Source organism: Chiloscyllium plagiosum, unplaced genomic scaffold (assembly GCF_037043375.1).
Source record: "Chiloscyllium plagiosum isolate Xiang-an unplaced genomic scaffold, Cpla_swu_hap1 HiC_scaffold_33, whole genome shotgun sequence".
In the NCBI taxonomy this organism is placed as follows: domain Eukaryota; kingdom Metazoa; phylum Chordata; class Chondrichthyes; order Orectolobiformes; family Hemiscylliidae; genus Chiloscyllium; species Chiloscyllium plagiosum.
In genome coordinates, this window is record NW_028270171.1 from 6,466,163 (window position 1) to 6,747,640 (window position 281,478).

A 281,478-nucleotide genomic window follows, 5' to 3' on the forward strand; every position below is an offset into this window, starting at 1 on the left:
TAAGAATTTTCTGGTCTGTACTTAAGTCGAATGAAGGGTGAAATAAAAGCAAGGGTTCATATTCTATTTAGCTCAGATTGGGGAGCTCAGGTTGTGATTTACATCTTCCGCACTGGATCACGATGTGCAAGAGATGTCCCCAAATAGAGCAACTCAAGCTCAGGGCTTTATGACTTGCATCCCAGCTGGGTACACTGTAGCCCATTCATAAGGTTGAGAGATTCGTGGATTAGATGTGTCAGGCCGTGGTCACCATGCAGTTTAGGGAATTGTAGGGACCTGAGGGAACGGCTGTGTTTCCAACAGAAGGGATCAGTGAGGTAGGGTGGGAATCCGGAGTGCATCTCAATTGCAAACACCAATTTCTGACGTTGGAAAAATTGTGTCATTGACGGTTCCTCTAAGGAGAGTGACAGCCATGGGCTTTGCAAAAGATACAACATAGAGACAGGGACAGAAAAAACACAGCATCCACCTGTGGTAGTGATTGGGTCAGTATTTTAATACAGCAAATTACAGTTGCACATCTTAGAATCACACAAGAAGTTTCAAGACAGAAGTGAACCTTGCAGCACAGTACCAGCCAGTATAAAACACTTGTCTACAGCAGACCTTGCTTCATAGAACCGAATACTGATCAGATACTGCGCATGTTGGACTGTAACCCCCACTGGCCCCTAGCCACTGTGTGCACTGTGTCAGGGAGGGGTGGAGAACAAAATGATACCAGTTAGTCAATCATTGACAACCTGCAGGTATACACCAGCTCTACCAGGGTAGCCTAACTTACAGGAGTCTCTCAATATTGCCTGGACATGTCCTCCCAGTGGAGGAGGCATCAGACATGTTGGGAGGAGCTGAAGTTAATGTATTTTCTTTTCCCTCAGTTTATATTGTTGCTGTAGAAAGGGATGAATTCTAATGGGAAGATTCTGCACTGGGTGAATGAAAGAGTGCTGTGTTTATTGCCAACATCACCACTAGTGGTGGGCAGCGATCGGTCCTGTGCGGGAATTCATCTTTTCAGCTGGCTTGAACTCAGAAGTGGAATTGGTGTGTTGGTATGCAGTTTATTCAATTTGCACCGCAGTGGTGCTAAAGCACCCATGCAAGAGGTGCCCCTGAAATGAATTACAGATGCATTGACCCAGAGGCACACTCGGAAAAGAGCCCTGTCTGCATCCGCCAACGCCTCACTCACCCATTGCTCTAGATGTGGAGTGAGCTGTACAGTGAGGGATGTGGCTAACAGTGAGGCAAGGGAGGGTGGGCTAGAAGGCTTTAGCACAGAGGTCTCGTGCAACTGCTGCCATCTAGGCATGTGCAGGCAGCTGGCAGCCAAACTGGCATTGGCAACACGTACTGCGATTGAACGCTGGCACCCTCACCCTCATTCCATCACAGCTCAGCCCACAAAAAGATGTCGTTCAGGAAAGATAAAACTGTATTGGGATGGCGCTTACATTGCACTGTCCGTTGTTTCAATCAGTGCCGCCACACACTTCATTAATGTCAAAGGACATTCCTCGCCTCTTACTACTCTGCTGCCCACATGGACAATGCAGGAACTTCCCGATTGGTGAATCCTGCTTAATGTGACAAACAGAGCCGCGTCCTTGCAAGGAGCAAGAATCCCACTCTGAACAAAACAAGCTCCATGTGGGAGCACTGCGTGAGCAAGCTCCTCGTGTGGCGGCTGCGGTCTGCTCCATAATGAAGATTTGTATGCTCATGAATATTGAGCAGCTTATTAACAAACATAATGCAAAGCAAAATGTCTTTGATCAAGCCAGGGAGTGTTTAGGTGACAGCACTCGGAGCTGCTGGGAGGTACTTTGTATTGTTTGCTTCATATCCTGGAATTAATATCATTAATATCACACAGCCACTGCAAACACTCTTAACTCCTTTTCTGTCATTTCTCCTGCTGGAAATAGCTATGATGGGGAGCCATTGGAAAGCTTTTTCAAATAGGCAGTCCAGGTATGAACTGAATACCATCTTCTGCGGGGTATGAGCCTGTGCTTTCCAGCACACGATTCAAACTGCCGCATTCTAATGAGAGAGACCTTCAAACTTGTGATCTTCGCTACAACAATCAGGAAACACATCTCCATTTAAAAACTTGTGGAAATCTTATCTTTCTCCCCGCAAAATGATTGGGTGGGGAGGAGGAGGGTTCAATCGAACATTTCATAAGGGAAACGGGTCAACATATTTTGGTTGAGCGTAAGTTGAGGGTTATGGAATAGAGACACGTATTGATTGGAAGCTGAAACAGTTGAGGGGCTGAATGGCCTCCTCCTGCTCCTACTTTCTAACAGTTTGTGATGCCCACTCGCTGAACAAAGACCATATCTGCTTAAAGGCAAAAACGGCTTCAGACGTACCTTGTCTTTGGAGCAGCCATGATATAATTGAAAAATCACGAGGCTGTAGGGAATGATAGTTCAGTATTTAAAAGACAGCATGTGGTTTACTGTCAATCATACCAGGGGAGTGGCTATTAACAGTATGGTGGAGCGAGCAAAGATATATTTATATTGTATAATTGGCTTTACTTGCCACAGAGCATCTCAAAAATCTCGCTTTGATCATTTGCACAACTGCTCAGCTTTCCGTCCAACATCATGCTGCTTGGGTACACAAGTGAAAGAGAGCCTGGAATTAACCCTTTGCTAACCTGAGCCTGGTTAAACAACATTGTGTGCAGCAGGTTACAGAATTCAGCTTGCTGAAGGCCTCAACAGTGTGTGACAGCTTCAGATTCCCCCCCATCCCCGAGAGATAGCAACAGCCTGGTGATCTTTGGATGATGTTTGTGGGTGTGGCATGGATGTCAGCACACAGGACTACCCCCACCAATGATAAGCAGAGTTTACAGGGCTGGAGTCAAAGTCAGGCTGTCAGATGCAACAAAAATATAACTGATTACCATCGATATTTGTTTAAACTGTTGGTTTGTTGGTCACAGCAACATCTCTGAACCTTCTCCTTGAGGCACCCTATCCCAGTATTGGATACTCCTCAGGTCGGTACAACATGGGCTAAATACAGAGTAAACCTCCCTTCTCTACTGTCCAAGCGGCGGTAGCAGAGACCTGGCAGTGAGGTTACAGCATCTTTCAAAGCTCCGACTGCCAATGACGTGGAGGTGCCGGTGTGGGACAGTGGTGGACAAAGTCAGAAGTCATATGACACCAGGTTATAGTCCTACAGGTTTTCAGTTGAAATCACAAGCTTTCAGAGCATCAGGTATGAAGGAATAGCACTCTGAAAGCTTTTGATTTCAAATAAACCTATTGAACTGTAACCTGGTGTTGTGTGACCTCTGACTTTGCACACCCCAATGCAACACACCACCTCCAAAGAATACACTTTGGGTCCTATTGAAGAACTGTGCAAGATGGAGGTAATCTATTGAATATCTTTACAAAAATGTGGGAGCTGTCTGTGCTGGGGGCAGGCACAGCAGCAAGACAAGTGAATGGCCTGGAATGTGTGTGTGTTTTTTTTAAGAAAGCGAGCTGGGTCAAAGAACATCAACCTGCCGAAGGATGGGGGAGGGCAGACATAACACTTCATATCCCTGCCCAACCCAAGCATAATTTGTAAGCTAACATTTCACCATTACAACTGAATGGCAAGACGGAAAATCAATTTGTAACACACAGATTTTCTGATTAAATTGATTTATAAATACTTCTTAAACATAAAACTAATGTCTACTAAAGAAGATCCTCTGACCAATTTTCAGACAGATTAAAGTCACATACTATTAAAAGTACAGGCACAAAATGAACCTTGGGTATAACTAACTTGGTTCGTCCCCTTTGCAAAAGCAATTTGGAGGGTGTTAAGGATTCAACTTCAAACCTACCAGCTTCACTGAAAATATTTTCCTAGAAAAAGGAACCTAATATATATATTTTACTGAAAATATCTCAAAGCACTTGATTACTTTGAAGTGGAGCCTAACACAAATTAATATGCAGACATTTTGTACATTAGCAAGAGTCATCAGGTGGATAACTGGTTAATCTGCATTGCCTGCCGTTAGCTTGAGGCACAAATGCTGGTTATGACGTTTGAGAAACTCCCTTACTGTTAAACGAGTGTCACTGGGGAACATGCGCAATGCATCAGAATGGACCAGTGGTGCCTCGGCCTAATCCCACAGTCAGAAAGAAAGTGGGCACCTCTGGCAGAATGGTGTTCTCTCTCAGTACAACCCTGGAATGTCAGCCTTGGTGGGGGAGGAGGGAAGGAGGTTGCCGGGGGGGGGGGGGGTCAGAATCAAGAATGAAAAGCTTTGGCAATTGAGCCATGCCGACAAACTGTGTGTGACCACTTTGGCACACGGATGGCAAGAATCCTTTATATCTCCAAGTGGAACGTGGGAGATTGAAACAGACTTGCCGGCCCGTGAGCAGGGAGAGCGCAGGGTTGGGGTAGCTGTGACTCAAGATAAGGCTCTTATTTCACGAGTTGCTTAGACCACTGAATGGATGACAAAGTCTGGGATTAACCAGCTCTTCACCAGCAGCGCTGACTCTTCACACACTGCAGGCACAAAACTGTGTGTCCTTCCCCTCTCTCCCCTTAGCTATCATTCCCCCCTCCTCTACAAACATCTATTTCTACCCCCACACCCACTCCCCCCAACCAATGGAAAACGTGCTGGTGTGGTTAATGCTGACCAGCTGAAAGTCTGCACGTTTCTATTTCCTCCGCAGCTCTGAAGGACGCAGTTGTGGTTACACAGAATAAATTCAAACGTCCCACACAGTGCAAGGGAGCTACCATTTGTCGCACAGTCTTACAGATCTGCAACCCATTCCTCACGTGCTTATGCCTCTCCAGAGAATAAAGAAATACAATTGTGCGAGGGTTGGCAAGTGCTTCCATTCAATAGAATAAAAGGAAAATCATGAATTTCCTTAGCAGTGATAGTCTTAGTCCATTTGCTTTATACTTGGCATGGCCATTGGACTCAAATCCATCAAGTCAAGCACACAGTCTTTTAAAGGAAATGAGATTATGGGGATTTGTACAGGAGTGATCCTACTGCACTACTGCCCTCATGGCAGACTGATGAAAATTAATGTCAGCTGTTGTGACTGCAGAAGGTCTGCTGCTCAGGAAAACGCCACTTGACGTCACACAACGGCTTTCCGATCACCAGCTCAAGGGGATCCCTCACCAGCCGAGAATCACTGACGGATGGATTACCGCATCCAGACGGACAGTTGAGTCACTCACCTAGGTTTGGACGCATTCGGTTCGATTGATGGTGACTTAGTACCCACCGAATAAAGACAAGCACCAAACTGAAGGAGTTTGGCTGCACAGGAAGTACGGGAGAGAGTGCTGACTGACTAAAGGCTTTGGTGAATCAGGCAAACATAAATACTAACACTACGGCTGAAGCCCCAAGGCATTGGGAGCCCAGTCAACTGAAATTCAGGATTGCACTGTTAGATCTTCAGTGGGTACGGGCTGAACATTGCTGCTTGGCCCACCATCGAGCTGCAATTGAATCCTTTCCTTAACATTAATGGTAATCACACCTTTGACGAAAAAGAGAAGGATTTGACTTTGTCCAGATGACAAACAAGGCCAGAGGGGATGATAGCAGGAGTTGCTCCACATCTCATTTACTGTCTCCCTTGCCAGAAATAACCAACCTCCCTCCCAATTTGAAAGGGCTCCATATTTAAGTTCTTAGAGCAAAAAAAGTTTTCTTCGTCCAAAAACAAAAATCAGAACTCTACAATGTAATAATACTCATTCTAAACCGAAAGCAGCAACCAATCCCGAAGGATTTTTCAGCTTTTTCGTCCCCCCCCAAGAATTTGAACAGGAATTGGGAACTGAAGCAACCACTGTGCTCAGTTACAACTATCCAGATTAAAGTTTGGTCAGTGAAGAAAGGAAATTACAGGATTACATGGATGAATTTTGTCTCAGTTCCAAAGCTGCTGCCGCATTGTTGCTCAAGGCTTTGGTGAAAGTGTTTTAAATGTCCTTGTTTGAGATCTTGGTCAGCACACACCCCCCCACACTTTCCTATTAAGCAGCCCTGCCACCATCACTTATGGGCTTTGGCTCGACTCAATGGTACCATCCTCTGTGTGTAAAATCTCAATGCTGCTATCGGGCAGGCTGTGAGAGGCGCTGTCTGTAAGCTCCGACTCATGCGTCTGGCTGGGGGACAGGGCTTGCGGGGAGCTGCCGGTGCCAGAGCTAGTGCTGCCGCTGGGGGTAGTGTCCTCCACCAGGCCCAGGATTTGTTGCACACTCTGTTGTAGCTGCTGTTCGAACAGAGGAAACACAATGATCAGCTCTCCACGTCTGTGGACGACTATCACGTGTGAGCATTTCACAACTGTGCCCCATTATACCTTTCCATACCTGCACCCTATTCTCTATTTCAACTTCTGCCCAAACCCATTTCTTCTCATCAGAGCGCAGACCCAAGATAGAGTCATGGAGGTCTACGTCATGGAAACTGGCCCTTTGGCCCAACTTGCCTATGCTCAGTTTTCAAAATTTAATCTAGTCCCACTTGTCTGCAGTTGGTCCACATCCTGCAATTCCCACGCCTTCCATGTATTGGTTCAAACGTTTCTTAAATAATGAAATCGTACCCATTTTCACCACTCTCCCTGGTAGCCTGTTCCAGACACTAATCACCTTGTGTGAAAAAACTGCCTCTCTGGACCCTTTTATATTGCTCCCCTCTCACCTTAAACATACTGTGACTTTGAGGTTAATGGGGTTGCTGTTAATTTACAGGAGATTTTTAATTTCAATTTCAATATTTAAAATCCTTTATTTTCCAAATCTTCTCATATTAATTTAACTTTTATTGAAAAAGGTTTCTGTCCCAGTTTCCAGTGCTTAGCTCAGCTATTTAGTTTGGTGGCATTATTGGAATGTCACTGGATTAATAATTCAGGATAGAGAGTGTGTTGCTGAAAAGCATAGCAGGTCAGGCAGCATCTGAGGAGCAGGAAAATCGACGCTCAAACCTAGACTTAATGTACGGAGGATCATAGGTTCAAATCCCATCATAATTCATTTAAATTCCACCAGATGTTAACAAAACTTTAATTTATTCCTCAAAAGAATGTGGAAATTACAGTAAACCTTAGCACTATTGACCATATCCATTGTTGTAAAAATCCATCTGGTTCACTAACGGTTTTGGGGTGGGAAATCTACTGTCCTTACCCAGCATAGTCTCCAGATCCTAGTGTGATTGGCTCTTACTGGCCACCTGAAATAGCCCAGTAACCCTCTCAGCTCAAGGGCAAACAGCCACAGGCAACAGATGTCTGCCTTGAAACCTCACAGAAGTTTAGAATAATCATGAGGGGCAAGGACTGGGTGAATAGTCAATGTCTTTTCCATAGGGTAGGGAAGTGACAGGAACAGACATCACTACAGGAAATGACATCACCGACCCAAGGAAACTTGAACACATAAATAGAAAGTGGGTCATTAACACCAGTGCTTCATCAGAAGCTCACTGATGATGTTACCTAGTATGGTGACGAAACATCTGAAAATGAACCTTCCAGCTCAGGTGAGCAAAATTACATCCAGGGTAGGGCAGTCCAAAAATAGAGGGCGTAGGTTTAAGGTGAGAGGGGAAATATATAAAAGGGACCTAAGCGGCAATGTTTTTCACACAGACGGTGGTACATGTATGGAATGAGCTGCTAGCAGAAGTGGTGGAGGCTGGTACAATTACAACATTTAAAAGGCATCTGGATGGGTATATGAATGGGAAGGGCTTAAGAGGGATATGGGCCAAGTGCTGGCAACGGGATTAGGTCAGTTTAGGATATTTGGTTGGCAAGGTTGAGTTGGACCAAAGGGTCCGTTTCCATGCTGTACATCTCTATGACTCTATGACAGTGATCCCGAAAATTTAAAAATAAAAAAATCTTAATGATTTAGAACTGCACCAAGAAACTGGGGCAATAAAATGACCCTCATGGTTAGCATCCTCTCCCCTCTATATTTTGTTCAGCACAATAAACAGCCTTTCTGTCAGTCCTGGCCCCTGCTGGAGACTGGGAAACATTGAGCTTCACTCTGCCACTTGGATGCTCAGGATTGATCTGTAGGTGACTGTCCCATAGCAAAGGCAGGTCACTCAGCAGTGCAGCTCTGGGGTTGCTGCAGGGAAGTTCAGACTCACCAAACAGGGGGTGGGGGGTCGCAGACTCATGGGATATGGGGCTGGGTGGGGGGCGGCGGGAAGGGGTTGGGTTCAGACTCACCGGACAGGCTGCAAGCTGGAGGTAGATGGCTTCGGCTTTGCACAGCACGTCCTCCACATTCAACCTCATGGTCAGCTCGTTGATGTGCTGCAAGAGAGCAAGACAGGAGCTCAGATCTCCGAATCAGAGTGCGTACGTTGGCCAATGGACAGGGCACGAGGTGAAAGGAGACGCATGCCTACTGCGCAGAACACAAGCGGCAGTAGCAGAGACCTGGCAATGAGGCAACAGCATCTTCCAACGCTCCGACTGCCGATGACATGGAGGTGCCAGTGTTGGACTGGGGTGGACAAAGTCAGAAGTCACACGACACCAGCAGTGCTCTGAAAGCTTGTGATTTCAAATAAACAAACTTATTGGGACTATAACCTGGTGTTATGCGACTTCGAATTGTCCGACTGCCAATGGACAGACTGAAGCACACTGGTAAAAGTCAACCAATAATATTACCTGTACTATTGGATGGCGTTAGCAACTGAACATACAAATTAGAAGCTGGAGTAGACCACAATCCTTTGAGCCTGCTCTGCCATTCAGTAAGAATTCAGCTGAATGGACTGTAACCTCATGTTTACTCCAATTACATTTCAGCCCATTGCTTAACAAGAATCGACCTACCTCTACCTTCAACATATTCAATGTCTGTTTCCTCCACTTTTACAGGACCAATTCCAAAGACTCATGACTTTCAGAGAAACTTTCACCTCATCTCTGTTTGAGTGATGATCTCAGTAACACCCAATTCTATATTCTCCACTAAAAGGAAATATCCTAACCACTTCCAACTTCTCAAGACCCCCAAACTTTTCTCGTAAGACAACCTGCCCAGTCCCATTATTAATCTGATAAAACCTCTCTGAATTCCCTCCAATGCACTTGCATCCTCTCTGAAATGAGATAGCCAGTTATTGCGCAAGTACTTCAGATGCTGCCTTGCCAGTACATGGATAACCGAACAACAAATTCCATTCTTTTGCATTCAGTTGCACTCAGGACATATTAACAGTTTGTTAACTTTCCTAGTTACTTTCTGTACTTGCAGATTAACCTTTTTTGATTTGTGTAGAAGAGGACACATGGATCCCTGTATCCCAAACTCTACAATCAGACACTTATGTAAATAATATGCTCTCTGCTCTTCCTACGTGCCAAAACAGAGAGACAATTTCACATTTTCCTCCATCAAAACATCATTTGTCCGGATTTTTGCCGACTCACTGACTCTATCTGTAGTATCCTTATGTCCTCTTCACACTTCGGATCCCACCTATCTTTGTGAAGTCAACAAATTTGGCATCCATTGCTCTGTCCTTTCATCCGAGTCAGTTACATAAAATGCAGACATTTGATGTCCCAGCGCTGGTCTCCATGGCACATTAATTGTTACATCTTGCCAACATACAAAAAGATCCATTTATGTCTACTGCCTGTTATACACACACCGACAAACAAACAAACCACCACACACACATATACCTCTCCCACAGCAAAGAGCCATCAAGGACCAATGAACTGAAGTCACTGCAACTTTTAACTATTTACACTGAAACTGAACATGGTCTTCGACCTCCCATTGTGGGACAGTCTTGGACCTGATATTGCTGGGCTTGAGATAGTAACAACAATCATCTTAGGACATACAGGAAAGCGACTCTGATGACAGAAGCCTGAAGGGGTGATAACAGAGCGCTCTACTCACTGGCTCAACAGATGGAGACCAAATTGAGATGTAGTTTTAGATGAAGGTAATTTCACAGCTTACTGGTTGATTTATTTTTACCTTGAGTATCTCATTGAAGCCGTAGTTGGGGTTCATCAGGGCATCGCGCTCGGAGTCCAGGATGGCACAACAGACTAGCAGGTGGAAATTTGGGCACGGCTGGCCCGTCCACAGAACCTGGTGGCGAGAACAAGGGAACAGAACTCATCAGATGAGACAAATATAGAAACGGGTTCACAGAGGGAACAGTATTGCTGCTCCCTGCCTCCCTCTCCCTGCCACACTTTGTTTTGGTCAGCACAGACCATTCCCGCACTGCAGTGCACACCACCTAACTTCCTGCAACTGGTAGACCACACCTTGGCCTGTGGCACTGATGTAGCTCACTGTAAACCCCTCACCTCTTCACTGTTGCACCCAACAGTGATCTGTTCCAAAATTATGATGACTATTCTCCCTAATTAAATGCCACTGATGGTAATAGTTTACATGAAGCCTTGCTCCAGGGGGGCATGTGTAACCGGCAGTGGGAAACAGCAGAAGAACTTTGACAGTCTTTGAAAATGATCTTCATATACATGCAACCTTGTTAATATTTTAGAATATTTCTCTCGTTTAAAGACAGCCTCAAAGGAATATAATCATGACAGAAACATATAAAAATCGGAGCAAAAGGTGGCCATTCAGCCCCTTGAGCCGACTCTGCTGTTCAATAAGATGAAGGCTGATCACAGTAGAACTGTACAACGTGATGATTTTCCACACAGCTAGTCACACTTCATAAACGTAAGAGATGCAGGCAGACAGCACTCACCTCCCAGAGCCGCAGTATATCTGGGAATGAGAACTCTCGCTTAAACCAGATGAGGAGCCAGCGGAAGCAGAAACACAAGCTTCCTGACTCTCTGGAATCTTGAGAGAGAGAGAGAGAAAACACTCATTAGGAACATTGCTACATAATAAAGGCAGAAACAGTCCCCACTTGTCAGGGCGTTTCTAACAACCTCATTCCTGATGAAAAGCTTATGCTCAAAACGTCAACTCCCCTGTTCCTCGGACTGACTGGCTGCGCTTTTCCAGCACCACACTTTCTGACTCTGATCTCCAGCATCTTCAATCCTCACTGTCTCTTAAACTCTGCAGGAACACAAAAGGGTGTCGAAGACAGCCCACTAACTATAAAAAGTGCACTAGGAATAAAGTGCACGGAGGGCATCAGGTGCAATGCAGCCCTCTGAACCAAAGCATAACAGTGGCACAGTGGTCAGCACTGCTGCCTCACAGCGCCAGAGACCCAGGTTCAATTCCCACCTCAGGCAACTGTGTGTGGAGTTTGCATATTTTCCCCAGATCTGTGTGGGTTTCCTCCCACAATCCAAAAAATGTGCAGGTTATGGTGGATTGGCCATACTAAATTGCACGTAGTGTTAGGTGAAGGGGTAAATGGATGGGTAGCTCTTCGGAGGGTCGGTGTGGACTTGTTGGGCCGAAGGGCCTATTTCCACACTGTAAGTAATCTAATCTACTGCAAATACTGGGTACCTTCGTCATAATTGCCTCAGAAATAACTACAGTAATTGTGTGAGATACCAGGGAGACTCTTTTGATGACAGACTTTAAGGATGGATGTTCTTACTTACAGGCCAATGGATTTTAAGAAGGCTTTTGAGTTTCTGCTGCTACTCTGGTGGTACTAGTTCCAGGAGTTCTGGCAGCTCTCCTAGTATTTCAATCAAATCATCATATATTATCCATGAATGGGTGTCAGCAGGCCACTTAACCATGGAGCCTGAATCTGTCTCAGTCCATACCCTGATGCACAGAAGCAGGTCTCTGGAACATAGCTGGAAGCCTGGGAGCTGATGCGAAGTGAAACATTTATCTTACGATCTGCGGGAGATAGGCCCCAGGAACAGTGCCAGTTGCTAATGCTCCGGCATTTCTGCTCTCATTAAGTTGGATGGAGGTTGTCCAAACTGGGTTCAATTAATAGCTGCCAGACAGAAGAATTATCTACTCTGTTTAAGTTAAATTCAGGAAATGGTAATGAAACGGATGGTGTTCCTGTGTTCACATGCGCACTTCTGAGAGAGTGTCTGTGTACACATAGGCTACTCTGTCTGTCCATGTTTGTGTGAGAGAGACACAGAGAGAGAGGGAGAGAGAGACAAAGAGAGTGTGCATGAGAGTGAGAGTGAGAGAGAGAGATATATCCACGCAAGTATTTGCTCATGAAAGTGAGAGAGATGGACAGCGAGCAAAAATAGAGAGGCCAGAGTCCTAGGCCAAAACATCTTCAGTTAAGACCACAAGACATAGGAGTGGAAGTAAGGCCATTCGGCCCATCGAGTCCACTCCGCCATTCAATCATGGCTGATGGGCATTTCAACTCCACTTACCCGCATTCTGCCAGTAGCCCTTAATTCCTTGTGACATCAAGAATTTATCAATCTCTGCCTTGAAGACATTTAGCATCCCGGCCTCCACTGCACTCTGCGGCAATGAATTCCACAGGCCCACCACTCTCTGGTTGAAGATATGTCTCCGCATTTCTGTTCTGAATTTACCCCCTCTAATTCTAAGGCTGAGTCCACGGGTCCTAGTCTCCTCGCCTAATGGAAACAAATTCCTAGCGTCCACCCTTTCCAAGCCATGTATTATCTTGTAAGTTTCTATTAGATCTCCCCTTAATCTTCTAAACTCCAATGAATACAATCCCAGGATCCTCAGCCGTTCCTCGTATGTTAGACCTACCATTCCAGGGATCATCCGTGTGAATCTCCGCTGGACACGCTCCAGTGCCAGTATGTCCTTCCTGAGGTGTGGGGACCAAAACTGGACACAGTACGCCAAATGGGGCCTAACCAGAGCTTTATAAAGTCTCAGTAGCACAACGGTGCTTTTATATTCCAGCCCTCTTGAGATAAATGACAACATTGCATTCGCTTTCCTAATCACGGACTCAACCTGCATGTTTACCTTTAGAGAATCCTCGAAGAGCATCCCAGATCCCTTTGTACTTTGGCTTTACGAATTTTCTCACCGTTTAGAAAGTTGTCCATGCTTGTATTCTTTTTTCCAAAGTGCAAGACCTCACATTTGCTCACATTGAATTCCATCAGCCACTTCCTGGACCACTCTCCCAAACCGTCTAGATCCTTCTGCAGCCTCCCCACTTCCTCAGTACTACCTGCCTGTCCACCTAACTTTGTATCATCGGCAAACTTCGCTAGAATGCCCCCAGTCCCTTCATCCAGATCATTAATATATAAGGTGAACAGCTGCGGCCCCAACACTGAACCCTGCGGGACACCGCTTGTCACCGGCTGCCATTCCGAAAAAGAACCTTTTATCCCAACTTTCTGCCTTATGTCAGACAGCCAGTCCTCAATCCATACCAGTAGCTCACCTCGAACACCATGGTCCCTCACCTTGCTCAGCAGCCTCCTGTGTGGCACCTTATCAAAGGCCTTTTGGAAGTCTAGATAGACCACATCCACTGGGTTTCCCTGGTCTAACCTACTTGTCACCTCTTCAAAGAATTTCAACAGGTTTGTCAGGCACGACCTCCTCTTACTAAATCCATGTTGACTTGTTCTAATCCGACCCTGCTCTTCCAAGAATTTAGAAACCTCATCCTTAATGATGGATTCTAGAATTTTACCAACAACCAAGGTTAGGCTAATTGGCCTATAATTTTCCATCTTTTGTCTTGATCCTTTCTTGAACAAGGGGGTTACAACAGCGATCTTCCAATCATCCGGGACTGTCTCTGACTCCAGTGACTTTTGAAAGATCTCAACCAACGCCTCCGCTATTTCCTCAGCCACCTCCCTCAGAACTCTAGGATGTAGCCCATCAGGGCCAGGAGATTTATCAATTTTAAGACCGTTTAGCTTTTCTAGCACTTTCTCTTTTGTAATGGCAACCATACTCAACTCAGCTCCCTGACTCCCTTTAATTGTTGGGATATTACTCATGTCTTCCACTGTGAAGACTGACGCAAAGTACTTATTAAGTTCTCCAGCTATTTCCTTATCTCCCATCACTAGGCTCCCAGCATCAGTTTGAAGTGGCCCAATGTCTACTTTTGCCTGTCGTTTGTTTCTTATGTATTGAAATAAACTTTTACTATCATTTCTAATATTACTGGCTAGCCTACCTTCATATTTGATCCTCTCCTTCCTTATTTCTCTCTTTGTTATCCTGTTTATTTTTGTAGCCTTCCCAAACTTCTGATTTCCCAGTGCTCTTGGCCACTTTATAGGATCTCTCTTTTTCTTTAATACATTTCCTGACTTCCTTTGTCAGCCATGGCTGTCTAATCCCTCCCCGGATAATCTTTCTTTTCTTGGGGATGAACCTCTGTACTGTGTCCTCAATTATACCCACAAACTCCTGCCATTTTTGCTCTGTCTTCTCCGCTAGGCTCTGCTTCCAGTCTATTTTCGTCAGTTCCTCTCTCATGCTCTCATAATTACCTTTATTTAACTGTAACACCATTACATCCGATTTTGCCTTCTCTCTTTCAAACTGCAGACTGAACTCTACCATATTATGATCGCTGCTTCCTAAGTGTTCCCTTACTGCAAGATTTTTTTTATAAAGTCTGGTTCATTACATAGCACTAGGTCCAGAATAGCCTGCTCCCTTGTGGGCTCCATGACAAGCTGTTCCAAAAAGCCATCCTGTAAGCATTCCATGAATTCCCTTTCTTTGGATCCACTGGCAACATTATTTACCCAGTCCACCTGCATATTGAAGTCTCCCATGATCACTGTGACCTTGCCTTTCTGACATGCCTTCTCTATTTCCCGGTACATGTTGCGCCCCTGGTCCTGACCACTGTTAGGAGATCTGTACATAACTCCCATTTTGGTTTTTTTGCCTTTGTGGTTCCTCAATTCCACCCACACAAACTCCGCATCATCCGACGCTATGTCATTCAGTGCCATAGATTTAATTTCATTGTTAACTAACAAGGCAAGTCTGCCCCCTCTGCCCACCTCCCTGTCTTTTCGATAAGTTGTAAATCCTTGGATGTTTAACTGCCAGTCCTGAACCCCCTGCAACCATGTCTCTGTGATGCCTACCACATCATAATCATTCACGATGCCTACCACATCATAATCATTCACAATTCCAACAGGTTTGTCAGGCACGACCTCCTCTTACTAAATCCATGTTGACTTGTTCTAATCCGACCCTGCTCTTCCAAGAATTTTTAGGTCATCTGCTTTGTTACGAATGCTACGAGCAGTCAGGTAAAGTGCCTTAATGCTAACTTTCTTATCATTAGAGATATTGGAAGTCATAAGATGTCCTAAGTTATCCTTCCTTTTTGCTGCATTACCAGTTTGGCTCAAGCTTAAATCCGGCTGCACATATGCTATCCTGCTGCTTATCTTTCCATTTAAACGCCATACTCCTTGTCACTTTCACTTTCTCTTCCCCCCAATTCAGAAGTTTAAAGTCCTACTGACCACCCTAGTTATCCTCTTCGCTAGAACATTGGTACCTGATTGGTTCAGGTGGAGACCGTCCCAACGGTACAGATCCCCCTGATTCCAAAACTGATGCCAATGCCCAATGAAGTGGAATCCCTCCTTCCCACACCAATCCCTTAGCCACGTGTTTACTTCCTTAATTTTCTTATTCCTATGCCAATTGGCTAAGAAAATTAGGGAATTAGGGAAGTTGCTTTACCAATGACCTTCCCTCCGTCATAAAAGGTCAGGGTGGGAATGTTCACTGATGATCACAAAACACACAGTGCCATGCGCAACTCCTCAGATACTGACCTAGAAAGTCACAAAGTGCAGAATCCAGAACTCTCAGCAGCAGGGCCAACTTTTCTAACTGTTCTTTCATGCTCTCTTGGCTCTCCTCAAAGTTGCGGTGCTGTGAACAGAGATAAGAGACAAGACTGCTAACACTGATAGAATTAACACTGCCAGAAACGAAACAGCCATAATCACAACCACAATTCAAACCATTTGCTCAGAATTAGAATCTTCCCTTATCAGAGATACATCTAAAATGCAAAATGGTGGAAACACACAGGCGGTCCGGCAGCATCTCTGGACAGGAGAATAGAGTAAATGGTTCAGACCAATCACTTTCTGTCAGAACTGGAGATAAAGTCATCGATTGGAAACATTAATTCTCTGTTTGCAGAGATACTACCAGAGTTGCGGAGTACCTCCAGCATGTTCTATTTTATTTCAGATTTCCAACATCCACAATATTTTGCTAAAAATAAAATTGGACGAGTACTTAATCCCCAACTACTGTAGAGAGAATCACATATTGCTGGATAACTACAGGGTGTTTCAAAATGCGTATGGCTTATTGAGCATTGTTTATTATGTTAGAGTTAAATAAGAGAGATACAGTTGTTAATTCTGCACCTAAGAATAGTGGAATAGAACATCCTAAAAATATTACTGACTACTATCATCCAGATTCTGGATCAGTGGCTCGTTGGATGCTGCCTGAACTGCTGTGCTCCTCCAGCATTTACTGCCCATCCCTAATGACTCAGAGGGCAGTTAAGATTCAACCAGACCAGGTGAAAATGGCACTTTCCCTCCCTAAAAGGACATTAGTGATCGAAATGGGATTTTATAACAATGGATTCATGATCATCATGAGGAGGCTGAGTGGTGACCTTATAGAGATTTATAAAATTGGGAGGGGCATGGATAGGGTAAATAGACAAAGTCTTTTCCCTGGGGTGGGGGAGTCCAGAACTAGAGGACAGAGGTTTAGGGTGAGAGGGGAAAGGTATAAAAGAGACCTAAGAGGCAACTTTTTCATGCAGAGGGTGGTACGTGTATGGAATGAGCTGCCAGAGGAAGTGGTGGAGGCTGGTACAATTGCAACATTTAAGAGGCATTTGGATGGGTATATGAATAGGAAGGGTTTGGAGGGATATGGGCCGGGTGCTGGCAAGTGGGACGAGATTGGGTTGGGATATCTGGTCGGCATGGACGAGTTGGACCGAAGGGTCTGTTTCCGCGGTGTGCATCTCTATGACTCTATGAGACTCAAATTTTTTTTAAACTGAATTCAAATTCCACCATCTGCTGTGGTGTGATTGAAACCTGGGACCCCAGATTGTTACCCAGCTCTCTGGATTAACTGTCCAGAGATTAGATCACCAGGCTATTGTTTCCGCAGTGCTGCATCTCATTGCTTTACCAGCAACGTGGGAAGACCTGAGGATGTGAAAGGTGCTGTTTTCTTCTGTACTCGGTGAAGCAGACTATCCACGGCACTGGGAGCACTCACCACTCGCTCCATGAAACCAGTGAAACACCAGAAGGAATCGACTTCATTCTGTGTAACGTACAGTATCGGAGAGAGGAGGTCACTCATTCCCTGAACATAGCCTGCAAAAACATAACGACAACTATTGTAAATGCTCAGCTTGCAGAGAGGATTGAAGGAAGTTTCAGAATGGTATCAGAGCTGAGGAACCTGAACACTGAGGAAGATGGAGCTGTACTTTCAACTGGGAAGGTTAAGAGGACATTTAAATTATTCAAGGGCTTTGATAGAATAGATAGAGAAACTGTTTCCACTGATAACAGTCAATAATCAAATGGACAAGGATTTAAGTTAAGAGGAGACAAGTGTATCTTTTTAAGCAGCAGGTTGCAGCAATATGAAAGGATGCCGAAAGCGGATTTAATGGGCTCAAATTCCTAGGGAGCAGCAATATCACACAGATGCCACTCCAATCTTTCTATTTACAGAAGAGGAGGGCGCTCTGTACTTCTTAGATGAGAGGCTGCTTGTATCTCCAGCCAGAGTGTGGACGTATTTGCCTTTTGACAGTTCTTTTGTGGCGAAGGTTAACCTCGCCTTGTTACAGCAGTCAGCCACTGTACCCTCTACTCTGAAATGTAAAAGGTGCGGATAGCGACATTTGACAGCGCCTAACAAAGGCTCATTATCCAAGTATGATGTTATGGTGCTAGGAAGTTAGGTTGCCAGTTGGATAGGGGATACAATATCAGGTAGGCAGGGTACCAGCTGGAGAGGAGTAAGGTGCTAAATGATAGGATGCCAGACAGGTGGGATACCAGCTAAGTAGAGTGCCAGAATACAAGGTGGTCAGGTCAGGAGGGGCGAGAGAAAACTGGGTTCAGTTGGCTGTGGGAGGTTGAATGTCAGGTTTGGTGGGGGAGTGCTTTGGGTGCAAAGATGACCTGTGTTGGCAGGATGTTATGGCAGGGTCTTTTTTAGATTAGATTCCCTACAGTGTGGAAACAGGCCCTTCAGCCCAACCAGTCCACACCGACGCTCCAAAGAATAACTCACCCAGTCCCATTTCCCGCTGACTAATGCACCTAGCACTATGAACAATTTAGCATGGCCAATTCACCTACCCTGCACATCTTTGGATTGTGGGAGGAAACCGGAGCACCCGGAGGAAACCCATGCAGACACGGGGAGAATGTGCAAACTCCACACAGACAGTCACCCGAAGCTGGAATCGAACCTGGTGCTGTGAAGCAGCAGTGCTAACCACTGAGCCACCGTACTGCCCTCTTGTGGGGGTATACTAGAAGAGGGGAGGTGGGTTGAATGACTTAACTGCAAGATCAGTTTTATAGTTACTCTGGAATATACTATGTATTAATACAGTCTAACTTTGTCCTAACTATTGTACTTAATTTTGTCAGAACCACCCACAGTCTCTAATTTTTAATAGACTTTTGAAGACTTCCAGGCATAGAGGCATTCAGAGGAAAATTCAAAATTTCCCAGATATTGCTTTCAGAGTGTGCTACAATGGGATTCTGCTGAGTCCCCATGTGCAACTCCTACCTATCCTGGAGTAACGACTGTCTGGCCATTGGAGTATCTGCCCCAATACCTTTCAAAGGGTGAATACTTGAAATGAAGAAATTTGCCAGAATATGGGTAAAGTGCAGGAAGAGATGGCAGTAAAGAGAGCTAGCAGAAGTGCAATGGGTTGAAAGGGCTCGAGATGCAGTGAATTATTCTAATCATAACCCATATGGACAATATGTTATACTTTAGCCCACAGCTCTTGACTGGATTTATTCACACTATTCCTCAGTCAGCAACACGAAAAAAAACTTGTTCATCACAATACTGCCTGGGTAATCGTGTGCCCATCATGATAATCATGTCCGCTTATACAACAACTTGCATTAATATGGCGCTTTCTACCCGTTAAATGTTTTACAACAAAGGAAGGCAATAATCAATGTCACTGAACTCAAAATGTTAACTGCTCTCTGCACAGATGCTTCCAGACCTGCAGAGCTTCTCCAGCGATTTCTGCTGTTGCTACCCACTTCCAGCATCTGCAATTCTTTGCTTTATTTTAATGATTAGCAGAAATCAGATTGACTAGCCTGATACCTGGACCCTAGCACAAGGCAGTCTGAGTCGGAAGGTATTTCAAGGTTAATGAGGGAGGCAGAGTTGAACCCGAGTTCAGGGTCAAACAGCTCATCATGGGATTAGATCATTGGATTCAGTCCGAGCAAGAAACAAGCAGGGAGGATGTTGCAGTGTTTTATAGAAGCTGAACAGGGTGACTTTGAACTTGCAGAATGTTGGAAGAAATTCAAGATTATTCACGTGATGAGTTCAATTGAATTAGCTTTACAGTCGCCATCTTAGTTTCAAAATACCTAGGTACACATTCGTCAGTACAGGTTCTTAGCATAAAAAAAGAAAATAAAGAAATAAAAGGTCCAGCATTACAGTTCATAGAAATAAATGAGATAAATAGAGAAATTACAATTTCAGAATAACAGTCCTTTCGATCCAGGCCACACTGGCACCTAGTCTCTAATTCCTGTTGGGCCTTGAATCACTTTGAATCCACATGGAAGACACACAGGGCCCAATGATCAGCACGCTGCGGTGAGGGGACCCCATGCTGGGCCAAGAGGCAGGGACGGAGTACATGGACAGTTGTAGGACTAGAGACTGAACCGCAGCATCACCCAGATAAAAGCATATAGCTTTTATGAAGTAATTGATGCTGGACAGTAGGTGAGGGATGTGAATAAGCAAGGATAGGGTAACAGTGTGGGAAGGGTGAAGGGAAGCCATTATTAGGTATGCTGGGACATGGAGGAGGACAATTAAGGGAAGAATGGTGTTAACACAGCTCACTTATCAATGAAGAAGTCTGGAAAGACAGACTGCAACACGCAGACTCTTCTTACTGTTTTCAAAATAATTCCAAGATGAAAGTGGATAATACATGCCAATACTGGTTGGTCAACCAACATTGACTTTCTGTAAATTCAAACTTATCAGAAACATTGTTGCCAGTATTTTAGATTAAACCAAGTCTCTTTTATAAACTATATTTGTTCCTGAGCCTCGAATGCCCCAAATTTAAAATTCTTTGTATTTGCCCAATTCTTAAGAGTTACCACTTAGTCTAAGCTTTTGTTCAACTCAGGGTAAGAGTGTACAATGCTCAGTGGCCATCTGTGAAATAGCTTAGTGCTCTTTATAATGTTAAAGACACGATATAAATGCAAGTTATAGTTATTTGGAGTCACTGGATGTGCCCAGTCAGCAACATGCGTGTGTTTGAGAAGAGTGTGGAAGTGGGAACTTACCCAGATCGAAGTTATACATGCAGTAAGTCATCAATACGTCATTCAGCAACACCAGGCCTGGGTTGTCATTCCCCTCATAGAACTTGTTGTTGCGATCAGTCCTGCTGACATCTCGTTCTGTGGATGACAAGTCAGTTCAGCAATCGATGTGAAAAATTATTTTATCATGCAGACCTGAATAGACAGGCAGGAGGCTGGAGGAACACAGCTAGCCAGGCAACATCAGGAGGTGGAGAAGTCAAGATTTTGGGTATAACCCTTCATCTGACTGGGGGTGGGTGTAAGGGGAGCTGCACATAAAGAGGAGGAGGTGAGGGTTTTTGTGGGGAGAGAGGCAGAGTGGTGAGGTAGTGATAGATGCAGCTACCCTTAATCCCACCTCTAGTCCTGAAGAAGGGTTATACCCAAAAAGTTGACTTCTCCACCTCCTGATGCTGCCTGGCTGGCTGTGTTCTTCCAGCCTCCTGCTTGTCTACTTTGGATTCCAGCATCTGAAACGTTTTTTTGTCTCTAACAAAGTGCAGACCAGAACGCCCACACCCTGGACTTCCAGACCGAGTGGAGTTCTGGACCTCAACCAGGATGGGATTCTATAACTGGCCTGGTGCATATACACAGGCAATTGAGGAATTCTGACTCACGTCATCATAAGCAGACCTCTGACCTCCACCTCCACGTGCTCCAGTTAGACTGAGTGGACCTGGTACATGAGGAAGCTTGCTTTATGTTTGAGGCTTACAGGCCACAGGGCTTGAGAACCACGAACTCCATTTAAAGCATCCAACAAGCACAGTGTACAGATGCTCAATCCAATGGCTGACGACTATGGGCTGCTTTAAGGGTTTTGTACTGTTCACAGTCAGGTTGCACACCGAATACTTATAGCACTGAATAGGAGTCAAACACGATGTGTACATTCACCATTGTGGATTATGTTGGGTGTCAGACTCATAGTTGTGTCATATCTCTCATCGGAATAGCAGTAAGATGAGAATTTCAGCTAGTCATTACCACCTTGTCAATAATTGTAACCATTACAGCCTTGTCAGTGATATCCCCTACTCACTAATATCAGGGGAGAATAAATGAATTGCCGCAGAGTTCAGCAGCTGTATTTCCAATCGTTGGTTTTCTTGCACATTCAATTAAGTCATTTCAAACTATATTTTGCAGAATCACAGGAAGTTTAAGGAAGCCATTCAACCCATTGAGCTAATACCAACACTCTGCATGAGCAATCTAGTCCCTTCCTTGGCCCTTTTCCATTCTGGTTGTATTTCTTTTGAAAGATTGAATTTGCCTCCACCATCAACTTAAATAGTGTGTACCACATATTACACATTCACCTCATGAAAAACATTGTCCTCATATTGTGTTTGAGTCATTTGTTGTTGAGTAAATTGCCTAACATCAGTCTTCTCTGGTTCTCTAGCACTCAGAACAGCTTCCACCTACTCTGCTTGAATTCCTCATGGTTTTGAACCAGTCTATAAAATATGCATTTAAGCCTCTGTCCTACAAGAACATCTCCAAGAACAGCGAGGCTGAAGCTTAATTTACTCAATCCCATCTACAAGGCACAGCTTAGGAGTGCGATGGAGTACTCCCCATGTTCCTACATGAGCATAATTCCAACTCTCATGAAGCTCAGCACCATCCAAGACAAAGCAGTCAACTGGACTGGAATCACATACACCTCCTTAAATATTCAGTGTTCCCATTATCAGCACACACTGTAGACCTTCACAAGATGTGGTGCAGCAAGTCAAGAATACCTTTCAAACCTGTGACCTCTGCCATAGGAAGGACAAGGGCAGCACATACATGGAAAGATCATCATTTGCAAGTTCCCCTCCAAGCCCCGTACATCCTGACTTAGAATAATATCGCTATTCCTTCACTGCAGCTGGGTTAACATCCTGGAACACTCTCTCTCTCTCTCTAACAGCACAGTCGGTGTTCCGACACATATGGCCTGCAACAGCTTACCACTACCTTCTGAAGGGCAGTTGGGACTGGCAATAAATGCTGGCCCAGCTAATGCCACCCACACTATATGAAACAAATAATTTTACTTTTAAATTCCTGTTGTGACGTTGTCAAGTGTCATGGGCTTTTTGCTGAGGCTTTGTGCCTTGGTGCCTGTAGCTGTGCAGTACTTCCCCTGGCTGCCACTACTCCGAGGTAAGCCTTGACGGGAATTTCTGTGTGGTGACTCACCAATTGAGATATTCTGAAGTAGATCTCTGACAGCTGCAGACTGATCTAAAAGTTAATTCACCTCCCCATTAAACTCACCAATTAGACTCTTGTACGCTCGCAGTTGGGAATTTCGCCGTTCCTGATCTTCAGTCACCGACTTCCACTGCAGTTTCATCCGGAAATACTCATCCCTGATGAAAAGACCCATACGGGTTAGCAGAGAAATACAGAAGAACGTGGGGAAGGGAACAGAAAAGCCACCTGGAGTTTGATCCTTGCAGGTGCAGCCCAGTTAACCAGGCCAGAATGGGACAAGCAAGGAAAAAAACTACAAACAAATGACCAGATTATTCGTAAGTGAAAGCAATCAGTAATCAATACAGCTAGTGCCTGCATTCCTAGGTCAGAATAATGCAGATTAGATCTGTTAGAGTACAGTTGGTTCTGCTATAACGAGTGTCTCCAATGCTAATTGGCTTTAACGTGATTGAGGAATTTAGACTGTTATTTGCAGAAAGGGAACTTTCCTGACCTGTATTGGCTATAATGCGATTCGGGTCCCATTAGTTTAAATGGCACAGCTATTGTGTAATTTTCTTACAATGCGAGATCGTATGAGCACACGACTGTGCCATTTTTTTCAGAACTGACTGTATTCCATAACAAGGATTCGCAGATCAGTTAGCTCACTTAGAGGTAAATAACTCAATAGTGAGAACAGTAGGCAATCAGTACCCCATCAGCCAGCACTGACTGTAAACATTATATCCCCACTTTCCAAATCTCTCCATGACCTTTCTTTGTAACGTCCCCATGTTCTTCAACCCACTGATATTTCCAGGCTCCCCCAGCCTTTTGTACATCCCCAATTTTCACATACCTGATAGTTTCAGACCCGAAACCTCCCACCCTAAGCCTTTCAGGTTCTCTCTTCTCCTTCAAGATGCGCTTTGTTTACATTTTTAGTCACTGTTTAGCTCAGTGCCAGATTTTAATGGATAATACTCCTGTGAAGGACCTTGGAGAGCTTCACTGTGTTAAGTGCAAATTGTTGTTGTTGCAAAACCAGAAAATTGGTGTCAACTTGTTCCAAATTAGGGGCTTAATGCTGTGGATTCAGGCCAGGTCAGAATCTGACTGGTTTGTCCTATTTTACACTTGGGATCTTCACAGTCAGAACTGCAGTAAACTTTCATCTTATAAGATTAGGTAAGATTAGATTCCCTACAGTGTGGAAACAGGCCATTCAGCCTGACAAGTCCACACCGACCCTCCGAAAAGTAACCCACCCAGACCCATTTCCTTCTGACTAGTGCACCTAACACTATGGGCAATTTATAATGGCCAATTCACCTGGCCTGCATATCTTTGGACTGTGGGAGGAAACCAGAGCACCTGGAGGAATCCCACGCAAACATGGGGAGAATGTGCAAACTCCACACAGGCAGTCGCCCAAGGCTGGAATTGAACCTGGGTCCCTGGCGCTGTGAGACAGCAGTGCTAACCACTGAGCCACCGTGCTGCCCTAAATATGGAATCAAATCAAACTTTATTCTGAATGGGAGGTGCGTAATAGCAGACTGTGATAACAAAGCCTGGTGTGTGGGGGTCATGGAAGAGCTCAAACCCTAAAGTTGTTGAAATTCATATTGAATCCAGAAGGCTGTAGAGTTCTCCAAGTGGAAAATGAGATGCTTATCCTTCTAGATGCTCCAATTAACGAAGGTAACACAGGAAACATTTTCAAGAGTAAGCATTTCGGTCCCTCACACCTGCTCTTCTATCCAGTTGATCATGGCTAACCTTCTATCTCAACACCATATCCCTTGGTATCTTTTCAATATATATTGTCTGGGGTAGCAAATTCCAAAGATTCACTTCAATCATCCCACCATTTAACTGCCCGAGGAGGATAGACTGAGGTGAATGGGCCGATATTCTGAGAGATGATTTCATTGAAACACACACAATTCTCACAGGGCTCATCAGGGTAGATGCAGGAAGGACATCTCCCTTGGTTTCAGGGTGGAGGGAGATGGGAAGGGAGTGCATCTAGAATCAGTGGGCAGTTTCAGAAAAAGGAATACAGCATTTAGCAGTGATAAAGGAGGAATTTCTTCACTCAGAAGACAGTGAATCTTTGGAATTTGCTACCCCAGACAATATATATTGAAAAGATACCAAGGGATATGGTGTTGAGATAGAAGGTTAGCCATGATCGACTGGATAGAAGAGCAGGTGTGAGGGACCGAAATGCTTACTCTTGAAAATGTTTCCTGTGTTACCTTCGTTAATTGGAGCATCTAGAAGGATAAGCATCTCATTTTCCACTTGGAGAACTCTACAGCCTTCTGGATTCAATATGAATTTCAACAACTTTCGGGTTTGAGCTCTTCCATGACCCCCACACACCAGGCTTTGTTATCACAGTCTGCTATTACGCACCTCCCATTGTTAGCCACTAACAGTCCCCACTTACAGCTATTCACCCTCCTTGCCTGATCGTTGTTTGTCTGTTCAACTGTTCTTCTCTCTGTTTGGGCTCTATCCTCACCTATCGTTTACTCCTTACACCCCCCTACCTTCTGAATATAAACTGACAGTTTCCTAGCTACCATCAGTTCTGAGGAAGGGTCACTCCACCTGAAAAGTTAATTCTGATTTGTCTCCACCAATGCTGCCAAACCTGCTGAGCTTTTCCAGCAATTTCTGTTTTTGCATCTAGAAGGATAGATCTCTGTACCTGGTTAACAGTTGAATGCTTGTTCACTCATATGGGTCATTCTGCTATAACGCATGTTTTGTTAATGTGAATTCGCTGTAACGTGATTGACAAACGGGACATCGCTTCTAAAGTGTGAACTTTTAAAATGAGTATTAGCTGTAACATGATTACATCGCCAACACTTTAAGCGTGATTTTTCTATAATGCTGAGTTGCACAAGAACATAACCACCACACCACTACCCGTGATAACAGGCACACTGCCTTCTCTCTTCAGTCCTAAGCAGTCCACTTTCAACACAGATCACAGTGGAATAGCTCCTTACGTTTTTTGCTTTACCACAGTTTTGCGTTCCTCAGCCGTACTGCCCCAGGAGTAGTATCCCAAAAGGAATTTCCAGACTTCCCGACGGATGCTGTGGCACAGTCCCTGAGATTAAAGGAACAATTAATAAAGTGGCCACATTTTAGGAGGGATTCTGATACATCAAATGGGGACAAATCAATTCTATTGATAGAAAGGTCAGTTAAGTAGAGACACATTTAAAGTAATTGTCAAAAATTATTCCAGGTTATAACAACAACTCTGCAATTAAAAGAATGTTTCTCTTCAGAGGGGATGGAGAGGCATGTTTTTAATTGCAGAGTTATGATGATCTGGAATGTGTAATGATCTTTGTTTTTTAAATTTTTTGGTACTTCAGATTGTAAACTGAAAGGAGAAAATGATTTTAAAACCTAAGGATTGCAGAAGGGATTACTCCACCTTTTAAAAGCAGTACTTACAGTCAGTACTGTTTACACGGATGGTTGTTCAACTAGTGGGGGAGCTTTAGTTGCAGACAAACTGGCACCAGTGAGGGTGTATAAAATGCAGATCAGCATGACAACAAGTAGCTGATTGACAATTGCTCATTACTCCATCCATCAATGACAAAGACCCTCTGCCTGCAAACAGCTGTATGATTCGCTCCCAGGTATCTGAACAGTTTGTGGGAGTGAATGAGTTAGCTAGAAGCCTGCCAACCTTCAGAAGAGGTGCTGTCCTTGTCTGTACATTAAAACACCGACAGCCCACAAAAAAAAGCCAGTTTATTTGTCCTCACCACTTGCTGTAGGCTGTTGTTTTTAACCAGTCAGAAATTTTATAATGGTTCTGCCCCTCCTGGAAAAAGGAAGATCGAGGAACTGCAAGTAGGGCAAGCCAGAAGGATCATTTCAGTGAATGACAGGGACAGAGACCATTGCTTCCCAGTTTATCCATCCACCCCATCTGTCTGTATGCGTATGTAGGAGAAAGTGAGGACTGCAGATCCTGGAGATCAGAGTCAAAAAGTGTGGGGCTGGAAAAGCACAGCAGGTCAGGCAGCATCCGAGGAGCAGGAGAATCGATGTTTCAGGCATAAGCTCTTCATCAGGAATGTAGATTTTGTAAGGGGATCAGAGTTTTAACTGAGAGTTAAGTACAGTAGTTTACCTGTAACTAGAATCTTTTTTCTTATTAATTCACATGGCAAAGGCATCATTGGACAGGCAACATTTATTGCCCATCTCCAATTAGGAGAAAGTGAGGACTGCAGATGCTGGACATCAGAGCTTAAAAATGTGTTGCTGGAAAAGCGCAGCAGGTCAGGCAGCATCAAAGGAACAGGAGAATCAACATTTCGGGCATAAGCCCTTCTTCAGGAATGTGGAGGGTGTGCCAAACAGGCCAAGATAAAAGGTAGGGAGGAAGGACTTGGGGGAGGGGGATTGGGAATACGATAGGTGGAAGGAGGTTAAGGTGAGGGTGATAGGCCGGAGAGGGGGTGGGGGCGGAGAGGTCGGGAAGAAGATTGCAGGTCAAGAAGGCGGTGCTGAGTCTGAGGGTTGAGACTGAGAAAAGGTGGGGGGGAGGGGAAATGAGAAAGCTGGAGAAATCTGCATTCATCCCTTGTGGTTGGAGGGTTCCTAGGCAGAAGATGAGGCGCTCTTCCTCCAGGCGTCGTGTTGCCATGGTTTGGCGATGGAGGAGGCCAAGGATCTGCATACCCTTGGCGGAGTGGGAGGGGGAGTTAAAGTGTTCAGCCACAGGGCGGTTGGGTTGGTTGGTGCGGGTGTCCCAGAGGTGTTCTCTGAAACATTCCGCAAGTAGGCGACCTGTCTCCCCAATGTATAGGAGGCCACATCGGGTGCAGCGGATGCGGTAAATGGTGTGTGTGGAGGTGCAGGTGAATTTTTGACGGATTTGGAAGGATCCCTTGGGGCCTTGGAGGGAAGTGAGGGGGAAGGTGTTGGCCAGGTCCCGATGCTTGGCTAAACTGTGTTATCCGAACAAAATACTCCCCGCCCGTGTTGTTCGGATAATCGAGGTTCCTCTATACATACCTTCAAATGGGAATAAATACTTAAAGGGGCGAAAAACACAAGACAATGGAGGAGGAGCAAGGATTGGGTTCAATCATATAGTTCGCCCAGGGTGGGGGGCACAAAGGGCCTCCTGCTGTGCTGAATTAAACATGGACTTATTTTGTGATTAACATTTTTAAATGACAGCGGCAGAAAGTGAAAGGTTATACTTAAAGACATTGGATACTTCAAAAACTAACCTGTATAGGATTAAGCAGCACTGTGTGACGTCGTCTTAGATTGGGAGGGGGGGGGGGCAAAAAATAAAGCACCAGCAGAAGATTTCAAAATAAGGTAAGGAAAGTAAGAAACTGCAATTACAGTAAAATCCCCATGCCTGCGGATTTGGTTTCTGCAGTTTCAGTTAGGCCTGAAAATATTACATGGAACATTCCAGGAGGCTACCGGGGAGGTAAGTTTCCCATTCAAATGATAGGATTCGCTACTATCCGCGGTTTCGGGCATCCCGCAGTAGGTTTTGGAACGTACCACCCGTGGTTATGGGGGGAGGGGGGACACACAATATGATTATAGTACACTATGTAGATTGTGTTATATCTACTATATCTGTACTATTTATACAAATATAGTACATTTCACAACATCAATATGTCCCAGAATACCTCAGCCAACAAAGCACTTTTCAGTGGTGTGACTGTTGAAACATGACAATCAACATATCAACAGCACTGAGATAGATAACTAGACAATTTGTTCTGGCAGTGATGGTTGAGATTTAAGCCATTTGACAGAAGAATGTGGGGTGGATGGTGTTTGTGGCGAAGATAGGTGAAGACATTCTTTATGTATGAGGAGTTATGCTGAATAGTCTCAGTGTAAGGGAGTTTAAGAAAATATTTGCTTAAGTCCAGAAATGCATCTTAAACCAGTGACTGGCTGGTTCAGAGGAATGCATGCTGCTAGGAAGCCAATACAACTCCCCTGGCCACAAAGCTGATTTTAGTTTGAGCATATTTCTGATTTGCAGTCCATCTACTACCCTGACTTTTTAAGCTCAATGAACAGGAGTGTTGACAGGGTAAAGCAGAAAACTTTCTGGCATATTATTAGCATCAAACAATCCCAGGGTACGTACAATACAGGATTAGATCCCAAGCAAAACTTCCTCTGCTCAAATTGAAAGTAAAGTTCCCTCAGCACCGTCCCCATTAACTAGGAGAGGTACAGTAATGGATGAGATACAGGTTCCTCTACTCTCAAAACAGAGAGTAAAGGTGAATAAATGAATGATGATTTATGTTCACTTGTACTGTACAATGAACAACAGTTAAATACAGTGAAAAGGTTTGACTGTCACCACAATCTGGCACCATTTAACTTTTTATTCTTAAAATATTCAAAGCTGAAAGAGTCCCTCTTCATTCCAGCATGCATCCACAGCTGCTCCGCCAGACCCGCCAACGTCAATGTCACCACTCTTCAGGGGCCATCTCTTCATCGCTGGGCCCACCTCCCCAACGGGCCATTGATGCCAAGACCCCGTGCTGGACCTACATTCACCCAGCAACCAGAAGCCCCAGTTCTGGGCCACCTCTGATCTTTTTAAAAAAAAAACTCTCTAGATCTATCAACCAGGATAGATAAAGCACGGGGTTAGATATAGAGTGAAGTTCCCTCTGCACTGTCCCCATAAAGAGTCAGAACAGGTGGCTACCATTCTCAGAGTTTTATGAAGCCATTTGAAGGTGATTGTGGTTCAAACACAACACTCAGCTTTTTTGAGTTGCTCTCTTACCATCTCCCACCTCTTCAGGGAATAAGTCTTCTACTTAGGTTAGCACCTAGTCACCAAATGAGAAAACTAGTCCCTCTTCCCCTCATTATCCAGTCTGCTCCTCTTAACTGAAAGTTGCTAACTTCAAAATGATTTTAGAAACTCCACTAAATTCCTGTTTTGCCGTGATTTATGTTGGCAAGCTATTGGATCATCTGAATTTCTACCTTGACTTCATTCCCCAGGAGGATATGAAAACATAAACTAATGAATGAATTCACCTACTCCTTTGAAAATCATCTTCTTCAATTCTTCCACCTCCTGAACTCTTCCTTCTGGGTCCAGATGTTTCTCCCACTCCTCAGCTGTTAGAGTCTCCTGCCTCTGTACAGTTGGTCGTAGCCCTAGATCAGCTTGCTGCAAAAGGTCAGAAAGATATTAAAATGGGATGAGTGAGGGAAAGCTCTCTTTACAACAAAATAAAGGGTGCAGTTGGGACATTTCTGCTTCTTCCCTTCCTGTACCATATCAGGATTTACTACACAGAAAGGGGTCATGCAGACCAACTAGGTAATCCCAGTGTTTATGTTCTGCATGAGCTTCCTCCCAGTTTGCTTCTCATTCCACTGACATAATCTTTTAATACCTTCTCTCTTATCTGTCATCTAAAATTAGTCAATGTTTAACTTCTCTTAGTAGTTGCATATACCATATTCTCACCACTCGGCAGCAAAAAGTCAAACTTTCCTTTTGATTTATGTCTGACTTTGGCATTCCCCATAAATGGAAACATCTTTCTCCATATCTGCTCTATCAAACCTCATCACAATTTAAAGCTGTCTATTGGACAACCTCTCACACTCCTCTGCCATTAAAAAAAAGGGCACACTGCACCTGGTCGGTTTTTCTGGAAGCCCGTGGAACAGAGTGGAGGCACGGAGTGGATTGGCTGAGGGCCCGAGCGGAGCGGTTGTTGGATTGGGGATTAGTGTGGGCAGTCAGTGGCTTGCTAGCCCAGTCAGACCACGTGGGGAAGCTCACTGTGTTAATCCATTGCATTGTAATGTTTATCTGTAATCTATTGTTTATCTGACTGGAATGTTTATCCTTTTAACTTTATTTTCTAATGTATACCTGAATCACTGTAAGGTAAATGTAACTCTCTTTTCTTTATTTCTCTATTTTGTATCTAAGATTTGTACCTAAGATGGCATTGTGAGGAGCCACAGTGTAAACGTTTCACTGTACTCCTGTACACCTGACAATAAACCGAACTCTCAAAACCTCTGGTACCATGCTTATAAATCCCATTGTACCTTCTCTATATTCTTTTATATAAATCTTTATAAAATGGGAGACCAGAACAGTCTTCCAGTGGTGTCACATTCACATGATCGTCAAAACATTGAGAGGCTGCTCCTCCTTGAAATACACTAAGTCCAAATATGATTTGAATTGCTGCAAAAATACACACAAGGTAATGAAAATGGGTTAACATTTAGGCATGTATTCCGAACAAAGCTGAAGTTCGTGGAACCAAACCAATCACCACTAGATACTAAACAAGAGCAGAAACGTAGGCCTAGTCTTCACACTCCAGTCAACTGTCACAGCCTCATAATTAACTAACAACTCATGACAACAGCTTTAGCATGGGACTTTCCCTAGTTTGATGACCTATAATTACTCACTGTCTCCAATGACTGAGCAGTCAGAGGGGAGAATGGTTACACAGAGAGCAGGTACAGTCTCTGCTGCTTTCCCTGGTGAATGTCAACTGCTGAAGCAATTGGGTGGAAGTCATTGTGAAAGTGTTGTGAGGGCCCTGCAGTAACATCAGTGGATATCCATTCAGTAATCCATGGTAGGAATTACTGAGTCTGGTTATACTTCTTAAAAAAATTGTTCATGGGACGTGGGCAACACTGGCCAGGCCAACATTTGTTGCCCAAGGCAGTTAGGGATAGAAAAAGTTTTGGTAATTTACCTTCTTGAACTGCAGCAATCCTTTTGGTACAGGGACACCCACAATGTTTGTACAGTGGGAGTTCCAGAATTTTGACCCAGCGACACTGAAAGAACAGTAATGTAGCTTCAAATCACGATGCTGAGTCACTTGGAGGGGAGCCTGCAGGAGGTAGTGCTCCCAGTCACCTGCTGCTCTTGTTCCTTTTTAGGTTACAGAAGTCAGGGGTTGGGAAAGTACTATCAAGAGAAGCTTCGTGACTTGTAGGTGGTACACACTGCTGTCACGTGCATTTGAGGTGAAGTGAGTGAATGTTGAAGGTGGTGGATAAAGGTACCAATTAAATCGGGCTGCTTTGTCTTGGATGCTGTTGAGCTTAAGACTGTTGTTGGAGCAGCTAACTGGGGAGTATTCCATCACATTCTTTACCAGTGTCTTGTAGATGGTGAACAGAAATTGGAGAGACAGGATGTGAGTTTCATGCTGTCGGGTTTCTAGCCTCTGACCTGCTCTTACAGCCACAGCACTCACACGGTTCGTCCATTTCAGTTTCTGGTCGATGGCAGGCCCTGATTCTCTCTTGGAGATTGGCCATTGCTTGACACTTAAGTGGCAGATAATATATGCATCACATGGGAGCTCTTGCCTGGATGCCATACTTCCTTCATAGGGACACACTACTGCAGTATCGGAAGAGTTGCAAATGGTCCTAAACACTGTGCATTCAGTGAATGTCCCACGTTGGGCCTTTTAATGGATGGAAGTGTTGGGGAATCTGTGCAACACTATAAAGACTGCACTTACTTCAGCTAACACAGCTTTCAAACATTAACAAATTCAGTGGGCCATCACAGATTATATCAGCAAATACTACGTTTATGAAGGATACAAACAAAAAAGAAGTTGCGTGTTCACTCTTTAGCATGAAGAGTGAGCCGATAGAGGTATTTTGTCCATCCATCGTACATCCAGCAACACGTAACGCACCATCAGTGCAGAGGTTGGACACTTACACAAGTGATGACCTCAAAGCCTGGCTCGTCTTGCTGGTCCAAATCGAGGCCGCTCGCCATCTCGCGCAGTGGACGGTGACGGGACACATCCTGGGGTCGCAGGGCTCCACGCAGGAAGTTGGTCACCTTGGAGAAACTGCCAAAAGTGGCAGCATAAGGGTCCTGTATAAAGCGCTGGGGAAGGAGCAAGAAAAAACAGAGCTACACTCAGTAACACACATTTCACATGGACCGATAAGGCAGTGGAGAAGGCTATTCAGCCCATTATGCCTGGGGCAGTTCTTTGCAACTGGACTCTCTGGTGTAGAGTGGCAAGACTATGAATTGGTGAGAGAGAGAGATAAGAGCTTTAAAACTTAAGTGCTGATCTTCTATAAGATATAGGTTCGCTTGCCTGCAATTTAGCACTGCACTTCAAGTTACTGTTTTATGTCTTTGGTTAAACAAGCAAATCAAGGCCTCTGCTCCAGAGAAGGTACGATCAGCCAGTTAAGAAATTGTTTTAACTTTCTTTTTTATGTAACTGCCAGCTAGAAGAGTGATGAAGGCCACACTAGTATGAAGCGAGAGAGTTTGAGGGTTAGTGAAGAATGGTAAGAGGGGAAGGGAGATATTCTTTCCATTTTTCTCTCTCTATATTTAGCAGATCAGGAGTTGGAAAGCTTCATGGCATGGCTGACGTTTGAAAATATTCAAGACTGACAGCACAGGGAAAAGGTAAGCTCATCAATTAGGACCAGCAGCTAGCAAAGGGACAAGTGGGTGTCTTGGGTTAAGTAAGCCCATGTGAGCATCCAGTCTATTCTCAATGTTTAGATTAGAACTGATTAAAGCAAATGGAATAAAATAAAGTTTCCGGGCTACATTCGAAAAACTTTAAACTAGAGGAAGTTAAAAGGAGACAGAATAATTTCAGTGAGTCATGGTGAGGCAGTTTAGTCAAGTGACAGACACAGAACAGTACAGCACAGTACATGCCCTTCGGCCTTTGATGTTGTACCGACCTGTTATCCCACTCTAAGACCAACTAATCTACATACCCTTAATTTTACTATCATCCATGTGCCTATCCAAGAGTCACTTTATTGTCCCTAATGTCTGACTCTACCACCACTGCTGGCAGTGCATTCCATGCAGCCACTCTCTGTGTAAAGAACCTCCCTCTGACATCTCCCCTAAACCTTCCTCCAATCACCTTAAAATTATGCTCCCTCATGATAGACATTTCGGTCCTGGGAAAAAGCCTCTGGCTATTCACTCTATCTAAGCCTCACATCATCCTGTACACCTCTATCAAGTCACCTCCCACTCTTCTTTGCTCCAATGAGAAAAACCCTAGCTCCCTCAACTTTTCTTCATAAGCCATGCCCTCCAGTCCAGGCAGCATCCTGGTAAATCTCCTTTGCACCCTCTCTAAAGCTTCCACATCCTTCCGATAATGAGGAGACCAGAACTGAACACAATATTCCAAGTGTGGTCGAACCAGGGCTCTATAGAGCTGCAGCATAACCTTGCAGATCTTAAACTCAATCCCCCTGCTCATGAAAGCCAACACACTATACGCTTTCTTAACAACCCGATCAACTTGGGTGGCAACTTTGAGGGATCTATGGACATGGACCCAAAGATCCCTCTGTCTGAAAAAGAGGGACCCTTTAAGCATCCAGGGTGACCATGTGTGCAGGAAGTATCTACAGCTACAAGAAATGTACACTTCAGATGTGGAGTTGTGGCTGAAGTCACTTGAGTATTCACAAGGCTGAGAACATTGTGGACAGTATTGCGGGTAAACCATGCACAGGCAGAAGGGGAATAGGTAACTAACAAACAGAGTAAAAGCACCAGGCAGGTAAAACAGAAGCCCCATGGAGATATCTGCCTCTTTAACAGATTTTCCATTTTGGATACTACTTGTAGATGGTTTCATAGAATCCCTACAGCATAGAAGCAGACCATTCCACCCACTGAGTCCACACTGATCCTCTGAAGAGTACCCCAATCAGTGCTCCAGTTTCCTCCCACAGTCCAAAGATGTCCAGGCTGGGTGGAGTGACTGTGTTAAATTGCGTGTAATGTCCAGGGCTGTGCAGGCTAAGTGGGTCAGCCATAGGAAATGTAGCGTTACGGGGGTGGGGAGGATTTGTTAGTTGTGGTGGTGCGGTGGAAGAGTCTGGTTGGGATACTCTGGAGGATCGGTGTGGTCTTGTTGGGCCAAATGGCCTGTTTCCACACTGTAGGGATTCTATAAAAAGGATTCTACAAGTAACAGCTACGATATCTGAATGCACAGAGCATTCTTAATAAAGGACAGCAAATTAAACAGCACAAATCATTGTAAATGGGTATGATTTGACTGTGGTTAGAGATATGGCTGTGGGGTGAACAAGGCTAGGAAGTGAATATCCACAGGTCTTGTGCTTTTGCGGAGTTACACGCTCCCTGAGAACGTGGGGAACATCTTGCTTCTGTTGCAATGCCTCAGCCAGAGTTAGCTTGCCAACAATCAGCACCTTTTGGTACATATTGTTGCGACCGCTTGAAATTTGGTATTTTGTTGACTGCAAGGTGAAGTTATCCGGCAGCACGTTTCCCTTTCCAGCAACGTAAAAACATGCTGATGAGTAATAAATTTAACAAAATGGTTTATTTTTAATGAAGAAACGATGTCTATGTAATAATGGTATTTTATGGACGATCCAATCCACAAGTGCTGAGAATTCTCTCCGCTATTCTGAAAGGTCTCATTGAACACATATTGATTAATCCACCGCAAGGGAGATAAAAAAAAACAACCAAGCAGATATATTGCTACTCACTGACACTAGGTCTGATGAATGTTCATCGAATAGCTGCAACTCGTCAAAGGACTGGGATAAGGCATGAGAGTCATGAGAATAGACCAGATAAAGACGAGGGTCCTTCTTGGAACTGCCAAAAAACAGAACCAATAAATATTATTGAAAAACAACGAGAGCAAGCCTGCATTGTGTACAATCAAAACCAAGATTCACAGCCAATTCTGGCAGTAATTATGAAGAATCATTGGGCACAGTGCTGGAACTATTGGTAACCATCAGATAACATGAAAAGCAACAGCTGATTGTTACCAGAGTGGGCATCTCTGAAGCGCCAACCTGATCAATTTTCTTTTCTCCCTATTCCAAAGTGTTGCTCTATTCAGTGAATATCAAAATAGATGTCAATGCTACCGAATGAATGTAGCAGCACTGAGGATAGAAAGAAATGGCAGAATAAATAAGAAGTGACTTATACATGTTATGGAACTATTTCATTGCTAGGCTGACTTCTGCACTTTACTGCCAGGACAAGCACTCCAATCACTCTCAGTGCAAGGGAGGAGTTATATACTCACGTGGCCAGCACAACATATTTACAGAGGCACTTCAATAAAGCTCTGGTACCGCCACCGTGGAAATGAAGGGCTGGGAAGGAGACTCCTTCTTTGGTGATGAAGATGAGGTACGACCAACCCAGGCCAGGCTTGTTTTTCCGGATGGACTTGAGCTCACACAGACTGAGAGAGAATGCCCACTTGCTGTTAGCTGTGGAACACTGGGTGGCAGCTGAAGGGCAAACAAAAAGAAAACACCACACTCAACCAAGAGTGACCCACTGAACAAAAACAAAGCAGCAGTCAAGGAACCACTCAGCTCATGGAGTCAATTCTAGCACAACACATGTGTAACTTATCTTTGGTCAGTACTGTTGCCTCATTCTCTGAAGACAGAGCTCTATGGGTTGCTGCTGTCTAATCACACAAGTGGTCTTCTTTTATGTAAGGTCACAAGTGAGAACTGTTTGAAGGCTATTTGCCCCATGGAGGCTCACAGCTCCGACCATTCAGACTTTAACACTGCCCTCTAATGCAGATGGGTTACTGGACCAAACTTAGTACGTGGAATTGTGCTAATTACAACTCTAGAGAAAGAAAAAGAACATCACTTTCAATAGAGGGTGTATCTTCAAGCAGAATGCCATGTAGGCATTAAGGGAGGCAATGGCCTAGCGGTATTATTGTCAGACTATTAATCCTGAGACCCAGGTAATGGCCAGGGGATCCGGGTTCAAATCCTGCCAAGGCAAATGACTTTGTTATTGAATTCAAGAACAAAAAGTCTAGAATTAAGAGTCTAATGATGTCCACAAAACTGCTGCCGATTTTCAGTAAAACCCATTTGGTTCCTTAATGTCGTCCTTACCCAGTCTGGCTAATGAGAGATTCCAGACCCACAGCAATTTGTGTGACTCTTAACTGCCCTCTGGGCAATTAGGGATGGGGAATAAAATGCTGGCCGAGATTGTGGGCCCCCCCCCCCGCCACCATTCAGTGAATGAATTAAAAAGAGGAGTTAGTGAATATGTCAGCTACTTCACAGAACACATCCAATATATGTTCATAATTTAAAATACAGTTTACTGGGTCTCAACAAGCATATCACAAGTATTCTCCACACATGCAAGAACCAAAATAGGAATACAGCCTCACAGAATATCCTAATCCTGTTTTCTAGTGCGCGTGGAGCCATTTGAACTGTGGTTAATTCTACTGGCAGAGAGATTTACAGGTTTGTGTAATTCAATTACATTCTCCCTACCACCTACATACAACACGGTCTATTTACAATTACCGGAGTTAATTATAGGGAGCGCTTTGAAACTTCCACCTGACATGTGGAGATAATTAAATAAGAACATATTGTTATCAATCTCTTTCATCTAATGGGGGCTGGTGCATTTTTAAACAGAATATCCAACAGATCTGCACTTTAAGGATTTATCAGATATCCATATCTGTATAAGTAACCTTCAAAAAAACACACAAACTTTAAAATGAATAGATTGCACTGGCAATCACACCTTAACTTGCTGCTGCCTGTAAAATTGACAAAAACCTATGCCCTCACTAAAAATGATATATATAATTTCCTCAGAACAGGATTTTCACATGTGGTTTCCATTCTAACACAGCTCTCAGAAGGTTACACTTCCTGTTTCTGGTAAGAACTTCCCCATGGTACATTTTGCCCTAATCTCATAAAAAAAAATCCTGTGGGTTTATCTGTAAGTTTAAGGGAGATTTAATATAGTTGCTTCAAATTGTGAAGGGCTTTGGTTAGTCAAGGAGAAATTAATGCCAGTTCTCCCAATGGAAGTGAGAGGAGGAAGATTGAAGAAAATTGGCAAAACAAACAAAGGGGAGATGGGGCACTTTTAAACACAGCAAGGTGCAATGATCTGGCACAAACTTTCTGAAAGGGTGGTGGAAGCAGTTTTGATGGTAATTTTCAAAAGGAAATTGGATACATTTGTGAAGGAGGAAAAAAGCAGGAAAGACAAACTGGTTATACATGCAGAAGGAAGGTACATGTGTAGTTGACAGAATAGCCTTGGGTACTTGAAATGGAGCTCAGATATATCATTGGAACACCATACCCAAAGATTGCTGTACTTGATGGTGGTACTTAATGCTTGGTGTCAACACTTTATGTTGACCAGAATAAGATATATACAAAAAAGCAAAATGAATACATTACAATAATAAGCAGACATCATCTCTCACCACGCATATCCTCCAGTGGACGTGTCCTAGACCCTACTGTGCTGATAACAGCCCAATCAGGTTCGTAACCTGGGTCAAACATGTCCTCCTCAGTATGACTGGCCCCATTCATACTGGAATCCTGGAAAAGAACAGGGAAAAGAGCGAGAACAAGAACAAGTAAATGAAACCATCTAACATGGCTCCTAGCCAGGATCATAAGAACTAAGCTGCACTCTCTTCAAGAGGATCTTGTGATGGAGTGGGCAGTGCCCTGCTGCTGGGTAATAAATTCTGGATTGAAGTCGCACCTCAGGACGTGATGGCAAAGGAAGGTGTGTCCTAAAGCAGGCAAACATGTTCATAAGAAATCTGACTACCCTCCTGATATGACCGGCAGACCAAAAGAGCAGGAGGATTTCCTAATCAGCCAGAACTCTACAGTAACAGCAGAACAGGCTCCCTCTATTGAAAGAGTGCACATGCAGGTCGCTGCCATCAATGGGGAATGTTGACAGTGGAGGTTCAGAGATGGCAATGCTATTGAATGTCAAGGGTCAACAGATTCTCTCTCGCTGGAAATAGTCATTGCCTGGCATGCGTATGATTGAAATTTATTTGCCACTTTTCAGCGCAAGTCTGGATATTGTTCAGGTTTTGCTGCATTTGGACATAGACTGTTTCCATATCTGGAGTTGTAAGTTGTGCAATCGTTGGCGAACATCCCCACTTCTGACCTTGAGATGGAGGGGAAGTCATTGATGAAGCAGCTGAAAATGGTTGGGCCTAAGACACTACCCTGAGGGAGTGCTGCAGAGATATGGTGGAGCTGAGATGACTGACCTCCAACAACCACAAACATGTTCCTATGTTCTAGGTACAACCCCAACCAGCGGAGAGTTTTCATCTGATTCGGGGAGTTAATGGAGGCAGATTCACCAAGGCATTCAAACAGAAATTGGATCATTATCGGAAAAGGAACATTTCAAAGGGTTGCGAAGGAAAGGCAGGGGAGAGGGACGAGCTGAGACTCGCTTACAGAGATCCAGCATGGGTATGATGGGCTGAATGGAAACCATTCCATTGAGTCATGTTGCCTCCAAACTTCTTTCTCTCTTTACCTTCCTTTAATGCTTTTATTTTGAAAAAAGGGGAGTCAATGTTTATTGAGGATGTTGGAAAGCGAGGATACAATCAGATCAGCTTGAATGGCAAAGCAGGCTGGATGGCATAGCTCCTATTTTTAATGTGTTTCTATTCAACTCAACAGGCTTGGACTGCCCACATGGTTCCAGGAGAATTACCTTTTTTGAATACAGGAATTGAGGGTGCTCTCCGCTCTCACTGAGTGGAGTCCACTCCATCACAGTATCAGGACCCTGTGGGAAAAAAAAATAACTATTAGAACAAGTTTAAAATGCCTTCACGCCAGTTTCAATGATAAGGTCCTCCGTTATTCCCGTACACAGAATTGTAACAACCTGAAAGGAGACCTTTCACCCCAAAGAGTCCAGCCTAGCCCTTTGAAAAAGCTGTCCAAATTGGACGCACACTCCACCAGTTTTCCTCAGAACAGTGCAAACTGCTGAGGAGACCAGTGCTGTATTCTCTAGAGTCAAGAAGGAGAGAGAACCTCAATGAGACTTACAGAATTGTCATAGGGTTCAACAGGACATGGAAAGGAGGCTCCCTGTAGTAGGGGTAGTGGTGTTAGATCCAGATGCCACAGTATCAGAATAAGAGGCAAACTACTCAGGAATGAGAGGAGGAAGAATCTCTTACTCAGAGGGTCATGAATCATTGAACCAGGAGGAATGAGGACGCTCAGGTCATTGAATGTGTTCAAGACGGAGTTCGATAGATTTCTACACACTAGTGATGTTATGTGGTATGGTGTTGGTGCAGGAAAGTGGAATTGTGGCAGATGATCAGCCAATATGTAGAAAGACAGAGCAGATTTGAAGGGCTGAATGGCCTACTCCAGCTCCTATTTGCTTAAAGTTGTCCGTGTTGCAATGTTTTGCCAAGTCTGTCAACGACTGGAATTTTCAGCACTTTGTTCAGAATGCATACAACACAGATCCTCACCTTCTCGAGGATCCGGATCACCCCGGGGATCAGTGTATCGTGGTCATTATTCCGTTTTGTGCTTGTGTGCAGAAACACACTCTCTTTCTCAAAGACGACCTGCAAGATAAAAGTCATAACCATGGCCACAGCCCGTCCAAGGCATCTGGTATGCAACATGTATGCATAACATCTCACGTGGAGTGCTATAAGTCAAGAATGCACAGCACTCTGTTCTATCTCCTTGGATTAAGTAATTGATCCCTGGTAATCAAGCCAATTTACATAAATATAGCAAGGTAAGAAAAGCTACCAATCACCATGCAACAAAAACTAACTTCTCAGTAATCAACATTGATCCTGCAACACAACCCAGAGAAGGAGTTCAAATCCCAGCTTTCAACTCTTTGAGAATGTGAATTTGTCAATGCCTTCCACTCTCAGGACCAGGCCCGGAGACAGGTCCCAAATCCCCCTCAGCCTCATTGGAATTGCGTTGCTGGAACTGTCCATGAGTTGTATACATGATTCGGAGATGCCGGTGTTGGACTGGGGTGTACAAAGTTAAAAATCACACAACACCAGGTTATAGTCCAACAAGTTTAATTGGAAGCACACTAGCTTTCGGAGCGACGCTCCTTCATCAAGTGATTGTCAATCACCTGATGAAGGAGCGTCGCTCCGAAAGCTAGTGTGCTTCCAATTAAACTTGTTGGACTATAACCTGGTGTTGTGTGATTTTTAACTATGAGTTGTATAGTTATCTAAGCCAATAAGCCCCCGTGCCAAGAAATAACATCAAGAAAGCAAAAACACAACTACTGTAAATACAAACAACAACCTGAAATATTGGTTCCTGGTTCCCAACAAGACCCTTTGTATATGGCTAAAACCAAACATTTTCCAAACTAAATAATCAAACCAAACAATCTCACTGTATCAGATCAGCCATTTTGTACTATGGTTCTCATATTACTGGTAATAACGGAATGTTTCCCAAAAAGGTTCAACACAGCACTGACAAGGTAATAGGCCAATTTGCTCGATATGGAGGTGTTGCTTGGTTCTCAATCCAGAGCTTTACACTATACAAAGACATACAACAAACTATGAAGTAAATCTCTCTCCTGTTACCCCTTCTCTACATCCCAATCCATCGCTGGATAAAGTGACCTTCATGAGAGTGACTACAGTCCACTGACATGTAAAATATGCTGTCAATAAACCCTCTAATTATAACTGATCTTGCTCTATACAAAAGTGGTTGTACTGACACCATATGGACTGCAACAATTCAAAACAGTAGCTCATCACCACCTTCCTAAGGGCAATTAAGACGGAAAAACAAATGCCAACCCAGTGGTCGACATCACACCCCATGAATTTCACTTTTTAAATATTTGGGCTTATCTAAGGCCAAATATGTTTTCCCTTCCTTCTTATAGGGTGATCAGCAATGCTGAGGAACAGGCCTATCATCAAATACCAGAAGCCATCTTTCATGTATGTATTCAGCTATTACAGAGGCACAGATAGATTGAATAGTCAGAGACTTTTTCCCAGGGTGGAAATGTCTATCACGAGGGGGCATAATTTTAAGATAATTGGAGGAAGCTTTAGGGGAGATGTCAAAGGTAGGTTCTTTACACAGAGAGTGGTGGGTGTGTGGAATGCATTGCCAGCTGTGGCAGTAGAGTACGATAAAAGGCTGGCACAACATAGAGGGCCAAAGGGCCTGTACTGTACTGTGCTATGTTCTATTATCCATGGGGACAGTTACCACTTTGCCTATTCAACACTCACTAGCCAACTCACTGAATCAGCAACTCCCTGCACTTCCTCCCTTGCCAGACCCCAGTGTAATCCAGACAAGGCCAACTTTGACTTCCCTGTTGCTGCACCAGCTGAGGTCCAACCAATTGCGTATGGCCAGGTAATGTAAGGCAAGGACCTTTACACACTTCTGTCACTCACTTTCCCAGGGAATGGTGCATTTACCCTCTGTGCCTTCGAGAAATGCCCAGGATTGTATTGCGGGCAGAATACAGTCGACGTGCTGAAATGGACAGGGAGTAGAAACAAATACCTGTCCTCTCAGCAGAGTTGTAGGTATCGAAGTTCATAGGTTTGAATATAAGGTCAAATGTGAATTCAATTTAATGTACAGAACGGGATGTCTATCTTGAACATGACCTTTGGTTCAGAGTGCCTACATGACTTACAGAGGAAGTTTTCAAAAAAGGAGGAAGAATTACAGGTCCCTTTTAGTAGCAATTTCACACAAAGAACAACATTGCAGTTGTTTGCTTACAAAAAAAAACAGATAATCGAGTTCAGCTTATATGATCCCATTATCACACGGTTCACCAATGGAGTTGTGACTAGTTACAATGATCATTGTGTATTTGTCCACAGTAGAACAGATTAGGAGATGGGGTACTTTGCAAATCATGGAATTCCAATCCACTTATCCCCGTGACATTCCACTCATCACAATGTCTCAAACCTGACCACCATCCTGAAGGCACAAGTCAGGAGTGCAATGGAATATTCTCCACTTGCCCGGATGAGTACAGCTCCAATAACACTCAAGAAACTTGACAGCATCCAGGTCAAAGCTGCCCACTTGACTGACACCACATCCACAAACACCCACTTCCCTCACCATCAATGCTCCTCAGTAGCAGCAGCATAAGGGCATAAGACATAAGGCACAAGCTGAATTAGGCCATTCATCCCATCAGGTCTGCTCTGCCATTCAATCAGGGCTGACAGGTTTCTCAACCCCCTTCTCTAGCCTTCTCTCCATAATCCTAGATCCTCTTACTAATCAAGGATCTGTCTGTCTTAAATATACCTAATGACTTGGCCTCCACAGCTTTCTCTGGCAATGTGTTCCACAGATTCACCACATTCTGGCTGACGAAATTCCTCCTCAATTCAGTTCTAAAGTGTTGGCCCTTTACTCTGAGGCTGTGTCCTTGGATCCTCATCTCTCCTATTAGAAAGATCTTTTCCATGTCAACTCTATCCAAGTTACTCAGTATTCTGTAAGTTTCAATGTGATCCCTCCCTCATCCTTCTAAATTCCACGGAGTACAGACCCAGAGTCCTCAACTGCTCCTCGTGTGAAAGCCCTTCATCCCTGGTATCATTCTTGTAAACTTCCTCCAGATCCCCCTCCAACACCAGCACATCCTTCCTTAGATTCAGGGCCCAAAACAACTCCCAATATTCCAAATGTAGTCTGACAACAGCATTATGCAGCTTCAGGGATACAACCCTGTTCTTGTACTCGAGCCCTCAAAATTATTGCAAACATAACATTCCCCTTCTTAACTGGGAATTGAACCTGCATGTTAGCTTTGACATAATCCTGATCTAGGACTCCAAAGTCCCTTTGTGCTTCAGATTTCCGAAGCCTTTCCCCATTTAGAAAATAGTCTATGCCGCTATACTTCCTACCAAAGTGCATAGCTTTACACTTTCCCACACTGTATTCCAACTGCCACTTATTTACCCACTTTCCTAACCTGCCCAAGTCTTTCTACAACCTTCCTCAAGACCACCTGCCCCTTCACCTTTCTTTCAGTCATCTGAAAACTAGCAACAATGCCCTCAGTTCCTTCATCCAGATTGTGAATCTATAAACATGAATAGTTGTGGTCCCAGTAAACCTGCAGAACTCCACTTGTCACCAGCTGCCATCCTGAAAAAGATCCCTTTATCCCCACTGTCTGCCTTCTGCCAGTCAGCCAAGCCTCTGTCCATGCCAGAACCTTGCCCCTAACACTATGGGCTCTTATTTAGCAGCCTCCTGAGTGGCACCTTGTCAAAGGCCTCTGGAAATCCAAATAGATCCAAATAGTCCACTGGCTTTTCTTTGTTTGACTTGCTCATTATTTCCTCTATTATTTGTCAAGCATGATTTCCCCTTGATATGATGCTCTGTAGCACACTACTAAGTTTCTTTGGATAGCGTTTTCCAAACCCACAACTATTACTATCGAGAAGGACAAGGGCAGCAGAATAATGGGAACATTACCACCCACAAGATCGCCCATCATTCCCCCAAATCACTCACCATCCTGACTTGGAAACAAATCACCGCTGCTTTAGTGTCACTGAGTCAAACATCCTGGGGAATTCCATCCTCATGGCACTGTGGGTGTACTTACAACAAATGGACTGCTGAGGTACAGGAAGGCAACTCACTGCCATCTTCTCAAGGATGGACAATAAATACTGGCCCAATCAGCAATACCCCCATCCATGAATTCACTTTAAAAAACCTCACATATACACTGAAAGGGATGTTTCTAGTTTGTGCATCCTATTTCTAAGAGAATGAACCAATACTAAATGCTTTGACTGTCTCCTAGGGAGCCTGTGCCATAGGTTGACCATTTACTCACTAAAATATTGTTTTCACTGACCAATATGCAAATTTACACCCTTTAAGTGCAGGCCAAGATTTCCAGCTCTCAGTGAAACAGATTGTCACGGTCTCCATTTAAATTCTGGACTATTTGTTAAATGCATACTTCTGTCAAAAACAAAAGGATTTCCTGAAAATATACAAGATAATAAAGCTACAATCAAACTGGGATTCATGACCACACACACAAAATTATAATCTGGAATCAACATAAACAAGAAAGAAGTGTACAAATCATCCTTTTGCTGGTTTTCCCTTTAATGTAATACAAAGTCTACTAATAGGATGCAGCCGTTTGAGTGTATCCATTACTGTCTCATCACAACAACATTTCACAATTCCAAAGATCACAAGAGAAATTATACACTCAGAGACCCACAAGGGTAAACTCCACATATAACTCACCGCTACATACAAGGACGGTTCCTAACATTAAGATTGCAACTGCACGTACACTAGGGTTAACTATTCAGCTCAGTAACCAATTCTCACTTTAACTACAGGTATACTTACCAATATATTCTCTACACAGAAAAATACATTCTGAAAGTGACAAACTTAATAACACATGCAAACTTGACATTATTTCACATAAATTTACAGTTGGTGCAAATATTCATGAAAATAGAATCAATCCTTTATTATATAAATATGTATTGCTGCAAAACAATATAGACAATTAAATTAATACCTGCAATGCTTTGAAAGTGATAACCTTCCTCAGTGTTTTGGTAAACTACAGTATATGATGAACAAGTGAATATTTTGTAACTCTCTACAGGTCTCCCCATGCTTCACTGTAGCACATGAATTATAATGAACATATTTCCCTGTAGTTCTCAACAGGTGATCCTTCCCAACACTGTAGCACTCCTGTTTTTCACAGTATGAAGAATGAGTTATTATCTTGTGACTCTCTTTTGATGATTACATTCCACACTGTACAGTGTCCCTAAACTAAAAGCATAAAAACAAATTATGACCTTATAATTCTCCACTGAAGACAACATCTCACACTATATGAAAGTATTACGCTACTGCAGGATTTAAGGAACAAAATATCACATTTCAATACTCTGTAAGTAACCACATCTCATACTGCATACATTGTACTATAAGGTGCAAGGGATGACTTATTACCTTGTGGCTCTCTGCTGCCGGCCTCATCTCAAACCACATTCCAATGACTATGTACTAGAGGGTGTAAGGACTCTCTACGTATGAACACATCATCCCACGCCACTGTACAATACAACAGGATACAAGAAATGAGTTATTACCTTGTGACTCTCTGGAGATGATCCCATCATTTTACTTCAACTCGTCTCAAAACAAATCCCTTTACATCATTTCCGGATCGTGCTTATTTCTTACTGGCTGTTAGTTGGCTCTACTACTATTAGGGGGGAGGAGGTATTGAGTCAGGATACGACGGCATCCTCCCAAGTTTTCATTGTCCAACTCTTCTTTAAAAAAAAGTTTTTTAAACACTTTCCTATTTTTAGGAGTCGGGTTTGTGGATAAACTTCCAAGTTCAAGGTTATATTTTAGCTCGTTGGCTGACGTCAGTATCTTATGACTTGGCTGTTGCTGGTGGCCAATAAATTATTGTGACAAGTCTGGATTTAATCTGAAAAATGTTACAGAAGCCAGATCATCTTGTGCAATGTTATCCTCCTGACTCTGTAAAGCACGGAGTCCCCGACATTATCCATTGAACGGTTTTGGCTGAACTCCCTGCCTCTTTCTTTCAGACGTTACATGGAACAACAACATAAAACAAATTAATTGGAGGAGCTCCCTCCCCGGCGCCATCTTTGTGAGGGGAACTGTTATGTTTTGTAGGGAAGGAGAAAGTCGTGCTAAAGTTCAACGTTTCATCCCCTTCCCCTTTGCTATTTTCTTTTTGGTGGTGCAACACTCGAATCCCCTTCCGTTTTTGTTTCTCTCCCAGTCGCTGCAGGCCCCGAAGTTGCAGTTTAAACCGAGCTCGGCGTGTTGCTATGGCCCGCCGCCATCTTAATGCGGGGCACGTTCCCTCCCGCGAGCACCGTGTCCCAGCCGCTCCACATTGCCTCCCGGTCGAGGTGAGGGACGGGGTTGAACACGACGCGATGGAATGGAACTGAGCACGCAGTCATTGATACGGATCCCCCCCCGAAAACGTTTGAAGCCCCTCAATGTTCGGAGTAAACAAATGCCGGCCATCTTTGTTCGGGGATGGTCGCCATGTTTGTGCGTGTTAGGTGCGCGGTGACGTCAACTAATTTTTATCGTTCTACTTTTTCAAATTAAAAGATGACGATCGTTTCCACTTGCTGTTTGAAGCTATATTCTACGCGGGGAATGAGCTAAAATGCAAGAGTATGGTTTTCTAAACGCGTTAGCGTCTGACGGAGAGGAGGGTGACGTGATGACATAAGAAGGCGACAAAGTGCGCATGCGGCTCTGGCTCTGGGAAGGTTGGAGGGAGACACAGGTAAGGAGTGTGTGTGACTGTGCGGGGGTTCTCTCAGCTGGCCTCCTGTCAGTTAATGCCCCTTCTCCTGCCCCATATTTGCCCTCTTTAATTGCATCTTCTCATCCCCGCCTCTTGTTTTTGCTTGCACCTTCTGTGTTAGCTCCCTCAGGACCCTCTCCCTCCTCTTCATTGAGGGGCTGTCTCTCCAAGCTTCTCCCATTGCTTTGTTTCTGCACCTGAGGTTGTTGTTATTAACCTGCCTGACCCAACCCTGCTCTGGTCATGGAGATGGGTTTGTACTGATCTGCCTGACCCTGCTCTTCTCATGGAGATGGGTTTGTAGTGATCTACCTGACCCTGCTCTTCTCATGGAGATGGGTTTGTACTGATCTGCCTGACCCTGCTCTTCTCATGGAGATGGGTTTGTACTGATCTGCCTGACCCTGCTCTGGTCATGGAGATGGGTTTGTACTGATCTGCCTGACCCTGTTCTGGTCTTGGAGAAGGTGGTTGCTGTGTGTTACAAGGGGCACTATCCTTAACCAGCCCTCTGTGTTCCGAGTTGGCATTACACTGGTCTTGTCTTTGTGCCTGTTCATTTTGCTTTATCTGACTTGAGTGGAAGATTTATTCTGCTGCATGAGCTGTTGTTTTTTTTTTAAAGGGAGTTTTTTACAAGCCTTTCCTCAGCAAGGTTGCACTCTGGGGTGCTGCAGGTTGAGGTGTGGTCTTTTGGGTGGAATATTAAACTAAAGCCCTGTCTGTCCTTTCAAGTAGTAGTGATGGCTCCCATGGCAATATGCTGAAGATGCTCAAGATCACTGGTGTCCGACCCAGTGTTCATCCCTCAATCAAACCCACTCAATAGATTGGTTATCCGATCATTTACATGTATCGGAACTTACTGCTTTTAAGTTAACTGTGGTTTCCCCTGTGTTACAGCGCAGGTTACACTTCAACAGCATCTACTTATAAAGTGCTTTTGGAGACTATGAAAGCTGGTGTATTAATCCAAGTATTTCTCCTCTTCCACATGTGAATTAGAAGCTATTAGAGCACACTGAATTGAACGCAAGATCTCTGCTGACATGTCAGTGTAGCCTTAAGCTTATTAACAGAGGTACAATCTTGTCTTTTGTGTAAATTGTTAATCTGAAGCCATGTCTGTTTGCTTGTGAGAATGTAAAAGGTGCTATTGCCCTATTGTGTGGTGGGAGGTTCATCTGGTATCTCGTATAAATTTCTGGAAGTCAAACAAAAATGTACACTTCTGTAGTGCCTTTCAGAGCATCATCCTAACTGAGCCACCCATGAAGTTTCACTGTCCTAATGTGCAAACTAGGACAGCCAATTTGTGCACAGCAAGCTCCCAGAATCAGCAATGTATGAATAGCCAGATAAGCTGTCTTAAGGATGGTAATTGAGCGATGATTAATGACCAGGAGACTAGAGAGACCTCTTGCCCCTTTTATTTTGACTGATGAAGGTTCTCTATCAGAGGATAGCTAGGGGTCTTTGTTTAATATCTTCCTGGATAGCAATGATCATCATCATCAGTGCAGCCAGTCTCTCAATTGCACAGGGAGTATTAACTAAAGCTGTGAGCTCCAGTCTGGAATTTTGGGATTTGAACCCACAACCACGGCCACCCACAGAGCCAAGATTGGCATGATCTTTAGCAGCTTTGTTCCATATAATATTTGGAAGCATGTTATGTCTCGGCTTGGTTATGTAGATGAAGTTTCACATTAAAGCTCTCACCTAATAATTATTTCTGAATTGTGGATTTGTACTAAATATATTGACGTCTTTGAGTCTGCAAACGATGTCATTGCTTTCAGAATAGTCGTTTCGACTTCCTCGCTTCTTCCAACCCTTGCCAAACAAAGGATGCTGCTGTTTTATTTTGCAAATGGTCTTGTGAAGAGGGATTTATAATAGTTAGATCGAAAGGACAATGTGGTGCAAAAATGCCATTTTGAAGAGATGATCTTGCTCTGTACCATTATAAAGGTTATCTGGTTTCCAGCATCTGCAGTCATTGTTTTTACACCATTATAAAGGTAACATGTGGATAGTGTAATACCTGGGACCTGCTAAAGGCAGAGTTATCTTAGCTTCTACAAATTGTTGGTTTGACCCCAGTTGGAATATTGTGGTCAGTTTTAGACACCTGGACTTTGGAAAGAGAAAGCAGAGGAGGGAATGAAGATATTAAACTGGCACTAGAGCTGAAAGATTTATTTATTTATTTAAAAATTCCCCATAATTAAATTGGAGTTGTTCACTTTCAAGAACAGATTAAGGGAATATTTTTGCAGATTGTCAAAGCAATTCAAGATTCTGAACAAAAAGTGCTTGTAGTGACAGAAGGTTGAGTAAGCACTCTGTGTTTTTTTTTTTAAAAAAAAATCTCTCAAAATGATCCAGAGACTGAGACAAATCTGTTTTGCCTGTTGGTTTTGGAATGCACTTGAGCATCTATTTTGGTTGCTGTCTGTGCACTGGTGATGCTGATGGAATACTGAACGTAGGGCTGGAAGAGGCTTCTGCGACATGAGCATTGGTATAGACTGTTTGAGCTGAATGACTTGTTCCTGTGTGAAAAGATTGAGTGCATGTGAAAATGCTGTCATTCTTAATTCAACCTTCAGTGAAGGGGGTGCGGGGTACTCAACGACAGAACTGTCAATCAAAGGATTCTATAGCTGCTCAGTCATTCGCACATGATTTGGAATATTTTGCAAATTTTAAAGGATATAGAAGTAGGGCAGGAGAATGGAGTTGATGTTAAAATCAAGCGTACTAAATGATGGTGCATACTGGAGGAGGCAATGTAACCTTTAATTTGTTCAGAGACTGAGCATATTGGCTAGGTCAGCATTTATTGTCATCTCTAATTGCCCCCTTAGTTGGTGGTGAGCTGCTGCTTTGCTCTATTGCAGGTCTTGGGGGTTTAGGAATATTATCAGTGCTGTTAGAAAATTCCAGGATTTTAACTCTGCAGCAGTGAAGGGACAGTGTTTTAGTTCCAAGTCTGGATGGACTGTGGCTTGAAGGGGAACTTGGAGGTAAGCAGTGTTTTCCTGTAGCTGCTGCCCTTGTTTTTCTAGGTGGCAGAAGTCGTGGGTTTGGAAGGTACTGCCTAAAGAGTTTAGGTGAGTTATTGCAGTGAACTTTGTACATGGTATACACTGCTGCCACTGTGCATCAGTGATGGGGTGAGTGGATGTTGAAGGTGGTAGATGGGGTGCCAATCAAGTGGAGCTACTTTGTACTAGTGGCATTAAGCTGCTTGAGTGTCGGAGCTGCACTCATCCAGGCAAGTGGGGAGTGTTCCATCACACTTCTCTTCCACTAATAGCCTCACGTTTACAGGATAGAGGATGAAGCAAACAAGATGCTGAGCCACAGTCAGAATACCTGGACAGAGTGGACATTGGGAAGATGTTTCCATTGGCAGGAGAGACTACGACCCACCATGGGTGGCATGGTGGCTCAGTGGTTAGCACTGTTGCCTCACAATAACAGGGAACCAGGTTCAGTTCCAGTGTCTGGCGACTGTCTGTGTGGGGTTTGCACACTCTCCCTGTGTCTGCCTAGGTTTCCTCAGAGTGTTCCGGTTTCCTCCCATAGTCCAAAGATGTGCAGGTTGGGTGAATTGCCCATGGGAAATTGCCCAGTGTTCAGGGATGTGTAGGTTAGGTGCATTGGTCAGGGGTAAATATAGAGTAAGGAATGAGTCTGTATGGATTACTCTTCAGAGAGTTGGTATGGACTTGTTGGGCCTAAGGGCCTGTTTCCACGCTGTAGAGATTCTATGTAGCAATCTAAGCACAAACTTAAAGGGAAAGCCCTTTAGAACGGAGAGGAGGAGAAACTTCTTCAACCAGAGAGTTGTGAATCTGTGGAACTCATTGCCCTGGAAGGCTGTGGAGGCCAGGTCATTGAGTGTATTTAAAACATGGTTCCTTTGGTCATCGAAGGTATCAAAAGTTATAGAGTGAAACTGGGAGAATGTGATTGGGAAAAAAACTGATCAGCCATGATTATATGGCAGAGTAGGCTTGATGGGCTGAATGGCCAAATTTCTGCTCCTTTGTCTTATGCTGTTAATTTGGGACTGAGCAGAGATGGCTTGATAATTTTGGGAAAAAAAATCTTTGTGGGGTGCTGTGGGCAGAAAGATTGTGGCTAATGTAGACTTGACAAAAAATTGGTGATCCCACCAGGAGTGGATCAGGGTACAGGTATTGGTTAAAGAAACGTGCATTAATGTGGCGCCTGTAATGACTGCGGATTCCCCAATAAATATGGCTGGGGGTAGGGGGTGGAAGTAGTAATTCCTCTTTGGAAAAAATGGGGATAGGCTCTTTCAGGAGTGGAGTTGGGATTTGGTTTCAGGTTTCGAGGAGAAAGTGAGGTCTGCAGATGCTGGAGATCAAAGTTGAAACTTTATTGCTGGAACAGCACAGCAGGTCAGGCAGCATCCAGGGAACAGGAGATTCGACGTTTCGGGCACAGGCCCTTCTTCAGGAATGGTTTCAGGTTTCACCTAATTAAAGATACAACTGTACATTTGATGTGAACGTGCAAGGTATAATTAGTGAATTTGCAGTTGACATGCAATGGATGATGTTCATATTGAGGAAGATGGTCTCTGGCTACAGTCTGATATTGATCAGCTGGTGAATTGGGAAGAGCAGATGGAATTTAACCCCAATAAGTGTGAGGTGCTGCATCTTGAAAGGTCTAATAAAGGAAAATGTACACAATGAATGGTAGGTCCCCAGGGAGTACTGGGGAACAAAAGGACCTTAGTATACAAATCTATAAATCCCCGAAGGTGTCAGCACAGGTAGACTGTGGTGAAGAAGGCATTTCTGATGCTTCCCTTCATTAAACAGGGTGTAGAGTATAGGAACAACAAAGTCTTGTTAAACTTTACAAAACATTGGTTAGGCCACACATGGAATACTGTGAGCAGGCCTGGGTGCCACATTATCAGAGGACATGATTGCACTGGAGAGGGTGTGAAGCAGATTCACCAGGATGTTGCTTGGGCTGGAAAATCTCCAATATTGGATAAGGCTGGATAGGCTGAGTTTGTTTCCTCTAGAGTAGAGGAGGCTGGAGGGGTATACCAAGTTGAGAGATATAGACAGATGGATCATAAATCTTTTCCCGAAGGCAGGTGTGTGTAAGCCTGGAGGGCATAAGTTGAAGGGGAGGAGTGAATGGTTTAGAGGAGATCAGAAAAAAAAAATCGTCCATGGCAGGGAAAAAATATGGACTGTGCTGCTTGAGAGGGTGGTGGAGATAAATACTCACAACATTGAAGTATCTGGATGAGCACTTAAAATGCAAGGGCATCATAAGCTGTGGACTAATTGCTGGTAAATAGGATTAGTGTAGATTGGTATTTGTTGGTTGGCATAGACATGGTGGGTCGCTTTTTAATGCTGTACGACTCTGGCCATCTCTGATAAATGTTTCTGAGAGTGCAGCACTCATTGTGGAACATCAACCCTGGATTTCTGCGCTCTACTCCTGGGGTAGGGACCTGAACGCACTGCCTTCTGCCTCCTGGCAAGTTTGCAATTATCAGAGCAATATTTGATGCATGTGGAGAATGTGGTGAACTTATTTCTGAGTTTACCACACAGTTAACCACTTCCCTTGCCTCACCGTTGTGGCAAAATTAACCGCCATATCCCAATATCTCAGGAAATCTTCTCTTGATTCAGGGGTATGCAACAAACACTTTTTTTTTGTTCAGATGTGTGTTTGTTAGAATGTAGCTTGTAATTGAACTGTGCCTGCAGTTTGTGCTTATCTTAATTCCTTTGTCCTCACCACTCCCTACCTCTGCAACGGCCAGCCCATCTTGTGCAACCCCCACTTCCTTTGACTCGCCAATGATGGCCATGCCTTCAGTTGCTTGCGCACATGTATCTGTGGTAAAAATTTGGGTGAGTCTTTGGTCAGCTGTCCTAATGTTCCCTTTGTGACTTTCTGTCCACGTTATGCCTGATCTTTCTCTAAAGACCCTTGGCATGTTCCACTTTGTTAATAATGCTGTATAAATGCAAATTAGCTTAAATCTAATTTGGAGGAGAGATGCTGTAAACAGCAGGGTTGATACTTTGAGCATTTTAAATTGTTGATTTGTATTAACCCTGAAAGGCAGCCTAACCACTTTTTTTCTTTTAAACATCATCTGCAGTATGAATGCTTGTTTGTTTTTCTGGGGTGTCACTGTGTGTTGGCAGTTGTCTGAAATCTTGAGGTGGTTTTGTTCATGTCTGTGCGTGCTGAGTGAGTGAATGTTAGAAAGCTTTTTAACCTTGGAAACCTTAAGTCCAGTTGTAAGAGCAAACTGGCTACATTTTCTTCAGTGCGGTATGTGGCACCCTGAACTGCTTGCTCTTACAACTACAACTTATTCAAAATATTCATTCCATGTCAAGCATGCAATCTAAAATGTTTTCCACGGGATTGCAGCCTATCCTTTACTATGGCGAAGGGTCCCGGAAAGTGGCTTTCCTTCCCTCTGCCCTTTTGTGGCTGCTGCTCCAAACTTCAGGCTGTTCCAAAGCACGTGGTCCTGGCTCTGGGAATGTGCCAGTCTATGACATCAGTCACTGACAGATCTTTACACTGGAGGCGAAGAGCAACCTGTATTTAAGATGATATACAAAAATAAGTTGTGGTGGTGGTGGTGACGGTAGCCTAATCATTCCAAGCCTTGAAGTGACTTGTGCCCATTACCTAGTTTTTGTTCTCCTCAAAAGATGGGTGTTGTCGGGATGATGGGGCTCAGCGTGAGAGCGTGTGTCAGTCATGATCCTATGGAGATCACTCTGCCCGTGGGTCAGACTGCTTCAGATTCCAATCTAGAGACTTGAGAGCACAAAATGTACCAAAGATCCTGCTTATAATTTGGGGAAGAGCAGGAGTATTCTCCTCCATGTTCAATATACAACTATTCCCTAATCTACATCAACTTTTTTTAATTTAAATTAATTATTACATTGTCATAGGATCATTCCTGCCTTTTAACAGTGACTGACTGCAGTTAATGTTTCTTTTAAGCTGCCGTAGACATGAGTAATCCTGTTTCTTTCACTTTTCCAGTTTGCTAAATTGGAGGTTGTTTATCTGTAGTAAAAATCAGGAAAAGACAAAAGGAGCTCCCAAATCTCCCATAGTCTTTAAATTGCAACATCTGGGTTTTTCTCCTCCTGGCTTGCTGAAACCTGACCCACTGTCTGACTGGATCCTGTAGGATTCCTGAACAAAAGGTCACTTATACAAGTTCCACTTGCCAAAAGTGACTTTTTTTAAACAGAATTGTTGACACAGGAACGATTTAACTCCATACCACTCTGTTAATAAAACTGCTGCAAGTAACTGGTGCAACGTTAACCCAAAATTAACCTAGTTTGGATGAATTCTGAATTTGTATCTGTTGTATAGAACAAAGAAAACTTACAGCCCAGGAACAGGCCCTTCAGCCCTCCAAGCCTGAGCCAATCCAAATGTACTGTCTACACCTGTTGGTCAATTCCTAAGCATTTGTATCCTTCTGCTCCCCACCTACTCATGCATCTGTCCAGATGCATCTTAAATGAATCTCCCATGCCTGCCTCTACCACCTCTGCTGGCAACGCATTCCAAACGCCCACCACCCTCTGTGTGAAGTGCTTGCTGCGTGTGTCCCCCTTAAACATTCCACCTGTCGCTTTGAAAGCGTGACCTCTCATATTGAATCCTTCACCCTGGGAAAAAGCTTGTCTCGATCCACCCTGTCTATACCCTTCATGGTTTTGTAAATCTCCATAATAATCCACCCTCCGTCTTTTATTCTAAAAATAAACCTAACCTACTCAACCTCTCTTCATAGCTAATTGAATGTTAACCCAAAACTAACCTAGTTTGGACAAACTCTAAATTTGTACATATTGTATAGAGCAAAAGACTCCAATGAAAGTGTTCTGTTAAATAAAAAACCGGAGTCTGGCTCAGTGTTTGGGGTGGTGCTGGGGGCTAGGGAGTTAAATTGGTGTCCCCTTAGTTACTGACTCTCCACTGGAAGCCACTTTTCTTATTTACTGAAGGTTTCTCTTATCAAATTTCACTCTCGCATGGTTAGATTGATTCTTAGTTGAAGGTCTTCATTGCAAAGCTTTTTGCGTCCTATCTAAAGCCTTGACTCCTGGTGCCTTGAATCTGGAGTGTACACCTCAATGTTGGGGTCTAACCAGACACGTTGGCCTGACATCTACTTAGTGTAGAATCATAATCATGGCGTTGTAAAGCATGGAAACAGAGCCTTAAGCCCAACTTATCCTTGCCAACCAGATATCCTAAATTAATCTAGTTCCATTTGCCAGCATGTGGCTGATATCCCTCACAACTCTTCCTATTCATATACCCATCCAGATGCCTTTGAAATGTTGTCATAGTACTAATCATTGTTGTGGTTCTGTTCGCTGAGCTGGGAATTTGTGTTGCAGAAGTTTCGTCCCCTGTCTAGGTGACATCCTCAGTGCTTGGGAGCCTCCTGTGAAGCGCTTCTGTGATGTTTCCTCCTGCATTTATAGTGATTTGTATCTGCCGCTTCCGGTTGTCAGTTCCAGCTGTCCGCTGCAGTGGCCGGTATATTGGATCCAGGTCGATGTGCTTATTGATTGAATCTGGATGAGCGCCATCCCTGTAGGAATTCCCTGGCTGTTCTCTGTTGGCTTGTCCTATAATAGTAGTGTTGTCCCAGTCAAACTCATGTTGCTTGTCATGAGTGTGTGGCTACTAAGGATAGCTGGTCGTGTCGTTTCGTGGCTAGTTGGTGATCATGGATGCGGATCGTTAGCTGTCTTCCTGTTTGTCCTATGTAGTGTTTTGTGCAGTCCTTGCATGGGATTTTGTACACTACATTGGTTTTGCTCATGCTGGGTATCGGGTCTTTTGTCCTGGTGAGTTGTTGTCTGAGAGTGGCTGTTGGTTTGTGTGCTGTTATGAGTCCTAGTGGTCGCAGTAGTCTGGCTGTCACTTCAGAAATGTTTTTAATGTATGGTAGTGTGGCTAGTCCTTTGGGTTGTGGCATGTCCTCATTCTGTTGTCTTTCCCTTAGGCATCTGTTGATGAAATTGCGGGGGTATCCGTTTTTGGCGAATGCATTGTATAGGTGTTGTTCTTCCTCTTTTTGCAGTTCTGGTGTACTGCAGTGTGTTGTGGCCCTTTTGAACAGTGTCTTGATGCAACTACTTTTGTGTGTGTTGAGGTGGTTGCTTTCATAGTTTAGGACTTGGTCTGTGTGTGTGTGGCTTTCCTGGTGAATTCTCCGTTCAGTGTTCTCTGTACCATCACATCTAGGAATGGGAGTTGGTTGTCCTTTTCTTCCTCTCTAGTGAATCGGATTCCTGTGAGTGTGGCGTTGATGATCCGGTGTGTGTTCTCTATTTCTGTGTTTTTAATGATTACAAAGGTATCATCTACATATCTGACCCAGAGTTTGGGTTGAATTTGCGGTAAGACTGTTTGTTCTAACCTTTGCATTACCGCTTCTGCAATGAGTCCAGAGATGGGTGAGCCCATGGGTGTGCCATTGATTTGTTCATATATTTGGTTGTTGAATGTGAAGTGTGTTGTGAGGCACAGGTCCAGTAGTTTGAGTATGCCGTCTTTGTTAATGGGATCAACGTCCTGTTGTCTGTTCTGTATGTCGAGCAGGTTGGCTATTGTTTCTCTGGCTAAGGTTTTGACATGACCAGCTATCCTTAGTAGCCACACACTCCGATGACAAGCAACATGAGTTTGACTGGGACAACACTACTATTATAGGACAAGCCAAACAGAGAACAGCCAGGTAATTCCTAGAGGCATGGCATTCATCCACAGATTCAATCAATAAGCACATCAACCTGGACCCAATATACCGACCACTGCAACGGACAGCTGGAACTGACAACCGGAAGCGGCAGATACAAACCACTACAAATGCCGGAGGAAAGATCGCAGAAGCGCTTCACGGGAGGCTCCCAAGCACTGAGGATGTCACCTAGACAGGGGACGAAACGTCTGCAACACAAATTCCCAGCTCAGCAAACAGAACCACAACAATGAGCACCCGAGCTACAAATCTTCTCCCAAACTTTGAATTGTACTAATCACTCTAACTTCCTCTGGCAGCTTCTTCCTTACAGATGTCTTGAAGTGATTTTTTATTTCTTGAAAGGTGGTGTTGTTTAAGAACAGTTGTTTTATAGCCCTGTCTTGGTGTCACTAGTATCTAGAAATGTCTCAATTTCTGTCTTGAGTATGCTCCATTAGAGCTTCTATAGCCCTCTAGAATACAGGTATTTAGCGAGTTTTGAGAAGACTCTTAGCTCTGGATGTAGGTTTGTTAGCTGAGCTGGAAGGTTCAATTTCAGATGTTTCGTCTCCATACTAGTAACATTGGTGAGCCTCCTGTGAAGTTTCATTCGGAAGCTCACTGATCTTGCCCAGTATAGTGACAAAATATCTGAAAATGTACCTTCCAGCTCAGCGAGCAAACCTACAACCATACAGATACTTGTTTGAGAACTGCCCCAAAAAGCTGAATGGTCTCCTCCTATTCTGTAACTAGTCCATGGTTCTAGTGATTTTTGTGCCCATTTTTGATTCTTGTTTTTGTTTTCCAATCTTTCTCCCACCATCCCAGCCCTCCACAGGCAGCTACACGTCTGGAACGATGATGACTGATATGGTTGACAACCACCGGGAGAGCTGGGATTCTCTCATCTGTGCCGTGGAGAAGTACCGCAAACAGACGGGCAACGATGTGGTCCTTCTCACGGCATACCGGCCGAAGCTGCAGTCCAACCTTGCCTATGCAGTCCACGGGACAGGGGCCCTCTCAGAAGCCACAAAGCAGTACTTGGACGACATTGCAGTTTTCCACAAGACCTCCGCTTACACCAACAGTGTGATCCCAGTGCCCAACAGCAAGAAAGCCTCCGGGCAGGACGAGCATGCTTCTGAGGCCTTCTCCAAGAGCTACCCGTCCATTTATGGTGAGGGTGACTTGACAACTGATGATCAGGGTCTGGCCAATCCAGGACCAATGACCGAGCGTGGCCCTGAGACGGCAGAAACAGAGGAGAGGACGGCCTCTGTATCAGAGAGAGAAGCGGACAGATGTAGCTTAAATGATACTTCAGGTAAAAGAAAAGGAGAAAGAGTTGATTTATTATTGTCACACATACTGAGATACAGCGGAAAGTAGTGTTTTCTCTGCTAACCAGATAAATCATGACTTCAGTATAGCAGCACAATAGAATAGAATGCAGAATATAATGCTCTTAAAATCATCGTCTTCAGTTTCTACATCAGATGGGTCTAGGTGGTTTTTCTTAGGTAATTATGGATAACCAATTAATGCTGGTCCAGCAAGTGATCACCTTTCTTTATTTAAAAAAAATGGACAGATCCAACAATTGGGATGTACCAAAATCTCCCGATTTAGGAGATGAAGGTTATGTGGCTGGAGGAGGTTTCATGGGGGAAAAGAGATCAAAGACCTTAAACCTCGCACCTTCCAAGAACCTTTTACACATCTCACTTTTTTAAAGTTGATTTGACAAAGCTTTGGTTATCTTTTCTCCTAAAGTAATTGTGCCTCTGTCAAACTGAGTTTCTGGGTCCTCCTCAGTCCAAAGGACTGTTGAACTCCCAATCTGGGTTCCGAGATGGCAAATAGACCAGTATGACCTGACCTATATAAGACCATAACATGTAGCAGCAGAAGTAGGCCATTCAGCCCATCAAGTCTGTTTTGCCATTCAATGAGACCATGACTGATTTGATAATCCTTGACTTCACTCTCCTGCCTTTTCCCTATAACACTCGAAACATTACTGATTTTAAACTGCCCCTCTCAGCCTTGAATATAGTTAACGGCCCAGTCTCAACAGCTCTCTCAATAAAGAATTCTGCAGATTCGTTAACATCTGAAGAAATTCCTCAAACTGTCTTAAATGGGCAACCCCTTATTCGGAGATTTTATTCTGATTCTACACACCCCTACAAGGTGAAACAACTTTTCTGCTGAAGTGCAGAAGAATCTTGTATGTTTCAGATGAGATTACCCTCCTGCTTCTATATTCCAACAAGTATAGACCCATTCCACTCCACCCCTCCTCCTAAGACAGTCTTTGCATACATGGTAACAGCTGAGTGAACCTTCTCTGGACTGCTCCAATGCTTAAAATATCTTTTCATAGGTATTAGACCCAAAACTGTTCCCAGTAATCCATCTGCAGTCTGACCAGTGCCTTGTATAGTTTTAGCAAAATCTCCTTACTTTTATACTCATTTTCCCCTTTGAAATAAAGACCGACATTCCGTTTGCCTTCCCTACTACCTGCTAAACTCGGATGCTAGCTCTTTGTGACTTCGTAGACAAAATCTCTTCTGTTGATTTTCTGCAGTTGTTCCTCATTTAATTAATACCCATCTCCTCTATTTTTGCCCGTTTGCTTAACCTGTCTATATCCCTTTGCAGACAGTGTCTTCCTTAGCACTTGCCTTCCTATTTTTGTCCTCCTCCCCCCTGGCTGTTGTATATTCGCTTTCCTCTTGAGTCATTCATATATAGTAAATTAATTGCAAATGGTTCCCGGACAGACAGAATTGAAGGATTGAAGAAGTGAGCCTTGATCTTAAGATAAAATCACGACAATAGGATCAAACCCCATGGAATTTAAAACAAAATTGTTCATGTAATGCAGACTGGGCCAGCATTTGTTATCCATTCCTGATTGCCCTTCAGGGAGGTGGTGAGCTGTCTCCTTGAGCCACTGGAGTGTTAAGGTACATAAACAGTGCTTTTTAATGGCTTGATGCAGCTGTGCAGCTTTCTGCACCATCTCTGGGGCTGGGTGAGAGACCAACACGTTGCTGTGGTTCTGGAGTCATGTACAGGCCAAACTGGGATAGGATGGCAGATTTCCACTAGTGGGTTCTCCAGGTCCAGCTTTTAATTCCAGATTATTTTCATTGAATTCAAGTTCCACCTGCTTCCCGACCTGGATTTGAACACCATAGCATTCGTCTTGGTCTCTAGATTGCTAAACTAGTGTCAATGGTTTGTTTTTTTTTAAAAAGAAAGGACTAAGTTTGGGCAGAAATATTTTGCACAAAAGTTGCATGAAATTAACTCTATGGGAGAGGTGCAAACCTTATTATCTATTCAAAGAAAAATTGGAAATTGTGATGAGGTCTGTGTCGGGTCTTTCCTGATAACTGTCCATCTTGAATGGTATTGACTTTGTTTTAACCTGAGGATCTGGTGTTGCATTTTGTTTCTTTGCTGTTTTCCACATTTGAGCGCGTGCTGGGGAAACTATTCACTGACTTTGAAGGCACAGAATGATTTAAAAAAATTGTAGGAGAGAGTGAGAGGTCATTTGGCCCATGTCTGCATCAGCACCTTCAAAGTACATTCCTGTTGCTCCCACTTCCCTGTTCTTTCCTCGAATCCTCTTCTATTTTGATCTTGAGGTTAAACATCTTGTGGGCGGCACGGTGGTACAGTGGTTAGCACTGCTGCCTCGCAGCGCCAGAGACCCGGGTTCAATTCCCGCCTCAGGCGACTGACTGTGTGGAGTTTGCACGTTCTCCCCGTGTCTGTGTGGGTTTCCTCCGGGTGCTCCGGTTTCCTCCCACAGTGCAGGTCAGGTGAATTGGCCATGCTAAATTGCCCGTAGTGTTAGGTAAGGGGTAAATGTAGGGGTATGGGTGGGTTACGCTTCGGCGGGTCGGTGTGGACTTGTTGGGCTGAAGGGCCTGTTTCCACACTGTAAGTAATCTAAAATCTATCTTGATTTTTTTGTTTGTTTTTATTGTTTTACTTTTTTTAATTGTAGCTCCAGTTACTATGGGTAGGCCCAGGATCTCCCTGCATTAAATCTGCTTGAACTGAGACTGAAAGCAGTTTAGAAAATAATCCCCCAAACAGGGAAATGGTGTTGCACTGCATAAATGTGCCCCCACGCACTTCAGACCTCCACTGACAGCACTGTAACTGGGTGCACTGAGCCAGGATGTCCACTTTGTAATTAATCTTGAAGAATAAACTGCCTGAATCCCTTCAAAGTGAATTGGGTATCCCTGGTACCTGATATGATGGAAGTCACATTATCCTGGATCATCTTTCACAAGTCCGTGCAGAGCTGCTAATCTGGGAAAGGCTGCCTCAGCTTGCATTCCACTAAACTGGCACGACAGGGTCAGATTTACACTTGGTCTGGATAAACATGACCCCCCCCCCCCCCCCCCCCTCCACTGCCAACTCCCTCTTGCATTAAGTCCGAGAAGCTAGCTCCCACACGAACAATATCTTTTCGGTCGCCTCCCGCTTAATCTTGCGCCTTTCCCCAGTTAATGTTTGCTACTCATGGCATACAATGCATGTTTTCCAAATGTTAATTTTCCCCTCCTTTCTCCCCGAGTGAGTGGTGGGTGAGGCTGTGGGAGTGTTGGTTAGACCAGGAGAGCAGCTGTACTCATTCCCTCCGTGTCCATGGGAGCTCATGACCACACTTTGGGGGGAGGGGAAGGGGGAGGGAACCCCCTCCCCCAATAGATGTTTGCACACAGCTAAAGGCCTTTGAGATCTGAAGTGATCATCACTGCAAACCAAATGCAGTTGCTGTTGCCTGGAGTGAGACTGAATATTTAGCCCTGTCATGTTACTGTACCCTTTCCAGTTTTGATTCAAGAAATAATGTGCATTAAACCGTCTCTTCTAAAAACTTCCCTGATGTTTCCAAGTGTTAGCAGCCGACTGATTGTCTGTCTGTTTAAGTGCAGTCATTGTAATCGAGGAAACTCTGCAATCGGTTTGTACGCAGTAACCTCGAACAGTCAGCTAATCTATTTCTGAGACATCGGTTGAGGGATAAATACTGGTCAGAATGTCAGGGTAAGACCAACATTGCAGCACTCCCATGGTACTACCCTGCATTGTCAGGCAAGGTGTTAAACTCCGAGAGGGTTGCTCCAAGCCGTAGTGAAGTGTAGTGATTGGGACCAGGCGGATCTTAGAACATAGAAGAATACAGCGCAGTACAGGCCCTTTGGCCCTCGATGTTGCGCCGATCCAAGCCCACCTAACCTATACTAACCCACTATCCTCCATATACCTATCCAATGCCCGCTTAAATGCCCATAAAGAGGGAGAGTCCACCACTGCTACTGGCAGGGCATTCCATGAACTTACGACTCGCTGAGTGAAGAACCTACCCCTACTTCAGTCCTATATCTACCCCCCCTTAATTTAAAGCTATGCCCCCTTGTAATACCCGACTCCATACGCGGGAAAAGGTTCACACTGTCAACCCTATCTAACCCCCTAATCATCTTGTACACCTCAATCAAGTCACCCCTAAACCTTCTTTTCTCTAATGAAAACAGCCCCAAGTGTCTCAATCTTTCCTCATACGATCTTCCTTCCATACCAGGCAACATCCTGGTAAACCTCCTCTGCACCCGTTCCAGTGCCTCCACATCCTTCCTATAGTATGGCGACCAAAACTGCACACAATATTCCAGATGCGGCCGCACCAGAGTCTTATACAACTGCATCATGACCTCAGGACTCCGGAACTCAATTCCTCTACCAATAAAAGCCAGTACGCCATATGCCTTCCTCACTGCACTATTTACCTGGGTGGCAACTTTCAGAGATCTGTGTACATGGACACCAAGATCCCTCTGCTCATCCACACTACCAAGTATCCGACCATTAGCCCAGTACCCCATCTTTTTGTTATTCTTCCCAAAGTGAATCACCTCACACTTAGCTACATTGAATTCCATTTGCCACCTTTCTGCCCAGCTCTGCAGCTTCTCTATGTCCTGCTGTAACCTGCCACATCCTTCCTCACTGTCAACAACTCCTCCGACTTTCGTATCATCCGCAAACTTGCTCACCCAACCTTCTAACCCCTCTTCCAGGTCATTTATAAAAATGACAAACAGCAATGGTCCCAAAACAGATCCTTGCGGAACACCGCTAGTGACGGCACTCCATGAAGAAACTTTGCCATCAACTACTACCCTCTGTCTTCTTCCATCCAGCCAATTCCTAATCCAAACCTCCAACTCACCCTCCATGCCATATCTCCGTATTTTCTGCAGTAGCCTACCATGGGGAACCTTATCAAACGCCTTACTAAAATCCATATATACCACATCTACCGCTTTCCCCTCATCAACCTCCTTCGTCACCTTTTCAAAGAATTCAATAAGGTTTGTGAGGCACGACCTGCCCTTCACAAAACCATGCTGACTATCCTTGATCACATTATTCCTATCCAGATGTGCATAAATCCTATCCCTTACAATTCTCTCTAAGACTTTGCCCACAACAGAAGTGAGACTCACCGGCTTTTGTTACTAGGGTTATCCCTACTCCCCTTTTTGAACAAGAGAACCACATTTGCTATCCTCCAGTCTTCTGGCACTACTCCAGTAGACAAAGAGGACATAAAAATCAAGGCCAATGGCTCTGCAATCTCCTCCCTTGCTTCCCAGAGAATCCTAGGATAAATGCCATCAGGCCCAGGGGACTTATCTATTTTCACCTTTTCCAGGATTTCCAACACCTCTTCTCTACATACCTCAAAGCCATCCATTCTACTTATTTGTGACTCAGTATTCACATCGACGACAATACCCTGTTCCTGAGTAAATACTGAAGAAAAGTATTCATTCAGTGTCTCCCCAATCTCTTCCGCCTCCACACGCAACTTCCCACTACTATCCTTGACTGGACCTATTCCTACCCTAGTCATTCTTTTATTCCTAACATACCTATAGAAAGCCTTAGGGTTTTCCCTAATCCTACCGACTAAGGACCTTTCATGTCCCCTCCTTGTTGAGTTCGGGATCCTTGATTGGGCCGATTGGGAAGGCCTGGCTGACCAATATTGATGGGATTTAGAATCTCCTCCTCCATTCAGATAATTGAGCTGGCCAGCCAGCTCAATGTACTATGCACAAGTAAATAAACACATCAGCTACTACAGTTTGGGAATTCTAATATAATTTTGAAGGGGTTTGTGAATACGTGACTCTGGGCTACCCAAAAGAATAAGTCTCTAAGTGAGCTATTATGTATTTATCAGGGATGTGAGGGCTGTTGGATAGGGCAGAAAATCCAGCTACATCTGCACAGCGAGACAGAAGTTAATAGCCTGTAGTTAGTTCAACATGAATGAGCTTCCAGCCTGAACTTACTTAATAGGGACTCTTTAGTTCTCTGGCTTATCTGCTGGTCTGTTATCTGTGTTTATACTTTTTTTAAAAAAACCAACCAAGCTGATTTCAATAGCAGATGAGTGGAGATTTGTTTATACTATAAAAGCAGTTGGCTCACTCACTGCATAACCTGTGATTGTGAAATGTGCCCCATTCCTTTTTTAAAAAAAAACTCTGCCTGCTACTTTTGATTCTTGATTAACCATTTCCCATGTACTTTTCTTTTCACTCTCTCCTGCCAGTCAGTGTTCACAGCTCTGCTGCCTGTATCCTCATTTTCACATGTTTCACTGTCCCAATATCAAAGTTTTGTTCTGGCAATCCCTCCATCGCCTGGCTATGTCACCTCCTCTACCCCTACACTCCCAATTCTGACCACTTGTGCTTCACTGAACTTTCACTGTACCTTTTTATAGGTCCCAAAATTCACTTTCAAAAGCCAGAAGAGCAGATTAGATTAGATTACAGTGTGGAAACAGGCCCTTCGGCCCAACAAGTCCACACCGACCCGCCGAAGCGAAACCCACCCATACCCCTACATTTACCCCTTATCTAACACTACGGGCAATTTAGTATGGCCAATTCACCTGACCCTGCACATCTTTGGACTGTGGGAGGAAACCGGAGCACCCGGAGGAAACCCACGCAGACACGGGGAGAACGTGCAAACTCCACACAGTCAGTCGCCTGAGTCGGGAATTGAACCCGGGTCTCTGGCGCTGCGAGGCAGCAGTGCTAACCACTGTGCCACCGTGCCGCCCACCAGATTAATAGAATTCCAAAATCCCTACAGTTTGGAAGCAGGCCATTCAGCCCATTGTGCACTGACCCTCCGAAGAGCATCCCATCCAGACTCGCCCACCTATCCTATCCCTGTGTCCCTGCATTTCCCATGGCCAATCCACCCTCATCTGCGCATCTTTGGATTGTGGGAGGAAACCAGAGCACTCTGAGGAAATCCACGCAGGTGTAGGGAGAAGGTGCAACCTCCACAGAGACAATCTCAAAGTCAAGGCAGAGGTAGACTCTTGGTCAGCGAAAGGGTCAAAGGTTACTGGGATAGGTGAGAATGTGGAGAAGTTCAATCAGCCATTATTTTTATTGAATGATGAAGCAGGCCTGTGGGCTGAGTGGCCTACTCCTTTGTATGGGACTAAAATGCATTCCCTAAACTGCTCCACCTCTCTCCTTAAGACCTCAACCAAGCTTTTTGTCATTGTCCCTAATATCTCTTTCAGTGGCCCGGTGTCAAATTTTATTTGATGCTTCTGATAAAGGTCTATAGAATGTTTTACTGAGGATGGTACAAAGAACAAGCCATGGCTTGAACTCCTAGCATTTGACCAGATGCCCCAAATGTTGGCAAATGTCCCACTTAGGAGCAGAATCAGGCCATTTGGGCCAGCTCTACCATTTGATTGTGGCTGACCTGTTTCTCAACCCCATTCTCCTGCCTTCTCCCTTACTAATCGGGGACCTATCTATCTCTGCCTTAAACACACTCAATGGCTTGGCCTCCCCAGCCCGCTGATGATGAGTTCCACAGATTCCTCACCCTCTGGCTGAAGAAATTCCTCCTCCCCTCAGCTTGAAAGGGTCATCCCTTCACTCTGAGGCTGTGTCTAGTCTCTCCTACTAGAGAAAACATCTGGTCCATGTCCATTTTATCAAGGCCACACAGTATTTTGGGATTTTCAATTCGACCCCTCCTCCTCCTAAACCCCATCGAGTACAGATCCAGAGTCCTCGCGTGACAAGCCATTGACTCCCAGGATCATTCTTGTGAACCACCTCTTGGTCTCTCTCCAACACCAGCGTTAGTTGTGGGGCCCAAGGCTGCTCACAATATTCCAAATCAAAGTCTGACCAGACCCTTGTACAGCCTCAGCAGTACATCTCTGCTCTTGCATTCAAGTCCTCTTGGAATGAATGCAAACATTGCATTTGCCCTCCTAATTGCCAATTGGCCCTGCATGTTAACCTGAAGAGAATCCTGAACTGGGACTTCTAAATCCCTTTTGTGCTTCAGGTTTCCAAAGCCTTTCCCTGTTTAGAAAGTGGTCTGTGCTTCTATCTTTCCTAACAAATTGTACAACCTCACACTGTGCCACATTGTATTCCATCTGCCACTTCTTTGCTCACTCTCCTAGCCTGTCCAAATCCTTCTGCAGCCTCCCCATTTCCTCAGCATTACTTTACCCTCCAACTATCTTTGTCATCCACAAACCTAGCAACAATACCCTCAATTCCTTTATTCAGCTTGTTAAAGTATAACGTGAATAGTTGTGGTCTTGACACCTGATCCCATGCAGAACTCTACTGGTCATTGGCTGCCATCTTGAAAAAGACTTGGTTATCCCCACTCTCTCTGCCTTCTGCCATTCAGCCAATTCTCTGTCTATGCTAGAACTTTGCCACTAACACATTGGGCTTTTATTTAGCAGCCTGCTGTGTGGCACCTTGTAAAATGCCTTCTGGAAATCCAAATAGATCATGTCCACTGACTCTCCTTTGTCTAACTTGCTTGTTACCTCAGAATTCTAACAGATTTAGATTAGATTATATTAGATTAGATTAGATTAGATTACAGTGTGGAAACAGGCCCTTCGGCCCAACAAGTCCACACCGACCCGCCGAAGCGCAACCCACCCATACCCCTACATTTACCCCTTACCTAACGCTACGGACAATTTAGCATGGCCAATTCACCTGACCTGCTCATCTTTGGACTGTGGGAGGAAACCGGAGCACCCGGAGGAAACCCACGCAGACACGGGGAGAACGTGCAAACTCCACACAGACAGTCGCCCGAGGTGGGAATTGAACCCGGGTCTCTGGCGCTGTGAGGCAGCAGTGCTAACCACTGCCACCGTGCCGAGTAGATACTACTATACTGTGGAAACAGGCTCTTCAGCCCAACAAGTCCACACCGACCCTCCGAAGAGTAACCCACCCAGACCGGCACGGTGGCACAGTGGTTAGCACTGCTGCCTCACAGCGCCAGAGACCTGGGTTCAATCCCCGCCTCCGGTGAATGACTGTGTGGAGTTTGCACGTTCTCCCCGTGTCTGCGTGGGTTTCCTCCGGGTGCTCCGGTTTTCTCCCACAGTCCAGAAATGTGCTGGTTAGGTAAACTGGCCATGCTAAATTGCCTGTAGTGTTAGGTGAAGGGGTAAATGTATGGGTGGGTTGCACTTCGGCGGGTCAGTGTGGACTTGTTGGGCCAAAGGGCCTGTTTCCACACTGTAAGTAATCTAATCTAATTAAATGACCCACTTCCCTCTGACTAATGCACCGAACACGATGGGCAATTTAGCATGGCCAATTCACCGGACCTGCACATCTTCGGATTGGGGGAGGAATCCAGAGCACTCGGAGGAAACCCACGCAGACACTGGGAGAATGTGCAAACTCCACACACAGTTGCCCGAGGCTGGAATTGAACCTGGGTGTTTGGCACTGAGGCAGCAGTGCTAGCCACTATGCCGCCCCAATTTAAACATTTGATGTGGGGTTTGAACCTCAGTCCCCAGAACATGACCTGGATTTCTAGATTAACAATACCACTCAGCCATTCCACGAGGACATCCACCATATGTCAGGCTTGACGATCCCTTGACAAAGGTGTGCTGACTCAGCCCTATTTTTACCATGCACTTCCAAGCATTCCGCAATCTCCTCTTTAATAATGGAATCCAAAATTTTACCAATGAGTGAGGTCAGGCTAACTGACCTATAGTTTCCTGTCTTCTGCCTCCCTCCCTCTATTTTAATCTGTGTATTAGCCATTTTCCAATTCGTTGGGACCCTCCCTGACTCCAGTGATTCCTGAAAGATCACCACCAATGCCTCCACAATCTCTTCAACTATCTCCATAGATTCCAAATATGCAGCATCTGCTATCCTGGACTCCTGGAAGACACTTGCCCTCATCTTTGAGGAGTAGCCAATAAGTTAGAGTTAACACTTTAATGCTTTGCATTTCAGTTCTGTCCTTTAGAAATAAACATTGTTCGTTTTGTTTTATGGCTTAACTGATCTGAGTCACAACTCTTATTAGTGATGTGGTTGGTTCTTAAGTGACATTTGTTTATGTAACTTCAGATCCCTCTGGTCCTCTGTATTTAAATTCTCACTTTCTAAGAACTGTATATAGTCTGTCTTATTCTTGCTGTCCAAAGCTGAAGTAGCTTATATTTTAGCTCTGTCAATGTGTATTCATCAATTGCGATCACATTCCCAAGGTTTATTAATGTCTTTGTTGTATACCTGCTCTACAATCTAGGGTCAGCCTATCATGTCAACAGGCATCTATCTAAATCTGATTGCCACTAGTTAGTTGCTTGCCTTAACCCCACTCGACTCCCAGTTTGGTGTTGGGTACAAATGTTGATGAACAGCAAAATGATCTTTACGCTGGAGTTTACTTTTTTTTGTTTTTTTCCTCCTTTCACTTCCAGCCATGTTCACAATGGATGAGGAATCAACCAGTCAGGACTGTGAGCCCTTCTTTGAATCTGACCTTGATGGAGAAAGCACAGATGGTAAGTAGACAGAGGTTTGATTGCTGTCCTGTAGAACCTGGTAGATGCTGCACAGTTGGAAGGAAGTTGGAGTTTATTCTAAGTAACAATTCATGAGAAGGTGTTTCTTGCATTGGCTGTATATGAGCTTCTTGTGTTTCTCATTCACTTGGAGAGGAGGAGTGGTTGAACATAAAGGAGCAAGGCTTGTTTATGTAATGCCTTTCACAATTATGGAATTGCTGTAATTCGTTGACATACTTTTCAAATCTAGTCACTTATTTTTACAATTGTAGGAATTGAGTTGAAGAATATGAATTTCTCCACCAGGAAATAGCAACCACTTTACCAGGCTTTAATCTGAGTTGTATTTTGGAGAGTTGTGACTTTATTTTTAATCCAACTTTGAAAAACATAGTGTGGGGGGGGGGGCAGCAGGGAGGGAGGAGAGTCCCAGAATGAGGGATGGCAGTGCATTGTGCCAAAGGCTTCAACATCTAACACTTGGGTGGAATATGTCCATGTTGGTTGATTGTCAGGACAGCACAGTGGCTCAGTGGCTAGCACTGCTGCTTCACAGTGCCAGGGACCCAGGTTCGATTCCAGCCTCTGGCGACTGCCTGTGTGGAGTTTGCGTATTCTCCCCGTGTCTGCATCTGTTTTCTGTGGATGCTCTGGCTTCCTCCCACAGTCGAAAGATCTGCATGCTGGGTGGATTAGCCATGGGAAATGCAGGGTTAGGAGGGTGGGTTTGGGTGGGATGCTTGTTGGCGGGTCGTTATGGACATGATGGGCCGAATGGCCTGTTCCCACAAAGTATGGAATCTATAATTTTATGACTAGCTGCTGGTGATGTTATGCAAGCAGTGTTGTGCATTGTTTGGACTATCGCTTGGAGCCACCCAGAGGCTGGATTAGTGACTGCATGCAAAAGATGGGTTAATGCATTAACAAAATGGTGCTTTGAATCGCAGGTCTGGAGCGATTCAGTGTGAATTAAATTTGGCTGCTCAGTTTTGCTTGTTTTGTGCCTGTGCCCAACAGATGGCAGTTTGAGCGAGGAACTCCCTGCCCGTTCTCAAACGTTGCCCCAAGCAAGGCATCACCAATATGCCAAGTCCCTGCCTGTGTCTGTCCCCATCTGGGGATTCAAAGATCTGAAGCCAAAGAAGTTCGCTGATGGGGACAATGAAGAAAGGGTAAGATGCCTTCTCTCCAGAATTGACGCTGTTCCTCAGGGGTGTAGTTGCGTATTGGTTACATTATTGCACTGGTAACCCAGAGATTTTTATAATTCAAATACTACAATGGGATTTCTGTTTCACAAATGAAATTTATGGGGTTTGTTATAAACTTCTTGGTTTTAAAACAAAATGTTGGTGTCAATGCAAGTGACCATAAGTGTCAAGGGCTTATGCCCGAAACGTCGATTTTCCTGCTCCTCAGATGCTGCCTGACCTGCTGTGCTTTTCCAGCACCACACCCTCGACCATAAATGTCAGACTTGGGAACATTACCCTTCCAGGAAAGCAACTGTCCTTGCCCATTCTACATCTGTGACTCCAGTCCCACACCAATGTGGTTGACTCTTGAGTTGCATACTGAAGTGGTCCAGTGAAACCCTTGTATCTAGTTTGAGTTGTACAATGAATATCGGCTTAGCCAGTGACACTCACATGAGTGGAGGAGGGGGAGCTCCTCTGCACCCCCATCTCCCTTTTGAGTGATGACTTTAAATGGAGGTGGTTGGGCGTTGGTTCAAGTTCAGCTGTAGTTTTCCCAACCAGTTGGGATAAAGTCTGCAATTCCTGGAAAAACACTCCAGTGCAATTGAACTCTGCCTGTGGGTAAGATCGAAGCTGTAGTGATAACCTTGCAGATTTTAACGTGGTTCTTTATGATCCACATCTGTACCTAACTGCACCCAGACATTATTTATAACCATCTATCAATAAGTGGTTTGGCATTATGGAATTAACATAGTGTTTGTACCAGGGCCCATTACTTTTGGTGCAAATATCCCTGACTGCTGCTCTGTAACATCACCTAACTGTACAGGCCTCAGGGCAGCCACTGAATATGGAGATAGAGTTACAGAAACACACTCTACCAGACAGTGGTCTCACTCTCCTCCAACAACAAGATCTCAATTTCTGCAGTGATCTTCTATGTCTATATTTTGAAAATTATTTCACTGAGTTCTAGTTGGGAGACGGTACTTCTGTCTGAGGGAAAGCTTCTGATTTTCATTGCAACTCTGCTGTTGCTCAGCTTCTACCTCACACCTAACATTGGCCTGTGTAGTTCTGACTTTTTTCCAAAAGGGTAGGTTACAGCAGGAATAATTGGATGGGCCTGAAATTCCAGAGCGACTTTCTGCAGGCCACAGGATTCCGCACACAATCCTCCACCTGATTTTTGTCTTCCCTCAACTGGTGTAACAGTAGAGACACCAATAAACTATGATTGGATGGTTGTGACTGGGATGGGTGGGAGGTGGAATTAAACAATACCCATATTCTTGATTATCCAGTGGCCCTGCTGAGAAGTGTAGACAAGATTTGACTTGGTTCCATTGCTAACGTGTAGTGAGCTATCACCTTGACTCTGGCATTTGGCCATTCTGTGCAGGGTACCAGAGCAATTCTGATGTCTGTAGAATTGCATCTAGATAGGAACTAATCCTTCAAGAAAGGAGAAACTTGGTATATTCCTCCTCCACCTGCAAAACCAATTCTGGACTCTTGCACATCCCTGATTTCCAGTGTGTGTGTGTGTGTTTATGTATGATACTCCTCAGGGCCATCAGGTGTGGTTTTTTAATATAGAACGCTGCTGTGAAGCACTTGGGGACATTTTTACCAAATTAACCACTGCATAGTTATACATTGTTCTTGTTCCCTCTGCCCATTGCTCCAGTCTTCCTAATGAGTGGTGAATAAGGAAAGTCGGCCTGCACCATGGCCAAGAGCAAAATGTTGGAAATCAAAAATAAACACTTGGGGCAAAATTTCTGGAGGATGTTCTGAGGGCTTGTGGAGCGAGAGCAGAGTTAACTTTTTTCTCATGTCTGGGTCCAAGGCTCCGATTGCTGAGTATCCTCAAGGTCCCTGATTGAGCTGCTTGGTGTCTTGCAGTTGTCTCTTGCTGTATCACTCACTAACTGACTTTTTTTTTTTGTCTGCAGTTGCCTTCACCAGATTTGGACAAGATTGCTGCTAGCATGAGGGCCTTGGCCATGAGTGTGACAGACGGCACTGAGATGTTTGGTGACCTCCCCCGTCCCCGACTCAACACCGGTGACTTTCAGAAACCCTACCGGAAGTACTAAAGCACTTTTCAATGCCACCACATGTTCCACCCTTCCCTCCCCTTCCTTTCTCCCTCCGTTCTACCCCTTACCCTGCCAAGTGCAACACTACAGGAACCCTTCCCGCAAGGAAAGTTGTTAACTGGCCCAGGGCTATGCCACGGGCCAGCCGCTTCATGTAGCATTAAGGTTACGTGTAACAAAAGACTGGCTAAGAAGTTGATTCAGTAACTTTTCAAAGATGAAGAAAGCAAGAAACTTTATAGTATATTTTTCTGGCAAAAGTGTGTAGCAGAGTGCCCAAGAATCGACTTTTAATGTTCCAACTTGTCCTTGTGTCTTTCTCCTCCTCCCAGCATGCTTTGTGATTTTTTTTTTAAAAAACCAGCTAACTGAGCCCTTTCATTATATTCAGACAAGAGCATGGTTCACAACAGAAGACCCTCAACAGCTCGCTCGCTCTCTCGCTCAACTGCAGATACCAATACGATCTTGCCAGTCCCACCAAGACAGGTGGTGCAAATCCATGCTGTTTTAAAAACAATTGGTTTTGTTTGGGATTATTGTCAACAATCCTCGTCCATGTTGCTTCTCCCCACCCCTCCAAAACAAAACCCTAATGGAATTCCATTTGAAGACAGCAGCTCCCTTCCCTGCATTCAGTGAGTGATGTGGTCACCGTTTCGGTTTTCAGCTGGCACTGATTTTGTTTTTTACAAAACTAAATAATTTCCACAAGAGATGTCTGAATCTGGTGTCTTGGTCACTTCCCTCTGCTTTGCTTTAATCTTGTTTTCTTAAAAAAACAAGCGTGAGCCAATAATTTTATTGCAAATCAGGACAAAGGGACTATCAGATGTCATTTTAGAATGAGGTTGACCTTTTGCTTATTACAAGGCAAATTCGGTTCAGCATGCCCAAATTTGCTAAGATTCTTTATGCTGCAGGACTTCTAGGTACTTGGCTGTGTTTATTCAAGTAATTGGGCGAATACGATATATAGCAAATGGTCTGGTCTGGTCTGGTCTGCTCACTCCTCATTCCCTAACGAACAAGCCCTGTGGGCATATACAGTACAGCAGAGGTTGCAGTGCCCATTACATAGCTGCAGTACTGCATCCTGGCACAGGCTGCCTGTTTCGCAGATGACCGAGCAGGGTAGCCACTGGTAATGTCCTGAGTAATTAAGCTACCTGTTAAGTTTGCACGCACTCTGAAGTGAGCGTGTCACAGTATTGGGTCTGAATGGTTTGGCATTGTTTGGAAACTGTAAAGTGTGCTGGCTTCTAACCAGTGTTTTATCTTTCACGTGAGCAGGTACATGGTATCCCCGAGCGACACTCTCCTGAGTACGTTTGTTCAAAAACGGGTTCGCTTCTTGATGCCACACACTAGCTACCATTCAGCAAGTGGTGATTAACTTAAACTTGTTTACAGTGCTCCTTTTGCTTGTCGCCTTAGGAACCAAACGCTGCCTGGTGTTGACTTTTCAGAATCACCCAGAGTGCTGCAACCCCCATCCCACTCGCCCTTTCTGTCATTGTCACCTTCCCTGAAAGTATTGTGCTGAGGATTGACTTGCAATCAGTGCAAATATCGGAGTTGATTTTTCCTTCTTCAAGTTGGTTTTGTTGCCTGATGACACATTTTGGCTTTTATTTCTTCCTTCCCAGCTCTACCCACCAACCCACCCACACTTGCCTGTAGATCAGATTTGGAAGTCAGTATCTTTTTTGCGCACCCCCATTTCATTACAGAAATGTTGTAATGCTTCATTTGAACTGCTTCTTGTAATCGGTGAAACTTGTCTAAGGCAAGGCAGCTGCTACCTCCCTAAAGACACCCAACGTGCCTTGGAGATTTAAGGTCAGATTTGTTTTCACTGCCTGCTTCTGCAGAGTCCACTTGTTTAGTTCTACTGACATTTGCCCCAGGGTTCTTAAACTTGCAAAACTAGAGCACTGTTAGCTGTCCCTGAGAATCATTGGATAATACGAAGCTGCTTGAAGATTGATGAATGCTTCTGCCTTTCTTTTTAAACAGTGATTCTTCTGAGACCGAGAAATGATCTCTTTGGAGATCAGATTCCATCAAAAGCTCTTGACAAGATAGATTTGCTTTTGGTTTGCTCTGGGTTGGAACCAAAGAATGTGGTGAAGCGGAGTCTTCAAGATCAGCTTCTGGTCAGAACTATTGAGTGAAACTCCCTCCCACTGCCTGTCTAAGATGGGCCTTTGGTGAATTAGTTTTTATGTCTCGGTGGGAATTGGAATGGGTGTATGGTGGGGCTCCACCATGTTAGCTTGTTGTGTAGCCAAGCTGTAAGTCATTAATCCCTGCCATCCCCATCCCTTGTTCCCCACCAACCACCACCAAGCAGGATCTCCTTTAGACTGTTTATTGTTATGAGCAGTTGTTACTAAGCTTGGAATGTAATTCTGGTATACTTGAACACTACCACGTAGATGACTGAAAACTCCTGTGACTGACCCTGACCTTGGTGCTTAATATCCCAGCTCAATCCTCTGCCGTGGAGAGGAAAAAAATCCCAGAAACAAATGTCACCCTATAAGGACAATGCTTCAACATGCTATCCAGGCTTTGAGTGCTCTTTGGAACTGCGGGGGTGACCCAGCCACATTGTCAACACAACCCATCAGTGTTCAAGTTGGAGGGTGTGCACTTCTGTATAATAGTGTCCCAATTACGATGCTTTTGTTTTAAATTGCATTCCCAGCTCCTCTTTTTGGCCACTTCAGTGTAGCGGGCATGGCTAACCCACTTTTTCCATTTTTTTTTTTTTAAACCCATGTCTCCTACCCTCCCTCTGAGAGGTAGGTAATGCCCTACCATGTTGAGTAGCTCCCTGCTAATCTGAGGTTTATGTTGAAATCTTCCACCAGTGGTTCTTCCTAAATATATGGGAGAACTCGTACAATGTTATCAGCAGCTCTCCTTTGCATTCAGCTTGATGCAAGTCTGGGTTTTAATGGACAGGAAGAGGCAGTGTCATTTCTGCTGGGTGCAACTGGCCAGGGCGTGACGACTTGGGACAGGCTTTTTGAAAAGGCTGACTTCTTGCAGAGGTGGCCTGTGTTTTAACCCAGTTTTAAATGGAATTGAATACATGATACGAGGCAGAAATTGTGCAATGTCTGATTGATCCGCTATCTCTTTCTGTTTGGGTGTTTCTAAGTGCTGGAGACCCCTCTCCTTTCCACACTGTGACCTTGGACCTTAAGGGTCAGGAGGGGAAACTAGAAATCTTAAAATTTGGCCTGTTGCTTTGCTCTTGGCTCAACTTGCTGCCAGACTCTGGTCAGGATGGACTTTCCATCAAAGTTTAATTTGTTGCTGGGAATGAGGATGATAGGGAGCTGAAAAAGGGTTATCATATTTGTGCTGTTGCCAGTATAATTGGATCATTCCAATTTTGGATCCCTATAATTAGTGGAATGGTTTTTGTTTTAATATGGGGAAAATAGATACGCTGCATTATGTAGTAAAAGTTGGCTTCAGTTGTGATACCATTGGATTGACGAGCTGTTGCTCCTTGTGTTGCAGGTTTGTTTAAAAAACATTAAATGTGGCTTCAGAAAGCTACAAATGGAGGTTGTCTGCCCTGGGCTATTAATCTAGACAGTTAAAGTGTACATCTGTTGCTGCCTATCTGTATTTCTAGCACTTTGTTTCATTTTAAGCTGCCCAACTTTATTTTTCTTCAGTGTGGTATTTCTGGCATGTGTTAAGGTGAGCGAGGATATGTGCAGTATTTGAAGCTCTGTACACGATCTGTGTTCAGATTATATCTCTCCCCCAACAGCATCTGGAGGCCTTTTGCAAGTGTAAGAATGTTACTATGTCAACCACTGCTTATTGATGTGGACTAGACTCCTATTTCTGGTTATAATTTCACTTCATCTGACTCCAACTATCTGACCAAGGCACTTCATTCTTTCAGAGAGAGGAAAGAAAACTGACATTGATTTAACCTTTTTTGTGAGACTGCAGATAATGCTTCAGTTTCTGTTAATGGTATGGATACTTGGTACGAGAGAGAGAGAGAGCATGCATGGAATGAGCTGTGTTTCTGGGATATCTGAATTTTCAGAATATTTTGAGCAACCACGTTGCATTTTGAGATGTTTAACAAACTTGTAGGACAATCACTGCTGGAGATGTGAACAAAATGATGAGAAACTGACTAAAGGATACAACTATTCTCACTTTCTAAGAATAAAGTCGAGTTGTTATTACAAACGTGGTGATTTGACTTCCTTGGTCTCTGTTTTCCTTCCTGTCCATCAACTCATTTGCTGAAGTACTGCTGACCACAGTCAAAATGTCGCTGTTGCAAAGCCACTGTTGCAAAGCAGCAAACCCTGACAGCCAGTTTGTGCACTGCAAGCTCCCATAAACAGCAATGACCAGTGAATCGGTTTTCAACTGTCTGTTCAGGGATAAAGCAGAATTTGAGGGTAGGGCTTCCCTGTACATTGAAATAGTGATGGGATTTCATACACACAAACCTGAAAACTGCAGATTCTTGAAATCAGAAACAAAAACTGAAATGGTTGGAAAAAACTCAGCAGGTCTGTCAACATTTGTGGAGAGAAATCAGAGTTAACATTTTTGTTAACTTTCTTGTGTGATCTTTATGCTTCTGCCCAAGAGGGTGCTGTTAAACCCAGCTATTAAACATTAGCTGGGTAATGGAAATCCAGCCTCGCTGTTTCTGAGGTCATAAGTTACATATTTTATTAAAGGTAATATTTTCCAATGTACCAATCTGAGACCTAAGTTGACCCAACCAGCTTTCTGTACCTCGGAAATTACTATATTACAAATAAGTAGCCTAACTACAGGTAAAGGATTACAAGCTGTCGACATATAACTTGACGAGTTAAAGTCTGTGTCTAGCTTGTAGAATTAGCGTGCACAATAAAATTGGTGTTATGGATGGAAGGAAAGGCGAGAAGGCAGTTCACTGCTTTGCAGAGGATTTGCAGAGACTATCCTTTTTGGCTTGTTTGAACTTGCTGCTAATCGATTTCTGTTTTCCAGATACTTTCACTTGATTGCAGGAAACATTGAGCAACTGGTTTGCAATTAATGAAGTCTCTGACTTGTCAGTAGAAAATAACCACTTATAACAACTGATGAGGGGAAAATAAACTGGCTTTTTTTTTGAGGCTTTAGCCTTCCCTTAGATCCAAAGGCCTCTGCTTACCTTGCTCATAGCCACGAGCTGTTCAGTTACCTGGGGAGCCAATCTCTTAATTGTCAGGCAGAATGCCTTTGTCATCAACAGTAGGTTGTTATTCCACAAACCAATCAAACACTTGTTGCTGGCTTACTTACCTTGTTAGTCCACCCCCTGCTCCTACTCATCTACAGTCAACCTCGCCACCTACAGCTTGAACAAAATGGCACTGGAAACAGCACTTGTAATAAGTGCTGAGAGCTTGCTTTTAATAAGTCCAGCAAACTCTTCTGTAATCAATGCTTTACAACAGTTCTTTACCAATTATCAGTCCAGTCTTAAGTAAAACGTGAGGTCCTTAACAAAAGATGGGCCAGTGATTCACTGTCTCATCCAGAAGGTGACACAGTGCAGCAACTGCCTCTGTCCTGTCATAGCCTCTGAATAATGGGCAGGTTCAATCCATGATCGTGAGGTTTGAAGCTTTAATTTTGCTGTCTGCTGTCAGTCAGGGCTTGTCAGTAGATTATAACGTGGAGTGATAGTTACTTAGTTTGTGTAGATGCAGCAATCACTGCATTTTTTCATAGAAAAAAAAAATCACTGCTTTTGTCCCCTACCCCTCCCAACAGTCTATGATGGCCATTCTGCACTCTCTCTTTCTCTTTAAGTTAGAAGCAAGAGTCTGGCTTTTGTTGCAAGTGCCAATCTAGCTGTATAATCACTCATTCATTCGCCTGGTGTTTAGATGGGGCAGTGTCGACTGTGTTCCCCAGGGGATAGAACTTTTAGTTTGCAATGAATGTATGACTTTGCAATGATTTTTTTATAAAGTTTTAATTTTTAAAAACTGCCAGTGGCTAAATTTAAATGACGCTGTGCGGTGATGTTAAGGATGTGTACATTGAGCTTCCCATCATCCATCTCTGTTTTCATTTCAGCCTCTTAGCTTGCTCATGCAGCCTCAGGCAGGTTGCTGTTAGTCTCAGGGCACAGATGGATACACTCTTGCTCTCTCCACCCCAATCCCTCCAGCTTAGTAGTTCCTTCCAATTTGCTGTTAAATACAAATATTCAACAAGAGGATGCTACAGTGGGTAAAGGCAGTTGTACACACCTCTGGACCCTAGACATCTGCCTTCCTGACTCTGCACGGGGGCATGGAGGGTGAACTGAATACAAGCACAGTCAGGGACCACAGCTTAACCAAGCCTGAAGTGAGAAATTAAGAGTGTGTCTATATACCTCAGGTGCACATCATGCTGAATGTATATAATGTGCAGCATGCAGTTTCAGCTGACTTCTGAAAATTGGGCCCAGATCAGCCACTCTGACTGTGATCATTAAATATTCAAAGGTGCCTCCTACTCCCAAGTATTACAAACTCTAAAAGTTGAAGGTATCTTTGAACCCATGTACCTTCCCTTTCTTACAGCTTTGAGCCAGTTATCCAGTATCCTACAAGTCTAGGCTATCAGAAGTATTTGCTGTGTTTCGAGATTAGTCTAATCTGTTTTGTGGCCTGCTCTTGTACAAGAGTCTAATCCACACTGATCCGGGGAGCTGGATTACTTCACTTTTTAAAAAATTTTGTTATTAATAAAAGTTAGACCTTTTTGCAACTGTTTTCAGTCCCTGTTTGTGATTGAAGAAACGTTTCAGTTCCCAATAACCAGACCAAAAATTGGTAAGAACTGTAAACATTCTCTATATTTAAAAAAAAATGTTTGAGGAAAAAAACTTTTTAGTGGTATTAAAATCAGAGGTTGCTGCCTAATGAGGGTGGTGTGTGTGGTACTGATCAGGAGGAAATGGAATGGGGGAATAGGGGTTCATGAAGGAGATAAGCTCTCAGCTGGATTTGGGGGACCTGGAGAATAGGAGGAATAGGACTTAATGCCTTGCTCTACAGACCAATATAAATTTGTTGGGCTGAATGGCCTGATTTCATGCCACCAATTGCTTGGTAGTACAGAGCTTAAACATTACTGTCAAAGCAGTCGCAGGTGGGCTCCTAGCTTAAAAGGTCCATCATATGAGGTGAGCCACCATTCTGGGCTAACTAAAAGGGTGACCTGTAAGACATTTGTGTTACTGTAGCTATTTATGGTTTGCGTGAATATGACTAATGTCACTAGAGACTGGAAGGATCACACTAGGCAAAAGTGAGGACCGCAGATAATGGAGATTGGAGTCGAGAGTGTGGTGCTGGAAAAGCACAGCAGGTCAGGCAGCATCTGAGGAGCAGGAAAATCAACATTTCGGGCAAAATCCCTTCTTCAGGAATCATCAGCCTCTTTTCCTGATGAAGGGCTTTTGCCCCAAGCCTTGGTTTTCCTGCTCCTGGGATGCTGCCTGACCTGTGCTTTTCCAGGATAAGGTCTTACTCCCACAGGTTCCATCTTTTTTCTAATCCAGTCCCAGTGATGTTACCACAGGTGGCTGGTGCCTGACTACACTTGATGAAATATTAACCCTTTCAGATCCATAGTTTTTCATCTCCCTTTCATTACCACTGAAACATTTGAAAACCAATTTTCCACTTTTCCCTTTCTAAAGTTTTTTTTTTGTGTGTCTCAGTCCTAATAAAAATTGCTACCTTTGTGAGCCTTTTAGCAATAATTTAATATTAGTGTGCTGTAAGGACACTAATATCCTGTGCTTACTGATACTGCTGCCAATGGGAACTGCTTCTCTCTATTGATTCCATCTGAACTCTTGTAAATGGTGAATGTTGCTTTGATTAAGCACAGACTTATATTTATGAATTTCCACCAGTTCTAGTTTTTTTTTAATGAATTAAACCAACAAATTGCTCACATAATAAGAGAAGTAATAGCCTGATGGTATTCTCGCTGGAATGTGAAGTAAGAGACCCAAGTGATATTCTGGCCATCTGGGTTCCAATCCTGCCCCAGCCAATGGTGGGAACTTGAACTCAAACAAACAAATCTGGCATTTAGAGTCTCGTGATGACCATAAATCTGTTGTCAATTGTCAGGAAAAACCCATCTCGTTCACTGATGTCCTTAAGTGTCGATGGTATATTCAGGGCTGAGATAGAGAGGCAGGTTTTTAATGGTTATGAGGAAAAGGCAGGAAAGTGAAGTTGAGGAATATCAGATCAGCCATCGTCTCATTGACTGGTGGAGATTAGATGGGTTGAATGGCCTACTTCAGTTCCTATGTCTTACAGTTTAATGTTCTCGAAAGCGAGGCAGCTAGTTGGGATCCAGTTCTGTTTTATTTTCTCATTTCTTTATGCTAATCCTGTTCCATATTCTCTGGATGATTTTAAAAATGTGGGAATGAAGACTTTAATTCTTTCATCTTAAATCCTAAAGTTCAGGTCCTTTTCCAGCCCTTTCTTATCCTAGTATAAAAGTAGATACTGGCCACTCGGCTGTTTCCTTTCTTCCTGCTGGTGGAAATTGAATAAAGATTTGTGCACTTTGTGTCTTTCACTGTGTCTCACACCTGCACACACACAACATGGGTGCTGGGGAAAATATAAGCTCTACTGCAGTTAGATGGTAAAGAGGGGAAAATATATAAACAGGCGATTTAGAGTCTCCTCAGTTTAGGGCACTGACTCTGTGCTGCCTGGTGCCACAGTCAGGAAAAAAAAACTATATATAAAAGTAGATTCAATGACAGGCAGCATTTGGGGTTTCATCCTTCTAGCATCTCCTTTTTCATTTGAAATGAAGTACTCTTTGTTAGTCGTGTTTAGTTCCTTCCCATGCAGGTGGAAGCTGCCTTTTTAAGACTGAGCTAGTTCCAGGCAGACAGTTGGACAGGGACAGGAGCAAAATACTGCTTGGATGCTGAAACTCTTAAATGCAGCAATTGCTCTAGAAACTCAGCAGATCTGGGCAGCATCTGTGGAGAGAGAAACCGAGTTAATATTTCACATTTAGTTTAATTTTTTTTTCGACTGGTGTAACGTTTGAGCAAGAGCACTGACGAGCCTCTAAGAAAGAGAGAGAAAGTTTACTCCTGTTTTCCCAGTGTTTAAGTACTTAAAGGTTTCCAATGAAAGATTTGCTCCCTTATCGGGTGTGAGCAAAGGAGGTGAAGGGACTGACTGTAACGTTGGAGCTGGCCATTGAGGGAAAATAGATAGGAGAAAGGGGAGTAAGGACTTATAAAGAGTCACAGGTATCGAGTAATACAGATCAGAAACAGACCCTTCCAGAATATTGGATCAGTGGTGCTGGAAGAGCACAGCAATTCAGGCAGCATCCGAAAAGCTTCAAAATCGACGTTTCGGGCAAAAGCCCTTCATCAGGAAGGTGAAGGGCTTTTGCCCGAAATGTCGATTTCGAAGCTCCTTGGATGCTGCCTGAACTGCTGTGCTCTTCCAGCACCACTGATCCAGAATCTGGTTTCCAGCATCTGCAGTCATTGTTTTTACCTTCCAGAATATGCCCCAGGGGCCTGTCGGGGCTGGGTCATTAGTGTACTCAAGGCTGAGGTAGGCAGGTTTTCAATCAGGAGAGGTGTTTAGGGTTATGAGGAAAAGGTAGGAAGTGGAGTCACGAGGTCTAGACCAGGTGAGGACAGCAAATTCCTTTCCCCCCAAGAGCTGAATGGGTTTTTATGAAATTGTTAGGGTCACCAGCGCTGGTAGCTTTATAATGCCAGATTTTAATCATTGAATTTAAATTCCATGAGTTGCTTCATGAGAACTGGCACAGAAGGGTTAGGCTGAAAGGGTATATCCTATGAACAACTGCACCTCTGGCAGTGCAGCATTCCCACAGTGATGTGCCGGAGTATCTGCTTATATTCTCAATTCCTTTACATGGGACTTGAGTCCACAACCTTCTATAAGAGAACTACCCACCGAGATCCAGCTCGCTGGCTGACCCACTTTCATAGGATTGCTGCAGTGTGGATGCAGGCCATTCAGCTCAATGAGTCCACTTCAGCCCTTTGAAGAGCATCCTACCCAGGCCCACTGACCCATCCCTGTAACTCTGCATGGCTAACCCACCGAGCCTGCACATCCCTGGGCATGATGGGGCATTTAGCTTGGCCAATTCACCCTAACCTGCACCTCTTTGGACTGCGGGGGGGGGGTACCCATGCAGACACGGGGAGAACATGCCATTCCACACAGTTAACAGAAGCTGGAATTGAGCCTGGATCTCTGGTGCTATGAGATAGCAGTGCTAACCACTGAGCCACCGTGCCCATGCTGAAGAACAAAAGAACTAGCAATAGGCCATTCAACCCCTCAAGCCTGTTCTCCATAAGAGGCGAATTAAGAGCCTGGGAAATAAATGCGTGAACGTGGTTCATTTTGTTTCAATCCACAGTTTAGTCCTTATCAGCCATTGCAATCCTCGGCAATTCAGTCCAGATTAATAAGAATGTGTCTGATCCAGAGCTCTGGAGGCAATTTGCTGCCAGGCTGCACTAAGATTAGACAGAGCAAGTTCAGTCGCTGAGACAGCATAGACTCATTGAGATGTACAGAACGGAAACAGACCTTTCAGTCTGACTCGTTCGTGCTGACCAGATATCCTAAATTAATCCAGTCCCTTTTGTCAGCACCTGGCCCATATCTCTCCAATCCCTTCCTATTAATATACCCATCCAGATGCCTTTAAATGTTGCAATTGTACCAGCCTCCACCACTTTTTCAGGCAGCTCATTTCATGCACGCATCACCCTCTACCTGGAAAAGTTCTCCCTTACGTCCCTTTTAAATCTTTTCTCTCTCACCTTAAACCTATGCCCTCTGGATTTGGACTCTCCCACCCCAGGGAAAAGACCTTGGCTATTCACCTTAGCCATGCCCCTCATGATTTTATAAACTTCTGCAAGGTCACCCCTCAGACTCCAATGATCCAGGGAAAATAGCTCCAACCTCTCCCTATAGCACAAACCCTTCAACCTCAACAACATCCTTAAATCTTTTCTGAACCTTTTCAGGTTTCACAGTATCCTTCCTACAGCAGATGCTGAAATATGTCTGAGGTAAGGTATGGCACGAACGCAGAGATCACCAGGAGAGAGTTACACTCACTGTACTTTATACCAAAGTTTCAATGCAGCTACTGTCTGGGCCTTTTGGATTGGCCTCTGTAAGCATTCCAGGATTTCCTCCTGCTGGGTGATCCCAAGTGAAGGTATATATTGGTTAATGTTACAAAGTTCTCGCAAAACAAGTCCTAATCCTGTCAAGATAGTGTGGGAATTTTAATTCAGTTGGAGTCATAAGAGTTATACAGCACAGAAACAGACCTTTTGGTCCAACTCATCCATGCCGACCAGATATCCTAAATTAATCTAGTCCCCTTTGCCAGCATTTGGCCCATATCTTAGAATTAGATTAGATTACTTACAGAGTGGAAACAGGCCCTTCGGCCCAACAAGTCCACACCGACCCGCCGAAGCGCAACCCACCCATACCCCTACATTTACCCCTTTAACCTAACTCTATGGGCAATTTAGCATGGCTAATTCACCTGACCTGCATATCTTTGGACTGTGGGAGGAAACTGGAGCACCCGGAGGAAACCCACGCAGACACGGGGAGAATGTGCAAACTCCACACAGTCAGTCGCCTGAGTCGGGAAATGAACCCGGGTCTCTGGCGCTGTGAGGCAGCAGTGCTAACCACTATGCCACCATGCTGCCTGGTAAACCCTTCCTATTCACGTAGTTTCTTTTGAATCTGGGCGTCTTTGAAAAAGACTGATGACAGTGAAAATTTTCACAAGCTCTGGGAGTCTTGGTGGCGCTGTGCTAATGTCACTGGGACTGGGAACCTAGAAGTCCCGGTTAACAATCCCTCGGTGCAGGTTTGAGTCCCACCTCAGCAGCTGCTGGGGTTCAAATTCAATCTTAATGATTGGAAACTGTTGTCAGTAAGCTGTTGGGTGGGGAGATGGTGTGCAGGTGTGGGAGAAATTATCACCGATTGTTGCAAAAACCAATGTGGCTCACTATTGCTCTTCAAGCAGGGAAACCTGCCATTCTTACCCAGTCTGGTTTACATATGCCTCCAGACTCAGCAACGCGGTTGACTCTTCATTACCCTCTGAAATGGCCATGCAAGTTGCTCGATTTGAGGGTGATTCAGGGTCAACTGCAAACGAGGTGGCGGAGCGGGAGGACCCTTCAGACAGAACTCGTCCACTCCTTTTCTTTATTTCTCTCTCTCCCTTTTCTTTTGTGTTTTTAGAACATAGAACATAGAACATAGAAGAATACAGCGCAGTACAGGCCCTTTGGCCCTCGATGTTGCGCCGATCCAAGCCCACCTAACCTATACTAACCCACTATCCTCCATATACCTATCCAATGCCCGCTTAAATGCCCATAAAGAGGGAGAGTCCACCACTGAGAGGGAGAGTCCACCACTGACTTTCTTGCCTTCGTCTCTCTTCTTCTCTTGACCACAGACTCTGGGTGTGGGATTCAATGCAGACCCAGCGAGGTGGACTCTCAGCCCAATGTGGTGGTCTCTCCGTGACCCAGCGTGGTCTCAACGTGGACTTCTGGTCTCAAGGTGACTCCTCGCAGTGCGATCCCACTGTGGCTAAGCACTTAGGAAAGACTGTAATGTTTGAACTTTCAGCTTTATTTCTTTATTTTCTGCTTAAAACTTAGAAGGTCTGCAATGTGTAACTTTTAACCTTACTTTGTATGTATTACACTCTACTATAATTAATGCAGTGTTTAACTTTTAACTTTATTCTTTTTACCTTGTCCTTATGATTCTGTACCTAGGTACTTGTACCTGTGATGGTGCCTTGTGTGGTAACACTTTTCATTCGACACTGTATTTGAGTATTCATGACAATGAATTTAAAATCATGTCAAATGGTGCCCCTGTCCTGTGAAAGAGTGAAGTATGTATGAATTTTGAACTGTGGTCACTGTTATAATGCAGAGCTCACAGTGACCCATTCACACACAGCCAAGAAGCTAAAGTCTCTTCCAAAATCTCTTTCTTCTTTCCACTTATCTTTCCTCCAACCCCAGCCACTTTACTCACCTGTCCTATTATTTCTCTTTAAGTTTTAAGTAGTTTGTCTGATTTTGTAGCTGTTCTGTGCCTTGGGCTGCGTTAAAGCATTGAAACTACTGGACCAATGCAGTTGGGCAAACCTTTTTATCTTCCCATACTCTTTCGCTCAGTTCCCAATGAGGAAGAACCTTCTAGCACTTCTTTTGTGGGGTTCCACTGGTGACTGTTTTGTTCTGGATTCCATTATGCTGTCCCATACTTTCTAAGCAACTTGTTCAGAGATGTGATTACAGTCCCCAGCAGCAGGTGAACCTGTGTTTCCTGGCTCAGCGATAGGGGCACTACCACTGCACCACAAGAGCCCTGAAATATTTTTCATCGGTCTGTTCAAAAGTCTTGTTCCAGGTGAGACTTGAGCTCAGGTCTTTAAGGTCAGAGGTTCCACAGCACCACAAGAGCGTTCGGAATTCTGACTTCACTCTTGATTTGAGCCTCCATTGGATGGTGAAGCAGATTTGATGGGGTGAATGGCCAATTTCTGCATCTATGTCTTATGGTAATGTCCGCCAACTGCCCAATGTTTGAACTGTTGACAATGGGGAAATTCCAAGGACAATGACCAAGTAACTGACTACATGATGTATTTCTTTCTCTCTTTCTCTCTCTCTCTCACACACACACACACACACACTGATTCCAATTGGATCAGAGTGGATCCTTTAACACTTGAGGTAGAAAAATCAGATTTAGGTCCTTTTGAAAGAACAGTCTTAGCCAAGTCCGAATGGGAGCACCATCCCAGCGATCAATCTGTGGTTGTTAATCCCTTAGGATTCAGTGGGAGGTCCCAGGAATTGAAAATTAATTCCCATGTGCAAAACCCAGGGGCAAAAAAAATAGTGTCAGTAAGCGTTTTCTTTTTAATATGTTTGTTTGCAATTTCCAAAATTATCAGGCATTTGGAAAAGGCTGTTTGAATGACAATGAAGAATTTCCCAATTAGGGAATGGGGAATCTGTTTGTCCTCTAGTTGGCAAGAGTTGGTAACCATGGTGAGAATACCGGTGTGTGCAATAGCCCACGGCAGGTCGTGAGAATGTGTCCAACCAGGGTTGAACACTCTTGATGTGGCTCAGCCTCAGTGGGTGACACTTGGCTCAGGGGGTGGTGGGGAGTGGGAGCTCCCGATGATATCCTGTAGGTCGAGGCTTCATAGTTGAGCCAGGTGAGGCTAAATGTGGCCTTGGTCCTGCAGTTTTTGGCTCCCTTTGTATCTCTAGATTGACTGCAGCTGTAAAACGTCTGTGTTTGATTGATGTAAAGAAAGCAGATGTCACTGGGTAGCTATCAGATCAGTTCCATTCACCTATAAGGCAATCGTTGCCATGGCAACGTGTCTCAGGAGACACTCGAGCTCTGCAGTGTTCAGCTTGTGGAACACGGCTGCTTTGTTTCACTGAAATGTATGTAGAGTACACACAAAAACAGTGAAACCTATTTCATCCACTCAGGGGAAGAGATATTCAGAACAAGGGAGTGCAACCTTATTGAATCCAAATTCTGTCATCTACCAAGGGAGAGGCTGAACAAGCTGGGGCTGTTTTCCCTGGAGCGTCGGTGGCTGCGGGGTGACCTTATAGAAGTTTACAAAATTATGAGGGACATGGATAGGATAAATAGACAAAGTCTTTTCCCTGGGGTGAGGGAGTCCAGAACTAGAGGGCATAGGTTTAGGGTGAGAGGGGAAAGATATAAAAGAGACCTAAGGGGCAACATTTTCACGCAGAGGATGGTACGGGTATGGAGTGAGCTGCCAGAAGATGTGGTGGAGGTTAGTACATTTGAAACATTTAAGAGGCATTTGGTTGGGTATATGAGTAGGAAGGGTTTGGAGGGATATGGGTCGGGTGCTGGCAGGTGGGACTAGATTGGGTTGGGATATCTGGTCGGCATGGACGGGTTGGACCGAAGGGTCTGTTTCCATGCTGTACATCTCAATGACTCTATGACTCTATTAACAGTCCAGCAATAATACCACTAGGCCACCACCTCTCCATATGCCCTTTGTTCCAATGATTTGATTTCCATAAAGAGATCTCCCCATATCATGTTGTCCCCAATCTTTATCAAACTCTGATGCCTCCATTCATCCGAGTTCCCCCTCCAGCACTTTAAGGCCCACCTCACTGAGCCTCGCCTGTACTTTATAGTCTTCGACCCGCAGCCACGAAAGTTCTCTATGAACCTTCTCACCCCTCCTTCAAAAACCTACTATGCTTCTCATCAGCTTCCCCTTCTCCAGGTTAGCCCAACCCACTCATTTTCTGTGGGAGGCATAATATTAAATTGTCCACTTGCAATACTCTCCCTCCTACAGTAGATGTCAACGTTGGCTCACTGGAATTGGCGCAGCAGCCTCTGTCTTTAAGACTCTCCAGAGATTTGAGCCTGCAATCCGACTACGGATTCAGGCTGGGATTGAAGGGCGTGGTGTAGCCTTGATTAGAGATAATTCCCCCACTCTACCCTGCCTGTTTATTTTCCTTACATCCCTGTCTAACTTCCTTTCAAAATCATTCATCTCCATTTCTAATGACCTTTTGGGAACATTCCTGGTCAGTATGTTCCTGCTGTGGAGAAATATTTTCACTTCCATACCTCCACTAATCTCATGCCAAAAATCTTAATTCTGTGACGCCAAGTCAGAAAATCCCTACAGTGCAGGAAGAGGCCACTCAGCCCATCAAGTCTGCACCAACTGTGTGAACAGCATCCCACCCAGACTTGGCTCCCTGCTGTATCCTTGTAACCCTTGGCTAACCCACCTAGCCTGCACATCTCTGAACACTATGGGCAATTTCCCATGGCTAATCCATTTAACCTGCACATCTTTGGATTGTGGAAGGAAACCAGAGCACCCGGACGAAACCCACACACTCACAGGGTCACTCTACGCAGACAGTCGCCCGAGGCTGGAATTGAGTCCAGGTCCCTGGCACTGTGAGACAGCAGTGCTAACCACTGAGCCATCAGCCAACGGGAGCATGTTCCACTTATAGACCTTAACCATTGTCTGCCATCATTGTGTTCACCTCGTTCTCCACCTTTACTCCAGAGAGACTAGGAGAAAGTGAGGACTGCAGATGCTGGAGTACCAGAATAGAAAAATGTGGTGCTGGAAAAACACAGCAGGTCAGGCAGCATCCGAGGAGCAGGAGAATCGACGTTTCGGGCATAAGCCCTTCTTCAGGATGGCCTTCTGAAGCAGATTCCTGCAGAAGGACTTATGCCCGAAACGTCGATTCTCCTGCTCCTCGGATGCTGCCTGGCCTGCTGTGTTTTTCCAGCAACACATTTTTCAACCCTTCACTCCAGAGAGAACCTAAAGCCAGAGCCAAATGCCAGGAAGATCAGCAACTGAGGGGCATTGATCATGGGAGGGCATTGAGGAACAGGTCATTGAGGGGCATTTAACAAGGAGGCATTGAGCTGAGAGCATCGAGCAGGAAGGCATGTCAAGATTGGGAAGGGGGTATCAACAGAGGGGAATTGATCACTGGGTGGGCACTAAGAGGGTCGGGGGGCATCAACTAGAGGGGGCATTATTATAAAAGCAAATTACTGCAGATGCTGGAATCTGAAACCAAAAGAGAAAATGCTAGAAAATCTCAGCAAGTCTGGCAGCATCTGTAAGGAGAGAAAAGAGCTGACGTTTCGAGTCTAACTGACCCTTTGTCAAAGCTAAACAAGGGGAGAAATAGGGAGGTATTTATACGAGGCTGAGAGAAGGTGAGTCGTGGCTCCAGAAGCAAAGGTAGCAATAAAGAGGTGACAATGACAGTGCAGAGAGAGATTAGGAGCTGTGAATGACCAAGGCTGAAGCCAGTGTTGTGTGACAAAATATGTGGGGGATGGGTGAAGCAGAGGCAAAATGGAAAACAGGGGAGAAGGGTAGCAAAGGGGGAAGAGGAGAGGAAAAAGGTGACGAGAGAGTGGGGAGTGAGAGAAAGAGAGACAATCCAAGAAATAAGAGGTACAGAACAGTGAAAGGTAAATAAAATAAATGAAATAAAATTACGGAGCAGAATGAAAACAGAGGGGTCGAGATGGGATAATCATCTGAAGTTGTTGAATTCAATGTTGAGACCGGCAGGCTGTAATGGGCCTAGTCGGAAGATGAGATGCTGTTCCTCCAGTTGCGTTGAGCATTATTATAGAAGGATTGCAAGGTATTGAGCCACAGACACCCAGCAGAGGGACATTGATCCCGGTCTCCTGGTCCACCAAGTCGGGGTGGGAAGGAACAGCTGGGGACAGGATTTTAGGGTTGTTTGGAAATAGCATGGGAGAATCGAAACTGCCACAGAAATAATTGTAGACTCACACAGACCCTCACACACCCGCACACACGCACAGACAGACACACACACACATCCACCCCCCTCACATACTTCCACTCTCTACCAATCACGCTCACATTCACTGTCATTAACACAGACACTCTCTTATGGTCAGTTCCCCACATGGTCTTTCCCTTTAAGTAACTGACAGACACAAATTATTACAACAAATAAACTTATTCTGTATTGCTTTGTACAATTATAAACTGGAAGAGGACAGACCACACAAACAGTGGGTTGGGGTCGGATGTGGTTGGCATCAGGCACTTCTGGTTGTATTGATGGTTGGTGGGTGTGAAGCGACATCTCTCGCCTTCCGAATCGACTTCCGCCAAGAAAATATCAGAATCAGAAAGTACAAAAATTAAATCATTCTTACATTCAATCACATGGGCCATTGGCCTGTGTCACATGGCGGTGGATTTTGGGGAAATGAGCATGCTCATTACAGTCGGGGCAATGAACCTTGGCAATGTCTCTTGGTCTCTTCAATCCTTTCTGTGATGCACTCAATCAGATATAGTCCCTAAAACCCTAACAGCTCGCTGCAGTGTGAAGGAAGGTTGCCATGGAGATTTTCAATGTGGATCCTGAGCGTGTGGGATCTTTCTGCCCTCACCCAAGCCGAGGGGGACCCCAGGGTAACAGACCTTTCATTTCCCACGGCCTGCTGCAGGTGGACTCCAGACCGATCCAGTACCAACGCAGTGCCAGTGCTGTGCAGTCCAGTGCAGTGCCAGTGTGGTTCCTGTGCAGTGCAGTGGAGTCCAGTCCAGTGCCACTTAACAGCCTGAGCTGTATTAGGTGCCAGTGAGGGCACAATACAGAGATAGTTGGGGGGCATGGGGACAGGAGATTGAGGGGACAGTGGATAGACAGTGAGAGGACAGGGAGTGGGGTGACAATGAGGGGCCGGTGAGGGCTGGTTTGGAAATGTAAAACCAACTTTTGTGAATCTTTCTCACAATGCATCCAAGGTTTTGGGAATGACCTCCCTGAGCCCCTTCCCCACACTGGAGGAGGCCATTCCCACTGGAGCTACATGCCCACTCTCTCCAGAGCCTGTCAGTTCGTCCCAATGTGCCCACTCTATCCTTGCACGCTGCAGGTTTAATTTCTCTCAAGTACCCATTCCGTTTCCTTTTTTGAAATCTTCATTGCCCCCACTTCCACCTCACCTGTACTTAGTGAGTTCCTGATCATTACTCACTGGACAATAAAGTTCTTCCTTACTGTTACAATGTATCTCATGCCCAAAACCTCCGATCTTTGTGGGGCTGATTCACGTTAAAGTTACTGACACTTATCTTTGTTACCAAAACATATATCAGCCGCAGCACCACTGAAATCCCCACGATGTATGAAACAGTCTCACTTTTTAATATGAAGGGCTGCTCAGGGTGGTATCCTTCCCTAAACCCTCTTCCTTCATCACGATCTTCAGACTTTCCAACACCCACCTCCAACCTCAGGCCTACCCTGTCTACCCTCCTGGTCATTTGAGGGAACTGCTGCCTGACTGTGGGTGAGGGAGCCTACTTTGGGGGTGCACGTTTGCCTGGAGCCTCTGCTATACACAGCTAGGCTGTTCACAGATTCTGTGGTCCTAGTAAAGTGACATAAAGTGCTATTGTGAACATCAATAAGCTGCTTCCCCTGTGAGGATACAGCTGGAACCACTCCAGCACAAACTCTTTCTCAACAAAACATTGGAACATGCCAAATAGAAATGTAGATATCTACAGAATGCATGGGCACAGAGACAGAGGGGTCACAGAGAGACAGAGGAGGACACAGAGAGACAGAGAGGGACACAGAGAGACAGGGCGATACACGCGGAAACAATGGGATATACAGCGATTGTGGAACACATAGAGGGATTGTAAGATACACAGACACTTTGGGAATCTCAGGGAAATCATGAGGGGCACAGGGGCAGGAGGGTGAAGGGACAGTGGAGAGACAGTGAGGGGTAATAGTAGGATACACAGGGAGACAGTGTGAAACACAGGGAGATAATGGGATTCACAGGGCGATAGTGGGATGCACAGAAAGACAGTGGGATGACAGAGAGACAGTGGGATACACAGATACCCATGAGATGCGCAGAGAGACAATGGGATACAGAGAGAGACAGTGGGGTTCACAGGGAGATAGTGGGATTTGCAGAGAAATAGTGAGATGCACAGAGAGACAGTGGGATGCGCGATGAGGCAGTGGGACACACAGAGACAGTGAGGTACACAGGGAGATAGTGAAATGCACAGAGATACAGTAAGATACAGAGATACAGTGGGATACACAGAGATACAGTGGGATGCACGATGAGGCAGTGGGACACACAGAGACAGTGAGGTACACAGGGAGATGGTGGGATGCACAGAGATACAATAAGATACAGAGATACAGTGGGATACACAGAGAAAGGGGGATACACAGAGAGACAGTTGGGTGCACAGAGAGTCAGTGGGATACACAGACACAGTGGGATACACAGAGAGACAGTGGGATACAGAGACAGGGGGATGCACAGAGATAGTGGGATATACAGAGACAGTGGGATACACAGAGAATCAGTGGGATGCAGGTACACAGAGACCGTGGGATACATAGGCACAGTGGGATACACAGAGAGACAGTGGGATACACAGACACAGTGGGATACACAGAGAGACATTGGGATATACAGAGACAGTGGGATACACAGAGACAGGGGGATGCACAGAGACAGGGGGATGCACAGAGAGTCAGTTGGATGCACAGAGAGTCAGTGGGATACAGAGACGGGGGATGCACAGAGATAGTGGGATATACCGAGACAGTGGGATACACAGATATACAGTGGGATACTCAGAACAGTGGGATATACAAAGACAGTGGGATACACAGAGATACAGTGGGATACTCAGAACAGTGGGATATACAAAGACAGTGGGATACACAGAGATACAGTGGGATACTCAGAACAGTGGGATATACAAAGACAGTGGGATACACAGAGATACAGTGGGATACTCAGAACAGTGGGATATACAAAGACAGTGGGATACACAGAGAGTCAGTGGGATACAGAGACAGTGGGATACACAGAGACAGTGGAATATACAGAGACAGTGGGATATACAGAGATACAGTGGGATACACAGAGACAGTGGAATATACAGAGACAGTGGGATGCACAGAGATACAGTGGGATACACAGAACAGTGGGATATACAAAGACAGTGGGATACACAGAGAGTCAGTGGGATACAGAGACAGTGGGATACACAGAGACAGTGGAATATACAGAGACAGTGGGATACACAGGGATACAGTGGGATACACAGAGACAGTGGAATATACAGAGACAGTGGGATACACAGAGATACAGCGGGATACACAGAGACAGTGGAATACCGAGGGAGATAGATACCCAGGGATGCAAGGTGGATTCTCAACTTCGAAAAAGAGGCACTTCAACATGGAGGTACACACAGTGATATGGATCAATGATGCACGAGTGATTACAAAAGATTCTTGGTCCATTGGTGAGACTGGATTCATTTCAGCCACAGCCTTTGAGGTACCCCAGAGTGAGGGGTGTAGAATAAAGGCAATTATACAGTTCGAGGCATATCCCATCACAGCACCATAGCAACACGGCAGCAAGGAAGGGTGTTGTGACTAACTAAATGAGCCGTGAGTCTGTAGCATGGATGGCACTAACATTCTCATAGATAAGGTCCTGCTGATTCTCGTAAATGGCTTCTTCAGGCTCTCCCTTCTGTTGGATCGTATCCAACATGCACTGATGCAGGAAGATGTACTGAAGCTAAGGAGCAGCAAATAAAAAACAGAGATGAAAAGATTATACTCCTCACAATAGCACAAAAACATTTACATTCAAAGTAAATCTTGTGGTTATTCAAATGGGTCAGAAGTCAGATGACACTCGGTTATAGTTCAACAGGTTTATTTGCAATCACATGCGTTCAGAGCGGTATTCCTTCGTCAGGTGAAGTGAAATTGTTGAACTATAACCTGGTGTCATGTGACATCTGACTTTGTCCACCCAAGTCTAAAACCAGCACCTCTACGTTATTGAAATAAGGACACAGAGTAGGTAAAGCACAGGGTTAGATACAGCGTAAAGCTCACTCTACACCAATCCCATAAACCCTCCCAGGTTAGGGACAGCAAAGGGTTAGATACAGAGCAAACCTCCCTCTACACTGTCTCCATCAAACACTTCTAGGACAGGAACAGCACAGGGTCAGAGAGTAAAACTCCCTCTATACTGTACCCCCCTATTGAACACTCCCAGGACAATAAAGCATGGGGTTAGATACAAAGTAAAGCCTCCTCCACAATGTCCCCATCAAACACTTCCAGGGCAAGGACAACACAGGGTTAGATACAGAATAAAGCTTCCTCTATACTGTCCCTATCAACCACAGGGTTGCATACAGAGAAAAACTTGCTTTAACCACAAGATGCCTCCTAATGATTTTTATTTTTCCCCACAATCAATGGCCTTTGAATCTCTCGGATAAATTAGCTCTCGATTCTCTGCACGCCAAACAGAGATGAAGCTGCAAAACACAAACTAATTTCATACACAGACTCTTCGGAGCAACAGGGAGAGCAGACCCAGTTCAGCTACCCAGTGATGGGCTTGGTTCAGTCTGAATGGGGGTATCTCATCACTGGGAACTGTAGTTCCAAGCCCTCAATATTATGATGGGAGTATTTTCCATGCGCCAGTGGAGATTGAATGAATGAGGAAACGTGAAGGATCTGTGGCTTTAGCCTTCCTCATTCTTGTATGGAAGCTCAGAGCTCAAGGTGGAGTCTTCCTCATGGACTAACCACTTCCCTTGCTTCTAACTTGTAGCAGTTCCAACTCTGGTGCTTAACTCTGTTGCTCTTTCAGCTGTACGTTATCCTTTCTGGCGATATGAGGATCACTAGCCAGACCAGCATTCCTCACCCATCTCTAATTGCTCTAGAAAGGGCAGTGGACGTGAGCCACCTTCTTGAGCGACTGCAGATTGTGAGCTATGATTGCAGCCACCGTGCTGTTAGGGAGGAAGATTTTGGATTTTTGACCCAGCAACAATGTGGGCTGGTGAGTGGCTTAGAGGGGAATTTGCAGGCAGTGGGCGTCCCCGTGCATTTGCAGACCTTGTCTTTGCAGGTGGTAGAGGTGGCAGTTTTGGAAAGGATCCGGTGGCTCAGTTGTTAGCACTGCTGCCTCACAGCGCCAGGCACCCAGGTTCAATTCCAGCCTTAGGCGACTGTCTGTGTGGAATTTGCACATTCTCGCCATGTTTCTACGGGTTTCCTCTGGGTGCTCCGGTTTCCTCCCACAGTCTAAAGGATATGCAGGTCAGGGTGGATTGGCCATGCTAAATTGTCCCATAGTTTCCAGGGATGTGTAGGTTAGGTGCATTAGTTAGGGGTAAATGTAGAGTAGTAAGGGTCTGGGTGGGTTACTGTTTGGAGGGTCGGTATGGACTTGTTGGGCCAAAGGGCCTGTTTCCACACTGTAGGTATTCTGTGACACTTGGTGAGTTCCCACAGTGGGTCTTGTAGATGGTATGTACAGCTGCCATTGAGCATCAGTGGTGGAGAGACCGAGATAAATTGCTGCAGATGCTGGAATCTGTACTGAAAACACCAAACGCTGGAGATCACTGCGGGTCCGGCAGCATTCATGGAGAGAGAGCAAGCTCTGATGCAATGTTTTCTCGACTCGAAACATTAGCTTGCTCTCTCCATGGATGCTGCCAGACCCACTGTGATCTCCAGCGTTTGGTGTTTTCAGTGGAGAGAATGGGTATTGGAGATGGTGAGTGAAATCCACCAATCAATCTGCTTTGTCCTGGATGATGTCAAACTTCTTAAGTGTTGTAAGAGCTGCACCTATCCAGGGCAAGTGGGGAGTATTCCATCACATTCTTGTGCCTTGTAGATGGTGGACAGGCTCTGGGGAGTCAGGAGGTGAGTTACCCATTGCAGGATTCCCAGTCTCTGACCCTCTCTTGTAGCCACAGTATTTATAATAGACAGGACCAGGGCAACCAGTACCTGCAACAAATCCAACCAGGACAACCAGTATCTGCAACAAATCCCCAACCAGGACAACCAGTACCTGCAACAAATCCAACCAGGACAACCAGTACCTGCAACAAATCCCCAACCAGGACAACCAGTACCTGCAACAAATCCAACCAGGACAACCAGTACCTGCAACAAATCCGAAGCTTCCAGCAGCTCACTTTTCTCCTATTTATAATAGAATCCCTATATCATGAAAGCAGGCCATTCAGCCCATCAAGTTCACACTGAACAGCATCCCATCCTAATGCAGGAGGTAAAACCACATCAAATTGCTTTTTTTGATTCATTCACGGGGTGAGGGATCACTGATGAGGTCAGAGTTTATTGCCCTTCCCTGATTGTTAAGAGGAGAAAGTGAGGACTGCAGATGCTGGAGATCAGAGCTGAAAATGTGTTGCTGGAAAAGCGCAGCAGGTCAGGCAGCATCCAAGGAGCAGGAGAATCGACGTTTCGGGCATGAGCCCTTCTTCCTGAAGAAGGGCTTATGCCTGAAATGTCGATTCTCCTGCTCCTTGGATGCTGCTTGACCTGCTGTGCTTTTCCAGCCACACATTTTCAGCTCTGATTGTTAAGAGGCAACCACATTGCTATGGGTCTGGAGTCACATGTAGGCCACACTGGATGGTAGTTTCCTTCCCTGAAGGACATTAGTGAACCAGATGGGTGTTTCAAAAAATCACCAATGGATTCATGGTCATCATTAGGCTCTTAATTCCAGATATTTATTGAATTCAAATTCCATGGCAGGATTCAAACCCAGTTCCCCCAGAGCACTACCCGCATCTCTGGATTCACAATCCAATGATAATACCACTTAGACATTGCTCCTCCTACAAAATAATTCTCAGTGAAAGCAACAGGAAAAAAATGTCTTACCTCAGTCTGGACCATCAGAGGCCGGTTCTGCCTCATTTTACGGACAATCCCATAAACGTCAACCACACCTTCCTGTTCCATTTGTTGAAGAAGGTAATCCAGTGCTATTAAAGTACCCGTTCTCCCGACTCCAGCACTGTGATAAAACCCAGACTGGGTCAGAGCAGACCTTGAAACTGATTAGACATGTTTTACCCCTCTGACCTCCCCCAAAACTCAGGCTATCACCAAGGATTTTGATGAACTGAAGTGATCTTCTAGGTTTTTAGTAGCAACCAGCACTGTCACACCATAGCTCAGTAAACTTTCTCCCCAGTTACAGCCCTACGTGACTGACTGGATCTCTCTCAATGCCAATCCAGTTTATTTTCTCTCAGAGGGTCAATAGTCTTTGAAATTCCCTTCCCTCATAAAGTACTGGATGCAGAATTGTAAGATTATTTGAAGACAGAGGGAGATAGATCGTAGATTCCCAAGGGGATGGAAGACTGTCAGGGGCTATGAAGGAATGTAGAGTTGAGTTTAAAATCAGGCCAGCCACGATCTCATTGAAGGGCGGAACAGGCTCAAAGGGCCGAGTGGCCTTAATCTGTTCAATATTGTAAAACCATTGCTCACTAACCCTTCTCCCTCCAGACTTTGTTCCTTTCTTGAATATTACATGGGAGGTGGGTATCATTGGCAGAGTCAGCATTTATTGTCCATCGCTAATTGCCCTAGAATGACGTGGAGGTGCCAGTGTTGGACTGAGGTGGACAAAGTCAGAGGTCACATGACACCAGGTTACACTACAACAGATTTAGTTGAAATCACAACCTTTCGGACACACATGACAGAGGAGCAGCGCTCTGAAAGCTTGTGACTTCAAATAACCCTGTTGGACTATAATTTACTGCCATGTGACTCCTGACTTTGCCCCTTGAATGGATTGGCTTGCTAGACTATTTCAGGCTCCAGCACATTGCTGTGGGTCTGGAGTCACGTGTAGGCCTGACCAGGTAAGGACAGCAGATTTCCGAAAAGTCTGGCATTGAAGGGTTTTAGGGCCAGTTTGATTATAGCTAACAGATACTGCCTCAGACAGAAGGCTTTCAAGTTTAAAAAACATCACTTGTACAATGAATGGGGAGTGGCCAGTTCTCCCAGCTCAGCTTTTCTCTGGTTTGGTTTGGCTTTTAGCAGTAGTGGGGAAAAAGCCGCTGCATCCACAGAAGCAGGTCCAGGCTGGTACTCTCTCTCTGACATCTCTCCTGTAAGATCCTATGTTTGATTTACCTTTTGTCCCAAGGGGTATTTATAGGGATTGTTGTGAGTATTGGATCAGCATCATTAAGTTGGGATAATCTGTGGATTTTCGGATAGGTTAAGTTATTCGGTATTCTCTTTTGTTTGTGTTTCATTCTGTAATCTTGTAAATAAATTTTGTTTTGTTTAAAACTAAGTGGTTTGACCAGCAGCATCTCTCCTTGAATATCCACTTTATACCTGCTTAAAACCACGAGCAAATTTAGGGTCTGGGCTACTTTCTTGAAATGGGTTGAGGGGTCCGGCCTGATCCATCACACAATGCATGAGAGATTGTCATGGTCGCGTGGTTTCATTTTCCAGATTTATGAATAAAATGAAACTCCAGCAACTGCTGTGGTGATGACAGTGAGTAGGAGACAGGACAGAGAAACTGGAACACCTCAACTTGGACAGTCCAGTGACTGGCAACACAGCAGGTGATGATAAACCAACTCAGGAGTGGATATCCAACCAGAGTAAACCAGGAACCACTGTCTGTTATTTTGGGATTAGACCTGGAGGAAGTCAGCTCCCCAATTCCTTAAGCGGGTGGTCTATAGTGAAAGTCTTATTCACATTCTCATAACAACGCACAGACAGAGCACAAGCTTTGAAATGCCACTTCTTGCTTCAGAGTCTCTACACCATCTACCACCTCACCACTGACATTGCTTGTTATTCACTTATATATATGTTAACCCTTTTCTCTATACGGTAACGCGTGGTGCTGGAAAAAAAGCACAACAGGTCAGGCAGCATCTGAGGAGCAAGTGAGTTAACGTTTCAGGCTTAACCCTTCCTCAGGGCTGCGGAGGGGGAAGGGGGCTGAGAAATAAATACAGGAAGGGAACACTGGGGGAAAGGGATGGCGATAGGTGGACAAAGGTAGAAGATGATTGTAATAGGTTGATGGGAAGTGTAGAGCGCATAGGTGGGAAGGAAGGTGGGCAGGTAGGTCTGGTTAATGCTGCTGTTCTGTGTTACTGACTGGAACACGTTATTCCAGCTCCCTAACACTGGCACTCAGTAACCCCTCTCTCCCCCAGCACCGTGTTACTGACAGTAACACATTATTCCAGCTCCCTAACACTGGCACTCAGTAACCCCTCTCTCCCCCAGCACCATGTTACTGACTGTAACACGTTATTCCAGCTCCCTCACACTGGCACTCAGTAACCCCTCTCTCCCCCAGCACCGTGTTACTGACTGTAACACATTATTCCAGCTCCCTCACACAGACACTCAGTAACTCCTCTCTCCCCCAGCACCATGTTACTGACTAACACATTATTCCAGCTCCCTCACACTGGCACTCAGTAACCCCTCTCTCCCCCAGCACCGTGATACTGACTGTAACACGTTATTCCATCTCCCTCACACTGGCACTCAGTAACCCCTCTCTCCCCCAGCACCATGTTACTGACTGTAACACGTTATTCCAGCTCCCTCACACTGGCACTCAGTAACCCCTCTCTCCCCCAGCACCATGTTACTGACTGTAACACATTATTCCAGCTCCCTCACACTGGCACTCAGTAACTCCTCTCTCCCCCAGCACCATGTTACTGACTGTAACACGTTATTCCAGCTCCCTCACACTGGCACTCAGTAACCCCTCTCTCTCCCTGCACCATGTTACTGACTGTAACACTTTATTCCAGCTCCCTCACACTGGCACTCAGTAACTCCTCTCTCTCCCAGCACCATGTTACTGACTGTAACACGTTATTCCAGCTCCCTCACACTGGCACTCAGTAACCCCTCTCTCCCCCAGCACCATGTTACTGACTGTAACACGTTATTCCAGCTCCCTCACACTGGCACTCAGTAACCCCTCTCTCTCCCTGCACCATGTTACTGACTGTAACACTTTATTCCAGCTCCCTCACACTGGCACTCAGTAACCCCTCTCTCTCCCTGCACCGTGTTACTGACTGTAACACGTTATTCCAGCTCCCTCACACTGGCACTCAGTAACCCCTCTCTCCCCCAGCACCGTGTTACTGACTGTAACACGTTATTCCAGCTCCCTCACACTGGCACTCAGTAACCCCTCTCTCTCTCAGTACCATGTTACTGACTGTAACACGTTATTCCAGCTCCCTCACACTGGCACTCAGTAACCCCTCTCTCTCTCAGTACTGTGTTACTGACTGTAACACGTTATTCCAGATCCCTCACACTGGCACTGAGTAACCTCTCTCTCTCTCAGTACTGTGTTACTGACTGTAACACGTTATTCCAGCTCCCTCACACTGGCACTCAGTAACCCCTCTCTCTCCCAGCACCGTGTTACTGACTGTAACACGTTATTCCAGCTCCCTCACACTGGCACTCAGTAACCCCTCTCTCTCCCAGCACCGTGTTACTGACTGTAACACGTTATTCCAGCTCCCTCACACTGGCACTCAGTAACCTCTCTCTCTCCCAGCACCGTGTTACTGACTGTAACACGTTATTCCAGCTCCCTCACACTGGCACTCAGTAACCCCTCTCTCCCCCAGCACCATGTTACTGACTGTAACACGTTATTCCAGCTCCCTCACACTGGCACTCAGTAACCCCTCTCTCCCCCAGCACCATGTTACTGACTGTAACACGTTATTCCAGCTCCCTCACACTGGCACTCAGTAACCCCTCTCTCCCCCAGCACCATGTTACTGACTGTAACACGTTATTCCAGCTCCCTCACACTGGCACTCAGTAACCCCTCTCTCCCCCAGCACCATGTTACTGACTGTAACACGTTATTCCAGCTCCCTCACACTGGCACTCAGTAACCTCTCTCTCTCCCAGCACCGTGTTACTGACTGTAACACGTAATTCCAGCTCCCTCACACTGGCACTCAGTAACCTCTCTCTCTCTCAGTACTGTGTTACTGACTGTAACACGTTATTCCAGCTCCCTCACACTGGCACTCAGTAACCCCTCTCTCCCCAAGCACCATGTTACTGACTGTAACACTTTATTCCAGCTCCCTCACACTGGCACTCAGTAACTCCTCTCTCCCCCAGCACCGTGTTACTGACTGTAACACGTTATTCCAGCTCCCTCACACTGGCACTCAGTAACCTCTCTCTCTCTCAGTACTGTGTTACTGACTGTAACACGTTATTCCAGCTCCCTCACACTGGCACTCAGTAACCCCTCTCTCTCCCAGCACCATGTTACTGACTGTGACACGTTATTCCAGCTCCCTCACACTGGCACTCAGTAACCCCTCTCTCTCCCAGCACCGTGTTACTGACTGTAACACGTTATTCCAGCTCCTTCACACTGGCACTCAGTAACCCCTCTCTCCTCCAGTACTGTGTTACTGACTGTGACACGTTATTCCAGCTGCCTCACACTGGCACTCAGTAACCCCTCTCTCCCCCAGCACCATGTTACTGACTGTAACACATTATTCCAGCTCCTTCACACTGGCACTCAGTAACCCCTCTCTCTCCCAGCACCGTGTTACTGACTGTAACACTTTATTCCAGCTCCCTCACACTGGCACTCAGTAACCCCTCTCTCTCCCAGCACCATGTTACTGACTGTAACACGTTATTCCAGCTCCCTCACACTGGCAATCAGTAACCCCTCTCTCTCCCAGCACCATGTTACTGACTGTAACACGTTATTCCAGCTCCCTCACACTGGCAATCAGTAACTCCTCTCTCCCCCAGCACCATGTTGCTGACTGTAACACATTATTCCAGCTCCCTCACACTGGCACTCAGTAACCCCTCTCTCCCCCAGCACCATGTTACTGACTGTAACACGTTATTCCAGCTCCCTCACACTGGCACTCAGTAACCCCACTCTCTCCCTGCACCATGTTACTGACTGTAACACTTTATTCCAGCTCCCTCACACTGGCACTCAGTAACCCCTCTCTCCCCCAGCACCATGTTACTGACTGTAACGCATTATTCCAGCTCCCTCACACTGGCACTCAGTAACCCCTCTCTCCCCCAGCACCATGTTACTGACTGTAACGCATTATTCCAGCTCCCTCACACTGGCACTCAGTAACCCCTCTCTCCCCCAGCACCGTGTTACTGACTGTAACACGTTATTCAGCTCCCTCACACTGGCACTCAGTAACCCCTCTTTCCCCCAGCACCGTGTTACTGACTGTAACACGTTATTCCAGCTCCCTCACACTGGCACTCAGTAACCCCTCTCTCCCCCAGCACCGTGTTACTGACTGTAACACGTTATTCAGCTCCCTCATACTGACACTCAGTAACCCCTCTCTCCCCCAGCACCGCGTTACTGACTGTAACACGTTATTCCAGCTCCCTCACACTGGCAATCAGTAACCCCTCTCTCCCCCAGCACCATGTTACTGACTGTAACACATTATTCCAGCTCCCTCACACTGGCACTCAGTAACCCCTCTCTCTCCCTGCACCATGTTACTGACTGTAACACGTTATTCCAGCTCCCTCACACTGGCACTCAGTAACCCCTCTCTCCGCCAGCACCATGTTACTGACTGTAACTTATTATTCCAGCCCCCTCAACCTGACATTAAAAGAATCGGTACCAGTCTAACTTGTCCATGTAAACTGCAGACACGACAGTGAGGAGTTTTTGAGAAATCGGGAGATTACAGTCACTGCCTGAAGCAGAGCAGAGAAGTGCAGCCATGGTGCGTACTTTACCTGCAATGTACAATTGGTAAACCTTGGTTCCTTCTGTCCAGATGATCCCGAAGTATTTTGTGGAAAGCTATCAGTTTCTCAGTGGTTTTGGGAACTCCGTGATCTGGCCAGGCAGTGAAGTGGAAATGAGAGACCGAACGTATCTCTGATGATCCAGTCTGTACAGAAAGTGCAGAGGGTGAGTCTCCATTCCCTTTACACCTTCCCCAGAGCTCTTTCCTTTTTTATTCTTATACGGCCATCCCAGACCTGCTCCAAGCCCCAGAACCTCTGCTGGGAATCTCCCACCATACGGGATATGGCTAAACTCAATCCCTATTCTCAATCCATGGTCCATCAATCAATGAGATTCTGCTCATCTCTGACATAACTCTATACCCCTCTCACATTTCCCCCGTATCTTCCAACAAACGACGTGGAATCAGATTGAACAATGCATCTTGTTTTGACTGCCATTTGGGGCAGCATGGTGGCTCATTGGTTAGCAGGGACCCACGTTCGATTCCAGCCTCGGGCCACTGTCTGTGTGGAGTTTGTACATTCGCCCCGTGTCTGATTGGGTTTCCTCCGTATGCTCCGGTTTCCTCCCATAGTCCAAAGATGTGCAAGTTAGGGTGTATTATCCAAGCTAAATTGCCCATAGTGTCCAGGGAAGTGCAGGCTAGGTGGGTTAGCCATGGGAAATGCGGGATTACAGGGTTAGGTGTAGGTGCAATTTGGGTGAGATGCTCTTCAGCGGGTTGGGTGGACTTGATGGGTGGAATGGCCTGCTTTCACAGGGATTCTATGATTTGCAGAAGAGACTTTGCAAACTCCATCCACCATTGGTCTAGAGACTTGTTTCACAACCTTACCCCTGAAAAGTCTGGCTCTAATTCTCCTATTCTTCAATTCCCTGACCAGGAGAAATACTTTCTCTCTCTCTCTCTGCAGCCTTAACTGTTCCTCTTAATTCCTGAAAACTCAATTTACATCAGAAAATACAACCCTATTTTCAGTCATTGCTGCTCAGAAATCAATCCTTGGAGATCCGTGTCACTCTGGGACTTTCTGATCCTGTTAGGATGGAAAGCCAGGAACCTTGACCCAGTGACAGGATGGTGAGTGACTTAGAGTGGAACATGCAGATGCTGGCGATTCTAGATGTTGGAGATTGGGGGTTGAAAAGTGTTCTCAAAGGAGTTAGAGAATCATACAGCACAGAAGTAGACCCTAAGGTCCAACATATTCATGCCAAACAAGTTTCCCAAACTTAACTAGTTGCACTTGTCTGCCTCTCCACTCCCAGTAACATTCTTGTAAATCTTATTGCACCTTTTCCAATTTAATCACATCCTTAACTGTCATAGGGTGACCGGAACTGTATACAGAACTCCAAATGTGGCCTCACCAACATCCTGCACAACAGCAACATGATGTCCCAGCTCCTGTACTCAATGGTCTGAATGATGAAGTTGGAAACCAGAGAGGCACCAGAATACAGTAGCAAGTGTAAAAGAACAATCCAACACTTCCTGAGAAACAAACACAACACTAGCTGGCATGGGGGCAGACATGCCTCAGAAAAACAAAAGGCCAGTGGCGTATTCTGGGCCAAAACGAAGAGACATCCAGAGCTCATAGAATCCCTGCAAGTGTGGAAACAGGCCATCTGGACAAACAAGTCCATACTGACCCTCCAAAGAGTATTCTACCCAGACCCATTCCCCTACCCTATTACTCTGCATTACTCCTGACTAATGCACCTAGTCTGCACATCCCTGAATACCATGGGTAATTTCCCATGGCCAATTCACCTGACCTGCACAGTCTTTGGACTGTGAGAGGAAACTGGAGCACCCGGAGGAAACACACGCAGACATGGGGAGAATGTGCAAACTGCACACAGATAGCTTGAGGCTGGAATCGAACCCTGGTGCTGTGAGACAACAGTGCTAACCACTGAGCCAGCAGTACATATTGTAGACAGCACACTTTTTGTTTCAGTGACAGAAAAGTGAATGCTGGCGGTGGTGGGTGTGGTGCCAATCAAGCGGCTGCTTTGGCCTGGATGGTATCAAGCTTCTTCAGTGTTGTTGGAGCGGCACTCATCCAGGGCAAGTGGAGGGTATTCCATCAGACTCCTGACTTGGGCTTTGTAGATGGTGGATGGGTTCTGGCGAGTTCGGGGGTGAGTTACTCACTGCAGGGTCCCACCCTCTGACCTGCCACTGTGTTTAGATGATGGGTCCAGTTCAGTTTCTGGTCAAAAGTAACCTCTAGGGGTTAGTGATAGTGGACAATTCAGCAATGGTTAGATCATAGAATCCCTACAATGTGGAAGCAGGCCATTTAGCCCATCAAATACACACTGATGCTCTGAAGAACATCCCACTTGCTACCCAGTTCCTGTCACCCTGCATTTCCCTGTGGCTAACCCACCAAGCCTGCATATCCCTGGACACTATGGGGCAAATTCCCCATGGCCAATCCACCCTAACCTGCACATCTTTGGACTGTGGGAGGAAATTGGAACACCTGGAGGGAACTCACACAGAGAGAGGGAGAATGTGCAAACTCCACACAGACAGTCGCCCGAGGCTGGAATTGAACCCAAGTCCTTGGTGCTGTGAGGCAGTGATGCTAACCAGTGAGCTATACTGTGCCACTTATATCTCATTGTCATTGACTGGCATCTGTGTAGTGTGAGACAAAAAAACGCAGATGCTGGAATCCAAAGTATACAGGCAGGAGGTCGGAAGAACACAGCAAGCCAGGCAGCATCAGGAGGTGGAGTAGTCAACATTTTGAGTGTAATCCTTCTTCAGGACTGGGGCTGCAGATAAAGGGGGTGGTGGGGACAGGGTTGAGAAATGGGGACAGATGAAGTCAGGTAGAGAGTATGACCTGGTTGGTCAATGGGAGGAATGAATCCAGTTGATGGCAGAGAACAGTGGAAAGGAGGGGGGTGGTGCTGGGAAGGGAATCGGGGATGGAAAGGGAGGTTATTTGAAATTGGAGAACTCAGTGTTGAGTTCTGTCGGCTGCCCAGGCGGAAGATGAGGTGTTGTTCCTCCAATCTGCGCGGTTGTGGCATCCACTGCATCATCCTTAAACACCTCCGCCAACTCCAACCAGACCCCAACACCCAGAACATTTTCCCCTCCCCACCCCTTTCTGCCTTCTGCAAGGACCGTTCCCTTTGACAGTCCTTGGTTTGCTCCACTCTCCCCACCAATCCCTCTGAACTCCCAGGAACCTTCCCCTGCAACCGGAAATGATGCAAAACCGGCTGCACATCAACCCCCTCAGCCCCATCCAGGGCCCCAAACAGTCCTTCCAACTGAGACAGGGGGTCACCTGCCTCTCTTCCAACCCAGTTTACTGCATCAGGTGCTCCCAATGTGGTCTTCTCTACACTGGGGATACCAAAACGTAAACTTGGTGAACGGTTCACCAAGCATCGCAGCCAGGCCCGCAGGTGCTGACCGGATCTCCCAGTCACCACCCATTTCAATTCCCCTTCCCACTCCTTTTCCGACATGACCACCCTCGGCCTCCTTCATTGCCACAATGAACCAAACCACAAATTGGAGGAACAACACCTCATCGTCCGCCTGGGCAGCCTACAGCCGGGAGGACTCAACATTGAGTTCTCCAATTTCAAATAACCTCCCTCCCCATCCCCCAACTCCCTTCACAGCCCCTCCCCCTCCCTTCCACTGCTCCCTGCCACCAACCGGATTCATTCCTCCCATTGACCAACCAGGTCGTACCCTCTACCCTGACTTTACCTATCCCCACGTCACCACTCTGCCCCCGCCAACATCTTTATCTGCATCTCTCCCACCCCCCAATTTTGAAGAAGTGTAACAGCCAAAACGTTGACTTCTCCCCCTCCTGATGCTGCCTGGTTTGCCTGTGTTCTTCCAGCCTCCTGCCTATCTGTGTGGTGTGGCATTATTATTGAAGTCAATGGTTACCCAATAAAATGCCATCTCATGGAACCACCATGGTCTTTCTAGATCTTTCTATGTTCCTCCAGCCTCCAACCTGTTTGATATTGAAGTCTCTGAGGGTCCACTCGCTAAGGATGGTCTCCGAGGAGACAGTAACTGTGATGTTCCCATAAGTACAGGGTGTGTAATCCAGTGGCCAATAGTGTTCACATTTGACCTGGAACCAAAAAGAAAACACATTTGAGGTGGAGTCATCCAAAATAATTACCCAGATTTACATAGATTACCCAATATAAAAACAGGTCATTCGGCCCGACCAGTCCGTTCAAGTGTTTATGTTTGACTTGTGTCACCACTGATCTCTCATCCAAATCTAACCATCCTCTACACTCACCTTCTTTGTTTGCGAGCCTTTAGCTGCACTGATTTGATTTATTATTGTCACATGTACTGAGGCACAGTGAAAAGTTTTGTTTTGCATGCAGTACTGGCAGATTATGCCATACAAAATGTATCAGGGTAATGGATCAGAGTGAGGAATATGATATTATAGCTGCAGAGTAGGTGCACAAAGAGTGACATCAACATTCAATTTAAAATTAGAGAGGTCCATTCAGCAGTCTAGTAACAGCGGGAAATAAGCTGTTCTTGAACCTGTTGGTATGGGCGCTTAAGCTTCTGTATCTTCTGTTGGAAGGTTGGAAGGGATTATAACCGAGGTGGGATGGGTATTTGATGATGTTGGTTGCCTTTCCGAGGCAGTGGGAAGTGTAGATGGAGTCAATGGATAGAAGGCTGGTTTATGTGATGGACTGGGCTGTGCTCACAACTCCCTATAGTTTCTGGGCAGAGCTGTTGCCGTACCAGGCCATGATGCATCCGGATAGAACGCTTCCTTCTCGCGAGGTCGATATTCTCAACGCCCTCTGGGTAAAGAGGTTTCTTTTCAATTCCTGAATAGGTTTCTTGGTGACTGTCTGAAATTAGTGACCAGCTTTTGTCTTTTCCCTCCCTGAGGAAACATTCTCTCTGTATCTGCTCCAGCTAAACCTTTTGTCCTTTTAAAGACCTCTATCAGGTCACCTTCCAGCAATCCAATTCTCTTTTCAGACATTTTTGTTATGACCCTTAGAAATGTCCTAGTAATCGGTACAACAGTGTGACACGCACGTCTCATGGAGCAATAGACAAAATGGGTGGTGCTGGAAAAGCACAGCCGGTCAGGCAGCACCTGAGGAGCAGGTGAGTCAACATTTCAAGCATAAGCTCTTCATCAGGAATGTTGGGGGGGGGGGGGCGCGGGAGGGGAGCTGTGTAAGGGGACTGAGAGATTAATTGGTGTGGTGGTGGGGAATGGGGCTGGAGGGAAGTTAGCTCGGATTGAGATACGTGGATGAAGGGGGGCGGGTATGGTGATAGGTCAGAGCAGAGGGTGGAGTGGATAAATGGGAAGGAAAATGGACAGGTAGGACCGGTCCATTTTTTGACTCTGATCTCCAGCATCAGCAGTCCTCACTTTCTCCTCATGGAGCAATAGGACAAGGAGCTGTCTTCGGGATCTTCCACACTGAAAGTCTCTGATACTCGTGTTGAGTGCTGCGCTTGTACAGCATCTCAATTCGTCATCCAAGTAAGAGGGAAAGTGAGGCTCTGGCTCTGAAATCTGGAGTGACATCTAATGGGATCCTCTTAGATATTGCTGTCTGTGGGAGGAACTGAAGGGATCTGAAAGGGTCCTTGTGAAAGAGTGCCATAAGCTCAACTCATTCTGACACCTTGTGTGCAGCACGGTGCCGGATCTCACAGGATCAGGATCTAACACCGGGACCTTATTATGACTTCATTGGGAGGACTGCACCCAGATTCCAAATGAAACCGCCAAAATGGCTACATCGCAAAACACCTCCTTCCATGTTCTTTCCCAGCCCCACACTCCAGGCTCTGTCTTCATGATACTGGAGGCAATGAGCTAGTGGTGCTGTCACTCAACTGTTAATCCAGATGGGTGAAAGTGAGGACTGCAGATGCTGGAGATCAGAGTCGTGAGTGTGGTGCTGGAAAAGCACAGCAAGTCAGGCAGCATCCGAGGAGCTGGAGAATCGATGTTTCAGGCAAAAGCACTTCATCAAGAATTCCTGATGAATGGCTTTTGTCTGAAATGTCGATTCTCCTGCTCCTCGGATGCTGCCTGACCTGCTGTGCTTTTACAGCACCACACTCTAGACTCTTAATCCAGAGGCTAAGATAAGGATCCGGGGACCGGGGTTCAAATCCCACTGTGGCAGATGAGAGTCTATTGTACACTTCTATCAGATCCCACCTCAACCTCCTCTGCTCCAACAAAAACAAACCCAGTCTCTCAGTGCAGTTTAGATTTTTCACTTCAGACTGCACCTTGAAGAATTAGGGCAATTAAGAGTCTAATGATAACCACCAACTATTGTCGATTGTTGAGAAAAACCCATCTTGGTCACAAATGTCCTTCGGGGAAGGAATCTGCCATCCTTACTTGGTCTGGCCTACATGTGACTCCAGACCCACAGCAATGTGGTTGATTCTTAACTGCCCCCTGGGCAATTAGGGATGGGCAATAAATGTTGGCCTCTCAGAGGGTCCTGGGATTCTCTTTCACACAGAGTGGTGAAGGCTGTCTTATTGAATATGTTTAAGGTGGAGGTGAGTCGATTAAGACTAACAAATCTAAAGGGGTACGGCAGGAAAGCGGAGTTGAGGCCACCACCTGATCTGATCAACCAAGTGGTGGAGCAGGTAAGAGGGACCGATTGGCCTCCTCCTCTTCTGAATTCGAATGGTAGTACAAACACAGCGCATGGAGAGCGCCTTCCTTCAGAGTCCCCGGCAAACCTGACAGCTGGTCACCCCAGCAGCCACTCGCTTGCATTTGGCTCCCATTGACGACTGGGCGAGACCACCATGTGTGTGAAACCGAGCCGTGATCAACCGTGACAGTGGTTGTCCAACGCGGTACACACATCCGCCCCCCCCCACCACCTTCTCGCTTTGAGACCAGGTTGGGTCCGAGCCCGGAATCAGTGACTCACCCGACCTCCTTCCGTGCAGTTTGTCAGCATCACAATAACGTCCGTCTTCTGCTCCCAAACCATCCGCCAGAAATCCGGCACCGTGCTGGGCAAAGGCCCCTGGGCAGCGATGAACTCGTTGCTCGACTTGTAACCCTGCGGAGAACCAAGAGGAGAGAAGCCTGAGCAGAAAACATTGGAACAACAACCAGGCAGAAACAATAAAAACAGTTTGTAGGCGATGGTATCATAAATCCTCCAACATCAACATGAACCATCCCAGACAAGGCATTGAACAGAATTGGAAAGTGTGGAGCTGGAAAAGCACAGCAGGCCAGGCAGCAACCGAGGAGCAGGAGAGTCGACAGTTCAGGTAAGACAATGAGGCTGCGAGGTTTTGCTGCAGCTCTACAAGTCCCTGGTGAGACCACACTTGGAATATTGTGAGCAGTTCTGGTCGCCCTACTATAGGAAAGATACAGAGGGTTTGGAGAGGGTGCAAAGAAGGTTTATCAGGATGCTGCCTGGACTGGAGGGCTTGCCTAATGAAGCAAGGTTGACTAAACTCGGACCTTTCTCTCTGGAGAGAAGGACGAAGAGAGGTGACCTGATCGAGGTGTACAAAATAATGAGAGGAATAGGTAGAGTCAATAGCCAGAGACTTTTCCCCAGGGCAGGATTGACTGGTACGAGAAGTCATAGTTTGAAGATATTAGGAGGAAAGTATAAAGGAGACATCAGAGGTAGGTTCTTTACACAGAGAGTTGTGAATGTATGGAATGCGTTGCCAGCGGTGGTGGTGGAAGCAGAGTCATTGGGGACATTTAAGCAACTGCTGGACATGCACATGGATAGCAGTGAGTTGAGGGGTGGGTAGGTTAAGTTACTATATTTTACATTAGGATTAAATCTCAGAACAACATCGTGGGCCTAAGGGCCTGTTCTGTGCTGTACTTTTCTATTCTATGTTCTGCGTTCTACGTTCTACGTTCTACGTTCTACGTTCTACGTTCTACGTTCTATGTTCTACGTTCTATGTTCTATGTAAGGCCAACAAATATCAGGCACCACCTGAGGGTGGAAACATTAGCAGAATGCATTCCAGGTCGGGCAGCTGAGCAAAACGAGGAATCCATACGAGGAGATAAATAATATCCCTAAAATTCACTTTCTGTCTCACCGGAACTGGGATTATCTTTTCGGAAATGTTGGCTTGTGTGCTATTGATAGCGGACAAAATCTTTGGGACAACTTGGAGGGGGTTGGGGTAACTCCAAAATCCCACGTTTTCACCTGCATTCATGGCCACCATATGGATGTGAGCGGTAACGTTAGGTTGGTGGCTGATGTTGATCCCCAGGTGGTGAGCGATCTGCAGACAGTGAAGCCATTAAACGCCAAGGAGTGGTGGTTGGATTCTGATGAAATTAGTTCACCCATCCCAATGATTGGGACTAATTGTTTAGATAAACTCTCAAAGTGAGGCGTGGTGAGAGATTTGATAGTGTCCCTCTTTCTGATCTCCATTAGCTTCAGCAACAAACCTTTTACATTCTCTCACATCTTCCTGATGTGAGTGTTAGGCATCAGCTTTGCCAGCATTACAGATACAGACCGTGATAAAAGCCTTTCTCATTCCTTCACATAGCATCATAAGAGTCATACAGCACGGAAACTGACCCTTCGATCCAACCAGTCCATGCCAACCATAATCCCAAACTAAACTAGTCCCACCTCCCAGCACTTGGCCGATGTCCCTCCAAACCTTTCCTATTCATGTACTTATCCAAATGTCTTTCAAATATTATAACTGCATCGACATCCACCACTTCCTCTGAAAGTTCAGTCCACACAAGAACCACTCTCTGTGTAAAAGATTTGACCCCTCATGTCTTTTTTAAAATCTTTCTCCTCTCATCTTAAAAGTGTGCCCCCAGTCTTGAAATCTACCATACTAGAGAAAAGGCACCTATCACTAACTCTACTTATACCCCTCATTATTTTATAAACTTCTATAATGTCGCCTCTCGACCTCCTATGCTCCAGTGCAAAATGTCCCAGCTTTTCTTTCTAACTCAAATTTTCCATACCCAGCATCATCCCGGTAAATCTCTTCTCAACCAGTTTCATGTAAGACTTACCGGCATGTAATTGGCATTGATGTAGTCCAAAATGTCACTCTCTGGCTGAGCAGTGAGTTTAACCCGGGATGCATCATCTGAAAGTGTTGAGGGAGAAACTATTGTTAATGAACCAAATGAGTATCGTGATGAGAAGCAGAAACTCCCCTCCGAGAAAGTAAGACTGTCTATAAGAGAACAGAGGGTGACATCGGGGCAATACCACTGGGCCAGTAATCCAGTTGAGTCGAAACGTGTGGTGCTGGAAAAGCACAGCTGGTCAGGTAGCATCTGAGGAGCAGGAGAATCATCAGGAATATTCCTGATGAAGAGCTCATGCTTGGAATATCGACTCTCCTGCTCCACAGATGCTGCCTGACCTGCTGCGCTTTTCCAGCACCACACTTTCGACTCTGATCTCCAGCATCTGCAGTCCTTGCTTTCTCCTAGTAGACCCAGACTCTGAAGTCATGGGTTCAAATCCCACCATGATGGAATTTAAATTCAATGAATACATCTGGAATGTGAAGCTGGATTCAGTATTTTGATGGAACCTTCTTCGATTGTCATAAAAACCCATCTGATTCACTAATATCTTGAAGGAAAGGAAATCTGCCATCCTTACTTGGTCTGGCCTAGATGTTACTTCAGACCCACAGTGATGTGATTGACCTTCTGAAATGGACCCAGCAAGCCACACAGTTTCAGGGCAGTTGTGGTGATTGGAACTAGATTGACCTTGTTGACTTGTTGACATTGTTTAGGGTTGTTAACCTGGACCAATCAGGAAAGCCCTGGCTGACCAATATTAACAGAGGGTTTAGAATCTCCTCAGCAGAGGACTGACTGTCCTGTGCCCAAGTAAATCAAGGGTGACGGGGTACTGGCCTCTGTGTCATTATTTCAGTGGCAATGGGAGAAAACCGTATGTGCCCGAAGGACATTCGTTTACAACTGTTACCTTGGAGTTGCGGTAAGCGTTTCCGGCATCATGCCTTTATTTGGGAAGATTAACTCATTTGACTTTGCTGGCAAAGGTTGGGCCCAGTATGTGGAAAGAATGCATTTTCTTTCTGGGCAAGTGGCACTGGGGCAGATGAAAAGCAATGAGTAATCCTTCTGACTGCATGTGGATCTGCAGCATTTTCGGTTATAAGGGGCTTGATGTTCCCAGAGGCATCAGCCACTAAAACCTTTCAAAAGTTGTTGGAATTGGTTCAGGAATATCATGATCCAAAGGGCAGCAGGAATGGCAATGCTGGTCACATGCCCCCACTAAGCGAGAGAGACAATTTAATTCGGGGCATGAAGTTTGGTGCCGGGACTTAGGAATGGCCCTGTATGGGTAAAAGACGAGGTTGATATGAGGTCAGATCCTGTGACTTACAAAATTCGGGTAGGTGAGACAGTGCTGAACAAATACATGGAGCACCTGAAGGAGATTCAATAGAGATACCTTGCAAAACATACCTCAGAACCATCTGAACGCTTGTTGTCCCCCCTTGTGTAGTGTCGAGGAAACTTCAGAGTGCAAAAGGGATATACTGATTGGAACCAGGTTGACATAATTGACTATGAGATCCTTGATTGGGGTTGTTAATGTGGGCCAATCAGGAAAGTCCTGGCTGACCAATATAAACAGGGGAGGGCTCTCTACGCGGGAGTCCTCCCCCTTTCTCTCGGGGATCTGGGGTGGAGGGTGCTGCACGCAGCAGTCCCCTGCAACCGCAGATTGCGGTGGTTCACGGACTCCCAGCCCAACTGCTTGTTCTGTGGCGCTGTGGAGTCCGTGGACCACGTCTATATTGGGTGTGGGCGTTTGCACTCCCTTTTTGATTTCCTGAAAAACCTTCTCCTCTGTTTCTGGCTGCACTTCAGTCCCACGCTCCTGATCTTTGGGCACCCGGTACGGAGGAAGGAGGGCAGGTCTGAAGATCTCCTCGTGGGTCTGCTCCTGGGCCTGGCCAAAATGGCCATCAACAGGTCCAGGCAGCGGGCCGTGGAGGGGGTCGTTAGGGCCGACTGCCTGCCCCTCTTCCGCGGTTACGTTAGAGCCCGGGTGTCCTTGGAGAAGGAGCACGCGGTGTCCACCAACACCCTGGAGTTGTTCAGGGAGAGGTGGGCGCCGCAGGGAGTGGAGTGCATCATTTCTCCCTCCAACTCTATTTTGATTTAGTCCCTACCCTCCCCTTCACTGTTTTGATCACACAGCACTGCCCTCTGATGTGAAGGGCAGTGCTTGTCACTGGCCACCCGGGTGTTTTCCTATCTTCCTGGTGGTGGAAATTGAATAAAGATTGGTGCACTTTGTGTCTTTCACTGTGTCTCACACCTGCACACACACACCATGGGTGCTGGGGATAAAATAAGCACTACCGCACTTAGGTGGTAGTGTGGGGGTTAAAAAAAAAAGAGAAAAAAAAAAGAGAAAAAAAAAATATAAACAGGGGATTAGAATCTCCTCAGTTCAGGGACTCACTCTGAGCTGGCTGGTCGCAGCCAATGCACTGTGCTCAAGTAAATAAGGGTGACTTGGTGACAGGATACCAGCCTCTGTGCAGTTATTTCAGCAATTAGGGATGGGTAAGAAATGTTGTGTTTGCCAGTGATGCCCACATCCCACGAAAGAATAAACAGGAAAGGTAATCCATGTCAGTGTCTGGACAACAGGCCAGTCAATCCCAATCTCCCTGTGGCTTCATTTCATTCAAGTTACCTATCCTATTGAAACAATCAGTTGTCTCCATTTCCAGAGAGTCAGTTCACCTTTTCGCTGCGTAAAAGTGTTCTTCCAAATGTTCTCCGCCATAACTCTTGATCAAAGCCTTTAATCTGTATCCCCTAGTCCTTAAACTGTCAGCCAATGTGAACATCTCCCCTTTGTCTGCTCAGAAATCAAAATCTCTATTGAATCTCCTTTGCTGCAATGAGAACAGTTGTTTATGTGCCTTTGCCTTTAGAGACTTTACCTTTAAGGACTTCAAGTGCTATAAGGCAGTAGTTATGCAGAGGGTCCAGTCTGACTGGGACTGTGCAGGCAACAGACAATTACTCTACTGCTCTCAAATAAAAGCAAAATGCTGGAAATTTTTTCTTTATTCATTTACAGGATGGGAACATCACTAGACCAATATTTATTGCCCCGAGGGCAGTTAAGAGTCAACCCCCATTGCTGCAGGTCTGGAGTCACATGTAGGTCAGACAGCTAAAGGCAGCAGATTTCCTTCCCAAAGGAAGTTAGTGAACCTGATGGGTTTTTCCAACTATCAACAATGGTCACATGATCATCATTGCATTGTCTTTTAATTACAGATTTTCACTGCATTAAAATATGTAATGGCATTCACACCCATACTCCCAGAACATGAGCCTGGGGTTCTATTCCTATGACGCCACTGTCCCTGTATGATGGGTTCATCCTATGCCACAATTACTTAATCTTAAATTCATAAATCTCAAACAAAATCAGAAATTGCTGGAAAGACTCAGCTGGTCTAGCAGCATCCGTGGAGAGAGAAACAGAGCTAATGTCTTAATAAGAAAGGTTGAGGGAGCTAGGGCTTTTCTCATTGGAGCGAAGAAGGATGAGAGGTGACTTGGTAGAGGTGTACAAGATTAGATTAAATTACTTACAGTGTGGAAACAGGCCCTTCGGCCCAACATGTCCACACCGACCCGCTGAAGCACAACCCACCCAGACTCATTTCCCTACATTTACCCCTTCACCTAACACTAGGGGCAATTTAGCCTGGCCAATTCACCTAACCTGCACATTTTTGGATTGTGGGAGGAAACCCACGCAGACACGGGGAGAATGTGCAAACTCCACACAGAAAGTCGCCTGAGGCGGGAATTGAACCCGGGTCTCTGGCGCTGTGAGGCAGCAGTGCTGACCACTGTGCCACCGTGCCTCCCACTGAGAGATGATGAGAGGCATAGATAGAGTGGATCGACAGAGACATTTTCCCAGAACGGAAATGGCTATCACGAGGGGCACAACTTTACAGTATTTGGAGGAAGGTTTAGGGGAGATGTCAGAGGTAGGTTCTTTACTCAGGGAGTGGTGGGTGCGTGGAAGGTACTGCCAACAGTGGGTGGTAGAGTCAGAGACTTTAGGGACATTTAAGCAATTTTTGGATAGGAACATAAAAGATAGTACAATGAAGGGCACGGTGGCTCAGTGGCTAGCACTGCACCCTCACAGCACCAGGGTCCCAGATTCGATTCCAGCCTTGGGCGACTGTCTGGGTGGAGTTTGTACATTCTCCCTGTGTCTGTGTGGGTTTCCTCCAGATGCTCTGGTTTCCTCCCACACTCCACAGATGTGCAGGTCTGGTGAATTGGCCATACTAAATTGCCCATAGGTGCATGAGTAGGGGAATGGGTCTGAGTGGGTTACTCTTCGGAGGGTTGGTGTGGACTTGTTAGGACGAGAGGCCTGTTTCTGCAGGGAATCTGATCTTAAAGTAGGATAAATGGCTGGCACAACAGCAAGGTCCTGTAGTGTTCTATTTCTATGCTTCCAGTCTGGTCTCCAGTCACAAGTTCTGAACCATTTCTGAAGAAGGCTCCTACAGAATTCAGTGTTAACTGCGGTTTGCTCTCTCTCCAAAGATACTACCAGAACTGCTGAGTTTCTTCAGCATTTGCGATGCTTGTTTTACAGCTGCCAGAGTGTTTTGCAATCTGAAAGAAACTCAGAGAAGTAATTGATTATTAAATCGATACCAGCAACACAACAAGAACAACCCCAGTATTCTCCAACCTAACCTCGTAGCTGAAATCCACCCTCCCGCCAATCCCTGTAAACACCCTGGGCTTATCTTGTCTGTATCGTCACAGGGACTTCCCAATCTTTTGGAACATTTGCATCCACTGAATGATCCACTACTGTTTCCAAAGGTCAACAACCCTGGAGTGTTAATTGTGTGTATTTCTGTGTGTGTGTATGTGACAGTGGCTCTGTGTGTGGCAAAGCTGGTCCTGTTGTTTCTAAAAGCTGTTCCTTTTCTCAAGGATACTGTGACCTTGGTTTCTTTCCGAGGAGTCTCCCAGTGCTGATTAGACTGGTTTGGTACCAAGATTAAAGGGGATCGAGAGGCCCTTTTGTTTATATGTAAACAGATGAGACTTCAGGCCAAAGTGGTCATGTTTTGGAAGTGACCTGTAGAATGAAAGGGGTGTGGTCAGCTCTCTGGCTGAGCAGTTCAGCCCAAAACTAGTTAGGAATCCAACAGTGAGCTGTGGAGAAAGAGGTTGCTAAACTCTCCATTGTTCTGCCTTTCTAACTTCAACCTGGAAGGATTTGTTCCATTTTTAGTGTTTTGTTTAAAGGGGGTTTGCTTATTGGGACTGTTGTGTATATTCGGAACATCCTGACAAAGTGCTTTTGCCCGTAAAGTCGATTTTCCTGCCCCTCGGATGCTGCCTGACCTGCTGTGCTTTTCCGGCACCACTCTAATCCAGAATTGGGTTTCCAGCTCCTGCTGTCCTCACTTTTGCCCATTTTTGGAACAGCATAATTAAGTCTAGTTTGGGTAGACTGAGTTCTGTAGGGGTTCTTTATTCTGTTCTTTGTGTTTCATTCTGTAATTTTGTGAATAAATTTTTGTCTATTTTAAAACCTGGTCATCACCCCTGCTAACTTACTCTGGGTAATGAAACAATTTGCAAAGTTATGGTCTTTGGGCTGCCTGCTTAAGAATGTTTTGAGTGGTCTGGCCTAGTCTATAACATGTGTTTGTACGTGCATCTGTGTGCGTCTGTCTGTGTGAGTGAGCGCATCTGTGTAATCTCCACACAGATGCTGCCTGCCCTCCTGGGCATTTCGAGTATTTTTGGCCCTGGTTTCTGTCTTTGGGCACTTCGTTTACTTACATGGCAGGACGTTAGTGTATCGATTCTTTCCTTTGTTGTCCTCAAGCAGGGCAGCTTCCAGCGGCTGATTGATGCCCACGGTGCTCAGACTCTGTAGTTTGTGAATGAGAGGCACCATCAGTTAGACTCTGGGCTAAAGAATCCACATTCTGTGCTGCCTGCAATTTTACTCAAAATCAACCCCTCCCTTACTGTGTCCTCAGTCTCCAGCAATCAATCTGCATGACCGAGCAAACACGCCAATGTTGGGAATGCACTGGAAAATTGGGAACACACACACACTGGGGAATAGACAGTAGGGGTAGGAGTAGGCCATTCGGTCCTTCGAGCCAGCACCACTATTCATTATGATCATGGCTGATCATCCACAATCAGTATCCTGTTCCTGCCTTATCCCCATAACCCTTGATTCCACGATCTTTAAGAGCTCTATCCAGCTCTTTCTTGAAAGTATCCAAAGACTTGGCCTCCACTGCCTTCCGGGGCAGAGTATTCCATATATCCACCACTCTCTGGGTGAAGAAGTTTCTCCTCAACTCTGTTCCAAATGGCCTCCCCTTAATTTTTAAACTGTGTCCTCTGGTTCTGGACTCAGCCATCAGAGGAAATATGCTTCCTGCCTCCAGAATGTCAAATCCTTTAATAATCTCATCAGATCCCCTCTTATCCTTCTAAACTCAAGTGTATACAAGCCCAGTTGCACCAGTCTTTCAACATATGATAGTCCCACCATTCTGGGAATTAACCTCGTGAACCTACGCTATACTCCCTCAATAGCCAGGATGTCCTTCCTCAAATTTGGAGACCAAACCTGCACACACAGGGCACACTGGGGAACACACACACGGAGAACACACACGTTGGGGAACACACACTGGGAACACTGGGGAGCACACACACTGGGGAACACACACACTGGGGAACACTCACACTAGGAACTCACACTGGGAACACTCACATAGAACGCATACACTTGGAACACACATGGGAACACACACATTGAGAACATACACACAGGGCACACTGGGGAACACACACACCGGGAAAACACACATTGGGGAACACACACTGAGAACATTGGGGAGCACACACACTGCAGGATATACTGGAACACTGGGAACACTCACACTGGGGAACACACACACTGGGGAACACATAGGAACACTGGGGAACTCACACACTGGAACACTGGGAACACTCACACTGGGGAACACACACTAGGGAACACACACACTGGGGAACACTCACATTGGGGAACACACACTGGAGAACACACACTGGGGAACACACACACTGGGGAACACACACACTGGGGAACACTCACACTGGAACACACACTGGGGAACACACACTGGGGAACACACACTGGGGAACACACACACTGGGGAACACACACACTGGGGAACACTCACACTGGAACACACACTGGGGAACACTCATACTGGGAACACTCACACTGGGGAACACACTGGAACACTGGGAACACACACACTGGGAACACTCACACTGGGGAACACACACTGGGAACACACATACTGGGAACACTCACATTGGGGAACACATACTGGGGAACACACTGGAACACTGGGGAACACACACACTGGGGAACACACACACTGGGGAACACAAACACTGGGGAACACAAACACTGGGGAACACAAACACTGGGGAACACAAACACTGGGGAACATGCACACTGGGGAACACACTGGAACACTGGGAACACATACACTGGGGAACACACACTGGGGAACACACACTGGGGAACACACACACTGGGGAACACTCACACTGGGAACACACACTGGGGAACACACTGGAACACTGGGAACACACATACTGGGAACACACACTGGGGAATACACACTGGGGAATACACACTGGGGAACACACACACTGGGGAACACTCACACTGGGAACACACACTGGGGAACACACTGGAACACTGGGAACACACATACTGGGAACACACACTGGGGAATACACACTGGGGAACACACACACTTTGGAACACTCACACTGGGAACACTCACACTGGGGAACACACACTGGGGAACACACTGGAACACTGGGAACACTCACACTGGGGAACACTCACACAGGGGAACACACTGGAACACTGGGGAACACACACACTGGTGAAAACACACTGGGGAACACACACACTGGAACACTCACACTGGAACACTCACACTGGAACACTTACACTGGAACACTCACACTGGGGAACACTCATACTGGGAACACTCATACTGGGAACACTCATACTGGGAACACTCATACTGGGAACACTACCACTGGGGTAACACACTGGAACACTGCGAACACTCACACTGGGGAACACTCACACTGGGGAACACTCACACTGGGGAACACACTGGAACACTGGGAACACACACACTGGGGAACACACACTGGGGAACACTCACACTGGGGAACACTCACACTGGGGAACACTCACACTGGGGAACACACTGGGAACACTCACACTGGGAACACTCACACTGGGAGCACTCACACTGGGAACACTCACACTGGGGAACACACACTGGGGAACACACTGGAACACTGGGGAACACTCACATTGGGAACACTCATACTGGGAATACTCACACTGGGGAACACACTGGAACACTGGGAACACAGACACTGGGGAACACACACTGGGAAACACACACACTTTGGAATACACACACTGGAACACTCACACTGGGGAACACTCTGGAACAGTGGGAACACACACTGGGAACACTCACACAGGAGAACACACTGGAACACTGGGGAACACTCACACTGGGAACACTCACACAGGGAACACTCACACAGCAGAACACACTGGAACACTGGTGAACACTCATACTGGGAACATTCACACTGGGGAACACACTGGAACAGTGGGAACACACGCTGGGAACACTCACACTGGGAACACACACTGGGGAACACACTGGAAAACTGGGGAACACACACTGGGAACACTCACACAGGGGAACACAATGGAAAACTGGGGAACACTCACACTGGGGAACACACTGGAACACTGGGAACACTCACACTGGGAACACACACTGGGAACACTGGGAACACTCACACTGGGAACATACACTGGGAACACTCACATGGAGGAACACACTGGAACACTGGGAACACTCACATTGGGAACACTCACACTGGGAACACTCACATGGAGGAACACACTGGAACACTGGGAACACTCACACTGGGGAACACACTGGAACACTGGGAACACTCACACTGGGAACACACACTGGGGATCACACTGGAACACTAGGAATACTCACACTGGGAACACTCACACTGGGAACACTCATACTGGGAACACTCACACTGGGGAACACACTGGAACACTGGGAACACTCACACTAGGAACACTCACACAGGGAACACTCACACTGGGGAACACACTGGAACACTAGGAACACTCACACTGGGAACACTCACACTGGGAACACTCACACTGGGGAACACACTGGAACACTAGGAACACACACTGGGAACACTCACACTGGGAACACACACTGGGGAACACACTGGATCACTGGGAACACTCACACTGGGAACACTCACACTGGGGAACACACTGGAACACTAGGAAAACTCACACTGGGAACAGCCTGAAAACAACAGATGCTGGAGCTCACAGTGGGTCAGACAGCGTCCATGGAGACAGCAAGCTAACATTTTAAGTCTAGGTGACTCTTCATCAGAACCTGCTCTCTCTCCGTGGACGTGTCCTGACTTCCCATGATCTCCAGCACTTTTTGTTTTCCGTACAGACTCCAGCATCGGCAGTAATTTGCTCCTACTTTGGGAACAGCCACTTTCTTCTCATGCCATAGTTAAACATTTCAATTTAAAAGTAATTGACCTGTCCTGTGACCCACCCTTGCCTTACCTGGTATTCCTCAGCAAACCCAAAATCAGCGTCGGCATGCTTTCTCTGAAAGTAAATCTCATATTCGCTCAGAGGGATGGGTCTGGTGAACAGAACAGAGCATGAGTGAAAACTGCTTCACAGAGACAGTCCAAGTCTATGTCAATCCACCATCAACTCATCAAGTCTGTGCAAGTCCAATCAAAGAACCTTCCAGTTAGTCCCATTCCCTATCTCAAAAACAGAGATCGCTGGAGAAACTCAGCAGATCTGGAAGTATCAATGAAGCACTTCCAGATGCATTACATTTAAGTTCTCCCAGCTGCCATGGTGATATCTGAACCCACAACCACAGGATATTAGCTTCTGGATTATTAATTCGCTTTGTCACCATGTCAAAAGTGTTAACTTACATATTTAAAAGAGCCCAAGTGAGCAAGGGGTGGTATAGAGCGGGTAACCATGGGGCTGAAGCTTTGGGAGGTGGAGCAGGGTTAAGATATTAGTCAGAGCCATTGAGAATAGAGAAAAAAAGTCCACTTACTTGAATTCTTTGGGGGGAGCAGACATTAGTGAAAGGTCAGGGTCTGTTTCTTTCCTGGAACAAAAGGTATCACTGAACCACAGCACATTCAATTTCATCCAGCGACATCATTCAAAGATCAGCCTGAGTGACTCCCAGTGTGAATATCTCCCAGCATTGAGAGGCCGAATGGCCTATTTCTGTTCCCCTTCCTTATTACTGATTATCCGAGGGCCAGGTATGCCTGACCCTGTGGTTGGAATGTTAGCCAGGGGTAGGTGCAGGAAGGATATTCCCACTGACCAGGAGGCCACAGTCTAAGGATGCAGGGTAACTCATTTAGGACTGAGGTGAGGAGAAATGTCTTCACCCAGAGAGTGGGGAGCCTGTGGAAATCTCCACCATGGAAAGTGGTTGATGCCAAAACATCGTCTGATTTCAAGAAGGGGTTGGATCTAGTCCTGGAGGCTAAGAGGAATCAAAGGACATTGGGTATAGCAGGAAATGGCTATTGAGTTGGGTGATCAACCATGATCATAATGAATGGTGCAGCAGGCTTGAGGGGCTGAATGGCCTACTCTCAATCCTATTTTCAGTGTTTCAAAATAAAGCTCCCTCCAAATTGTCCCAACAAACACTCCCATAGGTTAGGATCAAGGTAAAATTCCCTTTACTGCATTCAAAGATAAATCTTGAAAGACAGCCTCCCAGCACACCAATGGGATATCATTCACAGTAACCCTACATTGTCACCCCTGAACTCAACTGACTGTTCAACAGTTGATTCGAAAAGGATTTTGGATTATACTGAATACCCATTGGAAACAGGATAGAAAATGTCTCCAGGTGTCCCATTCTCATAAGGGAAATGCTGGCAATGGAGGGAGGAGACTTTCAGTTCTTAGCCTACGCTGGTTGGCAATTCACAACCCACCTGGCCAATCCGCTCGATGTTACCAATGGGAGAAAGGTATGCTGAGTTCTGGGCTCTGTATCGGGTGTCCCCAAACACCATAAAGTTCCCAGTCTCTGCTCAGTAAGCAGCAACACTTACCCCCATGGTACTCGTTTGGTGATGATGAAAAACAGCAACAAACCAATAAGAATCAGGCCCAGGAGAGAGCCAATGACTGCTCCAATGATGATAGCTGTAAGGAACAAGAAATGTACAGTTAGCCTGAGGCAATGCAGCAATAGCCTCAGGAAAATACAAGCGAGGAAGGTTAATCATGGGCCAGGACCATAGAAATGTGATAGCACAGCAAGAGGACATTCAGCCCATTGTTGAGTATACTGCCATTTGTTCTAATCCCACCTTTCAGCTCCTGCTGTGTAGCCTTGCAGGTTCAGGATAGATCATATAATCCAGACAGTGCAGCGAGAGGCCATCATGTGTGCACCAACCCTATGAAGGCCACCCTACCCAAACTCATCTTCATCCACCCTATCCCTGTAACCCCATATATCCCAAGGACAATCCACTCTAACCTGCGTATCTTAGGACTGTGGGAGGAAATTGGAACACCCGGAGGAAAACCACGCAGACACGGGGAGAATGAGCAAACTCAGCACATACAGTCACCCGAGGCTGGAATCGAAACCAGGTCCCTGGGGCTGTGAGGCAGCAGTGTTGGCCACTGAACCACCCTGATCCAGGTTCCATTTAAATAAGTTGGGTGTTTTCACCTCAGCCACCAAACTGGGCAGCGAATTCCAAACACCCACCAGCTTCCGGGTGAAATGCTTTTCTTTATTGCTCGCTAATCCTCTACTGATGACCTTCAACCTGTGACCCCTGGCAATTGACCTCTCCGTTAAGGGAAACACCCTGCCCATTCTCTCCAAGTGTCTCATTACTTTTACAGGTTTGTTAAGAAACTCCCCTGCAGCCGCACCCACCCACCACCACCCCATCTTCCAATCATCTAAGGAAAACAACCCCAACCTTCACTTCGACTCATCTCGACTGGAAGTGTTACCTCACTCTCTCTCCACAGATGCTGCCTGACCCGTTGTGATCTCCAGCATGTTTTCTTTCCCGAGCCTACATGAATTTGCCTCAATTTGCACCTCCAAAGCCCAGGGGAGAGCTCCCCACCTCCCCCCCTTGCCAGCGCCACATGGGATCTTGAGAGATCCACCTTAGAGATTTTGATCCTATGTTTCGTCCAAAAGATGGCACTCGTAACAATGGAAGGAATACAGTCTGACATTCATGGCGAGGGAGCTTGGGCAATTTGGGGGGTGAATCTAATTAATTCCTGCGGGCATCATTGGCAATGCCAGCAATTCCTGCCCATCCCTATTTGCCCCTGAATTGGGGAGCCTGCTAGGCCACTTCGCAGGGCAGTTAAGAGTCAACCGTATTGCTGTGGGGTTGGAGATAGGGTTAGGGTTAGGGAGACACTGGAAGGGTTTCAAATTTCCTTCCTAAAAGGCACTAGGCTGAGGTGGGGCGGGGGGCATCTTATTGAGGTACACAAAATTATGATAGACAGAATAGATCATGAGAATCCCTTCTCTAAGGCAGATGAGTGTAAGACATGTTTAAGGTGAAGAATCAGTGGTGCAGAGGATCGAGTCATAGCATGGAAAGAGGGTGAGAGAAAGAACAGGGAGGGAATGAGAGAGAGGGAAAAAGAGAAAGAGCGAGGGAGAGTTTGAGAAAGAGGAAGAGAAAAGAGGACAAGAGGGAGAGAGAGAAAGAGTCAGGGCAAGAGAGAGAGGGGAAGGGGATAAGAGTGAGGGAAAAACAAATAAAAGATAGAGTGAATACGAGAGAGAGAGTGAGGGAGAGCATGAGAGAGAGAGGACAAAAGGGAGACAGGGACAGGGTGAAAAAAAGAAAGAAGGGATGAGAGAATGGGTGGATGAGAAAGGGAGATAGAGAGAGGATGACAGACAGAGGAGCGAGAGAGAGAAACAAGGCTAGAGAAAGATAGGACATTAGAGGAAAGGTGAGATAGAAAGCTGACTTAACGGAGAGATGAAGTGACAGAGACAGAGAATGAGAGAGGGCTCGAGACAGAGAGAGAGAGAGAGAGAGAGAGAGAGAAAGATGGATTGGCCTCTCTCGATTCAATATGCACTTTCAAAACTCCAGTCATGAAATGGAAATAGCTCCATGACTATGGGGAAGGAGCATGAGGTTGGAACTAATTAGATAGCTCCGTCAGAGAGCTGCCAGAAGCACGGTAGGCTGACTGGCTGTGGTCTGTCCTTACCCCACTGCCGACAACCTCACTGTAACAGTTAGTCTAGTGGGTTCATTGATGTGCAGAAGATGGACTTCAGTAAGACACTGATTATTCATTTCCTCCTCAATGTAGGCTTCTCCTTCCCCTGAAGATGCTGGTTCTTATGGCAACGGTCTACCGAGAATGAATAAAAAAGTGCACAAGGAGGCAGGAGAAATATTTGGATGCAGAATACTCACGTGTTGACTTGGTCCAACATTGCTGAGTTATCCTCGCACTGTAAGACTGGCCAGTTTGGGTGTAGATATGGAATGTGTATTTCCGTCCAGGCTGCAAATTTTCAACCAGGTATTTGGACTTCTTCCTGATGGTCATGGTGTGCAGTGAGTGGTCTCCGTCGAATGTGGAGATGTTAAATCCAGTATAGTTGCCCTTTGGTTTGCTCCATTTCACAAGGATCGAGTAACCTGAGGACTCGCTGCAGTAGATTCCGGAGACGGTACCAGGAACTATAAAAGAAATTGAGGGATTAGGCTGAGCAACGAGCCCCACCCCAGGCTGCCTTTAATGGCATGGGTTAATATGAACTGTCACAAGTGATTAGATTACTTACAGTGTGGAAACAGGCCCTTCAGCCCAACAAGTCCACACCGACCCGCCGATGAGCAACCCACCCAGACCCATTCCCTTACATTTACCCGTTTACCTAACACAACGGGCAATTTAGCATGGCCAATTCACCTAACCTGCATATATTTGGACTGTGGGAGGAAACCGGAGCACCCAGAGGAAACCCACGCAGACATGGGAAGAATGTGCAAACTCCACCCAGAGTTGCCTGAGGCATGAATTGAACCCAGGTCACTGCCGCTGTGAGGCAGCAGTGCTAACCACTGTGCCAGTCTTACAGCACGAGGATCACTCAGCAATGTTGGATCAAGTCAACATGTGAGTATTCTGCATCCAAATATTTCTCCTGTCTCCTTGTGCACTTTTTAACTAATTCTCGGTAGACCGTTGCCATAAGTGAGATGGATGGGGTGGTGCCACAGAAAACAGGAGGGAAATGGAAACTAGATTGGTGCATCACATGCAATAAAGACCAAACAATAAACAGATGAAGAGATAGAAATAGTGGAAGAATGAGAAAGAAAGTGAAGGAGGACAAGAGAGAGGGAGGACAAAAGAGAGAAGAGAGGGAGGACAAAAGAGAGAAAGGGAGAAGAGAGGGGGTCAGAAGAGAAAGAGGGAAAGACAGAAAGAAAGGGGGAGAGGGCGAGAGAGAGAGGTGGGAAAGGAATGAGAGGGAAGAAGAGAAAGAAAGAGTGAATGAGAGAAAGAGTGAGGGAGAGTTTGAGAGAGAGAGAGGGAAAGAGAGAGAGGACAAGAGGGTGTGGGAGGAAATAAGAGAGAAGGAAAAAGAGAAAAAAGAGTGATTGCGAGAGAGAGAGTGAGAGAGTATGAGAGAGAGAAGACAAGAAGGAGAGAAGGACAGGGAGAAAGAAAGAAAGAATGAGAGAGTGGATGGATGAGAAAGAGAGAGAGACAGAGACAGAGAGAAGATGACAGACATTGGGCGAGAGAGAGAAACAAGGCCAGAGAAAGATAGGGCATTCGAGAAAAGGTGAGAGAGATAGAAGGCTGACTTACCGGAGAGATCAAGTGACAGAGACAGAGAATGAGAGAGGGAGAGGGCAAGAGAGAATGAGAGAGGGCTAGAGACAAAAAGAGAGAGAGAGAAAGATGGATTGGCCTCTCTTGATTCAATATGAGCTTTCAAAACTCTAGTCATGAAAAGGAAATAGCTCCATGACCATGGGGAAGGAGCATGAGGTTGGAACTAATTGGATAGCTCCGTCAGAGAGCTGCCAGAGGCACGGTAGGCTGACTGGCTGTGGTCTGTCCTTACCCCACTGTTGACAACTTGTGGTCTGTTTGGTTTTAATTGCTGTGCAATTGAATGTTTCCCAGGAGTGTGTTTTGGGTACATGTGTTCAAGGTACTGCCCGCTTCAGGAATGACATGCTCCCTCTCATTCCCAGGAGAAATCTGTGCCCCAATTCCAGCCTCATGTTATACTGTAGCCCTGTCTAGAGGCCTATCATGGGCAACATCGTCAGTCCTAATCTTATAGCGGGTGGGGAGGGGGGAGTTTTGCATTTATATAGCATCTTATGGAACCTCAGGATATCCCAAAGCATTCCTCATCTCTATAGTAACTGCAGTATAGGAGTTGGGACATTATATTGAGGTTGTACAAGATGTTGGTGAGGCCTATTCTGGAGTATTGCATGCCGTTCAGGTCGCCTTGCCTTAGGAAGGACATTGTTATGTTGGAGAGGGTTCAGAAGAGATTTACCAGGATGTTGGCAGGAATGGAGGGCTTGATTTATAAAGGAAGGCTGGAACATTTTTCACTGGAGCATGGGAGGTTGAAGGGTGACCTTGTAGCGATTTATAAGCTCCTGAGGGGCATAGTTAAGGTGAACAGCGGGTGTCTATTCCCTAGCATGGGGGATTCAAGACTAGGGGGGCACATCTTTAAGGTGCGAGGAGAAATATTTAAAAAAGACATGAGGGGCAAATTTTAAACCCAAAGGGTGGTTCATGTGTGGAATGAATTTGCTGATGAAGTGATGGATGTGGGTACAGTTACAACGTTTAAAAGACATTTGGATAAGTACACAAATAGGAACGCTTTGGAGAGTATATGGGCCAGAAGCAGGCAGGTGGGACTAGTTTAGTTTGGGATTATGGTCGGCATGGACTGGTTGGGCCGAAGGGTCTCTTTTCATGCTGTATGACTCTATGCTGTGAGAACGTGCACTTCTTTGAATGTGTGACTTGGGATCAGGATTAGACCATTTTAGCCCTTCAGCCTGTTCCACCATGCAGTAAGATCCTGCCTGATGTCAGCTCTGCTTTCCTGCCCACCCCTACACCCACTGACTGCCTCATTGGGCAAAGATCTCAGATCAGATGGTAGCTGGGAATGAGCTGAGTCACAGAAGGTGCAGTGGGCTGGCTTGCTGATACCCCCTGGACAGGAGGATGCAGGAAGCTGAACAGTACAGAGAGAAGCCACTCAGCCCATCGAGTTTGCACTGACCCTCTGAAGTGCATCCCACCCTGATGTATCCTATCCATTGGCGTGACTCCACATTTCCCATGGCTGACCCACCCAGCATAGGGCAATTTAGCCCAGTCAATCCACCACACATCTTTGGACTGTGGGAGGAAACCAGAGTGCCTGGCAATCTCTGCACAGTCACCCAAGCCTGGAATCAAAACCAGGTCCCCAGCACTGTCAGGCTCACTGCTAACCGTTCAGCCATTGTGCCAGCAAGTGTATTCAAGTACAGGAGCAGGGACGTCCTTTTGAAATTATACAAGGTCTTGGTGGGACCACACCCAGAGTTCTGCTTACGATTTTGGTCTCATTGTCTGAGGAAGGATGTTCTGGTGTTGGAGGGAGTGCAGCTAACGTTTCCCAGACTGATTCCTGAGACGGCGAGACTGACGTATGAAGAGGGACTGGATGGATGAGGGCTATATTCATTGCAGTTCAGAAGAATGAGGGGCATCTCAAACGCCACACAGACAGTCGCCCAAGAATGGAATCGAACCCGGGTTCCTGGTGCTGTGAGGCAGCAGTGGCCAAGCAATATTCCCAGAGAGAATCAGCCCTTTTGGAAGGAAAGGGAGGAATGAAGAGGGAGGAGGGGTTGTTTAAGAAAAAAGGTGTGTTACCAGCACTGATCAAAGAAGCTTTTGAACTGTTGCCACTGGTGTGCAGGCTGTCACTTTAAGAACTGCAGGCATTAACTTACAGGTGGCAAAACTCAGTCTCTCCGGAGTGCTGCTAGTGTCCTCAGGTGTGACCGATTCCACCTCCATGTTATAATATATGCCAGGGACAAGGGATCTCACTTGAAAATTCGTGTTTCCAGGTAATGTACTGTTGGTTGCACTGAAGTTTTCAGACACAGCACTGACCCTGTACGTGTAGTCCGATACTCTCATATCATTGGATTCTCTCCAGTGCAGGGTCAGGGTTTCTGATGTCCTGTTGGTCACAGTTAGATTGGTGACTGGAGAAGGGTCTGTCAATAGGCACAGAGAGAGAGAGAGAGTTAATGAATGTAAACCTCTTCTGACTGTAGACTTAATAGGACACTTTCATTGCTGCAAAGAATGCTGGGAGAATACAGCTCCATTGTCTTGTTGGGCTCTCCCACTCAACAGCAAAAACACAGTTCACGCATACCCTTTCTAGCTAAATGTGGCAGCTATAAGAAGCCAGCTGACAATGAATCACTTTTTCATTTTAATTCTTTCATGGGATGGGGGTGTCACTAACTATTCATGGCATTTATTGACATCCTCAATTACCCTTGAAATGAGTGGCTTGCTCAGTCATTTCAGAGGGCAGTTAGAAGTTAGCTTTGTTGTTGTGGGTCTGGAGTCAAGTGTAGACCCAGGTCAGGTATTCCTTTGCCATTAATGAACGGCTTTTTACAAAGACTGGCGATCATTTCATGGTAGAATCTTAGAATCCCAATAGTGAGGAAACTGGCCCTTTGGCCCAACAAGTCCACACTGTCCCTCTGAAGAGTATCCCACCCAAACCCATTCCCCATTACTCTATATTTACCCCTACCTAATGCACCTAGCCTGCAAATCCCTGGACACGATGGGCAATTTAGCATGGCCAGTTGGGAGAAAATCGGAGCACTCAGAGGAAACCCAAGCAGACACGGGGAGAACGTGCAAACTCCACACAGACAGTCACCCGCGGCTGGAATCAAACTCAAGTCCCTGGCACTATGAGGCAGCCATGCTAACCACTGAGCCACCGTGCTGCCCCCCCCCCCCCATCAGTGAGACTAGCTCTTAATTCCAGATTTGATCTATTAAATTTTAAATCCAACAGTCAAGGTGGGTTTGGAATTCATGCCCCAGGTGTGGATCTGGAGTATATATCTGGTGACATTAACACCGTCTCATGTCCACTCCGCCTCATTTCCCAGCCACCAAAAGATTCATGCCAAATATCATTCTCCAACCATTCCGATTTCTCATGTGCCACTTCAGTCTTGGTTGACTTTCCCAATCCCAGGGGGCCATCACAACCCAACCCTCTCCTCACACCTTCCAAACACAATCATTTGGCATGAGCCTGATTTCTGCCCCATTTCACTGTTGAGATACAACAGCCTAGCCCCCGGTGCTCTGAGGGCAATCAATAGGAGCTGGCTTTGGGTCTACTCCCTTCTGACCCGCAATTAGCGGCTTCTTCCACTGAACCCTTAGTGAGGGACTGTCCCGTTCGAGGATGTGGGGTAACTTACTTGTGGTGGCATTGACAATCTCAGGGGCACTTATTGTCTTCTCTGGAGTGACTGCCTTCACTATCAGTTCATATCTGAGCCCGGGTTTCAGGGCTGCCACTTGGAACGTGTTCCCTTCAATGCAGTAGGTCTCAGTGGAAGGTTCAGTATCATCCGTGACTGTGATATTGTACGTGTACTCAAGGGCTCGTCTGTCATTCGGTACTTTCCATGTTATCACCAGTGTCTCGGTTGTCCTGTTCTGCACAGACAAGCTGGTGACCAGAGAAGGATCTGCAACAGAAAGGACAGGGAGAGGGAGAGTTCACTCATGGGTGACACCTCAGAATCTTGTTTGACCCTGGGTGTTGTGTCAACCTCCAGTCATGGATTGTTCTTTGGCCACTGGGAGAGAGTGTTCACAGTAACCATATCCCCTCCTATCCTCCACCCCACTTCCCCTTCCCTCAACCCCTGCTTCCCCTCCTCCCACAGCTCCCCTTCCCCCAAATCCCCTCCCCTCCTCCTAACCACCTCTCCTCCCCACACCCCCATCACCCTCTCACATCCCCACTACCCCACACCTCCTCCCCCACACATCCCAACCCCCACAACCTCCCCTCACCCCCATATCCAACCCTCACCTTCTCTCCCCACCACCGCCATCCCACCAACCACACTACATCCCACCCCCAACCCCTCTCCCTCCCACCACTCCCTACACACCCTCATCACCCCCAACTCCCTTCACCTCACCCCCCAAACTCCCAACACCCTTCCCCTCCCCACTATTCCTTCTCCCCCAACACCCCTCCCCTCCCCACCACCTCTCCTCCACCTGCCTGCCCAGCTCCCCTCCCCACCTCCCTTCCCCTCCTCCACACCTCCCCTCCCCACACACCCTCCTTCTCTCCCCTTCACTTGCCTCCCCTCCCTCCAACCTACCTCCCCACACCCCACCTCCCTCCCACCAGATGCCCAGACCCCACCTCCACCCCAACCTATTGTCATCCCAGCCTTGCCTCCCCATGTCCCCTCTCCCCACCCAACCTCCCCTCCACCCCACCCCCTCCCCTTCCCCAACTCCCCTCTGCCTCACCCCACTGCTCCCCTCCCCTCCCCATCTCCCCCAACCTCCCCACCCATCCACCACCCCCTCATCTCTCCCCTCCCCTCCACCTCCCCTACTCCCACCTACACTCCCCCTCACCGCCCATTGCTGCCCAACCTCCCCAACCCCACCTCACAGCCCCCACCTCTCCTTCCCAACTCCCCTTCCCCATGCCCTCACCTCCCCACCTCCTCGCCACCCCAACCTCCCCTCCTCCCCACCTCCCATCCCACGTCCCTTCCCCCACCTTGTCTGCCCACCCACCTCTCCTCCCCCCAATTCCCCTCCATCAACACCCCCACCTCCTCTCCACCCCCAACTTCCCTCCCTCCAAACTCCCCAATCCCCATCCCCATCCCCATCCCCATCCCCATCCCCATCCCCCAACTCCTCCTCCTCCTCCTCCTCCCTCCTCCCTCCTCCCCTCCCTTCCCCTCCCCCCATCTCCCCTCCCCTCCTCCCCTCCCATCTCTAACTTCTCAGCCACCATGCCAACGGGGGTGACGTGCAAACCTTCCACTGAGCTTGGGACAATTCCCGAACTACCTCGTGATGTATCAGGTTCAGAATAAATAACACTCACAATGTGTCCCCACCTGCTCCTGGTTGAGTCTGGACAGTGACTAGTTATTTGACCCAGTGGGACCTGCCTTCCCATTGGTTCACACACTCTCATTAACAGCCAGACTCAACAGCACAGTCAAACCGGGCACAGTGTCCTGGCTGACTCTCCACCTGCTGTCCATGCCCCTGAGGATGGGTGCACTGTCCCAGCTGATGCCCACCACCCTCAGCAATCTTGGAACAGACTGCGTTTGAAGGCAAGATTAACCCCTTCCCTCACCAAGGCCCCGGTGAGTGGCCATATCCCTATAGGACAGAGGATAACTTACTTGTGGTGATTTGCACGATCACGGGGTCACTTGGCATGTTCTCCGGAGTGACTGATTTCACCGTCAGGTTGTATCTGAGCCCCGGTTCCAGGTCTGGCACTTGGAACACATCTTGTCCTGGTGCAGTGGAGTAGGTCACATGGAAAGGGCCAGTATTGCTTTTGACTGTAATATTGTACACGTACTCAGAGACTCGCTTATCACTGGGTACTGTCCATTTTATTGTCAGTGAGTCTGTGGTCCTGTTCACCAGAGACAGTTGAGAAACTGTGGATGGATCTGTGAATAGAAAGGCATGGATGGGGTTAGTGTGGTCCAGACTCAATGAGCTGCTACAGGATGGTGTTTGTGAGCTAGCTCCAGTTTCCCTGTCACCCTGGAATCAGATACTGATCTGTCCTTTATCTCCAGAATGCTGCCTTTAATTGCTACAGTGATTGCTGCTTAACCTAAGAACTAGATCTGGTTAATGAAGTATTGAAAGATCCAACAAAGTATTTATTATTTCTCACCATTACCTACAAAGAATAGGAACATAAAAGATAAGAGCAGAAGGAGGCTATTCTGCCCTTTGAGCCTGCTCTGCCATTCATTGTAATCATGGCTGATTGGCCAACTCAGTCTTGCTTCCTCCCCATAACCTTTGATCCCATTTGCCCCGAGTGCTATAACTAGCCACCTCTTGAATCCATTCAATGTTTCGGCATCAATTACTTCCTCTGGTCATGAATTCCACAAGCTCACCACTCTTTGGGTGAAGAAATGGAAATCTGCATCCCAAATGGTCTACTCCAAATCCTCAGACTGTGACCCCCCTAGGTCTGGACACACCCACCATCAGGATCACCCTCCCTGCCCCTGCCCTGTCTAGCCCTGTTAGAATTTTATAAGGCTCTTTGAGATTCCCTCCTCACTCATCTAAATTCCAATGAAAATAATTCTAACCAATCAATTTCTCTTCATACACCATGATGCATAGTATCTGGGCGAATATGAGGCTATTTGGTTGCAATCAGTAGGAGCCTGAGACCTTCATACCCTCATGCAGAGGTGAAGTCATAAGCATGGCATTGAAAGGATATTTTTAGAATCCCTACAGTGTGGATACAGGCCCTTCAGCCCAACAAGTCCACACCAACCCTCCGGAGAGTATCCCACTCAAACCCCATTCCCCATTACTGTACATTTACCCCTGACTAATGTACCTAACCTACACATCAATCCACCTAAACTGCACATCTTTGGATTGTGGGAGGAAACTGCAGCACCCGGAGGAAACTCGCATAGACACGGGGAGAATGTGCAAACTCCACACAGACAGTCACCTCAGGGTGGAATTGAACCCAGCTACTTGGCGCTGTGAGAACATAGAACATAGAACAATACAGCACAGAACAGGCCCTTCGGCCCACGATGTTGTGCCGAACATTTGTCCTAGCTTAAGCACCCATCCATGTACCTATCCAATTGCCGCTTAAAGGTCACCAAAGATTCTGACTCTACCACTCCCACAGGCAGCGCATTCCATGCCCCCACCACTCTCTGGGTAAAGAACCTACCCCTGACATCTCCCCTATACCTTCCACCCTTCACCTTAAATTTATGTCCCCTTGTAACACTCTGTTGTACCCGGGGAAAAAGTTTCTGACTGCCTACTCTATCTATTTCTCTGATCATCTTATAAACCTCTATCAAGTCACCCCTCATCCTTCGCCGTTCCAATGAGAAAAGGCCTAGCACTCTCAACCTATCCTCGTACGACCTGTTCTCCATTCCAGGCAACATCCTGGTAAATCTTCTCTGCACCCTCTCCAAAGCTTCCACATCTTTCCTAAAGTGAGGCGACCAGAACTGCACACAGTATTCCAAATGTGGCCTAACCAAAGTCCTGTACAGTTGCAACATCACTTCACGACTCTTGAATTTAATCCCTCTGCTAATGAATGCTAATACACCATAGGCCTTCTTACAAGCTCTATCCACCTGAGTGGCAACTTTCAAAGACCTATGAACATAGACCCCAAGATCCCTCTGTTCCTCCACCTCACTAAGAACCCTACCGTTAACCCTGCATTCCGCATTCTTATTTGTCTTTCCAAAATGGACAACCTCACACTTGGCAGGGTTGAACTCCATCTGCCACTCCTCAGCCCAGCTCTGCATCATATCCAAGTCCCTTTGCAGCCGACAACAGCCCTCCTCACTATCCACAACTCCACCAATCTTCGTATCATCTGCAAATTTACTGACCCACCCTTCGACTCCCTCATCCAAGTCATTAATAAAAATTACGAACAGCAGAGGACCCAGAACTGATCCCTGCGGAACTCCACTTGTAACTGGGCTCCAGGCTGAATATTTACCATCTACCACCACTCTCTGACTTCGACCGGTTAGCCAGTTTTCTATCCAATTGGCCAAATTTCCCACTATCCCATGCCTCCTGACTTTCCGCATAAGCCTACCATGGGGAACCTTATCAAATGCCTTACTAAAATCCATGTATACTACATCCACTGCTCTACCCTCATCCACATGCTTGGTCACCTCCTCAAAGAATTCAATCAGACTTGTAAGGCAAGACCTACCCTTCACAAATCCGTGCTGGCTGTCCCTAATCAAGCAGTGCCTTTCCAGATACTCATAAATCCTATCCCTCAGTACCCTTTCCAATACTTTACCTACCACCGAAGTAAGACTAACTGGCCTGTAATTCCAGGGGTTATCCCTATTCCCTTTTTTGAACAGGGGCACAACATTCGCCACTCTCCAGTCCCCTGGTACCACCCCCGTTGACAGTGAAGATGAAAAGATCATTGCCAACGGTACTGCAATTTCCTCTCTTGCTTCCCACATAATCCTCGGATATATCCCATCAGGCCCGGGGGACTTGTCTATCCTCAAGTTGTTCAAAATGTCCAACGTATCTTCCTTCCTAATATGTATCTCCTCTAGCTTACCAGTCCGTTTCACACTCTCCTCTTCAACAATACGGTTCCTCTCATTCGTAAATACTGAAGAAAAGTACTCATTCAAGATCTCTCCTATCTCTTCTGACTCAATACACAGTCTCCCACTACTGTCCTTGATTGGACCTACCCTCGTTCTCGTCATTCTCATGTTTCTCACATATGCATAAAATGCCTTTGGGTTCTCCTTGATCCTATCCGCCAGAGATTTTTCATGCCCTCTCTTGGCTCTCCTAATCCCTTTCTTCAGGTCCCTTCTGGCTATCCTGTATCCCTCCACTGCTCTGTCTGAACCCTGTTTCCTCAACCTTATGTAAGCCTCCTTCTTCCTCTTTACAAGACATTCAACCTCCCTCGTCAACCAAGGTTCCCTCACACGACCATTTCTTTCCTGCCTGACCGGTACATACATATCAAGGACACGTCGTATCTGTTCCTTGAAAAAGTTCCACATTTCCACGACTTCCTTCCCCGACAGCCTATGCTCCCAACTTATGCTCCTCAGATCCTGTCTTACAGCATCGTAATTCCCCTTCCCCCAATTGTAAAACCTACCCTGTTGCACGCACCTATCTCTCTCCATAACCAAGGTGAAAGTCACAGAATTGTGGTCACCATCACCAAAATGTTCACCCACTAACAAGCCCATCACTTGTCCCGGTTCATTACCGAGTACCAAATCCAAAATGGCCTCCCCTCTGGTCGGACAATCTACATACTGTGTTAGAAAAGCTTCCTGGACACACTGCACAAACACTGTCCCATCCAATCTACTTGATCTAAAGAGCTTCCAATCAATATTTGGGAAGTTGAAATCGCCCATGACTACTACCCTGTGGCTTCTGCACCTTTCCAAAATCTGTTTCCCAATCTGTTTCTCCACATCTCTGCTGCTATTGGGGGGCCTATAGTAAACACCCAACAAGGTGACTGCACCTTTCCTATTTCTGACTTCAGCCCATACTACCTCCAAAGGCAGATCCCTCTCGAACTGCCTTTCTGCAGCTGTTATACCATTTCTAATTAGCAACGCCACCCCCCCTCCTTTTTTACCACCCTCCCTAATCCTACTGAAACATCTGTAACCAGGAACCTCCAACAACCATTCCTGTCCCTCTTCTATCCACGTTTCCGTGATGGCCACAACATCGTAGTCCCAGGTACCTATCCACGCCTTAAGTTCACCGACCTTATTTCTGATACTCCTTGCGTTGAAGTATACGCACTTGAACCCATCTCTGTGTCCGTAAGTATTCCCTGTCAGTGCTACCTTCTTCACAGCCTCTCCACACACTTGGACATCCTGACAAACAGCTAGCCTACTTGCTGGACTACAAGTCCGGATCCCATCCCCCTGCCAAATTAGTTTAAATCCCCCCGAAGAGTGCTAGCAAACCTAACCCCCAGGATATTGGTGCCCTTCTGGTTCAGGTGCAACCCGTCCTGCTTGTACAGGTCCCACCTTCCCCAGAATGCAGTCCAATTGTCCAAATGCCTGAAGCCCTCCCTCCTACACCAGCTGTAGAGGCAGCTGTGTTAACTACTGAGCCACCATGCCGCCCCAGTATACTGACAAACTGTCATGAAGACATCACACATCAAGAAAGGACCCACATCTGACACACATTTCGATCAGAGGCATAGACACAGCTTTGTCAGTACAGCATCTTATCTCTGAGATGAATCCAAGGCAATTTCTCAGCACCATAACCGAGGCATCATCAAAGGCACCATCTTACAGATAAGGCTTTAAACCAGGAGTCCAACTGGTGCATCAACTGGAAATAGATCAAAAGCTTCCCTTTGGAGAAGAGATGGGGAGTTCTCCTCAAATTCCAAATGTGCATTTCTCCTGCCATCACTCACTGAACAATCAACTGGAGATAACCATCAGTCTATGGGCTCCATGCCATAGAGTCAATGAGTCATACAGCACGGAAACAGATCCTTCAGTCCAACCAGTCCATGCTGACCAAGTTCCCAAACAAAACTAGTCCCACCTGCACTTGACCCATATCCCTCCAAACCTTTCCTATTCATGTGTTTATCCAAACGTCTTTTAAACATTGCCCAAATCCACCACTTCCTCAGGAAGTTCATTCCATGAACAACCCTCTGTGTAAAAACTTTGCCCCTCATGTCTTTTTAAAATCTTTCTCCTCCCAGCTTAATGGTATGCCCCCCCAGTCTCAAAATCCCCCATCAGAGGGAAAGGGTAATGACTGTGAAGATGGGATCAGAAGGAGCCATTTGACCATCAAGCCTGTACTGTAACTCAATACCAATGGGATTGGTCTCTGGCTAAACTTAGTCTGTATGGCTTTATTTGTTCAGGAATGAAAATGCATCAACCTCAGGTTTAACACCTGTGATTTATGGACTATCAGTTGCAGTTTGCAGAAGAGAGTTTCAGGTTGTTCATCTGGTTCATTAATGTCATTTAGGGAAGGAAATCTGCCATCCTTACCTGGTCTGGACTACACGTGACTCCAGATCCACAGTGTTCAATTGTTAACTACCTCAGAGGATGTGCAGTAAAGAACGGCCCAGCAAGCAACACCCTCATCCCATGAATGAATAAAAGTAAAATGCTTATTGCCCAATCTTTGTGGTAATGTTTCCCAATTTCAGATGGAGACAAGGCATTCTGCCATTGCAATCACTGAGGCTGTGCTGGCAAGGTGAGCCTGACTGGTCAGGGAGCTGTTACCTGTTAATGCCAGGGAATTATTCCAGCAGTGCCAGAGTGAATGAGCTCGGAGTTTGGTGAGCTTATGTTTCAGTGTTACCAACTCTGATTGCAATGCCCTGGCTCCTCACACTCAACAATCTCCAGCCCTTTCTCACGTAAATCGTTGTGGTAATTTGAAATTTGGCATTCTCGTGTTTGCCCTGATAAGTGTAAAGCTTTGGGAAGCTCTGTCCATCTGGCAACATTCAAGCCGATTTCACTGGCTGTCGGATGCTCTGAGAGCATCTAGAGAACATGCAATGCTCAAGCAAGCACCTTTCTCTTTGTTCACACCATCAGTACTAAAGCGAACTCTGCTCCACCTCCCTTGTCACTTTAACCGATGGATGGTAACTTACTTGTGGTGCCTTCTATAATTTTGGGTTCACTCAGTGTGTTCTCCGGAGTGACTGCCTTCACTGTCAGGTTATATCTGAGCCCAGGTTTCAAAGCTGGCACTTGGAACACATTCTGTCCTGGTGCAATGCTGTAGGATGCAATGAAATACTTAGCATCATTTGTAACTGTGATGTTGTACGTGTAATTGGAGGCCCGTATATCAGTGGGCAACGTCCAGTTTATTGTCAGTGACTCTGTTGTCCTATTCACCACAGAGAGATTAGAGACAGCCGTTGGATCTGTGAACACAAAGGCAGAGAAAGGGTTAATGTGAAAGGCTGTTCATCCTGTGTGTTCACGGACACTACGGCCAGTGGACCAGGTCACCTGACGAAGGGGCAGCTCTCCAAAAGCTTGTGATTTCAAATAAACCTGTCGGACTATACCTTGGTGTCGTGTGTCTTCTGACCTTGTCCACCCCAGTCCAACACCAGCACCTCCACGTCATGGTTACAATTTAAGACTGAGATGAGGAGGAATTTCCTCTCTTAGAAGATTGTGAGTCTTTCAAACGCCTTGCCACAGAGAGCTGTGGGGGTGACTTGTGTATATTTAAGACTGAGATAGATTCGTGACCAGTCGGGGAATCGAGGGTTACAGGGAAAGGGTAGGACAGTGGATGTGAGGTATGTTGGATTCTATTGAATGATGGAGCAGGCTGGAGGGGCTGAATGGCCTAGTCCTGTTCCTATTTCTTATGGTTTTCCAACAGTCGTTACTCTTCACAACTAATTAATTGACGGTAAGGAGTCTCGAATAATATAAAATGCTCAGACAGGTAACATCTGGAAAGCCACACCCACAGAACATACAGGAAAGCCACACACACAGACCAAGTCCTAAACTATGAAAGCAACCATCCCAACACACACAAAAGAAGTTGCATCAAGACACTGTTCAAAAGGGCCACAACACACTGCAGTGCACACACACAGAACTGCAAAAAGAGGAAGAAGAACACCTATACAATGTATTCGCCAAAAACGGATACCCCCGCAATTTCATCAACAGATGCCTAAGGGAAAGACAATGGAATGAGGACATGCCACAACCCAAAGGACTAGCCACACTACCATACATCAAAAACATTTCTGAAGTGACAGCCAGACTACTGCGACCACTAGGACTTATAACAGCACACAAACCAACAGCCACTCTCAGACAACAACTCACCAGGACGAAGGACCCGATACCCAGCATGAGCAAAACCAATGTAGTGTACAAAATCCCATGCAAGGACTGCACAAAACACTACATAGGACAAACAGGAAGACAGCTAACGATCTGCATCCATGAACACCAACTAGCCACGAAACGACACAACCAGCTATCCTTAGTAGCCACACATTCAGATAACAAGCAACATGAGTTCAACTGGGACAACACTACTATTATAGGACAAGCCAAACAGAGAACAGCCAGGGAATTCCTAGAGGCATGGCACTCATCCACAGATTCAATCAATAAGCACATCGACCTGGACCCAATATACCGGCCACTGCAGGGGACAGCTGGAATTGACAAATGGAAGCGGCAGATTCAAACCACTACAAATACCGGAGGAAAGATCACAGAAGCGCTTCACAGGGAGGCTCCCAAGCACTGAGGATGTCACCTAGACAGGGGACGAAACGTCTGCAACACAAATTCCCAGCTCGGCGAACAGAACCACAACAGGTAACATCTCTCTTCCTCCACACGATGAGCAGTAATGTGAGCTCTGCTCTGGTCTCTCTTGCTCCCATTACTGTCAGTCTCGATTCTTTTGCAAAGCTCCTGTTCAGATCAGTCAATGTACTTTCTCTTGAGCATGTTATTTTAGCCCCCGTGTCCATGATGAGCTCTAACTCCAGGCACAGGAGATCCAATTGGAGATTGTCTCTACTGTTAAAAGGAGGGGGGTGATTACATTAGAAAGAGTGTAGAGGAGATTTCCTGTGAGTGGAGGGCGTGTGTTATGAGGGAAGGTTGGAATCGACTGGGGTTGCTTTTTCTGGAGCAGTGATAATTGAGAGGGGACCTGATGGAAATGAAAAAAACCATGAGAGGCATGGATAGGACGGACAGGAGGCATTTTTTCCAGTAGTCGAGGGGCATAGATCAAAGGTAGTAGGCACAAAGCTAAGAGGAGAGTGGAGGAGTCTTTTTTCACTCAGATTGTCATGAGAATCTGGAAAGAAACCATCATGATATTTTATCAGTCCTTTGATATTCACTTGCATTGCCATAGCCTCTAGGGCTATGGGCCAAGATCTTTGTTGGTGTCCAGAGACTCGATGGGCCAAATGGCCTCCTTCTGCACTGTAAACATCTATAAGGCGCTGGATTAGTCTAACCTCCACAACACTCTCCACATTCTAACTCTGCACTGTGTAAGGTGCCAGCCACTAACTGCAAAATGCACACACACTGAACCCTCAGTGGGGGGACTGTCTCTTTAACCGACAGAGTGTGATGTACCTGTGGTGGCCATCAGGATCTCAGGTTCACTCAGTGTGCCCTCCGGAGTGACTGCCTTCACTGCCAGGTTATAGGTGAGCCCGGGTTTCAGAGCCGACACTTGGAACACATTTTCTTCTGGTCCAGCGGAGTAGGAATTAATGAAAGGTTCAATACCATTTGAAACTGTGGTGTTGTATGTGTATTTGAAGGCTCGGTTATCAGTGGGCATTGTCCAGTTTATCGTCAGTGACTGCGTTGTCATGTTCACCAGAGACAGATTGGTGACTGGAGAAGGATCGGTTAATAGAAAGACAGAGTCATAGAGTCATACACTACAAAAACAGACCCTTCGGTCCAACCAGTCCATGCTGAACATAATCCCAAACTAAGCTAGTCCTACCTTCCTGCTCCTGGCCCTTATTCCACCAAACCTTTCCTATTCATGCATTTATCCAAATATCTTTTAAACATTGTAATCGTATAAACATCCATCACTTCCTCTGGAAGTTTATTCCGCACGCACATTACCCTGTATTTGTCCCTAGTGAGTTCATACATAGGCAGAGGTCTCCAAACTGTCCCTCCCATCTAAAAGTCACAGTGTGGTATTCTTTGACTCCCTGGACCAGATGTTGATGAAGCCTGCTCAGTCATTGAAAAAGTTTGAGAATTTCAGCAGCAAATTCAATCCGAAGTAAGTTCATGCCAGGATTATAAATGTGATTAAAAATAGAACAGCATCACAAGGGGACAAGAGAACTTTTCAATACAGTAGTGAGGGAGTGCTGCACTGTTGAAGGAGTCAGCTGTAACTTGACACTTTTAATCTGAATTCCATCATGTGCCTCAAGTTGAGGTAAAATAAAGGTTGCCGTCAGAGAGAAAATGGGGAGGTGCCCTAATGCCCAGGCACACTTTACCCTCTCAGGATACAGCATAAAATGCAAATAATCTGTTTGCGGCTTCCCCTCATTTGACACCACACTTCATTACCATCGTAATTCAAACTGACTTCAGTTAGTGTGTAGTATTTCAGGTGGTTTTACTGTTGTGCAATTGGGCCAGTATTTATTACCCATCCCTAAATGCCCTTGGACCGATGGTTCACTGGGCCACTTCAGAGAGCAGTTCAGAGTCAACCATATTACTGTATCTCTGATGTAGGCCAGACCAGGTGCTGATAGCAGATTCCCTTCCCTAAAAGGCCTGAGTGAACCAGTTGTGCGTTTACAATAATTAGACTAGCTTTTAATTCCAGATTTTTTAAAATGATAATTCAAATTTCACCATCAGCCACAACAGGATTCAAATCCATCCCTCCAGAATATTATGAAGTCTGGATTATTGAATTAGTGACATTTCCCTCCCTGGAGAATGGAGATGTTAATGAGATGGTTATATGTAACTTGATACATGTAACAGTCATTTGAAAGGGACTGTGAAGAGCAGATGGTATCGTCTGTACAAAAGAGAGACAGACAACGAATCCAGGGAGTGGTACTGTGTACAACAGGGTCAATAAAAAAAGTTTAAAAGCGTGGCGCTGGAAAAGCACAGCAGGTCAGGCAGTATCTGAGGAGCAGGAGAATCGACATTTCGGGTATAAATCCTTCATTATGAATGTGGTGGTGGTAGGGGGAGCGGATGCTGAGATTAATTGGAGGGTGGGGGTGGGGGTGGGTGTGGGGTAGCTAGGAAGGCGATACATAGATGCAGGTGGGGGATAATGGTGATAGGTCAGAGTGGAAGGTGGAGCGGATAGGTGGGAAGGAAGATAGACAGGTAGGACAGCACAAGAGGCGGTGCCTAGTTTGAGGGTTGAATCTGGAATGAGGTGGGGGGATTGGAGATGAGGAAACTGGTGAAGTCGACGTTGATGCCATGTGGTTGGAAGGTCCCAAGGTGGAAGATGAGGCGTTCATCCTCCAGGCATCAGGTGACTTGGATTTGGCCTTTGGAGGAGGACCAGGACTTGCATGTCCTTGGCGGAGTGGGAGGGGGATTTGAAGTGGTTGGCCATGAGGCAGGGAGTTGTTTGATGCATGTGTCCCAGAGATGTTCTCTGAAACGTTCCGTGAAAATCTCTGTCGGATGTGGAAAGATCCTTTGGAGTCTTGGACAGTGGTGAGGGGGGAGATGTGGGCACAGATTTTACACTTTCTTTTGGGGCCTTGGACAAACATTGGTAGAGATTTTCCTGCACATCCAAACAGCTAATCTACTGCGTCCGTTGCTCTCGATGTGGTCTCCTCTACTTTGGGGAGACAGGATGCCAAGTTGCTGAACGTTTCAGAGAACACCTCTGGGACATACACACCAAACACCCCCACTGCCCTGTGGCTGAACACTTCAACTCCCCCTCCCACTCCGCCAAGGACATGCAGGTCCTGGGCCTCTTCCACAGCCAAATCCAAGCCACCCGATGCCTGGAGGAAGAACACCTCATCCTCTGCCTTGGAACCCTCCAACCACACGGCATCAACATCGACTTCACCAGTTTCCTCATCTCCCCTCCTACCACCTTATCCCTGACCCAACCCTCCAACTCAGCACCGCCCTCTTCAACTGTCCTACCTGCCAATCTTCCTTCCCACCTATCTGATCTCCTCCCCTCTGACCAAGCGCCATCACCACCCACCTGCATCTACCTATCTCCTTCCCAGCTACCTCACCCCCACCCCCACCCTCATATTTACCTGTCAGCCCCTTACCCCCTCCCCCCACATTCTTGACGAAAGGCTTACGCCCAAAACATTGACTCTCTTGCTCCTCGGATGCTGCCTGACCTGCTGTGCTTTTCCAGCGCCACACTTTTTGACTCTGATCTCCAGCATCTGCAGTCCTCACTTTCTCAATAAAAGGGTTTGTCAGTATGAGAGAGCGATCACTCACTGTTGAAGGGGAAACTGTTAAGGTCATGAGCCACCAGTGGACACCATTGCAATATGCACACTCCAACCCAAATCCACCGGCTTCTCACGACAGCAGAAGCCACTAAGGTTACAAAAAGCACCACGTGGATACAGAGTCGTAGAGATGTGCAGCTCGTTCCAACTCGTCCATGCCGACCAGATCTTCCAACCCAATCTAGTCCAACTTGCCTGCACCTGGATCATATCCCTCCAAACCCTTCACAGTCATATACCCAACCAGATGCCTTTTAAATGCTGTAATTGTACCAGCCTCCACCACTTCCTTTGGCAGCTCATTCGATATACACACCATCCTCTGTGAGAAAAAGCTGCCCCTTAGGTCCCTTTTATATCTTTTCCCTCTCACCCTAAACTTATGCCCTCTAGTTCTGGGCTCCCCCAGGGAAAAGACTTTGTTTATTTATCTTATCCATGCCTTCAGGATTTTATAAATCTTTATAAGGTCACCCTTAGCCTCTGATGCCTCAAGGAAAACAGCCCTAGCTTATTCAACCACTCCAATTTTGTTAAGCTCCATCAAGCTTCTGATGAGCATGAAACAAATGGGTTGTTGTAAGAAAAACCCAGCTGGTTCACCGATCCCTGCCAAGGGAGGCATCGTTTTGCCAATTCGGCTCCACGTGACTTGTTACCCACAGCAACACAATCAGCATTCCATTCAGTTGCATATGAGATCGTTGAAAATAGGCCGTTCAGCCCCTTGAGCTGTTGCTCTGAAATCCAATAAGACCACGGCTGGTCTTCTACCGCATAGGCCATTTCCCCGTGGTCACCCCCATATCCCATGATGTCTCTCATATCTCAAAATCTATTGATCTCTGTCTTGAAGATACCCAATGACTGAGACTCCACAGCAACTCCACTCACCCCCTCCCCATACAGAGAATTCCAAAAATTCACCACCGCCACTTTGAGTGAAGAAAGTCTTCCTCATCTAAGTCATTTTTAATGCATTAATAGGAAAAGGGCATCTCTGGCTAGGCCCAGCATTTAATGCCCATCCCTAATTGCCCAGAGGGCAGTTAAGACTCAATCCTGTTGCTGTGGGTCTAGAATCACATGTAAGCCAGACCAGGTAAGGATGGGAGATTCCCTTTCCTAAAGGGCATTAATGAATCAAATTGGTTTTTCCTGACAATCCGACTCTTAATCCGAGATTATTACTGAATTCAAATTCCACCATCTGCCATGGCAGGATTTGAATCCAGGAGCTTATTATCTGGGTCTCCAGATTAATCGTCCAGTGACAATACCAGTAGACTTTTGACAACCCCATAAAGGCAGTCACAAATGGCCTTCATCGTATCCTGAAGCTGCTAGATAGGATTACGCCCGAAACATTGACTTCTCCACTTCCTGATGCTGCCTGGTTTGCTGCATTCTTCCAGCCTCCCGCTTGACCATCCCCTACCCCAGCCCAGGGAAGCACCCTACCCCCAATGACCCCTGTCAGAATTGTGCATGTTTCCATGGGATCAACTCTCTTCTTGATTCTCGAGAACAGAGTCCTGATTTCCTCAATCTCTCCTTGTTGAGATTGTAGATTGAGCATCATCCCAATCTCAGGGGCCTTTGTGGATGGACAATGAATGCTGGCTTTGCTACCTCCTCAAGAGTGAACGCAGAGAGACCAGCATCTCCAAATTCCCATGGAATTGTGGGAGCAATGCACAAACCTGAGTACAGAGCAGTTGATGAGTCACTCCATACTGCTGGCATCAGTCACACTGTAAAACCACACACACTTCCTCAAGAGCGACTTACAGTAAACAGTGTCTACTCAACAACAGAAACCCATCGTGCCCCACCCCTGTCCTCACTGGGCACCACATTACCACTTTCCAATGAGGTTAACTAGACCCTCAATTGTTTACATTTCTTTTTCATTTTAAATTGTTTTCTTTTTTTTATTTTGTATTTTTTTAAATTTTACCCTCGATTGTTTATTCAGCTCCACCTCAAATTCCATTGGCTGAGGTACTGAGGTCAATTCTGCCACTCCAATCACTGATCCCACCTGACGTCACTGTGCAGGCTGGATTAGCCAACTGCAGCCTCAGTCTCCTATCTCTTTGACCGACGGAGGGTAACTTACTTGTGGTGCCTCCTGTAGCCTTGGGGTCACTCAGTGTGCCCTCGGGAGTGACTGCCATCACTGTCAGGTTATATCTGAGCCCGGGTTCTAGACCGTGCATTTGGAACACATCCTCTTCTGTCCCAGTGGAGTTCGTCCCAATTGAAGATCCAGTATCGCTCGTGACTGTAATATTGTATGTGTATACAGAGACTCGTGTATCATTGGGCACTGTCCAGTTTATCGTCAGTGACTCTGTCGTGCTATTCACCACAGAAAGACTGGTGACCGGAGAAGGATCTGTGATCAGAAAGGCAGAGAAAGGGTTAGAGTGAGTCTGTATTGGCAGTCATGGTGTCACTGGCTAGAATCCACATTTATTGCCCATCCCTAATTGCCTAGAGGGCAGTTAAGAGTCAATCCTGTTGCTGTGGGTCTAGAATCACATGTAAGCCAGACCAGGTAAGGATGGCAGATTCCCTTTCCTAAAGGGCATTAATGAATCAAATTGGTTTTTCCCGACAATCTGACTCTTAATCCGAGATTATTACTGAATTACAAATTTCACCATCTGCCATGGCAAGATTTGAATCCAGGACCTTATTATCTGGGTCTCCAGATTAATCGTCCAGTGACAATACCAGTAGACTTTTGACAACCCCATAAAGGCAGTCACAAATGGCCTTCATCGTATCCTGAAGCTGCTAGATAGGATTACGCCCGAAACGTTGACTTCACCACTTCCTGATGCTGCCTGATTTGCTGCATTCTTCCAGCCTCCTGCTTGAACATCCCCTACCCCAGCCCAGGGAAGCACCCTACCCCCAATGACCCCTGTCAGAATAGTGCATGTTTCCATGGGATCAACTCTCTTCTTGATTCTCGAGAACAGAGTCCTGGTTTCCTCAATCTCTCCTTGTTGAGGTTGTAGATTGAGCATCATCCCAATCTCAGGGGCCTTTGTGGATGGACAATGAATGCTGGCTTTGCTACCTCCTCAAGAGTGAACGCAGAGAGACCAGCATCTCCAAATTCCCATGGAATTGTGGGAGCGAAGCGCAAACCTGAGTACAGAGCAGTTGATGAGTCACTCCATACTGCTGGCATCAGTCACTCTGTAAAACCACACACACTTCCTCAAGAGCGACTTCCAGTAAACAGTGTCTACTCAACAACAGAAACCCATCGTGCCCCACCCCTGTCCTCACTGGGCACCACATTACCACTTTCCAATGAGGTTAACTAGACCCTCAATTGTTTACATTTCTTTTTCATTTTAATTTTTTCTTTTTTTTCAGGTTTTTTTTATTTTACCCTCGATTGATTATATTTTTAATTTTTTTGTTTTTTTCTCTAAAACCCCTTTTTTTTTCTTTTTTTGTGTTTTATTTTCTAACCCCCACTCTGCCACCTAACTGCGGTAGTGCTTATTTTTTCCCCAGCCCCCATGGTGTGTGTGTGTGCAGGTGTGAGACACAGTGAGAGACACAAGGTGCACGAATCTTTATTCAATTTCCACCACCAGGAAGAAAGGAAACACACGTGTGGCCAGTGACAAGCAGTGCCCTTCACAAAAGGGAAATGCTGTGTGATCAAACAGTGAAGGAGAGGGCAGGGATTAAACCCTCAATTGTTTATTCAGCTCCACCTCAAATTCCATTGGCTGAGGTACTGAGGTCAATTCTGCCGCTCCAATCACTGATCCCACCTGACGTCACTGTGCAGGCTGGATTAGCCAACTGGAGCCTCAGTCTCCTATCTCTTTGACCGACGGAGAGTAACTTACTTGTGGTGCCTCCTGTAGCCTTGGGGTCACTCAGTGTGCCCTCGGGAGTGACTGCCATCACTGTCAGGTTATATCTGAGCCCGGGTTCTAGACCGTGCACTTGGAACACATCCTCTTCTGTCCCAGTGGAGTTCGTCCCAATTGAAGATCCATTATAGCTCATGACTGTAATATTGTATGTGTATACAGAGGCTCGTGTATCATTGGGCACTATCCAGTTTATCGTCAGTGACTCTGTCGTGCTATTCACCACAGAAAGACTGGTGACCGGAGAAGGATCTGTGATCAGAAAGCAGAGAATGGGTTAGAGTGAGTCTGTATTGGCAGTCATGGTGTCACTGGCTAGAATCCACATTTATTGCCCATCCCTAATTGCCTAGAGGGCAGTTAAGACTCAATCCTGTTGCTGTGGGTCTAGAATCACATGTAAGCCAGACCAGGTAAGGATGGCAGATTCCCTTTCCTAAAGGGCATTAATGAATCAAATTGTTTTTTCCCGACAATCCGACTCTTAATCCGAGATTATTACTGAATTACAAATTCCACCATCTGCCATGGCAGGATTTGAATCCAGGAGCTTATTATCTGGGTCTCCAGATTAATCGTCCAGTGACAATACCAGTAGACTTTTGACAACCCCATAAAGGCAGTCACAAATGGCCTTCATCGTATCCTGAAGCTGCTAGATAGGATTACGCCCGAAACGTTGACTTCTCCACTTCCTGATGCTGCCTGGTTTGCTGCATTCTTCCAGCCTCCCGCTTAAACATCCCCTACCCCAGCCCAGGGAAGCACCCTACCCCCAATGACCCCTGTCAGAATTGTGCATGTTTCCATGGGATCAACTCTCTTCTTGATTCTCGAGAACAGAGTCCTGGTTTCCTCAATCTCTCCTTGTTGAGATTGTAGATTGAGCATCATCCCAATCTCAGGGGCCTTTGTGGATGGACAATGAATGCTGGCTTTGCTACCTCCTCAAGAGTGAATGCAGAGAGACCAGCATCTCCAAATTCCCATGGAATTGTGGGAGCGAAGCGCAAACCTGAGTACAGAGCAGTTGATGAGTCACTCCATACTGCTGGCATCAGTCACTGTAAAACCACACACACTTCCTCAAGAGCGACTTACAGTAAACAGTGTCTACTCAACAACAGAAACCCATCATGCCCCACCCCTGTCCTCACTGGGCACCACATTACCACTTTCCAATGAGGTTAACTAGACCCTCAATTGTTTACATTTCTTTTTCATTTTAAATTTTTTTTATTTTTTTTTTATTTTGTATTTTTTTTAATTTTACCCTCGATTGTTTATTCAGCTCCACCTCAAATTCCATTGGCTGAGGTACTGAGGTCAATTCTGCCACTCCAATCACTGATCCCACCTGACGTCACTGTGCAGGCTGGATTAGCCAACTGCAGCCTCAGTCTCCTATCTCTTTGACCAACGGAGAGTAACTTACTTGTGGTGCCTCCTGTAGTCTTGGGGTCACTCAGTGTGCCCTCGGGAGTGACTGCCATCACTGTCAGGTTATATCTGAGCCCGGGTTCTAGACCGTGCACTTGGAACACATCCTCTCCTGTCCCAGTGGAGTTCGTCCCAATTGAAGATCCAGTATCGCTCGTGACTGTAATATTGTATGTGTATACAGAGACTCGTGTATCATTGGGCACTGTCCAGTTTATCGTCAGTGACTCTGTCGTGCTATTCACCACAGAAAGACTGGTGACCGGAGAAGGATCTGTGATCAGAAAGGCAGAGAAAGGGTTAGAGTGAGTCTGTATTGGCAGTCATGGTGTCACTGGCTAGATTCCACATTTATCGCCCATCCCTAATTGCCCAGAGGGCAGTTAAGAGTCAACCATGTTGCTTTCGGACTGGAGTCAGACTGCCCTCCCTGAAGGGCTTTGGGAACCAGATGGGATTTTTCCAACAATTGGCAATGAATTAATCACCATCAAAATCATAATTCCAGATTTCCACCATCTGCTGTGGTAGGGTTTGAACCTGAGTTCTCAGAATATCACCTGGACTTCTGGATTAACAGTCCAGTGACAATACCATGACCTATACATAGCTGCTGATGTGGTTTATTGGTGACCCTACAATCAGAGAGTGAACAGCCTCAAGCAAACATTTTGTGGGACTCATATAACACGGAAGAGGCCCTTCGGCCCATCAGCTCTGCGTCAACCTATCTGCGGATAGTGCAGGTGGAGATCCCAGAGTTGGTCAAATCTGTTACAAAACTCTCTACGCAGTGGTTAAGAGCAGCAAAATGTCTAACTGCTAAGACTTTTTCAACATCACGGCAAAGTGCCAGCTGCCAAGTGAGACTTTAAACTGAGGTCTGCACCAATCCATAAAACAGACCCCCCGCTCACCCCGGCACCTTCTCAAAGGGGAGTTCTGCTGGTTCCCTGACAAATCTTTTGTAAAATAGAAGCTTATTATCATGTGTACTTTTCCATGAAAAATACAGTGAGAAGTTTTATTAGCTGCCCCATCGCGGCACCGATATTAATGACAGAAGCCATATAGAATAACAAAAGTAAAGCTGAGATAAACTTAGTCACAGTTCAGCCTATTTAGGAATGATAGAAGATGCAGCTGGGAAGAGACCACTATTCCAGGACAGGGAGTGCCACATTAGGCCACTGGAACACTGGGGCCGGATGCCTCAGTGATGGGCCGAGACCAGCTGCCAAGCCACCGGGATACCTGGATGCCGAAGGTGAAGATGGCCTCCACAGACCTCTGTGCTGGGACACCACTGGACACCATCTTGTCTCAGAGCCAGAAGTCTTCCTCTAAGGACCGTCTGTTAGAGATGGCTGATCCGTTCATTTCTATCTTTGTTTGATCCAGCGTCACCGAAGACTAACAATCTCTTCCTCCTGCTGTGTGTTATTTTGGGGATCTTGCTGTGCACAAGTCTGTGACGGCAGCAACTGTACTTTAAGAGTGGTACCATGTCTGTCACAAGGAAGTGAAGGTGATATCATACGCAAATGTGTCCTTCAGGGATCTCAGCTGGTAATGGTCATCATATGGCGCATCATCTCTTACTGCACAGAGTGAACCACCACAGGGGTGACAGACCCTTTAAGAGAGTGGAGGGTAACTTGCATCCTGTGCCCTTTAGATTCCCAACCATAATCTAGTTGAATCATAAACTGCCTACAATGTAGGAGCAGGCCATTCAGTCCATCAAATCTACACCAACCCTCCAAAGGGCATCCCATTCATATCCAAACCTCCACCTTATTCCTGTAACCCTGCATTTACCATTGCTAAACCACGTAGTCCTGGACACTATGGACAATTTAGTATGGCCAATCCACCCTAACCTACATATCTTCAGACTGCGGGAGGAAACCAGAGCATCTGGAGAGAAACCACATAGATACAGGGCGAATGTACAAACTCCACACAGACAGTCACCAAAGGCTGGGATCGAACCCAGGTCCCTGGTACTGTGAGGCAGCAGTGCTAACCACTGAGCCATCATGTCACCCCAATGACAGAGCAGGTTCGATGGGCTGAATGACATATCAATGCTCCTATCCCCCATGTTCTCAGGAGCATGCACTGAGCAGACTGACTGTATTCATCACATTGAAATTGAGGAGAGGTTGGGTATGTTCAACCTGGGTGGCACATTGGTTGGCACTGCTACCTCACAGCGTCAGGGACCTGGGTTCGATTCCACCCTCTGGGCGACTGTCTGTGTAGAATTTGCACATTCTCCCCATTTCCTCCAGGTGCTCTGGTTTCTTCCCACAGTCCAAAGATGTGCAGGTTAGGTGAATTGGCCATGGGAAATTGCACATAGTGTTCAGGGATGTGTAGGTTAGGTGCATTAGTCAGGGGAAAATATAGAGTAATAGGGAAGGGGAATGGGTCTGGGTGGGTTACTCTTCGGAGGGTCAGTATGGACTTGTTGGGCTGAATGGCCTGTTTCCACACCATAGGGATTCTATGGTTCCTGGATTTTCGAAGAAGGAGATGCAACTTTATTGAAACATATAAGGTTCTTTGGGGACTGGACGGGGTAGATGTGGAGGGGTTGTTTCCTTTGTGTGGGAGAGACTAGGACCAGGGGATAATCTCAGAATAAGGGGTCACCTATTTACAATAGAGATGGAGAGGGCAATTTCTCTCTCAGAGGGTAGTGACTCTCTGGAATTCTTTCCCACACAGGGCTGTAGGGGTTGGGTTACTCAGCATATTCAAGGCTGAGAGGGACAGATGTTTAATTAGTCAGAGAACTGCGAATCACAGAATTGTTACAGAGCAATAGGAAGCCATTCAGCCCATTGTGCCTGCACTGGTCCTATCCCTTAGTGCCAATCTCCTGCCTTTTCCTACTTCACTGCTCATCATTTCTATCTAAATCATCATCCAAATCCCTCTTGAATCCCTCAGTTCACGTGGGATCTGGAGTTGGAAGTAGCAGAAAGTGGAGTTGAGTTTGATTAGATCAGACAAGACTTTGATGAATGGTGAAGCAGATTCGATGGGCTGAATGGCCTACTTTTTTTCCTACATCTCTTATGGTTTTAAGGTTGAAACGTGCCAAACATCTTCTACAACAATGGAGTGAAGCTGAAAGCTCCCAGTGACATTGATAACTGTTTGAAAATTGTGTATCACCAGGTAGTGTCGGACAGTCTCTTCTGTGTTCCCAGGTTAGATAGTTGTCTCACTGTGTATCACTTGGAGTTTCGTAACCTTGTCTTACTGTGGATGTCAGCAACCGGGGTTGATGCCTTGTGTAATATCTCTGCAACGTGTAGCTACTGAGTGGGTGTGGGAGAATCACTGGGTGCTGGGATAGCTCCTATTGCTGTATCCCAGCTAAGAGAAATATTATTGCAATCGGTCTCTGGCAGATCACTGAAGGTGGGATGTAGACACTGAGCTTTGAGTATGACATTGAACCTGGTCACAAATGTCCAGTCTTTATGGATATATTGAACTGAAGAAGTCAGACTGGACTCAAAAGGTTAACTCTGTTTCTCTCTTCACAGATGGTGCCAGATCTGCTGAGTTTCTCCAGCACTTACTGTCTTTGTTTCAGATTTGCAGCATCCGCAGGACTTTGCTTTTATTTGAGTAGCTGTGAATGTCTTTGACTCCATTTGCAATTCTTCAATATTTAAGCTTACATCACGAAGATTAACAACACAAAGTGACATTTTGGATAAGATACAAGGTGTGGGGGCACGGTGCCTCACAGCACCAAGGACCTGGGTTCGATTCCACCCTCGGGCGACTGTCTGGAGTTTGCACATTCTCTCTCTATCTGTAAGGGTTTCCTCTCCCAGTCCAAAGATGTGCAGGTTAGGGTGGACTGGCCATGGGAAATTGCACATGGTGTGCAGGGAAGAGCAGGCTGGGTGGATGTGCCATGGATCACAGGAGTAGGATAGGTCAAGGTGGCCTACTCTTTTGAGGATTGTGTGGATTGTGTGGATTTGATGGGCTGAATGGCCTGCACTATAAGGATTCTATGATTCTCATGCTCTGGAGTATAGCATAATCTAGTACTCAAGGACTGGTATAATATGTGGTCAATGTTGTGTGAGGGATTGAAAGGGTTAATACCTGAATACTACTTTAATCAGCACACAATATTGAATATCACAGACAGCCCAGAGGGAGAAAAGCATGGGACCCTAAAGGAGTAAAGACCAAACATCCATTTCCTCCGATGTAACAGTGTCCATTCTATCGATGTCACTTGTACCTTGTTGCTAACATACGATGAACTCCATCTTTGTTTAAGATAAGTGCCTTTTCTTGTCGGATCAGTGAGTGGTTTTCCACCACCATACTAGACCCAGCAGCTCCTGAAAGAGGATGGTCATGACAAACCTATCCCGCAGTGGGCAATATTGCCAGTAGCCTCATACAACACAGTGGTCTGTGCCCATTCGTCAGGGCACCCACACACCGCCCCCCCCCCCCCCCAACTGAGATGTGAGGTGAATAATGGAACCCATTGTTTGGAGTAAGGAGTGAGGTCTGTGTGAATTGTGTCAGTAGAAGTTCCTCAGCTGCATCCATGCCAGCTCTGATCCTCACTGCATGATTCGGATCCCTCCCTGTCTCCCTTTACAGCCCAAGATGGAGTAATTACTTAAAAAGGAAGCTTTTCCTTCCAAAACAAGGGGGAACCATCCAAGTTGTTTATTTAATGACTTACTGACAAAAATGGACCTCATACCTATCCCTGTGACGCACCCCTGGTCACAGGCCTCTGGTCTGAAAAGCAAACGACCACCACCACCACCCTTTGTCTCTACCATCAAGCCAGTTTTTTAGTTTAAAGATACAGGGTAGGCCATTTAGGACTGAGCTGAGGAGAAATGTCTTCACCCAGAGAGTGGGGAGCCTGTGGAATTCTCTGCCACAGAAAGTGGTTGAGGCCAAAATATTGCGTGTTTACGAGGAGGGGTTAGATATAGTTCTTAGGGCTAAAAGGTATGGGGGAGAAAGCGGGAACATGGGACTGAGTTGAATGATCAGCAGAGTAGGATTGATGGGCCAAATGGCATACTGTACCTATTTTCCATATTTCTGTTTACATTGACCTTTTCTGTGAATACCTCACAAAACAACAACTCAAAATGCCAGTAGCTGAATGGCAGAGTAGGCTCAAAGGGCCAAATGGCTTACTCCCGTTCCAATTCTCCATGTTTCTGGACGTCAAGATGATATTTTTAGTACAATGTGTTGGGGGGGTGGTATTATCGCTGGATTGTTAATCCAGAGACCTTAGGTAATGTCCGGGGGACACGGGATTTGAATCCTGCCAAAGCAAATGGCAGAATTTGGATTCATTAAAACAAAATCTGAAATTAAGTGTCAAATGGTGACCATGAATCCATCGTGATTGTTGGAAAAACCCATCTGGTTCACTAATGTCCTTCAGAGAAAGAAACTGCCATCCTTACCTGGCCTACGTGTAACTCCAGACCCACAGCAATGTGGTTGACTCTTAACTGCCCTCTGGGCAATTAGGGAGGGGCAATAAATGCTAGCCTAGGCAGTGCTACCCTCATCTTGTGAATGAATAAACAAAAATGACTATTGGTAGGGGTTGGCGCACTCAGTTTTGCTGCTAACATCTACATCTTAAGAGTGAGATCTCTGATCAATTCTCAAATCTTCCCACAAGTTCCCCAATTACAGGACCTTTAGTAACACCATTGTATCAATCTACTCACCAAGTTCAGGCAAGGGAGTGAGAGAGCTTTATAGTAAGATGAAGTATTTTACATTAGCCACTGTAAGCAGGAAAGGTTTCAGTAAATGCTTCAAAGTGCACTTTCGAACAGAACTTACTTGTCGTTCCTGATTGTACTTGCTGTACTGTGTTGCATGTGTTATTCACGTATTCAATGCAAATTGAAACAGTATAATTCATCCCTTTTGCCAAACCATCGAATATCATATAGCTCCAGCTCTGATTGGCTGTTTTCGTGACATTTTCTAAAGTCACCTGAATCAATTTAAGATCTTCTGTCAGATTTGTCCAGCTAACGTTCAGGGCCGTGGTGTTCACAGGTAGTATAGAGACTGCTGCATCTTGAAAGGGAAATGTAAATATAAAATAAATAAATAAATACATTTTGTTAAAAACAACTGAAGGACTGATGGTGTTTCTTCTACAATAAAACTGCCTGGAAATATTTGCCCAGGAAAGTCCATGGACACACAGACAGTGAAGGTGTTCAAAATGGAAAGAAATGCTTTGTTAGGTAAGCACCAGGCAACTGTAAGGTGTAAGAGAAGCCGCCATGTCTAACAAAATGGCCGACCAGGAATGACGAGCTGATGCTACGTCCCTTATTCAATAAGACTACATGTTCAAGGTAATTTGGTTCCTCACCTGCAGTAAGGAAGTCTTTTGAGTATCTTTTATGTTTATTTGAGTCTTTTCTCCCAGTTTTGTAAACCATTGCAGTCTATTCAAGATAGTAAAGGCATCAATGGGTATGGAGAGAAAGCAAGAATTTGGCCTGGAGGTAGAAGATTAGATTGAACACTGGAGCAGGCTCAAGATGGCCAAAGGGCCTATTCCACATCCTTGTTTCTATGTTTAGGAAGGCATAGGGGGTTGGTTAGTTCAGTTGTGTGAACTTTGTAATGCAGAGTGATGCCAACAGCATGGGTTCAATTTGCATACTGGTTGAGGCTACCATGAAAGACTCTCTTTTTCAACGTCTCCCCTGCCCTGAGGTATGGTGACCCTCAGGTTAAACTCACCACCATTTCTCTCTCTCTCTCTCTCTCTACTGAGAGTGGCCCTGTGCTCTGGTAGGAATATGGTAACTTTAGCTTTGGTGGTTAGTTAGCTCAGTTGGCTGGATAGCTGGTTTGGGATGCTAACAGCATGGACCCAATTCCCACATGGACTGAGGTTACCACAAAGGATTCGCCTTTGCAACATCTCCCCCTCCCCTGAGGTGTGGTGACCCTCCAGTTAAACCACCTCCCTCCCACCCTTGTCTGTCTCTCAAATGAGAGTGGGACAAATAATGACTTTACCTTTAGAGTGAGGCATTTTCAATTGCGTACCACTGTCTTTTCCAGTCCACTGATGGATTCTCTCAAGGTGTTTCACTCACCTGAATCTCAGTACCCATAGTTGTCTCAGCTCCGATCTTTTATCTTAGCTCAGCAGTGACCTCCTAATGAAGACTTCCAACTCTGTTTCAAGTCAAGGGATAGTGGAATGGACTTAAAGCAGAGCTGATTGATAAAGGGTGAGGGAGCAGCTGGGGAACAGGTGGACAGGGTCTTGTGTCTCACTCTAACCCTGTTCTCACGTGTCCCTGACGATTAAGGAAACAACTGCAGAGTCAGTGACATCTGTTTTATTTTAGCTTCTTGGCATTCAGCTAAATTCAGAAGTGGAGAGTCTTCTTCCCTTTTTTATAGACCACTGACATAAGGGGCTGGGCAGTTAACGGACACAATATAGGGCTTGGTATTTGATGGTGACGATACAGAAAGTTGTGACATTGTACTGCAGAGAAATCCCGAAGGCCACGCCTTAGGGATTGCATTGTTGGAGAAACTCAATCCTCTGCACATGGCCAAAAACAGTACAGTGCAATAATAACCCCATTCCTGATGAAGGGTTTGTGCCTGAAACATCGACTCTCCTGCTTCTCGGATGCTGCCTGACCTGTTGTGCTTTTCCAGCACCACACTCTCAACTCTGACCTCCAGCATATGCAGACCTCACTTGCTCCACAGTGCAATAAGAGGCCCTTTAGCTTGTTGGAAAGAGCAATGTAATTAGTACCACACCTCTGCTCTTTCCTAAGGCCCTGCACATTTTCCCTTCCCCAGGTCCCTTTTGGAAGTATCTTGTTGAACCATAGAATCTCTACAGTGTGGAAACAGGCCATTTGGCCCAACAAATCCACACTGACCCTCCAAAGAGTAACCCACCCAGACCCATTCCCCTACTACTTTACATTTACCCCTGACTAATACCCCTAACCCACACATCTTTGAACACTATGGGCAATTTCCCATGGCCAACCCACCAATCCACCCTAACCTGCATTTGGACTGTGGGAGGAAACTGGAGCACCCGGAGGAAACCCACGCAGACACAAGGAGAATGTGCAAGCTCCACAGAGACAGTCCCGGAATATAACAGAATCCTTGTGTAAGTGTGCACTTAAATATTCCATCATGTTGGTTGGATTTATCCCACGTAAACTTGAGATCATTCCAAACTGTTGCCTGTGTCCTCACCCTGGTGCATCCAACTCCTCTGTCTCACTAATCTACGTGATAGTCAATGATACCATCGGCCAAATCTTATGTTTTTTGGGGCGACATCTGGGTTACATTTTGTGAAAGGTTACCCTCACAAAGCCGAGTTCTCTCACCGTATTGCGCAAATTCCGTTTCATTAACCAACCCCGAAGGTGACCCCCATTTCGGATTCCAGCTCTGTCTTACCACATGCATTTCCCGGAACACCTCGCTACCCTCACAGATAGCTGGGAATTCACCAACATCCCTTGACCTCCACGCTATCTTTAAACACCCTCTGTGCCCCGCGAGAAGCACTGTCCGTCTGGAGCTGCTCAGTTTCTGATATTTGCCCTGGATAGGGGTATATCAGCACCCTGCTTTGTGGGCGGGGACCTGGAGGCCCTGCTAGACAGGCTGTTGCAAATGTGGTGGTCCAAATCAGTTTGGAGGGGTGGGGGCAAGCCACCAGTCCATGCCACCCTGGTCCAAGGGTTACAGCAGTCTCAGCCATCTGCACTAATGCCCGATGCTGGAGGAGGAAGGTCAATGACATTCGCCACTCTGCCAAGGTAGGTGCCACCATCTTCTCTCTCCACTCTCTCTTTCCCTGTTACTGCACTCACCTCCCACCAAGGCTCATGCTCCATCACCCTCACGATTAGCTGCAACATCTTCCCTCACTCATGGTAACCCACCCCAACGCCCTCCCGACACACTCACTCTGCGCTGCCCACTCACTCACTTGGGACACCTCCCCACCTGCACCAACAGTAACCAATGTACCACCCACTGCCACCTACTGCAATACTAGCCTGTGTCTCTTTCCAGGGGGCAAACAGTCCAGAAAGGGGCAGAAAGAGTCAAGTTGGGCGGTGGATTGCCTGACATTCAGCTCCAGCCCCCGTTTATGTGGAGTGCACCCCAACCCTGTGCCAAGTGGCTAACGGACTGGTATTGGAGGCTTCCCTCGGTCTCACTGTGCTGGGACCCCCTGACTTGGGTATTGCCCCCTCAACTGGACTGAGGCTGACTGACAACTCATACAATCTTCCTTTGTGTCTGTGGCAAAGGGCAAGGCAGGACAGCAGGGATGTGGGCCTGGAGTGAGTGTGTTTGTGAGTGTATGTGAATCACTGAGGGTGTGAGTGAATGAGTGAGTAATGAGTAAGTGTGTGAGTGTGTGACTGAGTGACTGGGAGTGAGTGAGTGAGTGAATGAGTGAGTGAATGTGTGTGAGTGAGTGAGTGCTATGATTGTGAGTGAGTGAGTGAGTGTGTGTGTGTGTGAGTGCTATGACAGTGAGTGAGTGAGTCAGTGCTATGACAGTGAGTGAGTGATGGAGTGAATGAGAGAGAGTGAGTCAATGCTATGACAGTGAGTGAGTGAGGGAGTGAGTGCTCTGACAGTGAGTGAGGAGCTGGGGCTGTGTCCCTGAGTACACAGTGCCCTTGCTGCTGTGATACACTGAGAGGTATCCAGTGCAGCCCCAGGGGCAGCATTGAAGGGCAGGAGCATCCTGCAAGTCAGAGCATTGAGTATATGAGTTGGGACGTCATGTTACAACTGTACAGGACATTGGTTAGGCCACTTTTGGAATACTGCGTTCAGTTGTGGTTTCCCTGCTCTAGGAAAGATGTTGTGAAACTTGAAAGGGCTCAGAAAAGATTTACAAGAATGTTGCCAGGGTTGGAGGGTTTGAGTTATAGGGAGAGCCTGAATAGGCTGGGGCTGTTTTCCCTGGAACAGGCTGAGGGGTGACTTCATGGAGATTTATAAAATCATGAGGGGCATGGATAGGATAAATAGACATGGTCTTTCTCCCAGGGTGGGGGAATCCAAAGCTAGAAGGCATAGGTTTAAGATGAGAGAGGAAAAATTTAAGAGGGACCTCGGGGCAATGTTTTCATGCAGAGGGTGGTGTGTGTATGGAATGAGCTGCCAGAGGAAGTGGTGGAGGCTGGTACAATTACAACATTTAAAAGATATATGAATAGGAAGGGTTTAGAGGGATATGGGTCAAGTGCTGGCAAATGGGACCACATCAGGTTGGGATATCTGATCGCCATGGACGAGTTGGACCGAAGGATCTGTTTCCATGCTCTACATCTCTACGACTCTATGACCGTAAGCAGATCGGAGATGGACCCTGAGGGCTGGCACGCGTTGGACGCAATGTATGAGAATGTGGAGAGCAGGGGCCAGTGCCCATGGAGTATGCCCAGAGATACCGGTGCCCGATGTCCAACACAGGTGTTGTTCAGAGAAAGTGGCGACTGAATGCGACATGTTACCCGCCCTGGTTTTCATGGCGAGGTCGCTCATTGTTTGGATGAGTTTGGTAGGAGAGGAAGCTGAATATTAATTAATCAGGAGAGTTGAGTCATTCGTAAAAAACAATAATTCCCCTCAATCAGTCACTCGCTGCTGCTCTAAAGCATGAAAGATGGAGTGAGATGTTCCTGATGTTGAGATTGTCTTCGCTGTATTACTTGTCTGACAGGAATCTCATCATAGTCTAGATTGTTCAAACCCTGAAAAGATTCTGCTCACAGTCCCTGAGGGTGGTCGGGTGCTTTGTCATTACAGAGAGATGGTATGGTGGGGGGGAGTTGATTGGAACTAATGGGGAGATTCACCATGCCACATGAGAGGGGCATCCCCCAGTAACTTCAGCTGGCATGGGAAGTGAACTCATTGCATATTGATAACACACCACTTTGCAATCCAGCTCTCCAACACCTTGAGCTAACTGACCAGTCCCTATAATAGCAGCTATTTTAAAAAAAGCCTCGATTTTCAATTTCCCTGCCCATTCTCAAATTCCTTGAGGGCCTCAATCTTTGTAGCCTCCTGTAGCCTCTGCACCTCCTCCCCTTAGATCCCCAGCAACCTTTCAGCTCTGACTTCTTAAAGCAGTTCTAGAGTTTATCGCTCCACAATCAGAGGCTGTAGCTAGGCCCTGAACTCTGGAATTCCCTCTTTATTCTCTCCACCTCCCTATCCCTGTCTCTTAAGATGTTCCTTCAACCTCACTCTTCAACAGGCTTACATACATTTGCCCTAAAACCTCCTGTGCGTCAGCACTACATTTTGTTCAACGCTGCATCTGTATATAAAGGCAAGTTGTTGTTGTAACACTCTGGTTACAGGGCCCACTTGGTGCTGGGAAGTTGTGTCGTATTTAGTCCATCAATTTTCCTGTCACAATCTCAAGCATTTTGACTAAGCTTTTCTCAAACCATTATCTGCTCTAAGATGAACAATAGCTGGCTTAGGTTAATAAGTCATTCAGTGCTTTGCATTATAACAGAAAACCTGATGACACAAGGAATCATGTCCGTACAGGGACTGGATCAGAGACAAATGCCTTTTTCTCTGAAACCCCCCATGACCACAGACAGTTGGGATGGCACAGTGTGGGAGTAAATACAGATAAGAGGTTGAGCAGACAAACTTCACTGGCTGGTGTTGTCTCCTCTCCTGCACTGGCTCGACAATGCTCTGTCTCTGTTACATTGCAAAGAATAGAATGGAGTCAGGAAATGCTTGTAGAAGAGCTAGAATTTCACCCACGCTGAATAAAACAGAGCTGTACAATTGATATCAATGCAGGCATTCTCTTGGTGAGGCTAAATGAACATCAAAGCAGACACAGAGTCATAGAGCTGGACAGCACAGAAACAGTCAGTCCAACTCATCCATGCCGACCAGATATCCTAAATTAATCTAGTCAGATTTGCTAGCATTTGGCCCACATCCCTCTAAACCCTTCTTATTCATATACCCATCGGAATGTCTTTTAAAAGTCATCCAGTCTCCTGAAGAAGGGTTACACCCGAAACATTGACTTCTGATGCTGCCTGGCTGGCTGTGTTCTTCCAGCCTCCTGCCTGTCTACTTGGGATTCCAGCATCTGCAGGTTTTTTTGTCTCCACCATCCTCCCCGGCAGCTCATTCCATACACGCACTACCCTCTGCGTGAACCAGTTGCCCCTTACGTCCCTTTCAAATCTTCCTGCCCTCATCTTTAACCTCTGCCCTCTACTTTTGGGTTCCCCTACCCTGGGGAAAAGACCTTGGCTATTCCCCCTCACCATCTGTAGATCTGGAAACTATTGCAAACACTTTCTGGTGCAGAGGGTTACTTTGCCAAAGCCTGCTAGGAGTACAGGTTAGTTCAGTTGGCTGGATGACTGGTTTACAATGGGCAGAAGTGGGTACTGCAGATGCCGGAGATTAGAGCCAAGGTTAGAGGATTCATTCTTGATGAAAGGCATTTGCCCGAAACATCGATTTTCCTGCTCCTCAGATGCTGCCTGACCTGTTGTGCTTTTCCAGCACCACTCTAACCTTGACTGGTTTACAATGCAGAGTGATGTTAACAGTGCAGGTTCACTTTCCACAGGTTAACCTGATGGTCCGAATTTCTCAATGTTGCTCTCTGCCTATGGTCCTTTCAGACTGTGGCTGCTTTCATTACAATCAGGCATTATCAGAAAACAGAGGAATCTTTGGGTAATTATTCACAGATCCTTGAAGTCGGCAGAGCACATGAATAGGTTAGTGCAGAAGGCATATAGTTTACTTGCTTTCATCAGTCAGAGCATTGAGTATAAGAGCAAGAAGGTTGTGTTGGAGTTGCAGACCATTGGTCAGGCCGCAGCTGGAGTACTGTGTGCAGTTGTGGTCACCTCACCACAGGAAGGATGTGATAGCACTGGAGAGAGTACAGAGGAGGCTCACCAGGATGTTGCTTGCGATGAGATATTGAGCTATAAGCAGAGACTAGATAGGGTTGAATTGTTTTCTTTAGAGCAGAGAAGGCTTTAGAGAGGACACAATTGAGGTGTTTAGCGTTATGAGGAGAATGAACAGGGAGATTAGAGAGCAGCTGTTCCCCTTGGTCGAGGGGTCAATCACGAGAGGGCATAGTTTTCGGGAATGGGGCAGGAGATTCGGGGGGAATTTGGGGAAAAGACTTTTACACTCAGTGGTTGGCGGGAATCTGGAACACACCTTCTGCTTGGGAAGGTAGTGGAGTCCGGAAGACTTACAGGCATTAAAAAAATGTTTGGATAAGCACTTCAAATATCATAACATTCAGGGCTATGGGATATGGGAAACTCGGATTAGCGCACTTTTAGTAGCAGTTAGGTCAATGTTGGCCAGATGGGCCGAAGAACCTTTTCTGCGCTGTATGAATCTATGATCACTTTCTGCTGATGTGCCACACATGCAGGAATTTACTTCAGATTTCTGATTACAAAAGTGAATATGAGCAGTGGGTGCAGTCCCTGCAAGTTTGATAAAAACATGCTAATTGTGTACGTTTCCATTCCAGCGAGACTGTATTTGCTGATCCAGCACTCCCTTTCATAATTGGGCTTTACGGAGAACACTGGGCTTGGCATTAGTGGGAGCATCGATACCCTCTCAAACTGGGACAAACCTGGTCACCTCGACACTTCCCATGCTGCTCTGTAGCCTCAGGTTTCCCTCTTGCAAGTCTGAATGGCCACTTTGTTCTGTGCAAAGTCAGACATTGGCATGATGCCATCTTAATTGATACCTTAATCAGCTCAAATCTGCTGCTCACTGAGTAACCCTGTTACTTTCAACGGGCACCATTTACTCTTCTCGTTGTCGTGGAAAGGCTTCCAACGTCAAACACCCCTCCCACCCCAGTTACACTCTCTCCCAACCTCTTCTGTCAGGCAGAAGGTACAAAAGCTTGAACACCAGCAGGTTGAGGAACAGCTTTTTCCCCGCTGTTATGTAGAACATAGAACAACACAGTGCAGAACAGGCCATTCGGCCCTCGATGTTGCGCTAACCTGTGAACTAATCTAGGCTCATCCCCCTACACTATCTCATCATCATCCATGTGCTTAATTAAGGATTGTTTAAATCTCCCGAAGGTGGCTGAGTTAACTACACTGGCAGGCAGGGTATTCCACTCTCTGCGTAAAGAACCTGCCTCTGACATCAGTCTTAAATCTATCACCCCTCAATTTGTAGCCCCCTTGTACAAGCTGACATCATCATCCTAGGAAAAAGACTCACTGTCTACCCTATCTAATCCTCAGATCATCTTGTATGTCTCTATAAATCCCCCCTTTGCTTTCTTCTTTCCAATGAGAACAGGCCCAAGTCTCTCAGCCTTTCCTCATAAGGCCTTCCCTCCAGACCAGGCAACATCCTGGTAAATCTCCTCTGCACCTTTTCCAATGCTTCCACATCCTTCCTGTAATGGGATAACCAGAACTGTACACAATATTCCAAGTGAGGCCACACTAACATTTTGTACAGTTGCAGCATGACATTACAGCTGCGGAATTCAATCCCTTCCCTATTATATATTATTAGGCTGTTGAACGGATCTATCTAACTTCAAATCTAATGTTGACATTACTTTGTGCACCTCCTGTTCAGCTGCAACCTTGTATACTTCACTCTGTCATCTGTATGTCCTTGTTTGCTATGATCTGCCTGCACTGCTCACAAAACAAAACTTTTCACTGTACTTAGGTACATGCGACCATGATAAATCAAAAAATATCAAATCAAAAGTGAGACACGCACCCGGGACAAAGATTCTGAAGAAAAGTCACACAGTACTCAAAACATTAACTCTGCTTCCCTCTCCACAGATGCTGCCAGACCTGCCGAATTTCTCCAGTACTCTCTATGTTTATTTCAAATTATTCCAATTTCCTTACAAGTTGTAAGTGATCTCACAGAGGAACGTCGAACCATTGAGTTTGCTCTGCGTGTTGTCATAGTGATTTCACAATGTCAGCACCACCCTCCCCTCAGATATAAAGCCTGCTGTATCATTTGGGCCTTTAATTGATACAATCTGAAAGCAGGGATCTTGTTTCAGTTCATGAATGAGGGCATCGTTTAAAAAAGAATCAGCAAATGCTGAGAACTAGAATCAAGGGTCACAGTGTAAGGATTATGGGTAGGCCATTGGGACTGAGATGAGGAGAAGTGTCTTCATTCAGGGAGTGGGGAGCCTGTGGAATTCTCTGTCATAGAAAGTGGTTGAGACCTAAACATTGAACGTTTTCAAGAAGGAGTTGGATATAGGTGCAAAATACTGCAGATTCTGGTAACTGCACTGAAAACAAAAAAATGCTGGAAATCACCAGGGGTCAGGCAGCATCCATGGAGAGAAAGCAAGCCAATCTTTCAAGTCTAGATTAGATTAATTACAGCATGGAAACAGGCCCTTCAGCCCAACAAGTCCATACCGACCCTCCGAAGAGCAACCCACCCAGACCCATTCCCCTACACCTAACACTACGTAATTTAACATGGCCAATTCACCTAACTTGCACATTTTTTTGGACTGTGGGAGGAAACTGGAGCAAACCCACGCAGACAGGGGGAGAATGTGCAAACTCCACACTGACAGTTGCCTGAGGTAGGAATTGAACCCGGGTCTCTGGCGCTGTGAGGCAGCAGTGCTAGCTACTGTACCACCGTGCCACCCGAAACAATGACTCTTCGTCAGAGCAAGTCTGAGTTAGATATAAATCTTTGGGCAAAAGGGATCAAAAGGTATGGGGGAGAAAGCAGGAACAGGGGCTGAGTTGGATGATCAGCCATGATCAGATTGAAAGGTGGAACAGGCTTGAAGGGCTGAATGGCCTCCTCCTGCTCCTGCTACTTTTAATATTTCTAAACATACACCCACCCACCATTTAAACTGATAACAAGGGTGGTTCCAGAGTGAAGGTGCTGGATGGGTCATCTTTCATAAGCTCTTTCACATGTCCCATTAGCTGTTAAGGTAACGGTCAAAACTACAAGAGTCGCTCAGCAAATGGTCATATCATTGAGAAAACATCTCAGCTCAGCAACACAGAATTTTTTTTTCTCGTTTCCCGTCAGTGTGGGAAGTTGCTGAGAAATTCAAAGAAAAAGGAAGATGTGTGTGAAGTCATTCAGGCCTCAGAGTAAATCAGGCAAAGGCCACATATTTCACAGACAGCAGTGCGGAAGATCAATTGGTGCTACGGCGTGTGGCGTGATAAAGAGATATTCTCGTTCACTCATATTTGATGTTAAGATCAATCTAATCTCATTTGGATTCCTCGTCAAGTCACTTTCCAAAGAGGGGAACACGTCTGACATTATGTTGCAGGCCACAGGGTTATGTAGATCATAATCCCTTAGATCACGCTAGACATGGGTTAGTAAAGGCCCATTCCAGATCATTGTAGATGCAAGGCCTAGTAACAGTGTGGTGAATGGGAGTGAGTACAATTATTAAAACCTACATTTACATAGCACCTTCAATATTGAAAGAGTTCAGAAAAGCTTTACAAGAATGTTGCCAGGGTTGGAGAGTTTGATCTATAGGGAGAGGATGAGTAGGCTGGGACTGTTTTCCCTGGTGTGTTGGAGGCTGAGGGGTGACCTTATAGAGGTTTATAAAATCATGAGGGGCATGGATAGGGTAAATAGACAAGGTCTTTTCCCTGGGATCAGGGAGTCCAGAACTAGAGGGCATAGGTTTAGGGTGAGAGGGGAAAGATATAAAAGGGACCTAAGGGGCAGCTTTTTCACGCAGAGGGTGGTGCATGTATGGAATGAGCTGCCAAGGAAGGGGTGGAAGCTGGTACAATTACAGCATTTAAAAGGCATCTGGATGGGCCAAGTGCTGGGAAATGGGATTAGATTAGGTTAGGATATCTGGCCAACACGGACGAGTTGGAACAGAATGTTTCTATGACTCTATGATGGAAGGTCCAAAGGTGCTTCATAGGAGCATTAGATAACAAAACCTGACACCTCCAGGAGATACTAAGCCAGCACAATAGTCTGCTAAATCGGGGGGAGTGTCTTAAAGGAGGTAAGTGAGGTCAAGAGGTAGATGGAGGGATTTCTAGAGCTCAGAGCCAAGGCAAATGAAGGCACCACCACCAGACGTGGAGCAATTAAAATCGAGAATGAGCAAAGGGCAATACTAAGAGGAGAGCCAAGGTCTCAGAGGATAATGAGGCTAGAGGAGAAACAATGAGGGGTGAGGCTGTGGGTGAATATGAAAACGAAGGGGAGAATTTTACCATTGGGTCATTGAACAAGGGGCCGGCAACAAGGGACTGCCCTGTGAACTCTTCTGCCTGACTAAAGCAACAACACTTTCCTTTCGAGCTGAAATTACAATGTTAGTTTCATGAAAGGGGAATTAACCTCAAAGGAGAACAAACAGAATATTCACCAACTGCAGTCCAACTGCACTTTTATCATATCTTATAATCACGGTGAAATTGTGGAACTTACCAGAACAATTCTGGCTGTAGACGATCTCCTGTTGATTGAGAAAGAAACTGAGTTAGTGTTGGGATAGTATATACAATGCTAATCAAAAGCTTAATTCCTCAGCTGACTTCCTTTATTTTCAATTTCCTGATTATTGGAAATGACCATTTTGCCACAGAAATGCTGGTGTTAGTATCATGACACATCTGTGCTAAGAAACCCTTCATTATAAATTCTCACCCTCTAGTTTACCATCCCGTCCATATTCAACGTGCCCACCCTTCATCGCTGAACATGCATTTCTCAGCTCAGATTGATTTAAAATTTGCCTGAGAAACTTCCAATTACAGTTCCCAGACTACCCCTCTCACTCTATCCCTCGCACTTCATCCCCAGTCTTCACATTCCCTCCCCGTCCCTCTGACCCCCTCCCAACTTCTTCCCTCCCCCATGAACATTCCCCCTTCCCCTCTTTCTCTGTCCCCATTCCCTCTCTCCCTCGTAGATACAGCGTATATTTTTAGAATGAGAATTAGCTTCATTGTCACATGTACTCAAAGGAGTACGTTGAAAAGTGTATCAGTTGCCAGTTATAGCACATCTTCGGTACAAAGTTCCCCACATATAGCTGCTTCAGTTATAGTTCTTAGAAAAAATAGAGAATTGAAAAGTCTAGCATTGCAGATTTTAGGAATAAATTATAAAATGGAGGAAAAAATGTTCAGTACAACGGTCTTCGACCCCAGTCTATACTGGCACCTAGTGTCCCGGCTGCAATGGGTCTTGACTCTAGACTGCACCGGGCTTGACCTCAGGCATCACGTGGCCAGGATATCGCTCTGGAATCACTGCAAAACAGATACCCAAGCTGAGGCCAGGTATTGGGTCAGTTAGCTTGACAGCTGGTTTGCAATGCAGAGTGATACCAACAGCAGCAATTCAATTCCTGCACCGGCTGGGATTACTGTGACAGACTTCCCCTGCTCAACCTCTCCCCTTGCTTGAGTTTGGTGACCTTCAGGTTAAGCTACAACAGTCAACTGTGCTGGTCTGCTGCTGACAGCGCTTGGAGACAGACTCTGATGATTGCCTTTCTTGTGTATCTGACCTATGCTTATACTGTGGATAGCTGGAATTATTTTTTCTTCATTTCTCTAGGTTTGTACTGAGGTACCTAAGATGGCACTGTAAGAGGCAATTTCTAAATTTTTCACTGTACTCATTTGTGTACCTGACAATAAAGCTAATGCATTCATTCATTCATTCATCTCTCTCTAATGAGTGAGCGGCTGCTATGATCTGGTAAGACTATGGTGACTTTCCCTAGTGTAGTGATTGGAACCAGGTGGATCATGTTCACTATGAGATCCTTGATTGGGTTGCTAACCTGCATAACCATTATAAACATCCTTGATGTGAAGGGCACTGCTTGTCACTGGCCACTTGGGCGTTTCCTTTCTTCCTTGTGGTGGAAATTGAATAAAGATTTGTGCACCTTGTGTCTCTCACTGTGTCTCACACCTGCACACACACAACATGGGTGCTAGGGAAAATATAAGCACTACCGCAGTTAGGGGGTAGTGTGGGGGTAAAAGAAGAAAAGGGAAAAAAAAATTAGAATTTAGAAAAAAAAATTAAATCTATAATCGGGTATTTGGGTCCAAAGAAAAATATAACCAGGAGATTAGAATCTCCTCAGTTGAGGACTGACTCTGAGCTGGCTGGCCGAGTTGCAAAAAAAAGGAAAAAAACTATGAACAGGGTATTCAGAATCTGCTTAATTCAGGAACTGACTCCCAGCTGGCTGGCTGTAGCCAGTGTATTGAGCACATGTGGATAAAGGGGGAGTTAGTGATGGGATACCAGCCTCTGGGCAGTTATTTCTCCCATGCTTTATATTTATTTATTTACGGGATATGGGCTTTGTTGGGTGAGCCAGCATTTATTGCCCCTCCCTAATTGCCCCTTGAGAATGTGGTGGTGAATGGTCTTTTTGAGACACTGCAGTCCATGTACTTGATGGACACCCACAGTTCTGTTAGGGAAGGAGTTCGAGAATGTTGACCCAGCAACACTGAATGAATGATGACATAGTTCTGCGTAATATACCACTATGCATGTATTTACTAAAATATCATGTCCTGGTCTATGTTAACATGACGTATATCATAAAGTATAAAACATATGTCACAACAGCTATCATATGGTTAATATCATGACTTTTCCCCAAGGTGAGGAATTTCAAGACCGGGGGCACATTTTTAAAGAGAGAGATATTTAAAAAAGACGTGAAGGGCAACTATTTCACACAGATGGTGGTTTGTGTGTGGAATGAACCTCCTAAGGAAGTGCTGGATGTGGGTACAATTACAACATTTAAAAGACATTTGGATAAGCACATGAATAGGAAAGGTTTAGAGGGATAAGGGCCAGGAGCAGGCAGGCGAGACTAGTTTAGTTTGGGATTATGTTCGACATGGACTGGTTGAACCAAAGGGTCTGTTTCCATGCTGTATGACTCAACGACTCTAGATCATCCACAATTATCTACCACAAAGTACCATAATTGTGATGAACAATGTGTCATTCATATGTTAGCATCATTTTATCTTTAGAGTTTGAATGTTAAACTAGTGGCTTGTTGGTTTTTTGACAATGAATTTAAAAATTAACTAAGCTAGATTTACTGGAGCCATAATGTAAATTACTTCCTGCCTCCTGGTGTGTAATACAAATCTATTTTCAAAATGGGGGTTTACGACCAGAGAAAGAAAACATTAAGTTATTAATTTAACTGAATCTAGAATGAACAATTTTTTTAAAAATGTAGCTCAAATGCTTTTGGGTTCTGTTCAAAGAAGACCTGATTGAGGTCAGCTGCAAATGTAAACTCTCCTAGAAAGGGAGACTGTCCAGAGCACTTAAAGAAGTACATTACCTCAGTTAAACAGTATAGTTGGTGAAACTTTCAGACCAGGAGTGTTTGATTGGAAACCTGCACTCATTATTCAAAGCTGAGAAAATCTAAGCTCTCACCTGTGTGGGTGGTGAAGGGAAAAGAGACACACAACTCACAGTTCTGGAATTAGGAAGAAACAGGAAGGGATTTCTCTGGATCTGATTAAATGTAAAATGATGATGTTGGGGAGTAGATGGGATTTTGTTTTGCTGGCTATATTGAAATTTTCTGCTCTATGCTTTATGTAAATATTTTGGTTCATTTCATTTTAATTTCTTTAAGTGATACTTCTGGTTATTGTTAAAACCAAATCTGCTGCCTTGTAGGGTCAAGTGTGTGGTGCTGGAAAAGCACAGCCAGTCAGGCAGCATCCGAGGAGCAGGAGAATCGACATTCCGGGCATAAGCCCTTCATCAGGAATGAGGCTTGTGGGCCGGGGGGGCTGAGAGATAAATGGGAGCAGGGTAGGGTTGGGGGATAGGGAGCTGAGAATGCGATAGGCAGATGAAGGTGAGAGAAAAGGTGATATGTCAGAGAGGGGGGGTGGAATGGGTAGATGGGAAGGGTGATGGACAGGTCAGGCGGGCAGTGCTGAGTTGGAGACTTGGGACTAGGATAATATGGGGGGGAAGGAGAAATTAGGAAACTGTTGAAATCCACATTGATCCCGTGTGGTTGCAGGGTCCCAAGGTGGAATATAAGGCATTCTACCTCCAGGCGTCAGGTGGTAACGGTTTGGTGGTGGAGGTGGCCCAAGACCTGCATGTCCTTTATTGAGTGGGAGGGGGAGTTGAAGTGTTCAGCCATGGGTTGGTTGGGGTTGAGGTGGGGTTGGTTGGTGCAGGTGTCCCAGAGGTGTTCTCTGCAACAGTCCGCAAGTTGGCGCCCTGTCTCTCTGGTGTAGTTGGGACCACATTGAGTGCAATTGATGCAGGAGATGACATTGGTAAAGGTACAGGTAAATTCCTGTCAGATGTGGAAGGATCTTTTGGGGCCTTGGACGGAGGTGAGTGGGAGAGGTGTGGCTGCAGGTTTTGCACTTCCTGCAGCGGCTGGGAAAGATGCCCAGAGTTGGGTGTGAGCTGGTGGGGGATGTGGACCTGAGGAAGGAGTCACGGAGGGAATGGTCAGTCCGGAACACTGATAGGGGTGGGGAAGGAAATATATTTCTGATGGTGGGGTCTGTTTGTAGGTAGCAGAAGTGGCAGAGGATGATGTGATGTATACGGTGATTGGTGGGGTAGAAGGTGAGGACCAGGGGATTCTGTCCTTGCTGCACTGGGAGGGGTGGGGTTCAAGGGCGGTGATGTGGGAAGATGTGGAGGAGATGCGCTGGAGGGCATTGTCGACCACGTGGGAAGGGAAATTGCGATCTTGGAAGAAAGAGGCCACCTGGGATTTTCTAAGGTGGAATTGGTCATCCTGTGAACAGATGCAGCAGAGGCAGAGGAATTGGAAATAAGGGATAGCATTTTTAGGGTGGAAGGAGGTGTAGTCTAGGTAGCTGTGGGAGTCGGTGGGTTTGTAGTAGACCTGCCGCCTTGTAGGCTCATGTTACAGTGAAATACTGCCCTATCAAAAAAGGATCGAACAAGCCAGAACATATCATTGTGGGAAATGTCTTGTCTTGAGGCGGCACGGTTAGCACCGCTGCCTCACAGTACCAGCGTCCCAGGTTCAATTCCAGCCTTGGGCAACTGTCTGTGTGGAGTTTTCACATTCTCCCCGTGTCTGCGTGGGTTTCCTCTGGGTGCTCCGGTTTCCTCCCGCAATCCAAAAATGCGCAGGTTAGGTGAATTGACCATGCTAAATTCCCTGTAGTGCGAGGTGGATTAGTCAGGGGTAAATATAGGGGAGTGGGTTTCTCTTTGGAGGGTCGGTGTGGACTGGTTGGGCCGAAGGGCCTGTTTCCGCACTGTAGGGAATCTAATCTAATCTAAATTGCCCATAGTGTTAGGTGCATTAGTCAGAGGGAAAGGAGTCTGGGTGGGTTACTCTTTGGAGGGTCGATGTGGACTGGTTGGGCCAAAGGGCCTGTTTCTGCACTGTAGGGAATCTAATCTAATCTGAGAAAATGTAGTGGTAATATCAACTGGGATTATAACATAATACCTATATTATGAAACACTTGTCATATGTTACATGAAATATTATGTTATATATTACACAAATGTGGGCTCATAACAAGCAGAGTCATGAGAACTTATAATGAGAAACAATAAAGAGCCTGAAGAGACCCCATCTGGAGTGCTGTGTGCAGTTTTGGTCTCCTTACCTAAAGCAAGATATACTTGCCATAGAGAGTGCAACTATGACTGGAATAGGGGGAATGCCTTATGTTTCTCTGGTGTTAAGAGGAATGAGAGGTGATCTTGAAATACTGCCCTATCAATACTGGGACCCTGGTGCTGTGAGGCCGCGGTGATAATCGTGCCGCCTCAAGACAAGACATTTCCCACAATGATATGTTCTGGCTTGTTCGATCTTTTTTTTGATAGGGCAGTATTTCACTGTAATATAGAAAGTTCTTATAGTGCTTGGCAGGATAGAGGCAAGAACAGTCTTTTTCCTGGCTGAGGCAGAGGGATGTGGTGGGTATTGATAGTAGTGGAAGGCATTGTCAGTGGTAGGTATTGTTGGTGTTGGTGGTGGATATTGGTGTTGGTGATGGGTATTGTTGGTGTTGGTTTCGGTGGTGATGATGGGTATTGGTATTGGTGGTGGTGTGTCTTGGTGATATTGGTGGTGGTGTTGGGTACCAGTGTTGATGGGTATTGGTGGTGCTGGTGGTGATGTTGGGTACCAGTGTTGATGGGTATTGGTGGTGCTGGTGGTGATGTTGGGTATCAGTGTTGATGGGTATTGGTGGTGCTGGTGGTGATGTTGGGTACCAGTGTTGATGGGTATTGGTGGTGCTGGTGGTGATGTTGGGTATCAGTGTTGATGGGTATTGGTGGTGCTGATGGTGATGTTGGGTACCAGTGTTGATGAGTATTGGTGGTGCTGGTGGTGATGTTGGGTATCAGTGTTGATGGGTATTGGTGTTGGTGATGATGGGTATGGTTGGTGTTGATGGTGATGTTGGTTATCAATGTTGGTGTGTATTGGTGGTGGTGATAGTGGGTGTTGGTGGTGATGGGTATTCTTGGTGATAGTACTGGTGGTGCTGGTGGTGATGGTGGGTATCAATGTTGGTGATGTTGGTGGGTATTGGTAGCGTTGGTCTAGAATGAGGGGTCACACTTTCAGAATCAAGGGCAGGCCATTCAGATTGAGATGAGGAGGAATTTCTTTGCGCAGTGGGTTGTGAATCTTTGGAATTCTCTGTCCCAAAGGGTGGTGGAGGTCTTATTGCTGAACATGTTTAAGACCGAGGACAATAGATTTCAACATATCAAAAACATTGAGGGATAAGTGGACAGTACAGTAAAGCTGTGTTGAAATGGAGGATCAGTCATGATCCCACTGGATAGCAAAGTGGGCTTAAAGGGCTGAATGGCCTACTTCTGTTCCTATTTCTTACGTTCTTATATATAACAGCATATAGAACATACGTTGCAACAAATATATATCACCTAATCATAGAATCCCTACACTGTGGAATCAAGCCATTCCACCCACCGATTCCACACTGACCCTCTGAACACCATCCCAACCAGACCCATCCCATCCCTGTAACCCCACATTTCCCTTGGCTAACCCACCAAGCCTGCACACTATACACAATTTCTCATGGCCAATCCACCCTAACCTACACATCTTTGGAGTGTGGGAGGAAACCCACGCAGACACAGGGAGAATGTGCAAACTCTACACAGACAGTCACCTGAGGTTGGGATTGAACCCAGGTCCTTGGTGCTGTGACACAGTGCTGCCTGGAGCCTTGAAGTATTAAATTTGATTCCCCCTATCCAAATAGTGGAGATTGTTGAGAGTAGCTGGGGCCCAAACACTGATCCCTGTTGTACTTCACTAGATACCACCTTCCATAAAAAAACCCCATGCAATCCAACCCTCTATTTCATGTCTGCTAACCAGTTCTTAAAAAATGTCAGCATGCGTTTTAACCTTGCACCGTAGCCTCTTTTGTGAGGCTTTAACAAAAATCTCTTGAACGTTGAGCATATCCTTCTAATATCCATTATATTGCCTGACATTCATCAGCTAGGGCTGAAGCCATGCCAAGTTCATTACCATCCAGCGGTTAGTATTCATCACATTTGGTTAACATTTACCTTTTAAATAACATGCTACGATGCACTTGTGGTGTGCCAAGGTGATCTTTCATGTCCCTACCTAACTAATTCATTCACAAATGGAGACAGAAATCAATAAGCTCTCTGAAATAGAGGCTGCCAGTCTGATATCCCAAACAAAGTTTGAAAACAGCAGGTTAGGCAGCACGTAAGGAAAAAGAGCGGGGATTTGTAAAGTTGGTGCTTAACCATTTCAGATGCCAGACTGCATTCTCATTTTCACAGACAGTGGAAAATGTTTCTATTGAGACCATTTACCCTTCAAGACTTATATTTACCGTCAAAATCTTTAAGACCCAGCATCGGTTTGCCTAGTCACTTCAGGGGTCAGCTAGCTCAATTGGCTGGATGGCTGGCTGTCAATGTGGAATGATGCTGTTAAGCAATGTTCCATTCCCATACTGGCTGAGGATACATACCTTCTCATATATTACCTGAGGCATGGTGACTCCCCCCAGGCTAAACCACTGCCAGCTGTCTGTCTGACAGAGTGAGACTATCCTGACTTTACCTTCTTTATCTTGCATTACCCTTTGATATGGAATTTCTTATGCCTCCTGCTCTATCACAGGTCTTCCTTTTCCTTCTCAAATCCTTTCGATCCTCCCCGTTGCCTCTTTCCCCCCAACCCCGCCTCTCTAATACCACTCTCTCTGTCTCTGGTTTTGCAGTTCCTTCTCAGACCCTGTAGCTTCTTGCAGCAAGGTCATCGAGCTGAAAGAGAAATCTTTCTCTCCTTTCCCCTGTGAGATGCATTGTGGATTCCACCCAATTCTACTCTTTAGGGGAAACTCTGTACACCACTTTACAGAGAGACACCATTGAGTTGGTGGGCTGAATGGCCTCCTTCTGTGCCAAAATGGCTCTAAGACACGGGCGGTGGATCCTTTCTGCCTGCTAACAAGGGACCTATAACTTGCCTGAATTTGCTCATTCAACATAACATTAGGTTACCCCAAATATAAGTGGATTCAATGCACCTTTGCTCATAGAAGCCCTACAGTGTGGAAGCAGGCCATTCAGCTTATCGAGTCACACCACCCTCCCACCCAGAATCACCCAATCCCTGTAACTCGACATTTCCCACGGCTAACCCACCTAGTATACACATCCCTGGACACTATGGGGCAAATTAGCATGGCCAATCCACCTAACCTGCACATCTTTGGACTGTGGAAGAAAACAAGAGCAAATCCATGCAGACACAGAGAGAATGTGCAAATGCCACACAGACAGTTGCCTGAGGGTAGAATTGAACCCATATCCCTGGCACTGGTTGAGGCAGCAGTGTTAACCACTGAGCCACTATGCCATTGCTCAGAAATTGGAGATGCTGGTGTTGGACTGGGCTGTACAAAGTTAAAAATCACACAACACCAGGTTATAGTCCAACAGGAAAGCACTAGCTTTCGGAGCGACGCTCCTTCATCAGGTGGTTGCTCAAGAATGCCAGCTCCACAAGTGGTTCTAATGAAGGGACATCGCAGGAATATTGTTTAGACAAAAAAAAATTGAGTTGAATGTGAATAAAGGTAAAGTCATCATGGGACTGCTCTCTCATTAGAGAGAGATATAACAGGTGGTGGTTTAACCTGAGGGTCACCACACCTCAGGCAAAGGGAGAGGTTGAGAAGGAGAGTCCTTCATGGTAAACCCAGCGGTGTGGGTATTGAACCCTCAATATTAGCATTATGGCTATAACATAAACAAGCCATTAAGCCAATTGTGCTCACTGACTGACCTACAGAAACAGTGTGGGATAATGATGCTTGTCCAGCTCACTGTTTCACCCACCTCCACAAAAAATAATTCTTTATGGGCTGGACAGTGGTATTGAGGAGGTTGGACTGTAAATCTACAGGAATCTGGGACACAGATTTAACCCACCCCATGAATTCAATTAATAACTTTGGCATTGAGAGCTAATCAGTAATACTATAATGACAACTACCGACAATTGTCATAAAAACTCATCAGGATCACTAATGTCCTTCAGGGAAGGAAATTGCCATCCTTACCTGGTCTGGCCTACATGTGACTCCAGACCCACAGCAATGTAGTTGATTCTTAACTGACCTCTCGGCAGTGGCCATGCAAGCCTCGCAGTTAAGGGCGATTAAGGATGGGCATCAAACAATGTTCCCTCTAATTTCCTTTTCGGCATTCAGACCTCCGGGATCTGGGCACAACAGTGGCTTCCGAAATGGAATGTGCATTGGCACGCGCTGAACCTCAGCGTGAAGGGAACATCGGCAACAAATTCTCGCTGGCAACACCCACGTCCCATGAAAGGGTTAAAACAGACTTCCTTTTCAATAGCAGTGTTTCATTAAAGAGGCAGGCGTGATACAGAAGCTTGTAACCTGAAGCTTTGCCAGTATCTGGGTATATCCAGCATGTACCCAGGCTGACCTGAGGTCTGTGCCCCCGGCACAGCCAGACAGATATCATTTCTAGCCTCTGGGGTGGTGCCCAGCACTCTGTTAATGCAGCAGGTAAAGTGTCATTCTGAGATCTGCCTTCTGCGTTTCCCTGAATCACAGAACTTCTACAGTGCAAGAGGAAGGAAATTTGGGACATCATGTCTGTATTGGATCGCTAAATGAGAAATGCAGACTTCCCAATTACCAGTCCCTTGCTCCCACTTCCCCATGTAACCCTGCACACCCTCCCATAGAATCCCTATAGTGTGGGAACAGGTCATAATCAACCCTCTGAAAAGCATCCCACCTGAACATTTCTCTTGGCCAATCCATCCCAACCTACACATCTTTGAAGTGTGGGAGAAAACTGGAGCAGCCAGAGGAAACACATACAGACTCAGGGTGAATGTGCAAACTCCACACAGACAGTCGCCCGAGGGTGGAAGTGAACCTGGGTTACGAGCATTATGAGGCAGCAGTGCTAACCACTGAGCTTCCCTACTTCCTTCTCAGGTGACAATTCAATCCCCCCTGAAATGAATCTCATTTTCAGGAGAACCAGTTTTAGGATTACTTGTTTTGCCGAATATAGTCGAAACCTTATCATCGCTATGAGGGGGAGTGGTGTGACAGGGAATGGGCAGGTAGGTAGGAGTGGCAGAAAACACAGTGAGAGTGAAACAAATCTCAGTGTCTCCATTGGCACATATTACCAAAAAGTACAGAAAATAACTCTTCAATTGAATTATTAGTTTCAAGTTGAAAGAGTTTCTAGTAAATATTAGCAAGTTTCATTTTAACTTTGCAGAAAAAGGCAACAATTTTCTTTATGTGCAGAATATCAGCCTGCATTATCAACCTGTAAAGTTTTATTCTGCATATCATAAACAATGATTAAGGGCAATTTAACTTTGCTCATGAGATGATTTGTATAATTAGTTAGACTGAATGACAATTGATACCTTTCTGTCCCATGACAGTGAGGAGCCAAAATTACACCTGCAAGTGTACCCTCTGTTTATTATGTATGATTAATCAGATACAATCAACATCATTCCGCCTGATTCACTTTCCAGTTTCAATCAGTCCAAGGCAAAGTGCTCAGTTCAATGAGAAAATGTCTACAAAGGAATAAATCTTCAGCAAGAAGCGATAATAGTTTTGATTAAACTCTGCTGCACTCTCAAACAGTGGATTCCAGTCCTAACCACTGATGGAGTCATAGAGATGTACAGCACAGAAACAGACATTTGGGTCCATGTCGCCATGCTAACCAGATATCCTAATTTAATCCTGTCCCATTTGCCAGCACTTGGCCCATATCCCTCTAAACCCTTCCTATTCATAAACCCATCCAGATGCCTTTTAATTATTGTAACTGTACCAGCCTCCATCACTTCCTCTGGCAGCTCGTTCCATACTCTGCGTGAAAATGTTGCCCCTTAGGTCCCTTTTACATCTTTGCCCTCTCATCTTAAACCTATACTCTCTAGTTTTGGACTTTCCTATCCTGGGGAAAAGACCTTGTCTATTCGCCCTATCCATGCCCCTCATGATTTGATAAACTTCTATACGATCAACCCTCAGCCTTCATTGCACCAGGAAAGTAGCCCCAGCCAATTCAGCCTCTTCCTTTAGCTTGAACTCTCCAAGGCAACATCCTTGTAAATCTTTTCTGAACCAGTTGGATCAAAGATGTCACTGACACTGGGCGACTCCTTCCCTACAGCAAGTTTAACTCGAACATTTCTTAGAACTGTTGTTTTGCTAATGTTGATCTTGCATGTTCCCTGTGCAATGTAACCTGTGTGCCTCTGTCTAAATTTTGTTTCACTTTATGATCTGTATGTCCCTGCTTCCTGTGATCCGCCTGCATTGCTCATGAACAATACAAAGCTTTTCACTGTATTTATGACACATGACAATAAATAAATCAGATCAGGTTTCACAGCATCTTTCCTTTAGCAAGGAGACCAGAATTGAACGCAGTTTGTCAGATAACATAAAGAAATAGCAAAGAGATAAATGGTTAAATCATTTGTTTGAGTGATGGTGCTTCAGAGATAAATGAGTCTTGCTGCATGAAAATGTTTCTCTTTGCTTCACTGCTTCTTCTTTCACTGATTCACTTAAACCTGTACCCTCTCATTCTCAAACCTTCCACCAATGCGAACTGTTTCTCCCTATCGACTCTGTCCTAGCCCCCCTTGGTTTTGAACACCTTGATCAAATCTCTGCTGCTCCAAGTAAAATATCCCCAACTTCTGAAATTTATCTCCGAAAGTAAACTTCCCCATCTCTGGAATAATGCTTGTGAATCTTTTCTGCACCCCTAATCCAGAATATATAGTCTGTCTGTATCAATCCCCGTAAATCATTTTGATGTTTTAATTACACCAATTAGATCTTCTTACGGGCTATTCATTAGGGGGCTCTTGTGGTGCAGTGGTAATGTCCCTACCTCTGAGCCACACAATCCCACATTTAAGGCCCAATTTCCTCTAGAGATGAATAATAACACATCTGAGCAGGAAAATATCTATAGGATATTCCTCCCCTTCCATAGTTTAATGATTTTGGGGCAAACATGGATTTCTGTGGGGATGGAGCTAATGTGTTGTGTGAGTCCCCCCTTCCCATGTATACTCTCTGATCATGCACAGCTCCACACTGGGTAAATTAATAAATTCAATCCAATTTTGGGTGCCCCTACAACATGTCCATTTCATCTCTGAATAAAACAACACCCCCTTGCAGCTGGCGACACACATCCCTCAAACGTCTGCCCAGAGTTCAAAGCTCATGTTAGCACCTTCATTAAGTGGGTCATAAACCGTTGTTGACACGCTCAGGGGAGTTACCACCCTGAAAGGAGAGGGAGGTAGGACGTCATGTGGAATTTGTCACGCATGGCACTGTGCCATGTCCAATTACACCCAAGTGATCAACTGACGTGACAGTTGCTGGATCCTCCCAACCAAATCCTCTGAAGATAAACAGAAGTGGCACTCAGAGCTTTTCCATGAGTCTCCCTGGTCTAGTATCATGGAAACTGTATCCTACAGGGTGTCTCTCCAATTAGGCATGTCTCCATGGTGACTCCCCTTTCTTATTATTCAGTACTGGGAAGCATTCGTTGTTGCCTAGGCCAGCATTAATCTATTCCTGATGAAGGGCTTTTGCCCGAAACGTCGATTTTTCTGCTCCTCTGATGCTGCCTGACCTCCTGTGCTTTTCCAGCACCACTCTGATTCAGACTCGGGTATCCAGCATCTGCAGTCCTCGTTTTTACCCAGCATTAATAACACCTCCATAGCTGCTTTGTGAAACTGGGAGTGGGGGGGGGGAGGAGAATAAAACGGAAGAGTTGCATTTATGTAGCACCTTTCATGACTTCCTTTTGGGAAGCCTGAAAGGTTAGCTCCGCCTCTCTCTAATGGAAACTACGTGATTTGCTGAGGATTCCCAACATTTGCAGGTTTGTTAGTCCAATTTGTACACAGCAAGCTCATATAAAGAGAGGGGTGATAACCTGTACCTGAAGTGATGGGTGAGGGATAAATGTTCGTCAGTATATCGGAGAAACCTCCCCTAATCTTTTTGAAAGTACTTGAAAATATCCATCCAAAAAAGCATGGTTTAATATCTCTGGAGGGGCAGCACTCCCTCAGTACGACGTTTGAGTCTCAGCCACAATTTCTGCTCAAGTGAGACATGAACCACATTGTTTTGACACAGTAGTGACCTCCCACTAACCCCATCACTGTAACCTCCCACTATCCCCATCACTGTGACCTCCAACTATCCCCATCACTGTGACCTCCAACTATCCACATCACTGTAATCTCCCATATTCCCCATCATTGTAACCTCCCACTGTCCCCATCACTGTAACCTCCCAGTAACCCCATCACTGTAATCTCCCACTATCCCCATCACTGTAACCTCCCACTATCCCCATCACTGTGACCTCCCACTATCCCCATCACTGTAACCTCCCACTAACCCCATCACTGCAACCTCCCACTATCCCCATCACTGCGACCTCCCACTATCCCCATCACTGTAACCTCCGACGAACCCCATCACTGTAACCTCCCACTAACCCCATCACTGTAACCTCCCACTATCCCCATCACTGTAACCTCCCACTAACCCCAGCACTGTAACCTCCCACTAAACCCATCACTGTGACCTCCCACTTTCCCATCACTGTAGCCTCTCACTTTCCCATCACTTTAACCTCCAACTATCCCCATCACTGTAATCTCCCACTAACCCTCATCACTGTCACCTCCCACTAAGCCCTATCACTGTAACCTCCCACTAACCCCCATCACTGTGATCTCCCACTATCCCCATCACTGTAACCTCCCACTAAACCCCATCACTGTAACCTCCCACTAACCCCATCACTGTAACCTCCCACTAAACCCATCACTGTGACCTCCCACTTTCCCATCACTGTAGCCTCTCACTTTCCCATCACTTTAACCTCCAACTATCCCCATCACTGTAATCTCCCATATTCCCCATCATTGTAACCTCCCACTGTCCCCATCACTGTAACGTCCCACTAACTGCCATCATTGCAACCTCCCACTAACCTTCATCACTGTCACCTCCCACTAAGCACTATTACTGTAACCTCCCACTAACCCCCATCATGGTGATCTCCCACTATCCCCATCACTGTAACCTCCCATGAACCCCATCACTGTAACCTCCCACTGATCCCACCATATGTAACCTCCCACTAACCCCATCACTGTAACCTCTCATTAAACCCATCACTGTAACCTCCCACTAACCCCATCACTGTAACCTCCCACTTTCCCATCACTGTAACCTCCCACTATCCCCATCACTGTAACCTCCCACTAACCCCCATCACTGTGACCTCCAACTATCCACATCACTGTAATCTCCCATATTCCCCATCATTGTAACCTCCCACTGTCCCCATCACTGTAACCTCCCAGTAACCCCATCACTGTAATCTCCCACTATCCCCATCACTGTAACCTCCCACTATCCCCATCACTGTGACCTCCCACTATCCCCATCACTGTAACCTCCGACGAACCCCATCACTGTAACCTCCCACTAACCCCATCACTGTAACCTCCCACTAAACCCATCACTGTGACCTCCCACTTTCCCATCACTGTAGCCTCTCACTTTCCCATCACTTTAACCTCCAACTATCCCCATCACTGTAATCTCCCACTAACCCTCATCACTGTCACCTCCCACTAAGCCCTATCACTGTAACCTCCCACTAACCCCCATCACTGTGATCTCCCACTATCCCCATCACTGTAACCTCCCACTAAACCCCATCACTGTAACCTCCCACTAACCCCATCACTGTAACCTCCCACTAAACCCATCACTGTGACCTCCCACTTTCCCATCACTGTAGCCTCTCACTTTCCCATCACTTTAACCTCCAACTATCCCCATCACTGTAATCTCCCATATTCCCCATCATTGTAACCTCCCACTGTCCCCATCACTGTAACGTCCCACTAACCGCCATCATTGCAACCTCCCACTAACCTTCATCACTGTCACCTCCCACTAAGCACTATTACTGTAACCTCCCACTAACCCCCATCATGGTGATCTCCCACTATCCCCATCACTGTAACCTCCCATGAACCCCATCACTGTAACCTCCCACTGATCCCACCATATGTAACCTCCCACTAACCCCATCACTGTAACCTCTCATTAAACCCATCACTGTAACCTCCCACTAACCCCATCACTGTAACCTCCCACTTTCCCATCACTGTAACCTCCCACTAACCCCCATCACTGTAACCTCTCACTATCCCCATCACTGTAACCTCCCACTATCCCCATCGCTGTAACCTCCCACTATCCCCTTGGCTGTAACCACCCACTATCCCCATGGCTGTAACCACCCCACTAACCCCCATCACTGTAACCTCCCATTAACCCCATCACTGTAACCTCCCACTATCCCCATCGCTGTAACCTCCCACTAACCCCCATCACTGTAACCTCCCACTATCCCCATCGCTGTAATCTCCCACTATCCCCATCGCTGTAACCTCCCACTATCCCCATCACTGTAACCTCCCACTATTCCCATCACTGTAACCTCCCACTAACCCCATCGCTGTAACCTCCCACTATCCCCATCACTGTAACCTCCCACTAACCCCATCGCTGTAATCTCCCACTATCCCCATCGCTGTAACCTCCCACTATCCCCATCACTTTAACCTCCCACTATCCCCATCACTGTAACCTCCCACTATCCCCATGGCTGTAAACTAGCAATGTATAAGTTTATTGAAGCAACTCATCACCTCTGAAAGCACCTTCCAAATCCACATGGCAAGTTCTCTTGCGAAGTCATTCACCATCCTGGCCTGGAACTACATACCCGTTTCTTCACTGTCACTGGGTCAAAATCCTGGAACTCTCTTCCTAACATAGAGGAAGACCGAGGAACAGGAGCAGACCATTCAGCGCATCGAGCATATTCTGCCATTCAAAGAGATCAAGGCTGTGGCCTAACTCCACATTTGGCCAAATCCCTTAATACCTACACTTAATAAAAATGTATCTATCTCAGCTGTAAGATTGACAACTGATCCTGCTGTTTGTGGGAGAAAGTTCCAAGCCTCTCCCACCCTTTGTGTGTAGAAGTGCTTTCTAACATCTCTCTGGATTGGTCTGGCCCTCATTCTCAGACTATGTCCCCTAGTTCTAGAATCCCCAACCAGTAGCAATAGTTAGTCTTTATCTACCAGTCTTTTCTTGCTAATTTCTTGAAGACTTTGATCAAATTGAGCTGTTGGCTCGTTGGTGTAGCGGAATGATTCTCACTTTGGGTAAATGTAGGGAGTGCAAGAGATCCTGGGTTCAAATTCTGGATGAGCCCTTGCTACGTTTGACTCTGCTCCTTATGGGGAGTCATGGTGGCTAAGTGGTTAGCACTGCTGCCTGACAGCAGTAGGGATCTGGGTTCAATTCAACCCTTGGGCCATTGTCTGTGTGGACTTTGTACCTTCTCCCTGTGTCTGTGTGGTTGTCCTCCCACAGTCCAAAGCTGTGCAGGTTATGTGGATTGGCCATGGGAAATGTAGGGTGATTGGGGTAAGTGTAGGGAGTGGGTTAAGTGGATGCCCTTCAGAGAGTTGGTTTGGACCTGATGGACCAAATGGCCTGTTTCCACACTGTATGGATTATTATGATTCAGATCTTAACTTTTGAAATTCCAGAGGAAACTGGCCTAATTTGTATAACCTCTACTTGGAACTTAATTGCTGAAATCCAGGTACCATTCTTGTAAATCGTTGTGGTCCTCTCTCCAAGGCCAGCATATTCTTCCTAAGGCATGGTGTCCAGATCTGCTCCAATGAGGTTCTAACCAGGGGTTTTGTATAACTGCAGTATAACCTCTGCATCCTTGTACTCTGGTCCCTTCGATATGAAGGCCAACATTCCATTAGCTTGACAAGAATAGCAATGGGCGTGTCTCTACACCCCACGAATGCAGGAGTTCAGGAATACAGCTCACCACCACCTTCTCAAGGTCAATTCAGCATGAGGAATGAATGCTTCACTGGTCACAACCAATAAACAAATAATAAAAATACAATGGCAGTGCCATTAGCGCAAGGTTGTATATCTGTGATAGAGCTCCAAGATGTTCCTATTTGAATGATGTCAATCAGCATTGTAGATGGGAGACTGAAGTCTGATGATTCATACAACAAGCTAAAGATTAACAGAAAGCTTCCTGATAACTTGGAGTCATGGCATTGTACAGTGCGGGAACAGACCCTTTGGTTCAATTCATCTATTCCCATCCTAACCCAATCTAGTCCCATTTGCCAGCGCTTGGCCCATATCCCTCTAAACCCTTCATATTCATGTACTCATCCAGATACCTTTTAAATGTTGTAATTGTACCAGCCTCCACCACATCCTTTGGCAGCTCATTCATACATGTACCACCCTCTGTGTGAAAACGTTTCCTATATTCCTTTCATATATTACCCCTCTCACCAAAGACCCATGCCTCTAGTTCTGGACTCCCCCACCACAGGGAAAAGACCTTGGCTAATCACCCTATCCATATCCCTCATGATTTTATAAACCTCTATAAGGTCACCACTCAGCCTCCAATGCTCCAGGGAAAATAGCCCCAGCCTATTCAGCCTCTCCCGTAACTCAAACCCTCCAACCCTGGCAGCATCCTTGTAAATCTTTTCTGTACCCTGTATAATCTCACATCTTTCCTATAGCAGGGAGACCAGAATTGAATGCAGTATTCCAAAAGTGGCCTAACCAATATCCTGTACAGTCGTAATATAACCTCCCACTCCTACACTCAAAGCACTGACTAATAAAGGCAAGCCTGCCAAACGCCTTCTTCACTATCCTGGCTACCTGCGTCTCCACAGCCAAGGAACTTAAAGGCATCACCTGGTGTTGCACAAACTCATATAGACCTGGAACTGATTCCAAGTTTGGAGTTGCACACCTCAGTTTGGTTGCCAGCATCATCTCAGTGACACTGGGCTCAGACAGGAAAGATCACAGACATCTTCCCAGTGACTGTCCATAGGTTCTTGTCAGTGTGGGACAGTCAGGGGTATTGGAGGACTGTTGGCGCCAGCAGAAAGTGGTGGCCTTGTCTACACTTTGGGTTCTATTTTAACCCAAAAAAGGTCAAGGCACATCCCAACAACCGATGTGGTTGAGGGAGTAGGGGTGTGGAGGGATCGTGCTACTGAGGGTCTTGAAGCAAGTGATGGGTGTGCAAGAGGCCAGGGTAAGGCCAAACTGCTAAAGAGACCCAGAGGGCAAATCCCACCTTCAGGTAAAAAATAAATGACATTCATGAGCCGAGTTTCTCACTGATGGCTTCATCCTCGGCAGCAGCTGTGGGAAGCCATGGCTGATGTTGTGTGTGAATATGAATAACATCATCAGACACTTTTATATCAGTGAGGCTCCGTGTTCTGCTTTCAACGACTGGGGCCTGCCGTTGGGAGAGAACTTCCTTTCGTCTTTCCCCAGCAGACTCACTGCTCATGACTAATTGCTCTTGAACTGAGCAGTACACTAGATCATCACAGAGGGCAGTCCGGAAATAACTTGCTGGGGCTACGCATCATGTGGAGACCAGGAGACAGTGAGGTCTGCAGATGCTGGAGATCAGAGTTGAGAGTGTGTTGCTGGAAAAGCACAGCAGGTCAGGCAGCATCCGAGGAGCAGGAGACTCAAGGTTTTGGGCCAGAGCCCTTCATCAGGAATGAAGGGCTTATGCCTGAAACGTCGATTTTCCTGCTCCTTGGATGCTGCCTGACCTGCTGTGCTTTTCCAGCAACACACTCTCAAATCATGTGGAGTCCAGGCTGGGCTGATTCCTTTGCCCTTATCAAAGCAAAGAACTGCTGGAAGCCTGAAATAAAAACAGGAAGCACTGGGGGAACTCAGCAGGTCTGGTAAAGAAGACTTATCTTGAACTTTGAAACGTTAACTCTGTTTCTCTCTCCACAGAGCAGCCCAGTGGCTCAGTGGTTAGCACTGCTGCCTCCCAGCACTAGGGACTCAGGTTAGATTCCACTCTCTGAGTGATTGTTGGTGTGAAGTTTACACGCTCTCCCAGTGTCTGCGTGAGTTTCCTCTGGGTGCTCTGGCTTCTTCACACTGTCCAAAGATGTGCAGGTTAGGGTGGATTGGCTGTGCTAAAGTGTCCAGGGATGTAGAGGCTAGGTGGATTAACAATGGGAAATGCAGGATTACAGGGATAAGACAATAGACAATAGACAATAGGTGCAGGAGTAGGCCATTCAGCTCTTCGAGCCTGCACCGCCATTCAATATAATCATGGCAGATCATTCCTAATCAGTATCCTGTTCCTGCCTTATCTCCATAACCCTTGATTCCATTATCTTTGAGAGCTCTATCCAACTCTTTCTTAAATGAATCCAGAGAGTGGGCCTCCACTGCCCTCTGGGGCAGAGCATTCCACACAGCCACCACTCTCTGGGTGAAGAAGTTTCTCCTGAGTTCTGTCCTAAATGGTCTACCCCATATTTTTAAGCTGTGTCCTCTGGTTCGGCACTCACCCATCGGTGGAAATATGTTTCCTACTGCCAGAGTGTCCAATCCTTTCATATACTTATACGTCTCAATCAGATCCCCTCTCAGTCTTCTAAACTCAAGGGTATACAAGCCCAGTCGCTTCAGTCTTTCAATGTAAGGTAATCCTGCCATTCCAGGAATTGACCTCGTGAATCTACGCTGCACTCCCTCAATAGCCAGAATGTCTTTTCTCAAATTTGGAGACCAGAACTGCACACAGTACTCCAGGTGTGGTCTCACCAGGGCCCTGTACAGCTGCAGAAGCACCTCTTTGCTTCTAACTCAATTCCTCTTGTTATGATGGCCAGCATGCTATTAGCCTTCTTCACTACCTGCTGTACCTGCATGCTTGCCTTCATTGACTGGTGTACAAGAACACCCAGATCTCTCTGTACTGCCCCTTTACATAAATTGATTCCATTGAGGTAGTAGTCTGCCTTCCTGTTCTTGCCACCAAAGTGGATAACCATACATTTATCCACATTAAACTGCATCTGCCATGCATCTGCCCACTCACTTAACTTATCCAAGTCACCCTGTAATCTCCTAACATCCTCATCACATTTCACCCTGCCACCCAGCTTTGTATCATCAGCAAATTTGCTAATGTTATTGCTGATACCATCTTCTATATCATTAACATATATTGTAAAAAGCTGCGGTCCCAGCACGGATCCCTGCGGTACCCCACTGGTCACTGCCTGCCATTCCGAAATGGAGCCGTTTATCACTACCCTTTGTTTCCTATTAGCCAACCAATTTTCAATCCAATCTAGTACTTTGCCCCCAATACCATGCGCCCTAATTTTACTCACTAGTCTCCTGTGTGGGATTTTATCAAAAGCTTTCTGAAAGTCCAGGTACACTACATCTATTGGATCTCCCTCGTCCATCTTCAGAGTTACATCCTCAAAAAATTCAAGAAGATTAGTCAAGCATGATTTCCCCTTCATAAATCCATGCTGACTCTGTCCTATCCTGTTACTACTATCCAGATGTGCAGTAATTTCATCCTTTATAATAGACTCCAGCATCTTTCCCACCACTGAGGTCAGACTAACTGGTCTATAATTTCCTGCTTTCTCTCGCCCACCTTTCTTAAAAAGTGGTATAACATTAGCCACCCTCCAATCCTCAGGAACCGACCCCGAATCTATTGAACTCTGGAAAATAATCACCAACGTATCCATGATTTCCCGAGCCACCTCCTTCAGTACCCTGGGATGCAGACCATCAGGCCCCGGAGACTTATCAACCTTCAGACCTAACAGTCTCTCCAACACCAAATCCTGGCAAATATAAATTCCCTTAAGTTCAGGTCCTTCAGCCACTGTTACCTCAGGGAGATTGCTGTGTCTTCCCCAGTGAACACAGATCTGAAGTTCCCATTTAATTCCTCTGCGATTTCTTTGTTCCTAGTAATATATTCTCCTGTTTCTGTCTTCAAGGGCCCAATTTTTGTCCTAACCATTTTTTTGCCTTGCACATACCTAAAAAAGCTTTTACTATCCTCCTTAATATTCTTGGCCAGTTTACCTTCGTACCTCATTTTTCCTCTGCGTATTTCCTTCTTAGTAATCCTCTGTTGCTCTTTAAAAGCTTCCCAGTCCTCAGTTTTCCCACTTATCTTTGCTATGTTATACTTTTTCTCTTTTGACTTTATATGTTTCTTTACTTCCCTCGTCAGCCACGGCTGCCCATGCCTCCTCCTGGGATCTTTCTTCCTTTTAGGAATGAACTGATCCTGCATCTTCTGCATTATACACAGAAATATCTGCTATTGTTCCTCCACGGTCATCCCTGCTAAGGTATTGCACCATTGAACTTTGGCCAGCTCCTCCCTCATAGCTCCACAGTTCCCTTTATTCAACAGAAGTACTGTCACTTCCGACTGTACCCTTTCCCTCTCAAATTGCAGATTGAAGCTTATTGTATTATGGTCACTACTTCCCAATGACTCCTTCACTTTGAGGTCTCTGACCAATTCTGGTTCGTTACACAATACCAGATCCAGAATTACCTTCTCCCTGGTCGGCTCCAGCACCAGCTGCTCTAAGAATCCATCTCGGAGGCACTCCACAAAGTCTCTTTCTTGTGGCCCAATACCATCCTGATTCTCCCAGTCTACCTGCATGTTAAAATCCCCCATAACTACTGTAGTAACATCTTTACGACAGGCCAATTTCAGCTCCTGATTCAACTTACATCCGACATCCAGACTACTGTTTGGGGGCCTGTGGATGACTCCCAAGAGGGTCTTTTTACCCTTAGTATTTCGAAGCTCTATCCACACTGACTCTACATCCCCTGACTCTAGGTTCCCCCGGGCAAGGGACTGAATATCCTCCCTTACCAACAAGGCCACCCCACCCCCTCTGCCCGTCAGTCTGTCCTTACAATAGCACGTGTATCCTTGAATATTCATTTCCCAGGCCCTGTCCACTTGAAGCCACGTCTCAGTTATCCCCACAATATCGTATCTGCCAATTTCCAAAAGAGCCTCAAGCTCATCCATCTTACGTCTAATGCTTCGTGCATTCATGTATAGTATTTTTAATTTGTTACTGCTCTCACCCTTCCCATCAACCCTTATTTCACTCAACCTTACAGCATGATGCCTTTCCGAGTTTTCTGCCTCATTGATACTCAATGGAGTGGGTCTGGGTGGGATGTTCTTTGGAGGGAAGGTATGGGCTGAATGGCCTGCTTCCATGCTGAAGGTATTTTATGATTTTCTGTCATTAGTGAACTAGTTATACTAGGTGTTCTCTGGTCAGTATCATGTCCCATTCTAAGACCGGAACACAAATCTAAGGCTACACTCCAAAGCAGCATTTTCAGATGATGTTTTAAACAGAGGTTCTGCACCTCTCTTCTGAGGAAGAGCCATCCCTGACTTGAAATGTGAACTCTGTTTCTCTCTCCACAGACACTGCCAGACCTGCTGAGTTTCTCCAGCATCTTTCTATTTTTATTTCAGATTTCCAGCCTCCTTAGCATTTTTCCTTAGCTCTACCTTCTCAGCTGGGTGTAAAGCTCCATTGGCATTATTTCTAAAAAGAAGGGGGAGATCCCCCCCCCCCCCCCCAACGTCCCGGTCAACATTTATCTATCCCTCAACATTACGAAAAGAAAAAAAATTACTTCATGACTAATCACATCGCTTGACTATATCATTACTTGTTGTAAAGTACTGTGGACGTCCTGAAGTTGAGGATGGTTTTGTGTCTTTTGATGACAAACACAAGTGGATAAGGTCCTCAAGAAGGCATATGGCATGCCTGCCTTTATCAATCAGGGCTTGGAGTACAAAAATTGGCAAGACATATAGAACTTTAGTTAAGCCTCATTTGGAATATTGCTAATGATTCGGAGATGCCGGTGTTGGACTGGGCTGTACAAAGTTAAAAATCACACACCACCTGGTTATAGTCCAACAGGTTTAATTGGAAGCTCATGTGCTTCCAATTAAAGCTATTAGACTATAACCTGGTGTTGTGTGATTTTTAACTTGGAATATTGCATACACATTCTGGTCGACACACTAGCAGAAGGATGTGGAGTCTTTGGAGAGGATATAGGAAAGATTTACCAGGTTGTTACCAGGTTTGGAGGGAGAGATTGAAAATACCAATTTGTTTTCATTTGGATGTCAGAGCTGAAGGGGTGATCTCATAGAAGTTTGCAAAATTATGAGAGACATGGATAGAATGGATAGTTGGAGGGTAGAATCGGCAATTACTAACGGATATAGGTTTAAGTTAAAAGGGGCAAAGCTTAAAGAAGATTTCATAGGCAAGTGTATTACACAGCGGGTGACAAGTGACTGGAACGTACTCCCAGTAGAGGTGGTAAAAGCAGATATAATAAGAACATTTAAGAAGCACCTTGACAGATATAGAAATAGGCAAGGAATAAAAGGATACGGACTGTGTAGAGACAGAAGGTTTTTAGTTTAGAAAGGCACCATATATCATAGCAGGCTTGATGGGCCAAAGGGCCACCTCTTGTGCTGCACAATTTGAAGGAAGTCCTCAGCTGGGACCTCAGTATTGCTGAGGTGGACATCTGGAGACCCACAGAGCCCAGTGTCTCATAAGGCCAGAGTACAGGGTCGTTTATCAAGCGGATCCCTGTTATCTTACAAATCAATTTCCTTTAAAGGACAACACTTAAGAGAACATAACACTTAGGGCTTCAGAAGAGAAAAGATTAAAGCGAGTTTCAATAGAGATGTTCAAAATGATGCGGGGTTGGACAAACTGCTTCATGTTGGAAGGACAGAGAACCAGAGGTCAGTGAGTTAAGGCAATTGCCTCCTTGACATTCAACGACTGTACTCCCTGCTATCAATATCCAGAAACAGAGTTGGACCAGCCATGTAAACACAGTCACTATAAGAAAAGACCAGAGGCTAGGGATACTGCGGCATGTAACTCACCTCTTGACTCCCCAAAGTCTGTCCACCATCTACAAGGCACAAGTCAGGATTGTGACAGAATACTTCCCACTTGCTTGGATGAGGGCAGCCCCAATAATGCTCAAGAAGCTCAATGCCATCCAGTTCAAAGCAGCAGAATTAACTGTCACTAGATCCACAAACATTCACTCAGTAGCAGCAGTGTGTACTATCTACAAGATGCACTGTAGAGATACACCAAAGAGCTCTAGACAACACCTTCCAAACCCACAACAACTTGGAAGGACAAGGGCAGCAGATACATGGGAACACCACTTCTTGCGAGTTCCCCTCCAACCCACTCACCATCCAGATTTGGAAATACATCACTGCTTTTCCAATGTCGCTGGGTCAAACTCCTGGAATTCCCTCCCTAAGGGCATTGTGAGTCTACCTACAGCACATGGACTGCAGCAGTTCAAGAAGGCAGCTCACCCCCAATTTCTCAAGGGGCAACTGGGAACATATAGTAAATACTAGGCTCAGCCAACCACATCTTTATCCCATGAAAGGATAAAATATGAAGCAAAGACAATGTCAAGCAAAGCCTTGGTGGGTGGTGGTGGTAGTGGTAATGTCTCTAGTCCAGTAATCGAGCTGTAAGCTAATGCTCTGTGAGCATGGTTTCAAACCCCACCCTCAAGGCCGATGGTGAGATGAGTTCTGTGACTAAAAACAAAAGTGGAGCAGAGTAGCTGGCCCAATAGCTGCTCTGTAATCACTGTTAATTATAGTTTAAAATCCTAACATAAAACAAAACTGCTGACGCTGGAAATCTGAAACAAAAACTGAAATTGCTAGCAAAACTCAGCAAATCTGACAGCGTCTATGTGAAGAAAGCAGAGTTAACGTTTTGGGTGCGGTGACTCTTCGTCATGAGTTCTGACGAAAGGTCACCAGATTCAAAACAATAACTCTTTCTCCACAGACGCTGCCAGTCCTGCTGAATTTCTCCAGCAATTGACATTGCTGTTAAAAGAAACCATTAGGTTCACCAATGTCCTTGCAGGAAGGAAATCTTCCCTCCTGCATGTGACGCCAGACACACAACGATGTGGTCAACTCTGAACTGCCTTTTGGGTAATTAGGTAATGGGCAATAAAATCATGCCTAGCCAGTGACACCTACATCCTGTGAATTAATATAAGAAAGTTCCTCAACAGTAAGTGGTGAGAGTCTGGTGTGGAGGAGGCAGATTCAAACAAGGCCTTCAAAAAAGAACTAAATTTATCCTGAAGGAGAAAATAAAGTTGCAGGCCTGGAGGTAAAGAGCAGGTTAGTTGGACTTTTTTTCTTAATTCACTCACAGGATGAGGGTGTCACTGGCTAGGCAGCATTTATTGCCTGTCCCTAATTGCCCAGAGAGCAGCTAAGAGTCACCCACATGGCTATGGGTCAGGAGTCACATGTAGGCCAAACCAGGTAAGGAAGGCAGTTTCCTTCCCTGAAGGACATTAGTGAACTAGATGAATTCTTCCAACAACATGGATTCATGATCATCGTTAGACTCTTAATTCCAGATTCTTATTGAATTCAAATTCCACCATTTGCCATGGTGGGATTTGAACCAAGATTACCTGGGTCTCTGGATTAACAGTCCAGCGATAATAACCTTAGGCTATTGTCTCCCTCCTGCTCCCCCATGGAGGAGTTGCTGTTGCAGAGATGAGCTGGTGACTCCTTTTATAACTGTTCCATGATGATCCGAGGATTAGATAGGATAGACAGTGAAAGTCTTTTTCCTAGATGATGACGTGTACGAGGGGGCATAACTACAAATTGAGGGGAGATAGATTTAAGACAGATGTCGGAGGCAGGTTTTTTACGCAGAGAGTGGTAAGGGTGTGGAATGCACTACCTGCTAATGTAGTCAACTCAGCCACATTAGGGAGATTTAAGCAATCCTTAGATAAGCACATGGGTGATTTTGGGATAGTGTAGGGGGACAAGCTGAGATTAGTTCACAGGTTGGCGCAACATCGAGAGCCGAAGGGCCTGTTCTGTGCGGTATTGTTCTATGTTCTATTTGATCATCTGGATCCCTAATATATAATATCGTGTGTGAATATCATGATGACTGAATGGTTGCAATGTAAAATAATTTTCAGATTTCCTGTGAGGTTGTCCCAAAGTTTTACAGCAAAACGGGCTTTATTGATAAACTGTGCTGGTGACAATGTAACAGGAAGTATGTACAACATTTGAGGAAGTAGATTGTAAGCTATTGTCAGAAATCTCTACTTCTGACAAGAAGTTGTCTTCTGTCAGAAAAGATCATTGATTGACGAGAAACCTCACTGCCTGAAACCCATCACATTGTAAATCACACAATGCAGAAAAGCCCTTCACCTCTTCCAGTCTGTGCCAACAAAATCTACACAACTCCCAGCTCCCAGCTGAATCTAGCCCTTGATTGCTCACCAAAACCCTCCTGTGAATTGTTCACCACTTCTACAGCTAATTTTAGATTTTTGGCGATTTTTTTTTGCTTGAAGTTTCAGTTCCTCATGGTTCTGGGTTTATTGCTTTCTCGCTAGGTAATTCTGTCACATTCAAGGAGATTACGTTACCCCCCGGTAGATTTCTCAGCTTCTGTCCCCTCTGATAAGGCGGATGTGCCCGCATTGACCTCACGCTGGCAGCCATCGTAGCTACCTGGGGGACTGGGTGTGAGGGTAACAGAGAGGAGGGATGTTTCTGCTTTGGTGTCGAGGGAGAAAGCATTACTGACTTGCACATGGCTCCCACTAAGGTTTGAGTATCTTTCGGTCACTCCTAAGCAGTGTTTATTCAGTCACCACCAGGACGAACTGATGCAACCTTCACAAGCTTCCTCTTTCACATAGGAAAATGCTTTGTGGGTAGTTTCAGACCAGTTATATTCTGACTTTGCTTCTTAAAATCAATGTGGGCCCTTTGCGCTGCCTGTTTATTTTATAGGAACAGAAATAGGCCATTCAGCCCCTCAGAGGTTCCACCATTCAAGACACACGTTCTTGATTGGTAAGGGGATCAATGACAGGGAGAAGGCAGGAAATAGGGTTGAGAAACAGATGGGCAAAAGTGAGGACTGCAGATGCTGGAAATCAGAGTCTAGATTAGAATGGTGCTGGAAAAGCACAGCAGGTCAGGCAGCATCTGAGGAGAAACAGATGATCGAATGACAGAGCAGACTCGATGGGCAAAATGGCCTAATTCTGCTCCAATACCTTACGGTCAATGAGATCATGTTTGAAGCCTAACTCCATATACCTGCCTCTGGCCTGTATCCCTTAATCCCTTCACTTATCAAAAATGGATCCATCTCAAATTTAACATTAATAACTGATTCTGTATCCATTGCAATTTGCGGAAGAGGGTCTAAACCTCTTCCATCCTTTGTGTGTAGAAGCGATTCCTGTCATCTTTCCTGAAAGGCCCCGTCCTCATTCTCTGACTATGCCCCTCGTTCTAGAATTCTCTAAACAGTGGGAATAGTTTGTCGATATCTACCCTGTCCTTTCCTGTTGGTATCTCAAAGACTTTGATCAGATCAACCGTTAAGCTTCTATATTCTAGAGTTAAAGCCCTAACTTGTACAATCTCTCGTCACAGTCTAACACCTAGATGTCGGTGTCATTCTTGTTAACCTGGGTTGTTTTCCAATCACAGCTGACGTTTATGGAGTAGATCTCAGCGCACGTCAGAATCAGGAGAGGTGAGAGTGTAATGGTCTACTCCTGCGACTTTCAACTACCTGATGAGCACTTGAAATGTCATCGCAAGTGAAGCCAAATGCTGAGAAGTGGGTTTAGTGTAGATAGGTCGGCACGGGCTTGATGGGCCAAAGGGTCTTTTCTGTGCTGTCGGTACAGTAATCTGGACCCCTACACTAATGTTCTGGGGGACGAGTATGAATCCCACTATTGCGGATGTCAGAATTTGAATTCCATAAAAATCTAGAATGAAATGTTGGTGTAATGGTGACCATATAACTACAGTCAATTGTTGTAAAATCCCATTGGGCTCATTAAAGCCATTTGGAAGAGGAAATCTGCCAACCCTGCCCAGTCTGGCCGACATGTGTCTCCAGATCCTCAGCAATGTGGCTGTCTCTGAACTGACCTCCGGGTGATCAGGGATGGACAATAAATACTGGCCCAGCCAACAATGGCCACATGGAATCATCAGGATGTACAGCACGGAAACAGACCCTTCGGTCCAACTCATCCATGCCGTCCAGATATCCTAAATTAATCTAGTCTCATTTGCCAGCATTTGACCCATATCCCTCTAAACCTTCCTATTCATATACCCATCCAGATGCCTTTTAAATGTCATTGTACCAGCCTCCACCACTTCCCCTGGCAGTTCATTCCATACACGTACCACCCTCTGCATGAAAAAGTTGCCCCTTAGGTCCCTTTTATATCTTTCCCCTCTCACCCTAAACCTATGCCCTCTAGTTCTGGACTCCCCCATCCCAGGGAAAAGACCTTGCCTATTTACCCCTTCCATGCCTCTCGTGATTTTATAATCCTCTATAAGGTCACCCCTCAGCCTCCGACGTTCCATGGAAAACAGCCCCAGCCATCCCAAGAATAATTGAAAGAAAACACAGAATTTCTGTGGCATTGTGAACAGTTCTCTGTCTGTTGGTAAAATTATCCCAGTAAGAGCGACCAGGCCGGTTTCCCAATGGTGAGAGGAGTCTCCAGGGGGTTGCTCTGAACTATTTAGCTTTGACAAACCAACACCAAAACCAAATTCCTTATTTGACATCAGTTCAAGTACAGCTGACTGCCACCTTATCAGGAACCAATGCCAATCTTTGCAAGCTTCACATTCTTCCCAAAAAATTGCACTTCACAGAATTATAGTATCAAGGAAGGCTATTCGGCCCATCGTGCTTACTGAGGCTCTCCAAATCAGTATTGGTGTCACTCTTCCTGTAACCCCACACGCTCATCCTTTTGCACATATCAGTCTAACTCCGTTTGGAATACCTTGCCTGAACCTGTCCTGACCGCACTCTCAGGCAGTCCAGCTCCCAACCACTCGCTGCGTGAAAATGGTGGTTCTCTTATCAGTTATTATTTGTTTGTTAAACGTTTCTCAGTCCTGCAGAATAGCTAACAAAGAAACCACACCCATTATTTTCACATCAGTCAATATGACTGCGTTGGCACTGAGAGGAAATTGCTCGATATTAATCATAGCTTGTTGAGATCAACTGTTCCTATTTAATTACTTTCTCACCAGTCACACACACACACCCCGAGCTCCTGCTCACACTTCCCTCTTACACCAAGAGTCAATTAGATCAGGAACTCCCTCCACAACCCCATGTCATTGTTACGGTCAATGCTTCACATTAATTGTAGAGTAGATTCAGAGAGGTCCTCACTGACTCCAGCAATAAATTCTTCACCATGCAAAAATGTTTAAAGTAAGTCAAACCACATCCTGTCACACACACTCCCCCTCTCTCTCACACTCTCCCCCCCCTTTGTCATTTGCTCCATCTCTCACACATTGCCCCCCCCTCTCTCACACACTGCCCCCCTCTCAATCACACTGCCCCCTCTCTCTCACACTGCCCCCCTGCTGTCCCCTCTCACTCACACTGCCCCCCCTCACACACTGCCCCTTCTCTCTCACACTCTCCCCCCCTTTGTCACTTGCTCCCTCTCTCACACACTGCCCCCCTCTCACTCACACTGCCCCCTCTCTCTCACACTGCCCCCCTCTCACTCACACTGCCCCCTCTCTCTCACACTGCCCCCACACTGTCCCCTCTCACTCACACTGCCCCCCCTCTCACACACTGCCCCTTCTCTCACACTCTCCCCCCCTTTGTCACTTGCTCCCTCTCTCACACACTGGCCCCATCTCTCTCACACTGCCCCCCTCACTCACACTGCCCCTCTCTCTCACACTGCCCCCATCACTCACATTGCCCCCCTCTCTCACACTGCCCCCTCTCTCACACTGCCCCCTCTCTCTCTCACACTGCCCCCTCTCTTACACTGCCCCCCTCCCTCTCACACACTGCCCCCTCTCTCTCACACTGCCCCCCCATTACTCCCCCTCTCTCACACTGCCCCCCTCTCACTCACACTGCCCCCTCTCTCTCACACTGCCCCCCCCCACTGCTCCCTGTCTCTCACACTGCCCCCTCTCTCTCACACTCACTCCCTCTCTCTCACACTGCCCCCCCGACACTGCCCCGTCTTTCTCTCACACTCCCCACCCTCTCTCTCACAGTCTTCCCCTCTCTCACACTGCCCCACACTCTCTCACACTCCCTCCCTCTCTCTCACACTGCCCCTCTCTCTCACACTCCCACCCTCTCTCTTACAGTCTTCCCCTCCCTCACACTGCTCCCCTCTCTCGATCAGACTCCCTATGGCCCCTGTTCACACTCTTAACCATCTTTTTGCCTCTTCACACTTCTCTCCTCTCTCTGTCACACTCTCTCTCTCTGTCACACCATCTCACTATCTCCACCTGTCTTTCTATCTCTCTCTTTCATCCTATTCTCTATCTCCCCCTCTTTCTGTCACATTCTCTCTCTCTTCCAGTCATATTCGCCACTCTTTGTCACACATTCCCCATCTCTGTCAGTCTCTCATTCTCTCTGTCAAATAATCACACTTGTCATTTCCTTCACTATTTCTGCCACACTCTCCTTTTCTGTTGCTGGCTCTCCCCTCTGACACACTCTCCCTCTGTCTCTGTCACACTCTGCCTTTCTCTTTGTCTCACATTGTCTCTGTCACTCGCTCTTTCTGTAGCTCTCTCTCTGTCACACTCTCCCTCTCTGTCACATGCTCTCTATCACTATATTACATCCCCTTCTTTATAACACTCTGTCACAATCCCTCTCTCTCTGATTCGGAGATGCCGGTGTTGGACTGGGGTGTACAAAGTTAAAAATCACACAACACCAGGTTATAGTCCAACAGGTCAAACCTGTTGGACTATTAACCTGATGTTGTGTGATTTTTAACTTTCTACCTCTCTCTCTGTCACACTCTCCCTCTCTCTCTCTGTCACTCTCTCCCTCTCTCTGTCACACTCTCCCTCTCTCTCTCTGTCACTCTCTCCCTCTCTCTGTCACACTCTCTCTCTTTCTCTTTCACTCTCCCTCTCTCTGTCACACTGTCCCTCTTTCTCTTTCACTCTCCCTCTCTCTGTCACACTCTCCCTCTCTCTCTGTCACACTCTCCCTCTTTCTCTTTCACTCTCCCTCTCTCTGTCACACTCTCCCTCTCTCTCTGTCACACTCTCCCTCTTTCTCTTTCTCTCTCCCTCTCTCTGTCACACTCTCCCTCTCTCTCTGTCACACTCTCCCTCTTTCTCTTTCACTCTCCCTCTCTCTGTCACACTCTCCCTTTCTCTCTGTCACACTCTCCCTCTTTCTCTTTCACTCTCCCTCTCTCTGTCACACTCTCCCTCTTTCTCTTTCACTCTCCCTCTCTCTGTCACACTCTCCCTCTCTCTCTGTCACACTCTCCCTCTTTCTCTTTCACTCTCCCTCTCTCTGTCACACTCTCCCTTTCTCTCTGTCACACTCTCCCTCTTTCTCTTTCACTCTCCCTCTCTCTGTCACACTCTCCCTCTCTCTCTGTCACACTCTCCCTTTCTGTCACACTCTCCCTCTCTCTCTGTCACTCTCTCCCTCTCTCTCTGTCACACACTCCCTCTTTCTCTTTCACTCTCCCTCTCTCTGTCACACTCTCCCTCTCTCTCTGTCACACTCTCCCTCTTTCTCTTTCTCTCTCCCTCTCTCTGTCACACTCTCCCTCTTTCTCTGTCACACTCTCCCTCTTTCTCTTTCACTCTCCCTCTCTCTGTCACACTCTCCCTCTCTCCCTGTCACACTCTCCCTCTTTCTCTTTCACTCTCCCTCTGTCACATTCTCCCTCTCTCTCTGTCACACTCTCCCTCCTTCTCTTTCATTCTCCCTCTCTCTGTCACACTCTCCCTCCCTCTCTGTCACACTCTCCCTCTTTCTCTGTCACACTCTCCCTCTCTCTGTCACACTCTCCCTCTCTCTCTGTCACACTCTCCCTCTTTCTCTTTCACTCTCCCTCTCTCTGTCACATTCTTCCTCTATCTGTCACACTCTCCCTCTCTGTCACTCTCTCCCTCCCTCTCTGTCACTCTCTCCCTCCCTCTCTGTCACACTCTTCCTCCCTCTCGGTCACTCTCTCCCTCCCTCTGTCACATGCTCTCTCTATCACACTTGCCCGCTTTGTCTGTCACTCTCTCTCTCCCTCTCTGTCATTCTCTCCCTCTCTGTCACTCTCTCCCTCCCTCTCTGTCACTCTCGTCCTCCATCTCTGTCACTCTCTTCCTCCCTCTCTGTCACTCTCGTCCTCCATCTCTGTCACACTCTCCCTCCCTCTCTGTCACAATTTCCCTCTCTGTCACTCTCTCCTTCCCTCTCTGTCACACTCTCCCTCCCTCTCTGTCACTCTCCCTCCCTCTCTCTGTCACACTCGCCCTCTCTCTCTGTCTTTCGTTACCTCTGTCACTCCCTCTTTCTGTAGCTCCCTCTCTGTCACACACTCCCTCCCTCTCTGTCACTCTCTCCTTCCCTCTCTGTCACACTCTCCCTCTCTCTGTCTTTCGTTGTCTCTGTCACTCCCTCTTTCTGTAGCTCCCTCTCTGTCACACTCTCCCTCCCTCTCTGTCAACACTCCCTCTCTGTCACACACTCCCTCCCTCTCTCTGTCAACACTCTCTCTCTGTCACACACTCCCTCTCTGTCACACACTCCCTCTCTCTGTCACACACTCCCTCTCTGTCACACACTCCCTCTCTGTCACACTCTCCCTCCCTCTCTGTCACACACTCCCTCTCTGTCACACACTCCCTCTCTGTCACACTCTCCCTCCCTCTCTGTCACACACTCCCTCCCTCTCTCTGTCACACACTCCCTCTCTGTCACACTCTCCCTCCCTCTCTGTCACACTCTCCCTCTCTGTCACGCTCCCCCTCTCTGTTGCTTGCTCTGTACCCGTCATTCTGTTACACTCCTTTCTTTCTAACACTGTCAAAATCTCTCTCTCTGTCACACTCTCCATCTCTCTGTCACACACTCCCTCTCTGTCACACTCTCCCTCTCTCTGTCACACTCTCCCTCTCTCTCTGTCACACTCTCCCTCTTTCTCTTTCACTCTCCCTCTCTCTGTCACACTCTCCCTCTCTCCCTGTCACACTCTCCCTCTTTCTCTTTCACTCTCCCTCTGTCACGTTCTCCCTCTCTCTCTGTCACACTCTCCCTCCTTCTCTTTCATTCTCCCTCTCTCTGTCACACTCTCCCTCCCTCTCTCTGTCACACTCTCCCTCCCTCTCTGTCACACTCTCCCTCTCTCTCTGTCACACTCTCCGTCTTTCTCTGTCACACTCTCCCTCTCTCTGTCACACTCTCCCTCTCTCTCTGTCACACTCTCCCTCTCTCTCTGTCACACTCTCCCTCTTTCTCTTTCACTCTCCCTCTCTCTGTCACATTCTTCCTCTATCTGTCACACTCTCCCTCTCTGTCACTCTCTCCCTCCCTCTCTGTCACACTCTCCCTCCCTCTCTGTCACACTTTCCCTCCCTCTTGGTCACTCTCTCCCTCTCTCTGTCACACTCTCCCTCCCTCTCTGTCACACTTTCCCTCCCTCTCGGTCACTCTCTCCCTCCCTCTGTCACATGCTCTCTCTATCACACTTGCCCGCTTTGTCTGTCACTCTCTCCCTCCCTCTCTGTCACTCTCTCCCTCTCTGTCACTCTCTCCCTCCCTCTCTGTCACTCTCGTCCTCCATCTCTGTCACACTCTCCCTCCCTCTCTGTCACTCTCCCTCCCTCTCTCTGTCACACTCTCCCTCTCTCTCTGTCTTTCGTTACCTCTGTCACTCCCTCTTTCTGTAGCTCCCTCTCTGTCACACACTCCCTCTCTGTCACACACTCCCTCCCTCTCTGTCACACACTCCCTCTCTGTCACACACTCCCTCTCTCTGTCACACACTCCCTCTCTGTCACACACTCCCTCTCTGTCACACACTCCCTCTCTGTCACACTCTCCCTCCCTCTCTGTCACACACTCCCTCCCTCTCTGTCACACACTCCCTCTCTGTCACACACTCCCTCTCTCTGTCACACTCTCCCTCTCTGTCACACACTCACACTCTGTCACACTCTCCCTCCCTCTCTGTCACACACTCCCTCCCTCTCTCTGTCACACACTCCCTCTCTGTCACACACTCCCTCTCTATCACACACTCCCTCCCTCTCTCTGTCACACACTCCCTCCCTCTCTCTGTCACACACTCCCTCTCTGTCACACTCTCCCTCCCTCTCTCTGTCACACACTCCCTCTCTGTCACACACTCCCTCCCTCTCTCTGTCACACACTCCCTCTCTGTCACACACTCCCTCCCTCTCTCTGTCACACACTCCCTCTCTGTCACACACTCCCTCCCTCTCTCTGTCACACACTCCCTCTCTGTCACACACTCCCTCCCTCTCTGTCACACACTCCCTCCCTCTCTCTGTCACACACTCCCTCTCTGTCACACACTCCCTCTCTATCACACACTCCCTCCCTCTCTCTGTCACACACTCCCTCCCTCTCTCTGTCACACACTCCCTCTCTGTCACACTCTCCCTCCCTCTCTCTGTCACACACTCCCTCTCTGTCACACACTCCCTCCCTCTCTCTGTCACACACTCCCTCTCTGTCACACACTCCCTCCCTCTCTCTGTCACACACTCCCTCTCTCTGTCACACACTCCCTCTCTGTCACACACTCCCTCTCTGTCACACTCTCCCTCCCTCTCTGTCACACACTCCCTCTCTGTCACACACTCCCTCTCTGTCACACTCTCCCTCCCTCTCTGTCACACACTCCCTCTCTGTCACACACTCCCTCTCTGTCACACTCTCCCTCCCTCTCTGTCACACACTCCCTCTCTGTCACACTCTCCCTCCCTCTCTGTCACACACTCCCTCTCTGTCACACACTCCCTCTCTGTCACACTCTCCATCTCTCTGTCACACACTCCCTCTCTGTCACACTCTCCCTCCCTCTCTGTCACACACTCCCTCTCTGTCACACACTCCCTCCCTCTCTCTGTCACACACTCCCTCCCTCTCTCTGTCACACACTTCCTCTCTGTCACACACTCCCTCTCTGTCACACACTCCCTCCCTCTCTCTGTCACACACTCCATCCCTCTCTCTGTCACACACTCCCTCTCTGTCACACACTCCCTCCCTCTCTCTGTCACACACTCCCTCTCTGTCACACACTCCCTCTCTGTCACACTCTCCCTCCCTCTCTGTCACACTCTCCCTCCCTCTCTGTCACACACTCCCTCCCTCTCTGTCACACACTCCCTCTCTCTGTCACACACTCCCTCTCTGTCACACACTCCCTCCCTCTCTGTCACACACTCCCTCTCTCTGTCACACACTCCCTCTCTGTCACACACTCCCTCCCTCTCTCTGTCACACACTCCCTCTCTGTCACACAATCCCTCCCTCTCTCTGTCACACACTCCATCCCTCTCTCTGTCACACACTCCCTCTCTGTCACACTCTCCCTCCCTCTCTGTCACACTCTCCCTCCCTCTCTGTCACACTCTCCCTCTCTGTCACACTCCCCCTCTCTGTTGCGTGCTCTGTACCCGTCATTCTGTTACACTCCTTTCTTTCTAACACTGTCAAAATCTCTCTCTCTGTCACACTCTCCATCTCTCTGTCACACACCCCCTCTCTGTCACACTCTCCCTCTCTCTGTCACACTCTCCCTCTCTCTCTGTCACACTCTCCCTCTTTCTCTTTCACTCTCCCTCTCTCTGTCACACTCTCCCTCTCTCCCTGTCACACTCTCCCTCTTTCTCTTTCACTCTCCCTCTGTCACGTTCTCCCTCTCTCTCTGTCACACTCTCCCTCCTTCTCTTTCATTCTCCCTCTCTCTGTCACACTCTCCCTCCCTCTCTCTGTCACACTCTCCCTCCCTCTCTGTCACACTCTCCCTCTCTCTCTGTCACACTCTCCCTCTTTCTCTGTCACACTCTCCCTCTTTCTCTGTCACACTCTCCCTCTCTCTCTGTCACACTCTCCCTCTTTCTCTTTCACTCTCCCTCTCTCTGTCACATTCTTCCTCTATCTGTCACACTCTCCCTCTCTGTCACACTCTCCCTCCCTCTCTGTCACACTTTCCCTCCCTCTCGGTCACTCTCTCCCTCTCTCTGTCACACTCTCCCTCCCTCTCTGTCACACTTTCCCTCCCTCTCGGTCACTCTCTCCCTCCCTCTGCCACATGCTCTCTCGATCACACTTGCCCGCTTTGTCTGTCACTCTCTCCCTCCCTCTCTGTCACTCTCTCCCTCTCTGTCACTCTCTCCCTCCCTCTCTGTCACTCTCGTCCTCCATCTCTGTCACACTCTCCCTCCCTCTCTGTCACTCTCCCTCCCTCTCTCTGTCACACTCTCCCTCTCTCTCTGTCTTTCGTTACCTCTGTCACTCCCTCTTTCTGTAGCTCCCTCTCTGTCACACACTCCCTCCCTCTCTGTCACTCTCTCCTTCCCTCTCTGTCACACTCTCCCTCCCTCTCTGTCACTCTCCCTCCCTCTCTCTGTCACACTCTCCCTCTCTCTGTCTTTCGTTGTCTCTGTCACTCCCTCTTTCTGTAGCTCCCTCTCTGTCACACACTCCCTCTCTGTCACACACTCCCTCTCTCTGTCACACTCTCCCTCTCTGTCACACACTCACTCTCTGTCACACTCTCCCTCCCTCTCTGTCACACACTCCCTCCCTCTCTCTGTCACACACTCCCTCTCTGTCACACACTCCCTCCCTCTCTCTGTCACACACTCCCTCTCTGTCACACACTCCCTCCCTCTCTCTGTCACACACTCCCTCTCTGTCACACACTCCCTCCCTCTCTCTGTCACACACTTCCTCTCTGTCACACACTCCCTCTCTGTCACACTCTCCCTCCCTCTCTGTCACACACTCCCTCTCTGTCACACACTCCCTCTCTGTCACACTCTCCCTCCCTCTCTGTCACACACTCCCTCTCTGTCACACTCTCCCTCCCTCTCTGTCACACACTTCCTCTCTGTCACACACTCCCTCTCTGTCACACTCTCCCTCCCTCTCTGTCACACACTCCCTCTCTGTCACACACTCCCTCTCTGTCACACACTCCCTCCCTCTCTCTGTCACACACTCCCTCTCTCTGTCACACACTCCCTCCCTCTCTCTGTCACACACTCCCTCTCTCTGTCACACACTCCCTCTCTGTCACACTCTCCCTCCCTCTGTCACACACTCCCTCTCTGTCACACTCTCCCTCTCTCTGTCACACTCTCCCTCTCTGTCACACACTCCCTCCCTCTCTCTGTCACACACTCCCTCTCTGTCACACACTCCCTCTCTGTCACACTCTCCCTCCCTCTGTCACACACTCCCTCTCTGTCACACTCTCCCTCCCTCTCTGTCACACACTCCCTCTCTGTCACACTCTCCCTCTCTCTGTCACACTCTCCCTCTCTGTCACACACTCCCTCCCTCTCTCTGTCACACACTCCCTCTCTGTCACACTCTCCCTCTCTCTGTCACACTCTCCCTCCCTCTGTCACACACTCCCTCTCTGTCACACTCTCCCTCTCTCTGTCACACTCTCCCTCTCTGTCACACACTCCCTCCCTCTCTCTGTCACACACTCCCTCTCTGTCACACACTCCCTCCCTCTCTCTGTCACACACTCCCTCTCTGTCACACACTCCCTCCTCTCTCTGTCCACACACTCCCTCTCTTTCACACACTCCCTCCCTCTCTCTGTCACACACTCCCTCTCTGTCACACTCCCTCCCTCTCTGTCACACACTCCCTCTCTGTCACACTCCCTCCCTCTCTCTGTCACACACTCCCTCTCTGTCACACACTCCCTCCTCTCTCTGTCACACACTCCCTCTCTGTCACACACTCCCTCCCCTCTCTCTGTCACACACTCCCTCTCTTTCACACACTCCCTCCCTCTCTCTGTCACACACTCCCTCTCTGTCACACACTCCCTCTCTGTCACACTCTCCCTCTCTCTGTCACACACTCCCTCTCTGTCACACTCTCCCTCTCTCTGTCACACACTCCCTCCCTCTCTCTGTCACACACTCCCTCTCTGTCACACACTCCCTCTCTGTCACACTCTCCCTCTCTCTGTCACACACTCCCTCCCTCTCTCTGTCACACACTCCCTCTCTGTCACACTCTCCCTCTCTGTCACACTCTCCCTCTCTGTTGCATGCTCTGTACCCATCATTCTGTTACACTCCTTTCTTTCTAACACTGTCAAAATCTCTCTCTCTGTCACACTCTCCATCTCTCTGTCACACACTCCCTCTCTGTCACACTCTCCCTCTCTCTGTCACACACTCCCTCTCTGTCACACTCTCCCTCCCTCTCTGTCACACACTCCCTCTCTGTCACACACTCCCTCCCTCTCTCTGTCACACACTCCCTCTCTGTCACACACTCCCTCTCTCTCTGTCACACTCTCCATCTCTCTGTCGCACTCTCCCTTGCTCTCTATCTGTCCCTCTCTCTCTATCACACACTCCCTCTGTCTGTCACACTCTCCCTCTGTCTCTGTCATACTCTCTCTCTTTCTGTCACTCTGTCCCTGTAACATACTTTCTTTCTCTGTCACATTCCCTCTCTCTGTCTCTCTCCCTCTCTCTAACACACTCTCCCTCTCTCTGTCACATTCTTTCTCTCTGTCACTCTCCCCCCGCCCCAGAGCAGTGCTTTGCAAAATCTACAAACTCCACCAGACCCATCTCGCCCTGAAAGCATTTCAGTCCGTGTTAAAACCGCGAGGCTGTGAGGTGTGTGAGAGAGATCTTTACTTACCCAGCTGGGGAAGAGCAGAGCCAGCAAGAGGAGCAGTCCCTGGTGAGAGTGAGCCATGGCAGCCCGGGGGTCAGGACTCACTCCCTGCGGATGGGGACCCTCTGACAGCGCCTGGACACTCGCTTCATTCTCCCTGAAACCCCAGCTAGAGCAGGAGGAGGGGGGGGGGGGGGAGGTTACAGGAACTGAACAAATCCTGGTCCTGGACTTCGCTCGTTAGCAATCGCTGTGAGCAAATGAGGAAGTGAGAGATTGCTGTTTGGTTTTTGTAAACGCGCCTGGGACCAATGTGCCCTGTTTTACATTTACTGCCCCAGGGCATTAGCGAGGGCTGTATAGACACTTGCTCCCCAGTGAATCGCGCAGTGAATTTCATTTCACATCCTCTTGTGTATGTGTGTGTTTGACTGTCAGTTCTTGCTGAATCTGTTCCACACAGATTTACACCCCAACCCCCCCCCCCCCAACTGATTCAGATGGGAACAAGTTTCTATCAAGTCACACACACAGGCTTTCAAGGTGCTGCTTTGCCTGTCGTTAGGGCTTTTATTGAAACTCAAATACAGGTGCCATCACCCTTCAAGGGCACATATAGTTACTCCCTAAATGTCTTGATGGTTCTTGCCTCTACCACCCTCTTAGGTCGGTTGTTCCAGTTTCCCAGCACCTTCAAGAATCCCTACAGTGGGGAAACAGGCCATTCGGCCCATCGAGTTCACACCAACCCTCCGAAGAACATAGGCGAAAGTGAGGACTGCAGTTGCTGGAGATTAGAGTCAAGATTAGAGCGGTGCTGGAAATGTACAGCAGAAAAATCAATGTTTCAGGCAGGAGCTCTTCACCATTCCTGATGAAGGGTTTCTGCCTGAAACGTCGATTTTCCTGGATGCTGCCTGACCTGCTGTGTATTTCCAGCACCACTCTAATGTTGATCCCATCCACATATCCTATCAGATTACGCTTCATCTCTCCTACACACTCCAGACACTGGCGGTGCGAGAGGTACCATCCTTTTGCCTCACGTCTTCCCATTGAAAATCTCACGCTTCTCACCTGGAAGAGGTGTCCCCTCTGCCTTGCAGTTTTACCAATACCCTGCACAGGGGTTAACCCTTCCAAACACCGCTTCCCATTATAAGGTAAAGAGCAGGAGGTTTAGAGGAGAGTTGAGGATTGTTTTCCAGCCCGGAAGCTGGCTCAGTGGTTAGCACAGCTGCCTCACAGCACCAGAGCTGATTCAATTCCACCCTCAGCCTGTGTGGGGCTTGCACGTATTCTCCCTGTGTCCTCATGTCCCTCCAAGTGCTCCAATTCCCTCCCACAGTCCAAATATGTCCCATTTTGTCTGGGGATGTGCAGGCTGGGTGGATTAGCCATGGGAAATGCAGGGTTACAGGGATACGATATGTGGGTGGGAGCTCTTTGGAGGGTCAGTGTGGACTCAATAGGCCAAATGGCCTGTTTCCACACTGTAAGGATTCCAGAAGGTGGTAGGAATCTGGAACAACCTACTTAAAAGGGTATTAGAGGCAAGAACCCTCAAAACATTTAGGAAGTAATAATATGTGTCCTTGAAGGGTGATAACATGCAAAGCCAAGCGCTGGAAATTGGAATTGAATTGCTTTGAAACTTACAGAATACCAAGAGGACTGGATTAAGTGGATGTGGAGAAGATGTTTCCAACAGTGTGAGGGCACGACCTCAGACTGAGGGGACAATCCTTTAGAACTGAGATGGGGAAGAATTTCTTCTGCCAGAGGGTAGTGATTCTGTGGAACTCATTCTGTGAAGGACAAGTAATTTAAGACAGGGATAGATAGTTTGACTAGTAAGGGGGATCAGAGATTACAGGGAGAAGGCAGGAGAATGGGGTTGAGAAACATGTCAGCCGTGATAGAATGGTGGAGCAGATTGAATAGGCTGAATGGCCCTAATGCTGTTCTTAGATCTTTTGAATGTTTGATGATCAGCATGGGTAAGATGGGCTGATTGGCCTCATTCTGCATTGTGAAAACTCAATATCTCTCTGACTCTTTTCCGAGTCACTGGTTCACAGCATTCAGTGTGGCCCTCAGAATTACAGATCAAAAGCTAAGATGTAAATATTGAGGCTTCTACACTCACCACCAAAACCAACCACAATCCTGTGGAAAACTGCACCCTTTAAACACTTCCTCAACTTCCACAACACCATCTCCAGTGTTCCATGGGAATTGTGGGTGTACAAAGGGTTCTGGGTCTCCTTGTAACCCACCCAATGGGAGTAAACAGGCAGGTGCTGTAAGCACTTGGGAAGGGATATGGTATATTGGCCTTTATTGCAGGGAGGTGAACTTGGAAATAGGAAAGTCTTACTGTATTTGTACAGGGTCTTGGTGAGATCACACCTGGAATAGATGTATGCAGATGTGTTCCAATGTATGTGAACTGTTCCCATATGAATCAGCTAATTAGAGTGGGAGACAGGGGGAAAAGGGAAACGTAGGCTATGAAACAAGGCAATATGACAGCAGTACAGCACAGGTATTTGAATAACAATAGTCAGATTATGGCAGAAAGGAACAAGAAAAGCAGAATAAGGATCAAGGAGGAAAAATGATTTTAAAAAGGCAAAATTAATGCCTCTTTAATTGAATGAGCACAGCATTTGAAACAAAGTAAGTGAATTCATTGCACAAGTGCACATAAATGGGTACAATCCTATAGTCTTTATGGAGACATGATTACAAGGGGATCTAAACTGGGAACTAAAAATTCAGGAATATATGAATTTTCAGAAGGATAGGGTGGTGAGGTACATTGTTGGTATAGGATGGAATAAGTACAATAGCAAGAAATGATCTTAATCAGAAGACGTGGAATCAGTATGGGTGAAGATAAGTAATAAAAAGGGGAAGAAGAAACTGGTGGGAATAGCCTATAAACCCCAAACAACAATTGTGCCGTAGGACAGAGATTAAATTAGGAAATAATGAGGGCATGTATCAAAGGTAGTACATTAACGGTGGGGCACTTTAATTTTCTTGTAGATTGGGGTTGTCAAATTGACAGATAGCCACAAGGAAGGATTCATAGATTGTAGTCAAATTGATTTTGAAGAACAATACAGGTAGTTTTCTATAATGCAATGGTCGCGTTCTTGTGAAACCCTGTGTTATAGAAAAATCACGCTTAAAAACAGCTTAAAGTATTGGTGATGTACCCGCGTTACAGCTTATACACGTTTTAAAAGTTTGCGCTGTAAAAACAGTCCCCAATTCATCAATTGCATGACAGTGAATTTGTGTTGACAAAACGCACATTAAAGCAGAATGACCTGTATGTTGTGAGTGAGAGTTACAGTTGTTGACATCAAGGCAACATTTAATCGAGTGTGACATCAAGGAGACCTTGCGAAGCTGGAATCAATGGGTATCGGGGGCAAACTCTCCACTGGTTAGAGTCATATCTGGCACAGAGGAAGATAGTGGTGACTATTGGAGGTCAGTCATCTCAGGTCCAAGAGATTTCTGCAGGAGTTCCTCAGAGTAGTGTCCTAGGCTCAGCTATCTTCATCAATTACTTTCCCTCCATCATAAAGGTCAGAAATGGGGATATTTGCTGATGGTTGCACAAAGTCAGTGCCATTTGTGACTCCTCAGATACTGAAGCAGTCCCTGTCCAGATGCAACAAGATCTGGACAATATCCAGGCTTAGGCTGAAAAGTGTCAAGTAACATTCACACCACACAAATGCCAGGCAATGACCATCTCCAATAAGAGACAATCTAATCACTACCCCTCGACATTCAGTGGTATTACCACCACTGAATTCCCCACTATCAACATCCTGGGAGATTACCATTGACCAGAAGCTCAACTGGACATAAATATAATGGCTACAAGAGCAGATCAGAGACTAGGCATACTGCAGCAAGTAACTCACCTCCTGACTCCCCAAAGCTCACCTAAAAGGCACGAGTCAGGAGTGTGATGGAATACTCCCCACTTGCCTGGATGAGTGCAGCTCCAACTACATTCAGAAAACTTGACACTGTCTATGACTTGATTGACAGAACATTTACAAACCACTCCCCACACCACTGACACTCAGTAGCAGCTCGTTGTACCATCTACAAGACGCACTGCAGAAATTCACCAAAGATCCTCAGACAGCACCTTCCAAACCCATGACCACTTCCACCTAGAAGGACAAGGGCAGCAGATCCATGGGAACACCACCCCCTGCAAGTTCCCCTTCAAGCCCCTCACCGTCCTGACTTGGAAACATATTGTTGTTCCTTCAGCATTGCTGGGTCAAAGTCCTGGAACTCCCTCCCTAAGGGCATTGTGGGTCTACCTACAGCAGATGGACTGCAGCAATTCAAGAAGGCAGCTCACCCCCACCTTCTCAGGGGGCAACTAGGGACGGGCAATAAATGCTGGCCCAGCCAGTGACACTCACATCCCACATAATTTTTTTAAAAAAATCCAACCAGGAACAGGCTATTTTGGATCCAGTGATGTGTAATGAGGCAGGTTTAATAAGTGATGCCTGTGTAGAAGATCCCCTAGGAAGTAGTGATCATAACATGGTAGAATTTAGCATTCCTTTTGAGAGTGAGGAACTTGGGTCAGAAACAGCTGAGCTTGAAGATTTGTTTTCAGACTTTTCGTTACCACACGAGGTAACAGCATCAGTGAGAGTCTCCAGTGAAGCGCTGGCGGTATGTCCAGCCTCTCTATTTATAGGTCTTGGTTTCTTAAGTTGGGTGATGCCATTTCTGGTTCTTTGTTTCAAGGGAAGGTAGATAGGATCTAAATCAATGTGTTTATTGATGGAGTTCTGGTTAGAATGCCATGCCTCTAAGAATTCTTGTTAGTGTCTTTGTTTTGCCTGTCCTAGGATGTGCATGTTGTCCCAGTCAAAGTGGTGTCCTTCTTTGTCTGTCTGTATAGAAACTAGTGATAGTGAGTCATGTCTTTTGGTGGCCAGTTGGTGTTCATGTAACCTGGTGGCAAGTTTCCTGCTAGATTGTCCGATGTCGCTCATGCTTCACATTCCAGTGAGGAAGAAGATTCTTGGGAGTGGATAAATAAATCATAGTTGACCAGAGAAGTCAAGGATAACATCAGATTGAAAGGAAAAAAAAATCATGCAATGTGATAAAGATTAGTGGTAAACCATAGAATTAAGGAAAGTTTTGAATAGCCAACAGAGGACAACCAAAGAATAATGGGTGGCACGATGGCACAGTGGTTAGCACTGCTGCCTCACAGTGCCAGAGACCTGGGTTCAATTCCCGCCTCGGGCAACTGTCTGCGTGGGTTTGCTCCAGTTTCCTCCCACAGTCCAAAGATATGCAGGGGTTAGGTGAACTGGCCATGCTAAATTGCCCATAGTGTTAAGTGAAGGGGTAAATGTAGGGGAATGGGTCTGGGTGGGTTTCTCTTCAGAGAGTCAGTGTGGACTTGTTGGGTCGAAGGGCCTGTTTCCATACTGTAAATAATCTAATCATAATAAAGAGGGAGAAAATAAACTTTGAGGGTGAAGTTGTAGGTATTGTCAAGATGGATGGTAAGAGCTTCTTTAAATATCTAAAAGGAAGCGAGAAGCCATAAGCCCTTTGGAGATTAAGGCTGGGGAATAATAATAGAAGAACCAAACATTGCAGGGGAGTTGAATAAATACATTGCTTCAGTTTTCACGGTACAAGACACTAATACCATGCCAAAATTACTGAATGGGCTGGGGGCAAAAGGAAGAGAGGAAATAAACATAAAATTATCACTACAGAAAAAGTGCTAGGGAAACAAATAAGGCTAAAGACTGATAAGTCCCTTGAAACTGTTGGGATGCATCCCAGGATATTAAAGTAATTAGCAACAGAGATAATGGACACAATGGTCGTAATCTTCCAAGAATCTTTAGATTCTGGAGAGCATTTGGAAAACTGCCAACAGAAGATCTTTATTTAAAAAGGGAAGGAGACAAAATAAAAACACAGTCTGCAGAGGACAAGAAGCAGATTAAGACAATGGGCAAAACCTTGGCCATTGGAATATAATATGGAAAATTGTGATGTTTTGGATTTTGGGAGGAGGTACAGACATGGGAGGTGGGGCACTTTTGATCATTTTCATTTTCTATTCCAAGGGATGTAACCCAATCTTGACGACTCTGTAGCCTAAGTTGGTCAGTTGGGGAGCCTGGAAACACACATTTTTCACTGGGAGAAACTCATAAGGACTATGTCCAAGTTCTCTAAATTCTCCTTATTGTTCTTCCCTGTTATTAGCATGTCATAGAGTCATAGAGACAAGATAAATGGCGATCTGGGGTAGACCTTGTAAACGTTCTCCATCATCTGCTGTAAAATGGCACAGGCTGACAATACCCCACATGGCAATCTCGTATATTGGTACTAACCCTTGTGGGTATTAATTGTGGCATACTTCAGGGAGTCCTCATCTCAACACAATTGCAAGAGCGTATGTCTCATGTACAGCTTTGCTTATGAATCCTCTATGCGAGGGACTGGGTAATTTTCCAGTTGGGAAAAGCAGTTTACCGTTGGTTTAAAATCCCTACAAATTTGACCCGACCCATTGGGCTTCATGCTGCCCATTCCACAACCTGGACTGGTTTGATGATTCCTTCCCTTTCCAGCCTCTTGATTCTGCCTCTAACTTTACCCATAAGGCAAATGGTACTGGATGGGCCTTACACAATTGAGGAACTGCTTCCTGGTCACCATGCAAGGCAGCCTTGGCTCCTCTGATCGTCCCTCGACCTTCCAGGTATTTAATTAGGACTTCACTCAAGCAGCCATTTTCTAACTGAAAAATGCTGAGCCCCTCTGGGTGTATTTTTCTCAACCAATTTCACCCCATCAAGCCAGGGCCCAAGCCTTTTGCGACAAGCAGTGGGAACTGAACTAGCCGCTTCTCCTAAGAGACTGGAACCGAAGTTGTAAAAGGTCCCAGATATAGGTTGTCAGTCTAGCTAAGGTCTTGCACTAACTTTAAGGCTAGAGTTCAGAGCAAAATTTGTTCAAGACAGGTTCTGCAATCACTGAAACGGTCTTGCCAGTATTGACCTCCATTAGAACTGGGTGACCATTCAACCAGGTGTTTATTTGGATTGCTTCTGACTTGGATGTTGCTAAGCAATTTACCTGTTCGAAGCCAGCTGTAGATGGGCTTTCCAGGATGTGCACTTTCCTGGATACCGGCCAATGAGTTCTCTTACTCCATTTAGGTCTAATGGGACAATTCTGCTGTTTTGACCAGCAACAACTGCAATAGATATCCAGCCCAGATCCTGAAGGAAATTTTCACCGTTTGATCGAAGCTTGGCTTTGTTTTGGGGTTGTGCTGTGGGCTGACCTAGAGTCCCTCTCTTCGGGATATGTCCTGTGTGAGGCTATGTAATTGCCTTCACTCAAGTGGTGTTTCCCAAACTCAGTTGGCCTGGTGAGGGTGTCCACTTCTACTGGAATACCTGCAACTCATAAGCTCCACTTGCTGCATTTTGCAATGATAAAGCCAGTTGTAGTGTCTGTGTGAAGTCCAGTTGGGCTTCAGCTCGTAGGCACTTCTGCATGGTTGCATTATTAACCCCACATGCCAAACCATCTCTTAGCACCTCATTATGTGTTAAACTGAAGTCTCTGCCAGTCATCTTAATCTAGTCAAAAACCCCGATACAATTCCTCTAGTTCTTGAATTGCAGAGTAAAACCAATCACATCTCAGAGGAGTCTTGAGTTGTAATATTCCTTAACTAAATCCATCAACTATTGAAAGGTTTTAGTATCTGGTGCCTCAGGGAAAGTTAGGCTCCTAATAACCAAAAACGTTGTGGGTCCACAAGCTGTCAAGAGAATTACTCATTACTTTTCAATCTGCCCCAATTCATTTGCCTGGACTCTTTACATATACTGGGCCCAAACTTAAATGGCAGATCAAACAAGTCAAGCTTCCCAAATAGTGGTCTGATGCCAGATATGATAACCCCAACTCGAAGACCACTGTTATGAGTGAATTTCTTCAGGAACATGTTTTTCTCTCGTTGCCACTGAAATAACTCCACAGAGGCCGGTATCCCATCATCAAGTCACCCTTTATTAAAACATAGAGAGTCCTTGACACTGCTCCAGCTCCCTCAAAGCCAACTCTCACAGTGAATAGAGCCCCTGACACTCCTTTTTATTTCTTTTCCCCCAACACTACTGCCTAACAGCGGTGGGGCTTATTTTTCCTCAACACGCATGATAGTGTGTGCAAGTGTAGGACACAGTGAGGAAAAACAAGTGTGTAAATCATTTTTTATATTTCACCACCAGGAAGAAAGGAAACGCCATAGAACATAGAACATAGAACAATACAGCACAGAACAAGCCCTTCGGCCCACGATGTTGTGCCGAACATTTGTCCTAGCTTAAGCACCTATCCATGTACCTATCCAATTGCCACTTAAAGTTCGCCAATGATTCTGACTCTGCCACTCCCACAGGCAGCGCATTCCATGCCCCCACCACTCTCTGGGTAAAGAACCTACCCCTGACATCTCCCCTATACCTTCCACCCTTCACCTTAAATTTATGTCCCTTTGTAACACTCTGTTGTACCCGGGGAAAAAGTTTCTGATTGTCTACTCTATCTATTCCCCTGATCATCTTATACACCTCTATCAATTCACCCCTCATCCTTCTCCGTTCCAATGAGAAAAGGCCTAGCACTCTCAACCTATCCTCGTACGACCTATTCTCCATTCCAGGCAACATCCTGGTAAATCTTCTCTGCATCCTCTCCAAAGCTTCCACATCTTTCCTAAAGTGAGGTGACCAGAACTGCACACAGTTCTCCAAATGTGGCCTAACCAAAGTCCTGTACAGCTGTAACATCACTTCACGACTCTTGAATTCAACCCCTCTGCTAATGAACGCTAATACACCATAGGCCTTCTTACAAGCTCTGTCCACCTGAGTGGCAACTTTCAAAGATCTATGAACATAGACCCCAAGATCCCTCTGCTCCTCCACCTTACTAAGAACCCTACCGTTAACCCTGTATTCCGCATTCTTATTTGTCCTTCCAAAATGGACAACCTCACACTTGGCAGGGTTGAACTCCATCTGCCACTCCTCAGCCCAGCTCTGCATCATATCTAAGTCCCTTTGCAGCCGACAACAGCCCTCCTCACTATCCACAACTCCACCAATCTTCGTATCATCTGCAAATTTACTGACCCACCCTTCGACTCCCTCTTCCAAGTCATTAATAAAAATTACAAACAGCAGAGGACCCAGAACTGATCCCTGCGGAACTGCACTTGTAACTGGGCTCCAGGCTGAATATTTACCATCTACCACCACTCTCTGACTTCGACCGGTTAGCCAGTTTTCTATCCAATTGGCCAAATTTCCCTCTATCCCATGCCTCCTGACTTTCCGCATAAGCCTACCATGGGGAACCTTATCAAATGCCTTACTAAAATCCATGTATACTACATCCACTGCTCTACCCTCATCCACATGCTTGGTCACCTCCTCAAAGAATTCAATAAGACTTGTAAGGCAAGACCTACCCTTCACAAATCCGTGCTGGCTGTCCCTAATCAAGCAGTGTCTTTCCAGATACTCATAAATCCTATCCCTCAGTACCCTTTCCATTACTTTGCCTACCACCGAAGTAAGACTAACTGGCCTGTAATTCCCGGGGTTATCCCTGTTCCCTTTTTTGAACACGGGCACAACATTCGCCACTCTCCAGTCCCCTGGTACCACCCCTGTTGACAGTGAAGACGAAAAGATCATTGCCACCAGAGTGGCCAGTGACAAGCTCTTCTTGACAAAGGGCTATGCTGAGTGAGTCACTCCTGTTTATATCTGTCAAGCACGGCTCCCTGATCGGACCAGGTAAACAGGGAGCGCACATTCTGAGGTTCACCTGGTTGACCTTGTTACAAACCTCAAATGTTTACTTGTTTAACACAGCTACTGTGACAACTGATACTCGGAAAAGGTATCATTCTGTTATTTGACTAATAGCTGGGATGTATTTAATCCTGCATTAATCTTGTCCCTTAACCAAATTAAATGCTAATTTACTGACTGATAAGTAAACTACCTGTGTAGGCTTTCTCTCTCAGTGAAGTTTGTGTTTAAAATAGCTGATGTAAAATAGTTTTGAACTTCCTAAGTACATGATAGTGCCATTGAAATACTCAATTGAATTCTTTGCTTTATTACAACGCTTCAAATCTAATCTTGATAAGTGAATGCTGACAAGTGATAAAAAATGAACAACACTGGAGGGGGGAACCAGTGAGGTCTGGGCTCCAGGTATATAGATTATTAAAATATCATGAACAGGAATAATACTTGAAAGGCTGATGGAATTCTGGCTGCTATAACCAGACAGTTGGCATACAAAGGGGTAGATATTCAGATATTCAAAGACCTGGTTTAGCCACGTTAATTACTGCGAGAGGGAATTCCAGGATTTTGACCCAGCGACACTGAAGGAACGGCAATATATTTCCAATTCAGGGTGGGGTGTGGCTCAGAGGGGAACTTGTGGGTGGTGGTGTTCCCATTATTCTGCTGCCCCTGTCCTTCTGGATGGAAATGGTCGTGGGTTTAGAAGGTGCTGTCAAGATATTAAGGGGATTGCCGATAAGTCAATCAGACTGGTTTAAGCTGGTTGGGGAGTCTAGGACAAGAAGATAAAGTTGGAAGTTTAAATTCAGATCCTTTGAGTGTCAGATTAGCAAATATTTGTACAAAGAGTGGTAGAAGTTTGGAACTATCTTCTGCAAATGGCAATTGGTGCTGGATCATTTGATCCTACAAGTGAGATTAATCAAAGATAATAAGGTATATGGTGTTCTGGTGGATCAATGGAGATAGGTCACTGATTATCACGTAGTTCCTTGGAACAGACTTAAGGATGAAATGGCCGCTTCCCATTGTGCTTTGTTGGAGGTGTCAGATTTCAGATGAGAAGTCAAGCTGAGGTCCTTCTGTAGCCAACATCCCAACATGAGTGACCAAACCAACATTTATCCTTCAATCAACATCAGACTTCATCGAGAGTGATCCAAAAATCCGGCCTCTCTGAATGACTGAAATGTTTTAATAGATTAGATTAGATTAGATTAGATTAGATTAGATTACTTGCAGTGTGGAAACAGGCCCTTCGGCCCAACAAGTCCACACCGCCCCGCCGAAGCGCAACCCACCCATACCCCTACATTTACCCCTTACCTAACACTACGGGCAATTTAACATGGCCAATTCACCTGACCTGCACATTTTTGGATTGAGGAAGGAAACTGGAGCACCCGGAGGAAACCCACGCAGACACGGGGAGAACGTGCAAACTCCACACAGTCAGTCGCCTGAGGCGGGAATTGAACCCGGGTCTCTGGCGCTGTGAGGCAGCAGTGCTAACCACTGTGCCACCATGCCGCCCACAACGTAGAATGTAGAACATAGAAAAGTACAGCACAGAACAGGCCCTTTGGCCCACGATGTTGTGCCAAGACTTAATCCTAATGTAAAATATAGCCACTTAACCTACGCACCCCTCAACTCACTGCTATCCATGTGCATGTCCAGCAGTTGCTTAAATGTCCCTAATGACTTCGCTTCCACCACCACAGCTGGCAACGCATTCCATACATTCACAACTCTCTGCGTAACGAACCTACCTCTGATGTCTCCTTTATACCTTCCTCCTAATATCTTCAAACTATGACCCCTCGTACCAGTCAATCCTGCCGTGGGGAAAAGTCTCTGGCTATTGACTCTATCTATTCCTCTCATTATCTTGTATACCTTGATCAGGTCTCCTCTATTCCTTCTTCTCTCCAGATAGAAAAGTTCGAGCTTATTCAACCTTTCTTCATAAGGCAAGCCCTCCAGTCCAGGCAGCATCCTGGTAAACCTTCTTTGCACCCTCTCCAAAGCCTCTGTATCTTTCCTATAGTAGGGCGACCAGAATTGGACACAATATTCTCACCAGGGACTTGTAGAGCTGCAACAAAACCTCGCGGCTCTTAAACTTGATCCCCCTTGTTAATGAAAGCCAAAACACCATATGTTTTCTTAAAACCCTATTCACTTGTGTGGCAACTTTGAGGGATCTATGTACTTGCACACCCAGATCCCTGTGTTCCTCCACACTGCCAAGAATCCTGTCTTTAATCCTACATTCAGCATTTGAGTTCGATCTTCCAACATGCATCACTTCATATTTATCCAGATTTAACTCCATCTGCTATTTCTCAGCCCAGCTCTGCATCCTGTCTATGTCGTGCTGCAGCCTGCAGCAGACCCTCAATACTATCAACGACACCTCCAACCTTTGTGTCATCTGCAAATTTATTAACCCACCCCTCAACCTCCTCATCCAAGTAATTTATGAAAACTACAAAGAGCAGAGGCCCAAGAACAGAGCCCTGCGGGACCCCAATCAACACTGTCCTCCAGGCAGAATACTTTCCATCTACAACCACTCTCTGCCTTCTGTCAGCCAGCCAATCCTGAATCCAGATAGCCAAATCTCCCTGTATCCCATACTTCCTGACTTTATGAATGAGCCTACCATGGGGAACCCTATCAAATGCCTTTCTGAAATCCATAAACACCACATCCACTGCTCTGCCATTGTTGACCTGTCCCATCACCTCCTCAAAGAACTCATTAAGATTTGTGAGGCATGACCTGCCCCTCACAAAGCCATGCTGACTGCCTTTAATCACACTATGCTTTGCCAAATAGTCATAAATCCTATCCCTCAGAATTCTTTCCACAACCTTGCTGACCACAGACGTGAGACTGACTGGTCTGTAATTGCCAGGGATTTCCCTATTCCCCTTCTTGAAAAGTGGAACAACACTCACCTCCTTCCAATCCTCCGGTACGACTCCCGTGGAGAGTGAGGAGGCAAATATCCTCGCCAGCGGCTTAGCAACCTCCTTTCTCGCTTCCCAGAGTAGCTTAGGATAAATCTGGTCTGGCCCTGGGGACTTATCAATCTTAATGTTTTCCAAAATTTCCAGCACATCATTTTTATCAATCTTGATCTGGTCAAGACTGTATCCCAGCTCCTCTAAGTTTTCATTTACAACAAGTTCCCTTTCCTTGGTGAAAACCGAAGCAAAAACTCATTTAGGGCTTCCCCTATCTGCTCAGACTCCACGCACAAATTCCCTCCGCTATCCCTGACCGGCCCTACCTTCTCCCTGATCATTCTTGTATTCCTCATGTATGAGTAAAATGCCTTTGGGTTCTCCTTAATCCTTCCTGCCAAGCCTTTATCGGGCCCCCTCCTGGCTCACCTCAGTCCATTTCTGAGCTCCTTTCTAGCAAGCCTGTAATCCTCTAAAGCTGTGCTAGAACCTTGCTTCCTCCACCTTACATAAAATGCCTTCTTCCTTTTGACGAGAAGTTCCTCTATTCTCATCATCCAAGGTTCCTTAACCTTACACCTTCTTACTTGTCTCAGAGGAACAAATTTGTGCATCACTCGCAACGACTGCTCCTTAAATAGTTTCCACATGTCTGCTGTGCCCTTTCTGTGGAACAATTGCTCCCAGTCTGTACTTCCCAGCTCCTGTCTGATAGCATCATAATTTCCTTTTCCCCAATTAAATGTCTTCCCTCGGTAACTGTACCTTTCACCTCATTAAGGACTGCAGTCATTTCCCGTTAACACATTGCTGGTCAATAATTTCTTGGTTTTCCAGCAGTGCAGCACTGGGAATATCAGCCTGTATTTAAGTCTCTGGAGTTAAGGCTCGAATCCACAACCAGGGCAGACTGATGGGCTGAAGGGTCTCTTTTCTTGCTGAAATACTCTATGACTCTAACCCAGAGGTAAGTTACTGTCCATTGAGATACCAATTATGCAAAGAACCCTGTGAACAATAGTTAACTCCCACGGATGAGGAAACTATTTAAGTGACACCTGAGCAAATGGTGGACTAGAATCGAAGGGTTCAATGGCCGAGCCCTGCTCCTATCTTGCATGTTCCTTATTTTCTCTCTCCAAAGGTCATTCTTGTGTGTAATCTTGCTCCTCGTTGTGGAAGGTACATTACTGAATATTTTTAAGACTGAGTTTGATTCTAGATCGACAAGAGGGATGTAATGTTGAAGCTATTTGACCCGACAAACCTACCCTGCCATTCAATAAGATCGCAGTTGATCTGACTGTAGTCTCAACTTTACAACCCCAGCCTCCCTCCTGTACCCTCATAATTCTCCTGTCAATCTGGAATTAATCTAATTCGGCTTTAACAATCTTCAGTAACTCTCCTCCCACGGTGAGGAACAACATTTCTCAGACTAATGACCTTCTGAGAGAAAAACTAAGGAATGTATGAAATCGGAGCAGGGCTGGGCTGTTGGGTTCCTTGATTCTTTTGAATCATAGAATCTCTACAGTGGGGAAGCAGGCCATTCAGCCCATCAAGTCCACACCACCTTTTGCGAAAGAGGACCACATCATAGGTTCTTCATCTTTGGGAACTAGTTATTGTTTAACAGGAATCTCTGCACAAGATGTTTAGCTTTGGGTGAGACAGTTTTAGCAGCATCAGTGCAGGATTATAGAATTGTCAGTGGGTTACACTGTGTTTAATGTTCAACCATGGTCTAGGAATTAGTTTCCAATGAATGGAAGGTGTTGGTGGAGCAATCCTTGAGAATCTGTTTCCTGTTCAGATAGAATATGAGAAAAAAATTAAAACCAACGCCCAGCTCTGCCACTGAATAATCATCGAGCAATGATAGATTTCATGTTTTATGGAGATGGACACAATCGTTTCCTGGAGCGGTTTACTGTGCCTCGAGGAGTTTGGATTTTCTTTGTTCCACACTAGGAGCATTTCCCATCCCAGCTCCACTCAGACCACAGTCTTACTCTCCCAAGGAAGAACCTCCAGGATTCTGTTCCAGATCACCCTTGGCAATCATGAGTCATAGAGATCTACAAGTAGAAGCACAGGCCCTTCAGCCCATTGGGTGTATGCCTGCGTCAGGTCAGACAGTAATAAAGAGCACAGCAGCATCTCTATAGTGGGAGCCATTGAGTCCATGCCAATTCTCCGAGAGCAACCCATTCAGACTCACCCCCTGCCCTATAACCCTGCATATCCCATGGTCAATCCACCGGCTTTTGCCCAAAATGTCAATTTTTCTGCTCCTCAGATGCTGCCTGACCTGCTGTGCTTTTCCAGCACCACTCTAATCTAAACTCTGGTTTCCAGCATCTGCAGTCCTCACTTTTGCCTGCACATCTTTGGACTGTGGGAGGAAACCAGAGCACCCAGAGATAACCCACACAGACACAGGGATAACATGCAAACTCCACACAGACAGTAGCTGAGGCTGGAATCGAACCTGGGTCCCTGGTGCTGTGAGGCAGCAGTGCTAACCACTGAGCCACCAGACCACCTCACTGCTGATGCTTCCTGTAAGCTGTCTGTCCACAGTTGGGTGGAGAGTGGCAGCTAAAAAGGAAGGGGGAATGTGGGGACACCCAGGTAAGTGTGCCCCTGACTGGGAACACACTCACTCCACATAGTATAGAATCCCTACAGTGTGAAAACAGGCTCTTCGGCCCAATGAGTCCACACTAACCCCCCGAAGAGCAAACCACCCACACCCATTCCCCTACTATCCTATATTTACCCCTGACTGTTGCACCTAACCTACACATCCTTAAACATTAAGGGCCAATTCACCCTAACCTGGATTGTGGGAGGAAACCGGAGCAAAGCCACGCAGACACGGGGAGAATGTGCAAACTCCACACAGACAGTCGCCTGAGGCTGGAATCGAACCTTGGACCCTGGTACTGTGAGGCAGCAGTGCTAACCATTCAGCCATCGTGAGGAGGAAGGTTTAAAATTTAACTCTCCTTGCTCATACTGAACTTCATTCCTGTTTAAGACTCCAAATCCCTGTGCAATTTATTTCCAGCAACATACAAACGTAGGAGTTAACAGCAAGAAATGATGACTCTGTCCCTCACGCCTGGTCATCCATGCAGTAAGGTCACAGCTGATAGGATTGCTCCACATTCACGTCTACTCAAGATCATCTTTCAACCCCCCTACCCCTTCCCCACTTGCATTCTTCAATGACATTACTTCCACTGAGGGACAAGACAGAGGTCACAGACCCCAGGGCTACTCCTGACTGAGTACAACGTTATACCCCCCCACCCACTCCGATGCCTTGTGATCTCCCGGACCCCTCAAATTCCCTGATCCGCATACAATCATACCCTCAACCTGCCCAACCTGAGTGCACCAAGACCCCTTGACCACCCTCGACCTGAGTTCACTGACCCCTCCATGGTCCCCTTGACCCTATCCTTACGCCCATGACCCTCTGACTCCCTGAAAACCCGAACCTGAGTACACTGTCTCCCCGACCCCAATCCCACCTGAACCCTCTGAACTTCCCAACCTGAGTACACCCACAACCCTGACAGACTTGACCCCATCCTGACCTCTGTGACCCTCCCTGACCTGCGTACATTGACCCCTCCATAGTCTCCTTGACCCTACCCTTACCCCATGACCCTCTGACCCCCTGAATACCCCAAACTGAGTACACTCACACCCCCCCCGACAGCCTTGACCCCATCCTGACATCTATGACCCCCCCTGACCTGAGCACCCTGACTGCCTGGACACCACCCCTCCCCACCCCCACAGCTATTGGTGTACCTGATGTACCCCTCAGCCCCCATCCCAGACCCTACTTCCACCACATTTCAAAAAAGCAATTTCTACTAAAAAGATTCCCCCCCTTCCCCATTTACATAGACGGACTCTCATTTTAAACAGGGAGCCCCCAACTCTAGATTTTCCCAGACAGGAAATATCCACCCCCTACAACCCCCCCCCCCCCCCCCCCAGCACATCCAGCCCGTCAAGACCCCACATGGTCTTCTCTGTTTCAATCAAGTTGCCACTTCCTGTTTAAACCCCAGTGAATACAAGTCCCGTCAGTCCAACCCTTCCTCATAAGACAACCTACTCATTCCAAAAACTAGTCAGCTCTCTCTCGCCACAGAAGCTGCCAGGCCTGCTGAGCTTTACCACCTGTTCTCTGCCTCAGATTTCTTATCTTATTTATTTTTCTTCCTCTGTGTGGTGAGTTTAAGGGCAGGAGTTGGTTAAACACCGTGTGCGAGATCATTTTGTTCAATATTTCCACCACCAAGAAAAACGTCCATGTGGCCAGGGAACCAGAAACAAGCAAAGCTCAGAGCGAGCAATGCTTACGCAGTGTTTTGCTTTTACCGGTCTGGGAGAAGATCTCTGAACTACTTTCTATACATTGACACCCTTCCTTCAGTAAGGAACCCAATACTGTACTCAATCCTCCAGATGTGGCCTCCCCAGTATCCTGTAGCGTTCCCTTGAGTATTCTGCAGTGAACATGGGAGCTGTTATACATGTGGGACCTACAGGGAGTACTGGTGTCCTGTAGCACTGAGGCAGAACCTCCCTACCTTTGTATTCAATTCCCTTATAATAAATTAACATCAACTAGGTGAAAGTGGGTACTGCAGATGCTGGAGGTTAGAGTGGTGCTGGAAAAGCACAGCAGGTCAGGCAGCATCAGAGGAGCAGGAAAATCGACGTTTCGGGCAAAAGCCCTTCATCAGTTTGACAATATCTATTTACAATGTGCACCCTGCCTGAAGGCAGGACCTTGTCACCCAGTGCCTCACTCTGAGCTATTTCCTTCATAGTTTTCACCTTCCACTTTCAGGGACAGTGCGATGAGACAGCTCCAAATCCACCCCTGTCAGGATAGAGAATCGAACCTGTGGTGTAAGTATTATTCTGACCGAGTACTTGCTCCCTAGAGAAAGAAATGGTTATAGAAATTCGACTCGTTAGTCTTCCGAGGAATAAAATCAGAGCACGGGAGTGGCTCGGTGGTCAGCACTCTGCCTCATGGTGCCAGGGACCTTGCTTCGATTCCACTCTCAGGACCACTGTCTGTGTGGAGTTTGCACATTCTCCTTGTGTCTGTGTGGGTACTCCGGGTGCTCCGGTTTCCTCCCACAGTCCAAAGATGTTCAGGTTAGATGAAATGGCCATGGGAAATGCAGGGTTATAGGGATGGGGTGGTTCTGGGTGGGATGCTCTACAGTGGGTTAGTGTGGACTTAATGGGCCAAATGGCCTGGTTGCACACTGTAGTCTGGAGCTGTGAGAGAAGGGCTACAGCTTTAAAAGAGAAACACCCATGAAATCCATAATACTTTTCAATTAAAGTTATTTATTACATAATATTGCCACGGCCACTCCACAGACAAATATTTCCTTCCAATTCTCATTCCTTCACCAACCAGCCTAAAATACTTTGGATTTCAACATGGCGCAGGTGGAGGTTATAAAGAGAGAGACTTGAGGTTCCCACAGTCAGGTCCTTCTATCCAAGAGTGTGCTTGTTGAAGAGGTATTCGCCCATTCCACTCAGCTTGCCCACGGTCAACTTCTTGAGACTTGTGATGTGATCTCCCAACGTCTTCAGCGTTTCTACGCTGCTGTTCAAGAAATTGGACTCGAGGTAATTGCACATCTGAAAGAACAATAAAATAAACCAAATGTGAAATAACTCAGTGACTCCGGTCAGTTATTATACCTGATGACATGAGATCGGTCACTACCAGTCACAGAACCGAAGATCTGTGATGTTGGAAACCTGAAACAGAAATGTCATGTGCTGGAGGAACTCAGCAAGTCTGGTAGCATCCCTGGAGAGAGAGCGAGAAAGAGTTAAGAATTCTGTTCTGAGGGTCACTTGACCCTGAAACGTTAATTCTGATTTCTCTCCATGGATGCTGCTAGTCCTGCTGAGCTTTTCCAGCAATTTCTGTTTTTGTTTCTGATTTACAGCACGCGCAGTTTCTCAAGAAAGAGCTAAAGTGCACTCAAGGAGTTCAGAGTCAATCAGGAATGGAATCCATTTGGCACCAGGGAAGCAAGTGAAATATTGCTGTTCATGACAAAGGGTGTCATGAGATGGACGTGCCCATAAACCCCACATTCACTGGGTGATGAGGGCAGTTAGAATAATTCAAAAGTGTGGAAGGAGGCCATTGAGTCCTTGCCCATCCTCCAGAGAGAATCCCACTCAGAACCACGCCACCTACCCTATCCCTATTACCCTGCATCTTCCATGGCTAACCCACTTATGGGGCAATTTAACATGGCCAATCCATAGGACAATGCAGCCCTTTGGCCCTTGATGTTGCACGACCTGTGGAACCAGTCTGAAGCCTATTTAACCTACGCTGTTCAATTTTCACCCATATGTTTATCCAATGACCATCTAACTGATATATCTTTGGATTGTGGGAGGAAGCCCATGCAGATATGGGGAGAATGTGCAAACTCCACACAGTCACCCAAGGGTGGAATTGAACCCGGGTCCCTGGTGCTGTGAAGCAACAGTGCTAACCACTGAACCATCATGCCACCCCTGTTCTATACATCAATAACAATGTGCCCGGTGGCGGGGGCAACAGCCCATAAGGAACAAAACGCGAGCTACCTGAGGGTCATGTTTATCGGAAGCCAGGCGATGCAGTTCCAAGAGAGATTTGTTGATAGTTTTCTGCAGATCAAGTGCACACTGAATCGCCTCCAACCCATTGGTCCATTCTTGCCTGTCTGGTTTCTGTGCCAGGAAAAGAGTCAAAATGAGATCTCTCTCTCTCTCACTGTCTCTCTCTACAGAAGCCTGGAGGCACCACCGTGTGGTTTGGCAACGGCCCTTCCCGAGGGTGAATAGGCTGGGGCTGTTTTCCCTGGAGCATCAGAGGCTGAGGGGTGACCTTATAGATGTTTACAAAATCATGAGGGACATGGATAGGATAAATAGACAACATCTTTTCCCTGGGGTGGGGGAAGTCCAGAACTGGAGGGCATAGGTTTAGGGTGAGAGGAGAAAGATTTAAAATGGACCTAAGGGGCAACTATTTTTTCACAGAGGTTGGTACGTGTATGGAATGAACTGCCAGAGGAAGTGGTAGAGGCTGGTACAATCACAGCATTTAGAAGGCATCTGGATGGGTATACGGATAGGAAGGGTTTAGAGGGACATGGGCCAAATGCTGACAAATGGGACTAGATTAATTGAGGACATCTGGTGGGCAATGGAGAGGTTGGATTGAAATGTGTATTTCTGTGCTGTACATCTGTGTGACTCCATGACCACAAGACATGACAGAGAGTTGTGAACATAGCCCAGTCCATCACGCAAACCAGCCTTCCATCCATTGACTCCATCTACACCTCCCGCTGCCTCGGGAAAATAACCAACATCATCAAAGACCACTCCCACCCCGGTTATACTCCCTTCCATCCTCTCCCATTGGACAAGAGATCTAAAAGTTTGAATACACGTACAAACCGATTCAAGAGCAGCTTCTCCCCCACTGTTATCAGACTTTTGAATCGACTTCTCAAATGTTAATTCGGATTTCTCTCTGTGCCCCTTCTCTGTGGCTGTAACATTATATACTGCACTCTGTTCTGCGATCCTGATACACTCCGTACGGCATGATCTACTGTGGTAGCATGCGCAGTAACACCTTTCACTACATCTCAGTGCACGTGGCAACAATATATCAAATCAGCAGCAAAACTCTAATCTCTTGTCGGTGTGACTCTCTCAGTAAGTAAAGTGGGGATGGTGGAGAGGAAGCTGTGAATTCTGTCCATTTCACACACGCTGGATGGAAATTCCTTTGACGCCTTGCAATTTCACACCAACTCCATAATTTGCACAGGGGGCAGAATCAAATTTGGGGATTAACTCTTCCCTTTGTTATGGACCAGGCCCAACCCCTCAAATCATTTTTAAGCAGGTAGCCCAGACCATAAATTCACTATTTGTTTTAGGTTAGCGTACAGTGGATATTCCTGGAGTGAATTAGCTGGTCAGACAACCAAGTTTTAAACAAACAGAATTTATTTCCAAAATTACAGAATAAAATACAAAGAACAGAAAATAGAATACCGGATAACGTTTCCTGTCCAAAAACCTGACAGACTATCCCGACTTAATGATGCTGTTCCGAAAATACTTGCAACAATCTCCATAAAGAGACCCCTTAGCACAAAGAGTAAAAATGAAACCAACCAGGGCTTACAGGCTTGAAGTTAGAGAGAGTGCGGAACCGGCTGGACTTGCCCCTGCAGCCTTTCTTTACACACGCTGCTGCTGAACTGAATCAAAAACTCAAATCGAAATGAAGGCTAGCTGCACAGCAAGCTGGCCACTCCCCTTTGATTAGACTGGTTATTTTTAAGGCTTAAAAGCGCTAGGCTGGAGGCATTATCTGTTAGGGGTAAACAAAAAGGGCCTCAATAAACCTTTCAAACCCAGCCAAGTTGGAGCCTGGCCAGTTACCCCCTCCCTGGAAAAGGGCATAGTAACCTTGTAAATAGATCAACATTGTGACACCTTCCAGCCTTCCAGATGCAGTGAACACTGGCAGTGACAGTGACGTGCGATGGTGTAGGGCCTGTTGTTGTCATTAAATTTACCATGGTGCATCACTGGAGTAGGCTCCAGACATCACTCAACACATATGGAGTGGTATTAGGGCAGATGATCAGAAGCTTAGTCAAAGCTGTAGGTTTTAAGAAGTGTCTCTAAGGTGAAGGGAGACAGAGAGAGAAAGGGAGCTGGTGGGGGTTAAGGAGGGAATTCCAGAGTTTAGGTCCTCAGGCAGCTGTAGGAGCGATTCACCAGAGGGAAAGCGATGGAAAGCGGGAATGTGTAAAAGGCTAAACGTCTGATGGGGAATGAGGTTACATTTGGCGGGTTACAGCCAAAAGGCCGTAAGTAATAGGGGCAGGAATGGGCCATTTGGTCCCTCAAACCTGCTCTACCATTCATTAGGATGATCTCCCAGGGCTGAAGAAGAAAGAGGATGGGAGGTGGGATTGGAGAGTGGGGAGCGCAACAAGAGCAAGAATTTTAGAATCGAGGCAGCTTGGTCAAGCCATTAGAAGATGTCAGTGCAACTACCTGAGTAACCCACCATGTCAGATTTTGTTAATATTCATCACAAGATGCAGGCTGATGGAATGTCCATCCCTACTTGCCCAGAGGGCAGTTAGTGTAAGCCACCATTGTGGTGGGTCTGGAGTAACACGTAGACCAGACTAGGTAAGGATAGCCATTTCCTTCCCTCAAGGACATTACTGAACCAGATGAGGTTTTCCTTGACAATGGATTCATGGTCATCATTAGAGTCTTTATTCCAGAATGTTTATTGAATTCAACTTCCGGCATCCGCTGTGGTGAGATTCGAACCCAAGTCCCTGGAACATTATCAGGTTTTTGGATTAACAGTCCAGCGATAACACCACTAGGCTATTGCCTCCCCCAAAACCTGTAACAGTCTAACAGAACTAGACAGGGTAAACAAGAAGGATGTTTGTGATGACCAGCAGAGTCCAGAACCAAGGGGGGGTTCATGGTCTAAGGATATGGAGTGGGTCATTTCAGACTGAGATGAGGAGAAATGTCTTCACCCAGACAGTGGGGAGCCTGGGGAATTCTCTGCCACAGACAGTGGTTGAGGCCAAAACATTGAATATTTTCAAGAAGGCATTAGATATAGTTCTTCGGGATAAAGGGATCAAAGGGTATGGGGGAGAAAGCAGGAACAGGGGATTAAGTTGGATGATCAGCCACGACTGTACTGAATGGCACAGCAGGATTGAGGGACTGAATGGCCTACTCCTGTTCCTTGTTTCTATGTTTGTAACAGATTATAACTGCAAGTTGTATTTATACAGCGTTGTTCATGTAACAAATCTCCCAAGAGGATTCACAGAAGCGTTGTAAAACAATACATGATACTCAGCCTCTTCAGGAGATATTGGTTCAGGTTTGGTCACCGAGATAGGCTTTAAGGAGCAGTTTCAAGGTGGGAATTGAGATAAAGTGGTGGAGAGGTTCAGGAAGGGAATTCTGCAGGTTAGAGCTAACGACATAGCCACCAGGATTTGTCAGTGATTCACAACAGGGATGCTCAAGATTGTCAGAATGAGGGGAGGCAGCCATCTTGGAAAGTTGTGAGGCTGGAGCAGATTACGGAGATGGGGAGGGCTTTGAAAACAAAGCTTGAGAATTTTGAAACTACAGGGATTGTGAACTAGGTCAGCGTGCACAGGGGCGATGGGTGTTCAGAACATGGTGTAAGTTAGGGCACGGACGAGTTGGATGATCTCATGTTTACATAGTCATTACCACGTTGCTGCTTGTGGGAACTGACTGTCAACAAGTTGGTTACTGCAACTTTTTCCACACAACAGCAACTGACTACACTTCCAGAAACCACTTTACGAGTTTGGGTTGTGAAGGGCATTATGCAAATGCAAAGAGGTTTCTGTTGCTGCTTATCGCTCTAGCAACACCTCACACAGATGATCTGCTGGTTGGCTCATTGCACCTGATGGGATCTTGCTGTGCAGAAAATGTACCACTGTCTCTGCTACACTGCCATAGTACCCACTCTTCAATAGCTTCATAACCTTCAATAGCTCTCAAGTGTATTTGTCTTAAAGTTTTCTAATCAACCTGTTCAGCAATGTTATAACCAGTCCTCAAGAGGAAGTGAGATGTGAAGCCAGGCCACCTGTCTCAGAGGTAGGGGCACTACCACTGCATCACAAGAACCCTGGTCCGGCTGCAGCTTTGGGAAGGATAACATTGCAAAAATCAACAGTCTACTGCTATCTAGTGGTAGACACTGTGAACTGCAGCGCCCAAGGAAATCCCACATGGGGATTGTGGGTGTTGCTGGCAAGGCTGGTATTTGATACTTATCCCTAATTGCCCTTGAACTCAATGGCTGTCTAGGCTGTGGGACTGGAGTCACAGATTAACCAGGCCAGGTAAATTGGCGGATTTCTTTTCCAAATGCAGTCGCTGGTAATGTAGTCATGGTGTGGAGATGATGGTGTTGCACAGGGATGGACAAAGTTAAAAATCACACAACACCAGATTACATCCAACAGGTGCTTCCAAATTAGTGATATTAGTGATAATAATCCAGCTCCCTCACACTGTCACTCAGTAAAACCCTCCCACTCAGCTCCCTGTGTTAATGATGCTATCTCCATTGATGTTAATCCAGCTCCCTCACATTGTCACACAACACCTTCAGGCATGAAAGGGTAGAGGACTAAAAGGAAATAAAGGGGGTTAGAATCATAGAATCCCATTTTCCAGCACTTGGGCTATGGCGTCACAAGTGCACATCGAAATATTTCTTAAACGTACTTCTTACATGAATGTACACTGGGCAAGAGCTTACAGGAAGCACTTCACACTCACTGGGGAAAGAAATGACAGTGATCAGAAGCATCCAGCTCACCTCGATCTCCTCCAGCCGGATACGACCTCCCCTTAGCTTCTGGTAGTTGGTCAGCTCCTCGGCGTTTTCACGCAGCAGTTCCGATAGTTTGTGGAAGTACTTTGCAAAGTTCTCCAGTGCAACGTCGTCCCGTTCGAAATAGAAAGACTTTTTTGGAAGAGAAAAGCACACAGTTTAATGCTTTCAACAAATTGATGGTGGTGGGGGAGGGGAGGGGATCAGCAAACTTGAAAAGCCGCTTAGTTCAAAGTACCCGAAGAGCTGCAATGCTGAACAAGGTAATCACAAAGAAAAACACACCATTTCCAGAAGATTTTAAAGGGTTTTTTTGCGCAAACATGGATAGGGTAAATCGGCAAAGTCTTTTCCCTGGGGTCGTGGAGTCCAGAATTAAAGGGCATGGGTTTAGGGTGAGAGGGGAAAGATATGAAAGAGACCTAAGGGGCTTCTTTTTCACACAGAGGGTAGTACGTGTATGGAATGAGCTGCCAGAGGATGTGGTGGAGTCTGGTACAATTGCAACATTTAAGAGGCATTTGGATGGGTATATGAGTAGGAAGGGTTTAGAGGAATATGGGCTGGGTGCTGGCAGGTGGGACTAGATTGGGTTGGGATATCTGGTCGGCATGGACAAGTTGGACCGAAGGGTCTGTTTCCATGCTGTACATCTCCATGACTCTATGCTCTTAAGTGAATGGTGCTTTCTTAAATCTGGTTGGTTAGTTCAGTTGGCTGGATGGCTGGTGAGTGACACATTGGCTGAGGTTACTATGAAAGGCCGTCCTTCTCAACCTCTCCCATTGCCTCAGGTTAAAATTGCTCTGAGTTGTGGCTCTCTAATAAGACAGCAGGTTATGGCTAATTTGTCTTTCACTTTCTCAGAAGCAGAGGTTGAAAGAAATGCACTATTTGCCATCAAAATGAGTTTAATTAATCATGGTCCACTCTTTGCTGAGCTGTATCTGCATCTGTCAAGTGACAATCCCCTGGGCCAGACGTTAGATAACAAAAATCAATTGCTGAATAAAAACTGAGGAGGTTGTAAATCAGAAACAAAAACTGCTGGAATAGCTCAACAGGTCTGGCAGCATCTGTGGAGAGTAATCAGAATTAATGTTTCGGGTCCAGTGACCCGTAGGTGGAATGAACTGCCAGAGGAGGTGGAAGGTGCAGGTCCAGTTACAATAGTTAAAAGACGTTTGGATAGATACATGGATAGGAAAGGTTTAGAGGGATATAGGCCAAACGCAGACAAGTGGGATTAGTTTGTTTTGGGAAATGTGGTCGGTCTGAATGAGTTGGACCATAGGGTATATTTCTGTGCTGTATGACTCTGTGACTCAATAACCTCAGTTTTCAGGAAAGACCTGAGACATTAGGTCTTGATTTCTCTCTGCAATTACTGCCAGACCGGCAGAGCTTTTCCAGCAATTTCCATTTTTAAAACAATTTGCTGCATGCATTTGTGGCTAATTCTCCACTCTTTTAATGTTTCCCAACGTTTGAGGAGGGTTGGTTGGAGGAATAAATCATTTTACAATGTCTTTTACAAATCCGAATGGTTTGCAGAACTCTGCTCTGGGTTCTGGACTGCCATAATCCCTGAGAGAAAGTGAGATTTCGAGAGCCTGTCCCTTCTCGAGCTGGGATCATGTGGCAGGCAGTTTGACCGGAAGCTAACTGGGCAAGATCAAGCCTGGTTCCTATTCATAAACTGTACTCACACTCACATACAGTCACGCGTGTGGAAACACACCATCGCACACTTAATAAACATACACATCCTCACACTACACTGTCCCCATCAAACACTCCCAGAACAGGGGCAACACAGGGTTAAAAACAGAGTAAGGCTCCCTCTGCACTGTCCCCATCCAACACTCCCAGGACAGGGACATCATGGGGGTAGATACAGACTAAAGATCCCTCTACACTGTCCACATCCAACACAACATGGACAGGGACGGCACAAGATTAGATACAGAGTAAAGCTCCCTCTACACTGTCCACAGCCAATACTCCCAGGACAGGGACAGCATGGGGTTAGATACCAAGTCAAGCTCCCTCTATACTGTCCCCGTCAAACCCTCCCAGCTCAAGATTAGATACAGAGTGAAGCTCCCTCTATAATATTCCCATCCAACACTTCCAGCATGGGGTTAGGTTTTGTCGAGGTCTATGGCGGGCTGCCCTGATGGGTATGATGCGGGTGTGTACCAAGTAGGCGGTGCTGTCAAACACTCAGTGGGAATGAAGGGGGGAACACTCAATCAATTCATTGACCTTGGCCGCAGAAGCAACAGGTGGATATAGGGACCCCTCATGGATGGATTGGGAGGCAAGGGTCTGGTCAAAATAGTGAGGTGGTGCCTGTCTGCTGTGAGATTGGCTGATGTTTGGATCAAATGGGCTTGTGATGTCCTCATGGTAAAAAGTCTGATTCCCATCTTTGCCATGGCTGACATCTCGACTGGTCTGTTTACTGAGTCCTGGAGTTAAGTTCACCCACTTCAATACACCGTGCGTTAAGACAAATTTCCGACTTTGTTTGACTTTGGAACACATGAATCAATTCCAACCACATTGTGCCTCTTAAATACTACTCCTGGCTGTGCAGCACTTTGCAACAACCTGCAATAATGGAAAGCGCAATGAAAATGCAAGTTCTTTCTTGGCCTCATCCCTGCTTACCTTGAGAACACTGCATAAAGAAAGCGATATTCTCCTGAAAGACCACAGTATATAGGAGCTGAAGTCTGGAGTGTGGTGCTGGAAAAGCACAGCAGGTCAGGTAGCAATCAAGGAGCAGGAGAATCGACGTTTCGAGCAAAAGCTCTTCATCAGCTGATGAAGGACTTTTGCTCAAAACGTTGATTCTCCTGCTCCTCGGATGCTGCCTGACCTGCTGTGCTTCTCCAGCACCACTCTAATCCAGAATCTGGTTTCCAGCATCTGCAGTCATTGTTTTTACCTAGTCCTCACTTTTGCCTATATAGGAGCAGAAACCCATCCAGTCTGCTCCTCCTTTCAAGAGGATCAGGGGTGATCTGCTAACTCTCAACCTCACTTTCCTGCCTTTTCCCCATTACCCTCGATCCCTTTACTGATTAAACATCACCAGCTTTTACAGATGGACCATTGACAGCAAACTGTCCGGGTGCATGACGGCCTGGAACAGCAACTGCTCTGCTCAGGACCGTAAGAAACTACAGAAGGTGGGGTGCCCAACCCAAACCATCACGGCAGGCAACCTTTCATTACGGACAGTCTGCTCACTGCCTCGGAAAGGCCGCCACCATCATCGAAGACCCCTCCCACCCCGGGTGATAGCCTCTTCCACCCCCTTCCGTCAGGCAGAATGTACAGAACTTTGAACACATGCACAGACAGGTTCAAGAACAGCTTCTACCCCCCAGGTATTAGAATTAAGATGGAGCTCTCAAATTTCAAATCTAATGTTGATCTTGCTTTGTGCGTCTCCTGTGTCTAAGCACCTCACTCTGTCTAAGAACCCTGTGATCTGCATGTCCTTGTTTGCTATGATCCCTGCACTGCTCACAAAACAAAACCTTATCACTGTACTTAGGTACATGTGACCATGATAAATCAAATCAAATCAAATCAAATGTACTTAACATCCCAGCCTCAAGAGCCCTCTGTGGGAAAGCGTTCCACAGTTTCACTCCCCACAGAGAGAGGAAACTATTCCTCATCTTATAGGTGACCCCTGATTCTGAGATGGTGCCATCTGATCCCAGAGGGCAAAACAACACGCAATATTTGACACAATATAATCACCGAGAGGTTAAAAAAGGTATCTTTTTCAGACACAAGAAATTCTTTGCAAGGGTGTAGCATTTTAAAAGGCCAATTTAGTTCCCACTGTATCATGTACGATGTTGATAAAAAGGCAGGATTTTACCATGGCTAGGTAGACGTAAGAGGTGTAGTAGTTGATGCTGATGAGTTTGTTGATGGCAGTCTCGCTGTCTGGGTGGAAGTTCTCTCTCACCTGAGCCTGCATTGCTCAGACCATGGGCTCTGCCTGTTCACTCCAAGCAGTCGTTGCAGGAAGCCTGGCTCAATGACGGGGGCGGGGAGCTCAGAGACACACTTGGGTTATCAGGCACCGCCCACGCCCCACAAGGGGGAGGGTGCAGGAGGTCTGCTGGACGATTGATTCAGAAACCAACCCAGCTGGCTGGCTGGCTGCAGACACGGACTGTTACACTCACGTAAAGCCCTTCCTGACAAAGCAGACAGGCCACAGGTGGTTTCATCAGGACAAACTCAGAAGTCACACAACGCCAGGTCACAGTCCAACGGGTTTATTTGAAAACGCAGGTTTTCAGACCGTCGCTCCAAAAGCTTGTGATTTCTAATAAACCCCTGTTGAACTATGACCTGCTGTCATGTGACTTATGAGTTTGTCCATCCCAGTTCACATGATGGCTGTCATCAGGACACACATGCAAGAATGCCAAAGTTCAAACCATCACCACAATTTATACTGCAGGATGAAAGAAAGCTGATTATTCAGAAAGTTGGCTCTGATTGGCCGATGCGTTGCCCTGGAGAAATAGCTGCCAAGATCTCACTGTCCCCACCCCCACCCCAAATAATTAAAGGTGTTCTTTTTGGAGGTAGAGGATACGTTCCTGTTTATCTTTCAAGATGGCAGCGGCGGGGTTGGAGGTGTGCAGGCCCCCAGTGCCTGGGCTCATCCTCTTTGTCAGCTTTTCTTCCTTCCATTCTCTTTCCCCTTCTTTACTCCAAAGTAGAAACTTTATTGCTGGAACAGCACAGCAGGTCAGGCAGCATCCAGGGAACAGGAGATTCGACGTTTCGGGCACAGGCCCTTCTTCAGGAATGAGCAGAGAGTGTTCAGCAGGAGAAGATAAAAGGTAGGGAGGAGGGACTTGGAGGAGGGGAGTTGGAAATGTGATAGGTGGAAAGAGGTCAAGGTGAGGGTGATAGGTCGGAGTAGGGTGGAGGCGGAGAGGTCAAGAAGAAGACTGCAGGTCAGGAAGGCGGTGCCGGGCTGGAAGGATCCGGCTGAGACAAGGTGGGGGGAGGGGGGATGAAGAAACTGGTGAAGTCCAAGTTCATCCCCTGCGGTTGGAGGGTTCCCAGTCGGAAGATAAGACGCTCCTCCTCCGACCGTCGGGTTGTTGTGGTTTGGCGGTGGATGAGTCCAATGACCTGCATATCCTCGGTGGAGTGGAAGGGGGAGTTGAAATGCTGTGCCACAGGTTGGTTGGGTTGGTTCGTCCGGGTGGCCCAGAGGTGCTCCCTGAATCGCTCCGCAAGTAGGCGGCCTGTCTCCCCAATATAGAGGAGGCCACACCGGCTGCAGCGGATGCAGTAGATGATGTGGGTGGAGGTGCAGGTGAATCTGTGGCGGATATGGAAGTTTCCTTTGGGGCCTAGGAGAGAAGTGAGGGGGGAGGTGTGGGCGCAAGTGTTGCACCTCCTGCGGTTGCAAGGGAAGGTGCCGGGAGTGGTGGTTGGGTCGGTGGGGGGTGTGGATCTGACAAGGGAGTCGCGGAGGGAGTGGTCTCTACGGAAAGCTGATAGGGGAGGGGAGGGAAATATATCCTTGGTGCTGGGGTCTGTTTGGAGGTGGCGGAAGTGACGGCGGATGATGCGCTGTACATGGAGATTGGTGGGGTGGTAGGTGAGGACCAGTGGGGTTCTATCCTGGTGGCGGTTGGAGGGGCGGGGCTCAAGGGCGGAGGAGCGGGAAGTGGAGGAGATGCGGTGGAGGGCACCGTCGACCACGTCGGGGGGGAAATTGCGGTCCTTGAAGAAGGAGGCCATCTGTGTTGTACGTAATTTGAACTGGTCCTCCTGGGAGCAGATGCGGCGGAGACGAAGGAATTGGGAGAATGGGATGGCGTTTTTACAGGGGGCAGGATGGGAGGAGGTGTAGTCCAGGTAGCTGTGTGAGTCGGTAGGTTTGTAGTAGATGTCCGTGTTGATTCGGTCGCCTGAGATAGAAACAGAAAGGTCTAGGAAGGGGAGGGAGGAGTCCGAGACTGTCCAGGTGAATTTGAGGTCGGGGTGGAAGGTGTTGGTGTAGTGGATGAACTGTTCAACCTCCTCGTGGGAGCACGAGGTAGCGCCGATACAGTCATCAATGTAGCGAAGAAAAAGATGGGGGGTGGGGCCAGTGTAGTTGCGGAAGATGGATTGTTCCACATACCCTACGAAGAGGCAGGCATAGCTGGGGCCCATGCGGGTGCCCATGGCTACTCCTTTTGTTTGGAGAAAGTGGGAGGATTGGAAAGAAAAGTTGTTCAGGGTGAGGACCAGTTCGGTCAGTCGAAGGAGGGTGTCGGTGGAAGGGTACTGGGTGGTACGGCGGGAAAGGAAGAAGCGGAGTGCTTTGAGTCCTTCGTGATGGGGGATGGAGGTGTACAGGGACTGGATGTCCATGGTGAAGATGAGGCGTTGGGGACCGGGGAAGCGGAAATCCTGGAGGAGGTGGAGGGCATGGGTGGTGTCACGAACGTTACTCCAAAGTACCTGATGAAGAGAGCTCTTCAGCATCGAGGCATTTCGGGGCAACATGGCTACAGAGACGGTCGGGTGACCTATGAAGCCTGGAGCAGGAGTTTTGCTTCCGCCCTGGCAATGCCATGGCGCAGGCTGGTGCAGCTCGGAATGGGCCACTGACAATGCCATGGTGTGGGCTGGTGTAACCCGGAGTGGGCCCCTGGCAATGCCATGGTGTGGGCTGGTGTAACCCGGAGTGGGCCCCTGGCAATGCCATGGTGTGGGCTGGTGTAACCCGGAATGGGCCCCTGGCAATGCCATGGCGTGGGCTGGTGTAACCCAGAGTGGCACTCTCACTTTTGCCAATATGTTGTACCTTTTCAAATAACCAATACCATGTCCAACAGCTTACACCAACTCCCAGTTGAGCAACACCTCCATTTTGAAACTGATATTTTAGAATCCCTTCAGTGCATCTCTGCAACCTCGATCCCACCCGCGCCCCCCCACCCCCCCCCACAGCCTCAACCTTTCCCTCCATCTCAACTTCCCGATTTAAGACACCCTTTAACACTAATCGTGCAGTGATCTGTCTGAACACCCACCTCCTCCTGTCACATGTTGTTTGGTAATGCTTCTTTGAAGGACCTTGGAATGCGTTCCTCTATTACAGGCACCATATAAATTCAATCTGATGGCCTAGTGATATTATTATTGGGCTATTGATCCAGAAACCCAGGTAATGCTCTGAGGACGCAGGTTCAAGTCCTACTACTACAGAATTTAGAATCTACTGATGTCAATAAATCCACTGTTTGGAGAAAACCCATCTGGTTCACTAAAGGCCTTTTGGGAAGAAATCTGGCATCCTTACCTGGTGTGGCCTACACATGACTCCAGACCCACAGCGGTGTAGTTGATTCTTAAATGCTCTCAGAAATGGCCTAGAGAACCCCAATCAGCTCATGAGCAACAAACTTTGGCCTTGTCAGTCACAGAATCCTTTCTTAAAATTACCCATTTAATTTTGGTGAGCTGTAGTTCAATTACAACTGACATTCCTCTCTCAGATGGAGACAGAGGAGAAATGCTCTTGATTCAGACACTCGGCAGTCTGTGAAATTCTCTTCTGTTGCGAAGGCACAGTGGCTCAGTGGTTAGCACTGCTGCCTCACAGCACCAGGGGCCTGGGTTCGACTCCAGCCTCAGGCAGACTATCTGTGTGGAGTTTGCACATTGTCCCCGCACTATGCAGGTTTCCTTCCACAGTCCAAAGATATGCAGGTCAGGTGAATGCTAAATTGCCAATAGTGTCCAGGGAAGAGTAGGTGAGGACCACTAGTCAGAGCTAAATGTCGGTGAATGGGTCTGTGTGGGATACATTTCGGACAGTCAGTGTTGGGCCATAGGGCCTGCTTCCACACAGTAGGGATTCTATGATGATGAACTATGGAAGCTTTCAACACAGTCAAGGACAAAGTGGATAAAGTCAGAGGGTACAGGGGGCGTACAGGAGAAGGGCTTATGCCCGAAACGTCGATTCTCCTGTTCCTTGGATGCTGCCTGACCTGCTGCGCTTTTCCAGCAACACATTTTCAGCTCTGATCTCCAGCATCTGCAGCCCTCACTTTCTCTTGCATACAGGAAAATGCAGACTACAATCTTTGAGGGTAGGTGGTAGCCTAGTGGTAGTATCACTGGACTTTTAATCCAGAGACCCAGATAATGCTGTGGGGACCCGGGTTCAAAACCCAACCAAAGTAGAACTTGAATTCAATTCAATTTTTTCTAAAAATTTGGAATCCATTACCAATGGTTGGAAACATTCTGGTTCACGAATACCCTTGATGGAAGGAAACTGGCCGACATGTGACTCCAGACCCACAGCAATGGGGTTCACTCTTAACTGCCCTCTGGGCAATTAGCAATGGGCAATAAATGCCTAGCCAGAGATGCCTTCATCTTGTGGATGAATAATCTGGCTGACACTCCTGACTTGTCCTGACGGAAACATAAAAAAACGGGAATGGGAGTAGGCCATTCAGCCCTTCGGACCTGCACACCCCCTTCAATGTGATCATGGTTGATCACCCAACTTAATCCCCCGTTCCTGCTTTCTCCCCCATACCTTTTGATCCCTTTAGCCCTAAAAACTATATCTAACACCTTCTTAAAATCATTCAATGTTTTTGCCTCAACCACTGTCTGTGGCAGAGAATTCCACAGACTCCCTGCCCTCTGGGTGAAGGTATTCCTCCTGCCAATGTCTCCATATGGTTCCCAAGGACAGGCCCAGATGTTAAACTAAACATAAATAAACGCTCATAAAACTGATGAAGTGATCGTTTTGGATCATTCCTGTTGGGACAGTAAGAGCAGCGTGTGACTCAGCATGATCAAGGTTAAAGAGGCTGCGCCCTAATGGAGAGATAGCACCTCCTTGCAGGGTGGGGCTCTATCTCCTGTGGCACACCACCTTTCTGTTTGGAGCCGTTGCAAATGCTATGCAAAGATAACAAATTGTGAAACAATGCGAACATTAAAAAAACACTTCTCCTGTCTAACCCCATACTGTTTTAGTCCTGGGAGTGTTTGATGGGGACAGTGTCAAGGGAACTTTTATTTAAGCTTAAAAGTATCAAGGTAGCTTTACTTTCAATTTAAAAGACAAGAGGAAGCTATACTCTGTATCTAACATTATGCTGTACTTGTCCAGGGAATATTGGATGGAGGACAGTGTAGAGAGAGCTTTACTCTGTATCTAACCCTCTGTTGTCCCTCCTCTGGGAGTATTTGATGGGGGACAGTGTAGACAGAGCTTTACTTTGTATCCAACCCTGTGCTGTCCCTGTCCCTGTGAGTGTTTGATGGGGGGACAGTGTAAATAGAGCTTTACTCTGTATCTAGCCCTGTGCTGTTCCTGTCCTGGGAGTGTTTGATATCAAACCTATAGCAAAAAGAGTCAACACTGACATCTCTTATCTTGAATAAAAGTGAAAAAACAGATGACTATTCATCAGTTGTTTATGTGTCTAGTTACAGAATGTTTTTTTGGTGAATTTACTAAAGGCTTGATTTGGAGATGCCGGTGTTGGGCTGGAGTGTACAAAGTTAAAAATCACACACCAAGTTATCCGAAACGTCGATTTTCCTGCTCCTCGGATGCTGCCTGACCTGCTGTGCTTTTCCAGCACCATCTAATCTAAACTCTGGTTTCCAGCATCTGCGGTCCTCACTTTTGCCTATAGTCCAAAAGATTTATTTGGGAGCACCATCTTTCGGAGTGCTGCTCCTTCATCAGGTCTGAAGGAGCGACGCTCCGAAAGCTAATGCTTCCAAATAAACCTGTTGGACTATGACCTGGCATTGTGTGATTTTTAACTTACTAAAGGCTGGCTCTCCTGAAATAACCCATTTCTACCACCGGAGGTCCCTGGTTGTCACAAGTTCCTCAGTTGCTCAGAAGTGGAGATTTGCAGCTTTCTTTTTGAGAAAAAACAGACTGTTTTAAATTTTATGGAGACGAGTTTGATTGCTTTACAATTAATTCTCAGCCCATGTGATGTCACTGACTGGGCCCAGCATTTATTTCTAGTTGCCCCTTGAGAAGGTGGGGGTGAGCTGCCTTCTTGAACCGCTGCAGTCCATGTGCTGTAGGTAGACCCACAATGCCCTTAGGGAGGGAATTCCAGGATTTTGACCCTGAGACACTGAAGGAATGGCGATGTATTTCCAAGACTGGATAGTGAGGGACTTGGGGAGGGTGGGCATCTTGAAGGTGGTGTTCCCATGTATCTGCTGCCCTCGTCCTTCTAAGTGGAAGTGGTCGTGGGTTTGGAAGGTGCTGTCTGAGGATCTTTGGTGAGTTTCTGCAGAGCATCTTGTAGATGGTACACACTGCTGCTACTGAGCGTCAGTGGTGGAGGGAGTGGCGATGAGGGCGGTGGATGTGGTGCCAATCAAATGGACTGCTGTACTCTGACCAAGTCCATCGGCCATCTTACATGTTGTTGGAGCTGCACTAAATCAGTCAATGCACGGTATAAACCAACATAGAGAGTCCTAGCACAGCACGGAAACAGTCCCTTCGGTCCAACCAGTCCATGCCGAACATAATCCCAAACTAAACTAGTCCCACCTGCCTGCTCCTGGCCCATATCCCTCCAAACCTTTCCTATTCATGTACCTATTTTACACTGATCACTACCTGCTATGGCAATTGTACCATTCAAGATCAGAGATGGTTACAGAGAGTGGTGAAATCAGCCCTGGCAATCACAAAGGCCAACCTCCCATCTATAAAATCCATCGACCAGGCCCGCTGTCAAGGAAAGGCCGCCAGCATTTTCAATGATCCATCCCACCCTGGCGATGCTTTCCACATCTACCATCGGGGAGAAGGTACAGAAGTCTGAACACACGCACCAGCCGGTTTCAAATCAGTTTCTACCCTCTTGTTGTTAGAATACTGAATGGACTCACAAAGTCTTAACATTCGCCTGTACCTGAGTATTTTGCTTTTGCCACTGATTACCTATTATTTACTATCTATGCTACTTAACTCTGTGATCTGCCTGTATTGCTTGCAAGACAAAGCTTTTCACTGTGCCTCGGTACACGTGACAATAAATTCAAATCAGTTTAAGATTCACTCTGGAACAAGTTTTGTTTGTGGTCTCCATGTGTCTATTGTGATGTTAACCACCCACTGGTGGGAGCAGGGAAGCTGTTCGGAGAGTTATTCTGCAATTAGTGAGTGTCAGAGGCTGGGTCAGCTTTAGGAAGGTTGTAGTCACCATCTTAGCCACTGCAGGTCACTGGCTGACGGTTCACCCCCAGGAGGGAGGGAATCCCAGGATTCTGTGACAGTGAAGGAACAACAATGACCTGCATTTAAGTAGCGCCTCAGAGACTGAAAACCTCAGGGGTGTCACCAAACGAAATCTTAGCAGCTTGAGGAGATATTACCCTGAGGGTGTTGGTTCTAAGGACTGCCTCACTAGAGATGGAGGAGAGGGAAGAGATGTTGTGGGAAAGGGAGCTGCAAAACTTCAGGGGCCAGGCTACTGCTGATGGGATACTCAGCTGAACAGGAACGAAATGAGGAAAGCGTGTCCGACTTTAACAGTTTTTCTTGTTAAGTGCCCACCACAGGCCTGGTGACCAGGCACGAGTCCCCTTCACTGGGCTGAGGCTGGAATGAAAGTTGCCCACTCTTCGATGCCATCACACCTCCACTGATGCTCTCGCCACCGAGTCCTCACCTCCATCTCGCTGACATGGCCCAAACCTGACTCCGCTGCTGCCAAGCGGCTGTTTCGTGTGCACCTCGCTAAGGCATCTGCTGACAATGCCGTAGGGTCTCCGGCCAGGCCCAAACCCACCTCCCCCACTGTCACCATGAGGCTGTACTAGGCCTAAACTCCACTCCCCACACCATCACCATGAGGCCGCGCTGGGCCCACTCCCATCACCCCACCGTCACCATGAGGCTGCACTGGACCCACTCCCCTCCCCCACCGTCACCATGAGGCTGCGCTGGTCCCACTCCCCTCCCCCCACCGTCACCATGAGGCTGCGCTGGTCCCACTCCCCTCCCCCACCGTCACCATGAGGCTGCACTGGTCCCACTCCCCTCCCCCCACCGTCATCATGAGGCTATGCTGGGCCCACACCCCTCCAGCCACCGTCACCGTGAGGCTGCGCTGGGCCCACACCCTCCCCCCACTGTCACCATGAGGCTGCGCTGAGCCCACTCCCCTCCCCCCACCGTCACCAAGAGGCTACAGTGGGCCCACTCCCCTCCCCCGCCACTGATACCATGAGACCGCGCTGGGCCCACTCCCCTCCCCCGCCACTGACACCATGAGACTGCGCTGGGCCTACTCATCGCTGCCAAAGTTGTCACCGCAACCGAGCTCTTCAACAAGAGGCAAATAAAATAGAAAAGAGAGAGAAAAAAAACAAGAAAAGACATGAATGGGAAAGCGGAGGCTTAATCCACAGGACACCCCCACCAACCTGCAACCCCTCCCCTCCCCCCCACAGCCTCCCGCCTATACCCCCACCCTCCCACCTACACCCCTACCCTCCCACCTACACTCCCTCCTCCCGCCTACACCCCACCCTCCCACCTACACCCCCACCCTCCCACCTACACCCCCACCCTCCCACCTACACCCCTCCTCCCGCCTACAACCCCACCCTCCCACCTACACCCCCACCCTCCCGCCTACACCCCCACCCTCCCGCCTACACCCCCACCCTCCCACCTACACCCCCACCCTCCCACCTACACTCCCATCCTCCCACCTACACCCCTCCTCCTGCCTACACCCCTCCTCCCACCTACACCCCCTCCTCCCACCTACACCCCCACCCCCCCGCCTACACCCCCACGCTCCCGCCTACACTCCCTCCTCCCACCTACACCCCCACCCTCCCACCTACACCCCCTCCTCCCACCTACACCCCCACCCTCCTGCCTACACCCCCACCCTCCCGCCTACACTCCCTCCTCCCACCTACACCCCCACCCTCCCACCTACACCCCTCCTCCCGCCTACACCCCCACCCTCCCACCTACACCCCTCCTCCCGCCTACACCCCCACCCTCCCACCTACACCCCCTCCTCCCGCCTACACCCCCACCCTCCCGCCTACACCCCCACCCTCCCGCCTACACCCCCACCCTCCCACCTACACCACCACCCTCCCGCCTACACCCCTCCTCCTGCCTACACCCCTCCTCCCACCTACACCCCCTCCTCCCACCTACACCCCCACCCCCCCGCCTACACCCCCACGCTCCCGCCTACACTCCCTCCTCCCACCTACACCCCCACCCTCCCACCTACACCCCCTCCTCCCACCTACACCCCCACCCTCCTGCCTACACCCCCACCCTCCCGCCTACACTCCCTCCTCCCACCTACACCCCCACCCTCCCATGTACACCCCTCCTCCCGCCTACACCCCCACCCTCCCACCTACACCCCCTCCTCCCACCTACACCCCCACCCTCCTGCCTACACCCCCACCCTCCCGCCTACACTCCCTCCTCCCACCTACACCCCCACCCTCCCACCTACACCCCCACCCTCCCGCCTACACTCCCTCCTCCCACCTACACCCCCACCCTCCCACCTACACCCCTCCTCCCGCCTACACCCCCACCCTCACGCCTACACCCCACCCTCCCGCCTACACCCCCACCCTCCCGCCTACACTCCCTCCTCCCACCTACACCCCCACCCTCCCACCTACACCCCCACCCTCCCGCCTACACTCCCTCCTCCCACCTACACCCCCACCCTCCCACCTACACCCCTCCTCCCGCCTACACCCCCACCCTCACGCCTACACCCCACCCTCCCGCCTACACCCCCACCCTCCCGCCTAACTCCCTCCTCCCACCTACACCCCCACCCTCCCACCTACACCCCTCCTCCCGCCTACACCCCCACCCTCCCACCTACACCCCCACCCTCCCGCCTACACTCCCTCCTCCCACCTACACCCCCACCCTCCCACCTACACCCCTCCTCCCGCCTACACCCCCACCCTCCCACCTACACCCCTCCTCCCACCTACACCCCCTCCTCCCACCTACACCCCCACCCTCCTGCCTACACCCCCACCCTCCCACCTACACCCCCACCCTCCCACCTACACCCCTCCTCACGCCTACACCCCCACCCTCCCACCTACACCCCTCCTCCCGCCTACACCCCCACCCTCCCACCTACACCCCTCCTCCCACCTACACCCCCTCCTCCCACCTACACCCCCACCCTCCTGCCTACACCCCACCCTCCCGCCTACACCCCCACCCTCCCGCCTACACCCCTCCTCCCGCCTACACCCCCACCCTCCCGCCTACACCCCCACCCTCCCACCTACACCCCCACCCTCCCGCCTACACCCCCTCCTCCCACCTACACCCCCACCCTCCCGCCTACACCCCACCCTCCCACCTACACCCCCACCCTCCCGCCTAAACCCCCACCCTCCCACCTACACCCCCACCCTCCCACCTACACCCCTCCTCCCACCTACACCCCCACCCTCCCACCTACACCCCCACCCTCCCGCCTACACCCCCACCCTCCCACCTACACCCCCACCCTCCCGCCTACACCCCACCCTCCCACCTACACCCCCACCCTCCCGCCTACATCCCCACCCTCCTGCATACACCCCCACCCTCCCGCCTACACCCCCACCCTCCCGCCTACACCCCTCCTCCCACCTACACCCCCACCCTCCCGCCTACACCCCTACCCTCCCACCTACACCCCCACCCTCCCGCCTACACCCCCACCCTCCTTCCTACACCCCCACCCTCCCACCTACACCCCTACCCTCCCACCTACACCCCCACCCTCCCGGCTACACCCCCACCCTCCTGCCTACACCCCCCTCCTCCCGCCTACACCCCCACCCTCCCACCTACACCCCCTCCTCCTGCCTACACCCCCTCCTCCTGCCTACACCCCCACCCTCCCACCTACACCCCCACCCTCCCGCCTACACCCCCACCCTCCCGCCTACACCCCTACCCTCCCGCCTACACCCCCACCCTCCCACCTACACCCCCACCCTCCCACCTACACCCCCACCCTCCCACCTACACCCCTCCTCCCACCTACACCCCCACCCTCCCGCCTACACCCCCACCCTCCCACCTACACCCCCACCCTCCCGCCTACACCCCCACCCTCCTTCCTACACCCCCACCCTCCCACCTACACCCCTACCCTCCCGCCTACACCCCCACCCTCCCACCTACACCCCTACCCTCCCGCCTACACCCCCACCCTCCCACCTACACCCCCACCCTCCCGCCTACACCCCTACCCTCCTGCCTACACCCCCACCCTCCCACCTACACCCCCACCCTCCCGCCTACACCCCGACCCTCCTGCCTACACCCCCACCCTCCCGCCTACACCCCTACCCTCCCGCCTACACCCCCACCCTCCCACCTACACCCCCACCCTCCCGGCTACACCCCCACCCTCCTGCCTACACCCCCCTCCTCCCGCCTACCCCCCCACCCTCCCACCTACACCCCCTCCTCCTGCCTACACCCCCTCCTCCTGCCTACACCCCCACCCTCCCACCTACACCCCCACCCTCCCGCCTACACCCCCACCCTCCCGCCTACACCCCTACCCTCCCGCCTACACCCCTCCTCCCGCCTACACCCCCACCCTCCCGCCTACACCCCCACCCTTCCACCGACACCCCCTCCTCCTGCCTACACCCCCTCCTCCTGCCTACACCCCCACCCTCCCACCGACACCCCCTCCTCCTGCCTACACACCCTCCTCCTGCCTACACCCCCACCCTCCCACCTACACCCCCACCCTCCCGCCTACACCCCCACCCTCCCGCCTACACCCCCACCCTCCCACCGACACCCCCTCCTCCTGCCTACACCCTCTCCTCCTGCCTACACCCCCACCCTCCCACCGACACCCCCTCCTCCTGCCTACACCCCCTCCTCCTGCCTACACCCCCTCCTCCTGCCTACACCCCCACCCTCCCACCTACACCCCCTCCTCCCACCTACACCCCCACCCTCCCGCCTACACCCCCTCCTCCTGCCTACACCCCCACCCTCCCGCCTACACCCCCTCCTCCTGCCTACACCCCCACCCTCCCGCCTACACCCCTCCTCCCACCTACACCCCCACCCTCCCGCCTACACCCCTACCCTCCCGCCTACACCCCTACCCTCCCGCCTACACCCCCACCCTCCCACCTACACCCCCACCCTCCCACCTACACCCCTCCTCCCACCTACACCCCTACCCTCCCGCCTACACCCCTACCCTCCCGCCTACACCCCTACCCTCCCACCTACACCCCTCCTCCCACCTATACCCCCACCCTCCCACCTACACCCCTACCCTCCCGCCTACACCCCTACCCTCCCGCCTACACCCCTACCCTCCCACCTACACCCCTCCTCCCACCTATACCCCCACCCTCCCACCTACATCCCCTCCTCCTGCCTACACCCCCACCCTCCCACCTACACCCCCACCCTCCCGCCTACACCCCTACCCTCCCGCCTACACCCCTACCCTCCCACCTACACCCCTCCTCCCACCTATACCCCCACCCTCCCACCTACATCCCCTCCTCCTGCCTACACCCCTACCCTCCCACCTACACCCCTCCTCCCACCTATACCCCCGCCCTCCCACCTACACCCCTCCTCCCACCTACACCCCCACCCTCCCGCCTACACCCCCACCCTCCCGCCTACACCCCTACCCTCCCACCTACACCCCTACCCTTCCGCCTACACCCTTACCCTCCCACCTACACCCCTCCTCCCGCCTACACCCCCACCCTCCCACCTACACCCCTCCTCCCACCTACACCCCCACCCTCCCGCCTACACCCCTACCCTCCCGCCTACACCCCCACCCTCCCACCTACACCCCTCCTCCCACCTACACCCCCACCCTCCCGCCTACACCCCTACCCTCCCGCCTACACCCCCACCCTCCCACCTACACCCCTCCTCCCACCTACACCCCCACCCTCCCGCCTACACCCCCACCCTCCCACCTACACCCCCACCCTCCCGCCTACACCCCTCCTCCCACCTACACCCCCACCCTCCTGCCTACACTCCCTCTCCTGCCTACACCCCCACCCTCCTGCCTAGACCCCCACCCTCCCGCCTACACCCCCACCCTCCCGCCTACACCCCTACCCTCCCGCCTACACCCCCACCCTCCCACCTACACCCCCACCCTCCCGCCTACACCCCCACCCTCCCGCCTACACCCCTACCCTCCCGCCTACACCCCCACCCTTCCACCTACACCCCCACCCTCCCACCTACACCCCCACACTCCCGCCTACACCCCCACCCTCCGACCTACACCCCCACCCTCCCGCCTACACCCCCACCCTCCCACCTACACCCCCACCCTCCCGCCTACACCCCCACCCTCCGACCTACACCCCCACCCTCCCACCTACACCCCTCCTCCTGCCTACACCCCCACCCTCCCGCCTACACCCCCACCCTCCCACCTACACCCCTCCTCCTGCCTACACCCCCACCCTCCCACCTACACCCCCACCCTCCTGCCTACACCCCCACCCTCCGACCTACACCCCCACCCTCCCGCCTACACCCCCACCCTCCGACCTACACCCCCACCCTCCCGCGTACACCCCCACCCTCCGACCTACACCCCCACCCTCCCGCCTACACCCCCACCCTCCGACCTACACCTCCACCCTCCCGCCTACACCCCCAAACTCCCACCTACACCCTCCCTCCTCCCGCCTACACCCCCACCCTCCCGCCTACACTCCCACCCTCCCGCCTACACCCCTCCTCCTGCCTACACCCCCACCCTCCTGCCTACACTCCCTCCTCCCGCCTACACCCCCACCCTCCCGCCTACACTCCCACCCTCCCGCCTACACCCCTCCTCCTGCCTACACCCCCACCCTCCTGCCTACACTCCCTCCTCCCACCTACAGCCCCACCCTCCCGCCTACACCCCCACCCTCCCACCTACACCCCTCCTCCCACCTACACCCCACCCTCCCGCCTAAACCCCCACCCTCCCACCTACACCCCCACCCTCCCGCCTCCACCCCCACCCTCCTGCCTACACCCCCCTCCTCCCGCCTACACCCCCACCCTCCCACCTACACCCCCACCCTCCCACCTACACCCCCACCCTCCCGGCTACACCCCCACCCTCCCACCTACACCCCCACCCTCCCGCCTACACCCCCACCCTCCCACCTACACCCCCACCCTCCCGCCTACACCCCTCCTCCCACCTACACCCCCTCCTCCCACCTACACCCCCACCCTCCCGCCTACACCCCCACCCTCCCGCCTACACCCCTACCCTCCCACCTACACCCCTCCTCCCACCTACACCCCCACCCTCCCGCCTACACCCCCTCCTCCCACCTACACCCCCACCCTCCCACCTACACCCCCACCCTCCCGCCTACACCCCTCCTCCCACCTACACCCCCACCCTCCCGCCTACACCCCCACCCTCCCACCTACACCCCCACCCTCCCGTCTACACCCCCACCCTCGGTCCTACACCCCCACACTCCCGCCTACACCCCCACCCTCCGACCTACACCCCCACCCTCCCGCCTACACCCCCACCCTCCCACCTACACCCCTCCTCCTGCCTACACCCCCTCCTCCCGCCTACACCCCCACCCTCCCGCCTACACCCCCACCCTCCGACCTACACCCCCACCCTCCCGCCTACACCCCCCCCCTCCGACCTACACCCCCACCCTCCCGCCTACACCCCCACCCTCCGACCTACACCCCCACCCTCCCGCCTACACCCGCACCCTCCGACCTACACCCCCACCCTCCCGCCTACACCCCCACCCTCCGACCTACACCCCCACCCTCCCGCCTACACCCCCACCCTCCGACCTACACCCCCACCCTCCCGCCTACACCCCCACCCTCCCACCTACACCCCCACCCTCCCGCCTACACCCCCACCCTCCCACCTACACCCCCACCCTCCGACCTACACCCCCACCCTCCTGCCTACACCCCCACCCTCCGACCTACACCCCCACCCTCCCGCCTACACCCCCACCCTCCGACCTACACCCCCACCCTCCCACCTACACCCCCACCCTCCGACCTACACCCCCACCCTCCCACCTACACCCCCCCTCCTCCCGCCTACACCCCCACCCTCCCGCCTACACCCCTCCTCCTGCCTACACCCCCACCCTCCCACCTACACTCCCACCCTCCCGCCTACACCCCCTCCTCCCGCCTACACCCCCCTCCTCCCACCTACACCCCCACCCTCCCGCCTACACCCCCTCCTCCTGCCTACACCCCCACCCTCCCACCTACACCCCCACCCTCCCGCCTACACCCCCACCCTCCCACCTACACCCCCACCCTCCGACCTACACCCCCACCCTCCTGCCTACACCCCCCTCCTCCCACCTACACTCCCACCCTCCCGCCTACACCCCCTCCTCCTGCCTACACCCCCACCCTCCTGCCTACACCCCCTCCTCCTGCCTACACCCCCACCCTCCCACCTACACTCCCACCCTCCCGCCTACACCCCCACCCTCCCGCCTACACCCCCCTCCTCCCGCCTACACCCCTCCTCCCGCCTACACCCCCCTCCTCCCGCCTACACCCCCTCCTCCTGCCTACACCCCCTCCTCCTGCCTACACCCCCACCCTCCCGCCTACACCCCCTCCTCCCGCCTACACCCCCACCCTCCCGCCTACACCCCTCCTCCCGCCTACACCCCCACCCTCCCGCCTACACCCCCACCCTCCCACCTACACCCCTCCTCCTGCCTACACCCCCACCCTCCCGCCTACGCTCCCTCCTCCTGCCTACACCCCCACCCTCCCGCCTACACCCCCTCCTCCTGCCTACACCCCCACCCTCCCGCCTACACCCCCACCCTCCCACCTACACCCCCACCCTCCCGCCTCCACCCCCACCCTCCTGCCTACACCCCCCTCCTCCCGGCTACACCCGCACCCTCCCGCCCACACCCCCACCCTCCCACCTACACCCCCACCCTCCCGGCTACACCCCCACCCTCCCACCTACACCCCCACCCTCCCGCCTACACCCCTCCTCCTGCCTACACCCCCACCCTCCCGCCTACACCCCCCTCCTCCCACCTCCATCCCCTCCTCCCACCTACACCCCCACCCTCCCGCCTACACCCCTCCTCCCACCTACACCCCCTCCTCCCACCTACACCCCCACCCTCCCGCCTACACCCCTCCTCCCACCTACACCCCCTCCTCCCACCTACACCCCCTCCTCCCACCTACACCCCCACCCTCCCGCCTACACCCCTCCTCCCACCTACACCCCCACCCTCCCACCTACACCCCCACCCTCCCGCCTCCACCCCCACCCTCCTGCCTACACCCCCCTCCTCCCGGCTACACCCGCACCCTCCCACCTACACCCCCACCCTCCCGCCTACACCCCCACCCTCCCGCCTACACCCCTCCTCCTGCCTACACCCCCACCCTCCCGCCTACACCCCCCTCCTCCCACCTACATCCCCTCCTCCCACCTACACCCCCACCCTCCCGCCTGCACCCCCTCCTCCCACCTACACCCCCACCCTCCCGCCTACACCCCCCCTCCTCCTGCCTACACCCCCACCCTCCCGCCTTCACCCCCACCCTCCCGCCTACACCCCCACCCTCCTGCCTACACCCCCACCCTCCCACCTACACCCCCACCCTCCCGCCTACACCCCCACCCTCCTGCCTACACCCCCACCCTCCCACCTACACCCCTACCCTCCCGCCTACACCCCCCCTCCTCCCGCCTACACCCCTCCTCCCACCTACACCCCCACCCTCCCGCCTACACCCCTACCCTCCCGCCTACACCCCTCCTCCCACCTACACCCCCACCCTCCCGCCTACACCCCCACCCTCCTGCCTACACCCCCACCCTCCCGCCTACACCCCTCCTCCCACCTACACCCCCACCCTCCCGCCTACACCCCCACCCTCCTGCCTACACCCCCACCCTCCCGCCTACACCCCTACCCTCCCGCCTACACCCCCCCTCCTCCTGCCTACACCCCCACCCTCCCGCCTTCACCCCCACCCTCCCGCCTACACCCCCACCCTCCTGCCTACACCCCCACCCTCCCACCTACACCCCCACCCTCCCGCCTACACCCCTCCTCCCACCTACACCCCTACCCTCCCGCCTACACCCCCCCTCCTCCCGCCTACACCCCTCCTCCCACCTACACCCCCACCCTCCCGCCTACACCCCTCCTCCCACCTACACCCCCACCCTCCCACCTACACCCCTACCCTCCCGCCTACACCCCTCCTCCCACCTACACCCCCACCCTCCCGCCTACACCCCCACCCTCCCGCCTACACCCCCACCCTCCCACCTACACCCCCACCCTCCCGCCTACACCCCTCCTCCCACCTACACCCCCACCCTCCTGCCTACACCCCCACCCTCCTGCCTACACCCCCACCCTCCCGCCTACACCCCTCCTCCCACCTACACCCCCACCCTCCTGCCTACACCCCCACCCTCCCACCTACATCCCCTCCTCCTGCCTACACCCCCACCCTCCCACCTACATCCCCTCCTCCCACCTACACCCCCACCCTCCCGCCTACACCCCCACCCTCCCACCTACACCCCTACCCTCCCACCTACACCCCCACCCTCCTGCCTACACCCCCACCCTCCCGCCTACACCCCTACCCTCCCACCTACACCCCCACCCTCCCACCTACACCCCCACCCTCCTGCCTACACCCCCACCCTCCCACCTACACCCCCACCCTCCTGCCTACACCCCCACCCTCCCGCCTACACCCTTCCTCCCACCTACACTCCCTCTCCTGCCTACACCCCCACCCTCCCACCTACATCCCCTCCTCCTGCCTTCACCCCCACCCTCCCGCCTAGACCTCTCCTCCTGCCTACACCCCCACCCTCCTGCCTACACCCCCACCCTCCTGCTTACACCCCCACCCTCCCGCCTACACCCCCACCCTCCCACCTACATCCCCTCCTCCTGCCTACACCCCCACCCTCCCACCTACATCCCCTCCTCCTGCCTACACCCCCACCCTCCCACCTACACTCCCTCCCATCTCCCTGTAAAACACATTTACAAACGTTCAGGAAGTGAGCTGGCAGAAGTGAAACTGCACTCTCTCTGATTCAGTGACTAAGATGCCATCCTGTCCAGTTCTGTGGTAATAGGCAAATTTCCAACAAAAAGCTATTTAAAACGCCGATTTTACACAGCATCATTTCCCCGCCTCAGTGCCATTCTGCTTCCAAAGATATAATGAGCTCACACATGCGTTTCCTACTCGTCTCACTCTGATAGGTGTCAATCACCATCCTTCAGCTCACACTCAGAATCAGAGCAACCCAGTCAGGTGGGCAAGCATTCAGAGTGTGTTCAACTGCTCTCTCTGAGGCATTCTGTCTCTCATACACACACTCACTCACACACACACTCACACATACACTCATACATATTCACATTCAAACTCACAAGCACAAACTCACACATACACACACACACATACATTTGCACTCATACATACTCACACTCAAACACACACACACTCGCACTCATTCACACACACACAAACACTCACACTCATGCACATGCACTCATGTTCATACACACACTCATTCACGCACATTCGCACTCACATAGACACTCACACACATACACACACTCATACACACACACACTCACACACTTATACTCGTATACCCACAGACACATACTCACACTCATACCCACACACTCACACACACTCACAATCACACTCAAACACACACACTCACACTATACGCACACTCACACACACCCACTCACAGGCACGCATATTCACACAGATAAACTCACACACTCACTCACCCATTCACTCACAATGCCCCACACACAAAGTCACACACACACATACAAACAGGCACATGTGCGCAAACACACACACACACTTACACTCATATACAGGTTCAAATGCACACAATCCATCCACAGCCCCCCCAGTGCACCCAAGAGCAATATCAGCAACTCACCCCACACCCACTCCCTGTACCAGCACGTTCCCTGTGTTCCCCAGCCCCCTCCCTAAGATTAATAATGTAGACTCATACCACCTCTTTCCCCCCCAGACCACCCTCCCCCTTCAGGATTGACTCATTTCACCACCTCCCTCCCCCAAACCAACAGATGCTGGGAGCAGAGAAATAGCCAAAACACCAGATATTGGTGGGCCAGTGGTAGACTGGACCCTATCACCTCTGAGTAATTCTTGGGCCCAAAGACTCAGACCCTCCCCCTCCCCCACTCCAGTGAGAGGCTATTGCTGCCAAAATGAATAAAATTCAAACAAATCTCCCAGCAACAGATGTGTGGTGGGAAATCTGATGTCTGCATCGTGACTTTACTTAGCCAGCCTTACACAATCAACTGGTAACAGGTAGGTAACAAGGTTCACAAGGCACCAACAAGATAATGCGATCGGACTTTGTAACAGGCCTGGACCTCTGAAATAAGCCAACAATGAGTGCTGTGACAGGTAATAAAACAACACATTCTTGGCCATCGGGCAGAAGCTAAATGGGGTCGGCGGAACATTTAATGGGCTTTTAGATAAGCACATGAATATGCAAGAAATGGCGGGATATGGACCAAGGGGCAGGCAGAAGGGATCAGTTTAATTTGGCATCGTGTCTGGCACAATACTGGGGGCCAAAGGGCCTGTTCCAGTACTATGCTGTTCTACGTTCTATGAACACTTTAACCCACATTCACATGCAGTATAGAATCCCCACAGTATGGAAACAGGCCATTCAGCCCAACCAAACAGCATCTCACCCAGACACAGCCTCCTACCCTATCCCTATAACCCTGCATATCTCCTGGCTAACCCACCTAACCTATACATCCCTGGACACTATGGTGCAATTTCCCATGGCCAATCCACCCTAACCTACACATCTTTGGACTGTGGGAGAAAACCAGAGCACCCGGAGGAAACCCACGCAGACACGGGGAGAATGTGCAAACTCCACACAGACAGTTGCCTGAGGTGGGAATTGAACCCAGGTCTCTGGTGCTGTGAGGCAGCAGTGCTAACCACTGAGCCACCACGCTGCCATTTAGGGACCATTTCTTCACTGCTGGGTCCACTTCACTGATGCCACTGAACCCACACTCGTCCCGTGACCAGGAGTCTCTGGCTCCGTTGCCAGGCCAGGTGGGGTGTGGCCCTGAGTCAGCTGCAGATGTTGCTATGCCAGGGCCGCCATCTTGAAGAGTCCGCTGCCACTGGTAACACTGTCCCCGATCGTTGGAGAAACTTTGTCTCATGGCCCAGAACGCCGGGAGAATGACTCTCACTATCTGTACAGTTCAATGATTATCTGTCACTATGTTAAAGGAGGAGCAAAGAGGAATCACTGCCAAACCTGGCCTTATAAAAGAGGTGAATTAGTGCATATACCTGAGCATACAGCATGAAAACCACCAGAGATGTACCATATATACCTGTGAAAACTAAAAAACAAAAACTGTGGGTGCTGCAAATCCAAGAATCAACAGCAGAATTGCTGGAAAAGCTCAGCAGGTCTGGCAGCATCTGTGGAGAGAAATCAGAGTTAATGTTTTGGGTCGATTTCTGAAGAAGGGTCTTGAAATCCCCCACTCTAGGGAAAATACACCGTATCCATAATCCTCATGACTTTTATAAACCTTTATAAGGTCACCCCTCATTCTCCTCTGGTCCAATGAAAAAAATACCAGTCTTTTCCAGCCTCTCCTTATAGCTCATACACTCCATTCCTGTCAACATCCTGGTAAATCTCTTCTGAACCCACTCCAGCTTCATATTGTCCTTCCTATATCAGTGCGATTAGAAGTAGAGACACTACTCCAGAAGAGGCCTCACCAATGTCTTGTACAACCTCAGCATGACGTCCCACCTCCTGCACTCAAGGCTCTGAGCAATGCAGGCAAGTGTGCCAAACACCTTCCTAACCACCCTGTCTACGTGACGCAAATTTCAAAGAATTATGTACCTGCACCCCCTAGGTCTCCCTGTTCTTCAACACCACCCAGGGCCTTACTTTTAATTGTATAAGTCCTGCCCTTGTTAGTTTTACCAAAATGCAATACCTCCCATTTATCCAAATTAAACTCCATCTGCCACTCCTCAGCCCAATTGATCTGGATCTCTTTGTAATCTTAGATGACCTTAGATGACTATCCACTTTACCACTAATTTTGGTGTCATCCCCAAACTAATGATGCTTTCTCATCTAAATCATTGATATAAATCTCAAAGAAAAGTGGACCCAGCACCAATCCCTGTGAAACACTGCTGGTCACAGGCCTCCAGTCCGAAAAACAATCCTCCACCATCACGCTCTGTCTCCTGCTAATTTTGTATCCAGTTGGCAAGTTGAAGCGTCATCTCGACTCGAAACGGTAACTTGCGCTCTCTCCATGGATAATCTCCAGCATTTTTTGGTTCCAGTTCTAGCAAGATCACCGAGGACACATAATGAGTCGGACGATCAGCCGTGATCATATTGCACAGCAGAGCAAACTCGAAGGGCCGAATGGCCTACTCCAGCTTATGATGTTTCTGTATTCTGGGACAGAGAAGTGGCAGTGAGTTCTGCCCATATTTAGAACGTTGTTTTGTAAACATTAGATATGAGTTAGTAACCCTGATAGAAAGTATATGCTTGAGCTCTTATCTACTGAGATGGCGCCACAGGCACTGGCCAGATGAACTTGCAAGGGTCATCCAACAGTAACAGTTCACAATAACAACAAGTAACCCCTTTTCCAGTTGAACTTTGCAGAAACAAATATGGGTGGCACGGTGGCTCAGTGGTTAGCACAGCTGCCTCACGGCACTAGGGTCCCAGGTTCGATTCCAGCCTCGGGCGACTGTTTGTGTGGACTTTGCACATTCTCCCCGGTTTCCTCCCACAGTCCAGGTGAATTGGCCATGCTAAATTGCCCATAGTGTTAGGTGCACTAGTCAGAGGGGAAATGGGTGTGGGTGGGTTACTCTTCGGAGGGTCAGTGTGGACTTGTTGGGCCAAAGGGCCTGTTTCCACACTGTAGGGAATCTAATCTAATCAAAACTTGAGAAAGTAAGGATTAATTTAAAATGCTCACATGGGAGCCAGAAAACCATGTCAGGAGAGGGAGTGGGTGGATAGTTGGGGAGGTGGGGTCATGGGTTGAAGGTTTTGGGTCGTGAACTATGACAGATTAATGGCCACTGTTGAACTTGAGGCCCCCCCACTTTGGCTGTCATGGGCTCCCTCCTCCCCTACTGCCTGCTCTTAGAGTTTCTCCAGCCTGCTCTCCCTGCCCCACCGATCAGTCTGTCCACAACAACCAGACAGTGGAAATCTTTCAAGGTCTAACAATGGGGTTCGCTGTGAGATAAAGGTTCAGAGCAGTGGCTTGCAATAAATAAAGTTAAAATGAATGACAACAAATGAAACTTCAAAGGTAGAATTCCAAAGGTTAATCTAATCAGTGAATGATTTGTACTTTAATTTATAATGGCATCTCTATTACCAAACCAAGTTACCACACCATCAACTAATTCAGCACTCACTCCTTATCTCAGATACTAACTGATTAACCATCAGAAAATGCAGTCATTAAAAAGGGGATATGAGTGTGTTCACTGTTCTCTATGTCAGTGCATGTCCATGTATATGTGTCTGCGTGAACTCATATGTTTGTGTACAGTTGCATGTCCATATATATGCACCCAGACACACGTGTATACAGGAACAATTTTAGACTCATTTTTTAAGGTGAGAGGAGAAAGATTTAAAAAAAGACACAAAGTGCAATCGTTTTAGACAGAGGGTGGTTGGTGTGTGGAATGAGCTTCCAGAGAAAGTGGTGGATATGAGTACAGTCACAATATTTAAAAGGTTTGGAGGAATATGGACCAGGAGCAGGCAGGTGGGACTAGTTTAGTTTGGGATAATGGTCAACGTGGACTAGATGGACCAAATGATCTGTTTCTGTGCTGGATCACTCTATAAATAAATGTCTTGTTACCACATTCTCCCCATACGCTTTGATCCCTTTAGTCCTATAATCCACATTCTATCTTGTGGAAGGAAACTGTGAAAAGGATTCAGCGGCTGGTGTTTATTAAATTGTATTTTTGTTGATGATATCAGAGGCGGGATAAAGAAGTTAACAAATTCAGACCGATACTGGTTGGCAGTGAGTAAGAGAACGTCAGACTGCGGGGAGATGGTCTGGTCAATTGGGCAGAAGAGTGGAAAGTAAAGCTCAAACCAGAGGAACACAATTAACGCGATTTGAAAAATGCCACAAGGGCCCACAATAACTGGGAGATGACTTAGTAATGTGGAGAAACAGGGAGACTGTCGAGAAATATCCATATATCCTCAAAGCTAGCAAGAAAGATTTTTAAAATTCATTCACTAGTTGTTTGCCCCTCCCTAATTGCCCAGAGGGCAGTTAAGAGTCAACCACATTGCTATGGGTCTGGAGTCACATGTAGGCCAGATCAAGTATGGATGGCAGTTTTCCCTTCCCTAAAGGACATTAGTGAAGCAGACGGGGTTTTCCGCACAATTGGCAACGGATTCATGGCTATTAATAGACTTTTAATTCGAGATTTTTATTGAGTTTAATTTCATCATCTGCCATGGTGGGATTTGAACCCAAGTCCCCTGAAAATGTCTTCTTTCTCTGGATTGACAATCCAGTGATAATAGCATTAGTCATCACCTAACCTACAATAAAGTAGGGTATATGGCATGCTTTCCTTTATTGTCCCAGGCTTAACATATAAGAGCAGGCAAGTTGTAGAATAATATACAACACTAGTTCGACAAAAGCTCAAGTACTTTGACAGTTCTGATAGCCACCATATCAACCCTAAGACCTTGGACCATAAGATATAGAAGCAGAATTAAGCCATTCGGCCCATCATGTCTGCTCTACCATTCGATCAAGGCTGACATGTCTCTCAACCCCATCCTCCTGCCTTCTATCTGTTACCCTTGATCCCCTCACCCATCAAGAACTGATCTATCTCTGTCTTAAATGCACTCAATCACTTGGCCTCCAGAGACCTCTGCTGCAATGAGTTCCACAGATTCCCCATCCTCTGGCTGAAGAAATTCCTTCTCATTGCAGTTCTAAAGGGTCATCCCTTCTCTCTGAGGCTGTGCCCTCAGGTCCTAGTCTCTCCTATGAGTGGAAACGTTTTCTCCATATTCACTCTACCCAGACCTCTCAGTGTTTTATAAGTTTCAATCAGCTCTCCCCTCATCCTTCTAAACTCCACTGAGTACAATCCTAGACTCCTCAACTTCACCTCATATGACAAGCCCTTCATCCCCAGGATTATTCTTGTAAACCTTCCCTGGACCCCCCTACCCGCCTCCAACACCAGCACATCCTTCTTTAAATATGGGGCTCAAAATTGCTCACAATATTCTAACTGCAGTCTGACCACAGCCTTATACAGCCTCAGCAGTACATCTCTGCTCTTGTATTCTAGCCTTCTTGGAACGAATGTTAACATAGCACTTACCTTCCTAACTGCCAACTTCCTAACTACATGTTAACCTTAAAAGAATCCTGATCTGGGATGCCCAAGTCCCTTTGTGCTTCAGGTTTCTGAAGCAGGAAAGATGTACTCCCATGTAGTTAAACAAGACCAGGCTGTAAGAGAGAGAGACAGAGAAAGTGCACATGTGTGTGTGAGACAGAGGCAGTGAGAGAGGGTTGAGGGGTAATAACAGAGAGAAAAGAGCTAAGGAGAGCAGCATTCAGGCAGAAGTGGGACAAGAGCAAGGTGATGAGAAACCCCAGGCAGGGCTACCAGGGATGAGAGTATGCAGAATTCCAAAGGAACTACAATTCTTCTTCATCCAACAGCACTGTGATCTCATAAGTAGACAGATCTATCCCAGCTGAAATGAGGATTGAATTGCTCGCTGTCAGTTCCAATCTGACCACACATCAGTAATCCAGAGAATTGGACCAACCTGCCTCCCTTCCCCACTGGGTTTCTGTGGCAACATACACTTTTACCTGCATGTTGCTGTCTGGAGCTGTGGACAGAGGCTACAACATCCTTTCTATCACACGGCTGGCCAGACCTCCCCCTCTCACTGTCACTGCCTACCGTGTGCATTACAGAGAATCAGCTGGTTTGACCACATTCTAAAAACACACCTTTGTTGGCTGTAGTGGGACTCAATTGCAAAGCTTCTACCACAGAGACAGGGACACTACCCACTGCGCCACTGATGATTATTAGCTGTAAAATAGTTAGACGAGCTCTTTTTGAAATTGAGTAGGCAACACTTGGATTACAGGGTAAAAAGCATGTTGTTCATACCATTTGTATTTCTAGTAGGGCTACAGGAGCGTACATCAGTTACAGCAAAGTTTGTGGGGCACATGGGGAATCGTGAGGGATGTCTGACTAAGAGGGCATGTGACAGCGGGGAACACATGTAATGCCCATTTGGAGGGTGGTACAGTGATCAAGAAGGTACTGTATGTTGGAAAACAAACTGCCCACTCACATCTTTGTGACTGTTCAGAGAGGTTTAAAATGTTAGTCCAACATGAATATGAACGGAGCCCTCAGGGGAGTTTGTAACCCCATGAAAAAATGTTAGGGCTGTTGATTTTCGGGGTTTCCTGATTAGATTAGATTCCCCACAGTATGGAACAGGCTCTTTGGCCCAACAAGTTTACACTGACCCTCCGAAGAGTAACCCACCCAGACCAATTCCCCTACCCTGTAATTACCCCTGGCTAATGCACCTAATACTATGGGCAATTTAGCACGACCAATTCACTTGACCTGTACATCTTTTGGACTGTGGGAGGAAACCAGAGCACCCAGAGGAAACCCACGCAGACACGGGGAGAATGTGCAAACTCCACACAGACAGTCACCTGAGAATTGAACCCAGGGTCCCTGGCGCTGAGGCAGCAGTGCTAACCATTGAGCCATTGTGCCGCCCCCACAGTGTCCCCTTCCATCTTCCACCCTGAGGACTGTCCTCTGAGAACTCCCCTCTGCCCCATGTCGGACTGGTTACAGTGGGCCTAATGTAGCCATGATGTGGAGATGCAGGTGTTAGACTGGGGTGGACAAAGTCAGAAGTGCTTCACTGACGAAGGGTCAGCTCTCCAAAAGCTTGTGATTTTAAATAGCTGAAAATGTGTTGCTGGAAAAGCGCAGCAGGTCAGGCAGCATCCAAGGAACAGGAGAATCGACGTTTCGGGCATAAGCCCTTCTTCAGGAATCCTGAAGAAGTGCTTATGCCCGAAACGTCGATTCTCCTGTTCCTTGGATGCTGCCTGACCTGCTGCGCTTTTCCAGCAACACATTTTCAGCTCTGATCTCCAGCATCTGCAGACCTCACTTTCTCCTCTGTGATTTTAAATAAACCTGTTGGACTATAACCTGATGTCGTGTGACATCTGACTTACCTAAAATCGACAATTTGTAATCGATTTTCTGGCGGTTTATTGAGTTTGTTAAGAAGCAGCTGTTTAGGTGAGGTACGTTAGTGAGTGGGTTAAGGAAAGTGTACATCCCTGACAGCTGGGCACGGCTCACTGATGCCAGAGGGCACACAGCCTGTTGGCCTGGAATGGCTCGGTCGTGTTAAAGTGGTGCAGCAGCATCCTGCTCTGCAGCCGAGGAGTTTGGAAATTCTTCCCTGGGTCTTCCTCCTCTTCTTCTGGTCCATCTTCTACCTGAGGAAGACAGCTCCCTGAGGACTGCCCTCTGAGAACTCCCCTCTGTCCCTGGCACTAATGGTTGTATCGTATTTCCAGGGGCAGGAAATTTACCCTGAACCCTTTAGCCTTTAGACCATAGAACAAATACTCAGGATGTTCAATGGTCATTGCCCTTTTGTCCATCTCCATTTGAAGGTTAGTTTTTATTCCTTCTATGGACAAACATTCCTATTTTTGAACTGCTAATAGGATACGTTTGGCACCAGTTCAATGTACATCGTGACCTCTGTGTTTCTCGTAATGTTTCCCTTTTGTTTTCCTATGCTAGAATTTAAGGAAGTTAATTTCTGCTGTTAAATGAAATCTCACACTCTACAGGAAAATTCAGTTTTTACGGGGCCTCAATTTCCAAAAGGGGAAACATTGCTCATGAGACGTATGTTACACAGAATAATTCTTGCCTGGTTGTTCCCTGTTCCCAGCCGGGACTCCATGTTTCTGATATTATCTTCAGTTTTACTCTTTCAGTTCCCTCACATTGCTGACTCACTCTCAGTAACACGTCATTGGAGTTGTAATGTTACAATGTTAACAAACCAAGCATACTTTGAAAGATTTGGCAATTCTGGAAACATCATCAGTCCAATTGCTTTAAAGTGACTTAGCAATTTTTCTAGATGTCACACAGTGGACACCTTTCATGTTGCCTTCACGATGTGGGAAACACTCAGTAAACGATCTGTCCCAGTCGGAAAGTTTGAATTAAAATTGCACAATTGGAACCCAAGGGAGGTCATTACAACAGTGTTTGGTCTGATATTGACATTCCCTCAAAATGTCTGACAAACAGGATCAAGTCTCCAGTTCTCCTCACTGCGCAGTCCATGTACTTCTGTCATCATTGGTGTTTGGCAATATAACATGTACCTCAAAAACTGCGTCGAGTATGGGAGCTGGGGTTATACAACAAAAAGGCACAACTGAAATGTTCCAGACTTACAAAACAGGTTTCTGCTATTTCCCAAACCCCATCAGGGCAGACAGATTTTTTACAAACCACATCGGTGTGAGTCACTGGAGCCTGTCAGTTACTGGCAACACTGACTGTGCAACTTTTGTCTCAGCCCCTGCTCGATTTCAGAATAAACTGTTCCAGCAAACATGCCTGTAGATCTAGCACTCCAGGTCATGCTGTTTGTTTCAGAGTCGGTTCCGAGCACGTGTTCAATGCAGGTCAATTAAAGGTGACCAATCACCTCCAGTACTGCCCTGTACATCTCATATGTATATGTTTGCACTAATGTGGACTCCAAGTTAGGTTAGTTACACTTCTGTGCAGTGGCCATGTTTTACAGGGTGGGGCGAATACAGTGGTAACCAAAAGGCTTTGGTGGGGATTTGTGAGATTCTTAGCTCTGTAGGAAGGTTAGATTGGCATGGGTAGGTTGGATTGGCTTTGGAAGTTTGGCTTGGCATGGGAAGGTTGGATTGGTTTGGAAATTTGGATTGGCTGTGGGAAGGTTGGATTGGCTTTGGAAGTTTGGCTTGGCATAGGAAGGTTGGATTGGTTTGGAAGTTTGGATTGCCTGTGGGAAGGTTGGGTTGGCTGAGGTCATTTTCTTTCAATCAGATGAGGTTTAAATAAAATTTAATTGAGGCACATGAGGACGCATCATTGACTAGATAGGAAGGACTGACTTTGATCAGTAAGGACATCATTATTCAGAGGCCACAAACCTAAAGTAATAGTGGAAACATTATGAATGTATGAAATAGGAGCAGCAGAAGGCCATTCAGCCCTTTCAACCTGCTCTGCTGTTTAATATGATCATGCTGAATTCCACATTCTCATCTGTCCCTGATAACATTTGTTTTAAAGAAGTTATTGAATTATATTAAATTATAGAAGCAGCTTGATAGAACTTCAGTTGGGCCACACTTGGTGTATTGCTTACAGTTCTGGTCACCACACTATCAGAAGGATATGGATGTTTTGGAGAGGACCTAGAGCAGATTTACCAGGATGTTGCCTGGTCTGGGGGATTCTAGCTATGAAGAAATCTTGGATAGACTGGGTTTGTTTTCTCAGGAATGCAGGTGACCTGGTAGAAGTTTATAACATTGTGAATGGCGTGGATAGAGTGGAAAGTGTGAGGCTTTTTCCCAGATTGAAGGGGTCAATTACTAAGGGACACAGGTTCAAGATGTGGGGGAGGGAAGTTTAAAAGAGATGTGTGAGGCAGGTTTTTCACACAAAAGGTGGTGAGTGTCTGGAACGCGCTACCAGAGGAGGTGGTGGTAACAGACACAATAGCAGCATTCATGAAACACCTGGCTGAATACCGAATATGAATAGGAAGGGAATAGAAGGAGATGGCTCATTTACTGTCTCGCCTTTGACTGCCACACACTAACAAGGAACAAGACTGGGTCCCCCTGCCTTTCAAGCCTGCCCTCACATTCAATAAGAGCAAAGCTAATCTGATTCTAACCTCAACTCTACATCCCGCATATCCCCTGGGTCATCAAGAATCTATCTAGCTTTGCTTTAAAAATATTTAAAGATTTTGCATCTGCTGCCATATAGAGTCATAGAGATGTACAGCACGGAAACAGACCCTTTGGTCCAACCTGCCTATGCCGACCAGATATCCCAACCCAATCTAGTTCCACCTGCCAGCGCCCGGCCTATATCCCTCCAAACCCTTCCCATTCATCCAAATGCCTCTTAAACGTTGCAATTGTACCAGCCTCACCACTTCCTCTGGTAGCTCATTCCATACACGAACCACCCTCTGCATGAAAACGTTGCCCCTTTGGTCTATTTTATATCTCTCCCCTCTCACCCTAAACCTATGCCCTCTAGTTCTGGATTCCCCAACCCCAGGGAAAATACTTTGCCTATTTACCCTATCCATGCGCCTCATAATTTTATAAACCTCTATAAGGTCACCCCTCAACCTCCAACGCTCCAGGGAAAACAGCCCCAGCCTGTTCAGCCTCTCTCTATAGCTCAAATCCTCCAACCGTGGCAACATCCTTGTAAATCTTTTCTGAACCCTTTCAAATTTCACAACATCTTTCCGATAGGAAGGAGACCAGAATTGCACGCAATATTCCAACAGTGGCCTAACCAATGTCCTGTACAGCCGCAACATGACCTCCCAACTCCTGTACTCAATACTCTGACCAATAAAGGAAAGCATACCAAATGCCTTCTTCACTATCCCATCTACCTGTGACTCCACTTTCAAAGAGCTATGAAGCTGCACTCCACGGTCTCTTTGTTCAGCAACACTCCCTGGGACCTTACCGTTAAGTGTATAATCCTGCTAAGATTTGCTTTCCCAAAATGCAGCACCTCGCATTTTACTGAATTCCATTTGCCTGAGGAAGGGAATTACAAAGACTCACAACCCTCTGAGGGAGAAAAAAGTTGCCTCGGCTCTGGTTTAAATGAGCGCCCCTTTATTTTTAAACAGTGACCCCTGGTCCTAGATTCACTTACAAACATTCTTCCCCTCCAACAAGTCAAGACCCCTCAGGATCACCTTTCGAAAAGCTAGCTGCCATGAAATTCCTGATGAAGGGCTTTTGCCCGAAATGTTGATTTTCCTGCTCCTCAGATGCTCCTGTCCTGCTGTGCTTTTCCAGCACCACTCTAACCTTGACCATGAAATCAAGGTGGAGCTATTTGTGCATGCTTTGGTATCATTGTGCATGGAATTTGATGATATCAGCAAGTGTGGATGCATTCTGGAACTGTATCTGCACATGTATAATGGGCTCTTTATTGGCCTTTATAGTGTTTGGAGTCATTAGATTACATTACTTTTAGATTACATTACAGTGTGGAAACAGGCCCTTCGGCCCAACAAGTCCACACTGACCCGCCGAAGCGCAACCCACCCATACCCCTACATTTACCCCTTACCTAACACTACGGGCAATTTAGCGTGGCCAATTCACCTGACCTGCACATCTTTGGACTGTGGGAGGAAACCGGAGCACCCGGAGGAAACCCACGGATAGGATAGTGACACGGGGAGAACGTGCAAACTCCACATAGTCAGTTGCCTGAGGCGGGAATTGAACCCGGGTCTCCGGCGCCGTGAGGCAGCAGTGCTCACCACTGTGCCACCGTGCCGCCCATCTCCTACATACCCAGGTAACGCTAGGATGTCAGCCAGTGCTGATACCTTAAGTCTCTTATTCCCACCTTCCAGCACTGACAACATGGCATCATTGGCTATCAATCACTTTACGAGGTTTAGTATAATCAGGATACTGACCCTTAATCAGTTCAAATACGCTGCTCATTGTATCTTCAGTTCTGAGGAAGGGTCACTCTACCCAAAACATTAACTCTGATTTCTCTCTACAGATGCTGCCAGACCTGCTGAGCTTTTCCAGCAATTTCTGTTTTTGTTTCTGATTTGCAGCATCCACAGTTCTTTCGGTTTTCATTGTATCTTCTGTTGGTTTTAAATCCTCTGAGTGTATCTTTGCATGATTTGAGGTAAAATATCATTCGAGTCATTTAACAGTTTGCTGTCATTACTCCCAAAAGATTGGAGCTCAGTCTGATACAACCATCAGATATAGGAGCAGAATGAGGCCAGTGGACCCATTGAGGCTGTTCCACCATTTGATCATAGCTGATATCCCTATTACTCACTCTCACTGATCCCAAATCATATGTTCGTCCCTCTTCATCACAGAATCCCTACAGAGTGGAAACACGCCATTTGGCCCAACAAGTCCACACCGACCCTTTGAAGATTATGCAACCCAGACCCAATCCTCTACCCCTATTACTCTACATTTACCCCTGACTAATGCACTTAAGCTTATACATTCCAGAACACTATGGGCAATTAAGTTTGTCCAATCCACCCTAACTTGCACATCTTTGGACTGTGGGAGGAAACCGGAGCACCCGGAGGATACCCACACAGACACGGGCAGAATATGTAAACTCCACACAGACAGTTGCCTGAGGCTGGAATTGAACTGGGGTCCCTGGCGCAATAAGGCAGCAGTGCTAACCACTGAGCCCCCGTGCCACCCTTTTCTCTATAGATATTATTTGCCTGACTGAGCTTCCATCCTCCACTCTTAAGGTGTTTCTTAAAAAATCGATTTTTGTTTTATTCATTCGTGGGCGACTCTGGCTGGGCCCAGTATTTATTGCCCATCCCTAGTTGCCCGTTGAGAAGGTGGTGGTGAGCTGCCTTCTTGAACCGCTGCAGTCTGATTGGTGTAGGGAAGCACCATTAGTGATATTAGGGAAGGTCACGAAAGCAAGTCACACCTCCACTTCCTCAGGAGGCTAAGGAGATTTGACATGTCCACAAGGGTTCTTAGCAATTTTTATAGATGCACCATAGAAAGTATCCCATCCAGATGCATCACAGCTCTGCCCAAGACAGTAAGAAATTGCGGAGAGTTGTGAACACAGCCCAGACCATCACACATCCCAGTCTCCCATCCAATAACTCCGTCTATACTTCCCGCCACCTTGGGAAAGCAGCTAACATTATCAAAGAGCCCTCCCACCCCAATAATTCTTTCTTCCACTCTCTGTCATCGGGCAGAAGATACAGAAGTTTGAAAACACTTACCAATAGATTCAAGAACAGATTCCTCCCTGCTTTTTTCAGACTTATGAATGGACCTTTCATATATTCAAGCTGATCTCTCTCTGCACCTTCTCTGTAGCTGTAACACTATATTCTGCATTCTGTTCTATTACCCTAATGTACTTATGTAAGGGTATGATTTGTCTGGTTAGCATGCAAAACAATACTTTTCACTGTATGTCGGTACATGTAACAGTAATAAATCAAATCAAATCAGAGAGAGCGCAGTGCTCCCACTAAACCGCACAGTTCCTCCGAGGTTCTGTGCACAGCGTGCCAATGCATTGACTAGGGTATGGAGGTTGCAGCTGCACTTGGGTCACGGAGGTCTGCACACTGAAAGAAAATACAATTAGAGGGAGTATTGCGAAGAAGTTCCAGGATTTTGACCCATTTTCAGCCAAACATCTGTTGGCCTTTCCTAACACCCCCTAATGTGGCTTGGTGTCAAATTTTGCTTAGTAGTGCTCCAGTGAAATTCCTTGGGATATTAATGGGGCTACATAAAGGCAGGTGGTTATTGTCGATAGCCTGCCTTTCAGTCCTGACGTTTCCTACTTTGCTTCCACCAATGGGGAAGATGTGTGCCTAACAACTCTGTCCATTTCACTCCACTCTGATTAGATTCCCTACAGTGTGCAAACAGGCCCTTCAGCCCAACAAGTCCACACCGACCCTCCAGAGAATAACCCACCCAGACCCATTTCCCTCTGACTAATGCACCTAACACTGTGGGCAATTTAGCACGGCCAATTCACCTGACCTGCACATCTTTGGATTGTAGGAGGAAACCGGAGCACCCGGAGGAAACCCACGCAGACACGGGGAGAACGTGCAAACTCCACACAGACAATCGCCCGAGGCTAGAATCGAACCTTAGACCCTGCTACTGTGAGGCAGCAGTGCTAACCACTGAGCCACTGTGCCACCCAACCCGGCTATTGTGTAATCCTGCATGTCTCGGTGTCAGCTCCTGTACAGAGGGAAGGGGGGATAAGGAGAAATGCTAACTCTGCCCAGAATCACGTACAAATGTCGTTGTCAGTTTTCTGGATGTGTGCAGTGCACACCACATGAGGAGGAACCGTTCTCTGTCTTTGGAATAGTATGACTCACATGAGGTCCCCAGACGTGCAGAGTGCAGCATGTAAAAAGCTACAGCAACAACAACTTGTATCTGTGCAGCACCTTTAATGTCACAGTGTCATTGAGTCGTACAGCACAGAAGCAGACCCTTCAGTCCAACTCATCCAAGTCAACCAGAAATCCTACATTAATCTAGTCCCATTTGCCAGCATTTGGCGCATATCCCTCTAAACTCTCCCTGTTCATATACCCATCCAGATGCCTTTTAAATGTTGCAAATGTACCAGCCTCCACCACTTCCTCTGGCAGCTCCATCCATAAACACACCATTCTCTGTCTGAAAAATTGCTCCTCACATCCTTTTTAAATCTTTTCCCTCTCACTTTAAACCTATGCTGTCGAGTTATGGACTCCCCCGCCCTGGAGAAAAAGACCACAAGACATAGAAGCAGAGATGAGGCCATTCAACCCATCGAGTCTGCTTCACCATTCAGTCACAGCTGATAGGTTTCTCAATCCCATTCTCCCGCTTTCGCCCCGTAATCCTTGATCCCCTTGATACTCAAGAACCTATTGACCTCATTCTTAAATATACTCAACATCCCGGCCTCCACTGCCCTCTGTGGCAGTGAATTCCATAGACTGTAATGCGCATGAAAACATCTTAAGGTGTTTTCCAAGAGCAATGATTTAAGCTGGATTTGAAACTGAGACACATGACAAGATATTAGGAGAGACCACATAGAAATTGAGAAAGTAGGCCATTCAGCCCTTTGAGCCTGCTCTGCCATTCATCATAATCATGGTTGATCATCCAACTCATTAGCTTGCTCCTGCTTTACCCCCATCCTTTGGACCTCTAAGTGTTTGTTCAGCTCCTTCTTGAATTCAATGTTTTGGTCTCACCTGCCTTCTGTAGTAGAGAATTCTACAGGTTCCCCACTCTCTGGGTGAAGACATTTAGAGTCATAGAGTCATAGGGAGGTACAGACCCTTCAGTCCACCTCATCTTTGCCGATCAGATATCCCACCCCAATCTAGTCCCACTTGCCAGCACCCAGCCCATATACTGCCAAGCCCTTCCTATTCATATATCGATCCAGATGCCTTTCAAATGTTATAGTTGTACCAGCCTCCACCACTACCATTGGCAGCCCATTCCATACACGTACCACCCTCTGTGTGAAAAGGTTGCCCCTTAGGTCTATTTTATATCATTTCCCTCTCACCCTAAACGTATGCCCTCTAGTTCTGAACTCCCTCACCCCAGGGAAAAGACCTTGTCTATCTACCCTATCCATGCCCCTCATGATTTTATAAACCTCTATAAGGTCACCCCTCAGCCTCCAACACTCCAGGGAAAACAGCCCCAGCCTGTTCAACCTCTCCCTATAGCTCAAAGCCTCCAACCCTGGCAGCATCCTTGTAAATCTTTTCTGAACTCTTTCAAGCGTTACAGCATCCTTCCGATAGGAAGGAGACCACAATTGCACGCAATATTCCAACAGTGGCCTAACTAATGTCCTGTACAGCTGCAACATGACCTCCCAACTCCTGTACTCACTACTCTGACCAATAAAGGAAAGCATACCAAACGCCTTCTTCACTATCCTATCTACCTGTGACTCCATTTTCAAGGAGCTATGAATGTGCACTCCAAGGTCTCTTTGTTCAGCAACACTCCCTAGGACCTTACCATAAGGTGTATAAGTCCTGATGAGATTCACTTTCCCAAAATGCAGCACCTCATATTCATCTAAATTAAACTCCATCTGCTACTCCTCAGCCCATTGGCCTCTCCTCATTTCAGTTTTAAATGGTTTAGCCCGTACCTTCAGGCTGTGACCCCTGGGTCTGGAGTCCCCTGATACTTTGGCACTGCGAAGAGTTTATGAACAAAGAGGCAGAGAGAGGTCTAAGGGAAAGAATCCCAGAGATTAATTCCCAGGAAGCTGACAGAACAGGAAGTCACAGCTGAGAAGGAAGCTTCATTTATATAGAACCTGTTACATTCACGGGGCATCCCAAAGTGCTTCACAAATCATTTTTGAAGTGTTCTCACTATTATTTAGGAGGCAAGTTCAGTTTGCAATCTTGCGCACAGGAAGGCTCTGCAAACAACTCGAGTTTGCAAGCGCAAATCATGCCAGAGAAAGAGTGTCTTGATTTGGCCTTTCTCATTCAGGTTAGGCTGCAAGTTTCAGAATGCATGATAATTAACCTCTGTGGACAGCAGGTGACGAGCCAGTCAGCACTGATGAATGAACAGTCAGCATGACTCAGTTGAAATGTCATGGGTTCAAGCTCCAGTCCAGGAGTTGCATGCCTGACCCAGAGTGACACAGCGCTGAGGGAGAACAAATGTACTGTGGATGCTGCAAATCTGAAATGAGAACAGAAAAAGGTTAGGAACACTTGCTGAGCCAGACTGAGGACCGTCTGTGAAGAGAAGATGTGGCCAAAGTTTGAGGTCAAAGATCCGTGGGTTCCAACAAAAAAGTGGTTAACCTTCCCTCTTTTTGCTAATGCTGCTGAGAGATCCCAGGAATATCCATTTTAATTCAGCACTGGAGGATTGTCAGTTTGAGGGATTGAGTGAGAGAGGTTCAACTGGGGTATACTCTGTGACTGCTGCTGAGAAAAGAGGCGTGATGCCGAACCCATCTGGAACCTATCAGGACGTAATTGCAAGAATGTCAAATTACAACGGGAACAACAATTTATGCTGTGTGAGAAAAGGGTGCTGATCGGTGAAAAGGTTGACTCTGATTGGTTGAGGCATTGCCCTAGAAATTGCCCAGGGAATTATTCTCCCTCAATCATAAAAGGCACAACATCTAGGTATCCCTGTAGGAGATTGGTATCTGCTTATAAATCTACAGATCTTCCAGCAAGTGCAAGTGAACCATACCGGAAGCTTAACTGATAACCTTAAATTGGATGTTAGTGTAATTCTTGGCACATTCAGATTGTTCTTCAAGTGTTGTCCAAATACGAAATCACATCAAACCTTAGACATTATATATTCTAGGTTTTACAAACCACACACAGTTTGAGAAGGATCTGTACTCTGCCTATTCCAAATACTCAATATTTCAGTATAGCGCTTCCCCCAATACACTATCTTCCATAAGAATTTTTCTGAGACTCAGGAGTTGGATCATTGGGGGATAGTTAGAAGCTGTGTTACTACACTCATGCAAGAAGATATGGCATGCTCTTTAATTTTGTGATGATAAATTTGACAGAGACTGAACATAACATCTTTAATTTGATTTGATTTATTGCTGTCACATGTACCTGAGTACAGTGAAAAGTTTTGTTTTGCGAGCAGCACACGCAGATCATATAGCAAACAAGGACATACAGATCACAGAGTGCTTAGACAGAGAAAGGTATACAAAGTTACGGCAACAACATTAGGTTTGAAGTGAGTGAGGTCCATTCAGCAATCTGATTACAGCGGGAAAGAAGCTGTTCTTGAATCTGTTAGTGCATATGTTTAAGCTTCTGCATTTTCTGCCTGCCTGCCTGTCTGTTTTATATGCACAGAATGTAACATAATTACAACTTTCCTGATGAAGGGCTTTTGCCCGAAATGTCGATTTTCCTGCTCCTCGGATGCTGCCTGACCTGCTGTGCTTTTCCAGCAATACTCTAATCTTGGCTCTAATCTCCAGCATCTGCAGTATCTATTTCTCCCTACATAATTAGAACTGTTGGGCCTCAGATTAACAACATTTTGGACCGGACATTGGAATAATTTTGCACTTTTTCTTTGTATGGTGTTCTGGGGATATTTTACATAAGATGCAGACATTGCTACTGGATCAACACTTCTGACAGTACTGTACAGTACTTCTTCAGACCTACACTGGTTTAAAGGCTGAGAGCATGTGCTTATATTGCAGATGACAGTCATGTAGTGGTACTGTCATTAGACCAGTACTCCAGAATCGTATTCTAATATTATGGAGATATGCATTTAAAAAATCTGCAATCTGGGCAGCACAGTGGCTCAGTGGTTAGCACTGCCTCTCACTGCACCAGGGGCCCAGGTTCAAATCCACCCTTGGACGACTAGAGTTTGCACATTCTCCCTGTGTCTGTGTGGTTTTCTCCTGCAGTCCAAAGATGTGCAGGTTAGGGCAGATTGGCCATGGGAAATTACTCTGTAGTATCCAGGGATGTGCAGGTTAGGTGGGTTAGCCATGGAAAACGCAGGGTTACAGGAATAGGGTGGGTCTGGATGGGATGATCTTCGGAGGATTGGTGTGGACCTGATGGGCCAAATGGCCTGTTTCCACAATGTAGGAATTCTAGGGGGGAAGAGATAGTCTAATGGCTAACTCTGTGGTTTCACCAATGGCCCTGAGGGAAGGAAAGTAGTCTGGCCTACATGTGACTCCAGACCCAGAACAATGTGGTTGACTCTTAACTGCCCGCTGGGCAATTAGTGATGGGCAATAAATGCTGGCCAAGACAGTGACATCCACATCTGTGAATGTATAGTTAAAAAAAAACCCATCTGGGAAGGAAATCTGCTGTCCTTACTTGGTCTGACCTATGTGTGAATCCAGACCAACAGCAATGTGACTCTTATGTGCCCTCTGGAATGACCCTTATGTCAAGGGCAATTTAGGGATGAGCAATAAATGCTGGCCTTGCCCTTATCACATGATTAAATTCTTAAAGTTGCCCTCAAGTGACTCATCATCTCACGAGTCTACAGTAAGTTCATTACCATACTGAATTGCTAATTGCTCCTTATTGCTCAATGCTAGCTGGTCAGCAGTATTACAATAAATGACATCATTAATCTTAAAATCTGACAATGATAGATTGAACTGAAGAGAGACATTATGAGGTCGGTGTGAGACGTGTTGAGAACCACCTGGGCGCTAAACATGATTCCAATCACATTCCATATCTGGAGTTAATATTTACAACTCATTAATTGGCTTTGCACTCTGCAAATTTTGTGTTTGCTGCTGATGCATCCATTTGTCATTCTTAAGCCAAGTCCAATTGCCTTGCACTCGTCTAATTACTTTGTCATGCTTCCTGTTGTGTAGGTAAGTCAAAGCCTCAAGAAATAAGACAAATAATTTAATGATGAAGATGCTAGAGGGAAACACAAAAGTGGGAAATCTTCTCTTGTTTGTTTGAAATCTCCACACAGTCAGTTTTACATGAGATGGGTAACAGGGCTGGAAACATTGACTCTGTTTCTCTCGCCACAGGTACTGCCAGAGATGCTGAATTAATCCAGCAATCTCTGTGCTTGTATCAATTTTACACACCCTGCCATCCTACCGATTTCAAATTTCAGGTTTCTTTATTCTCTCATTGGATGAGCCAGTGTTTGTTGCCAATCCCTAATTGCCCCTTGAAATAGGTTGCTGGCTCGACCATTTCAGAGGGCAGTTAACAGTCAACCACAGTGAGTCTGGAGTCATGGGTAGGTCAGATTTCCTTCTCTGAAGGGACAGATGGGTTTTTAACAACAATAAATGAATGTCGTCCTGGTCACCATTACTGAGACTGGATTTCAATTCCAGCTTTTACTCATTCAGTCAAATTCCATCAAATTCCATTAGCTGTCTTATGAACCAGTATCTGAAGAGCTTTAACCTGGGGTTTCTGGATTCATGGTGCAGTGACATTACACTAAGCCACCAACTTGCTACTGAATTTTCCATCAAATCTTATTGAAGTAAAAGGATTGGCATTTAATTTGTGCCTTTCACAACCTCAGGACATCATAATGCACTTTCCAGCTAAGGAGCTTTTGATGTGTCATTACTCTTCCAATGCAGGAAAAAATGGCAGCCAAGGTGTGCACAGCAAGATCCCACAACAACGAGGCAATGACCTAGTGGTATTATTGCTGGCCTGTTAATCTGGAGACCAAGGTAATGTTCTGGGGACCTGGGTTTGAATCCCACTATGGCAGATGGTGGCATATGAATCCAATAAAAATCTGGAATTAAGAATCTAATGATGATCATAAATCCATTGCTAATTGTCAGGAAAAACCCATCTCGCACACTAATGCCCTTTCGGGAAAGAAATTTGCTATACTTATCCGGTCTGACCTACATGTGTCTCCAGACCCACAGCGATGTAGTTAACTCTTAACTGCCCTCTGGGCAATTAGAGATGGGCAATAAATGCTGGCCTAGTGAGAGGGGCCCTCATCCCATGAATGAATAAATAAAAATATGGTATGGGTGCAATGTACACGATCCCATGGACAGTGTTTAGAAAAAGATATCTTAGATTAGTTACTTACAGTGTGGAAACAGGCCCTTTGGCCCAACAAGTCCACACCGACCTGCCAAAGTGCAACCCACCCAGACCCATTCCCCTAATTTACCCCTTCACCTAACACTACAGGCAATTTAGCCAGGCCAATTCACCTGACCTGCACATTTTTGGATTGTGGGAGGAAACTGGAGCAAACCCACTCAGACACTGGGAGAATGTCCAAACTCCACACAGACAGTTACCTGAGGCAGGAATTGAACCCGGGTCTCTGGCGCTGTGAGGCAGCAGTGCTAACCACTGTGCCACTGTGCCGCCCAGCATTGGAGTCAGACCAGCCAATTTGGGGTGAATATTGGACAGGGACCAAACAGTGTCCGTGGGATTGTTTACATTGCACCCAAGTGAGAACTCAGGCATGGCCTCGACCTGAACGACTTGAACAACACGGCGCTCCCTCAATGCTGCACTGTCACTGTCAATGTCACTGAGTCTCTGGTGTGGGCTTTGATACCACAACCTCTAACCAGAAGAAAGTGCCAGCCACTGAAGTCACAGCCAATACAAATGCAGTGAGTCAGTCTGCATGTGTCCCGATGCTTCACTTTCTGTGATAATCGATGGCCCTACATTGTACTATGAATGATCCAGAGGTGCGACCACTGTCTCTGCACATACTTTTCAATTAAATAGAAAGGTAATGAATTTCTTAACTCAAGGGGATAAACCATTTCCACTTAGCATTTATAAACTCATGAGAAAGCATTTCACCCAAGAGCCCAGATAGAAATAATGCATTTTTTTGTCGAAAGCCATGAAATAATATTCTGACATGTAAACATTCACAGAGTGCCTGAATCCTCATTCATTTGGAATTTAGGTTGGTATTAAAGGAACAGTCCAGATTGACAACAAGGAGGTGGGACTTATACTAATCCTGGACCCATTGGATGGTTGAGGAACATTTACAGAGGCTGTTGAGTTCAGGAAATCATTTTACTTAAAAAACATCTTATTGTGGTTACAATGCGATGCTGCAAGAGAGCGCAGGATCATGTGACATTGTATCAGTTCTTCTGATGATGCACACTGTCTCATTAGAATTGCTCACGATCTGACTTAACCCCTTACACTACAGTGTCAGCTGCTTGCTCTTAAGAGTTGTCTCGTCATAGGTGGCCGGCAACATTTCCAAGCTCAAATGAGTGTGAGGTACACACAGATGCTGAGTTTCGCCAGTAATTTCTGATTCTCTAACATTGTGAATGAAGCAGGCTTACAGAGTCATTTTTGTTAAGAGCTTCTCGCTAATGTGACTACAGAGCGCAGGTATTCGAGAACAGGTACGATCAACTCCAAAGTGTTTTGTTACACTTGCCCATCCGTTGGTGCTGACTGCAAGCTCAACCTTACTTGTTGAGACACTGGGTAGTGAGCAGGCCCATCCACCCCATGTGGGTCAGGGATGGTCCCTCGTGCCCACTGAGCATTGGGAGGCCTGCTGACTGGCTTGGCCCAGAGCAGAGATGTGTCTTAGGCTAAGGTCCTAGGAGCATGAGTTCAAATCCCCACCATGGCAACCGGTAGAATTTGAATTTTATTGATAAATCTGGAGTTGAAAGCCATTGCCAATAAATGGTGAGCATTACAGTATCATTGATAGTCAGAAAAGCAACATCTGGTCCTTTTAAGGAAGGAAATCTATGATCTGGCCTGGCCAACATGTGACTCCATACCCACAGCAATGTGGTTGTTTCCTAACAGTGTGAACTGCATATGGTGGTCTTGCCAGCAATACCCACATCCTATGAAAGAATGAATTCAAAATATTCATAAAATTGTTGGGCAAGTTTTCAGAATTACCTCCATATATAAAAAAACCTCGATTATCTGAACAAGACGGATGGGGAGCATTTTGTCCGGATAAATGATTGTTAGGATAACCGATTGTTTGGATAATGGATAATGTTTTTATATGCCAGGTTTGACTCCAAACAATGGAGAACTTACCCCAATTCTTGTTGACTCCAGTCTTGCCAAGGTTCCTGAATGCCACACTGGGTAATCCCATTTTCCAGCACTTGGCCCATAGTCCTTTATGCTTTGATTAGATTTGATTAGATTACATTACAGTGTGGAAACAGGCCCTTCAGCCCAACAAGTCCACACCGACCTGCCGAAGCGCAACCCACCCATACCCCTACATTTACCCCTATACCTAACACTACGGGCAATTTAGCATGGCCAATTCACCTGACCCGCACATCTTTGGACTGTGGGAGGAAACCGGAGCACCCGGAGGAAACCCACGCAGACACGGGGAGAACGTGCAAACTCCACACAGTCAGTCACCTGAGGCGGGAATTGAACCCGGGTCTCTGGCGCTGTGAGGCAACAGTGCTAACCACTGTGCCACCGTGCCACCCACGGTATTGCAAGTGCACACCTTGGGGCTGCATGGTGGCTCACTGGTTAGCACTATTGGCGCATAGCGCCAGGGATCAGATTCGATTCCATCCTCAGGTGACAGTATGGAGTTTACACATTCTCCCTGTGTCTGGAGGATTTCCTCTGGGTGTTCCGGTTTCCTCCCACAGTCCAAAGATGTGCAGTTTCGGATGGATTGGCCATGGGAAATTGCCCTTTATGTCCAGGGATGTAGGTGGATTAGCCATGGGAAATGTCAGGTAATGGGGATATAGGGGAGGAGTCTGGGTGGGATGCTCAGACTCAATGGGCTGAATGGCCCCCTTATGCACTGCAGGAATTCTATCACAATGTCTATCACCCCTCAAACTGGCTATCAATGCCTCAAGTTACAACATGAACAGATTCCTTTGTTAATTCAACGTGGTTAAGGAGTTGACGGTAAGGAGCCCAGTACTGGAGGGGTTAACCGTTTTCTGCTGAATCATCGCAGAGAGGCGGTAACAAGATTGTGGGCGGCGTGTAGCGCGATAAATAAGAGGCTCGGGGGCGGCTGTAGCTCAGAATTCGGGTTGTATTCTTGCTTCAACAGTGTTTGAACGGAATAGAACCCTAGTTTCTTCCTCACTAGTCTAACCTTTTCAAGAAATTTTTTTTTAACACTTCTTCTTTGGACAACCGCAGCAAGATCAGAGAATGGCTTCCCAGGTTCGCCAGAATTACCACCAGGATTGCGAAGCGGCTATTAATCGCCAGATTAACATGGAGCTCTATGCTTCTTATGTCTACATGTCTATGGTAAGGCTGGGCAAATGCTCTTTTTTTTAATAAGCCTCTGTTAAAGTTGAATCTGTTCTAATTTCTGGATTGGGGGAGGTGGGTAGATCTAAATTAACCTCTGTCTCTCAAATAAAGTCTTAAACCTTTTTTAAAACCAAATTTGTAGCTGATTCCTTTGTCTCTCTCGAGCAACGCCCTCTTCCCCCTCAGCACGGTAACTTCATTCTGGCTAGAATGTTTCAGTAAAACTGAAAAATAAGTAAACAGTAACTTCACGCAACTTCTTTTAGCCTTTCATTGTAAGTTCAATATTTGTATTTTTAAATGCGTTCCTTTTTAAACTTTTTTTCTTCCTCCTTCCTCTCCCCCCTCCCCCCCCCCCCCTTTCCTCAGTATGCCTTCTTTGACCGGGATGATGTTGCTCTGAAACACGTTGCCAAATTTTTCCAGCATCAGTCCCATGAGGAACGGGAACATGCAGAGAAGCTGATGAAGTTTCAAAATCAACGAGGGGGCCGTGTGATCCTTCAGGATGTCGCGGTTAGTTTTCCAGCAGTAAAGCCACATAAATGGCTTCTATGTGCAAGCAGCAGACTACATCGTGTCTGTCGTCGTGTTCAAGACTTGTCTGTCTAATCACCCTTTTTTAAAAAAAAATTTAATCTGATCTTTCTCCCCGCCCCAGAAACCTGACCGTGATGAATGGAGCAATACTCTAGAAGCCATGAGGTGTGCCCTCCATCTGGAAAAGACTGTGAACCAGTCTCTGCTGGAGCTGCACAAATTGGCTTCTGACAAGGTCGATCCTCATGTGAGTATCGATTCCTTTGTTACCTCCCAAACTGATCCTAACCTGCTTTCTCCTCCTCTCCACCCACCCAAATAGAGCTTTCATTAATCATAAAGTACTAAGATAACAGGGTTCCTAGTGCAGCTTTGTACATTTAATGCTGTTCAGGCCTCTGTATTTGTACCTCTTTGATAAAGGTAAAACAAGGGCTGCAGATGCTAGAAACCAGATTCCAGATAAGTGGTACAGGAAAAGCACAGCAGTTCAGGCAGCATCCAAGGAGTAGGAAAATTGACATAGGGCAAAAGCCCTTCATCAGGAATAGATATTCCTGGTGAAGCCTTCTTGCCTGAAATGGCTTTTTTTTTCCAAACTTTAGGCAAGTTAACACAGCAATGCTGAATTGAGTGCATTTAAAATATCTTGTGCACTAGTTTTGACCTGACTTGATTAGTTTATCAACACAACTGGCTTATGGGTTTTTAAAAGATTAGGATTAAATATTCACTTAAATAGTCACCATAGGACCATTCCCTGGCATGACTGGTGAATGTAAGCTGAGTCTGTCCACCTCTGGCAAGGAGAGGGTTGTGATAGTGGGACTGCAGTGGTGAAAATAAGTGTTGAACACTTGCTGGTAGCACTACAAAGACAGCAACTCTAGTCAGTTGCTTGAGTAGCTGATCTGTTTAGAAATGTACAGCATGGAAACAGACCCTTTGGTCTGACTTGGCCATGCTGACTAGATATCCCAATCTAGTCTCTCTTGCCAGCACTTGGCCTATACCTCCCAACCCTTCCTATTCATATACCCATCCAGATGCCTTTTTAAATGTTAGTTATTTTCAAAACTTTGTTGAAGGTGGCAGTGACTCCAGTGGTTAACACTGCCCACCCTCAAGAGAGGCCTGGGTTTACTCTAGCCTACTGTCTGTTGCATGGTCTACTTGGGAATCTGCTGGGTACTTTGGCTTGTCCTCCCTCCTTCTGCCTCTGCCCCAAAAGCTGGGTAGTTTAAATTAACCAGGGTAAATGTGAGGTTGCAAGGATTGGGGGTGGGGGGGAAGCTTGAATGGAGTCCTCTTCAGAGTTAGTATAGATTCAGTGGGCCAAATAGCCTCTTCCTGCAGATTTTGACTACTTGAGGATTGACTAAATATGACAAGTCCTGTTCTTATTAACAAACAAGTTCAAGTCTTACCTGCTCGTTCTAAAACCCAGAACACATTTTCTAAAAGCCTAACTACTTTTAATATCCTGCCTCTAGATGTGCGACTTCCTGGAAACTCACTATTTGGATGAACAAGTCAAGGCTATCAAGCAGCTTGGTGACTTCATCACCAACCTGGTCCGTATGGGAGCTCCCCAGACTGGCATGGCAGAGTACCTGTTTGACAAGCACACCCTGGGAGAGAGCAGCAGCTAAAAGATCCACCACTTTGAAATCAGTGTGCCTCTAAAACCACCTACAAAATGTTCTTTTTAACAAGTGTTTTTGTCTACCTTTTTTGAATGGAGTCAGGTTTTTGGTACTACCTTTTTTCATGGGTATTAATTCTGAATTTGAGTAAGGGAAAGGTGAAAGTAAACATGCTTTTGGGTCAACTTCAGTGAAACCTTCTATCAAGTGCACAAATTGTGAAGCTATATGGCACAGCTGCTGATTTAAGTAAATAAAAAGTTTAAGTGTTGAAACTGTCTGTCTTGATTAATTAAAATGCACTTCATCTATACTCCAACATGTAGCTGTAATCTTTTTCCAGTCTCTCCACCCCCATCTAGCAGTCCAATCAGTCCATTTTCAACATGTTCTAAAGTGAGTCCCACCTGCTTGTGCTTAGCCTGTATCCTTCTGCCTTCATCCTACCCTTCCTCTGGAAGTTCACTCCACACATGAAACACATTTTGATTTTAAAACAAAATAGCCCCTTTAGATTTTAAAATCTCTCTTCCCTGGCTTTTTTTTTTGAAGCCCTCTAGTCTCCATTCCACCCACTAAGGGAAAAGCAGCTGATAGCTTATTAACATCCCACATCATATAATTTAACTTCCGTGTGGGGTGAGAATAACTCACTAATTTAAATCCTTCATTCCCAGCAATAGTCTGGTAAGTCTTTCCTGAACTGTCTCTTAACTCCATATCCTTAATATGGAGCCCTTGCTCAACCTGCAAGTCTGGGCTGGAGCCTCATGGTTTGAATGGAGCCATGTTCACCTTGTCCTGGCTTTGTTTCCCACCACTACTGGATATCTCCTTTTGCCATTTAATTAGCCTTGCCGCTCTTCATATGCCACCATCTTAATCAGCCTTTACTGTGCAGCACTTGCTGCTGCAATCAAGGCAAGAGACCTGCTTTAAAGGAAAGCAGATGGAAATGGACAAGCCCTGCACTCTAACCTGAATGCTGCTACTCTACCACCACCTTGAAGCTAGCTAATTAGCAAGCTTGCCCTGAATCACATGATCTAATTAGTCTTCCACGTGGAACATTGTCAAGGGCTTTGGTAAAGTCCAAGTAAACCAGTCTCTTAGCACTCCGCCCTCCTCAATTTTCTTGGTTACTTCCTCCAAAAGTAAAATCCAGTCTGAGACAATTTCCCTCTTGCAAAACCATGTCAACTATCCCTAATTCCTTGCTTCCATAACTTCCCACAACAACTTGAGAGACACTAGATCAGGTTCCCAGAGATTTATGCACCTTTATATTTTGAGACCTCCAGCATTTCCTCTTCTGTAATGTGAATTGTTTTAAAAATGTATATTTAAATTTCCCTGAATTCTCCAGCCTACATTTCTTTCTCCACAGTAAAATCTGACAATGTTCATTTAATATGCTGTGGTTCTATTCGCCGAGCTGGAAGTTTTTGTTGCAAACATTTCGTCCCCTGTCTAGGTGACATCCTCAGTGCTTGG

General features: G+C 47.0%; 5 protein-coding genes across 8 annotated transcripts; 2 read left to right on the forward strand and 3 right to left on the reverse strand.

Moving 5' to 3' along the window:
* Positions 1-481: 481 nt before the first annotated feature.
* Positions 482-46,887, reverse strand: tbc1d17 (TBC1 domain family, member 17). 3 transcript variants are annotated; one of them, XM_043679538.2, is made up of 17 exons: positions 46,013-46,887; positions 40,316-40,414; positions 39,532-39,606; positions 38,249-38,369; positions 36,041-36,251; positions 35,484-35,595; positions 32,668-32,841; positions 29,974-30,105; positions 25,892-25,995; positions 22,938-23,032; positions 20,640-20,756; positions 17,308-17,408; positions 15,816-15,915; positions 10,829-10,926; positions 10,075-10,191; positions 8,295-8,381; positions 482-6,314 (listed from the first exon to the last, which is right to left on the reverse strand). In XM_043679538.2, exons 1-17 carry the CDS (start codon positions 46,040-46,042, stop codon positions 6,096-6,098), a joined length of 1,992 nt encoding a protein of 663 aa, XP_043535473.1. In that variant the 5' UTR covers positions 46,043-46,887; the 3' UTR covers positions 482-6,095. The 3 variants fall into 3 exon arrangements, with proteins under 3 accessions (XP_043535473.1, XP_043535472.1, XP_043535475.1); XM_043679537.2 differs by lacking the exon at positions 46,013-46,887 and adding an exon at positions 45,873-45,933; XM_043679540.2 differs by lacking the exon at positions 46,013-46,887 and adding an exon at positions 45,424-45,665.
* A 159-nt stretch (positions 46,888-47,046) lies between these two features.
* akt1s1 (AKT1 substrate 1 (proline-rich)) lies at positions 47,047-73,075 on the forward strand. Its single transcript, XM_043679541.2, has 5 exons — positions 47,047-47,211; positions 57,899-58,397; positions 68,961-69,044; positions 70,068-70,222; positions 72,211-73,075. The coding sequence occupies exons 1-5, from the start codon at positions 47,173-47,175 to the stop codon at positions 72,352-72,354; spliced, it is 921 nt and encodes a 306-aa protein (XP_043535476.2). The 5' UTR covers positions 47,047-47,172; the 3' UTR covers positions 72,355-73,075.
* A 17,012-nt stretch (positions 73,076-90,087) lies between these two features.
* LOC122542007 (receptor-type tyrosine-protein phosphatase H-like) lies at positions 90,088-206,457 on the reverse strand. Of its 2 annotated transcripts, XM_087978246.1 has the most exons (21): positions 206,302-206,457; positions 167,190-167,217; positions 155,460-155,702; positions 149,569-149,847; positions 148,107-148,385; positions 146,342-146,620; positions 138,832-139,110; positions 132,773-133,051; positions 130,790-131,062; positions 129,269-129,541; positions 125,678-125,947; positions 123,296-123,389; positions 122,263-122,316; positions 121,740-121,821; positions 117,824-117,914; positions 111,968-112,044; positions 109,848-109,982; positions 106,880-107,002; positions 102,848-103,005; positions 96,905-97,040; positions 90,088-93,737 (listed from the first exon to the last, which is right to left on the reverse strand). In XM_087978246.1, exons 1-21 carry the CDS (start codon positions 206,356-206,358, stop codon positions 93,594-93,596), a joined length of 3,633 nt encoding a protein of 1,210 aa, XP_087834372.1. In that variant the 5' UTR covers positions 206,359-206,457; the 3' UTR covers positions 90,088-93,593. The 2 variants fall into 2 exon arrangements, with proteins under 2 accessions (XP_087834372.1, XP_087834373.1); XM_087978247.1 differs by lacking the exons at positions 146,342-146,620; positions 148,107-148,385.
* Positions 206,458-224,582: 18,125 nt separating this feature from the next.
* LOC122542165 (ferritin heavy chain-like) lies at positions 224,583-234,815 on the reverse strand. Its single transcript, XM_043679585.2, has 4 exons — positions 234,649-234,815; positions 230,727-230,873; positions 225,881-226,006; positions 224,583-224,905 (listed from the first exon to the last, which is right to left on the reverse strand). The coding sequence occupies exons 1-4, from the start codon at positions 234,748-234,750 to the stop codon at positions 224,756-224,758; spliced, it is 525 nt and encodes a 174-aa protein (XP_043535520.1). The 5' UTR covers positions 234,751-234,815; the 3' UTR covers positions 224,583-224,755.
* Positions 234,816-277,553: 42,738 nt separating this feature from the next.
* Positions 277,554-280,259, forward strand: LOC122542164 (ferritin heavy chain-like). Its single transcript, XM_043679583.2, has 4 exons — positions 277,554-277,792; positions 278,168-278,314; positions 278,460-278,585; positions 279,832-280,259. The coding sequence occupies exons 1-4, from the start codon at positions 277,691-277,693 to the stop codon at positions 279,988-279,990; spliced, it is 534 nt and encodes a 177-aa protein (XP_043535518.1). The 5' UTR covers positions 277,554-277,690; the 3' UTR covers positions 279,991-280,259.
* Positions 280,260-281,478: the final 1,219 nt, after the last annotated feature.

Excerpts from the sequence above, each read along its gene's own strand:
- tbc1d17 (XM_043679537.2), bottom strand. The coding sequence starts at position 45,911 with ATGTGGTTTGAGATGAGGCCGGCAGCAGAGAGCCACAAG. Across the intron at positions 23,033-25,891 it reads ACTGTGGTAAAGCAAAAAAC|GGATGAGTATTTCCGGATGA; the intron begins GTAAGGAGCTAT and ends TCTTTTCATCAG. Across the intron at positions 6,315-8,294 it reads TCCAGCTTGCAGCCTGTCCG|CAGCTACAACAGAGTGTGCA; the intron begins GTGAGTCTGAAC and ends CTGTTCGAACAG.
- akt1s1 (XM_043679541.2), top strand. The coding sequence starts at position 47,173 with ATGCGGCTCTGGCTCTGGGAAGGTTGGAGGGAGACACAG. Across the intron at positions 47,212-57,898 it reads AAGGTTGGAGGGAGACACAG|CCCTCCACAGGCAGCTACAC; the intron begins GTAAGGAGTGTG and ends CCACCATCCCAG. Across the intron at positions 58,398-68,960 it reads TAGCTTAAATGATACTTCAG|CCATGTTCACAATGGATGAG; the intron begins GTAAAAGAAAAG and ends TTTCACTTCCAG.
- LOC122542007 (XM_087978246.1), bottom strand. The coding sequence starts at position 206,358 with ATGGCTCACTCTCACCAGGGACTGCTCCTCTTGCTGGCTCTGCTCTTC. Across the intron at positions 109,983-111,967 it reads TCAATGCCAATTACATGCCG|GGTTACAAGTCGAGCAACGA; the intron begins GTAAGTCTTACA and ends GGTTCTCCGCAG. Across the intron at positions 97,041-102,847 it reads TTACCAATTGTACATTGCAG|TGCTGGAGTCGGGAGAACGG; the intron begins GTAAAGTACGCA and ends GTTTTATCACAG.
- LOC122542165 (XM_043679585.2), bottom strand. The coding sequence starts at position 234,750 with ATGCAGGCTCAGGTGAGAGAGAACTTCCACCCAGACAGCGAGACTGCC. Across the intron at positions 230,874-234,648 it reads CTTACGTCTACCTAGCCATG|TCTTTCTATTTCGAACGGGA; the intron begins GTAAAATCCTGC and ends CTTCCAAAAAAG. Across the intron at positions 226,007-230,726 it reads TCCGGCTGGAGGAGATCGAG|AAACCAGACAGGCAAGAATG; the intron begins GTGAGCTGGATG and ends TTCCTGGCACAG.
- LOC122542164 (XM_043679583.2), top strand. The coding sequence starts at position 277,691 with ATGGCTTCCCAGGTTCGCCAGAATTACCACCAGGATTGCGAAGCGGCT. Across the intron at positions 277,793-278,167 it reads CTTATGTCTACATGTCTATG|TATGCCTTCTTTGACCGGGA; the intron begins GTAAGGCTGGGC and ends CCCTTTCCTCAG. Across the intron at positions 278,586-279,831 it reads CTGACAAGGTCGATCCTCAT|ATGTGCGACTTCCTGGAAAC; the intron begins GTGAGTATCGAT and ends TCCTGCCTCTAG.